The sequence below is a fragment of the Xenopus laevis genome, chromosome 5S (genome assembly GCF_017654675.1).
Source record: "Xenopus laevis strain J_2021 chromosome 5S, Xenopus_laevis_v10.1, whole genome shotgun sequence".
NCBI lineage: Eukaryota > Metazoa > Chordata > Amphibia > Anura > Pipidae > Xenopus > Xenopus laevis.
This window is the reverse complement of record NC_054380.1, coordinates 125111887-125322691: the sequence shown is the minus strand read 5'-3', so window position 1 is coordinate 125322691 and position 210805 is coordinate 125111887. Positions and strand designations below refer to the sequence as shown.

General features: G+C 40.1%; 3 protein-coding genes across 5 annotated transcripts; 1 reads left to right on the top strand and 2 right to left on the bottom strand.

Annotated features, from left to right (window-relative positions):
- Positions 1 to 12491: 12491 nt before the first annotated feature.
- Positions 12492 to 39447, bottom strand: cpsf3.S (cleavage and polyadenylation specific factor 3 S homeolog). The gene is made up of 18 exons (XM_018265928.2): positions 39315 to 39447; positions 36991 to 37054; positions 35576 to 35673; positions 35009 to 35137; positions 31930 to 32107; positions 30508 to 30597; positions 28313 to 28463; positions 25326 to 25501; positions 24198 to 24356; positions 22954 to 23100; positions 20079 to 20231; positions 19879 to 19987; positions 18782 to 18880; positions 16948 to 17042; positions 15442 to 15529; positions 13712 to 13781; positions 12848 to 12944; positions 12492 to 12738 (listed from the first exon to the last, which is right to left on the bottom strand). The coding sequence occupies exons 1-18, from the start codon at positions 39383 to 39385 to the stop codon at positions 12634 to 12636; spliced, it is 2079 nt and encodes a 692-aa protein (XP_018121417.1). The 5' UTR covers positions 39386 to 39447; the 3' UTR covers positions 12492 to 12633.
- A 38-nt stretch (positions 39448 to 39485) lies between these two features.
- Positions 39486 to 45261, top strand: LOC108718237 (integrin beta-1-binding protein 1). Of its 2 annotated transcripts, none has more exons than XM_018265929.2 (7): positions 39486 to 39617; positions 41015 to 41113; positions 42034 to 42112; positions 42322 to 42458; positions 42775 to 42867; positions 43778 to 43927; positions 44619 to 45261. In XM_018265929.2, the coding sequence occupies exons 2-7, from the start codon at positions 41042 to 41044 to the stop codon at positions 44700 to 44702; spliced, it is 615 nt and encodes a 204-aa protein (XP_018121418.1). In that variant the 5' UTR covers positions 39486 to 39617; positions 41015 to 41041; the 3' UTR covers positions 44703 to 45261. The 2 variants fall into 2 exon arrangements, with proteins under 2 accessions (XP_018121418.1, XP_018121419.1); XM_018265930.2 differs by lacking the exon at positions 39486 to 39617 and adding an exon at positions 39634 to 39821.
- An 8579-nt stretch (positions 45262 to 53840) lies between these two features.
- Positions 53841 to 197983, bottom strand: asap2.S (ArfGAP with SH3 domain, ankyrin repeat and PH domain 2 S homeolog). Of its 2 annotated transcripts, XM_018265926.2 has the most exons (28): positions 197486 to 197983; positions 156016 to 156088; positions 132576 to 132721; positions 125752 to 125826; positions 124223 to 124272; positions 122577 to 122706; positions 115300 to 115385; positions 99746 to 99821; positions 95198 to 95284; positions 88333 to 88436; positions 88186 to 88255; positions 86033 to 86120; positions 85643 to 85691; positions 84166 to 84332; positions 80906 to 81039; positions 79687 to 79781; positions 78412 to 78601; positions 72583 to 72668; positions 71690 to 71805; positions 68664 to 68731; positions 67337 to 67450; positions 64328 to 64583; positions 62800 to 62967; positions 58209 to 58374; positions 57137 to 57201; positions 56692 to 56798; positions 55448 to 55570; positions 53841 to 54476 (listed from the first exon to the last, which is right to left on the bottom strand). In XM_018265926.2, the coding sequence occupies exons 1-28, from the start codon at positions 197609 to 197611 to the stop codon at positions 54402 to 54404; spliced, it is 3090 nt and encodes a 1029-aa protein (XP_018121415.1). In that variant the 5' UTR covers positions 197612 to 197983; the 3' UTR covers positions 53841 to 54401. The 2 variants fall into 2 exon arrangements, with proteins under 2 accessions (XP_018121415.1, XP_018121416.1); XM_018265927.2 differs by lacking the exon at positions 62800 to 62967 and having other exon boundaries at positions 197486 to 197982.
- Positions 197984 to 210805: the final 12822 nt, after the last annotated feature.

The window sequence follows — 210805 nt, the reverse complement described above, 5'->3', positions numbered from 1 at the left end:
TTCCCGCACCTTCGGGCGACTTCAGAAAACAAAGCGCTCCGAGTGCCATCCTGTCGGCGATTTCGATTCTAGCCGGCTCGGATGCAGTTCGTGTAGATTAGTCGCCCAAAGAAGAGGCAATTTGTCGCCGGGCGACAAAATCTCCCCAAATTCTCCACGTGTGTCTTTGCCCTGAAGGTATTACTGGTATCTTGATGGGTAATCTGTGAAACAGAAGAAAACCAGACAATTGGGGACAGATTTATCAAGGGTCGAATTGAAAATTCTAATTCAACTAGGGAGTTATTTGAGTTTTTTAAAAAAATTCTAATTCAACTTTCAAGATTTATCATACTCTGGCCCTTTAAGAACTCGAATTCGACTATTCGCCACCTAAAACCTGCTGAATTATTGTTTAATTCAACAGGAGACGTCCAGGGATCAATTTGGAGTTGTTCGCAGCCTTCCTGACTTTCGAGTTTTTTTCGGGGGAAAAAACACAAATCAATTTTTTTTAAATCCAAATCAAATTCGATTCGAGTTTTCAGGTCGATTTAATTCAAACCGAGTTTGAAAAATTTGATTTTTTTAAATTTATTTCGATGGGAGTTTTTTCAAAACTCGCATGAATTCGAAATTCGACCTTTGATAAATGTGCCTCCTGGAGTCTCACTGATGCCTTTTGCAAGGGCCTTGGTACAAGGGGCAACAAGGATCAAAAAGTCCCGAGCGCTATATCCCCTGAGAATGACTCGACGTTGTTCTCATGTTACATTGATGTTCTGTGCAGGTTATTGAATTTGGTGATAATGACAGTTTACTAACACCGAGTTCTTATCATGGTGAGACTTGACTTAGAAACAATCCATGTTTGTTCCTGATAAATATGGAAAAGTTATCTGTTAAAGGGGTAGTTCACCTTTGAGTTAACTGTTAGTAGGATGTAGAGAGTGATATTCTGAGACAATTTGCAATTGGTTTTCATTTTTTATTATTTAAGGTTTTTGAGTTATTTAGCTTTTTATTCAGCAGCTCTTCAATCTGGTAACTAGGGTCCAAATTCCCCTAGCAACCATGCATTGATTTGAATAAGAGACTGGAATATGAATAGGGGAGGATCAGAATAGAAAGATGAGTAATAAAAAGTAGAAATAACAACACATTTGTAGCCTTACAGAGCATTTGTTTTTTTTTGGATGGGGTCAGTGACCCCCATTTGAAAGCTGGAAAGAGTCAGAAGAAAAAAGCAAATAATTATAGACCTATAGAAAATAAATAATGAAGACCAATTGACACGTTGCTTAGAATTGTCCAGTCTATAACATACTAAAAGTTACCTTAAAGTGGAACCACCCCTTTAAGCATCAGCTTTCTCCAAGTCTGTTTGTGCACCCGCCATTGTTCTAATCATGTGACGCTTTACGGGAAACTTATTGCACCACTCTTTCATTTTTTTACACTGGCTGTAACTGTGTACTTGATTTATGTGTCACATTAGATTTTGTTTTAAAATTCAGTGTATGTGTTTGCACTGCCGTAGCCAAGCTTCTTTGTCTGTGCCGCCATCATTCCTATAGACATTTAGGGGCAGATTTATCAAAGGTCGAGGTGAATTTCCGAATGAAAAAAATTAAAATTTCGAGCTATTTTTGTGTACTTCGACTAGGGAATAGTCCAAATTCAATTTGATTTTGAAGAAAATTCGAATATCGAAATTTATCGTACTGTCTCTTTAAAAATTCGGCTTTGACCATTTGCCATCTAAAACCTGCCGAATTGCTGTTTTAGCCTATGGGGGACCTATTTGGAGTCAATTGGTGGAGTTTGAAAAATCAAAGTTTTTTTTTTTAAAAAAAACTTTGAATCGAATTCGATCGAATGCGATATTCCTTCGATTCGTACGATTCGAATTTGGCCGAATACAGACCTATTTGAACGAAAACGGACCTATTCAAAAAAAAAAACTTCCAACTTAATTTCAGTTGGTCTTTTTGAATTCGAATGTCAAAGTTTTTTCATTTCTAAATTCGACCCTTGATAAATATGCCCCTAAGATATGTGTTTGTACCAAAACAGGGTACTTGTGCATTGTACTTAAAAGGGTCGTCCACCTTTAAATTTAGTAGGTTAGTAGGATGTAGGGAGTGATTTTCTGAGACAATTTGCAATTTGTTTTTTTGTATTATTTGTGGTTTTTGAGTTATTTAGCTTTTTATTCAGCAGCTCTCCAGTTTGCAATTTCAGCAAGCTGGTTGTTAGGGTCTAAATTCCCCTAGCAACCATGCATTGATTTGAATAAGAGACTGGAATATGAATAGGAGAGGCCTGAATAGAAAGATGAGTAATTGCAAGTAGCAAAAGCAATAAAACTTGTAGCCTTACAGAGCATTTGTTTTTTAGATGGGGTCAGTGAGCCCCATTTGAAAGCTGGAAAGAATCAGAAGAAGGCAGCAAAAAATTTAAAAACTAATTAAAGGAAAAATCATCCCATTTCTAAAAAAACGAGTACCCCCCACCCCAGATTGACCTTCCTCCCTCCTCCCCCAGGCTAACTACCCCCCCGGGGAAATGCCCCATACTCCATACTTTCCCCTCGGCACAAGGGGGTAGTTAGCCTCGGGGAGGAGGGAGGTCAACCTGGGGTGGGGGGTACTCGGTTTTTTACAAATGGGTTGAATTCTCCTTTAAGAAAAAATTGAAAAGTTGCTTAGAATTAGCCATTCTATAACATACTAAACGTTAACGTAAAGTGAACCACCCCTTTATCTGCATACAAAGCCCTCTAGTGTTTTGGTGCAGTCGTCTTTTAAATGAACCCTCGGTGTTTACATTCAGTAGTGCTGGAAATATGCCTCGTATCCCTGCCATAAAGCAAGGCAAGTTATGCCAAAAAGAAATTCCACATAGTCATGACTTCCCTTCATCTTCAGGAACCTCCCAAAGGATTATTTTTCAGATAAAAGTAAACAGCCTTTCATTCTGGTGACGGTACCCCTTTAACTCTGTTGTAAGTAACTTTACAGGCAAAGACCAGGCACGGATTCTACAGCTGACACTGAACTTCTTCACTTACCTGCTCCCCATAAACTCTGCTCTTATGGTTCTCCTATAGGAGACTCTTCAGCTTTGCTTTCAGTTGCTTCTAGCTAATACCTAAAGGGGATCGAGAGTGAAATCAGGGATTGGGGCGGATCGAGCGTGAAAGCTGAGATTGGGGCGGGTTGAGTGTGAAATGGTGCAGGATCGGGTGTAACTGAGCAGCCAGGCAGTGGAAAGATGGGGAATGACACTGCTGAGAACAAGCCAATAAATGTGTAATTCTAGTCTTCCCTGGTCTCTGGGTGGCAACTGTAGCTGTCTGTCTTCTTGCCCAATAGTTGCCAACTGGAGGTTTGGCTTCTTGGAAGTGATATGACATCATGCCGCATCATTAACGTTACTCATGGGTCACTGGACTGTCCAACTACTTATAGTTCCACTGATAACACTGTATAATACACAAAAGCCATGAATATCTTGTAAATTATATCCTTATAAACGGTGAGTTCTGATGTCATCTGTTATAAACGGTGAGTTCTGATGTCATTTCTGTCACATGACTCACTGAAACTTGTGTATTATAATAAATAAAGTACCCCCAGTTGCAAAATATAAGGATATTAGAAGTCACCTCGGAGTTCCATGGCCTGTATAAAAACACTCTGCCTTCGGCCTCATGTTTTTATATGGTCATGAAACTCCTCGGTAACTTATAATATCCTTATATTTTACAAGAGGGGGTACTTTATTCACTATATTACACCTCTCTCTTCAGTTGTGCTAAAGGTGTTAAACTACCCCAATACTTTCATCTCCAGTATAACCAACACATCCCTGTATGTTACTGATTTCATGCTCATCAATACTTGCCTCAGCTGCACAAAAGTGCTGATTTGGTATAGTTAGTAATAGTATTGTTAGTAATAGTATTGTTAGTAATAGTATTGTTAGTAATAGTATTGTTAGTAATAGTATTGTTAGTAATAGTATTGTTAGTAATAGTATTGTTAGTAATGATATAGTTAGTAATAGTATTGTTAGTAATAGTATTGTTAGTAATAGTATTGTTAGTAATGATATAGTTAGTAATAGTATTGTTAGTAATAGTATTGTTAGTAATAATATTGTTAGTAGTAGCAACAGTGTTTGCTGCTTGGCTTTCCTTAGCATCATAGTCACCTCCCAACACTCAGTCCCACCATTGCTGCTCATTATCATCCTAAGGGCAAGTACACGGCTGAAACTTTATTTTGGTGAGGTCTTCTGGTAATTAAAGGGCTTGTTCACCTTCCAAACACTTGAGTTGTTTTCAGATTGTTCACCAGAAAATATAGACTTTTTTCAATTACTTTCCATCTTTAATTTTTTTACCGTTGTCCAAAAATTGAAGTTTAAAGTAGGGATGCACCGAATCCAGGATTCGGCCTTTTTCAGCAGGATTCAGATTCGGCCGAATCAAAAAATGTAAATTAGGGGCGGGGAGGAAAATCACGTGACTTTTTTCACAAAACAAGGAAGTAAAAAATGTTTTCCCCTTCCCACCCCTAATTTGCATATGCAAATTAGTGTTCGGTATTCGGCTGAATCTTTTGCAAAGGATTCGGGGGTTCGGCCGAATCCAAGAAAGTGGATTCGGTGCATCCCTAGTTTAAAGTTTGATGTTCCTTTAGTCTGGCAGCTCAGTGATCCAGGAGCAGATTCTGAACTGTTACAATTTGATACAATTAGTTGCTCCATTTAGTTGATACATTTCTCAGCAGCATCTGTGGGAATATTAGTAACTATTGTATCAATTCTAACAGCTGCCTGTAATGAAACTCAGGGATTCTGCTCAGCAGGGACAAAGATAAGAAATGTATCAGCAAAGGGGCAGATTTATTAAGGGTCAAATAATAAATTTGAATTTTCGAATAGTTTTTTGGTGTCATATTCACACATTCAAATTTTAATTCCCCAATTCAAATGTAAAATTGAATGTGAGATTTATCACCCCTCGACCATGGAAACAGTTCTAATTAGAATATTCACCACCTAAAACCTGCCGAGTTTTTCGAGGTCTGGTTTTTTTTTCAGATTCGATTAAAATTTTCAGGTCGGGTTCATTTTCAATTGAATATTAGACCTTCTAATTTTTTTTAAATAACCTCCCACTCCAGTTGAGTATATTTGAATTTATTAGAGTAAAAAAAAACAAATTCACATAAATTCGACCTTTGATAAATCTGCCCAATAAGGGAAAAGGAACCCCACTGATTCCATTGCAAGTGTATAATGTCCTTCCTCCCAGCAGTCTTTAGTGGTAAGTAAGCTTTGCTGTGTGTATCAATTGAGAACAGTTAAAGAGTCGGCGACCCCCTCCCCCCAGAGCTGCGTAAAAATTAAACTTTACACTTCAATTTTCGAAAAAACGGTAACAAATAGAAAGTATTTGGAAAAAGTCTTTATTTCTGGTGAACAATCTAAAACCAACTGGAATGAAAAAAGTGTTTAAAGGTGAACAACCCCTTTAATATCAGGAAATGACAGTTTAGCTGTGGATCAATATCTTTCTTTCAGGCGGCGCCTTTATTTTTGTGCATTTATATACTTTCTGCCCAAAGTGTGTTGAACCTTGCAGCTCCCAGCATTGCCACATTTGTTGTACAAAACAATTGCAGTCTGCGTGTGCTGCTCATGTTTATCATCCCCACTCTCATATATATATTATAGGACTTCTCTCTCCCATTTATTAAAGTTGTTCTCAATATTTTTTGAAAACAACTCCGACCAAATCCGTACGGGTTTTTTCTCCTTATTTATCAATATACATTCCCGAGAATTTTGTTTGCAGGGAAAAAAAAAATTGTGGAAAAAAAACCCTGAATCAGACAAATCTTTTTGATTTTCCACCCATTTTTTCCCCTGATTTTTGCCTGAAAACCACGATATCTTTGGAATATTGTACGGCACCCAGCGCAGATCAAAATATCTTTGGGACTTTTCCCATTGACTTATAAACAACCTCAGCAGTTCTGAGATGCCGGATTTTCAAATTTGGACTTTTTCCGTCCTCGGAGTATAATAAATCCCAAAAAATTTGTTTGTTTTTTTTTTCACTAAAAATTTGGATGTTATACTAAAAAAAACATGATTTTTTCTGGTTTTTGGCATTAAAAATTTGGATTCTATAAAAAAAAACATGATTCTTTGGGGGGGGGGTTTGGCATTCAAAGTTTAGTAAATAACCCCCTAAGTGTACTAAGTGGTGGATAGATCTTCATAGGACCACACTTGAATCACTATAGTATATGTGCTTCATCTCCTTCCTCCAGCCTTATCTTAACCCCCGAATCAGACAAATCTTTTGGATTTTCCACCCATTTTTTCCCCTGATTTTTGCCTGAAAACCACAAAATCTTTGGAATATTGTACGGCACCCAGCGCAGATCAAAATATCTTTGGGATTTTTCCCATTGACTTATAAACAACCTCGGCAGTTCTGAGATGCTGGATTTTCAGATTTGGACTTTTTCCGTCCTCTGAGTATAATAAATCCCAAAAAATTTGTTTTGTTTTTCTACTAAAAATTTGGATTTTATACTAAAAAAAAAATGATTTTTTTCTGGTTTTTGGCATTAAAAATTTGGATTTTATAAAAAAAAAAAAAAAAACCACGATTCTTTGGGGGGTTTTGGCATTCAAAGTTAAGTAAATAACCCCCTAAGTGTACTAAGTGGTGGATAGATCTTCATAGGACCACACTTGAATCACTATAGTATATGTGCTTCATCTCCTTCCTCCAGCCTTTTCTTAACCCCGAATCGGACAAATCTTTTGGATTTTCCACCCATTTTTTCCCCTGATTTTTGCCTGAAAACCACAAAATCTTTGGAATATTGTACGGCACCCAGCGCAGATCAAAATATCTTTGGGACTTTTCCCATTGACTTATAAACAACCTCGGCAGTTCTGAGATGCCGGATTTTCAGATTTGGACTTTTTCCATCCTCGGAGTATAATAAATCCCAAAAAATTTGTTGTTTTTTTTTCCACTAAAAATTTGGATTTTATACTAAAAAAACATGATGATTTTTTCTGGTTTTTGGCATTAAAAAGTTGGATTTTATAAAAAAAAAACACGATTCTTTGGGGGTTTTTGGCATACGAAGTTTAGTAAATAACCCCCTAAGTGTACTACGTGGTGGATAGATCTTCATAGGACCACACTTGAACCACTATAGTATATGTGCTTCATCCCTTGCCTCCAGACTTATCTTATGTTTAATTGGGGCCCTTTAGCTGTTTACTCAGCTCAAAAATACATTATTGGTGGCTGAACACCTCCTTTATACCGTGTGCTGGTTGGGTTCCTCTGAGACTGACCAGGCATTTCCAGTAAGAGTTGTTGGTCCCATTTACTAATGCTGATCAGAGTTATACCTGGGCAGTAACCAGTCTTCTCAGTGCAAGAATAAATCCTCTGATACAAAAGTTCTTGCCTTCTGCATTTCAGTTTCCGCGTGTATTTTTCTATAAAGATGTATATTTCTTACTTGATACTAAAAAAAATGGCAAATTTATGATGTTACCGTATCGTTGTGTTAAACTTGCCGTACAAAGTACTTTTTTAAAGGAATAAACTAACTTGTTAACCATTGGACTGAAGGATTTTTATTTTGTAGGAACTATGGGATGGATCAAAAATCTACATAAAAATATAAGGAAAGACACAATGTGAACTAATGTTTTATAAATATGAGGATATTAGCTGGAAATAGAAGCTTTATTTGGCCTCAAAATAAACACACACAAACATATATATATATATAGTGGATAATGTACCCCCTACTGTAATTTATAAAGATATTATAAGTCACCAAGGAGTTATGTGTCCATATAAAAGCACGAGGCCGCAGGCCTTTATAAATTTCTAGTAGGGGGTACATTATGCATTATAATCTACATTTTGGTCAGCGTCAAAATTTTGGTCCGTCTCGGACGTGTGGCGTCCAATACCGACGCGCTGCGTCAAATTCGGCGGCCTGGGGGCCCCTGTTATAAATGGCGCATTCTGACATCAGAAGGCGCCGTTTATAAGGATATAATTTACAGTCTGGTCGAATAGGGAAATGAACAGACTGTAGATTATATAGAATATAATACACAAAAAACTCAAAAGCACCCGACTATAACCCACAAAATGTTGCCATGTTTAGACCTGCACCCAAGAGATACCCGTGCCTTTCTGCTCCGTGTACTAATTCTGCGAGCTCCTCTGGTTTCAAGACAAGGGCATTTTTTGCAATAGAGGAGGAGTTTAACTCCCCTGCGCGGAACCAATTTGTTAAACCTGACCCACAACCCGCATACTCACCCGCTTGGATCCGCTAGCTGACCCATAAGTACCTTAATCGCAACCTGATCCGCTGACCATCAAGAAACAGGAAGTGTTGTCATTGTAAACCCGGAAGTGACATCATTAGATGTAGGTGTGGTCAGAGAAAAAGGAGTAAAACTCGCTATTGATTCATCCTTACGAAACCCGAACAATAATCTAGCCAGTACTGTACATGAAAAGCATTTAAATACTACGATACTCACCTTTCTTATTATTACTGATACAAAAAAAAACAGAATCAATCAAAAATAAGTGTTTTTTTCTAAATTAGCATTGCTGTATTTTAGAGCTTTCTGGATAACTGATTTCTGTATAATAGATCTCATACCTGTAACTAAAATATTGGGCTTAATCATCAAGCAGACTATGGCTAGATAAAGGCTTGCCACCTTTGTGGTTTTGAACTGGGCATGAACACTTTAAAACATTGAGAATACTGGATAGAAATCCAGCCAGTTGCATCGAAGTGATGTAATAACCTTGCCCTGGTGTCATAAGTCCACCAACATCATTGTGCACCTCTGATGTCATTATGCCTGTTCCTACATCACTGCCCCACCCCCAATGTTATCTGCCCGCCCCCGGTTTAGCCATCAGCAAAAATGGCAACCCTAAGTTCAATGCCCTGTTGGTGGTCAGTGGCTGCTGTTGGACTGTATGAATGGGGCTTGTTGTGTATATTACACGTGTACTGCTAAATCCGTTGCCTGAGCTCAATCAACTCGTTACGTATCCACTAAGTGAATAAGAACGTGGCCAAACAAGAGAACAAGCTTACCGACACGAGCCCAGTAGGGTTGCCACCTGGCCGGTATTTTACCGCCCTGGACGGCAAAAATGATGTTTGATCTCAATGTTATTATTAGGGAAAAAAGATAAATATTTAGGAAGGCCGGTATTTTTTTTTCCAAAAACTGTGGCAACCCTAGAGCCCAGCCACCAACACTCAAACAGCCGCTTTCCCGTCAGGCAGCGAAACTAAAAGACGATAGAGCGGCAGCTGAGTAACTGCTCACGGGTGAGGAAATAGCGCCACCTGCTGCCCAATTCATAATACACATCCAACTCACAAATGTCCACTTTCATTTGGAAGCAGCTGTGCCAGGCAAGGTTTCCCTATACCCATCTCTGCATTGTGTTCATACCATGGCCTTTACCTACCCTGACCCTTTCCCAATACTTTATATACAGTACAGTCATTTAGAGATATACAGTATAATTCTGTACATAAGTGGTTGGCACTCCACCTCCCTAGAAGCATCTTATACCCTATAGTCTGTTTCTGCCCCATGGAGGTCCGGCTCCAGCAATTCAGGGAGCAGAAGTCACAGCCGCCATAGGGAAATACAAGAAGTCCCAAATAAAATGATTCCCATCATCACTGAACTGTAAGCTCTCCTGCACACAGAACGGAACCCATTCTCCTTACAACCCCTGAGTCTACAGGACTTTTCCTATATACAGGGCACCTTTAAATTCATTTTAGTATGATGTAAAGAGTGATTTTCTGAGACAATTTGCAATTGGTCTTAATTTTTTTGTGGTTTTTGAGTGTTTTTTATTATTCAGAAGCTCTCCAGTTTGCAGTTGCAGCAATCTGGTTGCTAGGGTCCAAATTAGACCTAGCAGCCGTGCATTGCTGTGAATAAGAGACTGGGATATAAGTAGGAGAATGCCTGACGATAAAGAGGAGTAATACAAAATAGTAATAACAATAAATCTGTAGCCTTACAGAGCATTTGTTTTTAGATGGGGTCAGTGACCCCTCCCCCCATCCAAAAAAAACTATAAAAAATAAATGCCAGTTAAATGCTGCTTAGAATTAGACATTTGATAACATACTAAAAGTTTACTTAAAGGAACAGTTCAGTATAAAACTGGGTAAATAAATAGGCTGTGCAAAATAAAAAAATGTTTCTAATATAGTTAGTTAGCCAAAAATGTAATGTATAAAGACTGGAGTGACTGGATGTGTAACATAATAGCCAGAACACTACTTCCTGCTTCCTTCCATATTACAGGAAAGCCCATAGACTCCATTCTAAGCAAATAATTAATTTTTTTTTTCAATTTCCTTTTTGTCTGTAATAATAAAACAGTAGCTTGAACCTGATGGTAACTAAGTTGCATTCAAGTCTAAGGTAGTGCAAAATAACAATGTCATTTTTGTATTACGGTTTGTAATGTATAAACTTGAACCCTAAAAAAATGCAAGAACTAAATGCAAGAAATGTGTTCACAACTGATGCAACTGTTTCACAAATATGTGCAAATTAGGGACTGGATTCTGTAAACAGTTCACATAGATGGGCCTGAGGAAGAAAACATCAGGAGATGCTTCCTGCATTAGTAAGTAAATCATTTGCCATTCTGGCTGGCCCCTGCTCAAAACAACAACAGGGAACCAATCATTTAGGGGCATATTTTATCAAGGGTCGAATTTCAAATTAAAAAAACTTTGAAATTCAAATAGACCAACTGGAATTAAGTAGTTTTTATTGGGTCGAATAGGTCCGTATTCGGCTGAATTCGAATCGAAGGAATAGCGCATTCGATCGAATTCAATTCAAAGTTTTTCCCAAAAAAACCTTCAATTTTTCTAAGTCCACCCATTGACTCCAAGTAGGTTCTAGGAGGTCCCCCATTGGCTAAAACAGCAATTCGGCAGGTTTCAGATGGCAAATGGTCTTAGTTGGATTTTTAAAGAGACAGTACATGATAAATTTCGATTTTTGCAAATTCGAATCAAATTTGGACTGTTCCCTAGTCGAAGTACACAAAAAAAGCTCGAAATTCTAATTTTATTTAATTCGAAAATTCACCTCGACCTTTGATAAATCTGGCCCTTAATCTTTTGCACTTTCTACATGTGTGTTGTATTAAAGGGCATGTAAAGGCAAAGAAAATAAAATCCCATTTTTACTTTCTTTAATGAAAAAGAAACCTATCTTCAATATACTTTAATTAAAAAAATGTGTACCGTTTTTATAAGAAACCTGACTGTATGCAGTGACATTCTCCCTTCATTTACTGCTGTGGATAGGAATTGTCAGACGGTCCCTAACTGCTGAGCAGGGAAACAACCATACTTATGAACAGCAGGGGGAGCCCCCGCCTTACTTCCCAGCCATGCAGAACTCAAGCAGCTTTGTTTATGACGATCCCTAAGAAGCCCAGACCACACTGAGCATGTGCACAGTCTTGGTCTTGCAAAGATATTTAACAAATTTACAAGATGGTGACCCCCTGTGGCCAACTTTGAAAGCATAAATTATTTGTTTGATTAGGCTTGTGGTACAGTAAATTCATGTTTATATTTAGTGTACAAAATACAGCATTTCTAGTCTTATTCTATTTTAGACTTTACATGCCCTTTAAAGGAGAAGGAAACCCCCAGGGCGCTAAACCCCTCCCCCCTCCCCTGTGCTGCCCCCCCTCCCTCCTCCCCCCTGGCCTACCTGTCCCCCTGGGCAAATGCCCCTAACTTTTTACTCACCCCTCTGCGCAGGTCCTGTCCACGGAGTACGCAGTCGCCATCTTCTCCCACGCGCGTCTTCTTCCTGCTCTGATCGGCGTTTTCTGGCGCATGCGCAGTAGGAACAGGTACCGGTACGGCTCTACTGCGCATGCGCCGAATGTCACGAAGTTTTCCGATTTCACTTCGTGACATTCGGCGCATGCGCAGTAGAGCCGTACCGGTACCTGTTCCTACTGCGCATGCGCCAGAAAACGCCGATCAGAGCAGGAAGAAGACGCGCGTGGGAGAAGATGGCGACTGCGTACTCCGTGGACAGGACCTGCGCAGAGGGGTGAGTAAAAAGTTAGGGGCATTTGCCCAGGGGGACAGGTAGGCCAGGGGGGAGGAGGGAGGGGGGGCAGCACAGGGGAGGGGGGGAGGGGTTTAGCGCCCTGGGGGTTTCCTTCTCCTTTAAGTACTGGCTGAACTATGAACATTCTGTCTTGCGAGGCAAGTGTAGCTTCACGGTAACACCAGACCCAATCTTTTCTTGCTCTAGAATCGCTTGAATCCTTTCATACAACCGGATGCCAAAGTTGAAAAGAGGTACTCCAAATAAACAGAACACAAATAAATCAATAACGGGCAACTCTGATCTTATTATCCATATATAATACATTACATACTACGATACATTAAGTACAACTTGAATTATTTTACAATCTGATTGATTTGAAAAACAACGGATAAAAAGAAGAACTACAAAGAATTTCAGGATGATTTATAGGCTGGCTGGACAAAGGGCATGATAAAGTCTCTGTGCTGCTTGCTGCACCATTTCCCGCAGGGTCTCATCCTCATCGATCCCTTCCTCATATTCTACAGTCTGAGGAACAGAAACAGAGAAGCAGTCAGATATTCCCAAGGCAGAACCATCAGCAGAGTTGTATTGTAACCTGTATCGTGTGTTTGGATAGAATTCCAGGATGTCTTACCCGTGTTTCCATGGACAAGATGGCGCTTTTCCCATCCACAGTGACGGTGATACTGGCTGCATCCTCGCAGTTCACACAATCTTCTCCAAAATTATCCCTAAAATGAACAATATGAAATGTTGAAAGGGGAACTATCATGAAAATTAATATTTCATATAAGCTTAAGCATACTGAAATCAGAAGTTTTCTAAATATAATCAATTAAAAATTCTGTTTCTGAAAATCAAGTTTATCTTCACTGTCCTTTCTCAGCATCTGTTTCTCTTCATTCTGTCTTCATGCAGCAGTTGGGTGTCAGATAATCATTGACAGTCAGATCCAATATAACTTATAAGGGGACTTCTTTTGCCTAGAAGATGTATTAGAGCTCACTCTATTAAACTCACCAGACATCATGTCTCTCTACATGCAGGATTTGTGCAAAAGGCAGTTATTTTGTTATTTGAGTTCTAATACATCTTCTAGGCATAAGGAAGCCCCCCTATAAGATATATTGGATCTAACTGTCAATGACTATCTGACACCCAACTGCTGCATGAAGAGAGAATGAAGAGAAACAGATGCTGAGAGAGAAATAGTGAAGATAAACTTGATTATTTCAGAAACAATGCACAATATTTAATTGATTGTATTTAGAAAGTTTCTTACTTCAGTATGAGGACACTTATTACATTTTGTGCATTCCATGTATAAATATCCCCATTACATTTGCTGAACTGCATTGAAGTCTATTGGCAGCAACATTTTTTTTTTACGAACAACAATTTTTTTCGTAGTCTACCAGGAATTTTAAAGTGATCCACATCTTGGGTCCAGTACTTGCAGAGGGAACAACTAAATGAACATATGGACACTATGACTTACTGCAGCATCATCTCCAGTCTCTTCCTGTAAGCTTCCATGTCCACTTCCTTACAAGCTTTATTGGCTACAGCTGCAAGAGATGCAAAAAAAATACATTCTATTGGTTTATTCACGAAGAACGAAGCACTATGTTCTTTATACTCATTGGTCAGTTAGCTAAATCATGTGACAGGGCATCGATCACAGGGCGAGATTAATCTTTAAGGCTCAGTTAGGAATACAAGTGCCATGTGTAAAGTGCAATGCTTTTTATCCACAGTGTAGTTGTATTCCCTGAACTCTGGCATAAGGGGCATGAGAACAAGAGAACGTGCTATCACTAGTTACATAGTAAGTTAGGTTGAAAAAAGACACATCAAGTTCAACCTTTGAACTCTATTTTAACCTGTCTAACTGGCAGTTGATCCAGAGGAAGGCAAAAAAATCCCATCTGAAGCCTCACCAATTTGCCTCAGAGGGGGAAGGTTCCTTCCTGACTCCAAAATGGCAATGGGACTAGTCCCTGGATCAACTTGTACTATGAGCTATCTCCCATATCCCTGTATTCCCTCACTTGCTAAACACCATCCAACCTCTGTATCAGCCTGTATGACTCAGGGAGAGCTTTACTTTTACCAGTGTGGGTGAATTTGAGAATGAATATGCTTCCAATGTTGCACCCAACGGGCCTCTCTCTTATCCAGTTATGTTCACAGGCATTCAGTATTTGCAGGTCACTCACCGCTTGAAGTCCCTGGTCCGGGTGCTGCACCCCGAACCCGGGGCTTAGGGAGACTCGACAATCAATATGCTTCCTAAGCACTTTCAGAGACCAGCAGACGGTGGAGACTTTAAAACCGCTTTATTTCCACGACAATTCTCCTAACGCATTTAATGTGATATTACACAATGCCTATGAGTAGGTGTGATATCACACGAAATGCGTTAGGAGAATTGTCGGGGAAATAAAGCGGTTTTAGAGTCACCGCCGTCTGTTGGTCTGTGAAAGTGCGCGCAACATTGGAAGCATATTGATTGTCGAGTCTCCCTAAGCTGCGGGTTCGGGGCGCAACACCCGGACCAGGGACTTCAAGCGGTGAGTGAGCTGCAAATATTGAATTCCTGTGAACTTAACTGGATAAGCGAAAGGCCTGGGGCATTTGCACCCGGACCCACCCGGCTACAGGGTGAGCAGTGATGTTAATAAGCCGGATTTAACTGGCTTTACATTAGGGATGCACCGAATCCACTATTTGGGATTCAGCCAAATCCTTGATTAAGGATTCGGCCGAATACCCGAATCCTTGATGAAAGATTCGGCCAAATACCGAACCGAATCTGCTTATGCGAATTAGGGACAGGGAAGGAAACGAAAAGTCACGATTTCCCTACCCGCCCCTAATTTACATATGCAAATTAGGATTCGGTTCAAGGATTTGGTTGAATCCGAATCCTGCTGAAAAAAGGATGAATCCTGGCCGAATCCCGAACCGAATCCTGGATTTGGTGCATCCATACTTTACATAAGGGGGAAAGAGTTTGAGCGCATCCAATTTATTGTTATATGTGTGAATTTGAGAATGGCATTAAATAAAACTATCAACCATTTCAATGTTTTTTCCAGTGCTTCAAATTCATTTATTTCCACTGATTGCTATAGACACTTTTCCTAGAGGTTTTGGCTCCTAAGTTAGGCCTCCATCGAGATAGACAGGGGTCTGCAGAGGACAAAGTAATTAGCAGAAACGAACCTTTATTTGCTTTTGGATTGGACTGAAGTTCCAAGATGACTGTTATTACGGTGTCGGCATACATGTCATTGGCTGGATTTGCTACCCACTGAGAGAATGAGCATTACACATGTTAAATGAATAAACAGTTTATGATCGGGTGCAGGGAGTTGAAAGGGAATAAATACAGCTGTCCTGGAACAATTTATGTTTAGGTTCAGGGAGTTACAAGGGAATAAATACAGCTGATGTTTTGGAATTATAACACATAACAGATGCAGGGAGTTACAAAGGAAAACAGAAAATATGTTGATTGCTGTTTGTATACAACATAATACTGTGTAGAAAATGACTATGGTATTTAAACTAACTGCTCATACACATTGCCCCCACAAAGGTATAAAATACATTCAGTAGCAGATACTGTTTTATTTATACAGAAGTTTGCTTTTCTTTTTCTTCCCTAATTATTGCAGGGCATGCAAGAGGAACAAGCAGTGAAGGGAGGAAAACAAACAGGGCAAAGTGGGGGTTAAATGAACAGGACAGAGAGAAACAAACACTGCAGGGAGGGGGTTAAATGAACAGGGCAGAGAGGGAGAGAAATGAATAGTGCAGGGAAGGGAGGGGGGAAAGGAACAGGACAGAGAGGAGCATTTCAGGGAAAGGAAAACAAGCAGTAAGGGTTAACAGATGTCTACAGAGGTCTGAGTGTGACATCACAAACACGCCCACTCCTCCCTCATTGGCTATGTTGTAACTAGGCAGAAGGAGCCGGTGGCTCTAGAGTCAGATGGAAAAGTCCTGGACAGGAAGTTGCAAAGGGGAAGGGCTGAGCACAGTTTTCAAGTAATACAGAAGTTTTTGATCTAAAAGGTATTAAAAAAGTTTACATTATTTCACATGGTTTGATGCATTGTGAAAATGTATGCTATATGTCCCCTTTAAAAAGATGGTTCACTTTTAAGCTAACTTTTAGTACATTATAGAAAGGCCAGTTCTTAGCAAATTTTCAACTGTCCTTAGTTTTTTTCTTTTGTATAGTTTTTGAATAATTTGCCTTCCTTCTCTGACTCTTTCCAGTTTTCAAATTTTGGCCACTGACTAAAAAAAACCCAAAAACAAAACAATAACATGCTCTGTAAGGCCATTAATTTTTTCTATTCAGGCCTCTCCTATTCCTATTCCAGTCTCTTATGCAAATCAATGCATGGTTGCTAGGATAATTTGGACCCTGGCAACCAGTTTACTGAAATTTCAAACAATTGCTAAAGAAAAAAAGGTAAATAACCAAAAAAACACAAAAACAATGAAAACCAATTGCATATATTCTCAGATTATCACTTTCTACATTATACTAAAAGTTAACGCAAAGGTGAACAACCCCTTTAACTACAAGTCTCAGAATCCCTTCTGGTGTCTTCTCTGCACCTCCTTATTGCATGACACTATTACAGCAACAGTCTCTTCTGCAAGGCAGATATCAGTAGCAGGCAGAGGTACCAGGGGAGTAAGATATAAAGTTACCTCCAGGTACACCATATCACCATCCCTCACAACAGTGACAGCCTTGAATACCCTCAGTGCATCCTTCTCATTTACTTCAATCTCTTCTACGTCTCCTGAAAGTAGAAATAAAGGCTTTTTAGAGCAGGCGTCCCAGATGCCCATGCCCTGGCATCATTTGTTGTCTTAATGTGAACTTCCATAGAATACATGTAATATACATTTTTGTCATATACGTTTGTATCCCATCACGTGATATTTAAGAGAAAAGGACAAAGTCAGTCTTAAAGGATAACTAAACAATAAAAATGAATATGGCTACAAATGCCATATTTTATATAGTGAACTTATTGCACCTATAGTTTCAGCTTGTCAATAGCAGCAATGATCCAGGACTTCAAACTTGTCACAGGGGGTCACCATCTTGGAAAGTGTCTGTGACACTCACATGCTCAGTGGGCTCTGAGCAGCTGTTGAGAAGCTAAGCTTAGGGCTCGTCACTAATTATCCAGCAGAAAATGAGCTTCCCCTGTAATATAAGCTGATGCTACAGGTTTGCTGATTATTAAATTCTGATGCTAATTGCACTGGTTTCTGTGCTGCCATGTAGTAATTATCTGTATTAATTACTAATCAGCCTTATATTGTGACATTTCTATTCTATGTGTACTGTATATTGTGAGTGGGTCCCTAAGCTCAGTAAGTGACAGCAGCACAGAGCATGTGCAGTGAATCAGCAGAAAAGAAGATGGGGAGCTACTGGGGCATCTTTGGAGACAGAACTTTACTGCTAGGGCTGTGGTTGCCTTGGGTTGGTACAGAAGCCCTAAACATAATGTACAACATTTTTAGCCAACTTCTTTAGTTAAGCTTTACTTATTCTTTAATGAGAGATTGTGGAATAAAATGGGGTGGCCACAGAAATCAGGGAACACCATAGAAATTCGGGAGCATGCATAGAGAGCAGTTGAGTTTGTGGAGATGAATAAGAGACTGGGGAGAGGGCAGGCTGGGCAAGGAGCAGCTGGCATATTGTATTGGCAGCTTAAGTCAGGTCTCTGCAGCCACAGGGCTTATAAATCCCATGCAAAATAATCAATGGCTCCCTATAAAACCTGCTTCTGGACAGAATGCTGGGGATATAAACAGACAACCATTTTGGGTTGCAGCCTGCAACTTACATGGCAGGTATTCTAATGTGGTCCCATCATGTGAAAAGGGTTGCCTTAGGGTAGGGACACACTGGGCGATTTGGGGAGTTTTAGTCGCCTGGCGACTAATCGCCGCGACTTTTCTCCCCGAATGCCTCCCCTCGCTCTGCGCCTGGCTAAAATGAAAAATCGCCTGCGCTAATCACACGCGGCGATTTGTTTTCCGAAATCGCCCGAAGTTGCCTCACGAGGAAACTTCGGGCGACTTCGGAAAACGAATCGCCGCGTGTGATTAGCGCAGGCGATTTTTCATTTTAGCCAGGCGCAGAGCGAGGGGAGGCATTCGGGGAGAAAAGTCGCGGCGATTAGTCGCCAGGCGACTAAAACTCCCCAAATCGCCCAGTGTGTCCCTACCCTTAGGGCAGGAGAAAAGAATGGCCCCTGGATAATTCAGAAAGCCTAATTTCCCAACCGAAGAAAACACTATGTATGTAGTGTATTAATGTAGTGTATTATTTATTGTCCTCCAGTGGCTGTTTACTCTCAGGCTTCCTCGGTGGCTTCAGCTTTCAGTGGGATGGTATTGGAACAATCAAACTAAATAGCGACAATAAAAGGTTCCTTTCTGTTACAGTAGAAGCGGCACATGAAAGGAATGAATGTTGTGGGGGCAGAAGAACAGGTCCATATATGCACGATGTTACCTGTAAGCTGCTGCAACTGGCAAAACAAAAGATTAAAAGGGCCAGTGTATGGAATGGCCTGTTTCTGCGTGACGGTGCTCATGGCCAAATCGGTATAACCTACGTAAAGAAACAGAATTCCAGTTATAACCGGCCCACTATAACCCTCACGTTGTCTGCCTGGGGCTCATAAATTATACAGTAACACCAAAAAATTTAAGTGTTTTAAAGTAATGAAAATATCATGTACTATTGCCCTGCACTGGTAAAACTGATGTGTTTGCTTCAGAAACACTACTATAGTTTATATAAACAAGCTGCTGTGTAGCAATGGCGGAGACTGAAAAAAGGCTATATGGCACAGGTTAAATAGTGGATTACTGATAACACCATTAGGTTCTACAGAGCTTATCTGCCATCTGCTGTGTAACCTGGCTGCCCCATTGCTACACAGCAGCTGATTTATATAAACAATCTGGTCTTCCTGCTTCTGCCTAACCAAAGTGTCACATTCCTCCTAATTATGGCAGTTAGTGGAGAAGTGCACCTCTCTTTAAACAGTCATATCTTCGTGAGCCTGAGCAAATCAATAACGGGCAGAATTTTCAAAGGTCAAATTTTATGTGAATTTTTTTTACTCTAATAAATGCGAATATACTCACACCTCGAATTTAAGAAAAACTTGAATGTCCAATATTCGAATGAATAGGCCAGACCTGAAAATTCAATTTGAGTTTTCCCTCCGAAAAAAAAAAAAATGTCAGGAAGGCAATTAACATCTCCAAATAGCTCAACAGACCTCTGCCATTGACTTGTAAATTAACTCGGCAGGTTTTAAGTGGCGAATATTCGAATTAGAACGGTTTCCACGGTCGAGGTGTGATAAATCTCACATTGGTATTTACATTCAAATTGGGCGAATTTTGACGCCAAAAAAAAAAAATCGAAAATCCGAATTCAATTAACTATTCAACCCTTTATAAAACTGCCACGAAGGGTCCGATCTATGAGAAGATCTTTTAGAAAAGTGCTAGGATTTGTCCAATTACTGAACCAAATTCTGGATTATCTGTTATACAGATACATTTGGCAGGAAAAACCATAATGGCTTCACTTACTAGACAGATCATTTGGACAAAGTATGTGATAGTTAAAGTTCCTCTTCACCAAGATGCCTGAAATCCTCAGCCCTTCCTCTGGTTTCTTGTCTGCAAGAAGACCCATCACCTGGCGGATAAAAAGGTGAATTTGAGAACGCCACAGCATTGCAGGAAACAATTTATTGTCATCATTGGGGCCTCTGAGGTTGGTGCTGTACCTTGGCCAATTTTTCTCCTCTGAAGTTCAGTGTCACCGCCTCTGTGTTCCTGGGGTTGTGAACCTCGATGTCTACTTCATCGTTGTCCTCGTATTCTCGTATGAGAGCAGCTTTTAGCCTCGCCATTTCATTCTGCTCCCCATGCACCAGTATCTGTGGATATTACAAATACATGCTTAAAGGGGAACGATCACGAAAATATATTCAATAAAAGCTTCATCATACTGAAATAAGAAACTTTGTGTGAATACAATCAATTAAATATTGCTTCTGAAATAATCAAGTTTATGTTCACTATCCCTCCCGGCAGGGTGATGAAACTACCCTGACCGCCTTTTTGAATTACTTGAATGCCATTCCATCTACAATCCGTTTCACTGCAGCCTGGAGTCAATTCTCCATGGCTTTCCTGGAATATTGGTTCGCTTTGAAACAGGTTAATTTATTACGAGCATTTATCGTAAACCGACAGATAGTAATACGATATTGCATGCCAGTAGCTTTCATCCTCTGGCATTGATTAAGGCTTTAGCCTTCTGCCAATTGACCAGGGTCCGACGAATTACATCTGACCCTGTAGACTTAAACGATTCTTTACAATCCATGGGCAACAGTTTCAGAGAACGAGGATATTGATCAGGATGCTATCTAGTAAACGCTAATCCAGAGATACAGGAAACTAAGACTGAAAGAAAGGTTTCTGTTTCAAAATATACAACGGCCAGTTGCTTTATTAAATCTATTATGCAGAGACAATGCAGGCAGATGAATCATAGGTACAGGATCCAATCCATCGATCGAAGGAATATCCTTCAATCAGAAAAACCTTGGAAAGCCTATGGGGACCTTCCCCATATGCTAACATTGGCCTCAGTAGGTTTTAGGTGGCGAACTAGGGGGTCGAAGTTTTTTTTAAAGAGACAGTACTTCGATTATCGAATGGTCGAATATTCGAACGACTTTTAGTTCGAAACGTTCAATTCGAAGTCGCCAATTCGCTTGTCCAAGTAGCCAAAAAAAAACATTCGAAATTCGAACAATTTTTCCTCTATTCCTTCACTCAAACTTAGTGAATGGGCCCCTAAATCGAGAATATGCCAATCCACCTATGTTGTTGTATAAATCATTTTTGCCCATGTGGTCTGTATTATACAGGGAAAACCATCCAAAGTTTGAAGGACAGATTTCACAAACAAACACAAACAATTCAAACACAATGTTTCCTCTTTACGCATCATGGGTATAGATCAAATAACTAGTCCCACGGGGGGTATTGATAACAATCCTCTGCTACTCAGATATTTCGGCTAGATACGGTGGTCCCTGGAGGACTTAATGATATGTTGAATCTTTCCTGTTTTCTCCAGACTAGGTGATTTCTTCTTGTATAAAGCCATATCTTTTGCTCAGTCCTTGCACAAGTCATCTGGCTCCTCTTCAATTTCTTTTTTCAATTCATAGAAGATTTTTTACTAATAATATTTTTTCTTTTCCCCCCCCTTTTTTTCCCATTTCTTCATATTTAGGACCATAGACATTCTATTCCCTTGTGATGTCATCTTTAGGGATTATAACTATCCAATTGTGGTATCCTGTTTAGGATGCAGAGGTTATGTATATCATACTGGTGATGCCATACCCATATATTAACTAATATGTATCAGATTATGCCTCGTGTCAATTGTGCAGAAATATTGATATTCTCATACTTGATATATGTAATGCCGGATAATACCTCTAGATGGGTGATGGGCCATCTAGTATTAAAAATTGCTGTAATTTAAGATGAGAAAAATGCTATATGCTGGCATAGAATTGTCCAGCCTGATATAGACACGGACAGAATGTGCTGAAACGCAAGTACGTTCCATTTAGGCACAACTTCCGGTTGTTGGAACGCATGTGTGTTCCATTTGGGCACAACTTCCGGTTGTTGGAACCCATATGCGTTCCAAATCGGAGATAGACTTCTTCTACCTAACGCACACATGGTAGGAGGAAGTGACGTCAGGCGCTCAAGCTTCTGAGACGAATGGACTCACTAGCACATAATGTTACAGGTATAAAACCCATACAGACATTACAATCTTTCTGCCTTTTTTTTTTTTTTGCCCCTGATGAAGACCATAAACGGTCGAAACGCGCAGGGCCTATATTTATGGGGCATTTATGTTTTGTATTTACTTGATGGCATAAATATATTTTTTCAATTTCTGAGTGTGCAGTCTTCACCTTTGGAACGGTCTTTACCCTTGGTGACTCTATTGGGGAGTCCCGCAAGTACTGCACCTCACTTTTGTTAAATTGGGTGTGTGCTCTCTTTTTTTTGATTTCACTATCTGTTTCTCTTCATTCTGTCTTCATGCAGCAGTTAGGTGTCAGATGTTCATTGACAATTAGATCCAATAGATCTTATAGGGGGGCTTCCTTTTCTAGCAGATGTATTAGAGCTCACTCAAATAACTGATTCCAGTACAAACAAAATCTTAAAAAATATCTGCCTTTTGCACAAATTCTGCATGTAGAGAGACAGGATTTCTGGTGATTTTATTAGAGTGAGCTCTAATACATCTTCTAGGATGCTGTTCAGCAGCATTCCAGTTTATAATTTCAGATGCAGGTTTAATTTACCCAGACCAGAGGCAATGGCTGTCAGGCTCCTGGGAAGGTTGAGCTCAGGCATCTGGACTCCTTTAGCAGAAGAATGATACTGGAGAGACTGATCTAACTGAATAACTGTTCACTGCAGCATTTATTCATACTATATAACTATAGTACAACTAAATAAAACTCTAGGACTGACAGTGGATTTACTCTAACTGGCTGTCCCAATAGGGAAATCAATTACAGTGGAATGGGGAAACAACATACTCACCACATGAGGAGGTTTGAGGGCCCGGACAAATTCGCTGGTTTGCTGGTAATCTGTATGGGCTGAGAATGAAATGTAATCCACAGACATCTTAAGGGGCAGCTTCTGCCCAGACATGGTGACAATCTCCTCCGGCTCAGACATGATATGCTGTAGCAAGGAAGTTCAATCAGAACAAAAGAAAGTCTACATGTTTAATATGGTTACACAAGATGCTGAAACATATGCACAATGTTCTCTGCACTATATTAATATGTACTAAGCTCATTTTCCTATATAAACTATTTTGTTTCCTTTCCCCAGGGAGCTGGGAAGACAGTAATAAGTTAAAAAATGGAAAAGTTTGGTGAAGATGCCTACACAATGTTTATGGAGAGAATGCACTGAATCCATCATTTTTGGATTTAACGGCATACTGAATCCTCCAAAACAGATTTAAGACTAATTTGCATACTGAAAAGTGAGAACACCTACTAACACAAAATAGTTTTAGTTCTCTACAGCGTTAGGTCACATGACCTTTCGGGGTTTGACCGAACACTAATGATTCAGCTGAATCGCATTATTGGCCAAAGTGCTGGAAAAATGATGCTGTAGTTTTGGAGGAAAAAAAACTCGAATCGAGTTTTTAAAACTCGACACGAATTTGATTTGAGAGTTTTTCGGGTCGATCCAATTCACAAGAGTTTAAAAAAAATAGATTTTTAATAATAAAACAGTTTTTGTGTTTTTATTTTATATAAAAACAGTAGTGATTTGTGTGTTTACAAATTGTACGCGGGAGCTCTTCATCTTGGATCTTCTTAGGCCTAATTTTGAGTGTCCACGACTCTGCATATGCTCATCCTCGGGTGAATGTAGTGCAGAGAATGTGCTGTGAATCAACAGAGATTAATATATGGGAAGCTACTAGGGGCATCTTCATTTATTCACTGCCAAGAGGATATGGTAACCGTACAATGCTCTCTCTGTTGCACCAGTCTGACTACAGACATACCCATCAGGTCTTTCAAAATCTGACTGTGGGCTGCCACTTACCAGCCTTTACTATCATTATTTTTTTACATGGCACCAAGAACCCCTTTTAATTGCTGGGTTGACAAACCACTGTTCAGCTACGGAGTCAGTAGGGAGTGGTAGCATAACGCAATTTGTATATGTGTCCAAATTTAGTTGAATATGTCTACTGTGTGATATGGCAAGGCACATAATAATATTAATCTATTCACCATGCTTCCTGAACTTACTTTGGCAAGTGTCCCTTCCACACAGTAGCCGGCTATAATCACACCATTTCTTTTGTCTGTGCACCAACTCTCAAACAGCTCTCTGGATAGTCCACTCTGCATCATTCCAGGGGAGGCCATGACCACACTGGGGCCAATGTCATCAAAGTGGTCCATACTCTGAAACACAGCAAACATACACGTGGCTTATTATAGCTTTAGGGTATCTGAACATTTAAAATGGTTCATATAGGGTATGGAAAGCTTTATCGTTCAAATAATGACTCAGGTCAGTTATCGTATCGCCCCAAATGCAAGCAGGAAAATGTCAACCTTTTCCATTACCTTTGGAGTATGGCATAAAATGAGAGACTTTATCTGTTCGAAGTTGAAACTAAATGTAATTCTATCCCCAGTTTATGCCCTTTTAAACATTGGTTCTCCATCATTTACATTGAGAAAACATTGTAATTCTAATCCTAATCCTTGGCCTCGAACGTAATCTTGCATTTATGGTGGCTACAAAAAAAGCCCTATTTATGTACTGGATTTTAGAGTTTTTCCCCTCCATAAAAGATATTTTAGATCAATTAAATCAGCTATGCTCGCAAGAGGCCATAAAAACCCCATCTAAAACACAGGTTTATGAATAATTGGTCTCTTTATTTGGATCAAGTAGACCCTAGGTACAAATCTAAAATTTTGGAGCTGTTACAGTTTTAATTATTTTACTTTTTGGGCCACTTTAGAGGCTCTTTATCATTATAAAGCTTTTTGGTTTCTTATTTCCACTGTGCGAGGTTTAGTTTTATGTTGGATAGATTTATTTATGATTACTTTATTTGATTATCACCCTTGTATAATGAAGTTATTGTGCATATATTTATATAAGTGTTATATTCCTTTATGTTGTAAGCTACATATGCTTTCATGTTATCTTATCGTGGTTACCATGATCTGTTGACTTGAAAATCTTTTGTGCTTAGGAAAAACTAATAAAAATGATGAAACTGGTATCTGGCCATTGGGTAGGAAGAATAGAAATTAAATAAAGGGGTGTATCACACCCTAGTAAACTATAAAAACCATCCAGCATAGGAAATGTAGCATATAGTTTGCAGTTTTAAAGAAAAAAGAGCAGTCACTGACCTTCAAGTTGCTGATATGTTTAAAAACAAATGGATTGTTTATGTTGATCTGCTTGCGGATCTTGTCATTCATGGCATTGACATAGGTCTGGTACACGGCCATGCACTTTTTAGCCAGGGACGATGCATAATATATTGGAATGTCATGAAGCTCCGGATGGTTTTGCCAGTACTCATCTGGAGGAAAATCAGGCAAAGTAATTCAAATTAGACATCATTAAAAAAATCCGTAGAGACAATACCCTGTTGAAACCACAAAACTCTTGTCTTTTTGAGGATTAGCATCAGAAGTACATTTGCACAGTATAACACGCTGATTTTGAGCAGAAGTAAATACTTTTTGTAGTTTTAATGCCATATCCCTTTAAATATAAAGTCAGTTCACCTTCTAATATATGCAAATAATCTATAGAATTCACACCACTCCCCCCCCAGCCAAACCAACAGACCCAACAGTAATGACATGCTGCTGATTCTGTGTCACTGAATCATTAATTAAGACTTGTTCCAAATAATAGCAGTGTTCAAAATAATAATAGCTTGTTCTAAATAATAGCAGTGTGGAGTTCAATTAGTGAGCTCATTCATTCTGTTAAAAAACAGGTGTCAATTCTAGCCCTTATTTAAGGAAAGAAGGAGCAAATGTTGTCAATGCTGGTTTATAGGGCATTTCTCTCTGAAATTCTGAGTAAAATGGTTCATTCCGACATTGTTCAGAAGAGCTGCAGACTTTGATTAATTGATTGGAGATGGGAAAACATAAGAACAACAAAGAAGTGCAGAAAATTATTGGCTGCTCAGCTATATTTTTTTGCCTATGACTACGTATTGTGGATACGAAACGCGCCAGGAAAAGGTTTGCTTTTAATATGTTGAAATAAACATCTTCGTTTTTAACAATTGAGTGGACGTGGAGTGCTCGCCGATTTTTCTTCTACTGCAATTTACCTCTAGCTACGGGTTCAGGGCGATGCAGCCGGGCCACTCTCTTCATTTGGCAAGTGCAATTTCTCTGCATGTTACCCTCATATTTTGTCTGACACAAGAGCGGGAACCAGGGTTTACACACCCGGGTCATCATGTGTTTATCGGGTGAGCCGCAGATTCTGCCTGCTCCAGAGTTAACCCTTTCGTTTTAAAATTGTTTAAAGGGATATTGTCATGGGGAAAATTTTTTTTTTTCAAAATGAATCAGTTAATAGTGCTGCTCCAGCAGAATTCTGAACTGAAATCCATTTCTCAAAAGAGCAAACAGATTTTTTTTATATTCAATTTTGAAATCTGACATGGGGCTAGACATTTCGTCAATTTCCCAGCTGCCCCTGGTCATGTGACTTGTGCCTGCACTTTAGGAGAGAAATGCTTTCTGGCAGGCTGCTGTTTTTCCTTCTCAATGTAACTGAATGTGTCTCAGTGGGACATGGGTTTTTACTATTGAGTGTTGTTCTTAGATCTACCAGGCAGCTGTTATCTTGTGTTAGGGAGCTGCTATCTGGTTACCTTCCCATTGTTCTTTTGTTTGGCTGCTGGGGGAAAAAAGGGAGGGGGGTGATATCACTCCAACTTGCAGTACAGCAGTAAAGAGTGATTGAAGTTTATCACAGCACAAGTCACATGACTTGGGGCAGCTGGGAAATTTACAATATGTTTAGCCCCATGTCAGATTTCAAAATTGAATATAAAAAAAATCGGTTTGCCCTTTTGAGTAATGGAATTCAGTGCAGAATTCTGCTGGAGCAGCACTATTAACTGATTCATTTTGAAAAAAAGTTTTTTTCCCATGACAGTATCCCTTTAAGTGGCAGGGCCTTATTTCAATCTTTCTTTCTCACTTTGAACCTCCCGAACTGAGCATTTTCTTATTGCTCAGCTAAAATGATCTCAAATGCTTTAAAATGGCACCTGAAAGATGTGGAAGAAAACGTAAAACTACCATTTGAATGGATAGAATAACAAAAATGACAAAGACTCAGCCAATGATCAGCTCCAGGAAGATCAAAGAACGTATTAAGTTCCCTGTGATACTGTTACAATAAGTAGACGCCTATGGGAAGCCAAACTATCGGCAAGAAGCCCCCGCAAAGTCCCATTGTTAAAAAAGTGCAGAAGAGCTTACAATTTGCAAAAGAACACATTGACTGGCCTAAAGAGAAATGGCGCAACATTTTGTGGACTGATGAAATCAAGATTGTTCTTTTTGGGACTAGTCGACTCCAAACACTGAATTCAAGTCACAGTACAGAGTGAAGCCAGTGAAGCTGGTGGCACAAGCATCATGATATGGGGATGTTTCTCATACTATGGTGTTGGGCCTATTTATCTCATACCAGGGATCATGGGTCAGTTTCAATACATCAAATACTTGAGGAGGTCATGTTGCCTTATGCTGAAGAGGAAATGTCCTTGAAATTAAGGTTTCAACAAGACAACGACCCCAAACACACCAGTAAACCAGCAACATCTTGGTTCCAGACCAACAAGATTGATGTTATGGAGTGACCAGCCCAATCCCCGGACCTTAATCCAATAGAAAATGTGTGGGGTGACATCAAAAATGCTGATTGTGAGGCAAAACCAAGAAATGCAGAAGAATTGTGGCCAGAAGTTGGTGGACTCCATGTAACACAGATGTGCAGCAGAAACACTGATTATACAACTCACTATTAGTTCAGTCATTCAAAGGAAAGCTAAATCTTGAAACATTTGTCTGCAGTTTATACAGTGAATGAATTTGTAAAGAAGAATGCAGACACTGATATTTTTTGGAATATTCCCTTTTCTTCACTTTCTGTAAAGGAATAACACAAAGTTAATACATTTTTCTTCATGGTTTGGTTCGGAATAGAATGTGCAATGTTACCAATGTATTTGTGTGTATGGAAATAAAAGTATTATAAGGATTTTTAGCTTTATTCACTTTTTTTTTTTTTTTAAACACACTGCTATTATTCTGAACACAACTGTAGTAAACAAAGATAAATAGCTCACCTAAAATCAAGAGGAGCTCCTGTGCTCGGCCCAGAGCAAATACAGGAATGAGGGCTCTTCCTCCCCTATTAACAATATCATGCACAGTGTTACAGAAACGCGCCTCTCGCTCTTCTCTCTTCTCATGGATGTGAGTCCCGTACGTGGATTCCTCGGAATCAGAAAAGAAAACAAAGGGGCCCATTTACTAACAATCGAACTGCGATTTGTTTTACTCAAATCATGAAAAATTTGTGGTTCCCCTATTTTTCCAAAAGGCTCTAAAAATTGGAGATGAAATGAAAAAACCACGAAAGCCTTTCATGCAAAACATCGCCAAGTACAAGTGGCTGAGGTGCTGTAGAAGTCAATGGGAGGAGCACTGATCCTATTGGACCATTCTTAAACCAATCAGAATGTTAGAGGTTTTCAGATTTTTTTCACTAAGAATTGTCCAAAAAACTGCTTTTCGTGGTATTCCGATTTTTTTTTTTGGAATTTATCATTTGTACTTTTTTAATCTGAACTTTTAATAAAATCAATGAAAAATGGTGGTTTTAGAGTTTGTGAGTTTGTTGTGGTTTCAAAAACCTCTAAAACCACTAAAGTCTGACTTTCATTAATAATAAAGAGACACATTTATCAAGGGTCGAATTTATGAGTTTTTTTTTTTAACATAAATTAGATTTGATTCGAAATTTGACTATTTATTAATAAAATCGAATATGTAAAACTCGGACGAATTTTACAGACTCGTAAACGCGAATCTAAATCGACCAAACTTGATTCGAGTTTTTTCTCCGAAAAAACTTGAATGTCAGGAAGTCTACAAACATCTCCAATGACTTATACAGTAATTTGGCAGGTTTTAGGTGGCGAATAGTCTAATTCAAATTCTTAAAGGGTCAGAGTATGATAAATCTCAAAAATCAAATTCGATTTAGAAAAAAAAAAAAAGTTTTTCATAATTCCCTATTCGCATTTGACAGTGCCTCACACAGACAACTTCAGGCGACTATGGAAAACGCATCGCTGCGTATGCATTAGCACAGGCGACTTTTCATTGTAGCCTATGGGAGAACACGCTGAGGCAGTTTGGGGAGATTGTCGCTCAGAAGACGAGGCGATTAGTCACCAGGCGACAAAATCTCCCCGAATCTCCTTGTGTGAACTAACCCTAACAGTTAATTTAAAGGTGAACAACCCCTTTAAGTCTACTAGAAAATCATGTAAACATTAAATAAACCCAATAGGCGGTTTCTGCTTCCAATAAAGATTAATTATATCTTAGTTTGGATCATGTACAAGATACTGCTTTATTATTACAGAGAAAAAGGAGATATTTTAAAAGTTGATTATAATGGAGTCTATGGGAGACTGTCTTTCCTTAATTCTGAGCTTTCTGGATAACAGGTTTCCGGATAACGGATCCCATACCTGTACACAGCCCTTGGTTCGCAGCCCTAGTAGCAAACAGCTCCTCTATTAGGACCCATCAGGTTTGTTTCAGTCTACAGGAGAATATCTATGGCCATATAGTTATAGTATATACTTCTTTTATGTAGGGGAATATGGAGTTGTTACTGCTGTGTGTGGATTTATTCCCAGTCATTATCAGCTGCCCACATCACAACAGTGATGAAAGCAAATATTGAGCTTCAAGTTTCTTTATACAGGCTTATGTCACAAACACAGGTAACAACTTATGCCAATACATGAAGAAGGTTGTGCATTTTGTATAAAGCAGCTATGCAATGGAATGATTATTGATGTAGCTCATAATATTCTCCCCAGACAGATACATTGGTGGGAAAAAAGGTTTAGTGACCTCTTTTAAAGGGGAACATGTACTGTGCATGTTATTCTGGTAATGTGAATGTTTAGTATATGGTTTGCTCGATAAACACTCACTACATCCACAGATTTTCTTACAGAATCTGCTGCCCAAACATTTTTCATAAACTGCTGCTCATGACAAATGATGCCAATGTTTTTGAATTTCACACCCGACCAAGTAATTGTAAAGAAGTGTCAGTGCTTTGTGTTCCTGGGACTAAGACTAACAAATAGGTAAGTCATTAATATGGAAACTAATCAACATTCTATTCACGGATTTCAGTTAGAGGCACTCCATCTCATTTCTGATCGATTTCTAATTCAGCTGCATTAGTGAAAGGCAACATGGAGTCTAAGGTATATATAAGAAATGTAATTACAATGATAAGGATATCCGGTTTGATGTTTGGTATTTCTGCAGCCATCAAATGTCTGTCCTCTTGCCTGGAAAAATCGCCTGTATAAAGGAGCTAGAAGGTAAGCAGCATAGGGTGGGTATTAGCACAATGCATATAAATAGAGAAATTGCACATTTCACATTGGAATCATTCTGCTTCTGATTGGCTTCTAATTATCATCCAAAAAAATGCATCTGTGGTACATATAGGCTGGGCAAGGCAAGAAACGTGGTCCTTTACCAATAACAACCAGATGTGCGGGGGGAGGGGCTTAAAGGAGAAGTAAACCCCTTATTAAAAAAAAAAAAAAAACACTCCCCCCCATCCTACATAGACCCCCCTCCTTTCTCCCTCCCCAGCCTAGCTGCTAACCCAGGCAAATGCCCCTAACTCTTACTTACCCCTCAGTGCTGATTGACGGCATCAGAGTTCACAGCACCCATCTCCTTCTCTTTGGTCTTCATCAGGAAGTAAACATGCGCAGTTGGAGCAGTCTTCCCATTTTGTAAACTTTGTCAAGAAGACACGATAAAGAAGAAGATGGCACTTGTGAACTCTGATGACGTGAATCTGCACTGAGGGGTAAGTAAAAACTTAGGGGCATTTGCCCAGTGTAGCAGCTAGGCTGGGGGGTAGGAGAGAGGGGGGTCTATGTAGGGTAGGTTTTTTTTTAATACGGGGTTTACTTCTCCTTTAAAGAAGAAGGAAAACTACTGAAGCAGTTTATTGCCAATAGATTAGCCACAAAAGTGCAAGCTATAACACTATATTTATTACTGCAGAATGCTTACCTGAGTAAACAGCTATAGAAACTATGTTTGTTTAGGATAGCAGCTGCAGTATTAGCTTGGTGTGACATCACTTCCAATGAGTTTCTCCCTGCTCACTCATAGCTCTGGGATCAGATTACAGCAGGAAGGGGAGAAGAGAAAATGACGGAGGAGAGGAAGAGAGGAGCAAACTGAGCATGCTCAAGCCCTGGAGGTTTAAGCTGAAGGCAGGCAGTCTGATAAAAAAGCCCATGTGTTACACAATAGAAATAAATAAATGCTGTTTCTTTTGACGCTCAGAGCAGCATTACTTTGAGGGTTTACTGGTGTATTTATATAGACATTTCTGATAAAGCTTACTTAGTTTTAAACTTCACTTCTCCATTATACACTTGCTGGCAAATACTGCAGTGTTTTTCCTTAGCAACAGCCACTAGTCTGGTTAAATTGAAATTGAATTGAAATAAATGTCACCATATTCATTTGGGTAATTATATAAATCTGAGGAACAAAACAACAGCAGTATTACTAAAATGGCCAGACTTGGTGAGCATCAGTGTTACCCATCATGGTAAAAAGACGCAAGATCAATGAAAGTTTAGCACTGATAACAAGATGATCGGGAAACACATACCTTAACTCCAGCTATTTCTATCATGAACATGGCAGCCCCCAGGACATGTCCTGCATGGTAGCACCAGAACTTGATTCCTGCCACCTCTTTCACTTCATGAAAGTTGATGGTTTCAATTTTGTCCATGCTTTCCTCGAGATCGGTCTCTGTGTACAGCATATCATCTGCTGAGATATTACTGTGAGAAACCAACAGTATAGTTAGAACATGCCGGCAATTCCTTATTTTCATTTATCATTGTTGATTATGATGTGCTGATGTAATTGGTCCTCTGGCCACTAGATGGAGCTGAGGAATCACTTGGGGATTATGGGTAAAGCGATTGTTTATAAAGGTCACTTTGTTAAAGGGATACTGTCATGGTAAAAAAAAAAAATTTCAAAATGAATCAGTTAATAGTGCTGCTCCAGCAGAATTCTGCACTGAAATCCATTTCTCAAAAGAGCAAACAGATTTTTTTATATTCAATTTTGAAATCTGACATGGGGCTAGACATATTGTCAATTTCCCAGGTGCCCACAGTCATGTGCTCTGATAAACTTGTAGTAAAACAAAAATCAATTATGGGGTAGCTGCTGTCTATACAGCGAGTACTGTGCACAGGTCCAATTAAACCAAGGTAAATATCAAAGACATCAGATGAAGCGCCCAATAGCGCGAAACGCGTCAGGAGGGTGTGGCTAACAACAGGTAGGCAGACTGGGGGGGAGACACTGCTTTGTGGTGTGTGTGAATTGTACATTGACATGTTAGTTTTTGTGGTTAATATGCACCAATAAATGTTTTTAAGCGAGAAACTGTGCATGTCTTTGATATTTGCTCTGATAAACTTCAATCACTCTTTACTGCTGTACTGCAAGTTGGAGTGATATCACCCCCCCTCTCTTTTCCCCCCCAGCAGCCAAACAAAAGAACAATGGAAATGTAACCAGATAACAGCTCCCTAACACAAGATAACAGCTGCCTGGTAGATCTAAGAACAACACTCAATAGTAAAAACCCATGTCTGACTGAGACACATTCAGTTACATTGAGAAGAAAAAACAGCAGCCTGCCAGAAAGCATTTCTCTCCTAAAGTGCAGACACAAGTCACATGACCAGGGACAGCTGGGAAATTGACAAAATGTCTAGCCCCATGTCAGATTTCAAAATTGAATATAAAAAAATCTGTTTGCTCTTTTGAAAAATGGATTTCAGTGCAGAATTCTGCTGGAGTAGCACTATTAACTGTGTTTTGAAAAAAAACATGTTTTCCGATGACAGGATCCCTTTAAGGCTGTTTGCAAATTGCACCAGAGGAAGGACCTCTGTGGTCCAAAACACGTAGTGCTCCAATAAAAATTACATTTATTAACACTGGAAGGCTCTGCAGTTTTCTTCACTTTATATGGTACAGAGTTGGAGGTGGCTACTCTACTAACTGTTGAAAGAGCCCAATAAAAAGATTTCTGGACTAAAAGAGTTGGAAAGTAATCACATATATGTGGGGGAATACACAGAAGTTCCAGTTCTCTCCTCTGCCACTAACTCAACTGGCAGTTGCAGAATTAACAAAACTATACGTGAATTCATTTCTGTGCTTATGTCTGAGGAAGTGGCAAGACACCACCGAAATTTGAATTCTGCTACACTTCATGCATTTTTAAAAGGTAAATAAAAGTAAATTTTTAATATATAAATCAAGACTCCTGTGCTCTATCAAGTAATAGTGCTGCTTATTCAGGTTATGCTTAGTGGGGGCATGTCTACACGTGCAGCACAGACCAATAGCTGTTTGAGCAGTCGGTGTTGCCTGTTTTTCATTTCCATGCATGTGCAAAGCCATAAAGTCTTCAAATGCACACAAGAAAATGCAGCTTCACACTTTCCAAAGACTAAGGCCCAGATTTATTAAGGGTCGAATTGAAAATTCAAATTTTCAAAATTCGACTTGTGGATTATCCAAACTCGATTAGATTTTTTTTTTAAAAAAAAATTTAAATTCGATTTTTGAGATTTATCAAACTCTTGCCCTTAAAGAATTCCATTTAGACTATTCGCCACCTAAAACCTGCCTAGTTCATGTATAAGTCAATGGGAGAGTTCTAGTGACCAATATGCAGATGTTAGTAGCCTTCCTGACATTCAAGTTTTTTTCAAAATAAAAAAAAAACTCGATACGAGTTCAATTCGAGTTTTCGGGTTGGTAAAATTCATCCGAGTTTGAAATATTTTTTTTTTTTTTTTTTTAAATAAAATTTTTTTTCTACTTACCAATTACTTACCGATTCTCTGCGTGCGCTCCTCTTCAGAAACTGCGACAGGGCGACAATCCATTGTAGAGAATCGGTAAGTAATTTCTTAATAAATACTTTGCGAATTTAAAGTAAAAACTGCCTTGGTGTTTTTTTTTTCCGTTAAGTAGAAATTAATTTTCTTACTGGTCCTTTAATAATTGTGCCTCCCCGACTCCCTGTTTATATTGAATGGTTGTTTAAAATAGTAAGTTCTTGTCTGTCACATATAAACGGGAAATAAAAGATCTTATTAAAAGTTACGGATATTCTTTAAGGTGTTGCATAACTAAATCTCCCAGATCCTAAATTAAAATTAGGATCTGTGGCTCAGTGACAGTTTAAAGGCCACTTTCATAAATTACGAAGCCGTTATAGGCTTCACTGCCGATATTCATATTTGCAATGAACAATAACAAAGTATAGTCAGCCATACATATATCAGCTCAATTCTCAAACATATAACTTCAATTTGGAATGAATCATCCCTGGACCAGCACTTTCCTTTGTAAAATTATTGATTTTTATTCATACACATGTTACAGCGCTCAAACGTTTCGGTCCTTAATAACGTTGGAGCACTGTAACGTGTATATGAATAAAAATCCATAATTTCACATAGGCAAGTGCTGGTCCAGGGAAATATATAATATATAATATATATATATATATATATATATATATATATATATATATATATATATATATATCTATATATATATATCTATATATATATATATATCTATATATATATATATATCTATATATATATATATATCTATCAACAGATTTGAGTGGTACCCACCTGACTTTGACATAATCAGAGAGCAGCCATCTGTAGATAGCCTTAGTAGCATGAGTCATAAATGTCCGCCCCTTAAAGCTTGTCTTCTGTAGAAACCATGGAAGGGCACCACAATGATCCAGATGGAAACTGAGAAAGGTAACGAAAACAAAAAACAGGTCATGTTTTAGTCATGGCTCTTCTTAATAGCAAGCCATACAGGCACCACTGATGAACACACCTACTTAAAAGACACCCATCGAACGAGATGTTCAATTTTTTTATTTTCATTTTTAGGAAAAAGTAAAAATGAAATGCTGTAACAAACATAATCATAAAAATAAAGCATGTATAGAGACGTCTTCAATAGGATTTCTGTTCCAATCTACAGTTACTATAGATGTTGTATGACACACATAGCACACAATATTTCACTTTCACTGGATGATACAATTTACACTGTGTTTTCTAATAACTATGAAGCACTTGCCAATAGCCACCCACCCGCCATGCGGTTTACAACAACAGGCTGCCTAAAAGAAAAACAGCAATGTTTCTTTCAATACACAATTCACAAATTTTACTTACTGACTTATAAGAAGTAAATCAATCTCTGCAGGGTCAATCAAGTCAATGTATGGGAGGGCATCCATTCCCTCTAATCCAGGGTGGATCCCACAGTCCAGCTGTAAACACAAGGCGGGAATGACTAAAATTGTAGAACCTGCTGTTATACATCAGTCATTGTCAGAAACATTGCTAAAAAGCCAAATATTATCATTTTTAAAAGAAATCACCATAAAAAGGTTAATCTCCAAACCCATATATTCCCATAAAAAGTACTTTATTTAGTAATCCTTCGGGAAGCACTTGGCAAGATGCACATTGGACTTGGGGAACTTTTCTAAATGGCGCTACCAAGGGGCCTTTGTACTTGGCACAGCATGGATAAACATTCCATATAGACATGGCAGTTACTGAAATTGATTTGGTGACCATGCAGTTAGGATATCTGCTTGAGCTTTATTAATTCTAGTGTGTGGTTACCTAAGAATCGAATAGTCTTTGTTTGGTGGGCATATGATATGCGTGACAAATTCATTAAAGGAACAGTAACACCAAAAAATTAAATCGGTTTAAATTAATAAACATACGTATCATGTACTGTTGCCCAGCACGGTTTGCTTCAGAAACACTACTATAGTTTATATAAACAAGCAGCTGTGTAACAATGGTGGACACTGAAAAAGACTATATTGCACAGGTTAAATAGTGGATAACAGATAACACCATTATGTTCTACAGAGCTTATCTGCCGTTTAACCGGAGCCTTCTCTCCTTTGAATGGCTGCCCCCATTGCTACACAGCAGCTTATTTATATAAAAAATACCAGTGCAGGCCAACACTGCATTATATTTGTATTAGTTTAAAACACAAATTTTTCTAAGGTTACTGTTCCTTTAAGTATGAGCTCTGAGCAGGGCCGGATTTACATAGCAGGCACCCCAAGGCCCGCTCTCGTTTATCGCCCTTGTCTCCTCCCTTTCTTTGTGCACATGTGCAAAATTTCAGCATCGGTTCCAGAGTACATGGGATTGGTGCACAGGAAATTTTAAAAACTATTTTATCTCCTGCAAATCCCCAGTGTTTCCGAACCAATGCGAGTGTGGTTGGGTGGCATGCCGCCCCCCTAAAATTTTGTTGCCGTAGGCCCAGGCCTTTCCACAAATCTGGCCCAGTGAGCTGTTACATTCGGATCAGGTTCCCTTTAACCTATGGCAGTAGTTTTAATCTTTTGGTACTAAATAAAGTGAGCTTTTTACAGGAATATCCAAGTTTGGAGATTTACCTTTTTCCCGCCAATTGATTATGGATTAATATATCAATAGGACAATCCCTGATATTTCAACCAAGTGAAATAGCCCCTAAATTATGTAATTTAAAAAAAACCTCTTATTAGTGGTCATTAATCTTACACTGCTTTATATTTGTATTCACTCACCATAATTTTTCTTCCTTTGAATTCCAGAATGATACATGATCTTCCCACCTCCTGTCCAGCACCTCTGAAATCAAACACAATAGAACACGATTCAACACAATTGTGAGATACCCATGCAGTGGGATTTCTGGTTTCTAATCCCATACACTGGGAGTAAGACATTGCCATAAAACTTTTTAAAGGGGTTGTTCACCTTTGAGTTAACTTCTAGTATAATACAGGGAGTGACAATTTGCAGTTGGTTTTAATTTTTTATAATTTGTGGATTTTGAGTTATTCAGCTTTTAATTAGGCAGCTCTCCGAGTTGCAATTTCAGCAAAAGTTGCTAGGGTCTAAATTACCATAGCAACCATGCACTGATTTGAATAAGAGACAGGAATATGAGTAGTAGAAAGATGAGTACGGTAATAAAAAGAAGCAATAACAATAAATTAGCAGCCTTATAAAACATTTGTTTTTAAGATGGGGTCAGCGACCAACATTTGAAAGCTGGATAGAGTCAGAAGAATTAAATAAATATATATTGTAATATATAAGGAGGCCACGTAATATAAAAGATAGCCATGAAATATATCAGATAGCCATGAAATATATAAGATACCCATAATATATAAGATAGCCATGTAATATAGAAGATAGCCATGTAATATAGAAGATAGCCATGTAATATACAAGATAGCCATGTAATATACAAGATAGCCATGTGATATACAAGATAGCCATGTGATATACAAGATAGCCATGTGATATACAAGATAGCCATGTGATATACAAGATAGCCATGTGATATACAAGATAGCCATGTGATATACAAGATAGCCATGTGATATACAAGATAGCCATGTGATATACAAGATAGCCATGTGATATACAAGATAGCCATGTGATATACAAGATAGCCATGTGATATACAAGATAGCCATGTGATATACAAGATAGCCATGTGATATACAAGATAGCCATGTGATATACAAGATAGCCATGTGATATACAAGATAGCCATGTGATATACAAGATAGCCATGTGATATACAAGATAGCCATGTGATATACAAGATAGCCATGTGATATACAAGATAGCCATGTAATATACAAGATAGCCATGTAATATACAAGATAGCCATGTAATATACAAGATAGCCATGTAATATACAAGATAGCCATGTAATATACAAGATAGCCATGTAATATACAAGATAGCCATGTAATATACAAGATAGCCATGTAATATACAAGATAGCCATGTAATATACAAGATAGCCATGTAATATACAAGATAGCCATGTAATATACAAGATAGCCATGTAATATACAAGATAGCCCATGTAATATACAAGATAGCCATGTAATATACAAGATAGCCATGTAATATACAAGATAGCCATGTAATATACAAGATAGCCATGTAATATACAAGATAGCCATGTAATATACAAGATAGCCATGTAATATACAAGATAGCCATGTAATATACAAGATAGCCATGTAATATACAAGATAGCCATGTAATATACAAGATAGCCATGTAATATACAAGATAGCCATGTAATATACAAGATAGCCATGTAATATACAAGATAGCCATGTAATATACAAGATAGCCATGTAATATACAAGATAGCCATGTAATATACAAGATAGCCATGTAATATACAAGATAGCCATGTAATATACAAGATAGCCATGTAATATACAAGATAGCCATGTAATATACAAGATAGCCATGTAATATACAAGATAGCCATGTAATATACAAGATAGCCATGTAATATACAAGATAGCCATGTAATATACAAGATAGCCATGTAATATACAAGATAGCCATGTAATATACAAGATAGCCATGTAATATACAAGATAGCCATGTAATATACAAGATAGCCATGTAATATACAAGATAGCCATGTAATATACAAGATAGCCATGTAATATACAAGATAGCCATGTAATATACAAGATAGCCATGTAATATACAAGATAGCCATGTAATATACAAGATAGCCATGTAATATATAAGATAGCCATGTAATATATAAGATAGCCATAATATATGAGGAAGCCATACTATATAAGATATCCATGTAATATATAAGATAGCCACGTAATATATAAGATAGCCACGTAATATATAAGGAAGCCATGTAATATATAAGGAAGCCATGTAATATATAAGGAAGCCATGTAATATATAAGATATCCATAATATAAGGAAGCCACACTATATAAGATAAGAAAGCCATGTAATATATAAGGAAGCCATGTAATATTTTAGGAAGCCATAGATATAATATATAAAGAAGCCATAACGTTACAGAAACTCTTACAAGGGTCGAATGAGCAGCTGGTCACTCTCCTCCGCCGGGATAGCGCTCTCTGCTTTCCTTTTCACAGACATGATGTTCCTATTCCATTTGCCGAAGCTTCCGGCCCGCGCTACACACCATTCCCCCGGTCCGCCCCCTCACTCTTCCCATTCTCATGTCACTTCCGGTTTGCTGGGTACTTTGGTTCCGCTTTCAATAGAACGCCAATTGACCAGGTCTGCGCCTTCTACACGGGTACCTACCGGATAGGGAAGAGCCATGATACTGTAACCGAGGTTACCGTGGCTGGAAGCAGTTGTTATAGTAAGTGGCTACATCTTCATATCGATGCGGGCCCTGTCAGGGTAGTTGTTTAACTAAAGCCATTGCTACTTCCTGGAGGCAGAAAATGAATTATACTTCCATGAATCCAACCTTGTCAATGCTTTGTGCATGATGTCATTAATAAGCCCTGCTGCAGGATTTGTGTATTCTTTTCTGTTTTCAGGCTCTAACTCCAGGTTGCAGGTCAGTTCTCATACAGGTGTGTTGTTGTTGTTGTTGTTGTTGATCAGCTGGCTGATGTGTTGGAGAGACCCTTCTCCCTCATAGTTCTCTCTCACACACACACAGCAGGGCACCAAATACTTCGCCATGGATTCCAGGGGCTTGTTCTGTTTTAGCTGTGGGTGGATACAGGAGTAAACTACAGCTAAATCTATGTCACTATCCCTAAAGGTGGCCATAGATGCAAAGATCTGCTCGTTTGGCAACATCGCCAAACAAGCGGATCTTTCCCCGATATGCCATTAACAAACATGGCTATATCGGGTGTAATCTGATTGTATGGCCGAACGATCCGATTACGATGTGCCCTGGGTTCCGGCGGGATCGGTCGGGTCAAAATCAAACCTAACAGATTGACCACACGATCCGAAAATCCTATGAATCCTCGATTCGTACGATAGGATCTGTGTGTCTATGGCCACCTGTCTGTGGGTAATGCTTCTGCTGGAATGAATGGAGCTCAGCACGACAAAGCGACAAATTTACAAATAGGCAAATTTTCTCCTATTTCTCCTTTGTGCAATTTCTTCAGACATTAATTTTCATACGCTTATTTATCAAAATGCAAAGCTACGTCTCGGCAGACATAATTCTTTAGCGCAGGCATTTCTAAGCAAACTTTCAACAAGGTATGATGTCAATGACATAAGATTGAGGAGGATGTAGCTTCATTTTATCAATTCTCCAGGTATAACCCAGAGAAGCAGACTCTGGTGAAAAGAGTAACACAATGGAAACTTTACACTTTGATACATTTTAGGAGTAATGATCGTTCACTTGAATGATAATTCACCTGGCGAAAGGGCACGCCTTTTAGTAAATTAGCAATGTCCCTGCGAATTGGTGTTTTATTTTTGCTAGTGATGGTCCTTTAGTAAATCTGGCCCAAAACCTTCACTCATTATAATTTGCAGCTCCATCCTAACATTTGTGACTATATGTGCTACGTCTTGCGCTAAGGGCTTCACATAATTAGTACAGTGTTTGCCCAACAGTTTTCTTAAAGGGAATAATCCGTGTTCGCAGGTTTGATCATATTAAAGTGATGATTCTGGACAGAGAAGGGCCACGTCCCACTTGTGGAACAAGAGAGTTTCTTATGGTCACGAGGATACAAGACCAACTCATCTTTCCTTTGCTTTGTGCCCCAACAGGACATCCAGATGGAATCGCTGTAAAGAATGTTCCGCAAAGGGAAGAAAAGGCACAGCAGTAGCAGCTCTCAGAGCAGCGAGATCAGCACCAAGAGCAAGGTTGGTATTCTCTGTCCTGCTCAGGGACAGTTAGGGCTGGTTGTTCTAAGGGTAACATTCAGTCTGATGTTTATTACAGATAATTAAAGGGGTTGGTTCACCTTTAAATTAACCTTTGGCATGATCAAGAGAGTGATATTCTGAGAGCTTTTTAGTTTTTTATTCAGCAGCTCTCCAGTTCTGAATTGCAGAAGCTAGATGGTTGCCAAATTACACTGATTTGAATGAGAGGCTGGGAAATGAACAGTGGAGAGGCCTGACTAGATGGATAAGTAAAACAAAGTAGCAATAACAGTACAATTATTTATAATTATATATATATATATATATATATATATATATATATATATATATAATATGCTTATAGAATATTCTTTTTTTTTTAGATGTTTAGGTCAGTGACCACCATTTATAGAATGGAAAGAGTCAGAAGTATAAATAAAAAATACATTGAAAAGTAATTAGCATATAACATGTCTGCTCTTTCAGACACAAACAAATGGGCAGATAATGCGGAATGTGGAAAATTTACTACGTTTGCACAACTCTTTCAGACTGTGTACCTTTTATAATAAAAAACAAAATCACTTACAGCACATAGGGAAATCCATTTTTCATCAAACATTTTGCCTGGGCAACAAAAGACCTCCCCATTCATTTAAATGGCAGTTTTCTGCATTCAAGGGTACACTTGACTGCACCATTTATAAGCAACTATTGCATGACCAGCAGGACTAGCCTGTTGCCATTCAAATTAACTGGGGAAAAAAAGAACCAGAAAGAAGCATTTAATGAGCAGGCAAGTTGGACCTACTGGTTAATTCTTTCCATCAAATTCTATTTTCTCATGTTATTTATAAATATGTTTAGCTACTGCATACTTGTGCATATTAACAGAGTTGCATGTTGCTCTGTGGCAGTCTGTAGATTCCAGTCTTGGAGGCCTGTCCAGATCAAGCACAGTGGCTAGCCTAGACACAGACTCGGCCAAGAGCTTCGGTAAGTACCATTTCCTTACAAGGGGGCTGTGTTATGTCATTCAGGTATGGATTCACATGCACAATATAAACAGTACAGTCCAGTTCTGTGTGAATATATACACTTATGGTTCTGGGCCATATATATAGTTGGCATGCAGTGGAAGTATATACAGCTGGGGCTGTGTGCAAAATACATAAACTCATACTGAAACCCTTTGTGTTGCGCAGGACAAGGCACTGGAACCTCTGAAGCACGTGCTGAGTTCCGAGTCAGATATGTGGGGTCCATTGAGAAACTGAAATCAGAAGACTCCAACAGCCTGCAGGGGCCATTGGATTTAATTAATTATATTGATGTGGCACAGGTAAAGTACATATGTCTTTATTCCCTTTGCCCTTCTTATTTATGGGGCAGGAAAGAAAGAATAATTGTAGTTGTTTATCCCCAGTCCAATAAAACACAATATAGTCATAATTAATGGATACACATTTCCATGTAATCATAACACCATGGGATTAGTTCTAGTTTGTACTGAGGTTCGTCAAGAAATGGGAATCCAGCATTCTCACTGCCAGTGATATTTGGTTGCAGCTAAAGCAGTATAATAAAATACTAGCTGAAATATGGATAAGGATATATGTGAAGCCAGACACTAATATGTTCTCTGTTTCTGACCTTAGCAAGATGGAAAACTGCCTTTCGTCCCCTCGGAAGAGGAATTCATCATGGCTGTGTCTAAATATGGTATTAAAGTGGCTACATGTGATCAGTATGTAAGTAACCCTGTTTTAACCCTTGTTTGTATGTTAGAGCTGTACATGGAAGATGTGCCCTGCTCATAACTAAGGTTTACAATGGTTTGCTTAATACTTGGATTCAGGCCAACCTTTGTTCTTTAAAGGGGTTTGTTCACTTTTTTTCTGGTTCAGTTGTTTTCATAGTTTCCCTACAAATAAAGGCTTTTTTTCAATTGCTTTCTTTTTTATATTTTTGACCTTTTATTCCAAAATTTAAGTTTAAAGTTTGATGTTCCTTCAGTCTGGCAGCTCAGTAATTCAGGTACAGATTTTGAACTGTTACAGTTTGCTACATTAGTTGATACATTTCGCAGCAGCAGCTGTGGAATATTAGCAACCATTGTATCAATTCTAACGGCTGCCTTAAATGAAACTCTGGCATTAAGCTCATAAGGTCCAAAGGTAAGAAATGTATCAATAGAAATGAAAACAGCTGAACTGAAAAAAAGGTGTTTTTTAAGGTTTGGTCCATCTGCTTTTCCCATAATCCACATTCTGTCTTTTGCAACTCCTTCCATAAAGCATGACAAGACTATACCACCCCCGCACACACACACACCATAAAGGAATTGCCTCCTTCATGTAAGAACAGAAAGTCATTTAATGAATTGTAAAATGAACTTTTAAAGAACCAGACTGTCTGTCAAACCAGGCTTTGTTGGATGAAGGATGAGCTTCTGCAAGACCAGGCTTTTGTTTAATGCATTTGTGTAAGACCAAGTTTTATGTGGATGAGATTCTGTAAAACTCATATTCTCCTGTAGGACCAGGGTTTATATGAATAATCGGCGAATTCTGCAAAATCATGTTGTGTATTGGGGGGAATGTATTAGTGTCTGAAGGAATCAGGAGGTTGAATCTATTTAACTTATTATGTTTGTTCCAGGATGTGTTGCACAGACATGCACTCTATCTTATTGTGAACATGGTGTGTTATGATGATGGTTTGGTTGCTGGAAAGAGCTTGCTGGCTTTGAAAACCAAGGATCCCATTGAAGAACAATGCAGCCTGTGGATTTATCAGTGTAGCAGCTTGGTGAGTCTGGGGTAACTAAGTGTCTACTCTTAAAGGAGACATATTGTGTAAAAAAAACATGAACGTACCAGTACATTTTACTCTTTTAGATATAGAAGGAAAGTGCTTGAAAAAGTTGTGTTTCTGGTTACTTTATTGTAAATTTCTAGTCTCGTCCATCTGTTCCACTTGCTGCTGCCTCCTTTCCCAGGCTGTGCAGGGGAGCCAGTGGCACTCAGCTCACTGCACTGTAGGACAGGAACCAATCAGCAGCTAGCAGGACCTGATAGGGAACTGAAGTCTGTCTTTGCTTGTATGAGTTCAGGGCTGTGATTGGCTGTCCCCATCCTACTGTGCGTCTGGCAGGGACCGTTTGGACACGCCCACCCCTCATTTAAAACTAAGGACCAGAGAACATCTGTGGGGAGCTTCAATTAAGGGGCTATTTTGAAAGATATTAATTTAAATAGAAATTATTTACAATTGCCTATATAAATAAGTTTTTCATTTATCCTATATGCCTCCTGTAATCCCTGTGCATTAGTGGGTCATTTATAAATCTAAATCTTATATTTGTCCTTAAAGGAAAACTATACCCCCCAAACAATGTAGGACTCTATAAAAAAGATATTGCATGATATTTATTGTATAGTCTATAGTTTTCCTTTAACATGTAGAACTATACAAGCAAATCTTTGTTCTTTTTGTGTAGGACCAAGCACAATCCATCTGCAAAGTCCTGTCCACAGCATTTGACTCTGTTCTGTTGGAGAAGACTCAAGTCCCTGTGGAGTGATATTATCAGTGTAATAGTGGGACCAGTAGTGCCTTACCTCACAGTACCTGTTTGCAGAGATTCATTACCATAATAAGTAGGTACTGCACACTTTGCTGTCACAATTACAGGTACCATATTGTTTCTGAACAGGCAGGCCCCTTGTTCATTATAGATTTCTAATTACTGGTTTGTCCTATAAACTGTCCAGCTAGGGAGTAACTGTTACTTTTTTTTTTATCTTTGCCCTGGATTTTGTAAGAATTAATCCAGGTTTTGTAAGATTTTTTTTTTTTTATATTACAACCGAAATTACCAATATAAAAAAAACTCTGTTATATCTAAACTTGACCCAGTAATACTTAAAGCAAGGGGAAAATGTATATTCATCTCTTATTTGCTCTTCCCCTTATCACATGCCACTAGTATTTCCTATGCATTTGTTTGTACCGACCATACTAAAGTAAGTGTGCATTATCAGTAGAGTGGGAATGGTACTAGGAGGAAAAAGAGTTTAAAGGGGTTGTTCACCTTTGAGTTAACTTTTAGTATGGTGTAGAGCGGGATATTCAGAGACAATTTGCAATTGGTTTTCATTTTTTATTATTTCTGTTTTTTAAGTTATTTAGCTTTTTATTCATTAGCTGTCCTGTTTGCAGTTTCAGTAATCTGGTTGCTAGGGCCCAAATTCCTTTAGCAACCATGCATTGATTTGAGAGACTGGAATATGAATAGGAGAGGCCTGAATAGAAAGATGAGTGATAAAAAGTAGCAACAACAATACATTTGTAGCCTTACTTAGCAAGAGTCAGAAGAATAAGGCAATTCATTAAAAACTATAGAAAATAAATAAATAATGAAGACCAATTGAAATATGCTTAGAACTGGCCATTCTATAACATACTAAAAGTTCACTTAAAGGAACAGTTCAGTGTAAAAACTGGGTAAATAGACAGGCTGTGCAAAATAAAAAAAATGTTTCTAATATAGTTAATTAAACAAAAATGTAATGTATAAAGGCTGGAGTGACTGGATGTGTAAGATAATAGCCAGAACACTACTTCCTGCTTTTCAGCTCTCTAGGTTTCTACTGATTGGTTACCAGGCAGTAACCAAACAGTGATTTAAGAGGGAGGGGGGACAATGGATCATACCTGTTGCTTTTGAATCTGAGCTGAATGCTGAGGAACTCACTTGAACAGTTATGTCCCATGTGGCCCCCTTAAAGTCGGATCGCACAGAAAACGCCTGTGTAGTCCTACCAGAACAGAACACTACTTCCTGCTTTTCAGCTTTCTTACTCTGAGTTAGTCAGTGACTATAAGGGGAGCCACATGGGACATAACTGTTCAGTGAGTTTGTAATTGATCCTCAGCATTCAGCTCAGATTCACAAGCAACAGTTATGTCCCATGTGGCCCCCCCTTATAGTCACTGACTAACTCAGAGTTAGAGAGCTGAAAAGCAGGAAGTAGTGTTCTGGCTATTATGTTACACATCCAGTCACTCCAGCCTTTATACATTACATTTTTGGCTAACTAACTATATTAGAAACATTTTTTATTTTGCACAGTCTATCTATTTACCCAGTTTTTACTGAACTGGTACTTTAAAGGTGAACCACCCCTTTACGTAAGGAGAGGAAGAAAAATTGTTTGAAGAGAGGGCTTGTTGTCCCAGTTCAACACTCAGCACTTTATACTTAGGTACAGTAATTGGGGCAAAACAGTGGCATTTATAAGCCTGATGCTGTATGTGAATGTGCCTGTAAGAGTCAAGCCACAAGTATTAGTCAAATACAGGTACACAGTAGTCATATTAATGGTACATATCATTTCAATTTCCTCAGTAGCTCAAACATATTCCTATATATATCTAGTTCAGCAAGTATGTAGCGTAAGTCTGGCGTGTCTTATATAAGTTAGCACCGAGTCCAGCATTTTGTTCATTATTTGGCCGATCTGAATCCAAGTCCTTAAGACCATGTGACCATTGAACACGGTTTTTTAAAACAAAATGGATGCAATTTTTGTGATTATTCTCAAATATGAACATACAAATTCAGATTGGGGGTTCAGTGGGAACCTGTTGTAGGATTCACATATGAGAGGCTAGACAAGAGATATCCCATCTCTGTTATACAGGCGCAATGATGTCCAGCCGTTTCCTGCGGTACTTCTTGCTTTTGCCCATTTTGATTTCATATACAATGTAGTTGTAAAATAAACTTCAAGCAGTGTTTCTTTAGTCTGACGTGTCAGTGGTTTTTCAGAGGATCGTTACATTGATCCAATTACGAGCTCATGGAACTGAATAATCTAGTGATAAATTTGTCGCCGGGCGACTAATCTCCCCGAATCTGACCATGTTTCTCTGCCCTTAAGGAATTGTTCTGTATAAAAATAAAAACTGGGTAAATAGAAAGCCCATGCAAAGTAAAAAATGTTCCTAATATAGTTAGTTAGCTAATGTATAAAGACTGGAGTGACTGGATGTGTAACATAATAGCCAGAACACTACTTCCTGCTTTTCAGCTCTCTTGGTTTCCACTGATTGGTTACCAGGCAGTAACCAATCATAGACTTAAGGGGGCCACATGGGTCATAACTGTTGCTTGTGAATCTGAGCTGAATGCTGAGGATCAATTACAAACTCACTGAACAGAAATGTACCATGTGGCCCCCCTTCAAGTCACTGATTAACTCAGAGTTAGAGAGCTGAAAAGCAGGAAGTAGTGTTCTGTTCTGGTAGGACTACACGGGCATTTTTTTTGCGCAAAAATGCAGGCGTCAAATCACATGAGACGGAAATAAGGTAAGTGAATGCATTGTTGGATGGTGCCGCATCGTTGATCCGATGCGACACGATTGTCGGATGCAGACACGTCGGATCAACGCTGTAACACCATCCGACAATGCATTCACTTACCTTATCTCCATTGCATGCGATTTGACGCCTGCGTTTTTTGCGCAGCGCAACGGATCGCACAGAAAACGCCCGTGTAGTCCTACCCTTAGACATCCAGTCACTCCAGCCTTTAGACATTCCATTTTTAGCTAACTAACTATATTAGAAATTTGTTTTATTTTGCACAGCCTATCGATTTACCCAGTTTTTATTTTCACACTGAACTGTTCCTTTAAAAATAAGTGAATGTAAAATTGATGAGGGCGCTATTCGAAGCACTTTTGCAATGTATATTCATTATTTTTATTTTTTTTTTTTTAATTCCAAGATATTAAAGGATACTGTTATCAATGAATTTTGTTACAACATCGCCACCTGCTGGTCATTTTCCGACCAGTCTGACCACCAAGTAGTCAAGGAATTGGTCAGGGGAGAGAAAGAGGGCGGCTCTGATATCCTTCTGCTTAGGAAAGGTTTCTAATTTTTTTTCATAATCAGAACATCAGAGCAGCCCCTTTCTTTCTCCCGACAACTTCCTTGACTACTTGGTGGTCAGACTGGTCAGAAAATAACCAGCAGGTGGAGCTGTTGTAACAAAATTCATTCATGTTAACAGTACATGTATCCTTTAATATCTTGAAATTAGGGGGAAAAAAATGAATGTACATTGCAAACATGCTTAGAATAGCACCCTCATTAATTTCACATTCACTTATTTTTAAAGTGTACTTATCCTTTAAATTTACAGACATAATTTTTAACATATTTACGCTTTTAGCTATCGCTGAAAAGGCCCCTCTGTTTGAAACTCCCTTCAGAAGCCCCACCTCCTTCCCAGTTTTACAAAGGAAAACTAATCGATGTCGGCTTTTTACCCATTTTATTTCCAATCCCTCATTCGAGCAAATAGAAAAATAATTGTACAGCACGTTTTGAAGCAAAAAAACAAACAAAATCCCTTTTATTTTTCTTCAACAAGATAAAGTACATCAGTCATATATCTAATGGCTAACATAACATTTTATTTACATGTGTTTGGTCCCGGCAAACAGAAAATAAAAGCAGGTAAGTGCCTGTACATGCGGCAGGAGCCAAGCAAAGCCCCCGCAGTTCCAGTGATTCCATAGGTTTCCTCCCTCGAGCTCAGACAGGCGATCACGGACGTGTTAAACAATTTCCATAGCATACAGTGTATCACTATCACAGTGTCCTGGAAATATATAGTTAATAAAGTACCCCCTATTGTAAAATATAAGGATATTTTAAGTAGGGATGCACCGAATCCAGGATTCGGCCTTTTTCAGCAGGATTCGGATTTTTCAAATCCTTCTGCCTGGCCGAACCGAATTTGCATATGCAAATTGGGAGTGGGAAATCACGTGACTTTTTGTCACAAAACAAGGAAGTAAAAAATGTTTTTCCCTTCCTACCCCCTAATTTGCATATGCAGATTCTGTATTCGGCCAAATCTTTCTGCGAAGGATTTGGGGGTTCGGCCACCGAGGAGTTCCATGACCATATAAAAGCTTTTATACAGGTCATGGAACAACAAGGTAACTTCTGATATCCTCATATTTTCCAATATACTTTATTTATTATAATACACAAGTTTTAGTGAGTCATGTGACAAAAATGACATCACTACTCACCGTTTATAACTGATGACATGACTAGTCACCGTTTATAAGGATATAATTTACAAGAGATTCATGGCTTTTGTGTACTATATCCAATTCTCATACAAGAGTCTGTACAATGGTATGGGCAATTAGTAGCAGTGACGCGGTGCTCTGGGTAAAGAGTAAAGTTGGAGATTATTGCTCTACTACACACAGGTTACATGGACAACCCTCCGTCACAAGGGGCTGGAGTGTCTGGAAAAATATCACCATTAGTAGTGGTTAGCAGGGTAATGTCTCAACTGAGGGGCAGCCCTAGGGCTTATTTATTTACCATGGGATTTGTTTATCTGTAACCCAGATCAGACATGAAAGAGTTGCTTACACTACGAGTATCTGACCAACACTGTTCTGCAGAAGAAAAGGCAGTAGAAGTACAAGCAGAAACATTTCCACAGATTAGTACACTTACCCCCATATGTAATAAAATGCACAAAGTTTGCCCAGGAGCAATAACCAAGAGCAACCAATAAGCTGCTGCCTTTTAAACAGGTGACCAGTAAATGCTGCCTGCTGATTGGTTGTTATGGGTTATAAGAAGTGAAGGGAACTAACTAAAAGCTATGAATTTACTATTGTAAAAAAGAGGGACTGAGCCTATTGGGCTCCCATTAATCAGGTTTGTTTTCACCCCTTTAAATGACCAGTAATATAATTTTATATTAAAAAAATTTGTTAGCATACATTGAAAAAACCCCCACAAAAACAAAAAACTTTAAAATCATAAAGCCTTTATTAAGAAATAACTTACCGAAACTCTGCTTCCGCTCCTCTTCAGAAAAGGCGATCCCGATCCATCGTGCGGCACTCGATTTCTCCTCCTATAAGGAAGGCAGGGAGGAGAAATCAAGCGCCGCACGATTTATCGAGACGCAGAAGCAGAGTTTCGGTAAGTTATTTCTTAATAGACTTTACGATTTTAAAGTTTATTTTTTCTTTGTTTTTTTTTTTTTAATGTATACTTATGAATTTTTTTAAAAACATTTTTTGATGTTACTGGTCCTTTAAGTGTGAATAGCTGAACCAGCAACCTCTTACTGAAAAAGAATGGCATGAACTAGTGATGTGCAGGTCAGGGTTTCCCTGACCCACACCCGACCCTAACCCTCCCTGCGCCCGCTTCTGGGGGTCCTTTTATAGACCCGCGCCGACCCACCCCGCCGATGACCCCACAATGATGTCACAAAGGGGGCGGGGCGAGCTGACGCAAGAGTATAAAACAGGAACCCGGAAGTCAGATGCCGGCATTTGAAGGTGGCGGGCGGGGAGAGCAGGAGAAGAGTTCAACCCACACCCGCGAGGAGCACTACCAGGTCGAACCAAATCCGCCCGGGGCTATTGCTGTATATTTTAATATGATATAATAAACATACTTTTTAAATAGCAGGAATATAGAGATTTTGTTGAGCCTACTGTTTTACCTATTTTTGGTCACTAGAGGTCTCTATCATGCTATACTTTGTATTATATATTTAAAGGGGAACTCCACAAAAATATAACTTAAAAGGCACCTGTTGGGTAAAAATGTTATCCTTAACCAAAGGTGCTGGCTAGTAGAGTCCACATTCCGGTTGTGGATAACAGTAGTTTTTTTTTATAGAACAATGCTCCCCGCCAGTGTTACGCCACCTGCACCGGTGGGGAGCTCCCAGTGAGAGCTGCCATGTCCAGTCAACAGGTGCCTTTTAAGCTTTTTGAAAAGTAAACATAATTTCAAGCAACTTTGCAATATACATCAATTAAAAAATATGCAGACTTTTTATGATTTTTAATGGTTTCTGACAGTTCCCTAAGCTACAGTCCTGCGCAGGTCTATTTTTTGGAACCCGTACCCGACACCTGCAATCCGCAACCCGGACCCACATTCTTACCCGCTTGGACCCAATACCCGACCCGCAACTACATTATCTGCAACCCAGACCCGCTGACCATCAAGAATCAGGAAGTGCTGTTATTTAGAAGACCCGCGGCCCAACCCGCAAACCCACAGAACTGTGTCTATACCCGCACCAGGAACTTCTATCTGCAATGCGCAGGGTACCGCAGGTTTTTGCGGGTAACCCGCGGGTACCGACTCGCTGCAGGACTCTACCCTAAGCCCTCTGCTCCCCTTCTGATCTGTCTGACTACTGTGCCGAGCTGGCTAACTACTGTTACTTTGTATCAACAGACATCTGTCCTCAGCCTGCATCCTCCAACCCCCACAATTCCCTGCACACGTGATTTCAATAAGTAACAGAACATCACAGTGCAATGCATTGTGGGTTATGTAGTTCCTGCATGCTGTCTGTAAGCTGTAGAGAAGTTGTCACAATTTGTAACATCAGTGTTTAGTCCCTCCTTCCCTGCCAGGATTTCAAATGATGCAGAAAGAGAAGAACAGTTACACAGCTGGATTTCAGCATAGAAAATGAATTTATTTATACTTTTTGAAGAAACAGGTAATGGTGATGGGTATATTAGGGGTTTCTGTGTTATGTGGGCCCTGTTTATCAAATATTGGTTTGGAAGCCGGAGTTCCCCTTTAACATAGGGTTCTGTAGCCAATATTTTCTGTATGATTATAATTTCTCTGTGGAAATCACAGGCCACAGCTCGTACACAGACATACTTGGCGCTAGATAGACTTTATAACAGACACAAGGGGGTTGAATCAGTGAGATAATGATGTTTTGGAGAACACACAGGTAAAGCTGAGACTGGGTCATATCACTGTTCTATACCAATGGCATTGTCCCAGGCTGACTAAGCACAAGCTCTTTCTGCAATGAAAGGAACACTCCACTGAGCAGTATATTATTTTCTAATGAATACACCCCTCCTGGTTCACATGTAACACCTGTGATTTGTAGTTTAATGCTTGCACTTATATAGGGTGCCCCAGCTATATTCCTGATGGTCATACAAGCTTGATTGTAACGTCAAGGGTAAGTAAGACTTGCAGCTTACATTACTGCTCGGCCGGTACCATAGAACTGAATGATGTTTTGGCTTGAAGCAGCCCAGACCAAATATTTCTTATGAAATCAGGGATGAAACTCCTGACTTTTCAGTTTTTGGGAACTACTATCCAGCCTGGGGAATGATGGGAATTGTAGTGCACAACAGCGGGATGGCTGTGAATTTGCCACCGGAGTACAGAGGTGTGGCCATAATAACTAGAAATGCTCAGTGTTTAAAGATCACCAATGAAAAACATGAAATTCAGACGCGAGCCTTTTTGTTTTGATGTAAAATGTTTTGCATTACCATTCGGTCCCTTTACAGCTGCTGGACGGGGCGGATTTTATGGCTCGGACTTCAATAATAATGACTAATACCCACAGGCTGGAATTGAAGGATAACTAGCGCTGAGTTATACAGTTCCTTGTTTATGGCTATGGTTAGTAGAAAGCTGCCCATTGGCACCCTGAAGCACCTCACCCACAAATACTAATCTCTGCTAAAATGTACAATAAAAAGGCCATCTGGCAACACACAGGTTAAAGCGTACACTATAAAACTGGGTTAATGGATAATGTGTGAGTGCATTAAAGTGCAAACTGGGAGTCTATCATGCGAGACAACCAAACATCTGACAATCATAAAATGCCCTGCACTATTAGTAACGCCAATGGGTCAAGTGTGGATAATATCTACATCTCCATTATACTATTTAGGGTAAAAAGGCACAACGTATTGTGTAGCTAATGCAAATAATGGATTGGCCAAAGAAACAAAAACCAGCAGATTTTCCTGTGCCACAATTGGACTAATGTGAACAACTGGGGAAGCCACAGAACAATGACCCGTCTGTTTCTCACCCGGTCCAATTGATATGTGATAGAGCCTCAATCAGGTATCAGCAGAGACCTATTCATCTAAAGTGGCAGCTGCCCAACAAGTCCATGTCATTATAAATACTGCCACTTCTGCCTGTCTGCCTTCCTTTGCAATAAAGGCTTTTAAAGGAGAACTAAAGCCTAACTAAAAAAGTAGTCTAGAAATGTTGTACATTACGGTTTGTTTTTCTGTACCAGCCCAAGGCAACCACAGCCCTTTAGCAGTAAAGATCTGTGTCTCCAAAGATGCCCCAGTAGCTCCCCATCTTCTTTTCTGCTGATTCACTGCACATGCTCTGTGCTGCTGTCACTTACTGAGCTTAGGGACCCACTCACAATATACAGTACACATAGAATAGAAATGTCACAATATAAGGCTGTTTAGTAATTAATACAGATAATTACTACATGGCAGCACAGAAACCAGTGCAATTAGCATCAGAATTTAATAATCAGCCCTGTAGCATCAGCTTATATTACAGGGGAAGCTCATTTTCTGCTGGATAATTAGTGACGAGCCCTAAGCTTAGCTTCTCAACAGCCAATCAGAGCCCACTGAGCATGTGAGTGTCACAGACACTTTCCAAGATGGCGACCCCCTGTGACAAGTTTGAAGTCCTGGATCATTGCCGCTATTGACAAGCTCAAACTTTAGGTGCAATAAGTTCACTATATACAATACGGCATTATTAACCATATTAATTTTAAGGGCATATTAATCCTTTAAGCCCCTAATGTTGGAGACTGGTGGAACATTAGACACTTGCTGGCCAGTCTACATTTGATGCAATTAGACTTGGATATAAGATCACTGAGATAAAAGCTTCATTCTATTAATAAAAACGGAGTTAATTTAGTAACTATAAAAAAAAGACAAATGTTACATACAATCCCAAAGTCATTAACCCTTTAACTGCAGGTTAGTTGTGTAGTGCATTGCCCTGCAATGTACATAGTCCCCTCCCTACTGAGAACAGACCCCAAACCAAAGATATATCATGGAGCCAGCATGGAGCACACAGTAAAGGGTGAAATCACTCCCTCTAGTGTTCAACATGAATATCTACATCCAACTGGTAAAAACATTCCTTTAAGGAAAAATAAATACACGGGAATAGAAAATGCCCGCAAGATCTCTAGGTCTGTGTTTCTTGGTGTTTTCTGCAAAACCACTGATGGTGGGTCGGTAATGGAAGTGGCGGCCTCAGTCTGCACTCGGTGCAAGAGACACAATTTGTGGATGTCGCCCACATGGTTGTCCTCCCCACAACAGGGGTCCAGGAGTTTGATCTAGGCAGGCTGGTGGGCTAAAGATTATTCAGCGATAAAGTGCACAAATGACACAGGGAAGGCACCTCTTCGGTTCGGCTCTCCGTCTATGTGTCCAATCTGTTAAACACAAACATATATCCAGTTTTACTTAAAGGAAACAACACATTATACTGTATATGCATAAAAGTCACATTAAAGGAGAAGGAAAGCTACAGAGGCAGTTTATTGCCAATAGATTAGCTAAAATAGTACAAGCTATAACACTATAGAATGCTTTACCATAGCTGAGTAAACGGCTCTAGAAGCTCTCTGTTTGTTTAGGATAGAAGCTGCCATATTAGCTTGGTGTGACATCACTTCCTGCCTGAGTCTCTCCCTGCTCACTTATAGCTCTGGGCTCAGATTACAGCAGGGAGGGGAGGATGGAAAAGGGAGTGGGAGTGAGGAGCAAACTGAGCATGCTCAAGCCCAAGCCCTGGAGGTTTAAGCTGAAAACAGGAAGTCTGATACAGAAGCCCATGAGTACACAATAGAAGGAAAGAAATGCTGTGTTTCTTTTGACAGAGGACTCAGAGCATCATTACTTTGAAGGTTTACTGGTGTATTTATATAGAACTTTCTGATAAAGCTTACTTAGTTTTATGCCTTTCCTTCTCCTTTAAATAAAGATAATTATATTCCTTTAGAAGGGCCTAGATCGGTTCAATAAAACGATGGCCTGTGCCAATGCTTTGGGTTTAATCATTCAAAATAAATATTCCAACCCAATTCCTCCCAATTTAATACACGACGCAGAGGAAGAGTGGAGCCTTATTCCTAATTGCACTGGGAAGAAGATGGAGACTGCATTTCTCCACGTCAAAGAAGAGGGAGACGATATCATAGAATTTAATGTGTATTGTTTAGTAAGATACAGAAATGACAGATTTTATTTCATCAAACATATTTTCAGCTATATCCCAATCAAATAAAAGTGCTTGCCCCACCCCAATAAGCCACACCGTATTCCCTATAATGAAAAGGCTTATTTGCTCCAGGGAGAGAAGGGTTCCCATGAAAAGAATAGAGAACTGCTGGATCAGACTTACCCACCACTCCTTATCTTCCTCCCCATCAACCACAATGATTTCACCCTCTGAAAACGCTAACTCATCTGGATTGTCGGCGGAACAGTGATATATCGCTTTTACCTTCCTGGGCTTCATTTTAGGCTGCAAGGCAAAAGAAATAGGCAATATTTACTGGCAGCAAGAAGAGACCTTTGTTGACTGTGATCTGAAGGTTCTGTGAATTAAATCGAATGAAATCCACTGTAGCAGAGATGGGCAGAGGGAGCGACTGCGGTGCAATGTCCATTTATCGAGACATAAAATCAAAGTAATTTCCATGCCCAATACTAGGCTGGTGCCAAGATGAGATTTTGTGCAGATTTATGAGATAAAGAAGCACTAGTAAAATTCCAAGATACAGGTAAGGGATTCCGTATCCAGAAACCCGTTCTACAGAAAGCTTCAAATTAGGGAATGACTGTCTCCCATAAACTCCATTTTATCCAAATAATCAAAATTTTAAAAAAGTATTTCCTTTATCTCTGTAATAATAAAACAGTAGATTTTCCTTGATCCCAACTAAGATATAATTAAATCTTATTGGAGGCAAAACCAGACTATTGGGTTTATTTAATGTTTATATGATTTTCTAGTAGACTTAGGTATGAAGATCTAAACAGGGGTGTAACTACAGAGGAAGCAGACCCTGCGGCTGCAGTGGGGCCCAGGAGGTATAAGGGCCCCATGAGGCCCTAATTCATATACACTTTCAATAAATATTGGTAAAACAAGTCAACCTCTAAACATTTTGAGGGCCTGAAAAATAATTTGCTGTGGGCCCAGTAATAACTAGTTACACCAATGGATCTAAATTAGATGAGTTACCCGGAAAACCCTAGGTCCCAAGCATTCTGGATAACAGGTCCCATACCGTAATGCCTAAAGCTTCCAGACATCTAATGCGTGACGGCACTACATTGCTCAGGCAGATATACCTGCAACTTTCTAGTTTTACATTAGGTGGGCTGCAGTGATGTGTGGGCCGACCCGATACTCGCGGTTCAGGCGGGTTTGGGACGCCCCTTTTGTGATATAATCAGTGTGGCGGGTCTATAAAAGGAACTCGGAAGTGCGGTTGAGGCGAGTGCCAGCCAAGGGAGGGTGGGTTAGGGTGCGGGTTGGGGAAATCCCAACCGGCACATCATTAGTGGGCTGCATATTGCAAATAAAAAAATTCTATTTTGACCCCCTTCCATTATTTTTTTAGTTTGCTTGGTGCTTACCAGCTGAGATTTCCGTGGCATGGGTGCTGGTGGCTGTGATGGGGCGAGGTTTCTGGGTTTGGGTACAGACTGCACGGCCGTTGTGTCTGAAGGGAAATCTGCAGCCGCTGAAAAATCAAAATAGAAAAATTCAAGAACCTGTTTATTAGGGGCTTAGATGATATCTACTACATTATTAACCAATGAGAATGAGACACAGATCCAGGGCTGTCCAGCAGCAACTACCCTGGTCCAAGTGGAAGAGAGTAGATATATAGTAGAGCAAGATGGCATCTGTGCTGCCCAACCTGTGACCCTCAAGAAAGGATGACCCATGCCATAGCTGCTTAGAGGCTGGCATTTATAATAATCAATCATAGCTACTACATACAATTCAAATTTGGTGAAGCTGCAATGCAGCAGTCGCAGAGTTTTGCATACAAACAAAAGAACAAAAAAATCTCACCGGGCAGCGGCGCAGTCACAGGCGCAGGAGGTGGCCCCTTGGTTGTTGCAGCAGGTTTGTCAATCCTGTAAACAGAAAGACTCTCCTTGTTTAATTGGATCAAAACAAATTGCAACGTTAGAGTATTCCCAGATATGAGCTGGTTTTAATTTATCAGCAATGCCTCATGTCTGTCAGAACAAAGCACTACATATGGAGTCTGACTTGCAGTTCAGCACAAGAGAGAAGTATAGGGGGCGAGTAATAAAGTTCTTATTTTGTGGAAGTGTAGGGGAGTAAGGATTTGGTGTATTCCAAGCTGTGGGCCAAGTGGAGGTATTCCCAGTAGGTGAAGGCAATTATTTTGGCCCTAGGTTAACCTAGTTTAAAGGGGAACTATCATGAAATAATTTTATATTAGCATCATCATATTGAAATAAGAAACTTTCTAAATACAATCAATGAAATGTTCTGCATTGTTTCTGAAATAATCACATTTACGTTCACTATCCCTCTCTCGGCATCTGTTTCTCATCATTCTGTCTTCATGCAGCAGTTGGGTTTCAGATATTCATTGACAGATGGAATATATCTTATATTTCCTAGCAGATGAACTAGAGCTCACTCAAATAACTGATTCCAGTACAAACAAAATCTAACAAAATAACTGCCTTTTCTTTCTGCATGGGAGCATTTCTTGGAAAAGTGTCTCCTCATGGGCTTAATCCTCCCTCCGCCATTAGATTTAAAGGAAGGAGACAACCAAGACCAGGACTATATATGCTTTCTCTATAGGTGTTTTATGGATATTTTATATGTTGCACTGCAGGTTTTATACAAGGACCTCCATGCCTTCAGGTTTAATAATACTATAGTGTTCTACAGATCCTGGGGACTAATATAAGTTTAACAGCTCATACCCATTTCAGGATAATGTTCCTGCTTGCACCCCAAGAGTACCCAGTAAAAAACTGGCTTTCTGTGTCCCTTATGGACCAGGTGAGGATACTGATATTAAACTATTGCATTACTTGCTTCCCAGGTAAACCAGAAACACCCTGAAAGCCTTAAAAAAAGAAGGTTATTGCCTTACCCAGGAGCCGGTCTTTTGTGTGAGGGCAGGTTGGCAGGCTGAGGTGGGACTGGAGGAGGAACAGGCTTGTTTAGCTGAACTGGAGGTGGAGGGCTCTGCTTGGAGTTCTGGCTAAGGGCTTCAATAACACTGGCGGTATTACTGACTGGAGGGGGCGGCGGAGGATCTACAGGAAAGAAAGAACATACAGTTGTGTTCAGAATAATAGCAGTCCGACATCACTAACCTGTTAATTATAGTTTTTGGTAGAAATGATATTCCTACATGGCAAATAATTAGCTAGTAGGTGGAGTAGAGTAATAGAAACCATCAGACCCAACTGTCATAACATGCTGCCGATTCTGTGTCATTGGGGCTTGTTCCAAATAATAGCAGTGTTCAAAATAACAATAGCTTGTTCCAAATAATAGCAGTGTGGAGTTCAATTAGTGAGATCATTCATTGTGTGAAAAAACAGGTGTCAATTCCCGCCCTTATTTAAGGAAAGAAGGAGCAAATGTTGTCAATGCTGGTTATAGGGCATTTCTCTCTGAAATTCTGAGTCAAATGGCTCGTTCCAGACATACTTTGATCAAAAAGTTGATTGGAGAGGGGAAAATTATATAAAGAAGCGCAGAAAATAATTGGCTGCTCAGCTAAAATGATCTCAAATGCTTTAAAAAGGCATCAAAACCCGTGGAAGAAAACAGAAAACTACCATTGGAATGGATAGAAGAATAACCGAAATGGCAAAGACTCAGCTCCAAATGATCAGCTCCAGGAAGATCAAAGAAGGTGTAAAGTTCCCTGTGATACTGTTACAATTAGAAGACGCCTATGTGAAGCCAAACTATTGGCAAGAAGCCCCCGCAAAGTCCCATTGTTGAAAAAAGACGTGTGCAGAAGAGCTTACAATTTGCCCAAGAACACACTGACTGGCCTAAAGAGAAATGGCGCAAGATTTTGTGGACTGATGAAAGCAAGATTGTTCTTTTTGTGTCTAGAGGCCACAGACGACCCCAAACACTGAATTCAAGTCACAGTACAGAGTGAAGCCAATGAAGCTGGTGGCACAAGCATCATGATATGGGGATGTTTCTCATACTATGGTGTTGGGCCTATTTATCACATACCAGGGATCATGGATCAGTTTCAATACATGAAAATACTTGAGGAGGTCATGTTGCCTTATGCTGAAGAGGAAATGTCCTTGAAATGGGGGTTTCAACAAGACAACGACCCCAAACACATCAGTAAAAAAATCTTGGTTTCAGACCAACAAGATTGATGTTATGGAGTGACCAGCAAAATCCCCAGACCTTAATCCAATAAAAAACTTGTGGGGTGACATCAAAAATGCTGATTGTGAGGCAAAAGCAATAAATGTAGAAGAATTGTGGAATGAAACAGGTGCCAGAAGTTGGTGGACTCCATGTAACACAGATGTGCAGCAGTTCTCACTGATTATACAACTCAATATTAGTTCAGTCATTCAAAGGAAAGAAAAATCTTGAAACATTTGTCAGTTTATACAGTGAATGAGTTTGTAAAGAAGAATGCAGACACTGCTATATATTCCCTTTTCTTTCTGTAAAGGAATAACATAAATGTCATAAATGTTTCTTCATGTTTTGATTTGGAATAGAATGTGCAGTGTTCCCAATGTATTTGTGTGTATGGAAATAAAAGCCATTCTAAGCTTTATTCACTTTTTTTAACACACTGCTTTTATTTTGAACACACACTCTAAGTACTGTGACTGTTCTGCTTTAGGATTATAGCGACAATACTGCACAATGGAACTACATCACAATAATTTGCTGTACAATACAGTCTGCTCACTATAAAATAGCTACTTAACATATAATTAAAAGTATAATTATAACACATAATTAAAAGTGCCCATACACAGGTCGTATATAAGCTTATTGGCAAGGTACTGCAGTACTCCAGGCTAAATAAAACCACCTATAATGTAGTGATGGGCGGGCCGGGCCAATACCCACGGCACCTGGGGGTCAGACAGGTTTGGGCGATCTCGCTGCCCCATTTGCGGGTCAAGGGCAGTTTCGGGTTGAGCTCTTCTGCCTACTCTCCCTGCCCACGACCTTACACTGCCGGCTTCTGGTTTAATAGACAATCGCCTGCCCACCCCACCCCTTTTGTGACATCATCGATGGGGCGGGTCTAAAAAGGAAGGAGGAAGCCCATTGTGGGCGGTCGTCGATCCCATTGGACAAGGAAAGCGTTAGCATGTTGAAGCTATCCTCGTCTCTGATGGGTCTTAACAATCTGATCATTGACATGGCCTTTTCAAACAAACACATCTTAAAGGGGTTTTTCACCTTTAAATTAACTTTTAGCATGGTGGAGAGAGTTATATTCTGAGACAATTTTTTATTATTTGTGGGTTTTGAGTTATTTAGCTTTTTATTCAGCAGCTCTTCAATTTGCATCTTAACCAATCTGGTAACTAGGGTCCAATTTCCCCTAGCAACCATGCATTTATTTGAATAAGAGACTGGACTATGAATAGGAGAGGCCTGAATAGAAGGATCAGTAATAAAAAGTAACACTAAGAGGCACATTTACTAAGCTCGGGTGAAGGATTTGAATGAAAAAAACTTCGAATTTCGAAGTATTTTTGTTGGGTACTTCGTCCATCGAATAGGCTACTACGACCTTCGACTTCGATTCAAACTAAAAATCGTTCGACCATTCGATAGTCAAAGTACTGTCTTTTTAAAAAAACTTCGACTACCTACTTCGGTAGTTTAAACCTACCGAGGTTCAATGTTAGCCTATGGGGACCTTCCCCAGCACTTTTCTTAGGTTTTCGAATAAAAATTGTTCGTTCGATCGATTAAAATCCTTCGAATCATCCGATCGAACGATTTTTATTCGATCGGTCGAAGTATTTGCGCTAAAATCCTTTTTACTTCGAGGGTCGAATTCGAGGGTTTATTAACCCTCGAAATTCGACCCTTGATAAATCGGCCCCTAACAATACATTTGTAGCCTTACAGAGCATTTGTGTTTTAGAAGGGGGTCAGCGACGCCCATTTGAAAGCTGCAAAGAGTCAGAAGAAAAAGGCAAATAACTATACAACTATTAAAAACAAATAATGAAAATCAATTGAAAAGTTGCTTAGAATTGACCGTTCTAGAACATAATAAAAGTTACCTTAAAGGTGAACCACCCTTTTAAGGTGTATGTCCATATGTCAAAATCTGTGGGGATATGGCCTGTGTGACATATATATTATTAGTAGGGATGCACTGAATCCACTATTTTGGATTGGGCCGAACCCCCGAATACCCAACCGAATCAGAATTTGCATATGCAGATTAGGGGTGGGAAGGGGAAACATTTTTTACTTCCTTGTTTTGTGACAAAAAGTCACGTGACTTCCCTCCCTGCCCCTAATTTGCATATGCAAATTCGGATTCGGTTCGGCCGGACAGAAGCATTCGGCCGAATCCTGCTGAAAAAGGCCGAATCCCGAATCGAATCCTTCAATCAACTCCTTACCTGGATATCCTGAATATCGGAACAGCCCCCAAAACTCACCGAGGAGGACAAACATGCAAATATGATCATAACAGTCACTCTTCTATAGTTTCAGGATAACCAAAAACAGTAAACATTCAACCTGAATTCATTCCATTGGTTTTACAAAAATACAATGGGCCTTCCTAAGGGACCAGCCCCACAGCTTGGGGACCAGTAGAATGTGTAAGAGCTGTGCTGTACTGAATATGTGCCTCTCAGCAAACAGAATACATGCAAAAGCTGCCAGAATTCAACAGTCTGAAAAGCAGAGAATAAAGAATGAAAACACCCCAGCATGAATTGGAAGAGAAGAATGTTTGTGTGATTCTACAGTCTTGTATACTACAGCACAGTGTGAGCAGCCTAAAACTGCTCATTGCCCTTACACAAACATACTACAAGTATGGGACCTGTTATCCGGAATGCTTGGGACCTGGGGTTAACCGGATAATGGGTACTTCCGTAATTTGGATCGCCATACCTTTCTACTAGTGATGGGCGAATCTGTGGCGTTTCGATTCGCCGCATAATTTGCGAATTTTCTGAAACGGCGAAAAATGTGCGAAACGGTGCTGGCGTCTCGTTTTTGACGCCGGCGTCCATTTTTTTGTACGCTGGCGAATTTTTGCTCCGGTTTTACGAATTTATTTGCCGGCGACGAATTGCGGGAATTCGCCATGAATTCGCGCCTTCCGGAATAAATTCGCCCATCACTACTCTCTACTAAAAAAACATTTTTAATATAATTAAACCGAATAGGCTGGTTTTGCTTCCAATAAGGATTAATTATATCTTAGTTGGGATCAAGTACAAGCTACTGTTTTATTAGTACACAGAAAAAGGAAATAATTTTTAAAAAAGTTAATTATTTTATTATAATGGAGTCTATAGAAGACAGCCATCGCGTAATTTGGAGCTTTCTGGATAAAAGGATTTCGGATAAGGTATCCCATGCCTGTATGACACTACACTAACATAGCAATTTGGCAAACAAAGTTAAGCAGGGAAATGTTCAAATAAAACAATCTCTTCTTTGATGGACCCTCAAACGTCACATACTTGTGTCCGTGGAAGTTACACGGATTGGTGGCACAGGGGGCTGTATAGATGGCGGATCAGATGAGGACCTCTGTCTGCTGACACTTTCTGCTGCTACTGAACTAGCTTTCCAGGCTGGGGTGTTGGAAGGTGTCGTGTGTATGCTACCACCGAATATAGTTGAATGAACTAAAAAAGCACAAAAGAAAAGAAAAAAAGAGCAAGCAAAGCTGAAAGATGAAGAATGCGATCAAGAAAATGCATGGAATAATGACAGGCAAGAATACAATCCATGTACATTAACAGTACCAGTATGGGGATATCGGCTGTAGCCTACACTGTATAGAATAAACAGTTATTTCTGCTTGATTACATTCTCAATGCAACAAGGCAATTCATTTTAACTAGGCACAATGTAATGTTAAAATTGGCAACAAGCCTAATGACCTGCAGCAACTAATCAACAGATAGCATATACAGGTATGGGACCTGTTATCCAAAATTCTTGGGACTTTGGGGTTTCCAGATAACTGATCTTTCTGTAATTTGGCTTTTCATACCTTAAAGGGATACTGTCATGGGAAAAAAAATTTTTTTCAAAATGAATCAGTTAATAGTGCTGCTCCAGCAGAATTCTGCACTGAATTCCATTTCTCAAAAGACCAAACAGATTTTTTTATATTCAATTTTGAAATCTGACATGGGGCTAGACATATTGTCAATTTCCCAGCTGCTCCAAGTCATGTGACTTGTGCTCTGATAAACTTCAATCACTCTTTACTGCTGTACTGCAAGTTGGAGTGATATCACTCCCTCCCTTCCCCCCCCCCCAGCAGCCTAACAACAGAACAATGAGAAGGTAACCAGATAGCAGCTCCCTAACACAAGATAACAGCTGCCTGGTAGATCTAAGAACAACACTCAATAGTAAAAACCCATGTCCCACTGAGACACATTCAGTTACATTGAGAAGGAAAAAAAGCAGCCTGCCAGAAAGCATTTCTCTCCTAAAGTGCAGGCACAAGTCACATGACCAGGGGCAGCTGGGAAATGGACAAAATGTCTAGCCCCATGTCAGATTTCAAAATTGAATATAAAAAAAATCTGTTTGCTCTTTTGAGAAATGGATTTCAGTGCAGAATTCTGCTGGAGCAGCACTACTAACTGATGTGTTTTTGAAAAAAACATGTTTTCCGATGACAGGATCCCTTTAAGTCTTCTAGAAAATCATGTAACCATTAAATAAACCCAATAGGCTGGGTTTGATTCCAATAAGGATTAACTATATCTTAGCCACTGGTTTTTTTATTACAGAGAAAAAAAAATTGTATTATCTGGAAATTATGAAGTCTACGAGAGATAACCCTTCCTGAAATTCATAGCTTTCTGGATAATGGGTTTCCAGATAATGGATCCCATACCTGTACTGCCTTGCAGTCTGTAGGCAAAGATTTGATTGGTTATTAAGGCTTACTAGCTATCAATCAAACAATGTTCAGCTTCCAAGTCAGAACTCAAAACTCAAGGGACCACACTGTACCATCCTTACCTTTAATAGTGTTTCTGGGAGGCAATGGAGGGGCATTTGTAGTAGCAGGGCCTGCGGCATTGCCTGGGGAATTGCTGTTTTCAATGACCGCTCCATAAGTTTCATTCTGAATGATATTCGGCAGAAAACTCCTTGGCTTGTCCTTAGCAATACTGGCTGCTTCCCTGGCTAAGCAGGCGACACTGGGCTGCCCCTGGTTTATTCCCAGCTGGTAGAAACTGACAGGCCTCTCTTCTCTGCGGATAGGGCTTGGCTGCTGCATTGGGAGAAAGAAAAATGTCAAAAATAAACAATGAGACTTTTCCTAAAATCAGGTGCAAAGTTTGCCGGGAATTTTGTAATTCCTGGCAACCAATCGGCAGTTAGTTCTACTGTCCATTGTAGTTAAAATTCTGGGAAGACATAAGGGCAGATTTATCAAAGGTCGAATGTTGATTTTTTTCCCTTTTTATTCGAATAAACTTGAATGACCTCAAAATTCGAACTTAAACGAATATTACCGTAACTGAAAACTCGAATCGAATTTGGTTAAATTCGGATCAAGTTTTTTCTCCAAAAAAAAAACCCTCTAAAGTCAGGAAGGCTATTAACATCTTCAAATGGGTCACAGAAACTACACATTTTACTTTAAATATCATACCTAATACGATATATAAAAATTAAAGGGGAACTATTGCAAAAATGAAAATTTAATATAAGCTTCTTCATACTGAAATAAGAAACTTTCTATATTCAATCAATTAAAACTTCTGCATTGTTTCTGAAATAATCACGTTTATGTTCACTATTCCTCTCTCAGCATCTGTTTCTATTCTTTCTCTCTTCATGCAGCAGTTGGGTGTCAGATATTCATTGACAGTTAGATCCAGTATATCTTATAGGGGGGTTCCCTTTCCTAGCAGATGAATTAGAGCTCACTCAAATAACTGATTCCAGTAAAAACAAAATCTAACAAAATAACTGCCTTTTGCACAAATCCTGCATGTAGAGAGACATGATGTCTGGTGATTTTAATAGAGTGAGCTCTAATACATCTTCTAGGCAAAAAGAGCCCCCCTATAAGATATATTGGATCTAACTGTCAATGAATATCTGACACCCAACTGTTGCCTGAAGACAGAATGAAGAGAAACAGATGCTGAGAGAGGAATAGTGAAGATAAACTTGATTATTTCAGAAATTATGCAGAATATTTTATTGATTGTATTTAGAAAGTTTCTTATTTCAGTATGCTGAAGCTTATATTACATTTTCGTGATAGTTCCCCTTTAATTTTGCACCTATTACTACATCACCCCATAGTGAGGCTCATTCACTAACAAGCGGAAGCTGACATTTATACAGTGCAGTAACCATAGAAACCACTACCTCTTTTATTCAATAACGAAATAGTCTTAGCTAACTGTTGTACGGCTGCTACAGCTGAACATCACATTCGCCGTTTGCTGCTGGCAACGGATGGCAAGAAATATTAATATTTTGTACTGAATGAAAACATTGGGCAGGAAAATACTTTATCTGCAGCCTCCCCCAGTGCATACGGATGTGTAATTACTCCACTTCAGGTTACAGACTGGAACTAACTCCAGTTTCTACATTTGTCTTTCCTTAACAAGACTGTCTGTATCCCATGCTGTGGGACTAGCCATTAATAAACCTGTAACAGACTAGAGAAATACTGCAGAGTAGATAAATATTCTGTAATAAGTACTGAATACAGACACCCCTGAAATATAGGCATTCTTGGTATATAGTAGGCATTAGGGATGTACTGAATCCAGGATTCGGCCTTTTTTAGCAGGATTCAGATTCAGCCAAATCCTTCTGCCTGGCTCAACCGAATTCTAATTTGCAAATTAGGGGCTGGGAGGGAAATCGCATGACTACTATGCATATGCAAATTAGGGATCGGATTCGGTTCAGTATTTAGCCGAACCCCCGAATCCTTCGCAAAAGATTTGGCCGAATACCGAACCGAATTCAAATTTGCAAATCCAAAATAGCGGATTCAGTGCATCCCTAGTAGGCATACTGATGTGCTTGTTGATATAAAGAAAATGAAACAAACTACAAACAGGCTAAAAACAGAAGTGCATACAACTGGCTGATTGGATCGGTCATATCATAGGAGATTTGTTCATGTCTGGGAAGACATAAGGGCAGATTTATTAGGGATGCACCGAATCCAGGATTCGGTTTGGGATTCGTCCAAGATTCTGCCTTTTTCAGCAGGGTTCGGATTCTGCCAAATCCTTGTGCCTGGCCGAACCAAATCTGAATTTGCATATGCAAATTGTGGGGAGGGCGGGATTTCACGTGACATTTTGTTACAAAACAAGGAAGTAAACCAATTTTTTCCCCACTTTTTCCTTTCCTGCCCCTAATTTGCATATGCAAATTCAGAATTCGGTTCGGCCGAATCTTCCAAGATGGATTCGGGGATTCGGCGGAATCCAAAATAGTGGATTTGGCGCATCCCTAAGATTTATCAAAGGTCGAAAGTTGAGGGTTTTTTTTTATTCAAATGACCTCGAAATTCGAACTTAAACAAATATTACCGTAACTGAAAACTCGAATCGAACTGAAAACCTCTAAAGTCAGGAAGGCGATTAAGATCTTCAAATGGGTCACTGGACCTCCCCCACTGACTTATACATGAACTCGGCAGTTTTTAAGTGGCAAATAGTCGAATTCCAATTGTTCCCAGGGTCCAGGTATGATAAATCTCGAATTCAAATTCAAGTTTCGATTATTGCCAACTCGAATTTGTGAGTTCTGACCAAAAATCCAACTCGAAAATTCGAATTTAAAATTCGAACCTTAATAACTCTGCCCCATATTGTTCTAATCTAATTTCTTAACCAGTAGATTGTAGGTCAGTGGCCCAAAAACAATCGCCCCCAAAGGAAGCAATTATTGACCAATCTATTGTATATTTTGATGGATGGTTTCTGACAACCTCTAAGTTTTAGGGGTGCAGGGTTTAGCTCAATTAAATAATGCCTATACCTGTATTTTCTCATCCACGTCATCATCACTTTCATCCAGGTCAATGTGGTGCAGCCTCCATTCATATTCCACATGAACATGAGAATTAAACCTTCCATTTATGGCTTGGATCAGCTGTGAAGCACAAAAACACAGTCCTATAAAACAGCGCTTACATTCAGTATTACCCCTGTACAACACAATGGCACATCCTAGAGCCACATTCAATAGTCAGGGAGCAACACAAGCAGGAAAGTTCCTGTGGTGCCAAATAAGGGCTGTGATTGACTTCTTGGTATCCCTTGTGTGAACTGGCAGCCTACAGGAGGCTCTATTGACAGTGCACCTGATTTGTATGAAACCAAGCCAGGAATACAAAAATAAGCACCTGCTTTGAGGTCCCTGGCAGCTTGCGATCCACTGGTTGGGAAATACGGGTATAAATTAATTAAAATGAGGAGTATGGAAAATAAAGATGTAACTTCACTGATGGTGATAACACCACCTTAAAGGAGAACTAAAGCTTAACTAAAGAAGTAGCTAGAAATGTTGTACATTATGCTTTGGGCTTCTGTACAAGCCCTTTAGCAGTAAAGACCTGTGTCTCCAAAGATGCCCCAGTAGCTCCCCATCTTCTTTTCTGCTGATTCACTGCACATGCTCTGTGCTGCTGTCACTTACTGAGCTTAGGGACCCACTCACAATATACAGTACATATAGAATAGAAATGTCACAATATAAGGCTGATTAGTAATTAATACAGATAATTACTACATGGCAGCACAGAAACCAGTGCAATTAGCATCAGAATTTAATAATCAGCAAACCTGTAGCATCAGCTTATATTACAGGGGAAGCTCATTTTCTGCTGGATAATTAGTGACGAGCCCTAAGCTTAGCTTCTCAACAGCTGCTCAGAGCCCACTGAGCATGTGAGTGTCACAGACACTTTCCAAGATGGTGACCCCCTGTGACAAGTTTGAAGTCCTGGATCATTGCTGCTATTGACAAGCTGAAACTTTAGGCTGGTGCAATAAGTTCAGTATATACAACACGGCATTTTTAGCCACATTCATTTTTAGGGTTTAGTTCTCCTTTAAGCATTAGGGCAATTGCAAATATAATTGTGACAATGGCCGGGAATGTCTTAAATCACTTGCCATTACTATAATGGGAATCATTGTGCTAATTGAAAAATAGCAGCCGAGAATAATGAGTTACTCTCTTTAAAACATATCAAGAAGTGGTTTCAGACATTGCCTGTGATGTTGTCATCTATTATGACATTTGCAGGCCTGACGATTATTGCACTAATTCATTCAGTTAATGAAGTTGCTTTAGGATTTACCAGGTCTTCACACTGTGCGTGCTTGAGCCTTTTCGCTATATCCAGCGCAGTTTCCCCTGCATCGTTAGCTGCAAAACAAAATGACAGCGTAAATCTTCCTGCACATAAATGACCCAACAATGAGGTTCCAAGAAATAATTGTAAGAACAAGGCAACTAAAGAGGGACAATTCCATGTAGAGGAATTGTCTGCTCCACCTCTATGCCTAAAGCTGGCCATAGACGCAAAGATCCGATCGAACGAATCGAGGATTCTATATCTCTGCGTGTATTGCCAATCGTATGATTTTCAGAGGGAGACTGTCACTAGCTTTGGTTGGACATAACTACGATTGCTGTCAGGGGCAGAACATCAGCTGATCTGTTCTTTAATATTGATCTGAATGGTAAGACGTTGATCTTAATGGTTAGTGGCAGGTCGGGAGATGGGAAAGTCCGATTGTACGTTGATTCGTACGATCGGATCTTTGCGTCTGTGGCCAGCTTAAGGCATAGAGGAGGGGCAGACAATATTTGATTGACAGCTGAGATTTTTAAATGAGCTTACAACAGCTATGAATGCTTTAATAAAAAATAGAAATAGGATTTCATGTTAATTCTGAAACAGATTGTACAGATTTTTGTGTCTGGGTGACAGGTCCACATTAAATAGTGTGCATATGGATTGTTTCACTAACCTATGATTAAGTGCCCAGGAGGGATGCGAAATGCATCAGGTTTTTTGTAACACAATAAGATTGCTTTCCTCAAGTTGATGGTCTGGGGTGTGTGCACTGGACTCACACTGTATTCCATGCCTCCCAAACATCTCTAACAACCAGAATGCTCACCATACACTGATTTTCCCCAATCTTTAAACAAACAAACACAAAGCTTTCTCTGCCATTGTATTTCAGCCAGTGAAGAAAAGCTTGATATTGGCTTCGCCTCTTGTCATTTTCATGAATGGAAACCGCCTGTCATTGCTTTTTACAAGAGGCTTTTAGTCTATAACGCTCATCAGGGATAAGTATGTTCCATTAGCCCAAATATGAAAAAGAAAAAAAACACAGATTCCTAGTAATGCAGGATTACTTCAGAAGGCAATATACCAGCTCACACTGCTCTTTAAATGCAGAGAACAAATTACATAAAATACCATTAACATAACTGACATTAATGAAATAGTCTTTGGGCAGCGCTGTGTAGACAACTGGATGTGCTGTGCACACATTATCAGCTCATATATCATCAGTTGGGCTGAGCCAGTGTTAAATAGCAGTGATCAGCTGCAGAGAGTAATGAATTTTGGTCAAGGGGACATGTCTCCCTACGGTATGGTAAATCTACGAGACAATAAACCTGTCAGGGTATAAGCTAGAAACAGAAAAGTCAGAAGCATAAATCAATTTAAAAATGTTCCCTGATAGTCAGATAGGAAGAGAAATTCAAGAAGTGACATGGGTGAAACTGTGACAGCATTGCTCAATAATATAAATCAGCTGGACTTTAATGCAGTTCAGAAAATGACCTGTGACCCCTTTTAAAGGTGTGGTTCACCTTTAGGTTCAATCGGTCTTTATTATTTATTTTTTACAGTTTTTTTTTTAATTATTTACCATTTTCTTTTGACTCTCCAACTTTCGTTGGGGGTAGGGTTGCCACCTTTTTTAAAAAAAATTACCGGCAGTGATGGGAGCGGTAGCGCTGTGCCTTAAAAAGGGGCGGAGTCATGGGTAAATGGATGGTCTGTGGCGTAAAAAGGGGCGGAGCCGCGTGTGTTGTGATGTGAAAGGGGGCGGGGCCCCATTGCGAGAGGGGCAGAAGACGAAAGAGATAGTAAGTTTCTGCCGGAGGGCCAAGGGCTTTTGTTATAGGTATTACAAATTACCGGCCCCGGCAGGTATTTTACCGGGCAAGGCCGGTAAAATACCGGCCGGGTGGCAACCCTAGTTGGGGGTCACTGACACCATCTAAAAAACAAATGCTCTGTAAGGCTACAAATTTATTGTTATCGCTACTTTTAATTACTCGTCTTTCTATTCAGGTCCTATCCTATTCATATTCCAGTCTCTGATTAAAATCGTTGTATGGTTGGTAGGGTAATTTGGACCCTAGCAACCAGACTGATGAAACTACAAACTGGAGAGCTGCTGAATAAAAAGCTAAATAACTCAAAAACCATAAATAGTAAAAAATGAAACCCAATTGCAAATTGTGTCAGGATATCACCAGGCTTGGATTTGTGGGCATGCCACAAAGGCCCGGGCCTAGGACGGCAGAGAGCTGGGGTCAGCATGCTGTCCTCTGGCCGCACTTGAACTTGGGACTGAGCGGGAGATTTGGCAGTTTCAATCCCCTGCTCGCATCTAGTACCCAGCGCTGGCACACGAGGAACTAGCGATGAAGGTGAGTAGTGGGGGTGTATGAGAGGAGCGAGTCAGGTATGGGGGAGCAAGTCGAGAGCTGGTCGGGTGCAGGGGGGAAAAGGGTCGGGTGACAGGGGGCGGAGCAGGTTGGGTGGCCTATGGGCGCACAGTTTATAAATCCGGCCCTGATATCACTCTCTACATCATAGTTAACTCACAGGTGGGAAAACCCCCTTAAAGGGATATAAAAGAAAATGAAAGGTTTTGTTTCCTTTATTGCAGTTTTCCCCAACCAGTGGTTTGTAAGTAACATGTTGCTCACCAACCCCATGGCTGTTGCTCTTAGTGGCCTCAAAGCAGGTGCTTATTTTTGAATTCCTGGTTTGGAGGCAAGTTTTGGTTTCATAAAAACCAGAAGTACCAGAGTCTCCTGTAGGCTGCCAGTCCACACAGAGCCTACCAAATAGCCAACAACAGACCTTATTTGGCACCCCAGGAACTATTTTCATGCTTGTGTTGCTTCCTGACTCATTGTAAATTTGAATGTGGCTCATGTGTAAAAAATAAGTTGGGGACCTCTGCCTTATTGTCAGAGATCTGTGCAATACCAAACATACTTCAATCAGCTGGTAAAGGGTCAGCCTCGCTATATTTGGTGCAGGACCTGTAGCATACCCACCTATGTCTGTTGAAGCTTTCCCCCGCAGCAGTAGTTTAAGGCACTCGGCATTATCGGTTAAGCAGCAGTAGTGAAGAGCTGTAGTTCCTTTCACTGTCTGTTTGTCCAAGTTGCCACTGCAGTTGACAAACAAGGAGAAGAGTGGGACATTAGTAATATAAAAGTGATTTATGCGCACAGATTTTCTCCATCTCTGTAAAAACTGACCAAGCAAAAAGCTGAAGTGTGAACCCATAGCAACCAATCATGTATGCGCTCTGATCTGGCTAGAGAAAGCTCAATAATGAAATAAACATGGAATTGGTTGCCAGGACTTTAAAGGAGAAGGAAAGGTTAAAACTAAGTAAGCCTTATCAGAAAGGTCCATCTAAATATACCAGTAAACCCCCAAAGTAATGCTGCTCTGAGTCCCCTGTCAAAAGAAACACTGCATTTCTTTCCTTCTATTGTGTACTCATGGGCTTCTGTATCAGACTTCCTGTTTTCATCTTAAACCTCCTTGCCCTGGGCAAGAGCATGCTCAGTTTGCTCCTCTTCCCCACCCCCCTCCCTTCTCTACTGTAATCTGAGCCCAGAGCAGGGAGAGACTCAGGCAGGAAGTGATGTCACAACATGTTAATACTGTAGCTCCTATTCTAAACAAACAGAGAGTTTCTAGAGCTTTTTACTCAGGTATGGTAAAACATTCTACAGAATAAATATAGCATTCTAGCTTGCGCTATTGCAGCTAATCTATTGGCAATAAAATGCATCTGTAGCTTTCCTTCTCCTTTAAATGTCTTTCATACACTTTTAGCTTTTCGAGAAGTAGAACATTTGCAGGGGTAGCAAAATGGGATAACTATCCGAACTGCACCATAAGCCCAGATATTTCGCCCTGATGTCAATCTTACCTGTTCTGTACGAGAAAGTCAACTATGTGCAAAGAATTGCGGTCAACTGATCTGACAGCGAGATGAAGCGCAGTCTCACCTTGTTCCTGAAATAAACAAAACATATAGCGCACATTTTACATCATGTATCTCAAGAGATGTCATTCCACACCTCCTGGCTCACTCAAATGGTGGACTTAAACCCAACTGTACTAGAAGGACATTATGGAACTAGACAGAGTCCAGAGACTGGCAACGACCCTAATAAATTAGAACAAGTGAGATTTCATGTTCCGGTGCAGAAAGGGTTTCCCACTCAGTAAGAGAGAGCTGGTACACTGTATAATTCTGCCCTTAAATCAGCTGTACCTTCAGCCACAACATATAGTTTTAAGAAAGGGCTGAGTGCCTCTTTAGCATATAAGCAAGGTTAGCAGGATTAAAGGAACAGTAACACCAAAAACTGAAAGTGTTTTAAAGTAATGAAAATATCATGTAGTGTTGCCCTGCACCACTGGTAAAACTGATGTGTTTGCTTCAGAAACACTACTATAGTTCCTATAAACAAGCTGCTGAGTAGCAATGGCGGAAATTGAAAAACGGCTATATGGCACAGGATAAATAATGGATAACAGATAGCATTATGTTTTACAGAGCTTGAGCCTTTTCTCCTTTGAATAGCTGCCCCCAAGGCCACACAGCAGCTTATTTATATAAACAATAGTAGTGTTTCTGAAGCAAACACAGCAGTTTTACCAGTGCAGGGCAACACTGCATTATATTTTAATTTTTTTGATGTTACTGGTCCTTTAACAACAATAGTACAATGTAGATCAGGACTGGTCAAAAAGTCAGCTTTAAGTATTTATCTGCTATTTCAACCTAAGCTATAACTGTGTTACCATGCAGTATAACAGACACTCCCTAACTGATTCCTAAGTATTTCTATGAACTCACTGCGGATGAAGCAACCAGGTTAATGATGACTATTAATATTGCCAACTCCAGTATACTCTACTCTACACTCTACTCTATAAAACATTTATTGATATTAGTGCTGCCCATCTGGTGTGGCCAAGAGCTTGATGTCACTCTACAAATCATTTTTATAGCCATTAAGACTGGCAAGCTCCAAAAAAAAAAATGATATAATTTTAATACAATGCAGAACCACTGGTCGCATGTTATAGTTGGCCTTCTATTGGGAATAGTTGGCGCAACCCTCCAGATGTTGCAGAACCACAACCTTAAATACAGGGTCGGACTGGGGCCCACCGGGGCTGCTGTCATGGGGCCCCCCTCCCGGCAGTCCCCAGGGACCCCTCCTGACCTCCAGCCTGCTTTCATGAACACGCTGTGTGAGATCAAAAGACGCGACCCAGGGCCCCTAACTTCTGGTCCCCTGCCCACATCCATGAACACGCCGTGTACATGCGCGCAGAAGACGTTCCGTGGCAACAGCTTTATCTTTTCTGGGGCAGCTGGGGGAGCGGGTCTGGGGCAGCTGGGGGAGCCAGTCTGGGCCGACTGGGGCCCATGAGGACCGGGGCCCACCGAGTTATTTCCCGGTGTCTCGCCGGCCCAGTCCGACACTGTCAGTAATCATGAATCAAGGGCAGGGGGATAAAATGAATACAAAGAATACATTGGATGTCTCATGTAACAAGTATTCCTAGTGCAAGACTAAGAACATTACATATGGTCTCAGAAACATCCCCACAGCACAGATCCCATTCTGGACACTGTGCTGATACAGCAGATGCACCTTATTTGGCTATTGTGCTGATGTTAGATGGACAGAGGGGCACAATTATACTAAAACAAGGATGATGACTGGATACCATGGCTCAATTTGAGTAAGTATTTATTCAAATCCAAGAGGGGCTTACTCATTGTGGTCCAGAAACCTATATCCCAAATCGAGAATCCTATGGGAAGAGGAGCGAGAATATATGAACCCAACATTGGTCATTTTATATGGAAAAATATGGCACAAACCTGCCAAAAGCTGCAAAAAGTAACCCAAATCTGTACCTTGGCTAGTTTGGGCTTTAAAAACCTGCCTGAGCTTTAAATTAGTAGCCCAATTTGGCAGGAAAACCACCAACCTGGCAACCCAGTGTCATATTGTGTTACTGACATCAGTCTATATGCAACATCACTTCCGGTTTCCCAAGATGCAATGGCCTGGTCACTGCTAGAGTAATGAATGATTTGTGCTGCTGCCCCACCCATCTGTCCCTTACTAGAAGAATATGCCCCCCCATACATACCTTGTATATTCTCCAACTAAGGACAAAGCCCTTTCTATTGTTTGGTCAGAGTGTAACCCCATCTATACCCGCTATTCAGGCTAAGGAAGGGAACCCCTACAAGCAAAGGACCCCCCGGTTCCACCAGACTTAGCAACAGCAGCAGCAGTGATTGGAACCTTGGCTGATGAATGAATGGATCCAACAGATATGGCAGCACAGTAACTGCACTGACTCAATAGGCCACCCATACAAAGTAATGCTCTGTGTACATAATAAGCTGTGTATGTACTGCTCATCTAAGGCAAAATATAAACCTCACTCAACAACAGGGGACACTTCCCCTTTAAGAGCAGGGAACAGAGGTGACTTCCTACCTGGGGATGCGACAGTTGGTTCAGTCCGTTGGTTGGCATTGTGGTGAGAGGTAAGTAAACTTTCCCTCCGAGAGATTTTTTGCCAAATAACCCTTATTTTAGGGCAAAAAAAGAGGGGGAAATTGGGTGATGCCCCCCAGACTAGCGGGTGTTGCTTATCTCACTGATTTTGGTGAATCTGGAGATTTTTCCCATAAAATTGGCTTTGGAGATGCCTTCAATCTTAGTGCTGCTTGGGAGATACAGACCCAGGATTTGGATGTTTTGCAGGGCTGCCAGCAAATATACACATTTTCTACTGTAGGGAGCATTTGGGGACCCCTGTACTACACCATGAGGTGCTTAATTTTTGTTCCCAGTATTAACAGGCTCCTTAGAGTTTTGCCCCTCAAATTATGTTTATCAGAGCACAAGTCACATGACTTGGGGCAGCTGGGAATTTGACAATATGTCTAGCCCCATGTCAGATTTCAAAATTAAATATAAAAAAATCCGTTTACTCTTTTGAGAAATGGATTTCAGTGCAGACTTCTGCTGGAGCAGCACTATTAACTGATTCATTTTGGAAAAAAAAACATTTTTTTCCCATGATAGTATCCCTTTAACGGTTTGTCATTTAAGCAGAGACAACGACTGGTTCAGGGTTGGCCTGGCCCAGGGGTGTCCAAACTACGGACCACGGGTCAAATGCGGCCCCGCGATCCATTTTTAATTGGCCCGCAGCAAAGAGCAGAAGAGGAGCTGAACGTCACAGCAGCATGCCTCAGTTATTTTTTAAACCTTAGACACAGTCACTCACCTTGTCACTCCCCCTCCCTCCCAGAAACTAAAGGTGAACTCCGTGACTGTGACTTACTTCCCTGCTGCCGCACATTCATTTCTATGTGATCACTGAGAGACGCGAGTGTTGCTGCAGTTTGATCCTGCTTATCTAACGCCTGTCTCAGTGATCACATAGAAATGAATGTGCGGCAGCAGGGAAGTAAGTCACAGTCACGGAGTCCACCTTTAGTTTGTGGCAGGGAGGGGGAGCTCCAGAGGGAGTTTGTGTGCAAAGGAGGAGACAGAGTTGTAAGCTTTTTTTTCATGCCTGGTTTCTGAGAGGGAGGGGAGTTACAGAAGGAGAGTGTGTAACGGAGAGAGAGAATGAACAATTGAAATAAAAGTTATACAGAGGCTGGATGCGGGGTGGGTGAGGGTTGGCTATGGGGAAAGAAGGAGATCAGCGCACATTTCATTTTGCCTAGATCCAGCAGCTTCATGAATATAAACTTAATGGTTCGAATCAAACAATGTCAGGCTGAACGGTCGCCCCCCACACATTTTTACCTCACCAAATCTGGCCCTCGTTGTAAAAAGTTTGGACACCCCTGGCCAAACTCTCCTTGAAACATTGGCTCTGGCGGCAGCTGCAGATCCAGCAACCCACACCCTGACAAATTCTAGCGGTGATCAGACGCCCACAGCTTGCTCGCCTTGCCCAGCAGAGATCCCTGCGTGTCATCAACAGATCATGCACGTGTGATTCCATACCCCCCTGCTGTTAAATGGACTGGACCTGTATATGGATGTATATCTCGCAAGATGAGACTTGTGACGCCTGACTTTGTAGTTAAAAGTAAACAAACAAAATAGAAGTCAAGGAACTTGACATTTATGGCGCTTTCAACAGCCATCCGGGACTTTGGGCCAAGTTTAAAAAAATCGTAGGCACAGTGACATAGGCGGTAAGCCATCTGTGTTCGACCTCACGTAGCTTACGATGCATCATTATTGTGATGTGTGACTTGTTCTGCCCAACCCCCCTCTACTCCGCCTCTCATTACCTATCTGGGTAGCGTGGGTGTGTCCAGGGAAGGGTTGTCCCCTCCCCCGGATGTGTGCAGCTACATAGCAGCTTATTTATATAAACAATAGTAGTGTTTCTTAAGCAAACACAGCAGTTTTACCAGTGCAGGGCAACACTGCATTATATTTTCATTACTTTAAAACACTTATTTTTTTGACGTTACTGTTCCTTTAATACTCTCTGCCATCTAGCATGAGGTTAACCTACTCCGCATTCTCCAGCGCCTGTGAAATTGCAGCTCCCAGCATCCTATGGTAATGGTATTGGTGTAGACAACGGTGCTAACACTTAAAGGCGTGTTAACTTTTAATATGTTACAGAATGGCCAATTCTAAGCAACTTTTCAATTGGTCTTCATTATTATTATTATTTTTTTATAGTTTTTCAAGGATACATTTTGTGTAAAAAAATAAGAATGTACCAGTGCATTATACTCATTTCGATATAGAAGAATTGTGCTTAAAAAAGTAGTGTTTCAGGCTGATTTATTGAATATTTCTGCAAAAACCCTAATAATCCCTCCCTTCTCTTCCACTTCCTGCTCCCTAAATTCCCAGGACGTGCAGAGGAGCAGGTGGCTCTCAGCTCACTGCACTGTAAGAAAGGAACCAATCAGCAGCTAGCAGGACCTGATAGGGAACTGAAGCCTGTCTCTGCTTGTGTGATTGGCTGTCCCCCTCCTACTATGCTACTGGCAGGGATGTTAGGACACACCCACCCCCAGTGTCGGTCTGGAACACCAGGGTCCCACCAAAAAACCTTAGACCAGGGGCCCACCAAAAGTTTTTAGACCAGGGGCCCACCCTTAGTACTATTTTCTTCCTCACGCAACCTCTATTCTCCTAGTCTCTTTTCTTTACATACTATAATCTATAATTCCACCTATTTAGCCACTTTGTTCTCATAGAAATAGGGAATGGCCATGAAATAGGCCAAATGTTTAGCAGCATGAGGTTCCACTGACACCTGGGCCCACCGGGAGTTTTCCTGGTATCCTGGTGGGCCAGTCCGACACTACTTCAATCCCAAATCGGATGAGATGCAGTTATGGGTGATAATCAGCCCATCTCTGCCCTTCAGAATTTCCTCGGGGTACCCATATCTCCTTCTAGGTCCAATAATAATTTTTTTTTTTGGAACTTCAGTATTCACAGAGTACCTGGGAGTAAAAGTTCTGAGCACATTTGCAGAATGTGGGAACCTACTATATAGAAGGGTGTTATAAGCGTATGCAAGCAGAAAAAATAGATGTGTTCATGTCAGGCAAAATGATTGCCATTTAGCCACCTTCTGACAACCGAGAAATGGCTGTAATGAAATAAAACATGACAATATACAGTTTTGGTAAAGAGCCACCAAAAGAAAGACTTACGTGTCCATTGGCAAGAGGAATCGTCTCTGTGAGATCCAACCCTTCCGCGTGTAACTGTAACAACGCAAAGATGTCTCTGGATTTGATGGCATCGCACAAGCCATGCAGTTTAGAGGCGCTGTCATGGTATTTTCTCCTGGCATACTTTCTTTCTATGTATTTGGTAGTAATATAGTCTTTCCGTGCATTCCTGGGAAGTAATTAATGGAAAGTTCTGAAATGTAACTAAAGTGATATAAATTAAGGCAAAATTTACTTAGTTACACATCGTTCTTCTTAGTTGACACTTTGAACATAGAAACATATTTGTATCTAAAAACAATGTGTAATGTTGAAATAAACAGTTGAAGAAACAGACTAACAACCAAGAAGTGGTTCAAATAACATTGCAGTAGTTTGGGAAAAACAAGGTGCCCCAGAATATATTGTAAATAACTCACCAAATAGTAAATGTGGTCCGGGTGCACCAGACCCCCAGCTTCAGGGAGCGGCATGGCACAGGTTTTGAAGAAGAAGCAGGGCCGATTTGCACTCAGATGGATCCACAGGACCAGTGAAAATTTGTTAAAAAATATATTTTTATTTATAAAAATGTTAAAAAAAATGTGCATCTCCATCTGCCCTATGTGTTTCGCACCCACCTAGGGCGCTTAATCATGGGCTCAATGTGAGCTCAATGAGAGCCCATGATTAAGCGCCCAAGGTGGGTGCGAAACTCGCAGGGCGGATGGAGATGCAAATATACATTTTTAACTTTGTATAAATAAAAAGATATTTTTAACGAATTTTCACTGGTCCTGTGGATCTGTTTGAGTGCCGGTCGGCCCTGCTTCTTCTTCAAAACCTGGTTCAAATAACAAACAAGCAAATGAACAGAAGGTCTGAATAGAAAGATGAGAGGTACAACTTCCAAGAACAATAAACATGTAATATTGGGATTGATGTGCTTTATGGTTGGTGGAGTCACTGCAACTAGAGTGAACTTTGATATGAGAGGGAAAGTGAATAGGAAGAAAAACTTTGGCAATCACAGGCTTATTACTAAATGTATATGTGAACTTTGGACATCCCAAGTTTACTACTAAATGCATATGTGACCTGCTTTAACTACAACATTTGCTGGTGAAAGGGCCTTTGTGAGATTGAGGAACTGGGGTAAATTCTTTCTATACACTGAGCTATATAAGTAGTCAGCAGACCTCAATGAAGCAGAGAACTTACATATCACTGCAAGGAGTAGGCTTCAAGGAATCATCAATGAAGCAGAGAACTTACATATCACTGCAAGGAGTAGGCTTCAAGGAATCATCAGCAGGAAGGCAGGCTTCCATCAGTTCATTAAACCCGGAGTTCCCAATATTTTTAGCAAGCTAGAGCAAAGAAAAGTTTGGCATGTTTTGGTTAGGGCTTGGCAATACAAAATGGTACTCATGAACAAAACCTGTATACAGTGGCTGACAAGGAGCTTTACGGTCACATAATGGTCAACTCAAAAGAAAACATCCTTTGGTAACAGAGTTTGCAACACAATGGTATGCAGCCAGAGTTAAAAGCAACAAGGCTTGTCATCATTCCTTGAAAGGATTCTGTTATGATTTTTATGATGTCGTTTTTATTTCTAAATGACACTGTTTACACTGCAAATAATTCACTTTACAATATAAAATTTCAGTCCTGAACCAGTAAGTGTATTTTTTTAGTTGTAATATTGGTGTGTAGGTGCATCTCAGGTCATTTTGCCTGGTCATGTGATTTCAGAAAGAGCCATCACTTTAGGATGGAACTGCTTTCTGGCAGGCTGTTGTTTCTCCTACTCAATGTAAGTGAATGTGTCTCAGTGGGACCTGGATTTTACTATTGAGTGTTGTTCTTAGATCTACCAGGTAGCTGTTATGTTAGGGAGCTGCTCTCTGGTTACATTCCCATTGTTCTGCTGTCAGGCTGCTGGGGGGGGAAGGGAGGGGGTGATATAACTCCAACTTGCAGTACAGCAGTAAAGAGTGACTGAAGTTTATCAGGACACAAGTCACATGACTAAGGGAAGCTGGGAAACTGACAATATGTCTAGCCCCATGTCAGATTTCAAAATTAAATAAAAAATCTGTTTGCTCTTTTGAGAAACGGATTTCAGTGCAGAATTCTGTTGGTGCAACACTATTAACATTGCATTTAGAAAAAAACATGCTTTCCCACGACAGTATTGTAAGGAATACTCACCGCTCTGGTCCTCTTCGGCAAAATGGCGGTTCCGGTTCCCTTCGACAAGATAGCGGCCTGCAGGACTCCCTCGTGGCACGTTCTGACGGATGCAACGTCTTGACGCCAGAGCGTGCCACGAGGGAGTCCTGCAGGCCCGCCATATTGTTGAAGGGAACCGTAACCGCCATTTTGCCGAAGAGGACCAATATGCTTGCTTTTAATTCAGACATCATCTCAGCACAAAGATATGCTTAAAAGCAAATGCAGTTCTCTAAAATGTGATTTGAAGACGTACCAAAAGCTCAGAGGTTCCCAAGACATCCAGTGTAAGAGACTGTATTCTGGAGTAATGCACGCCCAGCTCCCGGTGTATCCCCGAGCACTCGATGCACGTCAGGATCCCCAGGTTTGTGGAAAGCCAAGTTGGATCTGAAACATGAAAACATGTTGGAGTCAGAACCTCTGAATAAAACACAGCAGAATACTTCTAATTCCTTAATGCATTGCCATTATCTGCTAGCTGCCTATTGGTTGCATCGGTGGGATGGAGAATTAGACTTACAGTTATAGAACTTTTATTAACGCTATACATACTCGGGATGCACCGAATCCAGAATTCAGTTTGCGATTCGGCCTTTTTCAGCAGGATTCGGGCGAACCAACCCCTAATTTGCATATTATTTGCATATGCAAATTAGGGGTGAGAGGGAAATCGTGTGACTTTTTGTAACAAAACAAGGAAGTAAAATGTTTCCCCTTCCCACCCCTAATTTGATTCAGGTTGGGTATTCTGCCGAATATTTTGAGAAGGATTCGGGGGTTCGGCTGAATCCAATATAGTGGATTCGGTGCATCCCTAGTACTTACTCTACTGAATGTACAATGTAACTGAGCCTGCACCATATTGTGCAAGAAGCTTACAATTTATCTGCCCAAACAGTTATTCACCCTCTTATGCCACAGGTCATACCACACACAGATGAGGGTGCAGACGGGGGCCCTCAGCAAATCATGACCTGCGCTTTTAAAATATATTCAGAAGACTGAAATTTCTTGGAAAATAACATTTCAGTGGAAGTATAAAAAGTAAGAAATTAGTGCGGCAACTCCTAGCAGCCTTCATATATGTATTGAAGTGAAAAATGCTTCTAATATGTAACAAAAACACAGTACAGGTATGGGACCTGTTATCCAGAATGCTTGGGACCTGGGGTTTTCCAGATAACAGCTCTTTCTGTAATTTAGATCTTCTCCTGTATAATGGATCCCATACCTGCAGTACTGCTATTAAAGCTTCTAAAAGTAAAAGTCCCCTTGGTACACCATATATATGCAATACCAAACATACTACGGGTATGGGATCTGTTATCAGGAAACCCGTTACCCAGAAAGCTCTGAATTACGGAAAGGCCATCTCCCATAGACTCCATTTTATACAAATAATCCACATTTTTAAAAATTTCCTTTTTCTCTGTAATAATAAAACAGTAGCTTGAACTTGATCCCAACTAAGATATAATTAATCCTTATTGGAAGCAAAACCAGCCTATTGGGTTCATTTAATGTTTACATGATTTTCTAGTAGACTTAAGGTATAAAGATCCAAATTATGAAAAGATCCCTTATCCAGAAAAACCCAGGTTTCGAGCATTCTGGATAACAGGTCCCATACCTGTATATCAGTTTTGCAATGGCTTATATAGTTTCACCCATTAGCTGAAAGTTTCCCCTTTTTATGAAATATATTAGGCTTCTGCACAATCACAGTTATGAAAAAATGGTGTACGGTACGTTATTTATTATATTCAGAATGGGTGAGGGAACCAGATTCATTGAACCTCACTAAATGACAGGCTGTCGTAGAACCCCACAGCCGTATCCTAATTATAACAAACTCGTGTATATTGTCGCTTATGTGCAATGACTACTTTCGATTTCCATCGGAAATTCAATTAGACCTTTCTGAAAGGGTTAAGGGTAGAGAGATGCTGGTTTCTTGGTAATAAGCAGCAAGGGGTTCAGTGTAATTCTGGTTTTCAGTCAGTGTCAATAGAAAAGTCTAAAGGACACAGATAACTGCCTGGAATAAGAAGAGGCTGCAAAGTAAAGGCTGTGCAATTAGTCTGAATGAGGTTTTCCTGAAGGATCAGACACTGGCACTAGAAGACAAGTGCAATCTCTCCTACTGCAGAAACAAATGGGTCAGTTAAAACAAGTCTATGCAATTCCAATTTCGACCAGCAGATGGCAGTGTGTAGATGCTACAGTTACTTCAATCAATAACACAGGTCTTTGTACAGTATGGGGAGCAGTATAGGTGTACAGTACACACAAACTCACAGCTATATACACGGTGCACCAGGTTACTGAATATATAAAATCTTCATTTATTGGGTATAGTTAAAAGCATAGTCACATAGTCATCACCCGCAGCTGTGACACATACCCCATGCTTCACGCGTTTCGTGTCGTCTCGTCTTCAGAAGTTTGCTTCTGAAGAAGTGGCGAGGCGCCATGAAACGTCATCCACTATTTTAGATCCGGCTGATCTCCCCAATTCGCAAAAGATTGGGTCGATTGGGAAGGGGAAAATATTTTTCACTCTCTTGTTTTGTGACAAAAAGTCACGCGATTTCCCCCGCCCCTAATTTGCATATGCAAATTAGTATTCGGATTCGGTTCTGCTGGGCAGAAGGATTCGCCTGAATCCTGCTAAAAAAGGCCGAATCCTTGCCGAATCCCAAACCGAATTGGTGCATCCCTAATATATATATATATATACAAACACACGTATGGGACCTCTTATGCAGAATGCTCGGAACCTGGGGTTTTTTCAGATAAGGGATCTTTGTGTAGTTTGGATTTCCTTACTAGCAGTCTACTGAAAAATGATGTAAACATTAAATAAACCCAATGGTATTGTTTTGCCTCCTATAAGGATTATTTAAAGCTTAGCTACCATCAAGTACAAGGTACTGTAACTATGTATTGTTATAGAGAAACATGTAATCATTTTAAAAAATTAGAATATGAGAATTATTTGTTTATAATGGAGCTTTATGGATAACGGATACCCATATCTATCTCTCTATCTATATATATATTGTATACATGTATGCACTTGGATTAATGTCATAAAGGATATATGAGATACTACAGGTATGGGATACATTATCTGGAAACTCATTATCCAGAAAGCTCCAAATTATGAAAAGGCCATCTCCCATAGACTCCATTTTATCCAAATAATCCAAATTTTAAAAAAAGGATTTCCTTTTCCTCTAATAATAACACAGTGCCTTATTATTAATCCCAACTAAGGTATAATTAATCCTTATTGGAAGCAAAACCAGCCTATTGGGTTTAGCTAATGTTTACATGATTTTCTAGTAGACTTGAGGTATGAAGATCCAAATTACGGACAGATCCTTTATCTGGAAAACCCCAGGTCCCTAGCATTCTGGATAACAGATCCCATACCTGTACTTCTAAAATAGCTATCATGTAACGAAGATCTATTTCCCCTAATATCCCATGAAATAGGAGAGATTGTACCTGATGCACCACAGTCACAGCAGACATTGTTCCCTGGCATTCTCTGGATGTCAGAAATGATTTCCTTGGTCAGTTCTTGAACAATATTGTTCTCCCCTGCACTGTGGTCTCCTTTGAATGCGTTGTTTAAGGCTTCTTCCTTGCTGTTCTGCAGCACTGACATCCATCTGAAATATAAAGGAAATGATTCATTAGTGAGAATGCTATAACAGATGGGGGGGATAAGCAACCCACTGGAGTTTCACCCATCATTGGAATGGAAGTATTGCTATGGGTTTTAAAGGAACAGTTCAGTAAAAAAAAAAAACTGGGTAAATAGACAGGCTGTGCAAAGTAAAAAATGTTTCTAATATAGTTAATTAGCCAAAAATGTAATGTATAAAGGCTGGAGAGACTGGGTGTCTAACATAATAGCCAGAACACTACTTCCTGCTTTTCAGCTCTCTAACTCTGAGTTAGTCAGTGACTATAAGGGGAGCCACATGGGACATAACTGTTCAGTGAGTTTGCAATTGATCCTCAGGACTCGGCTCTGATTCAAAAGCAAATATTTATGATCTATGTGGGCTGCCCTCAAGTCTCTGATTGGTTACTGCTTGGTAACCAATCAGTGGAAACCAAGAGAGCTGAAAAGCAGTAAGTAGTGTTCTGACTATTATGTTAGACATACAGTAAATCCAGCCTTTGTACATTACATTTTTGACTATTTTAAGAACATTTGTTATTTTGTTATCTTTTTACCCAGTTTTCATTTTTATACTAAACAATTCCTTTAAAAGACCTCCCGGTACCTAGATCACAACGTTCTTCACCCAGAACACGCACATACACAAGGCAACAATTACTGACTTTATAACAAGCATGCTCTAATTAGCAGATTGTTTATAAATTTAAAAAATTAAATTAAATTTTCTGTTGTAATTATAAAGGCAGATATAAAAAAGCTTTTAACATGTATTATTAGGATCTTTCTTTTTAACCGAATTGTAATATTTTACATTGTTAGTGTTTATATCGATTAAAGGAGAAGGAAAGCTACGGAGGCATTTTATTGCCAATAGATTAGCTGCAATAGTGCAAGCTAGAATGCTATATTTATTCTGTAGAATTCTTTACCATACCTGAGTAAAAAGCTCTAGAAACTCTCTGTTTGTTTAGGATAGGAGCTGCAGTATTAATGTGGTGTGACATCACTTCCTGCCTGAGTCTCTCCCTGCTCTGGGCTCAGATTACAGTAGAGAAGGGAAGTTAAAAAAACTTTTTCCACCATATAGGTTCTAGGAGGATATTCAAATTTTTTTTCAAATTCGATTCAAATTTGGACTATTCCCTAGTCGAAGTACACTAAAATGACCTATTTAAAAATTAGAATTTTCACTTCGGGCCTTGATAAATCTGCCCCTTTATAAAGTGGTTATGCATTTTAGAAAACAGAATATTGGCCCATCTGAATGGAAGAGGAGTATAGTATACTTACATGTGGCACTCTGCTTCATCCTCAGCCTGAAAGTGATATGTCCGATCATCTACACAAAACACAAAGCGATGTTAGAGCCAAACTGGAGAGGTAAGAGCCAGACTGGAGAGGTAAGATTGTTCCACTCGCTGATATCTATCATTGGGTAGTAAAATTCCTCTGATAGGGGCTGTCATCAAAGTAAACAGTTTACTTGTTTCTAAAAACTATGAGGATTATTTACACAAGAGAAGAAAATATGGGATAACTATGTATGATAAACATGTAGGGTCAGAGTACAGATATATTAATGTTAATAACTCACTCTTTTGGAACACAATTATTTGCTCACTCTAATTTATCCTCTGCATTAATTTGCATGACTCCCTAGAGAGAAGTTATGTGACATACGTGAGATAAGGTCAAAACTCTTCTTCTCCTCTGGGTTGGTTTTCACTTGACAGGTCAATAGGTTCAGCTTTGCAGGAGGTATGTTAGCCTAATAACAGAAAAGCATTAGAGGTTTCGCGGTGGTGCAGACAGAATACAGAACAGTATATTCATCAGCAAATCAGGGTTATGTTGTTGATAATGTGTAACTGTCAGGGCCGGAACTAGGGGTAGGCAGAGTAGGCACGTGCCTAGGGCGCAGGGGTGGAGGGGCACCAGGCACGTACTTACTCCTACCCCTAGTCCGGTCCCTTCTCTGCTGACCGCCCATCTGTGCGAGTACAGAATTCCCATGGGGCAAATTCACTAAGCGCCTAACTCTAGCGTGAATTTGCTAGCGTTGGGCATTTTCGTTACTTCGCCGATTCACTAACGGACGCTGGCGTAACTTCGCTAGTGTTACTTCACACCTTTATGCCTGGCAAAGTTGCGCAACGGACATAACTACGCAAATTCACTAACACGCGCATTGTTCTGAACGCTACCTTTTATGCCAAACTTCCTTCGCCACCTCAGACCAGGCGAAGCGCAATAGAGTAGATAGGGATTGCTTCAAAAAGAGTTAAAATTTTTTCTAAGTCCCAAAAAACGCTGGCATTTTTTCTTTATTATGGGTGATAGGCTGAAAAAGATCGAAAATGTTTTTGGGACTCTCTCCTTCCCCCCCTACATTTCCTAACTCATGGCAACTTAACTATACAGTGGGCACATGTGTAGGGCAAAATAAACATTTTATTTGATGTTTTGAAGGTTTCCCAGGCTTGTGTAGTGCTGCTACGAATACTTCCATTGAAATTTGAAGCCGTATGCATATTAACCATCGCTAGCGTAACTTCGCTTTGCTTGGCGAATCAACGCTAGCGCAACTTCACAACCTTACGCTACCCCTGAGCGCAACTACGAATCTTAGTGAATGTCCAACCATGTGAGACATGGGCATATTTATTAAGGGTCGAATTGAAAACTCAATTTTTCGAAAAAATTTTTATAGACAAAACTGTCAAATTAGAATTATGAATAATCAAAACTCAATACGAATTTTAATGAAAGTTTTCAAGATTTATCACACCTCGGTCCTTTAAAAACTCGAATTCGACTATTCGCTACCTAAAACCTGCCGAGTTCATGGATACGTCAATGGGAGAGGTCCAGGGTCCAATCTGAACATGTAACTAGCCTTCCTGACATTCCAGTTTAGTCGAATTCGAGTTTTCGAGTCTGTAAAATTAGTGCAAATTTTAGATATTCCATTTTTTTTAAATAATCCCACCAATCGAATAAATTCGAATTTGAGTTTAAAAAAAACTCACATGAATTCGAAATTCGACCTTTGATAAATGTACCTCCCCTGTTGTGAAACCCTGTATCTAAAAGATACAATTTTCTGCACTTCTGGGTTTTAAAGAGGACACATTTTTGGTTCCCAGATGCTGTCAAATCCTAATTTGCTCTAATAATGTTTGTGCGCAGTTACTGTATCTTAAACCGGGGATTTATAATGAAAAGCTCTTGAAGCTTCTCCAACTGAAGCCTCTCCAATTTGATTCAGAGGGAAAAATTCCTTCCTGACTCCAAGATGGCAACTAGACCAGTCCCTGGATCAACTTTGTGCCAAGAGTTGTTTAGAAAAACCCTGTTTTTTCTCACTTGCTAAAAAGACACTCAACCCCTTCTTGAAGTGATCTTATGTATGGAGGTGGTTGACTGAAAACATTATGCTGTTTTGTCTGTACAGGTATGGGAATCCGTTATCCGGAAACCCGTTATCCAGAAAGCTCTGAATTACAGAAAGGCCGTCTCCCATAGACTCCATTTTATCCAAATAATCCAAATTTTTAAAAATGATATCCTTTTTCTCTGTAATAACAAAACAGTGCCTTGTACTTGATCCAAACTGAGATATCATTAAACCTAATTGGAAGCAAAAAAATCCTATTGGGTTTATGTAATGTTTAAATAGTTTTCTAGTAGAATTAAGGCATGAAGATCCAAATTATGGAAAGATCCATTAACCGGAACACCCTAGGTCCCGAGAATTCTGGATAACAGGTCCCATACCTGTACAATAATCTGTATCCTCATCCTACTGTCAAATAAAAAAACAGAGTACTTACTGTGCCGTGGGATATGGTTAGAAAGCCATTTTTAACTGTGCACTTCCTCTTCTGCCAAACCTTTCTGATTCTAGAAAAAGATTTTGCACAAAAATCAGAAGAATAAAAATAAAATGACAAAAGTCTGAGCATTTATGAAATAGTTACCCATCACTCTTCTTATAGAGGTAGCCATCCCTCTCAGTGCCGTGTTGCTTGTTTCCCTGTGGTTGATGCAAGCTGTAAGCAGTGCTCTGTCTGATCTGTGAATCCTACAGTATAGTATGGGGCTCATTAGGAATCAGGAGGTATTTCTTCAATACAGTCACATAATATTACATTGTATTGCACTTGTTTATATAGCACCAGGAGTGCTTGTAGTGCTTTACAAAGGACAAACATATATAAGGGTATAGTTATTATAAATAACAATGAGAATACAGTGAAACTCAATTTTAAATACATTGGGGGTTTTTTTTGTGCTCCCACTGATATATAACACATTTTACATTTTTCTGGATTTTCTACCTTTTTTTCAAGTCCCTTGAAGAATGTAAAATGGAAATTCTACTGTGGTCAAAAACACAAGTGCTTGAATTTTAAAGGGACTGGAGAGCCTTTCAATGTAGTCTGAGTTTCTTTATTGAAGCACTACGTTTCGGACCACAACAGTCCTTCCTCGGGTGCATGAAGGAATTTTAATAACACAGTTAAGGCCCCCTATACACGGGCCGATAAAAGCTGCCGACAGACCGAGTTGGCAGCTTATTGGCCCGTGTGTGGGGCCATCCGACGGGCTTCCCCAATCAATATCTGGCCGAAAGTCGGGCAGATCTCGATCGGGCAGGTTAAAAAATCCCGTTGGACCACGGGTGCATCTGTGCGTGAATGCGGTCCCGCAATCCGACAGCCCTTATTGGATGCATTATGATCTGATCGTTGGGCCCTAGGGCCCACGATCGGATAGGCCCGATATCCCCCAATTCAAAGTGGGCATACCAGGGAGAGATCCGCTCGTTTGGCTACCAAATGAGCGTATCTCTACATCTATGGCCACCTTTAGGTGTGAGGTCATTGACACACACACACAGGTATTCTATATATTTTATCATTTATAAATAGAAGGGTCAGGTGGGGATGCAAAGAGAGTTAACTGCCCAGAAAAGAAGCAGGTGTAGATAGAAGTGTGGGATATTGTGAAGAAAAATGTCAGTAACATTTTATATCAGCGTTGCCCTAAAAGGCTGGTGCTGTAAGTTCTACTCCAATAATAGCTGCAGGGCAGCAGTTCGCAAGGTGTCCTACAAAGTATATTTTAGTCCCAACTAAAGATGGGCCTGCTAGGAATGATTAAAGGAACAGTAACACCAAAAAATGAAAGTGACAATATCATGTAGTGTTGCCCTGCACTGGTAAAACTGATGTGTTTGCTTCAGAAACACTACTATAGTTCATATAAACAAGCTGCTGTGTAGCAATGGAGGAAATTGAAAAAAGGCTATATGGCACAGGTTAAATAGTGGATAACAGATAACACCATTATGTTCTACAGAGCTTATCTGCTATCTGCTGTGTGGCCATAGCCTTTTCTCTTTTGAATGGCTGCACAGCAGCTTATTTATATAAACTATAGTAGTGTTTCTGAAGCAAACACAGCAGTTTTACCAGTGCAGGGCAACACTGCATTAGATTTTAATTATTTTCATTTTTAGATGTTACTGTACCTTTAACACCAGGAGTTAAGTCGAATTCTACTCCAAATTGATCACTAGGATAAATGTAAAAAGTTTTCCATGCAGGCTATCGGTTCTATTTTGTAAGAGAATAAAAAAATGATTATGAAACCCTTGTAAAGGAAACAAGATGAATCACAAATGGTGAATATTAGCTAAAAGAAGCAATAATTTGCCTGCTGTCCCCGAGGAACCTCTGGGATTTTGTTCCACTGCCTGGTACAGCTGCTGTCAGTCCTTACATACAGTAATTATCTGTTTGTGTATCTATTTGCTAGCAGGAAAGTCCTGGTTGCGTTCCTTTAGAGATCCCGTTGTCACCCAGGCGTTTAGCTTTTCTTAGTCTTCCCCTGCTTGGATCCCACGTCTCTCCTGGGCTTTGCTCACAGCTGTTCCACGATGTTTGGAAAGCTCGGTGTAACCCAATCCTAGAGCTGATGTCTAGAGGACCCTTTATTTTCTTGTGGTTATGGCACAACCAGTGACGTCTAAACATTTCAGGTGCCAAATCATATTTCAGGTCGAATAAACATGGCGGGGAAGGGATGTTTTAACGTTTGGCCCGTAAATCCTTAAAATGTGTCAGTGCGGACAATGACATCTTTAATTGGTCTTTATTTTTTATGCCTTTATGTTGTTTCACCTATTTGCTCTCATAAGCAATGGGGCCTTTTCTGTTGAATGCCAACATGGAGTGTAAATAAGAGAATGGAAGCAGAAATGTGATTCCAGTAGTCTGGAGACACAAGCTTCCTATTCGTTATAGGCTATAGTTAAGGTGAACTAATACTTAAATAAAGAAGGCAGAGTGTTGTACATAATGCTTTGAGCTTCTGTACCAGCCCAAGGCAACCGCAGCCCTTTTACAGCTAAGATCTGTGCCTCCAAAGATGCCCCAGTAGCTCCCCATCTCCTTTTCTGCTGATTCACTGCACATGCTCTGTGCTGCTGTCACTTACTGAGCTTAGGGACCCACTCACAATATACAGTACACATAGAATATAAAAGTAACTAAAAAACACTAATTAGTAATTAATTCAGATACACATTGCATGGCATCTCAGAAACCAATGCAATTAGCATCAGAATTTAATATCATCAGCTTATATGACTTGAGAATCTAAATTGTGATGATTTGTGACAACACCTAAACTTAGCTTCTCAACAGCAGCTCAAAGCACACTGAGCATGTGCAATGTCATGGACACTCCTAACAAGATCCAAGATGGGAAACTCCTGTGAAAGGCATGTGAGGCCTGAATCATAACTACCTTACAGATGCTAAACCTTTATGTTGGTTCAATAAGTTCAGTATATAAAATATGGCATTTTTAGCCATAATTATGTTTAGGGTTTAGTTCTCCTTTTAATACATTCACACTATGGGCCACTGCACTGGTAACAGTTGGCCCAGTGTTGCCCAATGACAATTATGACATTTTCAATTTTCATTTGGAGATTGGCAAATACGTAAAATCAAATCTCAATCCCAAAAAAAGTTAGTTCAGACTTGACATAGTGTCACCACTATTGGCCACCAGTCACTTCCAGGCAAATGAATACCCAACACAGTAACTGCCTGAGAATGTGATATGATTCCATATAGACTTTTAGAGGCTTTTTATTCCTGGAGACATACAGTATGAGTTTAGAACTGCAGTAGTAGTGGCATAATTATAGGGGTAGCAGACCTTGAAGATAGATGGAAACAAGGTCTATACTTATGATCTTGGATGTGGGGCAGTTTTCCCCATTGCCACGAGGGTGTTTTCTCAGCCTTAACACATGCAGATTTTACTGACATCATATAGGCCAATATGCAACCCTACAGTCATATGAAAAAGTTTGTGAACCCCTTTTAATTCTTTGGCGTTTTGTTTATCATTGGCTGAGCTTTCAAAGTAGCAACTTCCTTTTAATATATAACGTGCCTTATGGAAACAGTAGTATTTCAGCAGTGACATAAAGTTTATTGGATTAACAAAAAATATGCAATGTGCATCATAACAAACTTAGACAGGAGCATACATTTGGGCACCCCAACAGAGATATTACATCAATACTTAGTTGAGCCTCCTTTTGCAAATGTAACAGCCTCTAGACAATTTCCAAGTGTTTTTAGGGTCATTGTCTTGTTGGAATATCCAACCCCTGCGTGACTTCAACTTTCTGACTGATGCTTGAACATTATCCTGAAGAATTTGTTGATATTGGGTTGAATTCATCCGACCCTCGACTTTAACAAGGGCCCCAGTCCCTGAATTAGCCCCACAGCATGATGGAACCTCCACTCAATTAGACAGTAGGTAGCAGGTGTTTTTCTTGGAGTGTTCTTCTTCCACCATACAAAGCGCTTTTTGTTATGACCAAATAACTCAATTTTTGTCTCATGAGTCCAATGCACTTTTTCCAAAATGACTGTGGCTTGTCTAAAGGAGCTTTTGCATACAACAAGCAACTCTGTTTGTTGTGTAGGTGCAGAAAGGGCTTCTTTCTCATCCCCCTGCCATACACATGTTCTTTGTGCAAATTGCGCTGAATTGTAGAACGATGTACAGATACACCATCTGCAGCAAGATGTTCTTGCAGGTCTTTCGAGGTTATCTTAGGGTTGTCTCTCACAATCTTCTGCATATGCCGCTCCTGTATTTTTCTTGGACTGCCAGACCTGGGATTTACAGCAACTGTGCCTGTGGCCTTCCATTTCATGATTACATTCCATACTGTTCAAACAGCCAGTTTAAACCTCTTTTTGTAGCCTTCCCCTAAACCATGATACTGAACAATCTTTGTTTTCAGATATTTTAAGAGTTGCTTTAAGGATTCCACACTGTTACTCTTCAGAGGAGAGTCAAACAGAAGCACAACTTGCAATTGGCCACCTTAATTACCCTTTCTCATGATTGGACACACCTGCCTATGAAGTTGAAGGGTTAATTAGCTAATTCAACCAATTTGGTGTTGCCAGTAATCATTATTGAGCAGTTACATGCATTCAAATTAGCAAAATTACGAATTTTTGCACAGCCAGTTTTTCACATTTGATTTAATTTCATACAACTGAATACTGCTTCACTAAAAATCTTTGTTCAGAAAACACCCAGTACTCACAGTAAATTCACAGTAAATTATTATGCAGGCTGAGAGGGGTTCCCAAACTTTTTCATATGACTGTATTTCCTTGACTGTTGCTGGGAACCACGTGGCTCAGTTTGCTGCTACCATAGGAGTCATAATTCCCATATCTCACAATGAATTATGTATATGGTTTCTCCTACAGAAGGACATAGTTGAGCTCATCCTTGCAGTACGATGATAGAAAATGCATGCACTTAAAATAAATTGGTACATACAGAACATGCAACGGATCAGGGTTTTATTAGATCACTTACTCGTCTAGACTTCGGTCACAAAAGGCAAGAGCGTATTAGGAAGAGAAGAAAAGGGCATTCTTGAGTTACAGCATAGTCACACAGAAAACCACATTAATTGAAGAGAATTTAAACCTTTGCAGCCTGTTATTGCAGAGCACCCTTGTGCTAATTACTAACGCAGGTGGCATTGCCCTTAATGAAGCAATCAATACCTCCGCTAATCCGCTCCCTGATTAAACACTCAAAGGCTTTTATTCATGATTTCTCAGGGAAAGAAATGAAGGCAATCAGGAATTCTGTTCATGAACACAAAAATAGAGCTAGCTAGTAGCACTTTTAGACTGTGCAAAAGACCAAGCCGTTTTATGAGAGCCCTTGAAAGGAAAGCTATAGCTCTCTAACAATGTAGGTCTCTATAAAAAGATATTGCATAAAACAGCTCATTTGTAAAATCCTGCTTCATGTAAATAAACTATTTTCATAACAATATACCTTTTTAGTAGTCTGTGCCATTGGGTAATCATAAATAGAAAACTGCCTGGATCATAGGATTCACGGTGCACACAAACAAAGCAAACAAACCATACTTGTTAGGTCACATGAGCCAATGAATTGACAGAGTTATATCTTTTGCTCCCACACCGTTTCCTGTTACAGTTAGAGTTGCAGTATTTCTGATCATGTGATCACTTCCTGTTACAGTTAGAGCTGCAGTATTTCTGGTCAGGTAATCTCTGAGACAGCACACAGACCATCGAGAAATGGTGGTTAAAGGCAAGAGATGTAAATGGGCAATATTTACTTAAATATATATTCCAGTTTGATAACATTCTTTAATAATGCCACTTAATTTGATATATCTGTTGCTCAAGTATTCATTTTGGGGGTATAGTTTTCCCTTTAAGAAGTAACATGAAAGTGGGTGTAACATTTTAAGTGTATTCTAGAACATCCTCTGGCAAAAAAAATAAAAATTATTTTGTCTAAACCCAGTTTTTTTAATTCCCTCATTTGCATTCTAACATGTTCTGAAACCATCAGGTAAGCCAATGCAATTCACTACTGTTCTTGTGGATTTCTCGTTTGCTCACGCACTTCATGCATAAGAAAGCTGAAAATGGCTATTTTAGTAATTTGTTTCAATAGTGCATCGACATGTAACTCTAATATTGATGCAATACACAAGCCTCAACCCTCGGTCCTACTAAGCCCATGGTTCCGCTTTACTTTTTTATTTCACATGTAATTTTTTTTTCCACAATTGCCGATATGTTGGCTGTGTAAAAGAATGCCCATGCCATGCACTGTTAGCACCCGTACACACACAGACACTTTAAGGGGCAGATTTATCAAAGGTCGAGGTGAAGTTTCAAATTGAAAAACTTTGAATTTCGAGCTATTTTTGTGTGCATCGACTAGGGAATAGTCCAACTTCAATTTGAATGTGAAAAAACTTCGAAATTCGAATTTTTTTGAAGTACTGTCTCTTTAAAACTTCGACCATTCGCCGCCTAAAAGCTGACGAAGTGCTGTTTTAGCCTATGGGGGACCTCCTAGAACCTGTATGGAGGCAATTGGGGGGGAGTTTGGGAGATCGAAGTTAAAAAAAACTTCAAATGGAAGTACGATTCGAAGTACGATCGTATGTTTCGGCCCACTTCGACCTCCATTTGGTTGGTCTTTTTGAATTCAAAGTTTTTTTAAATTCAACCTTTCATAAATATGCCCCTAAGTGTGGTAACGAATGAAATTAAATGAATTCCAGGGTAAAATTATGTATTTTTGGCAAATTTCTCTTTTTTATGCTATGAATAATTTACACTGGTCTAATTAGTCAAATATTACAAGCTTGTTGTCATGCAATCTGGATGAGAGTTTCTCTTTATGTAGAACAGTTTATTATATAAAGATGCCTGGCAAGCTCACCTCCTTCTGCTCCACTTGTAAGGCTGCTTTTAAGATATCCCTCAGCTGGCTAAGCTGTTTCCGCTCTTCATCTTGGACTTGCTTGATCTGAACAATGACATTAAAGGACAAGTTAAACGAGTGTTTATGAGGTCATGTGAATATGAGGTTAATCCTTGTAAAATTAAATTTTTTTAGACAACAGCCTGATCAAGACCCCTTGTATGTAAATAAATCCTGGTTTGTGATAATTCTATTAGCTGCTACCTGGATTAAACAGTAGAGAAGCCATAGATTAGAAGGCATCTATAAATCCCCTCTAATCTCCCATAATGCTGTCCCCAGCTTGCACATCTTTTTTTTTTTTATTATCTCAAGATTATCTATAAATTCTTATTATAAATACACAAAACTGTGAACATGGCAAAATACCATGTAAATACTGGTGTGTGGCTCTATTTCTTTGACAAAAGTCAAAAATAAAAATTAAGGTAATGTATAATGAACAAGTACAAAATCAAAAACGCAAAAAATATTTTTGAAAGATGGTCTCTCACCAGCGTATCCCCCAGTCTAAGGGGTTGCCAAATTTTTGGGAAAATACAAAACATTCAGATGTGGTGAGAGGTCATCCAGCAGTAGCCAAGGTATTTTTATTAAAGTAAAAAAAATAAGGACATATGTAGGCCTGACGCGTTTCCTGCATGAGGTGGGCTCATAGGCTAGTGGTCTCCCCTGTTTGTTACATCCTTATAAAGGGGTATTGACCAATTAAAATGCATTACATCATACCGGTCCATACTGGTCACGGTAAAATACCCCTTTAGTTAAGTAGCTGGTCATATTTCTGTATAGCTTTTTCTCTAATATATTTGGCTACCTTGGCTTTTTGAACTATAGAATTATTATTTATAGTTTTATTGTCTCATTACAAAAGAACGTGTATTGGTCTGAATTTTGGCAATATCAGTAATTGTTGGGAGTTGTGGTCCTGTATATATAGTGACAGTGATATACATGTGACTGCTTAAGAAATTTCTATTTTTTAACACCTACATACTGGTATGGGATCCGTTATCTGGAAAACCTCTTATCCAGAAAGCTCCGAATTACAGGGTGGCCATCTTCCATAGACTCCATTTAATACAAATAATAAAAATTCTTAAAAATTATTTCCTTTTTCTCTGTACTAATAACACAGTACCTCATACCTAATATATTATACTAAGATTATTAATTAATCCTTACTGGAATCAAAACCAGCCTTTGTGTTTATTTAATGTTCAACCCAACATGCAGTTGCAATAGTAACTTAGGTGACATCCATATTTGTTGGCGTCTGACTAGGAACCAGAATACAAGTCAAACAATTGGGCTCTGGCTAGAAAAGTCTTGATTTCCCAATATTTCTCTGATTTTCAAAGCAAACAGATGACAGATGCTTTAAAGGGCAACTAAATCAATATGAAACTCCTTCCATCAAGGTTGCACCCACAACAGCCCAAGTGCACTCAGGCTCCTTAGACAACTGGTTTATAATCAAAACCATACAACGGAGTGAGATCGGTATACTAAGGATAAACTTATGCTGGGTTAGGATGTCACTTCATTTTGCAATTTTAAATTGGCCTTATTCTATTTCATAACTTGTTAGGATCTTAAAATACAGACCACCCAGGACTGTGGACATGATTGATCCCTGGCAAAGAATTCCGTAATAACATTCCATGTATGTGGGTGTAAAGATTCTGGCTTTGATATACAATATGAATTCTGCGCAAGTTCTTTTCCTAGTTACGGCACAACACAGAAAATGCTGCCTTATAATATACGACGTGGTTTTCACAGCTGTTCATAGATGATCCGTGTAATCCTTTTGTTAACACCACTTGGATAAATAAACTGCCTACTTAAAGGGATCCTGTCATCAGAAAACATGTTTTTTTCAAAACGCACCATTTAATAGTGCTACTCCAGTAGACTTCTGCACTGAAATCCATTTCTCAAAAGAGCAAACAGATTTTTTTTATATTCAATTTTGAAATCTGACATGGGGCTAGACATTTTGTCAATTTCCCAGCTGCCCCCAGTCATGTGACTTGTGCCTGCACTTTAGGAGAGAAATGCTTTCTGGCAGGCTGCTGTTATTCCTACTCAATGTAACTGAATGTGTCTCAGTGGGACCTGGATTTTACTATTGAGTGCTGTTCTTAGATCTACCAGGCAGCTGTTATCTTGTGTTTGGGAGCTGCTATCTGGTTACCTTCCCATTGTTCTTTTGTATGGCTGCTGCGGGGAAAAGGGAGGGGGGTGATATCACTCCAACTTGCAGTACAGCAGTAAAGAGTGATTGAAGTTTATCAGTGCACAAGTCACATGACTTGGGGCAGCTGGGAAATTGACAAAATGTCTAGCCCCATGTCAGATTTCAAAATTGAATATAAAAAAATCTGTTTGCTCTTTTGAGAAATGGATTTCAGGGCAGAATTCTACTGGAGCAGCACTATTAACTGATTCATTTTGAAAAAAAAATTATTTTCCCATGACAGTATCCCTTTAACAGTAATTGAATGCCCAAAAAGAAAAGGCACTCGTTATGTGCAAAACATGTGATGATATGCTGTAGGAATGTTGACAAGATGTTCTTTGCATTGTCTAAATAAAACTGGACACTGCCTGAGTCATTTGGGGTTCTGAGGCCAAAATGCACTAATAACTGATAACTAATAACTGGCCAACCATTTTTCTGAGTGATTGGTCAATGGATGTCTGGTGTAAGTCTTGAAAAGCAACTAGGATCTGGAGCGGGGCTATTTGTAACACAAAGGCAGAGCATTTGCAGCACAGATTGGCCTACATCTACTGTTCATTTCTGTCTTTAAATGTTAGAGGACAATTAAGGGGGCCTCTGGCACACAAAACAACCCACTCTAGTCAGTATCACTAAATATGAGAATGGATCTATCTCTATTCTTGTACTTTGTGAACACCACAGCTTAAATTCCTATACATAGGCGGCTGTTTGGTTAACCTTGTAGGTTCATTTTAGGACAATCTCCATAGAGTCTGATGTAATAATATGCAATATGTTTATGATGCAGTGATGACCAACTGTTTTCATGTAGACGGGCAATTATTTAAAGGACATGTAAACCCCCCTCCTTCACAAAAATTGATTGAATGAACAGCCTCTTTGAAATCTTTAGATAACTGGTTATTAAAGGGTTGATAGTAAGGCTGCAGCATTTCCTTAATCACTTAGAAATCCTTCTCTTCCTCTAACTCATTCAGCCCCATCCCTCAGGAATTAGCTTTGGCTGTTGACTTATGAGCTTGCTCAGTTCCTCTTGGCTCAGATTACTAAACACACCCTCCTGTCTAACAGCCAATGAAGAGATAGCATTGCTGGTTCCTCTAGCTGTCTGACTATATTTTTCTTCTCCTAACCACATCTCCTGAGCTCAGCTTAAAGGGGAACTATTAAGAAAATTAAAATGTAATTAACGCTTCCTCATACTGACAGGATTTCTGGTGATTTTAATAGAGTGAGCTCTAATACATCTTCTAGGCAAAATGAGCCCCCCTATAAGATATATTGGATCATTCATCTGACACCCAACTCCTGAATGAAGACAGAATAAAGAGAAACAGATGCTGAGAGAGGAATAGTGAAGATAAACTTGATTATTTCAGAAATGGTACCGAATTTTTAATTGATTGTATTTAGAAAGTTTCTTATTTCAGTATGAAGCTTTTATAAAATATTTCATTTCAGTTAATGTTCCCCTTTAACTATTACAGTGCTCAACCCCAGCAGAACTTTTTATCATAGTACGATGTGCCTGTGTAAACCTGCATTCTGCTTTGCAAGAACTGTACAGCACAAATGTGCTGTTTGCAGAGGTCAATGTTACTAATGTCAGATGGAAAATGTAGGCTTTATATGTCCTTTAATATACTACATGTTTCGTTGCAAACTTTTAAAAAAGTTCTGACACTATAAAAATATCTTGGAGGGCCACATCTGACATGCAGGCATCTAGTTAAACAGCCCTGATCTGAGGGCATTTTTATATAGTGTTTATGAGAGTGGTCCCTGGTTACTCTGTTGGACCCTAGGTGGCTCACTGCTACTTCCAGTTCTACCAAACGATGCTCTACATGCATTGTCAGATTAGCCCAGTAGTTTACCATGAAAACTCCTGGTGGGCCCAGTTGTCAGTGGGACATCCTACTCCAAAATGTTCCTATCTCATGGTCATTCTCTATTTTCTGAAATAGATAAAGGATAGACTGCAGTTGCAAAAAGGAACTCGAAGATACTAGAAGTTGAGTGAGAAAAGAAGTAAAAATAATGTGGCCCGATGGAAGGTTTTCTGGTGGGCCCTTGGCATCCCAGTCTGAAATAGCCTACATGCACGGAAGAGAGGAAAGACCAGATTTTCTAACAGAACGGACCAATCAAGATCTCATTAATGGCTGGTCTGTCATAAAATAAATTCTAAATATTATGAATAATTTATCAGAAGCAAGGAAAGCAAGCAGTAACACTAAAATGGACCTACTCACTGTGTGAAGGTCGGTTGAAAGTTTTTCAATGGAGGGCTTCAGCATTTCAACAGCCTTCAAGCCATCCTGGAAGAAGCTACAAGACAGAAAGTCCATATTAACAGCCTGTAATAATGAGGCATTTCCACAGCAAATCTGTCAATATAGTTACAATTCTTAAACTGAATAACACTATTACAGTATTTACGTCAACTTTTAATATGTAATAGAAAGACCAATTCTAAGCAACTTTTCCATTGGTTGTCATTATTTATTTTGTATAGTTTTATAATTATTTGCCATTTTCTTCTGACTCTTTCCGGCTTTCAAATGGGCGTCGCTGACCCCAACTAAAAAGCAAATGCTCTGCAAAGCTACAAATGTATTGTTATTGCTACTTTGTATTTCTCATCTTTCTAGTAAAGCCCTCTCCTATTCATATTCCAGTCTCTTATTCAAATCAATGCATGGTTGCTAAGGTAATTTGGACCCTAGCTACCAGATTGTTTATAATGGAAACTGAAGAGCTGCTAAATAAAAAGCTTAATAACTCAAAAACCACAAATAATTAAAAATTCAAACCAATTGCAAATTGTCTCAGAATATCACTCTCTACATCATACTAAAAGTTAAGTCAAAGGTGAACAACTCCTTTAAGAAAAAAGAGATGGATCAGGAAACCTTTTAATATAAGAACACCTTGGGAGAAGGTGTTAGAAGATCATAAGGAAAAATTTTCTAGAAGAAATGGAAACCCTGAAATGTATAGAAATATTACATTGTTTGTTCAAGAGTCAAACGGGTGTCGTGGGAGTCGGACCATTTCAGTCCTGCTTTTTGGCCCCCAACCATTTTTTCCTCACAGTTAAATATAAGCTTTAAAATATAACTTTTAACATTTCTACATTCGCAAGTTTAAGGGAATTTTATATTATTTTGCAAGAAAATGATCAGTTCTGGCAGGGGTTTTTCATGGTTTAATTCAGAACTGGGATTAATTGCAGAGACTGACACAAACCTAAAATTCCAACAAGCCATTAAATATGCAAATGGGGAAGAGGGTCTGATTTACACAAGGATTTAACTGGGGAATTGAGGGATTCCAAGCAGGTCGATATCGTTCCACTTGAGTAGCACATTCCTGACTGTCGGGAAAGATTTTTAATGACTCAAGTTAAAAATGAGACCTCGAGAACAAATAATTACGGCATGTAAAATGAATTATTCACTCTGAAATGCTCAATAAATTCTTTAAATTGAAATACAATTAACATATTAAATCCCTATTGGTGAATAGATACTATAAGGATCTGGGGTGTCCAATTATATAAATTATATTAAACAACACTAAAACGCATCTAGGATCAAGGTTTAAGACCTTAATGTTTTTTGGTGTTGTTTAATATGTTCTTTAAATTGACATTAACCATCGTTAGCTCTCTGTAAAACACACTGTGCATTGATCAACTGGCCCCACGGCCTATAGTTAATGGAAGAAACCCCTGTAGAGTAGTCAGTATGAGTATTACCCTGTTCATCTGGCTGTTCATAAAAGGGCACCTGTTGGCAAAAAACATTTTTCCCAACCAATGGTGCGAGCTAATAGAGCCAGGGTCGGACTGGCCCAGCGGGACACAGGAAAAAAACCCAGTGTGCCTGACCCTCATTGGCCCCGCCGGGCCAGACCCCCTCTCCCAAATTGGATGTCCACAAAAACAAAATTTGGTGCCGCGCCGTCTGCGTGTTGCGCAAAGCTCGCCTTCATGCGTGCCTTCACGTGTACGTGTCGAGCAGCGCCTCACAGTAGGGGGCGGGCAGGGAGGCCAGAGGGGGGCCGTGGACAGTGGTCCTGGTGGGCCCCGGGCCCCCCAGTCCAACCCTGAATAGAGCCTGCACTCCTGTTGGCTGTAACAGTAGTTTTTTTTTAAATTGCTCCCCACCAGCTAGGACCCCGGCACAAGGAGGGAGCTCCCGGTACTTGCGACCATGTTGGGGCACAAGCATGTACATAATGAGCGAATGCCGTGACTTGCTCTTTAGGCACATGCGCTATGCATGACAAGGGCGTTTGCACATGAAGCTCCCTCGCAGTGCGGGTGGCCTAGCGCTGGTGGGGGGGATTTGAAAAAAAAAAAACTACTGTTACCCCTAACCTGAGTGCAGGCTCTATTAACCCGAACCTTTGGTTGGTGATAATATTTTTGGCCAACAGGTGCCCTTTAAGTTTAACATGCCTGAATTATTGAAACTGAAGCAGAAAATCAGGGGGCTGGTGTGAAACTGATCTATCCTTTTTATTGCTATGTATATGTTTTCCCTATTTATATGCAATAAGAACACCTTGGTGTGCTGTGTACAAACCTGCCCTGAATATGCCAAAGGATTAGTAATGTGTAACAAACAAGCTACGAGTATGGCGCCCACAAAGATGTTCAGAATACTGAAATAAAATGTGTTTGTTAGACAAAAAAAGCAGAGGTGGTTCCCATTCCAGCAACAACAGAAAAAAACGAAACAGACAGCCGCAGGCCATTTATAAGGTAAAAGAATCACCACTATTGGATTCTTGTTCTGCTGTTTAGACCTGCGGTGATTTTGTTCTTCAGAGAAATAGACATTCTCTACTCTTGTCTTGTGCCTTTGGCACTATGAAGCCAATATGCCAACAACTGCTGTAATCTAATTACAGGATCCATTTGTGTGATTAGCCTTTCATTTTAGAACGGTGGAACCAGAATTGCAGTTAAAAATGCGAAGACAAAAGGCGAGTATAAATGGGAGAAGGGAAATGAAGATCCCTAGAGCCAAGCAATAGCCATTGGGAGGTACAAACCATATATTGTCGGTGCAATGTTATTATATATAGAGCAGCAAACTCCTGTACAAAACCTTATAAAGCTGAAACCAACGGCAATAATCCATAATATAAAACACAGATATATGGGCTCTCCATTCCCAGGCCGTCTCACAGAGCTCCTGAATGGATAATAATTTTACAAAAACAAAGGAGCATGCGCACAAGCTATTCTGTTACTATACAAAGGGGACCACTGTCCTGGAACAGAAGATATAAAAGAACTTATTTTGCAACACAAAGATTATAATTAAAGGGGAAGTGCATCTTTTGGGCACATTTGCCAATAGTACCTATTGGTATAATAAGCACTTTGGCAATATAGACTTCGTTAAATTTAAAAAATTGCTTCACTCTTATAAATATTAGGTTCTGCGCAGTTCCAATGGAAAAGGGGGGTACGCTGACACCCACTTCCACTACCAGGTGCTACTATGGATGCCCCATCCCTTCATTGCTCATTTGTTTACCATGAATGAAACTGCCTGTCTGTCTATCAAGATTTCTATGTATCTTCTGCATTCTTTTGAGAATCCCAATGTGATTGCTATGGCACAATACATCCAACAATAGGCAAGTCTTACCACATTTCCCTGCCCTCCCTTTTTATAAATGTCATCCATTGATTTATTTCTTGCTATCCAACGGCTCAACCTCCAATGCAATAATCTCTCGCCTAATAATTTTAGCTATGTAGCCAGTCTGTCTGAGATACCCAGGAATTTAATTAGAGGGAACTGTGACAAATCTGCCATTATACCCCAAAGCCAAACTCCTCTCCTCATTTTTAACTCCAAGTGTGATTTGTCTTATTAAGTACAGCAATTACAGGCTACAGTTTTCCTGCACAGATTTGTGGCCCCTATATTACAGTTGTGCATATGTCCGGTAATTAAAGGACATTAATTGTTCTCTGTGTTGTTATTACTGTACAGTCAAGATACCGCAAGCAACCGATATCCCAGAGAATAAACCTATAGCCTACAGGCATAACAGTAGTTCTTTAGGGACTTGTTTCATTTGCCCTCTACTTTACCAAGAGCATTTTTATTAGACTCTCCCCAACTCGAGTTGTTTAAATCAATTTTAGTCATGACATAGGGAAAAGTAAATGCTTTGAGGTCGTAATGAAAGATAAATGAAAATAAATGAAATACCTAATGTGGTCTAATACGTGTAGTTTGTGTAATCTTGTGTAATCTTAAACTACAGAGACCACTGTCCTTCAACGTTCAACTCAGGGCAAGAACAAGGGGTGGGCAGAAGAGGCAGGTGCTTAGGGTGCAACAGTTGTGGGGTGCTAGGCATGTACGTCTTCTATTGGCTATCCCTAGTCCAGGCCCTTGTGTTTCCCCACCACTCTGCTTTTACTGTTGCCCCAATTGTCAGCAGGCCTGCATGCACATGCTCTTGCAAGCATGTGAGGGCGGGAGTGGGGGGTGACATGTCTGGCTGAGTTGCCTAGGGAGCCTGGCCGGCTTGGGCCATTCCTGTTTCAACTATAACTCACACCCTAGGTCTCATATCCCTTCTCCTTTTAGACAGTTCTTTTGGGCAGAGCCCTCTGTCTCTCGTATCAATTATTAGTGTTTTTTGTACAAAAATCTGCATGTTCATTGTATACACTCATTTATTGTACAGCACTGCGGAATATGGTGGTGTTTTATAAATATGTGAGAACTCTCAGCATCAAACTAGAGCTTCCAGTATCCTTCAACTAATGGCTGGCTAGAAAGAGACAATTATCATGTCACTTGTATGATACTCCCACCAATCATAATACACATATTGCCGTTTCATGGTACTCAATTTCTGCCTCTAGGGGCTACGGAGACATGGTCTCACTCAAAGCACAGCTTTAAATGACATTTTAGTATGATGTAGACAGTGATATTCTGATGCTACTGGCATTTCATCTTAATTTTTTTGGGCTTTTTCCAATCAAGTTTTTTGTTCAGCAACTCCTCAGTTTGGGACGTCAGCATCTATCTGGTTGCTAGGGTGATGTTTACATTAGAAACCAGGTAGGTAAATAGTAGAGTCCCTAAACAAAAGTCCACCTAAAAAAGTTGCTACACTTTAGTTGCTTTGACATAAGTTAAAGGTTTCATATGCCTTTAAAGGGGAAGTAAAGTCTAAAATAGAATAAGGCTAGAAATGCTGTATTTTGTATACTAAATATAAACATGAACTTACTGCACCACAAGCCTAATCAAACAAATAATATATGTTTTCAAAGTTGGCCACAGGGGGTCACTATCTTGTAATTTTGTTAAACATCTTTGCAAGACCAAGACTGTGCACATGCTCAGTGTGGTCTGGGCTGCTTAGGGATCATCATAAATTATCAAAACAGCACAAGTCAAATAATATCTGCCAGAAGCTGATACAGCAAGACTGATTAATAATCAGAATATACAGACTGCACTGGGTCCTGTGTTGTCATGTAATCTAATGTGGATTTTATAGTTTTTGTATTGTTGGATACAAACTTTCTCCAACTCTGCAGATCCAGTGGCTGCAGCAAAATAATCCTCCAAACTGTTTATCTGTTTAAATCTGGCTCCATGATCTTTTCACCTGCAGCTGGAGTTTTAAACAGTAAAGGGATGTAAAGGCAAAAAATAAAATCCAATACAAATCTCTACACAGTTGCGACTGCTCCACAGGAAGACAAAGCTGCTTGAGTTCTGCGCACTTAGAAAGTAAGGTGGGGGCTCTCCCTGCTGTTCATAAGTATGATTGTTTCCCTGCTCAGCAGTTAGGGACCATCTGACAATAACTATCCACAGCAGTAAATGAAGGGAGAATTTCACTGCATACAGTCAGGTTTCTTATAAAAACGGTACACATTTTTTAATTAAAGTATATTGGAGATAGGTTTCTTTTTCATTAAAGAAAGTGAAAATGGGATTTTATTTTTTTGACTTTATATGCCCTTTAAAGGGGTTGTTCGCTTTTAAATAATATTTTAGTATGTAGAGACAATTTGCAACTGGTTTTCATTTTTTACTATTTCTGGTTTTTGAGTTATGTAGCTATTTAGTCAACAGCTCTCCAGTTTGCAATTTCACCCTAGATTGCTAGGGTCCATATTACCATAGCAACCATGCATTGATTTGAATAAGAGGCTGAAAAGAAAGATGAGTAATAAAAAGTAGCAATAACAAAAACTGTAGCCTCACAAAGCATTTGTTTTTTAGATGGGGTCGGTGACCACTGTTTAAAAGTTAGAAGGAGTCAGAAAAAGGTCAGTTGAAAAGTTGCTTAGAACTGGCCATTCTATAACATACTAAAAGTTTACTTAAAGGTGAACCAACCTTTAAAGAAGCTTAACCAAAGAAGTAGCTAGAAATGTTGTACATTATGTTTTGAGCTTCTGTACCAGCCCAAGGCAACCACAGCCCTTTAGCAGTAAAGATCTGTGTCTCAAAAGATGCCCCAGTAGCTCCCCATCTTCTTTTCTGCAGATTCACTGCACATGCTCTGTGCTGCTGTCACTTACTGAGCTTAGGGACCGACTCACAATATACAGTACACATAGAATAGAAATGTCACAATATAAGGCTGATTAGTAATTAATACAGATAATTACTACAGGCAGAACAGAAACCAGTGCAATTAGCATCAGAATTTATTAATCAGCCCTGTAGCTATATCAGCTATATCAGCTTATATTACAGACCAATATCAATTTCTGCTTGATAAATTGTGACGATCCTTTAAGTGCAATTTTATGCATGGCTTATAGAGGTTAAATCCTTGAATCTGCTTTTTTTTTTAATTTTAATCCAACAAAATGGAATTATTTGATAAGTGGCAAAGTCACAGGGCTATGACTCAGAGTCTTGGATTGAATTCCTGCCCCCCCCCCCCATTACATATGGGCTTGGCCAAGTCACTTAACCTCCCTGTGCCCCAGTCATCAAATAGATTGTGGTGCATGTGGTTATTTGGACAGACTCAGTTCATGTGCATCATGCTTCCTGTAACATCACTTTTACAGCACCTTGGTTTGCAGTCAGATCCCCCTAAAACCAAAAATATTACAGTGAGACGCTTTCACAACTCCGTCTCACAGTTCTGCTGTTGACGTCAGTGACACAATCCCTGACTCATAAAGCCCAACGCACCAGAAGTCTAATTGGACTGATTTATTCCCATTACTTTCTTTTCTTTAGTCAATTTGCATGTCACTGATACTGCTGCATTATATTATCCATAGCAACTTTCTCTAGGACAAGTTATGGCAGATTGTCCAGATTAGTCACTCATTTAAAGGAACCTTGATAGGCTCAAATTCTAGCGCAAGACATTAACCCAGTGGCCTAAGATTCACCTTTTTTCACCTAGTGATAATTATATAATCCTATAGAGGTGATTAGAGAGCTGTTCTGACAAGCTGTGGTGAACTCTATTTTTACCCTTTGGCTGCACTGATGTCCAGAGGGAAGGGAAGCCGAAAGAGTAAAGGTTTGGGACCTCTTATCGAGAATACTTGGGTTTTTCAAATAAGGGATCTTTTCATAATCTGGGTCTCCATACCTTACCTTAAGGGCTGAACTACACGAGCGTTTTCCGTCGGATTGTGTCAGAACGACAAAATGCAGACGACAAATCGGATGTAGTGGCACACGTGAATATATAATGGGACTGAATGAAAAATCGCAGGTTTAAACTATATTCCATCCAACACGATATGGCTTTCGGATGTGAACAAAGCAAGCTGCGTCTTCATCCAAAAGTCTTATCGTGTGTAGTTTATAACTGCGATTTTTCGTTCATTCCCATTATATATTCACGTGTGCCACTACAACCGATTTGTTGCCTGCATTTTGTCGTTCCGACGCGATCCGACGGAAAACGCGTGTGGAGTTTAGCCCTTAAGGTATGGAGATCCAAATTATGAAAAGACCCCTTATCCGAAAAACCCAAAAGTCCCAAGCATTCTCGATAAGAGGTCCCATACCTGTACTCTTTCGGCTTCCCTCTGGAAAACGACTGTGGAGTTCAGCCCATAGTCTACTAAATACTAATTAAGCCCAATAGGGTTGCCGAGAAATCTGATTCATGCTCAACGCCTCCTCCTCCTCAGTCACTGTTATACGAGAACAGGGTCAGAGATCCATGTGTAATGTCCAATTCCTTCAGTTGTAGTACAGCAATAATGACCTGACCCCAGCAGCAGCCAAGGTTTCACATATAACCAGTGGCGTAACTAACGGGGGAGCAGGGGGTGCGATTGGGCCAGGGCCCGCACCCCCTCAGGGCCCCCCCGGCAGCTCACGTGCCACGATTCCCGGGCGGTTCCGGGTGTACAGAGGGGGGCCCGGCATTGTGTCCCGCGCCAGGGCCCGCCCCCCTCTAGTTACGTCACTGCATATAACTAACATTATTTATTGTTCTTCACTTCCTGGCTTCCTTAGGCTGCCCTTTTCATTGTTCCTCCAGAGAAAAAACACAATCCACCATTCAGTGGTTGGAAAGAATAAACTAGTAGTATTGTTTTTTAAACTACAGTTCCCATCATGCTCAGTTACAACATTTCTGCTTGGCTTCTACGCTCTGGTGAAAGGGGTTGCTCACCTTGGTGTTTAATTTTAGTATGATGTAGAGAGTGAAATTCTTAGACAAATAATTTTCAATTATTATTATTTGTGGTTATTTAGCTATTTATTCAGCAGGTCTAATCCCCCCTAGCAGCCATGCGATGATTAAAATAGGAGACTGAAATATGAATAGGAGAGGGTCTGAATAAAAAGAGGAGTTAAAAATAAAACAATACATTAGTAGTTTAACAGAGCATTTGTTTTTTTAGATGGGGTCAGTGACCTCCATTTGCTGGAAAGAGAAGAAAAAGGTCAATAATTTAAAAGAAACTATAAAAAAATAAAGAATTAGCATTGGCCATTCTATAACATTATATAAAGTTAACTTAAAGATGAACCACCCTTTTAAGTCTTAATTTATTTACTGGCTGGGCCTGCTCTTTTTACTGGAGGTCCTACAACAATGTGTAATTACAAGCAAGGGAAACCACAATGCATTTATTTTTGATGATCAAGCTTCCCAGTTCATCGCATTTCCTCGCATTCATGCTTATCACAATGAGGATGTCTGATGAATAATTCAGCAACTGTAACAGGAAAAAAACAAACAAAACTATGGAGGCAGAAATGTATCCAAACCAGTTAGATCTTCTAAAACTTCTAGTAAGCAAAAAACAATGAAAACCAGAAATTAAATTACTCATTTGGTGGAGGGCAATATATGCTACCCCCAAATTTGCAGTCAACTGGTACAATTATGGCACAGCTACAACCAGAGTTTTTCCCACCTTTTACCAACAACTGTTGCTTGGCTCTGGGGCAAATTCACTAAAGAGTGAATTTTCGCAAGTGAAAACGCTGCCACACTTCGTGCCATTGGCAGGCGTAAATTATTTACCACTACGCTAATTCACTAGAATGCAAAGTTGCGTCTCTGTAGCCGAACACCGGCGAAATTTCACTAGCGTTAGTTGGTCAGCCCAAGCATTTCATAGTGAACTTTCGCTAGCGTTCATTTCTGCCGATAGAAACTACTTAGGTCATTTTAAATAGGACGGGTACCGTTCTGTAAAATTCTCTCTTTAGTGAATTTGCCCGATCGCCTGAGCGAAAATTCCCATGGCGATAGGGCCTGTAACTACCCTCTCTTTCGCTGGCGAATTGTCCTCTACGCCTGTTAGTACATTGGCAATGTGCCTGTGGGATTTCTGATGAATTTTCGCTAGTGACGGCCACTTTGCCCTTTCGTAAATATTCCCCATTGTCATCTTTCACCCAATTGCTGGCTCACAATTCACTGACTGTACCTGTCGCCCCTCCTTAATGGTACATGATGGGAGCACAATACCTAAGGCAGAGGTTCTAAATCTCTGCATGCCTAAAAGCCAATAAGACTAAATTAAGTCATATTCTATGTTTTCATGCATCTCTAATCTTCTTAGTATTAAGATGAACAACAAATGAAAGTTAGGTGGAAAGACAGCACAATACCCCAGCTAGGCACAGGTAAGCCTGGTGTCCTCACTTTGTTTGTCTATCAACAGGAAAAAGTTGTGGTTTAGAATAACCACCATCCTTTAGGCCCCTGGATTTAGCAGTAGACGAGTATGTATGTGTGTGTTTGTGTATATATATATATATATATATATATATACATATATTTTCATAGTCCATGAAAGCACTCACAGCAAACGCCATCCAGCGTGTATCAAAAGGTTATTTATTGGTGCATGGTGTATCAACGCGTTTCGGCTCACCTTGAGCCGTCGTCAGGTGAGCCGAAACGCGTTGATACACCATGCACCAATAAATAACCTTTTGATACATGCTGGATGGCGTTTGCTGTGAGTGCTTTCATGGACTATGAATAATAAGTATTGATTGGTTAGCACCCAGCAACTGACTATGTGAATGCCGATTATCTCTACATATACATATATATATATATATATATATATATATATATATATATATATATATATATATATATATATATATGTATATACACACACACACACACACACACACACCTACAAATCTCCACATTTCTCACTGTGGCTCTTGCGTGTACGAGCAGCACAATACGTGGTGCTCACACAGGTTGGTTCCAATTTACGAAATGTAGAGATTTGGGGGGGCAGTGGGATTTGTAATTGATAACGATGCACTGAATCCTACCTCTCCGGGTTCGGCCGAATCTGTCACAGAATCCAAATCCTTTCCCAGGGCTATAAATTAGTGTTCTGTACCAAAGAATTGACATGCTTTGTAGGGTTAAGATTCGTTTCGTCCAGGCTCTTGGATTCAGCCGAATCCAAATCCTGCTAAAAACGGCTCCGATTTGGCCAAATAACAAACAGATTCCCTGATTCGGTGCATCCCAAATAAATGGAAAATTCAGGATGCTTTTTAACAATTAAGGACACAGTTTGATGGCAACTGACTCAGTAGACAGTAGCTTTAAGCACATGCGATGGAATTTTACCATCAGAACTGAACGGGCATGTAAAGGAAAGTGAGTTCTACAAGTACTTTTTTAAAAGCAAAACCTGTATATCGACGGCTGGAACAGTCACACAATGAGGAAGTTGGAAGACCACCCTAAAATAAAAAAATGAAATGAACCAAATATGTTGCTGGAACATAACAGAGAATTGTGGGAGCACAGAGTCATCCATTACACATTACAAAGTCATTTTCACACAAAGTCTCAGTGACTAGAGAAAAAACCTGAACTGATAATTTTAGATCATATCACACAAAGAAAAATATTTAGAGAAATAATGAAAAGACTAAACTGGTACTACAGTACAGATATGTGGTGCTCCCATTTATTTACACCAGTCTTGGTAGGAATAGAAATAAATAATATAAACCCATCCAGTTCCTGCTGATCAGATTAATTTGTTAAGTGGTGGATCAGTTCTCCTGCTGTCGCTGCTGAAAAATTACTGCTCCGATTTATAGAATTCTCATATATAATTAAGGAAATGGGAGAACTATGAGCTGCGACTGGTCTGTAGTTAAAGCATCTGGGGGGAACAATGCCTAGATTTAGCAACTGAATTGCCATATACAATTATCTACATCCTACATAATTAGTTGGAATACATGAAATGTTCAAACCTCACATAAGCACATCTTTAATTCCCATATATGTTACTTTTCTTGTGGTGTGAGAGAATTACAATTCGAGTCATAGACCATTTTCATTGGTTACTGCATGGTTTTTTATAAGCCCAACTATACATACAAGAATGGGATCTATTATTCAGAATGTTCTGGACCTTAAGGGGATCCTTCTGTAATTTGGATCACCATACCTTAAATCTCCTAAAAAATCTTTCACTATTAATAAAAACCATTAAGATTGTTTTGCCTCCAATAAGGATTATTTATATCTTAGTTGGCATTAAATACAAGGTACAAAGAGATGGCTTTCCCATAATTCAGAGCTTTCTGGATAACGGATCCCATACCTATACCATGTTGCTACTTTGGTAAAAAAAAAAGAAGTCTACTCTTTCCAGTAACCCACAGCTACCGATCATTATTTAAACGTCATGGTGCATTAAAGGCTGCCTGACCTAATCCAGTACTACATTGCCTTGGCCAATCAACTACAGTACAAGAATTTATAATTCAGCGGGTAGGCCAGGGTATAGATGTGTCATTTAGGAAATAAGTACACACAGAAATGTTAAATGTTCTCTAATCATTGTTTTATGGGTATTAAAAGTTTTGATATTATGTACCTGTCTTCCTGCAGCCGTCTGAACAAAGCTGATCAATGATTGGTTGCAAATTTGCCCATTTTACCTAATGAGCCCCAGTGAATTTAGTCAAAGAAAAAAGAAAAAACAAGGCTACAGCCGGTACAGCAAACTCAACAGTCCCATTATTTGTTTGTCATTAAGGTAAATTTAATGTGCAAGGGAATAATTTATGGCACACACACAGCCTGCAACCCTATCTCACACATTTTGATCATCACTGAAACAACTATTAATATTACAGCCCCGTGCAAATATTTAATCTCTCATTAACGCCCAACAAATTCTTAAAGGAGTTGTTCACCTTTAAGGTAAATTAGTAGTGAATGATATTCTGAGACGATTTGCAATTGTTTTTCATTTCTTATTTGTGTTTTTTAAGTTATTTAGGTTTTTTATTCAGCAGCTCTCCAGTTTGCAATTCAGCTGGTTGCTTGGGTCCAAATTAGCAACCATGCATTGATTTGAATAAGAGTTTGGAATAGGATTAGAAGAGAGCCTGAATTAAAAGATGAGTAATAACAAGTAGCAATATGTGTAGCCCCACAGATTTGTTTTAGATGGGGGTCAGTGAAATGATAAAATAACTAAAAAACCAATTGAAAAACTGCTTAGTATTAGCCATTCTATAAGATAGTAAAAGATAATTTAAAGGTGAATCACCCTTTAACAAGAAGGTTTTATATTAGGAATCCAAAATAAAACATACAATTGTCCAAATGAAGCCAATAGCACACACATCAGGTTCTCCAATACAGGTGAGTCTTTCTCTCCATTTTATTAGTAATAGGTAGGAAAGCCCAATTCACTACAGCAGGGGGTCCCTAAACCTTGTTTACCAGTAAGACACCTTCAAATGTAAAGAAAAATTGCAAGAGCAACACAAGCATGAAAAAAGTGCCTGGGAAGGCTGTGATTGGCTGTTTGGTAGCCCCTATGTGGACTGGCAGCCTACAGGAGTCTCTGATTGTCATGACACATGGTTTTTAAGCAACCAAAATTTGCCTGCCAGCCACCTGCTTTGTGCCAGCTGGGAACAACATCCAAGGGGGTTGGTGAGAAACATAATGCTCGCGATCCACTGGATCACTGCACTAGAGGGTACTGGTGATATTTCTCCACAGGCCACTGCTCCTTTAAATCTTGAACTGCCATCTCATTTACCTTTTGCCATTGTGTAATCACAAATAGAAAATTGCCATTTTCAAAAATAAGGGCCGCCCCCTGGGATCTTAGGATTCACGGTGCACACAAACAATCCAAACATGTTAGTTGTGTCCTTTGTTTCAACATTTCTTCCTGTTACAGTTAGAGCTGCAGTATTTCTGGTCAGGTGATCTCTGAGGCAGCACACAGACCATCACAAAATGGTGGTTCAAGGCAAGAAATGTAAAAGGGCAATATTTACTTAAATATATACAAGTTTGGTAAAATTCTTTAATATGTCACTTAATTTGATATAAATTATCTGTTGCTTAAGTATTCATTTTGGGTGTATAGTTTTCCTTTTAGAAACACACTAGGCCACTGATGATAAGTCATGTGATACAATTATTGGCCCTGGGTCAAAGTCATCAGATCAGGCCAGAATGAGGAAAGACCTTTGACTAAGTGGTGAAATGAGCATACCTAGACGATATCTAGAGGACCAATTGTATAGAAGAGTACAATTTAGGTGACATATATGTGCAGTTGTCTAAAGTGAATGCCTCACCAGGGACCACACTGTAGCTGCTCCCACTCAAACATATTTGCAAAGAAGCTATGCTTTTAAGGAAATTAATTTGGTAAACCACACAAGTTCTAGAGCAGAGATCCCAACCTATTGAACCCGTGAGCAACATTCAGGAGTAAAGAAGTTGGGGAGCAACACTAGCATTTAAAATGTTCCTAAGGTGCCAAATAAGTGCTGTGATTGGCCATTTAGTAGCCCCTATGTGGATTGTAAACCCACATTGAGGCTCTGTTTGGCAGTGCACCTGGTTTTTATACAACTTGCCTCCAAGCCTGGAATTCAAAAATAAGCACCTGCTTTGAGGCCACTGGGAGCAACATCCAAGGGGTTGGAGAGCTACTGGTTGGGGATCACTGTTCTAGAGGTTCTCAGCAAGTACCGCTGGCACTCATGGGGGATAATCCGTTTCGAGACCTTGAGTAGTGGCTGGATGAAATAAAGGACTGTTGCTCCCTGTAATAGCCACTTCAGCATCATTATGCCCAGAGGGAAGAGAAGGAATAAGATTTGCATACTGCAAGGCATACAGTAGATAAACTGTACAGGAAAGAATAAAAATACCTTATCTGAACAAAGCAGCTAATTTATTGGACGGATACACAAAAAAAAGTAATTAGGAAGTTTGCACACTTGACAATATCGCTTATTGCTCATATTATCCTGCAAGGTCGCACATTAGTATTATTCCCAGACATGCACGGTCACCCCCAATGTCACTTTTCAGCTGCCTATTCCAATGCCAGCAGCCTCTAACTGCCACCTGCCTCCCTGCATGGTCCTATTCTTCTAACTGACACTTTCCTACAAGGGAACAGTCTGGTGGTGTATAGGCGGCAGAATAGAAGAATACTGGCACTGGCAGATAACCACAGAATAGAAGGGGGGGTTACTGAGCCAAGCAGCTCTGACATTCACTATAATTCATCATCACTGTGGCATATGGGCAAACGCAAGAAAGCAATGGAACAAAATAAAATATAAAGAAAATTGAATTGTCATTGTTTTCTATGTATGTAAGTATAACTTGATTAGTAAAACGTAGCAATGCAGGTCCACTTTAAAGGGGACCCGTCACCCAAAAAAATTATTCAAAATCCTATTTTATCACATTAGTCAAGCAAAATGAACTTTAATTACACTATATAAATTATTTGAATCTTGTTTCCTTCAGTCTGGGAATTCAAAATGATAGCAAGCAGGCAGGAGCCATTTTGTTGACACTGTTTTTAAGGAAAGCTTTGTATCATCTCAGAATCTTGTTTGTGCACCAGAATGGGGGACCCGCTGTCCATTTCCATGCACTGGCTAAACAATTTAATGTTAAAGAGAACGGGGATATGTGGGGAGAGCAGTGACATCTAGGAAGTGCTGAATGGAAAGTGAAAGTAATTGCCTGCCCCGCCTCTATGCCATTGGCATAGAGGAAGGGCAGACAATATTTGATTGACAGCTGAGATGTTTAAATGAGCTTACAACAGCTATGAATGCTTTAATAAAAAATAGAAATTGGATTTCATGTTTAATTTGAAAAGGACTTTTATTATACAGATTTTTGTGTCTGGGTGACAGGTCCACTTTAATAGAAGTCATCAAGGAGTTTTCTAATCAATTTTATTGAAAAATCAGAAAGATTTAGAAATAAATAAATACAATTTCAAACTTACTTGCACTGCGCATGGAAGTACTTAATCAGGTTTTGCAGCAGATCCACTCCTTTTTTAATCTTTATTTCATTCACTTTCAGCAGGTACTGTAAAAGACAGAGAAAATTAAACTTGGCAACATGGGAAAAGCCGTGAGGAAGTCATTTTATTTTTAGCCTGGCGTGTGCGAAACACTCGATATTAAGGTTGCTGCCAGGATTTTACTTAAAGGAAAACTATACCCCCCAAACAATGTAGGTCTCTATTAAAAGATACTGAGTAAAACAGCTCACATGTAAAACCCTGCTTTCAGGGGCGATCCTGGCCCCTCCGCTGCCTGAGGCAGCAGCAGCTGCTGCTACCCCCCCTCCCCTGGAAATTCGCTCTTAAAGTACCAGGAGCAGCATTTTTGCTGCCCCTGGTACCTAGTGGGGCGCTGCTGCCTGAGGCGACAGCCTCAACTTGCCTCATTGGCGAAGCACCCCTGCCTGCTTCATGTAAATGAACCATTATCATAATAATATACTTTTTTAGTAATATGTGTCATTGGGTAATCATAAATACAAAATTGCCATTTTAAAAAATAAGGGCCGCCCCCTGAGATCGTACGATTCACTGTGCACACATACAAACCACATGTAAGGTCACATGAGCCAATTAACAGACAGAGTTGTGTCTTTTGCTTCCACACTTCTTCCTGTTACAGTTAGGGGCAGATTTAAGAAGGGTCGAATATCGAGGGTTAATTAACCCTCGATATTCGACCAGGAACTAAAATCGTTCGACTTCGAATATCGAAGTCGAACGATTTAGCGCAAATCCTGCGATCGAACGATCGAAGGATTATTCGTTCGATCGAACGATTAAATCCTTCGAATCGAACGATTCGAAGGATTTTAATACAACGATCGAAGGAATATCCTTCGATCAAAAAATCACAGGCAAGCCTATGGGGACCTTCCCCATAGGCTAACATTGACTTCGGTAGCTTTTAGCTGCCGAAGTAGGGGGTCGAAGTTTTTCTTAAAGAGACAGTACTTCGACTATCGAATGGTCGAATAGTCGAACGATTTTTAGTTCGAATCGTTCGATTCGAAGTCGAAGTAGTAGTCGAAGGTCGAAGTAGCCCATTCGATGGTCGAAGTAGCCCAAAAAACACTTCGAAATTCGAAGTTTTTTCAATTCGAATCCTTCACTCGAGCTTTGTAAATCTGCCCCTTAGTGTTGTAGTATTTCTGGTCAGGTGATCTCTGAGGCAGCACAGATAGAGTCATGAAATGGTGGTTCAAGGCAAGAGATGTAAAAGGGCAATATTTATGTAAATATATATTCCAGTTTGGTAAGATTCTTTAATATGTCATTCAATTTGATATAAACTATCTGTTGCTTAAGTATTCATTTTGGGGGTATAGTTTTCCTTTAACACTCGTCAGTCAACGGAGCGTCGTCTAAGAAAAACAAATCTAAAAATAATATTCAAATGAACAGGAAAGTGTCTTCCATCAGAGACGGATCACCCTGGTTCTCGAGAGGTCCAACGACAGCTTTCCATAAGCCTAAGACAGACATTGAGGGAAATAAAGAGGAATGTCAACCCAAAAGTTGCTTTGAGTATAACGAATAGAACATGTTATTCTCAGCAAATTCCCAATATATATTAACAAATTTGCAGTGGTTTCCATCCTCAGAGGTTTTACACTTATTTGCAAGTGCTACACAAAGCAGTATATGTGTTATTGTCTACATTCCCTGCTCTACTGGCTCTATTAAATAATATATTAGGAGAAATGCATGTTGGTAGGACAGTTTTACTTTCATCCTACCCTTCTATCCAAGAGAACATAAAGAATCCCCTTTATTGGGACAGCCTCAATATATAGGTATGGGATCTAATATTCGGAAACCCATTATCCTTAAAGCAATTACAATATGGCCATCTCCCATGAACTCTATTGTAAGCAAATCATTTGAAATATTCCAAAGTATTTCCTTTTTTTCTGTGATAATAAAATAGAACCTTGTACTTGAGCAAAACAATCCTATTGGATTTAATTAATATTTAAATTATTTTAGTGACATTAAAATTTTTCTTTTCAAAATATCAATCTACATTAAGAGGCAGATTTATCAAGGGTCGAATTTCGAAGCTAAAAAACTTCGAACTTCGAATTTTTTGGCCGTTTTCGGTCAAGTATAATCGTTTAATCGATCGTAGAAATCGTTCAAATCGAACGACTTTCAAAAAAAAAAGTAGACTTTTTAAAACGTAGCCATATTTTGCCTCTGGGTTCTAGGAGGTCCCCATAGGCTAACATAGCAATTCGGCAGGTTTAAAGTGGCGAAGTGTTAACGTTTTTTAAAGAGACGATTTTTGAATGGTCGAATATTCGAAGTATTTTCAAATCAAAGTCGAAGTCGAATTTGGCCTATTCGATGGTCGAAGTACCCAAAAAATACTTAGAAATTCGAAGTTTTTTAATTTGAAAATTCACTTAGACCTTTGATAAGTCTGCCCCTAAATCACCTATAAGTCATGTTGATCATTTTTCACTGATAGTTCTGCTTTTGTAAGTAATTGTCGCTTGAAGTTCCTAAACCTGACTGTCCCTTCTACAACTATCAGTTAGAGTTTCTAATGCTAACGGATTACTGCTGCACAAATATGGCAGCCCCCTCATAGAGGAACAGGGTAGTAAGGAAGGTAATGTAAAAGCATCAGGCAAATACTTTTATGTCAAAATTATAAATAGCATTCAAAGACAATGTTATGATAGATAATAAAAAAGGTTATTTTCTGATGTCAATATCTCTTTAAGGTACGGAGATCCCAAATTACGAAAAAGATAATGGGATAATACATCCCATACCTGTACAATTTTCTGTTGCTCACATTAGCACATTACATATAGACGCAGAGAGAAACAATGATAAATATTTCTGTGCAACAGATGTTGCTACTGATAGCGAACAATATTACTGACTACTTGTTTGTGTCTCAGACTGCCAACTCTATTGGCCACTGATTTATAAATACCTGTATTTCGGGAACAGCGTCTCTATTTTGGTTAGCCTGGATGATTTGTATTTGTTATATATATCTGAAGTAAGAAATTGTTATGCAGAAACCTCAGAATACAGTATATCCATACCTTAAGTCTACTAGAAAATCATGTAAACATTAAATAAACACAATAGGATGGTTTTGGACTATTTTATTTATATTTTAGCTGGATCATGTACAATGAGCTGTTTTATTACTACAGAGAAAAAAGGAAATCATTTTTAAAGATTTGAATTATTTGATCGAAATGGAGTCTATGGGGCAAATTCACTAAAGGACGAAGCGCCTAACGCTAGCATTAATTCGCTAGTGTATCGCATTTTCGTTAAATCGCCGATTCACTAACGGACACTGGCGTAAATTTGCTAGTGTTACTTCACACCCTTACGCCTGGCGAATCTGCGCAACGGACGTAACTACGCAAATTCACTGACGCGCGCATTTTTCTGAACGCTTCCTTTAAGGCCAGACTTCCTTAGCCACCTCAGACCAGGCGAAGAGTAGATAGGGATTGCTTCAAAAAAAGTCCCAAAAAACGCTGGAGTTTTTTCTTTTTTTATGGGTGATAGGCTGAAAAAGATCGAAACATTTTTTGGGGCTACCATCCTTCCCCCCCCTACATTTCCTAACTCATGGCAACTTAACTGTACAGTGGGCACATGTGTAGGGCAAAATAAAAATTGTATTTGCTGTTTTGAAGGTTTCCCAGGCTTGTGTAGTGCTGATACGTATTCCTCCATTGTAACTTGAATTTGGCGCCGTATGCAAATTAAACATTGGCAGCTTAACTTCGCTTTGCTTGGCAAATTAACGCTAGCGCAACTTCGCAACCTTACACTTCCCCTGAGCGCAACTTTGGATTTTAGTGAATTTGCGTAGCGCTGGCGAAAATACGGCTGGTGAAGTGTGGCGAAGCGGACGCTGGCGCAACTACGAATCTTAGTGAATTTGCCCCTATGAGAGATGGCCTTCCTGTAATGCGGAGCTGTTTGGATAATGGGTTTCCAGATAACTGAACCCACACCTGTATTTCCTTTTTCTTTTCAATAATAAAACAGTACCTTGTACTTGACGGCTAGAAAGATGCATAAATCCATATTGGTGGCAAAATAATCCTATCAAGTTTATTTCATGTTTAAATAATTTTTTTAGAAGGCTTTAGGTATGAAGATCCTAATTACAGAAAAAAAACCTATCCAGAAAATTCCAGGTCTCAAGCATTCTGGATAACAGATCCCTTACCTGTAATAGAAATGCTGCAAATGAAGGGGTTGTAGAGTACTCTAACAATTCTGTTTGATTTTCAGTGAGTTCAGTTTGCCAGGCTGTCGGACACTGAGCAGAACTGGTGTAATAGACACAATATATTATGTCACAGCAGTGACAGCACTAAGTCAACACTTATACATAATTCATAGCCTGCTCTGAGCAGCTTTGTACCACCTCTAGCCTAAGGGCAATGTCAAGTGCAGAGAGCACAAGGCCATGTTAGAGTCTCATATATCAGATGCATTTTTAATGCCGGCAACGCAAATTAAATGTAGCGAAACCCATTAGTGTTCATCCAAGCGTATTCAGTTAGCTGTATTTTAAACACTGTTCTTTACAGCGTGCACAATGTTCTAGTGTTTTATCAGATCAATGTTGGGATTGTGGAATGCATTAAAATGTATCATATTGTTCTTTTTAATTGACATGTGCGCAGCAAACACAATTTGTACTGGTGCGTCATAAGCGCATTTGCATGCATATGTGCCTATACATGCCTACATGACCATATGTAAATGACGTGTCAGTCTTTAACACTTTATCGTATGTAACCCTTCAGTTTAACGATACCCTGTTGCCATTGGAAAACCTGAACATTACCACACCCTTGAGGGCCAAGCCTGAAACATGTAGTGGAACATTTACTTCCCCAATAAAACAAGTTGCAGTCCAAGTTTACTGCCTTGGATTTGCCCTGCAATATACCATATTTTCAGGGCCGCAACTAGGGGTAGGCAGAGTAGGCATGTGCCTAGGACGCAAAGCTGGGGGGGCGCCAGGCACGCACCTCCTCTGTCGCCTATCCCCAGTCCGGTGCCCGACACTTTGTGGTTTTTATGTCTTCTTGCGCTCCTGCGCATGCGCACATTCGCGTCAATTCGCGCATGCTAGCAAGCGCAAAAGAAGTAAAAACTACCGCTTTTCTTGCGCATGCGCACACGAGCGCCACCTTGCGCATGCGCACTTGGGCTAAGCCGGCGCCGCGTCCGCCGGCTTGCCTTGGGTGCCTGTGCGGCACGGCCCGGCCCTGCATATTTTATTTGATCATCTCCCTCCTATAGACTCTATTTTATCCAAATAATCCAAATAATTAAAACAGTACCTTGTACTTGTTCCAAACTAAAATATTAACCCTTATTGGAAGCAAAACCAGCTTATTTGGTTTATTTAACGGTTACATGATTTTTTAGTAGATTTAAGGTAGTGATCCCCAACCATTGGCTCTGGAGCATCATGTTGCTCACCAACCCTTTGGATGTTGTTCCCAGTGGACTCAAAGCAGGTGCTTTTGCATTCCTGGCTTGGAGGCAAGTTTTGGTTGCATAAAAACCATGTGCACTGCCAAACAGAGTCTCCTGGAGGCTGCCAGTTCACATCGGGGCTACCAAATAGCCAACCACAGCCCTTATTTGGCACCTCCTTTGACACCTTTCAATTGAATGTGGCTCATGAGTAAAAAAAACGTTTGAGGACCACTGCAGTGAAGCCTCAGGTTGTAAGTGAACACACACACGGCAACGGACAACCTAGATGCACAGTTCTGCATTTGGTTGTGATGAACAGGTAAGGGGTTTCCTTTCAGAAGTAGGGTTTATGCAGCTGGGAAGGGGGAAGGGCAGTGTTCAGTACAGGGGCCCCAATTCTAAACAACTGTTAGAACTTCATATAACTTAAGGTGAAAGATGTTTTTTCACAGGTGATGCAAGTTTTTATTTGAAAAGCCAGTTAGGGTGCAGAATGAGATACACTCCTTCTGTGGAAGATTAGGTGATAAAATAAAAATTGTAAATACAGATATGCGGCACTCCGGATAAAATGAATAAGAAAAATTTATTCCAACAGTAGATCCACATGGCCTGAGGCGGCGCTGGTGGCTGAGCACCCGGTTCAGAAGTGGAACGAGTGGAGGAGGAAAACCCGCGAGGAGTGAGTTTGGAGCAGCTCTATATCTATTTTGATCAATTAAAAATCCTGCATCACCCCAAGAATGTTACCTGCAGTTTTCCACTGCTTTAAAGTCATATGCAAAAATTGCTTTGATTCAGCTGAATTGCAAACAAAATCCTTGATTTTGTGCATCTATATAGATAGAAAATGTAAATTATGCGGGTAGACTGTCAAGGTTGGGGTTCTCTGTAAAAAAAGGCGCTTGTGAGGGGACATGATTACACTTTACAAGTACATTAGAGGACATTATAGACAAATAGCAGGGGACCTTTTTACCCATAAAGTGGATCACCGTACCAGAGGCCTCCCCTTTAGACTAGAAGAAAAGAACTTTCATTTGAAGCAACGTAGGGGGTTCTTCACAGTCAGGACAGTGAGGTTGTGGAATGCACTGCCGGGTGATGTTGTGATGCTGATTCAGTTAATGACTATAAGAATGGCTTCGATGATTTCTTGGACAGACATAAAATCAAAGGCTATTGTGATACTAAAATCTACAATTAATATAGATATTATATAGATATATAGTTTATCTGAGTGTATGGAGGGGTCAGTGTGAGTATATATGTATGTATGGATGGATGCTGGGTTTCATTTGGAGGGGTTGAACTTGATGGACTTTTGGTCTTTCTACAACCCAACGGAACTATGTATAGACAGTCCTTGCAGCCTATTTTCTAGAGGTGTAAACGAAATTTCTTTGGCATAATTTGTCGGCGCTAAAATTATGATGATATTCCAGATATCCAGATATGAGGCTACTGCTTTGCTGCTTGCAGCCCCAATAGCCAAACTCGGGTGGCAGAATGGATGCTTAGATTTACTAATAACAAGTCAAAATGTCTAATGTTCCTTTAAGTGAACAAGACAATCCCATAAACATATTTAAACATAAGCAAATAAATTCAAGAAGGGGCAGTTTCATAGGCAAACAAGGTTGATCATTCTAACACAACTGCTTTATCTTGTATCCATGATACTGCACACAAGATCATCTTGTCAAAAAGTAAAGAGCTGTTACCTCACACATCTGGAGCTGAAAAAAACGTCTTTCTTTCTCCATTTCCTCAGCAATTTCAGCCCCACTGATCTCAGTGCGGATCATTCCATGCATCTTGGCATGCTCCTTCTTCTCCTTTTCAATTTTGGTCCTGCATTAAGAAAATTATATAAATAAATGACAGCAAAGGATAAAGTTTTGTTTCAGTCTATTTCCATATCACAGAATATGCACAACGACAAATTGGAAGATATGCATATGATCAGGCATCAATGTCACATTTTTTGTTCCAGAACATATGCATACCTCCCAACATTTTGGAAGTAAAAAGAGGGACAAAATTTTTTTTCCCGTACGTAGCGCAGCAATTTTTTTGACCACACTCCTTTCTGTGGCCACACCCCCTAATTACCATTTTTGTTTTACAAAATTTGGCAGGTTATAAAAGTTTGAAAATATTTCTCCTTATCTAAACTGTGTTTTTGTGTCTCACAATTGTTACAAAGTATCTTATTTGCACCTGTTAGCTGTTCTGAGCTCTCTGCTAAAAGCCAATTAAGTGAAAAACTTTGTTTCTTTTTCTGGCTGTTCAGTGCAGAGAAAAGAGGGACTTTCCAGTACAAATGAGGGACTGCGGGTTGAGCTGTCATAAGAGGGACTGTCCCTCCGAAAAAGGGACAGTTGGGAGGTATGACATATGGAATATGTAAAATAACCTTCTGCACTGGTCCATTTCAATTTCTGCATTTGGATAGCAGACAGATATAGACTTTTGGGCAAACATGCATTAAAAATGTATCACAGGGAAAATGTTAACTACTTTCAGGGCCATCGGGTCATGTACCCGCTGGGCTTCTGGCGTGTCAGGTTACTAACTATTCCAGCAGATGACAGTTGGTGTCAGACACCAGCGATGAGCAGTTGTTTCATTCATAGGCCACCCATTCACTCCAGGAACACTGCAAAAAATCCCTGGGGGAACACCGTACAACAGCAACAGTGGACTGATTTATGGAGCCCTGCTTAGATTGTGCCCCTTGCCTGCAACAACTATACAAGTGTTTTAAAATCAAGATGCAATTGCTGCCCTACAGCTGAACTATAATTTTCAGAGAACAGAAACACATAATTTATTTCAGAGTCCACTATATCAGATATATATTATGAGTTTTATGCTTTATGAAGGTTTTGTCCATACTGTTAAGATATTGCTTTTAGGCATTATTGTAATATTAGTTAATGCAAATCTTTGGGGCAATTTTATGGTGCAATGTCATGCACTGCTTCCTTATAGACAAATGCAAGAGGTCCTCTGCACTCAACCCATTATCAATATATTTAAGACAGAGACATTTTGTGCATACTGCTACTGAAAAATGCCTTACCCTTTAAACAAAACAGGGATTGTTTGTCCATATATTGCAATATATTTAAGCTGGCCAACTACGTCAAAGTCATCCCATATCTGGCCAGTCCTACGCTCAATTTTCATCTGATTCATTAAGAATTCAATTGCTTAATTATACATTTTTACAAAGGGACTAAGTTTTACCTGCAAATTACTTGCTGCTTTCAAAGTAAAACTCCCAAACTTGCACTGCTTCCTTGCAGATTTTTTGGTTCACATGCAGAGACACACACACACATTTAGAATTTGTATCACTTACACTTTAGTTTCATAATCTTTCCAGGCTTTTTCGAATGGCTTTTTCAAATCCTGTTGAGAAAATGAATGAAAGAAATGTAAAAACTTGCCATGCACAAAAGATCTAAAATCTAAAAATGTATTTAAAATATACTTCAAAATTACTTCCTTAAAGGGGCAGTATACCTTTAGATCAACATAACTCAATGAATAGGGCTTGTGCTGAACATTTTTTTTCTACTGTTTATAATTTCTTTAAAGGAACAATAACACCAGAAAATGAAAGTGTTTTCAAGTAATGAAAATGGCTGCCCCCATGGCTTCTGATGAAGTGGCAGGACGCCACGAAACGCGTTAAGCGGGCAGCCACGGTTCAATGCTGCTGTAATCTGCTTTTATATGTATAGTAAATAAAATTTTCATTTTTTAATACTTTTTACTGGACTCCTACGGTGCTCCGCTGTTTTTTCTTCTTCTCCTTGGAATTTACTTGACCGCATGGGATGGCGGCTGGGTGTGCAGCACGTTTGAGTCCAGCGTCTGGTAAGAGCTCCCACTAAATACAATTTTTTCTGCCCATGGCTACAAAGCAGCTTGTTTATATAAACTATAGTAGAGTTTCTGAAGCAAACACACCAGTTTTACTAGTGCAGGCAATAGTACATTACATTGACATTCCACTAAAACACTTTCATTTTTTGGCATTACTGTTCCTTTAAACAATCTGAAGCTACTGCATGTTTGGTTCTTACAAAATTGATAGCTAGATTCCAAGAGCAAAAATAATCTCCCTGCGTGGATTTCGAGTAGTCAGAACAGTCACAATGAACAGTGAACGGAGGGGGTTGCTTATACAGGTATGGAATCCATTATCCGGAAAACCGTTGTCCAGAAAGCTCTGAATGATGTTCCCATAGACTCCATTTTATCCAGATATTCCAAATTTTAAAAATAATTTCCTTTTTCTCTGTAACAATAAAACAGTAGTTTGTATTTGATAGAAACTAAGATATAATTAATCCTTATTGGAAGCAAAACCAGCCTATTGGGTTTATTTAATGTTTACATCATTTTCTAGTAGACTTAAGGTATGAAGATCCAAATTATGGAAAGATCCATTATCCGGAAAATGATTATCCATGAGCATTCTGGATAACAGGTCCCACACCTGTACAGAGCTCAGCATCTCTAGTTTAACTAATTAAATTAATGGTAGGATTGGGAGTGTTGAAGGAAAATTATGCTTTGTTAATACTTTATAATGCAAAAAAAAAAAAAATACATACTAATAAATGATGAAACTGGCATGTATTTTAAAAGAATAGGCAAAATGTATTTTTAGCAATAGATTTATTTATTTTGCTCATGTTGAAAAAAGATTTACATAGGTGTATACTACCCATTTAACTAGCTTCTGTGACCATAGCGTGTGTGATAAAGATTGTAAACTCCACTGGGGAAGGGACTGGTAAGAATGATGCAAAATTTCTAAGCTATGGAATATATTTCCACAATATAAAAATAAAAGGATAGTAACGGAGGTTTACATACCCCTTTTACCCCCTTAAGATCTCCCTTCAGTAAGCTGTCCAGTGGAAAAGTGATGATGTTATTCATGTTTTGCACCTGGGGGAAAGAAAATACACAGAATATTTGTGAACAAGCAAGTTACAAGCCAAAATGGAAACAAGTAATGAAATTAGCACAAATAATTTGGAATGCCGTTAATCCATACATTTTGCATCAGTCAAAAGCGGTAAAAACAAATGTGATGTTCACCAGCTGAGTGGATACATTTATTACCAATTATTATTAAAAAAAAAAAAAAAGATGTCACTTCCCCTAACAAACCCCAATACACGTACCTGGCAGGTCAGATTCTACTGCTGGTGGCACTTACAGTAAATGGCCACTTAGCTTTCATTTTTAATTTTCCCTTTTTATTTGTTAAAACATTGAAAGGTGAATTACTGTATATTTTCCACATGCAAAAATCAAAGCACCAATTCCCCTGAGGCAGCAATGTCCCATTTTGAGGAACTGAAAATATGCGCCCTATTTAAAGGTAAAATAAAGCTCAAGAAATAATTAGTCTAGACAAGTTACAGCATATGTTTTGGGCTTCTGTACCAGTCCAATGCAATCACAGCCCTTTAGCAGGGAAGATCTGTGCCTCAAAAGATGACCCAGTAGCTCCCCATCTTCCTTTCTTCTGATTCCCACCACATGTTCTGATGTCAATTAACTAAGCTTAGCAACCAACAATATGTGCATTTATAGAGGTGACCTCCTGAGGACGGCTATAGTTTGATAGCCAAAATGTTGAGGAATAAAATCACAGCCCTTGTGGCTTTTTTTCATACAAAGTCATGTGAGTGCGGTCTTTTTTGTAAATTTTATGTAAATTTTACCAGCACCAAGGCATTTAACCATTTTATTGTGGAGTACACCAGGTCGGATTCTTTTATATATATATATATATATATATATATATATATATATATATATATATATATATATATATATATATATATATATATATATATATGCAAATATATATGCAAATTAGGGGTGGGAAGGGGAAACATATTTTACATATATGCAAATTAGGATTTGGTTCGGTATTTGGGCGAATCTTTCACAAGGATTCAGGTGTTCGGCCGAATCCAAAATAGTGGATTCAGTGCATCCCTAGAAATCTGGACCATAGCAACCAGATTGCTGAAACTGCAAACTGGAGAGCTGTTGAATAAAAAAAAGCTAAATAACCACAAAAACCACAAATATTAAAAAATGAAAACCGTTTCCAAAGGGTGTCATAATATCATTTACTACATCATACTAAAAGTTAATGCAAAGGTGAACAACCCCTTTAACGACATCATGGATGTTTTAGGGCTACCAAATCTCTGGCCTGGTTGAATGGCTAGCCACTTCCTCCCTGATTACCTCTCAAAGCCCACCTATTGTGTTACAATATCCTTGAAAAAAAGTGTGGCCTGGTATCTGTAGGTTGTGTGCATCAATGGTCAGAATTGTCTTCTCCCTGAAACCTCCCTAATAGATCTCACCAGCCTCTTTTCCCTAAACGATCTACTCGGTCAAATCTCAGGATAGCTTGGTGTCAATGTGGACCGCTAAGTGATCCCTCCTTCAAACCAGTTGGACTCTACTTTAACCACTGATCTAGTTTCTTAGCCATTGGAGGAGAATATGACAGTGATCATGAATATATACATATATACATAACTTCACTGCCAATTCCCAATACAATCCCCCAATGACTATAAAGTACAAAAGAACAATAAATACTACCAGAGCAATCTAATCAGTGGGAGATTCTTAATCATGCCCCAGCAGCTCATGCCCATTAACTGTCATTAATTCACTTGTCAGCCCAGGCCCAAACACAGACAAGCCTGCAGCTAATTAGTGCCTAGGAACATTGCTTGGCTGCAGCAGATCATTAGCTTGGCTAATGCACAGACATAAATGCTATCCGTGTCTATCTGCGGGCTTGGCTCTACCCACCTGAGTGCTCCCTACTGCTGCTGGTCTTGTTTATGAATCTGTATTAAAAAATGATACAACACCAAGATATAAATTTAATGGTGCAATTCTGAAGAACCAACAAAAATGCACAGTTCTCTGCATCAACTGTATTTTAACATGCTTGTTCCCTTTAAACATAAGAATATACATTCTGCATTAAAAGCAATAACGTAGCTAATTTCCCACTTGTTCCATATGGCCGATCTGTTATGTATACACAGAAGCCATATTTCAGACTAATATAACATATCAGCACATTCCCCTTAAGCATATGAATAAGAACTATGGAATCTGCTATTCATTGTCCTTCTGCCATGATTATTAGTCATTAGGATTAGCTCAGAAACCAGCTGGGGTTGTGAAAAAGCAGGGAGTCCCCAAATATGGAGCCCTATAGATATATTTGCACCCTATATATTACACATGATGTAGGGAGAACCAACCTTGGTATCCACCAAAAAGAGGCATACCAGCGAACCTGACCAAAATACCAAAACACAGGAAACAACACCTGATAACCTGCAATAGATGCAATTATTGGCTTAAAATAAAGTTGGAAATCCTCTCTAGAAAAGGTCAAAACAATGCAATGAGTTTGTTTTTTTCGGTTCATTATCCGTTCCCGACTGTTCTACAAAAGATCTCAATGGGCATCATCCACCTGAAAACTATGGTACTCCTAGCACCAAAATCCACCTGCAAGCTATTGTGCGCCTAGCATCATCATCCACCTGTATGCTATAGTTCTCCTAGCAACAGCATCCACCTGCAAGTTGTGGTTCTCCTAGCAACAGCATCCACCTGCAAGCTATAGTTCTCCTAGCAACAGCATCCACCTGCAAGTTGTGGTTCTCCTAGCAACAGCATCCACCTGCAAGCTTAAGTTCTCCTAGCAGCATCATCCGCCTGCAAGTTGTGGTTCTCCTAGCAACAGCATCCACCTGTAAGCTATAGTTCTCCTAGTAACAGCATCCACCTGCAAGCTAAAGTTCTCCTAGCAGCAGCATCCGCCTGCAAGTTGTGGTTCTCCTAGCAACAGCATCCACCTGTAAGCTATAGTTCTCCTAGCAACAGCATCCACCTGCAAGCTAAAGTTCTCCTAGCAGCAGCATCCGCCTGCAAGTTGTGGTTCTCCTAGCAACAGAATCCACCTGTAAGCTATAGTTCTCCTAGTAACAGCATCCACCTGCAAACCGTGGTTCTCCTAGCAACAGCATCCAACTGCAAACTGGGATTCTCCTAGCAACAACATCCGCCTGCAAGTTGTGGTTCTCCTAGCAACAACATCCACCTACAAGCTTTGTTACTTCTATCAACAGCATCCACCTGCAAGCTATTGTACTTCTAGCAACACCATCCACCTGCAAGCTATTGTACGCCTATCATAATCTACCTGCAAGCTCCTAGCAACAGCACCCGCCTGCAAGCTATAGTTCTCCTAGCAACAGCATCTGTCTGCAAGTTGTTCTCATAGCAACTGTGTCTGCATGCAAACTGTGGTTCCACTAGCAACAGCATCCACCTGCAAGCTACAGACCTCCTAGCAACAGCATCCACCTGCAAGTTGTGGTTCTCCTAGCAACAGCATCCACCTGCAAGCTAAAGTTCTCCTAGCAACTGCATCCACCTGCCAGTTGTGGCTCTCCTAGCAACAGCATACACCTGCAAGTTGTGGTTCTCCTAGCAACAGCATCCTCCTGCAAGTTGTGGTTCTCCTAGCAACAACATCTACCTGCAAGTTGTGGTTCTCCTAGCAACAACATCTACCTGCAAGCTATGGTTCTCCTAGCAGCAGCATCCGCCCACAAGCTCTGGATTTCCTAGCAACAGCATCTACCTGCAAGCTATGGATCTCCTAGCAACAGCATCCATCTGGAGTAAAGTCATCTCTTTTGTCTGCATACTCCATTGCACCTTGCCCTTTTGGCAGCATCCAGTGATAAACATAAGGTGCAGTGATTTAAGTGGTAAAATTCACTCATTGCATAGGCAATTATACATAATACATGGCCTAATTAAACACGGGCTTACAGGATTGCTTGGCTATATTAGCTTTCCATAAATCCACCTGGTCCATAGATGTGTTACAAATGAGCAGTGGGAATGACCTGACTGTCTGACAGTAGGATGTGTGTCAAAGAACAACAGCTGGTGCTATGCAGGATCTTCCAAAATATTTCAGAAAAGTAAATATTTACATGCACATACCTTCTATTTTTAGAGGTGTATAAGGTAATGGCAAAACCCCATTCTCTATACTACATGTCCCTTGAATGCCAGGTTACTCGTGCCATTTATATAAGTATTACAGTAGAGCAGTTATCAATAACAACCAGCAATAACTTTTCGATTAACATTCTGCGAGGTGGACAATAAAAATAAACTGATTGATTGCAATGGACTGCCGCACTAAAGCATTTCATATCTGTATTAGTAAATGAGCCCCACTCGTCATGTCTGACATAAAAGACACGGTTCCTTTGCTAGAGATTCTGGGAATTGTGAAACAAATGTGAAGAATGTGAGCGTGACAATCCTCAATCAAGAAATATTGTTAGCTCTGCTTATCTTCTGTCCAAATCAGACAGTGGCTTTCAGTTCCAGGCTGCCCCGCGTGTAGAACTGATCTGACTACAAATACATTTGGCACAAACATAAAGGGGAAGTGTCATTCTGTGGCTGAACTGTAAAATCTCAGTCAGTGCTTTTACTTTCTATTCCTCATTTCATGATGAACTCAATAAAATGAAAGTTATTACCATTACCCTACTTTCTTATTGCAACAGACATTTACTTACTTACTATGTGAGTGCTACAGATACATTAATGAAAATATAGATCATGTTTTAACCCTCAAAAAGAGGAGAATCTAGTTAAGATTCTAGGTTATTTTGAATACGTTCTGCTGTGGGTTTAAAATGTTCCTTTCATTTGTAACAGAATTGGAAGCAGCTGATAGGCTTAGTTGCTCTAAGTAAAAGCATATACCTGTTGGTGAACTGGAACTCCAAGGATTAGGGCATCTTTGGGTAAATAGTTAGAATGGAGTCACAACCAGTTGCCATTGGGTAATCATAAATAGAAAATTGCCATTTTAAAAAATAAGGGCCGCCCCATGGGATCCTACAATTCACGTTGCACACAAACAAACCATACATGTTAGGTCACATGAGCCAATTAACAGACAGAGTTGTGTCTTTTACTTGCACGCCTCTTCCTGTTACAGTTAGAGCTGTAGTATTTCTGGTCAGGTGATTTCTTAAGCAGCACAGACACCATCTTAAAATGAAATCTCAAGTGAAAAGATGTAAAATGGCAATATTTACTTAAAGGACCAGTAACTTCCAAAAAATTTAAAAAAAAATTGTTTGTATAGAATGAAAAAAAGACACCAAGACATATGTAACTTTAAAATCGCAAAGTCTTTATTAAAAATTAACTTAATGCCAAAAAAAATTAAGGTGTTGCATAGGAACGACAATACTGGGTACTGTTGTCCTGCACTGGTGTGTTTGCTTCAAAAAAACAATTATAGTACAAGTATAAACAAGCTGCTGTGTAACCATGGGGGGCAGCAATTAAAGCACAGAATACACAGTAGATAACAGATACGTTCTGAAGAATCCCATTGTATACTACAGAGCTTGTCTGTTATCTGCTGTGCATCCTGTGCCTTTCTTCCTTTTTCAGCTTTCAATGGCTGCCCCCATGGCTACACAGCAGCTTGTTTATATAAACTATAGTAGTACTTATCTGTTATCTACTGTGTATCCTGTGCTTAAATGGCTGCCCCCATGGCTACACAGCAGCTTGTTTATATAAACTATAGTAGTACTTATCTGTTATCTACTGTGTATCCTGTGCTTGAATGGCTGCCCCCATGGCTACACAGCAGCTGGTTTATATAAACTATAGTAGTACTTATCCGTTATCTACTGTGTATCCTGTGCTTGAATGGCTGCCCCCATGGCTACACAGCAGCTTGTTTATATAAACTATAATAGTACTTATCTGTTATATACTGTGTATCCTGTGCTTGAATTACTACCCCTATGGCGACACAGCAGCTTGTTTATATAAACTATAATAGTAAGTATCTGTTATCAACTGTGTATCCTGCGCTATAAACTATAGTAGCGTTTCTGAAGCAAACACACAATCTTTCCAGTCAGCACAACACTACATTATATTTTCATTACTTTAAAACTTTCATTTCCTGTTGTTGCTGTTCCTTTAACAGTAATTAAAGGTGGCCATACACGGGCCGATAAAAGCTGCGACAGACCGAGTCGGCAGCTTATTGGCCCGTGTATGGGGGACACCCGAAGGGCTTCCCCGATCGAGATCTGGCCATCTCGATCGGATGGGACTAAAAATCCCGTCAGATTGCGGCCGCCTTTGTTCGTTGATGCAGTCCCACTATCCGACCGCCCGTCCCTAGGATCCGATCGTTGGGCCCTAGGGCTCACGATCGGATCAGCCCGATATTGCCCACCTGTGGGCATATCGGAGAGAGATCCGCTTGTTTGGCGACATCGCCAAACGAGCGGATCTCTCAGTGTATGGCCACCTTAAGAGGCATATAGCCATACAGAAAAAGTAACCACAAGCAAAAGAACCAAGGGCCACACATTCTGCTTCTGTATACGTAAATATACACATTATTTGTTCACCTTTGAGTTGACTTTAGTATGATGTAGAGGCTCATTTGCCTTTTTCTTTTGAGTCATTCCAGCTTTCAAATGGGGCTAATTGCCCCCATCTAAAAAAAAAAGCGAATGCTCGTAAGGCTACAGATTCACATTTAAGGCATTGTTACTTACCAGGTTTTTGAAAAGTGCTGTTAGCTCCTTGGTGAAGACTGAGAATTTGAGGAAAGCAGTTCCCAAATCAGGGTCATCCCTGCAGACGCAGTTGCTCCCGAATTTTTCCAGTGCTTGAGTGTACTGCTCTTCATTTTCCACGTGAGCTTTAGAAAAACAGAAAATGTAAAAGAAAAATGATTACACAATGGCATTTCCGAAGGACTCTTTGTTGTTGGGTCTTTACCCATCCAGAGAAGTGCACCATACATGACATGTTCATAGGAATTACAATTCTATTCCATTAAAATGCCCAGACTCAATAGCTATAGGTTACTGAGCAACAACAGACAATAAAAATAATTTGTGGTCATGAGATCCTTAAAGGGGTGGTTCACATTTCAACAGTACCACCAAAAAATGAAAGTATTTTAATGGAATGACAATATAATGTATTGTTGCCTTGCACTGGTACAAATGATGTATTTGCTTCAGAATATAGCTAAAGTTTATATAAAATGCCCATGGGGGCAGCCGTTCAGGCACAGGATACACAAAAGATCAAAAATACGTTCTGAAGAATCCCATTGTATACTACAGAGCTCACCTGTTATCTGCTGTGTATCCTGTGCCTTTTCTCCTTTTCCAATGGCTGCCCCATGGCAGTGGCATAACTACCGGGGGTGCAGTGGGTGCAATTGGGCCAGGGCCCGCACCCCCTCAGTGCCCCCCGGCAGCTTGCGCGTCACTGGAATCTGGCCAGGAAATAGAGTACGGAGGGGGGTGGGGGGCCCAGCTGCGCGTCCCGCACCAGGGCCCATCCCCCTCTAGTTACGTTTCTGCCCCATGGCTACACAGCAGCTTCTTTATATAAACTAACTGAGGCAGCCATCTTGGATTTCACTGGCTCCTCCTACCTATATCTTCCCAGCCAACTGCAGCTTATCAAACCTTCTAAGCTATTTTCAAATCAGCCAAACCTATGTGTGAGAGTAGTGCTGCCACCTGCTGGAAGTTAGTGTGTGCCCTTCATTTGCATAATAACATCACCAGCAGGGGACAAGATAGAGAAATCTCCTGATACTTCTAGTGGAGGAGTTTACTAAAACAAGGCATTCTGGGTAGAATACTCAAAGCAGTGTTACAATCTGAGCATGCTCCTGAAATTTGCATATTATAGTCTCTGTTAAGGGATTTTTTAAAACCTGTAGTTTTTTTCAAAAAATTATATATGTAGTTTGATTAAACATGTTTATGTTGTACTGATCAGATTGTAAATATGTGTTTGATTTTGACTGTGATTGGTGCCCTTTAAGACATTTTCATTTTTTGGTGTTACAGTTAACTTTTAGTAATAGTTATAGAATGGACAGATCTAAGCAACTTTTCAATTGGTCTTCATTATTTATTTTTTATATTTTTACCTTTTTTGCCGCTTACTTCTTCCTTTCTTTAGCTTTCAAACAGGGGTCGCTGACCCCATCTAAAAATATATATATTTTGTAAGGCGACAAATGTATTGTTATTTCTTGTAGGTAGAAGAGGCACCTACCTAGGGAGCAAGGATGGTGAGGGCACTGGGCAGTTACCTGTTAAAGGCTCTTCTGCCTAACCCTAGTTCATGTTTGCTCCCCACTCTCCCCTCCCCTCCCCTCCCCTCTGTCACTCTCTCCTGCCTCCCCTCTACCACTAACTCTCCTCATTCCCCTGTGCCACTCTCTCTCCTCCCTTTCCTGCCCACCCTCTGCCACTCTCTCCCCTGTTGCACCAGGCCCTCTCCAATTCATATTCCAGTCTCTTATTGTAATCAGTGCATGGTTGATAGGGTAATTTGGACCCTAGCAATCGTATTGCTGAAATTGCAAACTGGAGAGCTGCTGAATAAAAATCTAAATAACTCAAAAACCACAAATGATAAAAAAATTAAAACCAATTGCAAAAGTTAATGCAAAGGTGAACAGATAAAAGCACCTGCCATGAAACTCCCCTAAATACAATCCAAAGGTGAATGCACCCCGCCCAGTAAAATGAACCCCAAACCTTAGTGGCATATAAAAACCCAATACTACACGGAGGGACTTGCATAAGTTACAGCATCACAGGTTTCATTATTACTACATCCATTTATATGTGACCTTTCTGGGCAGAAGCAGCATTAACTTGCTGTGATCACAAAACATTGTATATTTCAATGTACACAGAAGAGAACGTTGCTATATTGCTTACAACTGCAATGATCATCATAGGCAGCAGGACAACATTTATTTTAGCCACCAGAGGTACCAATGCCATTGAGAAACATGGCAGTCTGTTAGCGGTGGTGTAAGAAAAAGTAGCTCCCCTGATTATTTAATGTCGGCTTTGGATAATGAGCTCAATAACGTTCAGTATAAACTTCACTGGTAACCTGAGCATCTGAAACCATCCTTCCTAAACATGATGCAGTGCAGAACTCGCACGGCTGAAGATGCCAGGGCACATTAGTGCACGGACACATGAACATCTTTGCACAAATTAATCCCATTTGCACGGCTGGGATATTTTTATAGGAGAGTCTGGGTTGCATGGTGAATGTGCACAACTCATGGAAGAAATCCAATGTAGTTGAATTCAAAATCAAATTCCAGCGCAAATTGTCTTTTCTTTTTTGTAAGTCCAATGGCTGAACTACTGACATTATATTCTAAATAATAAGAGACCTGTGATTACAAGGCAAAATATCCAGAAATCTGCCCTCATCAGGAAAAGTATGACTTTTATTTTAAAATAACCTAAAATTACTCTATACAGCCCCTGGAAAAACTTGCCTTTTTTGCTTTTCATGCACTCTTTCTCTCTCTCAAACTATGAAGGCCTCAAAGAAGTGCCTGCTGGACATGGTCACCTACTGCTCCAACTGAAATCAATCAGGCATGCACAGTAGGCACCTCGTTCAGGTACTCATAGTCAGAGAGAGAAGGAGTTAGGGTTGCCACCTTTTTTCACATGCGCCGATTCGTTTTCCAAAGTCGCCCGAAGTTGTCTCAAGAGGAAACTTCGGGCGTCTTTGGAAAACGAATTACCGCGTGTGATTAGCGCCAGCGTTTTTTTTTTTTCATTTTAGCCGGTGCAGAGTCAGGGAAGGCATTTGGGGAGATTGCAAAGACGAGGCGATTAGACGCCAGGTGACCAAATCTCCCCAAAACGCCCAGTGTGGCCTAACCCTAAAACAGACACACACGAAAAGAGATAAAGGATCCCAGAATGAAAAATTGCATTGGATGGATTTATCTGCCCATTATTTTGATTTGAAGATAATATGTCGATGCAAGAAGATAAGAATTTTTAAACAGGTCAGCAGATGAGCTTAAAGGGTTGGTTAACCTTTAAGTTAACTGTTAGTATGTTATAGAATGGTCAATTCTAAGAAACTTTTCAATTGGTCTTCATTTTTTATAGTTTTTAAATGATTTGCCTTTTTCTGCTGACTCCAGCTCCCCTTTGAAACAGTGATGCATTTCTGTTTATTTCTGATATTTAACTGTTTTGGAATCACACATCTTTACGTTTTGTAGCGCTATACCTGTTTTCCTACGAGCAGAAGCCATGCACTTAATGATGGGCAATAAGGGACTTGCTCACAAGACCTTACGGCCTAAAGTGGCCAAGAGTAAAAGGTAAAGTGTTTCTGCCACTTGTTTTGCAGATTTCAATAATTCAATGCTGTTATTTATATGAAATATTCATAGATCAGGGGCCGTCCAGCGGTCAAATTGACATGGAAATGGGTAAATGCTTACACAGCAACTGTAATTCTCGTTAAACTAGTCATTATGATGACTACTGCAAACATCATGCCTCTCTCTCTTTTACATTATTCAGTAAGTTTATACCTGCCCAACTTGCGGTCAAGCTTCTATCCCGCACTGCCCAACTACAGGTTGTTGCTCCGGATTGCCCACTGTTCCCTAGTACGGGTACGGGACCTGTTATGCAGAATGCTCAGGATTTGAGGTTTTCTGGATAAGGGATCTTTCCATAATTTGGATCTTCACACCTTAAGTCTATTACACAATCATATAAACATTAAATAACCCAATGGGCTGATTTTGCTTTCAATAAGGATTCATTATATGTTAGTTTGAATCCGGTACAAGATACTGTTTTATTATAAGGAAATCATATTTTAAAATTTGGAATATTTGGATATAATGGAGTTTATGGGAGACAGCCTTTCTGTAATTAGGAGCTTTCTGGATAATGGGTTTCAGGATAAGGGATTCCATACATGTATATCAGAAAGCCTCTCAGACTTTTGTATTTTTTCCTACTTTTAAATAGGGTGCACCTAGTTCTGCCAAATCCTAAATAGACAACAAAACTGCTGGGACACAATAGGAAAGGAATTGGTAAAGACCAAGGTTCCTAGTTGAAATCCCAGTAGAACCCTACAATCCATTTCAGCCTCATTGTTTTCAGCATTTTTATATCATGCATCTGTATAAAATGGGGAATAAAAGCGTGCATATTCAAATGCAGTATTGAATATACTAATATAATATTTGGCATTTCCATTTTTAGTATAACTGCACATTTTTGGGTAACTGTACGTGAGCCTACTCGAAGTACAATGGCAGTGATTATTATTAGTCTGAAAATGTGGTACCATCGGAAAACTATGTTTTTTTCAAAACACATCAGTTAATAGTGCTGCTCCAGCAGAATTCTGCACTGAAATCCATTTCTCAAAAGAGCAAACAGATTTTTTTTTATATTCAATTTTGACATCTGACATGGGGCTAGACATTTTGTCAATTTCCCAGCTGCCCCTGGTCATGTGACTTGTGCCTGCACTTTAGGAGAGAAATGCTTTCTGGCAGGCTGCTGTTTTTCCTTCTCAATGTAACTGAACGTGTCTCAGTGAGACATGGGTTTTTACTATTGAGTGTTAGATCTACCAAGGAGATGTTATCTTGTGTTAAGGAGCTGCTATCTGGTTACCTTCCCATTGTTCTTTTGTTTGGCTGCTGAGGGGGAAAAGGGAGGAGGGTGATATCACTCCAACTTGCAGTACAGCAGTAAAGAGTGATTGAAGTTTATCAGAGCACAAGTCACATGACTTGGGGCAGCTGAGAAATTGTCAATATGTCTAGCCCCATGTCAGATTTCAAAATTGAATATAAAAAAAATCTGTTTGCTCTTTTGAGAAATGGATTTCAGTGCAGAATTCTGCTGGAGCAGCACTATTAACTGATTCATTTTGAAAAAAAAAAACATTTTTCCCATGACAGTATCCCTTTAATCTGTTCTGTTAATCAGATCTTTCTGTGGCCCGGCCATTTATGTTTGTGATTTACCTTATTTTCCATAGAAACTATTATCTCAGCTTCAGTCTAGATGTTTCGGTTTCCTTTGTGAAAATAGTTTAGCACTGACTGTTAGCAAAAACTCATCTAATTTCTTATATCAGTTTAGTACTCAATTTTCCAGGCAGACTGTTTTCATTATATGTTTGTATTTCTATTACAGGTAAGGGACCTGTTATCCAGAATGCTCTGGACCTGGGGTTTTCTAGATAAGCCTACTAAAAAATCATTTAAACATTAAACCCAATGGGATTGTTTAGCCTCCAATAAGGTTTGTATAAGGATTAGTTGGAATCAAGTACTACAAAGAAAAAAATAAATCATTTTCAAAACTTTAAAAATTATTTGATTACAATGGAGTCAATGGGAGACGGCCTTCAGAACATTCTGGATAACAGGGTTCTGGATGACGGATCCTATAGTACTAAAAACTATGTACCATCCTAAATTCAAGATTCAGTTTGGGATTTGCCCAAATTTGAGACCATTTCGGCAGGATTTGTACAGATATGGAACCTGTTATCAGAATGCTCGGGACCTGGGGTTTTCCACGTAACAGATCTTTCCGTAATTTGGATCTTCATACCCTAAGTCTACTAGAAAACCATGTAAACATTAAATAAACCCAATAGACTGGTTTTGCTTCCAACAAGGATTAATTATATCTTAGTTTGGATCAAGTACATACAGTTATATAGTTTATGTGAGTGTATGGAGGGATCAGTCTATGTATGGATGATGGGTTTCCTTTGGAGGGGTTGAACTTGATGTACTTTTTTTATGCTGCTTTTGTCAACCCAACTCAAGTATGTTACTATGTAATCTATGTTTCCAACATTCCAAAACTATGGGTATAAACATAATGTTGGTCTATTCTGGGAAAACAGCCTATACTCTCCACTCTTCCGCTGAGGTTTACTACTAGAATGTTGGTGGGATTTGCTCTCAAGTGGGTCCGTCTCTTTCAAAAGTGAAATAGATATAATGCTTCTATAAAGAACATGGAACTTCAAAGTAACTTCTAAAATCCTTACAGGTATGGGATCCGTTATCCGGAAACCCGTTATCCAGAAAGTCCCAAATTACGGAAAGGTAGTCTCCCATAGACTGTATTATAATCAAATAATCCAAATTTTTAAAAATGATTTCCTTTTTCTCTATAATAATAAAATAGTATCTTGTACTTGATCCCAACTAAGATACAATGAATCGTTATTGGAAGCAGAACCAGCCTATTAGGTTTATTTAATGTTTCCGTGATTTTCTAGTAGACTTAAGGTATAAAGATCCAAATTACAGAAAGACCTGTTATCCAAAAAGTCCCAGGTCCCAAGCATTCTGGATAATAGGTCCCATGCCTGTACAGTATTTAATAGACGGTTGAGGATATATTAATGTTCCTTTTAGAACCAACAAGTTTCATTGAGTCATAGGACACAAGTGCCATTATGAAGCACCACTCATCACTGATGAGATCGCCAGTCACCATTGCTAAATACAGGGACACTCAGCCTATGTGTTTGAACCCAAAAATGGGTCCTTCTGTGGTTTATGGTGGCTCTCCATGAACCTGCTAAATAATATCTTCTGATATCACAAAGCTATGAAGTCATATGATACCATGACCATATAAAATTATGACTAGCACCGAATTTATAAATAACATTAAAGCACTGCGTATAGGGATATATTTATTTAATTATTGATTTGAAATACAGGTATGTGACCTGTTATCCAGAATGCTCGGGACCTGGGGTTGTCCAGATACCAGATCTTTTTGTTATGTTGATCTTTACACCTTAAGTCTACTAGAAAATCTTGTAAACATTAAATAAACCCAATAGGCTGGTTTTGCCTCCAATAAGGATTAATTATATCTTAGTTGGGATCAAGTGCAAGCTACTGTTTTATTATTACAGAGAAAAATAAAAATCAATTTAAAAAGTCTGGATTATTTGATTGAGCGACGGCCTTTCGGTAATTTGGCGCTTTCTGGATAACGAGTTTCCGGATAACGGATCCCATACCTGTGTTAAACATTATGTACAACTCTCTTTCCAAACTTTGCTTCAAACTTGGCTTTTACCTTTAAGCAAGTTGATCATATTTAATTTAAGTGGTCCTACAGTAAGCAAAAACCTTATATTTTATACAAAGGTTATAGAATGTATACAGAACCTTTTTTTTTTTTTTTTTCACAGTAGACATATGAATGGTTTCAAACTATTTTTTTTCTCTTGCTGTAACCTTTCTAGTGTACCTTGAACAAGCACATCGAGCGAGAAAGAGATTTTAAGCCTTTAGAAAAAGCCAAGTGATTGCTTAACAGCCCCCGCTGGGATCAAAGTATTCTGACATCAAACCACACGCCAGTTAAATCAAAGCTTCCCAGCAACCAATTCATTTTTTTTGGTGAATGAGTTTTCTTTTCAAGGTGTCTGTGTTGAGACAGATTGCAGTTCTATACACATGGAGGCAATCACCTGGGGTTTTCAGGACTCATCATTGACAGAGACAATAAGAAAGGCTAGTTAGGGGCTCGTCGGCTGGCAGGGCCGGACACATGATAAAAGGGTTTTGCAAAAAGAATCGATGCTGCTATTCTCTAAATCCCATTAACCAGTGTGTTCCAAACCAAATAATTTTTACACCGGTGTTCACTGCTCTACTGAAAGCTCCTGGGGATTTAGAAGACTCTGGATAAATAAAGGGAAATAAAAGCAGAGAGAGGAAGCAGGGCTTGAACAACTTAAATGTACATGTTTTACTGAGCATCTGTGGCACTTTAAAGGGATGCGGTCATGGGAAAACGTGATTTTTTTTTCTTCAAAACGTATCAGTTAACAGTGCTGCTCCAGCAGAATTCTGCACTGAAATCCATTTTTCAAAAGAGCAAACAGATTTTTTTATATTCAATTTTGAAATCTGACATGGGGCTAGACATATTGACAGTTTCCCAGCTGCCCCCAGTCATGTGACTTGTGCTCTGATAAACTTCAGTCACTCTTTACTGCTGTACTGCAAGTTGGAGTGATATCACCCCCTCCCTTTCCCCCTCTAGCAGCCGAACAACAGAACAATGGGAAGGTAACCAGATAACCGCTCCCTAACACAAGATAACAGCTGCCTGGTAGATCTAAGAACAACACCCAATAGTAAAAGCCAAGTCCCAATGAGACTGATTCGGTTACATTAAGTAGGAGAAATAACAGCCTGCCAGAAAGTAGTTCCATCCTAAAGTGCAGGCACAAGTCACATGACTGGGGGCAGCTGGGAGGCAATATGTCTAGCCCCATGTCAGATTTCAAAATTGAATATAAAAAAATCTGTTTGCTCTTTTGAGAAATGGATTTCAGTGCAGAATTCTGCTGGAGCAGCACTATTAACTGATTCATTTTGAAAAAAAAAATGACAGTATCCCTTTAAACTGTTCTGTTAATCAGATCTTTCTGTGGCCCGGCCATTTATGTTTGTGATTTACCTCATTTTCCATAGAAACTATTATCTCGGCTTCAGTCTAGATGTTTTGGTTTCCTTTGTGAAAATAGTTTAGTACTGACTGTTAGCAAACACATCATCTAATTTCTTATATCAGTTTAGTACTCAATTTTCCAGGCAGACTGTTTTCATTATATGTTTGTATTTCTATTACAGGTATGGGACCTGTTATCCAGAATGCTCTGGACCTGGGGTTTTCTAGATAAGCCTACTAAAAAATCATTTAAACATTAAACCCAATGGGATTGTTTAGCTTCCAATAAGGATTGGATAAGGATTAGTTGGAATCTTTTGAGAACTGGATTTCAGTGCTGCTGAAGTAGCACTATTAGGCTAAGGCCACACTAGGCGATAGCGCCGCGGTTTGACTCGCGGCGACTTTTCGCCGCGACTTTTAAGCCGCAATTTCGAGCGACAGTAGAGAAAAGATCGCCGCGTGTGTTTTTACGCTGGCGATTTTTCACGATTCCCCATAGACGCCAGCGCAAAAGTTTCCCCAGCGATTGCGGCTTAAAAGTCGCGGCGAAAAGTCGCCGCGAGTCAAATCGCGGCGCTATCGCCTAGTGTGGCCTTAGCCTTAACTGATGTGTTTTGAAAAAAACATGTTTTCCCATGACAGTATCCCTTTAAGATGGGCAGGCACAGAGTGATGTGCTTATTTAATCAGTCCACCTAAAGTGCAGATCTTTGCCCAGTATGGTTCCAAACTGAGGGCAAAAAAGACATGTATATTCAATCCTTTGCTAAAGGTCGGATAAAAGAAAGAAACTGTTGTACTTGGCCCACTGTTATTGATAAGAAGAAAAACAGGGCTATCTGGCACTCAAAGGAATCTACAGGGCCAAAAAACTGTACAAAGTAAAAAACTGTATTTATTTTGTAAAGTTAAAAATTTCACATCTCCATAGGCCCTACACGTTTTCTACACTAGGAGCACTTAATCATGGGCTGTGAACACTTAATCATGGGCAGCCCATGATTAAGTGCCTCTAGGGTACGAAACGTGTAGGGCCTATGGATATGTACATTTTTTAGCCTCAACTAATAAATACAGTTTTTTACTTTATTTTTTTGGCCCTGTGGATTCCTTTGAGTGCCGGATAGCCCTGTTTTTCTTCTTATCAATAACAGTAGACCTGTTTTTCTATTTGCATATACTGATTTGCGGCTCCCTGAAGCTGAGGTTCGGGGGCTGGTGCACCTGGACCGCTTGAGTTACTCGAGAAGCAATTAATATTTACATTTATATTGAAATTCTGGAGCACCCTTTTTTCTTTTGCTTCTGTTATTGATGTCTGAATGAAAACCACTCAGATATAGGTATGGGATTCGTTATCCGGAAACCCGCTCTGAATTACTGTCTACCATACATCCATTTCCATTTTATTCAAATAATCTAAGTTTTTAAAAATAATTTCATTTTTCTCTATAATAATAATAATAATAATAATAATAATAATAATAATAATAATAATAATAATAATAATAATAATAATAATAATAATAAATAATAATAATAAAACAGTATCTTGTATTTAATCCAAACTGAGATATAATCCTTTTTGGAAGCAAAACCAGTCTCTATTTTGTCTATTTAGGGGGTTATTTAAGAGGAAAATAACTTTTTTAGAGGAAAAAAAACATCAGTTTGTTTGAGATTTATTATACGAATACTCCAGCTAAAACCTGTCAGCATCATGTAAAAGTCAATGGCAGATGGTCCCTTTAACCTTTGGAGCATGTTTTATGCCTTCATGGTTCTCAAAAATTTCAGGCTTTTAGCTCTGGTTTTCGTTTGATAATTCGAGTTGTTAGGGCGACAACTCGATAAATTCGAGTTTTCGGACCGACCATTTGAAAAAGTCACATGACTCGAATTGAAAATCAATTTTGTCTAGTTTTTTTTTTATCAATCAAATTTTTCCGGCCTAAATTATTAGTAAATTAGCCAAATTTGTGGATGGGAGTTAGGTCTAGTTTTAGTAAATAACCCCCTTCATGTTTAAAAGAGTTTCTGGTAGATGTACAGTATGGTATGAAGATGCAAATTACAAAAATATTTGTTATCTGGAAAACCCCAGGTCCTGAAATTCTGGATAACAGTTCCCATACCTGTATCAGATATTAGAAAATATACAGCTAATAGCGGGGTGTGGGTGGGAACCTTCAGACGGAAGGTCTGCAAAATACAGGAAAATGTTCAGATGAAGATCAATGGGGGAATGTAATAAAAGTCGGTAACGGGAAAAATATCCGCAATGCGAAAAGTTATGCCTCTGTGCGAATAAATTTGCCGGAACACTCCCGACAGTGGAAGAAGGTTTGCGAATTTTATAGTTAGCGCCAGTGCGCAGTGAATGTAATAAAACTTCTTACTGAGTTGTTATGTTTGCTCCAAAAGATTACGACACCTTCAAGCAATTCTTAAAAGTGGGCAATGCGCAAATACAATTCCCAATGTAATAACAGTTTCAAGGGGAAGGAAACCTAGTTGGCGCAACTACATTCGCCCAATAGTGCTTTATAGGTAGGGTTTCCACCTGGCCGGTAATGCAGCCTGATCTCAATGTTATTAATAGGGAAAAAAGATAAATATAAAGGAAGGCCAGAAATTTTTTTCCAGAAATGGTGGCAACCCTATTTATAGGTCACTTGCACTAACATGGGGCCCCTCTACTGTTACAGGGTAAAGGTAAATGCCTTCAGTGCTCTATGATAAAGGTCATGTAAACCCCACTTTTCCAACATGAACTGAATGAACAGGGCTTGTGGTCAACATGCTTTTTTCTTGTTGTTTGAGAACTATCCATGATGTTTGTTATTTGAGCAATAATAACTAAAGGAACTAAAGCCAATTTCTACAGGCATAGGACCTGTTATCTAGAAGGCTTGGGACCTAGGATTTTCTGGATAACAGATCTTTCTGTAATTTGGATCTTCATACCTTAAGGGTAAGGTCACACTGGGAGATTCGGGGAGATGTAGTTGTCCGGCGACTAATCGCCTCTTCTTTGGGGCGACTAATCTCCCCAAACTGCTTCCCCCTGTCTTCCGCCTGCTAGAATGAAATATCGCCTGTGCCATGGCACTGCGTCGCTTCGTTTTCCGAAGTCGCCTGACGTTTCCTCGTGAGGCAACTTAGGGCGACTTCGGAAAACGAAGCGCCGCGAGTGCCATGCCACAGGCAATATTTTATTCTAGCATGATTGTGCCTGCAACAAAACCTGTCCAGCGTGCATGGAAATGAGGCATTTGCTATGGAAATCATATTGATACATATGCAAATCAGCCTAGCAGCTTAAAAGGCGTAGACTAAAAAGGATGAATTCCTCCAACCCACAAGTAGTCATATGCTCACATGGAACCCTTTCCTTTCATCTTAAAAATATATGAAGCCATGGAAATCCCGCAGCCCTTCAGCTGTTGGTGAACTACAACTCCCAGCATCTTCCAACAGCAATAAAAAAGCTCTGAAGGGTTTCATTTAACACACCTGCTAGAGTGCTTGAATTTTGCCATGTGTAAAATGCATTTACATGCATTGGGCATGGTAAGTGGAACAGGCAGATTATTGTAGCAAAAGTGAATAACTACTGTATGTCACATTACTTTATACGGGATCGAGAAATCGGTGTAAAATGTACGTTAACTAATTGGTGGGACAGAAGTACTAGAGACAAAAGTGGACTAGAGACAGAAGTGGGCACACAATTCAAAAGGACTGCCAAAATGGTTTATAGGTCTACAAATGCTGGAACCTCTAATTAAGGGCTTAAAGGGATCAAATATCCTATTCCAATGAAAAAGGAAAAAAGGCATACCCGAAACAGCTATCATATAGAATCCCAAAATAAATGCATTCATTTTTCAATAGACAGTTCAATTCTGATTATCGACTGTTTGCTATGGGTCACTGCTCTGGTGTGAGCCTGTTGCATGACCCACCGCTGCCTAAAGTTGGCCATATGCAGGTTGACCTGGATATCTGACCAATCACCCAGTGATCTGCCCATCTATAAAGATTTTGATCTAAATAAAAAGTGATGCATACCTCCCAACATTTTGGAAACAGAAAGAGGGACAAAGAGAATGTTTTGACCATGCCCATACCCCCTAATTACCATGTCCATTTTAAAAAATGTGGCGGGTTATGAAAGTTTGAAGTATCTATTCTTGGCTCTCTGCCAAGAGCCAATTAAGTTAGAAACTTTGTATCTTTTTCTGGCTGTTCAGTGCAGCAGATCAAAGAGAAACTCGGGACTTATCAGTACAAATATGGGACTGTGGGTTGAGCTGTCAGAAGCGGGACTGTCCTGCTCAAAACGGGACAGTTGGGAGGTATGGTGATGTCAGACAGGGTGTGCCATGGGCTAAAAAGTTGCTGCTGACAATTGCATGTAAATTAATTCCTACACACTGCTTTATTTCTAGTGAACAACGTGAAAAACAACTGAACTGAAAAAAAGTGTTCAGAGGTGAATACATACACAGCTTTTTTTTGTTTGTTACTACTGCTTGAAAAACTAATTAAATGTCTATATTTCAGTTCCATTTTACTGGCTGGTGGGACAATTCCTTTCCTGGGAGTGCGATACAGCGGGTGAATTGACTCTCCATGGAGAACATATACAAGCAATGGCATGTGCAAGGAATGTGCCTGAGAGGCAGGAGAATTACAGTGGGAAGGGCTTTCATTCACTCCATGCTATGCTTCACATCTGCCAAATCTGACAATTGGAACGGACAATTGGATAAGCCTTCCGTAAAATTTTATATACTCGACATCTTGATCATTACCTCCAAAGATGTGGGACATCGATTGGAGCAAAATTCGCTCCCACTTAAGCCAAACTATATTTAGGTTGTTGGGAGGGGCCCACATCTTAGGAGGTAATGATCAATATGTAGAGCAGGGATCTCCAACGTTTTGAACCTGTCAGCAATATTCAGAAGTAAAAGCAGTTGAGGAGCAACAGTAGCTTGAAAAATGTTCTTGGGGTGCCAAATAAGTGCTGTGATTGGCCATTTGGTAGCTATGTGGATTATCAACCTACATTGAGACTCTGTTTGTCAGTGCACCTGGTTTTTATGCAACCAAAAGTTGCCTCCAAACGAGGAATTCAAATATAAGCACCTGCTTTGAGGCAACTTGGTGCAACATCCAAGGGGTTGGAGAGCAAGATGTTGCTCACGTGCTACTAGTTGGGGATCACTGATGTAGAGAATATAACATTTTACGGAAGGTTTATCGATGATTTGCTGTTTGAGTGGTCGATTGCTCAGTCACAATTTGGAAAGATGGTTGATTTGTTTTCACATAATGATTTGGATTTGCGGTTTACTAATCATTTTGATAAGGAAATGGTTGATAATATGGACATTAGACTAACTAGTCAGGGGGATAAAATATTGAGAACATGACATAGAAAGATGTGCTCAGGTAATTCCTCATCACACCAAACACATGTGTTCAGTGGTATCCTGAAGGGTCAGTTTTTAAGGCTGTGTAAACTATGTAGTGATCTCGATGCGTATGTAACACAGGCCTGTATATTATTCAGAAACCAGTGGCTCGTAAGCAACATGTTGCACACCAACTCCTTTGATGTTGCTCTCAGTGGCCTCAAAGCAGGGGCTTATTGCTGAGTTTTATGTTTGAGTTCCTGGCTTGGATACAAGGTTTAGTTACATAAAAACAGAAGTACTGCCTCATGTAGGCTACAAGTCCACATGGGGGCTACCAAATACGACCCTTATTTTGCATCCCCAGGAACATTTGTCACACTTGTGTTCCCAGAGGCTATTATCCCCACTGTTACTATAGGCACCATCTCTCCCTACTATACCTGCTATCCCACAGTCACACTCCCTTCCCAGAGACTATTATCCACTGTTACTATAGACACCATCTCTCCCTACTATACCTGCTATCCCACAGTCACACTCCCTTCCCAGAGACTATTATCCACTGTTACTATAGACACCATCTCTCCCTACTATACCTGCTATCCCGCAGCCACACTCCCTTCCCAGAAACTATTATCCACTGTTACTATAGACACCATCTCTCCCTACTATACCTGCTATCCCACAGTCACACTCCCTTCCCAGAGACTATTATCCACTGTTACTATAGACACCATCTCTCCCTACTATACCTGCTATCCCGCAGCCACACTCCCTTCCCAGAAACTATTATCCACTGTTACTATAGGCACCATCTCTCCCTATTATACCTGCTATCCCACAGTCACACTCCCTTCCCAGAGACTATTATCCACTGTTACTATAGGCACCATCTCTCCCTACTATACCTGCTATCCCACAGTCACACTCCCTTCCCAGAGACTATTATCCACTGTTACTATAGGCACCATATCTCCCTACTATACCTGATATCCCACACAAACTCCCTTCCCAGAGACTATTATCCACTGTTACTATAGGCACCATCTCTCCCTATTATACCTGCTATCCCACAGTCACACTCCCTTCCCAGAGACTATTATCCACTGTTACTATAGGCACCATCTCTCCCTACTATACCTGCTATCCCACAGTCACACTCCCTTCCCAGAGACTATTATCCCACTGTTACTATAGGCACCATCTCTCCCTACTATACCTGCTATCCCACAGTCACACTCCCTTCCCAGAGACTATTATCCACTGTTACTATAGGCACCATCTCTCCCTACTATACCTGCTATCCCACAGTCACACTCCCTTCCCAGAGACTATTATCCACTGTTACTATAGGCACAATCTCTCCCTACTATACCCGCTATCCCACAGTCACACTCCCTTCCCAGAGTCTATTCTCCCACTGTTACTATAGACACCATCTCTCCCTACTATACCCGCTATCCCACAGTCACACTCCCTTCCCAGAGACTATTATCCACTGTTACTATAGGCACCATCTCTCCCTACTATACCTGCTATCCCACAGTCACACTCCCTTCCCAGAGACTATTATCCACTGTTACTATAGGCACCATCTCTCCCTACTATACCTGCTATCCCACAGTCACACTCCCTTCCCAGAGACTATTATCCCACTGTTACTATAGACACCATCTCTCCCTACTATACCTGCTATCCCACAGTCACACTCCCTTCCCAGAGACTATTATCCACTGTTACTATAGGCACCATCTCTCCCTACTATACCCGCTATCCCACAGTCACACTCCCATCCCAGAGTCTATTCTCCCACTGTTACTATAGACACCATCTCTCCCTACTATACCTGCTATCCCACAGTCACACTCCCTTCCCAGAGACTATTATCCACTGTTACTATATCACCATCTCTCCCTACTATACCTGCTATCCCACAGTCCCTTCCCAGAGACTATTATCCCACTGTTACTATAGGCACCATCTCTCCCTACTATACCTGCTATCCCACAGTCACACTCCCTTCCCAGAGACTATTATCCACTGTTACTATAGGCACTATCTCTCCCTATTATACCTGCTATCCCACAGTCACACTCCCTTCCCAGAGACTATTATCCACTGTTACTATAGGCACCATCTCTCCCTACTATACCTGCTATCCCACAGTCACACTCCCTTCCCAGAGACTATTATCCCACTGTTACTATAGGCACTCCCTACTATACCTGCTATCCCCCAGCCACACTCCCTCCCCAGAGACTACTATCCCACTGCTACTATAGGCACCATCATCCAGACCAGAAGACCACAATTGCTTTATTTCTAACCTATAACTTCAGCAGAGTGAATATGGCCACCTGAAGGGTGGTGACACATAGGGCACTTTGTTGCCTGCGGGAAAGCACACTCACAAGGGGTGACAACAGAAACAAATAATTTGATCTCTCTCTATAGTAATGTATTTTAAAAAAATCTGTGTTAAAGGACAAGAGGGATTTGAAAGGCCAGGTCTTTGGATTAGGGTTTGAATTGCACAGAATTCTTGATTTTTTTTGATTTGGCAAATCCTCCAAAAAGCATTTGGCTGAATACAGAAGTCCTGATTTGCATATTTAAATTTGAAACAAAAACAAATTTGCATCACATGCAAAGAGAACCACTTGCATTCTATCAATCAACTGCATTCGTCTTTGAAAACTGCTCAGATTTTTGCAAACAGTGACAGAGTATGGCCAAATCCTAAATGGACTGTGGATTCCTTGCATTGCTAATTTGGATTAAGAGGAGTTTTTGGAATGGCAGGTACCACTGATAGTAAACTGCACAAAAAATACTTGATATGGATTACAGGGGCCCAACACAAAAACATGTGGGAAAGGCAATTCAGCTCTTATACAGATATAAAGAAATCAAATAAAAACACAACAGTACTTCTGTTCCTAGACACAAAATTAAACACAATAAATAACTAAATTACTTATTTGTAAACCAAAATGTAATTGTTTCTCTGCAGAAAACTATTATTTTAAATGATCTGACTGGCACAACATGTAAAAAAATATGTGCCATGTAAAAAATATGCCAGCAATTTAATTGTCAGTTGATAGTTTAACGTGTACAGTAATCAGCTGCAGCACCTAAAGTAAATCAAACCCATTTATAATTTAAGCCTGCCGCTCCTGACAAGAGTTGAAGCCGTCCCGGGCGTGAGCAAAATGAGCGATGAGATGGTAATTGGGCCTAAGAGAAATTACTCTTTTACATATAAATGGCTTGGCAGTGTTTCCCTGGAATTGCTTTCCCAAAACGATGCCCAACGGACTTCTAAACAAGAAAATAAAATGTATTTTTATAGGATAATCTATAGGCAACCTGTAACTCCCAGAATCCAGTGTGATGGCCTAATTTGGTGTGACTCTGATAAAGCAATGTGCTACTGGATGTTTGCTATAGCTGTTATATCAGATGCAACAGATGCAAACTCCAGAGACACCAAACCTGATATAAATCTGATCACACACTCTATGCCCCCAATGATATTCATGATCCACCCAGCTACACCCTGGCCATGCCCCATCCAATTGCACTCCTTGGTTCATCGGCTTTTAGGATTTTGGCCACAAATGATTTGCTTTTCAGTTTTGGTGTGAGCAAAGGATTTGGGTGCAATGTACCGACATAGGGTGATTGGGCTGCTACTCGAAATTCCGATTTCTAGATCAGAATGTTGGTTCTGCTAGTGCAGAGAGATCAATTGCAGGCCCCCTATACCCCTTCGGCACTCAAAATGTTATGCGCCAGGGGGTGTTAGGGGGGAACTACAGCAGAAAGGCCGGCACAGGGCAGCAAGGACCCCAGAAACGCCCCTGATTTCACTCATATTCCTCCCCCCTCCAGTGACACCTTGTACATCCCTAAAGTCAACAGAGGGGAACAAGTTGGGTGTGGGTATATAAATCATGGGGGGACATCTGGTCAGTTTGGGTGCAGGTTGGATAAGTGTTAGCGTTGTTAAGTTACTGACACCAAGACAGAGAGGAAGGGACACTGGATGGTGTCAGAACATGAACACTAGGCAGAAATTCAGCCAGTGCAGAAAAAGGCAAATAGTGTTTCAGTGTGGCTGGTGGTTAGCAATTCTACTTTATGATCCCTCTAACCTCCGATATCCGTGGTTAACCACACACTCTGCACTTCCTCATATAACTCAAAATGCATTTATCATGGCAAACACACAGCTCTGCGTTCCACCATGTTACAGTGGAATGTTACCAGGGACTCACTTAACTGCTCATAGGAACAGTAATGCCAAATAATGAAGGTGTTTTAGAGTAATTTAAATATACTGTACTGTTGTCATGTACTGGTAAAAGTTGTGTGTTTGCTTCAGAAATTATACTTTATTTTATATAAACAAGTTGAGGTGTAGCCATGGGGGCAGCCATTCAAAGCTGAAGAGGGGGATAAGGCACAGGACACACAACAGATAACAGATACGCTCTGTAGTATACAATGGGATTCTTCATTACTTATCGGATATCAACTAGGTGTGCTGTGCTTGAATGGCTGCCCCCATGGCTACATATCAGCCTGTTTATATAAACTATAGTTGTGCTTCTAAAGCAAAAACCCCAGTTTTACTAGTGCAGGGCAACAGTACATTATTTATTCATTACTTAAAACACTTTCATCTTTTGATGTTACTGTTCCTTTAAGGGAGCTAGAACACTGGCAGATTCGGGGAGATTTAGTAGCCTGGCGACTAACCGCCTCTTCTGTGGGTCGTCAGTCTCCCCGAACTGCCTTCCCCCTGCTTTCCACCTGCTATAATGAGAAAACTCCAATGCACTGGCGGGGGCTACGATTTCTGAGGTCGGCCGAAGTTGTCTCACAAGGTGGCGTTTTCTCATTATAGCAGGCGGAAGGCAGTTTGGGGAGATTGTCGCCCGGCAGAAGAGGCAATTAGTCACCAGGCGACTAAATCTCCCCGAATTCGCCAGTGTGCTTGAACCCTCAGGGGTTGTTTTCTAAACACTTTTTCATTTCAGTTGTTTTCAGACGGTTCACCAGAAATAAAGACTTTTTTATTAGTTGCTTTCAATGTTTTATTTTTGACTGTTTACCCAGAACAGCACTGCTCAATATGTTGGTGCTCTAAAAATACAGAATAATAATAATTAAAGTTCAATGTTCCTGTCTCTGGTGTTTCAGTCTGGCAGCTCAGTGATCTGGGTGCAGATTCTGAACTGTTACAATGTACTACACTAGTTGATACATTTCTCAGCAACATCTTTGGAATATTAGAAACTATTGTATCAATTCGCTACATTAGTTGATACATTTCTCAGTAGCATCTTTGGAATATTAGAAACTATTATATCAATTCTAACAGCCGTCTTTAAAGAAACAGTAACACCAAAAAAATAAAAGGGTTTAAAAGTAATGAAAATATAATTTACTGTTTCTTTGCACAGGTTAGATAGCAGATAACAGATAAGCTCTGTAATAGAATACAATGGGATTCTATAGAGTGCATCTGGTATCTGCTATGTGCTTTGAATTGGTGCCTCCATTTACACAGCAGCTTGCTTATATAAACTATAGTAGTCTTTCTAATGTCTAGTCTTTCTCATCTGAATTAAGCAGAAGCAGGAAGAGGATCGCTCCATGGTGCTCGCTGGTATAACCCCGGGCCAGTGCAGTTTCTGCTGATAGGAGCACCGGCCTGGGGTTCATGTAAGTCAATACAATAACTTGGGGGTTCCTAACTTTTGGCACCCCCAAGTGTAACGTGCCTTTCCTTCTCATTTAAAGGGTTTGTGGTGACTCTGGTGTTTAGCAATACGGCTTTTGCATATTTGAGGTCCAGAGATCAATTCTGACATGGAAAAACTGAAGAGACAACAATCCCGCATTTTTTAAGCAACCCAGACTGTATGGTCATGTCAAAGTATCAGTAATGGGTGAAGATTTTGCTGTACATACACTGTTCAGAGCTCTGGCTATCGTAATAATCGGTTATTCCCAAACAGCATGATGAAATTTATTCACACACTTCATTTCAATAGACCCCCAAGCAACTAGGCTGCTCTAAATAGCTGAATCCGGATAATAATAAATACATCTTGACAGCTAGATGGCTTCATAATCAGTTCCTGGAATGCTACTACCAACATTTCTTCTGACTGGGCTGTGTGCCATTAACAGGGGTGATCCTGGGCATTTTGCCACCTGAGGCGCCTTCCTTTGCTGTCCCCCTCACCACGGCACTCACCTTTTCAGCACCAGAGGGGGTTGGTGTGGTCCATGTGGTGCAAGAGGGGGTCAGGGCGGTCCATGTCACTACTGCAGAGAGCGCAATTGTGCTCTCTGCACTAGAAGAGCCAAATTTCTGGGTTGAAAAATGGAAATTCGGTTCTTAGTTACCAGGAGCGGCAACCAGGGGGGCGATGCTGCCTGAGGCGAGTGTCTCAACTTGCCTCATAGGTGGAGCGCCCCTGGCCATTAATAATTATTTGTGTCCACTGTATGTGCGGAGCTGTAGGTACATACAACATTTTCTGTGCCCTCTTCAAGATGTTTTGTGTACAGGTTTCCTGATCTACAGGAAACAATGACTGTCTTCCGCCTGCTACAATGAAAAAACGCCTGTGGCATGGTGCTCGCCGTGCTTCGCTTTCCGAAGTCGCCAAAAGTTTCATTCATTGTTGCAGGCAGAAGACAGGGGGAAGAAATGAGTCGCCCCCAAAAAAAAAGGCGATTAGTCAACGGGTAACTAAATCCACCCGAATCTCCAAGTGTGACCTTACCCTAAAAGATACCCCCTGTTTTATCTTCTAAGATAAAGTGGAAACAGGGAATACAACCCCGGACTCATGAAAATGCAATGCATGCCCCTATGTTACAGGGCTTTTCAGGCACCCACTCATGTAATGTAGCTGGGTAAGGGCATATTTACACATAACTGCATCCTGGCTACAGGACACAAATATCCATCAACATTTTATATGTACCAAAGTAATGGATAATTGTGGCCCCCACCTGAAGATGTCCAGTGAGATCATGCTCACAAAGGTTATGTATAGTATAGTAACTGTTCCCGTATATAGGTGTTATTCAGCAATTACAATTGGGAATGTATTTTTAATTTAATCTAAAAGTTGAACCAATAAATTCTAGCTAACAATGCATTACGAGACTGAGCAGCCACATACAGTTAGGCCCATGAATCTTTGGAAAGAGACAGCTTTTTTTCTAATTTTGGTTCTGTACATGACCACAATGAATTTTAAATAAAACAACTCAAATGCAGTTGAACTGCAGACTTTCAACTTTAATTCAGTGGGTTGAAAAAAAAGATTGGATAAAAATGTGAGGAACTAAAGCTTTTTTTTAACACAATCACTTCATTTCAGGGGCTCAAAAGTAATTAGACAAATTAAAAAACTGAAAATAAAATGTTCATTTCTAATGGTTGAAAACCCTTTGCTGGCAATGACAGCCTGAAGTCTTGAACTCATGGACATCACCAGATTCTGGGTTTCCGCCTGTTTTATGCTCTGCCAGGCCTTTACTGCAGCGGCTTTCAGTTGTTGTTTGTTTGTGGGCCTTTCTGTCCGAAGTTTAGTCTTCAACAAGTGAAATGCAGCTCAATTGGGTTCAGATCAGGTGACTGACTTGGCCATTCGAGAATATTGCACTTCATTGCTTTAATAAACTCCTGGGTTGCTTTAGCTGTATGTTTTGGGTCATTATGAATCGATTTGACTGCATTTAGCTGGATTTGAGCAGACAGTATTTCTCTGAACACCTCAGAATTATTTCAGATACTTCTGTCCTATGTCACATCATGGATAAACACTAGTGTCCCAGTGCCACTGGCAGCCATGCACGCCCAAGCCATCACACTGCCTCCCAAATGTTTTATAGATGATGTGGAATACTTTGGATCATGAGCTGTTCCACACCTTCTCCATACTCTTTTCTTGCCATCATTCTGGTAGAGGTCTTGGTTTCATCTGTCCAAAGAATGTTTTTCCAGAACTGTGCTGGCTTTTTTAAATGTTTTTTTTTTTATTTTTTTTATTTGCAAAATCCAATGTAGCCTTTCTATACTTGATGCTTATGAGTGGCTTGCACCTTGCAGTGCACCCTCTGTTTTTACTTTCATGCAGTCTTCTCTTTATGGTAGACTTGGATATCGATACGCCTACCTCCTGGAGAGTGTTGTTCACTTGTTTGGCTGTTGTGAAGGGATTTCTCTTTACCATGGAAATGATTCTGCGATAGTCCACCACTGTTGTCTTCCGTGGATGTCCAGGTCTTTTTGCGTTGCTGAGTTCACCATTGCTTTCTTTCTTTCTCACGATGTACTAAACTGTAGTTTGTGCCACTCCTAATATCTTAGCAATTTCTCGGATGGGTTTTTTCTGTTTTTGCAGCGTAAGGATGGCTTGTTTCCCCTGCATGGAGAGCTCCTTTGAACCCATGTTGTCTGTTCACAGCAAAATCTTCCACATACAAGCGCACCCCTCTCAAATCAACTCCAGGACTTTTATCTGCTTCATTGATAATGACATAACAAAGGAATTGCCCACACCTGAACATGAAATAGCCTTTGAATCAATTGTCCAATTGCTTCTGAGCCCCTGAAATGAAGTGATTGTGTTAAAAAGGCTTTAGTTCCTCACATTTTTATGCAATCTTTTTGTTCAACTGAATTAAAGCTGAAAGTCTGCAGTTCAACTGCATCTGAGTTGTTTCATTTAAAATTCATTGTGGTAATGTACAGAACCAAAATTAGAAAAAAACTGTCTCTGTCCAAAGATTTATGGGACTAACTGAATATGGTACAAATATACAAAGAATTGTTTTTTCCATACCTGAGACTGTGAACCCCACCCCCTGAAAGCAAACAAAAATGTACCTTAAATAATTATTTAATTGTTGTAGAATAATTAATTATACAATGCCCTTGAGTATATGGGTAGAGTGGAGTTTGGAGACTTAACATTTTTTTTTAGTTTTCCTGAATTATGTGGTTGTAAGCTCACTGTACACCCACTTCTACAATTGAAATGACTGTAAAGCACAAATATCTCTCTTTTTTATTAACAGACATAAAGTCCAACATCTTTACTTTCAAAATGATAAGCTATGTAAATGAGTAGACGTCAATAAAGAAATAGAAAGGAGTACATAACGATACATACTCAGACCAGAGGCGTGAATGGCTTTCACCGATTTTTTCATTTTGTTCAGGATCGTATGATCAACCTCCAGAGCCTACGGGGAAAAAAAAGACATTGTATGAATGACCTACTTAGAGAACTAGAGCAGTGGTTAAAGGTACAGCAAAACTCAAATATAACCTTGTGCTAGAACATGGGAACATTCACAAACTATGAAGGCTACAGATAGATAATGATCATGTTAATTCAGAATATCTATGCAGAACATAATGCGCTTAGAGATATAAATTCTTGTTTTTGACCTGTATGAAATCTAACACTGCATCTTCAGGTCATATAGACTAATCCAGGGTAGTGGAAAGATGAAGGCTAGAAAATTGATATCTGCAGTGATCAGTTATTTTATAAGCATGCATTATATTCATGTTAAAGATGCTGCTAAACACAGTTCTCTTATCCTTGAAAAGATAGCCCGGAGTGCTTTATTTATAGAACCATGGCAAAACCTTTGGAAGAGAATTATATACATAAATAAACATTAAATCATTAAAAGTATAGCACTCGCAAGTTTAAACAAGCAATCTGATCTGAAGCTGCCCTTCAGCCAATTCTTATTTGTGGGGCCACCGCACACCCCTATCCAGAGTGCATACCTCCCAACATTTTGGAAGTAAAAAGAGGGACAAAAAATTTTTTCCCGCATGTAGCGCAGCATTTTTTGACCACACCCCTTTCTGTGGCCACATCCCCTAATTACAATGTTTGTTTTACAAAATTTGGCAGGTTATGAAAGTTTGAAAATATTTCTCCTTATCTAAACTGTGTTTTTGTGTCTCAAAATTGTTACAAAGTATCTTATTTGCACCTGTTAGCTGTTCTGGGCTCTCTGCTAAAAGCCAATTAAGTGAGAAACTTTGTTTCTTTTTCTGGCTCTTCAGTGCAGAGAAAAGAGGGACTTTCCAGTACAAATGAGGGACTGCGGGTTGAGCTGTCAAAAGAGGGATTGTCCCTCCGAAAAAGGGACAGTTGGGAGGTATGAGAGTGGAATATGATTTGTGCCTTATGAGTAAAGAACAGTGCATTATTTAAATAGAATACAGGTATGGGATCCCTTATGTTGAATCTTGTTTTCCAGAAAGCTCCAAATTACGGGGAGGCCATTTCCCATAGATTCCATTTTAATCCAATAATTCAAATTGTAAAACTAGGGATGCACCGAATCCAGGATTCAGCCAAGATTCAGGCTTTTTTAGCAGGATTCGGATTCGCCCGAATCCTTCTGCCCGGCCATACCGAATCCGAATCCTAATTTGCATATGCAAATTAGGGGCGGGGAGGGGAAATTGCCTGAGTTTTTGTCACAAAACAAGGTTTTTAAAAATGTTTTCCCCTTCCCAACCCTAATTTGCATATGCAAATTAGGATTCGGTTCGGTATTCGGCTGAATCTTTAGCAAAGGATTTGGGGATTCGGCCAAATCCAAATTAGTAGATTCGGTGCATACCTATTTAAAACATAATTTCCTTTTTCTCTGAAATAATAAAAAAGTGCCTTGTACAAGATCCAAACTAAGATATAATTAATCCTTATTTGAAAGGGAAACAATCCCCAAAGTATTGGGTTTGTTTAATGTTTAAATGATTTTAAATACACTTAGGGGGTTATTTACTTAAAACCACTGCAACCAAACTCCCATTCATATTTTTATAGTATTTATCAAGAAATTAATTTAACTAAATTGTGAAACAATCCAAATCATACAGTATTTCAGATTTGCCACCGAATATGCAGATTTTTTAGGATTATCGCCTGAAAAACTACAAATTATTTAGATTACCTAGCCAGATCATGATTATATTCCAATTATAAACGGGACATCTGCCATTGACTTCTACATGACCTCTGCAGGTTTGAGATGGAGTACTTTTTCATTCAGACTTTTAGCAGCAGCAGGATTTAATAAATCACGAAAAATTCAAGGTTTTTTTCATGAAAAAAAATTATGTTTTCCCCTTTAAAACTCAGATGAGAAAAAAAAATTTGGGTTGTTATTTATTAAAGTCTGACTGCCAAAAACCAGAATAATTTGTGTTTTTTTTACTATAAAACCTGAATTTTTAGTGGGGAAAAAAAAACTAAAATTTTTCAGGATTTATTATACCCCGAGGATGGAAAAAGTCAGAAACTGAAAATCCGGCATCTCATAGCTGCTGAGTTTGCTTATAAGTCAATGGGAGAAGTCCCGAAGATATCTTGATCTATGCACGGTTTCATGCAGTAATACAAGATTTTGTGGTTGTCTGGAAAAAATCCCAAACATCCCAAAAATTCGTATGATACAAATTATTTTGTGTTTTTTCCCACACAGGAAATTTCTGGGAAAATGTATTGATAAATGAGGGGAAAAAACCTGTACGGATTTGGTCGGAGTAGTTTTCAGAAAATAATTAGATAAATTCTGGACTTTGATAAATAGGCCTCTTAAAAGTATGGTGATCTATGGGTGTCTATTTATTAAAGGGGGTTATTCACCTTTAAGATAACTTTTAGTATGATGTAGAGAGTGATATACTGAGATAAATAGCGATTTGTTTTATTTTTTTATTATTGAAGGTCTTTGAGTTATTTAGTTTTTTATTCCGCAGCTCTTCAATTTGCATATAAAGCAATCTGGTAACTAGGGCCCAAATTACCCTAGCAACAATGCATTTATTTGAATAAGAGACTGGAATATGAATAGGAGAGCATCTGAATAGAAGGATCAGTAATAAAAAGTAACACTAACAATACATTTGTAGCCTTACAGAGCATTTGAAGGGGACAGTGACGCCCATTTGAAAGCTGCAAAGAGTCAGAAGAAAAAGGCAAGTAACTATTAAATTATAAAAAATAAACAATGAAAAGTTGCTTAAAGGTGAACTACCCCTTTAAGAATCTAATTTTTCTGGCCGTGTGTACAATTCAGATTTAGACTTTTTAGTAAATTAAGCCAAATCCTGGTTGTGGGTTAGGTCGAATTTTTATTTTTAAAATAATGAGAAAAAAATCAACTTTTATTAAATGTCCCCCATGGTGTCATATACTGAATGTACAGGTCAGCCATCCTGACCACAGTTAAATTCCATTTTCTGTTATACTATATGGAAATATATTTATTTGCTTTACAAGAAACCACTTAGATGCAAGAAGGTTGCCATGGTAGAAAGCAAATATTTCCCATAAAATGAAATGAATGACGTCTTATGAGTAAAGCAGAAGTTAGCAAGTATTGTTGGATCAACAATGCCTGGCACTTTGCAGGGTGTGTGGCTGCTCACATATAAGAAACCCCATACTAGGATGCAATATTATAAGGGATGTGCAGATGCCTTTGGCCAAAAATGCGTCCCAACACTGTGACCATATACAGTGACATAACTATATGTTACTGGGCCTCACAGCAAATTCATTTTAGGGCCCCAACTGGGAAAACTGGGCACCAAACTGGAAAATGAGGTTCAATGTTGATAAATGCAGGTTATGCACTTTGGCAAAAATAATATAAGTGCAAGTTATACACTACATGGCAGTGTTTTGGGAGTTTCCTTAAATGAGAAGGATCTAGGGGTTTTTATAGATAACAAGTTGTCTAATTCTGGGCAGTGTCATTCTGTGGCTACTAAAGCAAATAAAGTTCTGTCTTGTATAAAAAAGGGCATTAACTCAAGGGATGAAAATGCCTCTTTATAGGTCCCTGGTGAGGCCTCATCTGGAGTATGGGGGGCAGTTTTGGACTCCAGTCCTTAAGCGGGATATAAATGAGCTGGAGAGAGTGCAGACACTAAGTGCAACTAAATTGGTTAGAGGGATGGAAGAGTTAAATTATGAGGGTAGACTGTCAAGGTTGAGGTTGTTTTCTCTGGAAAAAAGGCACTTGCGAGGGGACATGATTACACTTTACAAGTACATTAGAGGACATTATAGACAAATAGCAGGGGACCTTTTTACCCATAAAGTGGATCACCGTACCAGAGGCCACCCCTTTAGACTAGAAGAAAAGAACTTTCATTTGAAGCAACGTAGGGGGTTCTTCACAGTGAGGACAGTGAGGTTGTGGAATGCACTGCCGGGTGATGTTGTGATGCTGATTCAGTTAATGCCTTTAAGAATGGCTTGGATGATTCTTTGGACTGCAACTGAAATAAAAACCATATGGGGAGGGAACTAGTTTAGACTTGGCGAAACTGTCGCCGTTGATGGGATTACTTAGTGAAGATGGGGCCAGGGCAGAGCGATACATGAGTCAGAAGGGGTTACGCTTATCTAACACATGAAGAATGCTGTGTATTTCCTATTTTCTCATTTTTGTGCCTTTGTTGTAGTTACACAGTAAAGGAGATTAAAAAAAATGACAGTCAATACGCAGGAATATAGTATTATGCGTCTGTCGAAAGTACAGTATGTCTATGACATCTGCAGAAATTTTACTGCCAAGAAACCTTTGTTTTGAATGCAAAAACTGTCATCCCTGGGAAGGTGCATCCTGAGGATGACAAAGGTTATGGGTTTTTATAAGGGATCACTTACCCCTTTAGGATCATATTACTGGTGTAAGCACCAGTTGTATCGTTTTTCCACCCTGGTGTAAATCTGAAGTGGGCGGGGCTAGGAGGAATCTTCAACAAACCAGAGGATGAGAGTAGGCACAATGTCAAGTAGCAATGCCAATAGGAACAGCAATAAAAATGCAGATGTGCCTACACCTCATGTGCATGAATATACATGTAACTAGTCAGGGACACGCAACTTCCAATCTGTGGCTCTCAAATATCTAGTAAACTGCAGTTCCCAGCACCCACCCTCCTGCTTATTTGACCTCAATGCAATTCACTGTGTCTAGTTACAACAATCTTCTGTTTAAAACGTAACAGAATCGGTCAATCTATTTTGGCATTTCATGTATGGTGTATATAGTCCAGTGTTCTCCATAAACATCTTATGTTACACACCTGCCAGACAGAAAAACATCCCTGTATTTTATTTCCAGATGTGGGTAATTATGCAAATGCCTCATCTGAGACCCATCATGTGCCTGACCCCAGCGGGGACCTTTGTTCAGGGCAATTACATTCTAAGAACAGTTGATTATGGTTTTCTTACCAGGACTTCACAAAGCTTCAAAATAATTTGGCCACCGGGGGCACTGTGTGGGCGCCTAGCTGTATGAGCCTTCCATCATCACTTTTTTGGGGTATGTAAAAAATAAAATGTAAAGGTTGCTACATATCTATTCACGTATAGCAACCAATCAGCTGGTAGTTTTTACTTGTCACCACCATAAAAGAAAACATCTTGGGTTACTGCACCTGGGAACATTTTTGCCTTTATTACAGATGGGGGGAAATACAGGTTAGTGGGAGAGTGTTGGAAGGTTTAAAAGATGCAATGAGCACATCACTCATCACTGAGAAGGGGCCTGTATAACCTGTACACTATATAGTTAATTAAGTACCCCTGTTGTAAAATATTTGGGATAATATGTCCTCAAATTTTACAACAGGTAGTCCATTATTTATTATTAAGCCTTTCAGATGAATGGAAAAAGTAAAATACCTGCCACAAAGGAAGGATTTCCATTTTTATTGCCAGAAAAGTGATATGTAGCATTAAAAACCACATATAGCTTCCTCAAAGTACAAAAAGTAGCCTTTTCAGGTACCGCACATTCATTTTTTTTAACCATTATATCCCTTTAGGAGAAGATTGTATAATATGTGATATCTTCTTGCTTCATGGCCTACAAAGTATGGATGCAGTGAATCCAGGATTCGGTTCGGGATTCAGTCTTTTCCAGCAGGATTCGGCTGAATCCAAATGCCTGGCCGAACAGAATCCGAATCTAAAAACAAATCACTTGAATTTTCGTCACACAAGCAAATCAGTCCAAAATTTTGTAACTGAGCGTTGTGCACGTGGTTCTCTTTCCCCTTTGTTTCCTGATTTGATTCAGTATTCGGCTGAATCTTTCACAAAGGATTCGGGGTTCAGCCAAATCCTAAAATGTGCCCAAATATGCTAAGAGGTAACATTGTAGCCCAGGCACATAACATGTGATATCTTCTTGCTTTATGGCCTACAACGTAGGTAAACAGTGAATCCAGTATTTGGTTAGGGATTTGGCCAAGATTTGGTCTTTTCCAGCAGGGTTCAGATTTTGCCAAATCCAAGTGACTGACCAAACAGAATCCGAATCCAAAAAAAATCACATGACTTTTCGTCACACAAACATGGAAGTCAAACATTTTGTAACTGAGCGCTGCACACATGGTTCTCTTTCCCCCTTTCTCTTTGGGGTTCAGCCGAATCCTAAAATAGTAGATTCAGTGCATCCCTACAACAGAGATAAAAATACACCCTACAAAAATACAAGCATATAGTTCTGCATTTATCAGGTAACATCAGTATTTACTATCTGGGTTATACAATGGAAGGAACGCAACATGTTCCTGAAGGCTAATTACAGTAAGGAAGAATTCCACAAACTTGCACATCTTCATTCCACTAGGTACTTGGCCTGCATTCCTCTTTATCGAACATGACGCTTATAGATGGTTCTCCAGGTTATTCAGAGTACAGGAGGAAAGGAGGAGATAAGAATGTACAAAACAAATAAACAAGACTTGCTGTTAAACATTTCCCTGGTAATTGGCTTTAGAATATTATAACTAATTCAATGCGTGTCCAAAGCCTTAGGGCAAGGTCAGACCTGGCGTTTTTACTTTGCATTTTTTTAAAAAAAAGCTTCGTTGGGCGTAAATACGCCACTGAAGCCACACGCGACTGTCAACATGCGTTTTTCATGCGGTTTTCAGCACGTAGGTTTCTTTTCCTAACATGCACTTCTCATTGTTCTCGTTCCCCATAATTCCGCTGGCTGGAAATAGAAAACAGAAAAGCTATTTATAAATAGAAAAACTATTTACATGCAAAATGGAGCAGGAATGATCGTCAATACACAACGTAATTAAGTCACCGGCGTAAAAACATAAATGCGTCATTAATCTTGCGAGAATTTGGACGCCATATTTAAAATACGCTGTGTATTTACATAGAGTGTGGTTTCAAACTTGCAGATCCTATAGCGTCTATTGATTTGGTAGTTTCTTGACGTATTGGCGTTTCTGCTAAAAAACGCCAATACTGGTGTCCCGTGGCGGATTTCAGCTTGCTAGCGCCCTGTGAGAATTGTTATAGTGTGTTTTCCATTAGTTTCAGTGGTAGTGCAGTTTATACGTACTTACGCCAGAGGGAAAACTTAAAAACGCCACATCTGGCCTTGCCCTTAGCACAGCACATAGCGAGGGTTTACGGACCATCTATCTAGTTTATTGGCACTGAATTCTTATGAAAGCAGTGGGCTCAACAAACACAAATAAAAGGGAGGTACAGTAACTTATTTATACAGCAGCTCCTGCAATGTTCAGTCCATGATACTGAATAAAATAATAGCATGCACTCTTTGGCTTTACATTTGACAACGGATAGAATGAATTCTACGCATGCTCAGGCAGTTAAGCTGGGCATAGACGCACAGATCCTATCGTACGAATCGAGGATTCGTACGATTTTCAGATCATGTGTGGAGAGTGTCGACATCTTTCGTCCAGCGGAGATCGGTCGTTTGGTCGATCGGACAGGTTTGATTTTGAACCGACCAATCCCGTCGGAGCCCATTGCGCATCGTAATCGGATCGTTCGGCCGTTCAGATTACCCCCGATATAGCCATGCTCATTAATGGCATATCGGGGAAATATCCGCTCGTTTGGCAATGCCGCCAAACGAGCGGATCTTTGCGTCTATGAACACCTTTAGTCGTGACATCAAAGGAAATCCCAACATTATATGGTATCTATTATTTCTTATCAGTATTACCTACAGCACTCTGTATGGGCTACTTAGAACATTCAGATATCATGTGTAAAAGAAGTTGTTTTTCGGATGTTTCAGTTGAACGTCCTTTGAGGTCCTACAATTGGTCAGGACCCCACCATAGCTGATAAAGTTACAGATACATAAAAACACAGCTTTTTTAGCAATATCTAGCACAATAAATCAAAGTTTTTTAACCCAAATTTCATTGACCTGACCTGCAGGTTGGAATTCCCGATTTTTGAGTGTGCTTCCCTTGGATGGGTAACCCCACAGTTTAGGAACAAAACTTGTGAACATTTAGCAGCACCTTGTAGCACCTTAAAAAGTCTATAGAGTGTTTTACTTTTCTTTTTGTATTTGTTGGATTTAAAGCAGTGTTGTACCTTAAACTTCCCTATAGAAACGATCGTCTGCCTGGTTTCATTACAATATTGAAAAGGTATCATCACAAAATAAAACTATTTTTTATTTTTTACCAACCATATTAGTGTTCGACAGGATTTACAGCACAGAGAGCACAGTTAGGTTCACAACATTAAAAGAGCTGAATGTATAGAAATATGCTTCAAACGTACAAGAGGCAGCAGAGTTCTCACCTTGCCTCATTACAGAAGCAGCCTGGAGAGTAATTGTATCAAAGCGTGGGCACTAAAGTCTGACTTTTCAATCAAAGAATCAGTTTCAGAAAATAAACAAAATTAGAGATGGTAGCAAAAAAACAAACTAGTAAAAGTCTAAAAAAGCAAGAACACAAGGTTTAAGGATCTGAGGGCACTTGTGCATGTAAAAAGCTTTGTTGAGTCATGCCTGAACATGCTGGGAGCGTATAAAGAGCAAGAGATCTCATTAACGGCTGTTAAATAACCTGTGCAGCTTGTTACTGGTTAATAACACTTCTCGCACAATATGGAGACAAATGAACAACATATGCGGAAGAATACAGACATTACGCACTGTGCGTGCTAATCAGAATCTAGACACATAAATGCCTGATGGAACTAGTGTATTATGACATAACACTGACTCTAAATGACTAAACACTGACTAAATTAAACATAGGACTTTAATTTAAACTTTAGGTCCCCAATATGACATGCACCAAGACAGGTCATCCAATCACAGTCCAGAATTCAATATGAAATCTGCAACAATATTGCAGACCAATAAACATCCCCAGAAAACAGTCCTACCCTGGGACAGGATGAAAAGCTGATTGATAGGGCTACAAAAAATTGATTTTTATTTAACTGCGTGAAACCACTAATTTACCAGCAATTAATGTTGATGCAGGCTTCAGACGGCACTGATGTTTTGTGAAGCAATGCAATATGCATGGTTTCATTATAAAGGTTGAAATAGTTTTCCTTGGACCTGAAGAATTATATAGATCCATTGTTAAAATCCAGATCAATATATAAAGGGCATGTAATACTATGTACCAGTTGTTTTCTAGATATATTCAAGGATGTACAGTCTGCTAAAGATGCTATAAAATTAGTCAAAGGGTTGCAGACACACAGTATTTATATCAGGGGTGCCCAAACTTTTTGCAACCAAGGCCAGATTTGGTGAGGTGAAAATGTGTGGGGGCTGACCATTTAGCTCGACATTCTTTGAAACATTAACATTAAATTACAGGAATCGAGTAATTGTAGCAGTAATATTTGGGCACATGCTGCCTGTGTGCTGAAGGTGTAAGTAATAGACACATACTAGACCGTAGTAGTGATGCGCCACTCTCGCATACTTCTTTAGTCTACTGTACTGGCACGTCAGTACGTCTATTGACTCATTCAGCCTTAAAGAAGTCTGCGAGAGCGGCGCGTCACTACGTTCTAGTACTTGTCTATTGCTAACAACTTCAGCACACAGGCAGCAGTATAGACCAAGTGGCAGATCATTTCACTGATGTGCCCAAATATTATGGCTACGCGATTCCTGATTGCACTGTGCTGGAGGGCCTCATTATTATTAATTTCATGACGGAGGCTGAGGGCCGGTGTAAATTTGAAAACGGCCCGCAATTGGCCCCCAGGCCGCACTTTGGACATGCCTGATTTATATAATCTCTCCAAAGGAAAGCACCAGCCTACTCCTATTACCATGGGTCCTTTCTACCAGCCCTGAATATAAGAGATATATGGGGGAATGTAATAAAAGTCGGTAACGGAAAAAATATTCGCAATGCGAAAAATAATGCCTCTGTGTGAAAAAAATTGCCTTTTTTTGTGCGAATTTAATACAGCTTTTGCGAACCCGGAAACTGTTTAGCGACCACTTATGACAGTGGAAGAAGGTTTGCGAATTTTATAGTTAGCGCCAGTTCCCAGTGAATGTAATAAAACTTCTTACTGAAAAAGTTGTTATGTTTGCTCCGAAAGATTACGACACCTTCAAGCAATTCTTAAGAGTGGGCAATGCGCAATTAAATGTAATAACAGTTTAAGGAAGAGCATTACATTGCGAAATTAGACTTTTTATTCTTATTTGTGAAAACTGTCTTGCTCTTTGCAACTTTTATTACATTCCCCCAAAAGATTTTGGTTTTTCCATTAATCATATACACACATATACATATATATATATTTTTATTTTTACCCAATAGACAAGCAAACACATAAAAGGACAATATGTTTGTAAAACAAGAAATGTATAAAGACTAAGATTACTTATAATTTATACAAAATATATGAAGTCTACTGAAATTCTGAAAATGCTGGGAGCTGTAGTTTACAGCTACAAGGGCCACAAGGCATGTATCTATTTTTCTTACCTACTTTTTAAAATAAAAATAACCCAGAGATGTAAAGAACTATTCCAGGGACACTCAAATTGAAAACCTGGCCTAGAGACAACCTAAAATGGGTTTGGGCTTGTTACACACAAACACTCCTCATTTTTCCCTGAATGTGCCATTCCCAAGTTTTCAGGAACCCAGAGGGGAAGAAACAGAGTTATTCACATGATGTAACATGAGAAAGCAAAACATAGCAGTTACTAGTACTTATTCTTGCAAAGCAGGACCTGTGCATCCATAGAAACATACAGCATAGAATAGTATGACAGACACACAGATCTGGAACAAAAGGGACATTCCAGGAGGGATAAACAAAAAGATCATTTAGGTGACACTAGAATGCATGAAAACCAGACTTCATAAAAGTATTAGATAAACTAAGCACTTTAACAACCCTGGGAAAGGTTATGTTCAGGGCCCTTAACTAGTCATCTTCCAGTTATGATATTCAAACAAACACCTGGTTACCATGGTTAATGTGACCCTAGCAACAAGAAAACACTTTAAAAGTTGGAGAGATGCAGACCAAAACAGTAAACAATTTTAAACACACAAAAAATAAAATGAATAATCCCAAGGATAATTTCCCATACATGGATACGTGATGATTTCAAATTGCAACAAAAGTCTCCATAGTATAAAAGGGACAATACATATTCCTATTTTTCCTGCATAATACAAAGTACTACTGTCAATGTTAGCTTTCCCCAGAAAAGACAATTGTTGTGACTTCCCAGCACGGCAGGTTTATCTGCACATTGCACTAACTCCCAGACTCGGGAAGGCGAGTTGTTCTGAGCACTCTCTCTCCATCCACTAACAGCATGTACCTGTCTATTCTTACCCGCTGATTAAAGCTGAGAGTAGTATTTATGGCTTTGGAAGACAGGTAATGACTTAAAAATGATCTATTTAATCATGTGTTCCACTATATGCATACATAAATGTAAGGAATGGTTATTTTATTAATCTCTTGGATGAAGACGGAGGACATGGCACCCTGAAGGTGCAGCCTACTACTTGCCACATGGAGTGCAGATGTCCTTCTATTTACACCTCTGTTTTACACTTGGTGTTTCAACTGCCTGTTTTTTTATTTATTTTTGTGGTCACAACACTGCAATTCATCTGTGATGCCTTCTTATTAAAGGTAATGGGAAACATGTCAATGTTTATACCCCCTGCTATTGTGTCTCCACAGCACAGCAAAACAATAAGTAGCTCAGCTGGACAAACGTAACACTTGTGTGTTACACTTGTGTGTTAGTGCTTTATTCTGAAAAAGAATCAAACAGTCCCAAATTTAGCTTCTCCTTAAACATTGTAAAAGTTGAAATGGCTGAGTTACTGGCCCCTGGTAGCTTAGAATTACAGCAGGTGACTAAAATCCAGTTTCCTTTCAACTGGCATTAATCTAAATCATCAGTGGGAAAACACGTGTCTCCTATGCTTTCCAAAGGTAGGTTGAGATCCATCTCCAAGTAAAGCAGTAGCTCAAGTTTTGATGACTTTATTAGGACATACATAAACCTAAGGGTAATGTCACACCTGGAGATTTGGGGAGATTTAGTCGTCCGGTGACTAATCGCCTCTTATTTGGGGCGAATAATCTCCCCGAACTGCTTCCCCCTGTCTTCCGCCTGCTACAATAAAAAAAAAACGCCTGCGGCATGGCACTCGCGGTGCTTTGTTTTCTGAAGTTGCCTCACGAGGAAACTTCGGACGACTTCGGAAAACGAAGCGCCGCGAGTGCCATGCCGCAGGCGTTTTTTTATTGTAGCAGGCGTAAGACAGGGGGAAGCAGTTCGGAGAGATTAGTCGCCCCAAAGAAGAGACGATTAGTCGAAGACGACTAAATCTCCCCGAATCTCCAGGTGTGACCTTACCCTAACGCGTTTCGAGCCAGTGTGGGCACTTACTCATAGGCTGACATTTCATCACCCATGGTGGAACAGATTTATTGCAGTTCCATGTGCCAGTACCCCAATAACCCATAGCAACCAATCAGCAAGTATATTAGGTATACATCCAATTGGCTCTTTTGAGTTCCTATAGATTAGTGTGACTTATTACATTACACCCGTGTCTAGCCATTAAAGAGGATGGTATGTAATACACTACTGTATAGGAAATAGTTGATAATCTTGAGGCCATTGATAGAGAAACAGAAAAGAATTTATAATCCATAAACTGTAAGAATGCAGTTCTAAATTCCAAGTACAAAAGTATTCTACTGAAGTGTAATTATACTGCTATGTTAAATGGCCTCAGAGCATTCACACAATGTGCAGAGAGGAGGGAGGAAAAAGATTAATCCATAGAGGCACAAGGAAGTGTTTGTCCACCGTATATTACTATAATACACAAAAGCCATGAATATCTTGTAAATTATATCCTTATAAACGGTGAGTTCTGATGTCATCAGTTATAAACGGTGAGTTCTGAGGTCATTTCTGTCATATGACTCATTGAAACTTGTGTATTATAATAAAGTACCCCCAGTTGCAAAATATGAGGATATTAGAAGTTACCTCGGAGTTCCATGACCTGTATATCGGCCTCGTGTTTTTATATGGTCATGAAACTCCTGGGTAACTTATAATATCCTTATATTTTGCAAGAGGGGGTACTTTATTCACTATATACATTATTATCCTTTATTTATACAGAGAACCTAACCTGGTTAGGATGAGATGGGTTAAAGGGGTTGTTCACCTTCCAAACAGTTTTTTCAATTCAGTTGTTTTTAGATTGTTCCCCAGAAATAAAGACTTTTTTCAAATACTTTCCATTATTTATTTTCTACGTTTTTTCCAAAATCTAAGTGTAAAGTTGAATGTTTGTGTCTGTGGTGTTTGAGTCTGGCAGCTCAGTAATTCAGGTGGAGACTCTGAACTGTTACAATTTTGCAACATTGAGTTGATCCATTTCTCAGCAGCATCTCTGGAGTATTAGCAACAATTGTATCAAGTCTAACAGCTGCCTGTAATGAAACCCAGAGATTCTGCTCAGCAGGGACAAAGATAAGAAATGTATCAACTAAATGTATCCATTTAGAACAGTTAACAGGATCGGCGACCCCCCCTCCTAGAGCTGCTTCAGAAGGAGAGAAATAACAATTTACACTTCAATATTCGAAAAACCGTCACACATAGAAAATAGAAAGTCATTGGAAAAAGTCTTTATTTCTGGTGATCTATCTGAAACCAACTAGTTGTTTGAAGGTGAACAACCCCTTTAAAGTAGCCAAAAAGCCCTTCACGTTCAAGACATGCAGTATAAAGACTTCTGAAAACAGATGCCATTTACTTGTGTCATGCCATTTATATATTTATAGCACTGCCTTAATACCAAAAATGAAAGTTTAACGTAACATAAGGCATTATGGGCAGAGTAATGCAAATCACTCCTGATGTCCCCTTGTCCAACTATGCATCCAGAACTGCTGGTTTAAAAGCACAGATACAGACTAATATCCTTTATTTACATAACACTGGCATATTACACAGCCCTAGTTTAATCATTCACAGGGCCTCGGAAGACAAATAACCAGGCAAGAGCAATATAATCAAGAGCACTAGGCAGACCACTACCCAAGGAAGAACAGCTAAAAAACAACACCACTTAGACAGGGATCCCCAACCTTTTGAACCCGTGAGCAACATTCAGAAGTAAAAGGAGGTGGGGAGCAACACTAGCATGAAAATAGTTCATGGGGAGCCAAATAAGTGCTGTGATTGGCTATTTGGTAGCCCCTATGAGGACAGCCTATAGGAGACTCTGTTTGCCAGTAGAACTGTTTTTTATACAACCAAAACTTGTCTCCAAACCAGGAATTTAAAAAATAATCACCTGCTTTGAGGCCACTGGGAGCAACATCCAAGGGGTTGGAGAGCAACATGTTGCTCACGAGCTACTGGTTGGGGATCACTGACTTAGACACTGCCCTCGTTGATACTAAACCCAAATTAATGCAATGCTAACCAAAGGGCAAAGGTGCAGCCCATGGGGAACCATTTCACTTCAGCAGATCTCAAAGCACTTAGGTGTTTATAATGCATTGTACAAGCACCAAATGCTGTCTATATTCATTAAGATATTATACAACTCACACAATAGAATACATAATGAGAAGGGAATGGCAGCATGTTCGTCAGTGGAAGTTTGCGGTTGTACAAGCAGAAATCTGTGTGTAAGTCATACAGCGTGGAGGCCTCCTGGTTGTGAGGTAAAACTCAGCAAAATCATGGCAATTTCAGTAAAGCCTATGCTCCTTATTCTACAGGGTGATTGTTTGTGGTTTATATTGGACCATTCCGTAATGAATTCCACAGAATTATTTCAATGTTCCATAAATCAAGTGTCTGTTCTCCCTGTGCAACTAGGGTTGCTAATATGCAATAAAAATGCAAAAACCATGCCCACGGGACATGTCATTTAGTGTGGGTCTTGCTCTCGGACTCTCACGGACAATGTTTATGTTCTGATTTCCATATGAGCTCCTGACTGGCTTCCTGACTGCCCCCATTCTCCCACCCCGTCCTATGACTGACTGAAAGTTCACATATGGACAGATGGGCCAGGGCTGCCACCTTTTCTTTTAGAAACAAATACCAGCAAAACAAGTCTAAAATGTTCATAGATATCAAGCCGAAGGCTTCTTTCTCTGAGAGAGTGTTTTGGCCCTGGCCCAGCACCAATGTGCTCTTGGCCACACCCCCAATCACCCTCATAGCTCTGCCCAATGCTGAGGTAACCTTTTCAATTGTTCCTTTAATTCAGATGTAAATGACAGTTTCACTATGGACATTTGTAACCCACTGCATTAATATTGGTTATAATATTCCAGCGCTTCCATTCCCTAACAGCACTGAGGAAAAAGTTGCAGTTTAGTTTTTAACAACTGGGGAGGCACTCCCTCCCTTTCAGTTGCCAAACAGAGCAGTCACAGCACATTAGTGCCACTTCCCATCCTCACAAGGAATGGAGGAAGCTAATTCCAGAGGAGGATAGTCCCCTCGGGTCTTCCCTGTACCTGACGGCTATAGCCGGGCTAAGCAGAACCTCGCTGACAGTTGCCAGTGGCATAGACACGTTGATATGTGACAGGATCCAAATATGAAGATTACTCAGCCAGCTCTGTTATATGAAACAAAAATAAACAGATGGCTGTGGACTTTTGCCTTTTATTACTATATCAGTCATGTTTGCTAGGGATTCTGGGAATTACAGCAAAACCCTTATTATTGATTAGCAGATTAAAGTAGTAAAGCAGACACGGGAACAAGAATACCTGAAAGAGTATGTTTTTAATCAATAGCTTTTCCTATAGACAAGGATACATAGTAGTGATGTGCGGGTCGAATAAAACCCAACCTGCACCCGAAACCCACCCTCCCTCTATCCGTCCGAGCCCGACTACTGGCTTCAATTTATAGACCCGCACCGCCCCGCAGATGACGTCACAAAAGGGACGGCCGAGCAGGCGCACATCTATAAAAAAGAAAGTCGGAAGTGTAAGGTGGTGGGCAGGGAGAGCAGGAAGAAGGGCTCAACCCAGACCCTCCCCTACCACCCGCAAATGGGGGTGCGAGGTCGCCCAAAACCCGCCTGACCCGCGGGTATTGGGCCGGTCCGTACATCTCTCATACATAGTATAAAACTCTGCACACTTTTATCATACTGTTACTGTATGTGTTTCTGAACCTCAGCCGATATGTTGATCCATTTTGCAATAAATTAATGTTTAATAAAGGTAAATAATGCCATCCCTATTGTACAATGTAGGGATATTAAAAATCACCTTGACCTCAGTGTTATATTATTGTACCAATTTTTTGATTTATGACAACAGCAACAAATTCTGTGTGAGGCCGCTTGATACTCCAGTTTTAAAGGAGAACTAATTAAAACCCCTACCCTCCATAGTCCCCCCTCCCTGTTCTCCTATCACAGGTGTTAATACCTGTAAATGCCTCTAAGTTTTTAATTACCCCTCGATGCAAAGTCAGCACAGCGGAGCTCATGGGCGCTATCTTCACCGCTTCGGGTGTCTTCAGTAAGTAAGCGGCGAATCAGCGTATGCGCAGTTGTAGCAATTTTCCAGTCCCGAACAACTGCACATGCGCCGACAGCCACGGAAATTGCAGAAGGGACCAGAAGTCAGACATGATGGGTGTATCATGGGTGGTGAAGATGGCTCCCGTGAGCTCTGCTGCGCTCACTCTGCATTGAGGGGTAATTACAGACTTAAGAGCATTTACAGGTATTAACACCTGTGCGGGGGGGAACAGGGAGGGGGGACTATGGAGGATAGGGGGTAGGGGTTTTCATTAATTTGGGGGTTTAATTATCCTTTAAAGGTAAAGCCACACTGGGCGTTTTGGGGAGATTTGGTTGCCTGGCGACTAATCGCCACGTCTTTGCAGCAACCAATCTCCCCAAACGCCTTCCCTCACTCTGCGCCGGCTAAAATGAAAAAACACCGGCGCAAATCGCACGCGGCGATTAGTAGCCAGGCAACCAAATCTCCCCAAAACGCCCAGTGTGGCCTTACCCTAAAGGTTGCTGAGCCAAAAGCCTGGTATTAGCAGTCAAAAACTGCTGATATCCCAGAAAACCACTAAAACTTGACAAAAAATGCAAATTACGGAAGTGCTCATAGGAGAAAGTTTACATCATCTTTCTATTTTTTACATTTTTGTCTACATAACTCCAACCTCTCCTTAACACATTCTGTTTCAGAAGCAGCCATGATTTCTTCTACGTAGTGTTGTCATAAGGAATACGTAACTATACCCATAAGGTGTGCATAACATTTTTTTCATGAAGACTATTGTAACCAGTGAATTACTGCAATCAAGATAAATAGATTAGCGTCTAGATTGTGAGATTAGTCATTTAGATAAAGATAATAACAGGGACAAGTGGTCATGTGACAAGGCCCAAAAGACTCCAAACAACCTTCAGAGTCAATGACCCAATACACAGCTCTATCCCTAGAGATCCTGCAGAGCAAGCAACGTGCTGAGGGGCAGATTTGCAAGGTTATATGTAAATAATCAATGCCCATATAAACAGAACTAAACTAAATTGTGCTGTTGTTGTGTGATAATTATATATTGGTCTTAGTTGAAGGTCGGTCAGAAGAAATGGCAAGAATCAAAAATTCCACTCTCCCTGGAACAGAAAGCTCCCAGGTAAGCATAAGCCACACCCAAGTGTAAGAGCGCTTGAGAAACATGAAATGTGCTTATCTACCCTTTGACCTTAAGGATAGAGGAATGTGCTGCTGCCATAACATGCCACTGTTAGGCACTTCAGCAAATCACCCACAGTTGTACTGACTAATAAAAAAATATAATTTTTCCTTGATTGATTCTAAATACGTGGACTCATACCCTGAACGAAATACAAAAAACATACATGCTGGCCTTGGGTATTTTATGCGGAATGCTACAATGGCATCTTTTTCTGACCTTCCAGGCTCTGCATCGAATCTACAAGCATAAACCACTATGGCCTAGGGAGTTTTCTCAAGAAGAATACTGACTTGGGATAGTGGATGAGAAACTAAAATCAATAGTGAGGGGGTGTCCCTAGAGATTTTAGGTTTTTTTCTTGCCCTTCAAAAATGCAGCTTTATTCAAGGGATGGATTAAATCCAGTGTGGGCTGAATCCTCCTGTGACTTTAAATTTCTGAACAAAGGAACAGGACAATAAATTGGGGTTTGGATTCAGCAAAATGATCGATTTGGCTTAGCTCAACTTTAGTCGCTCATTAATAAAGCCAGAAATTTGTAATCCACACGATTACATATGCATAAACAAAATAGGTACCATACTCATTCAGGAACTAGTGCAAATAAGTGATTTACAAATTATTTCCTTTTTCTCTGTAATAATAAAACAGTACGTTGTACTTGATCCAAACGTCAATATAATTAATCCTTATTGAAAGTCTATCAGGTTTATTTAATTTTTTTGCATGGTTTTCTAGTAGACTTAAGGTATTAAGACCCAAATTATAGAAAGATACATTATCTGGAAACCCCCAGGTCCTGAGCATTCTGGATAACAGGTCCCATAACTGTACCAACAAAAAGGGCCCTGAGGAAGAGCAAAGCAGTGCTTGAAACGCTGGATATTTTTCAATAAAGGTGGCCATACACAGGGCGATCCGCTCGTTTGTCGATGTTGCCAAACGAGCAGATCTTTACCCGATATGCCCACCTTGAAGTGGGCGATATCGGACTGATCCGATCGTGGGCCCTAGGATATCGATCTGGAAAGCCGTCGGAGGGCCCCATATACGGACCAATAAGCTGCCGAATCGGTCTGTCTGCAGCTTTTATCGGCCAGTGTATGGCCACCTTTAGTCACTTATTTGTACTAGTTCCTGAATGAGTAAGATAAATTTTTTTGGTTTATATTTACTTGTTACCAGCACCCAGGACAGTAGACCTATATAAATTGAAGTGCTTCTCTCTGTCAGGTCTGGACTAGCATTCAAAATAAATTTGAGATATTAGGGTCTCTGAGTATAAAGTGATAACTCACCACAAGAAGGAAGAGGCCCAGGTGCACCGTCCTGAGCCCTCAGCACGGGGAGCAGACAAACCACTGACAAACATTAAGTGCAAGCTTCAAAAAGATTTTTTGTTTTTTGGCATTCAAAATAAGCCTGGGCATTTCAGGTACACAGATGCCCAAACAGCCTCCAACCAGCCTGCTAGATAATGAATGTGTATAACATCTTAAAGCAGCCCCTCTATCCCTATATACAATTATGTATGTATAATATTAACCAAATTCATAATTTTTGTATTAAGGGAAAAAAGTCACCCTGCAGGTTTCTCTCCATTCAAAACAATGGAAATCAATGCATTTCAACTTATGGCTTAATTCCCTGCCAGTGCCTCCTTTCCCTGTTGCCAGGTTAAAACCCATGTAACGTTGGGTACCTTATTTGCATACCCATTTCATTGGCCCTAGGTTGATGACCATATCCTGCATCATTGTAACAAAGTGCTTTGCAGGGGGAGGTCCTTCTTCTTTGGCCTGCAGCAGCTGATCTAGGTGGAGGTGTGCATTGAGCCTGGAGTCAACAAGGCACCAGAAGTGTTAGGCCCTAAAGGGACAACCCCTTTAGTAAGGTCGGGGTACAGGGACCCTGTGAATGAGGTGAAGTCAGTGTTTAGTGTAGCTCCTGTTATAGAACTCTATAGAGAGAGTGAGGCAGTGAGGCTTAGTTAGAAAGAGCAGCTCAAGCTCCAACTAGGAGGATAGAAGGGAGTAGCTCTCCCCCAGGCTCTGCTTTGCCTGTATTGAAGGGACCACAGTACTGACAAGGGAATCAGGCTAATTTTTAACCCTGTTCCACGTCTGCTGTATGGGATCCGAGCCACATGAGGTACTGAAACCCTGGAATGTGATCTTCTCAACTCCCCTAGCTACTCCTAGTGTGGTGTCTTTAAATGCTGTGTCTGCATGTGTCTGGCCATTTCACCAAACAAGCGGATCTCTCCTCGATATGCCCACATTGAGGTGGGAGATATCGGGCTTATCCGCTCGTGGGCTCTAGGGCCCAACAATTGGATCATAATGTAGGTAATATGGGCGGTCTGATCGCGGGACCACATCAACGAACAGATGCAGCCGCGATCCTGCCCGATTAAGATTGTGAAAGCATGGGCCAATAAGCTGCTGATTTGGTCTGTCGGCAGCTTTTATCTGCCTGTGTATGGCCAGCTTTAGCTGTCGATGGCTACTGATGAGTGAGCGAAGATCACATTCACTTGCATTAACCCTAACCAGTTAAGAGGTTATATATTCTCTTTAAAAGCTCTCCCAGTTTAATTCAGAGCCTACATGAAAAGCATCTGCCAAAGTGGCCCCTTCACAGAGACTCCTCCAGTTCATTAGCAACCGAGGATTCTGTCAACTAGCAATGGTACATTGGAAAGAAAATAGCCCCAGTGGATTTACTTCAACAGGCAGTTCTGTTGCAATATTGGAAAACCTTGCACTACTGATTATTTAGCCACTATGACAGCTGGTAACTGCTGCAGACTCAGTATTTATGGATTGTTTAAGGTGTTCTTAGCCTTACAATGGACATTAGTCCATAGATCATTAGTGATGTTCTCTGTAAGCAAGAAAAGTGCACACTGCACCTATATCAGTTGTTGGACACAAAGAAATTATGGACCCTAATTGAAAAAAAGACATACAAATATCATTATTCATAAATATTAATAAATATATTCATAAATATTTGTATTCACGTGAGCCTGTACCAGAGCATGTTGGAATTGTTATCTACAGGTTATACATTTTTAAAAGCTTTAACTGTAAATTAAAAGGTATCCACCTTATACTCCATCTAAGACCCATAAATTAAAGAATTAGAAAACAGCTCTCCTGCATAGATCATCATTTATTTATATAGTGCTAGCAAGTTATTCAGCGATTTACAATAAATTACAGTTAAAGGGGACCCGTCACCCAAAAAAATTATTCAAAATCCTATTTTATCTGATTAGTCAAGGATAATGAACTTTAATTACACTATATAAATTATTTGAATCTTGTTTCCTTCAGTCTGGGATTTCAAAATTATAGCAAGCAGGCAGCAGCCATTTTGTGGACACTGTTATTAAGACAAGCCTTGTATCATCTCAGAATCTTGTTTGTGCACCAGAATGTGGGACCCAATGTCCATCCCCATGTCCTGGCCACACTGTTATATGGTAAAGAGAACTGGGGGAATGTGTGGGGAGCAGTGACATCTAAGAAGTGCTGAATTGAAAGTGAAAGTAATTGTCTGCCCCGCCTCTATGCCACGGGCATAGAGGAGGGGCAGACAATATTTGATTGACAGCTGAGATGTTTAAATGAGCTTACAACAGCTAAGAATGCTTAAATAAAAATAGAAATTGGATTTCATGTTTAATTTGAAAAGGACTTTTATTATACAGATTTTTGTGTCTGGGTGACAGCTCCACTTTAATGGGATTATTAGGATTATTAACAAGCGACAGTTACAGAATTAAAAATGGGTTTGGAGGGCCTACTCATCGGTATCCCCATATTATTACAGGTATTAGATCTATTATGCAGACTGCTTGGGACCCGGGAATGGCTGAACGGATCCCTAGTTGTTTGGAGCACCATGTGTTAATGATGCTATGATACATAAAAGAGAATGAATGTCTAATTTACAGGAGTTGGTTGCAAAAAGGAGATAGAGATTTACTGGCAATTTTACTGCTATATCTCTGGCCTTGGGCTGGAACAAAAGCTCAAGGTGCTGAATCTCTAGCCTAATTCATTGAGCTTTACTTCTCCTTTAATATCTATGAGCACTATAGTTTATGTTATTTTCAGACTACAGGATGCCAGAAGGCGCCACACATTCTCTTATCCCCATATGGAATAGTTATCAAGTTGTACAATAGTATTCAACTAAAGGAACATCATACTGACAACAATGCTGAGATTTCCAGTAACTAATGAGCCCTAGCAGAGACCTGGATAAAGGGTCCTTCTGTAATTAGGATCACCGTAAGTCTGCTAAAAATATTATTTAAATAATAATTAAACCCAATAGTTCTGCCACCAATATGGATTTATGCAGCTGAGCTACCATCAAGCACCAAGTACTGTTTTATTATTACAGAGAAAAATGGAACCAATTTTAAAGATTAAAATCACAGAGTCTATGGGAGATGACCATTCCTCAATTCGGAGCATTCTGGATAACTGGTTTCTGGATGCCATACCTGTACCATTGTTGGAATGGATACCCAATTGGTAGAATGTAGTTATTGTCTAGAAATGATTGTGTGTTCATTTGGATAGATTGTAAAGGTCTGACCAAGAGCCAGTGATTACCGAAGACTCAATGGGGCTCATTTATCAACACTGGGCAAATTTGCCCATGGGCAGTTACCTATAGCAACCAATCAGTGATTAGCTTTTTGAAGCAGAACAATGAATGCAGCAATTTGATTGGTTGCCATGGGTTACTGCCCATAGGCAAATTTGCCCAGTGTAGATAAATGACCCCCAGTGACACCCCAGTGTTTAATGTGCCACCAAATAGGCTGAACCCATTCAGCACACTTTAACAGGTAGCTAAATAGGAGTCACTCCTCTTTTCAAGGTACAGTTTACCTTTACTGAGTTATACCATGTGACACATTTAAATAAAATTATGATATATATAGAATAGTTTAGAGAAGTATCATCCTCTGGCAACAAGGCATTAGTTGGGACTCTTGGAAGACCTGACACTCATCCCGACAGGCCTGACAGTAATGGTTCTTGTTACTTGTATAAGAGAACAAAAGGTAGAGTTCCGCACCCCGTGGCACATTAAAAACGTTGATCTTTATTTATCCATATTTAAAAGACATAAAGTATGAGTGCTTAACGCTTTTGGGCACAGCCGCCCTTAATCATAAGCCTTTATGATTAAGGGCGGCTGTGCCCAAAATGCGTTAAGCACTCATACTTTATGTCTTTTAAATATGGATAAAGATACCCACGCTGGGAATGTGGAAATGTCAAATTAATAATGTTTTACCTATGATTAAACTTACCTACCTGGCACGGGGCTGTCCGGAGAAATTCGGGAAAATTTGGCAGCCATGGACTGAGGCTGAAGGCCTCAACGAATTGGATGCTTGAGATTGAATTAAAATGCGAATATCTACCTGAGAATTGTATGCATATTCTGATAAATATGAGTGAACCCCAGGCGGATCTGTCCCCCCCCCCCCCCATCTTTATTTCTGTGTTGTATTGTTAAAAGAAAATCAATAAAAAAAAATATGGATAAAGATCAACGTTTTTAAAGTTAAAGCACTGCGCATCTTGACAGCGCTATATAAATAAATGATGACGATGTACCCCGGTGTGCAGAATTCTACCTTTATTGTATGCGGCATGGGACACCAAGGGAATTCAGTAAATGCTGTACACTTTCAAGCTGCCAGATTTCTAACTTGTGATTTGCGGTGAGTCGGAGCAGTTGTATTTATTTGCATTCCTTTTTACTTGTATAAGCCATGGCTGCCATCTTCCTACATTACATATTTGGAGATTTAGGCGGCCATTTATAGGGTCTGCATTCTGGAATATAAAAGTGCTACAGAATACCCAGCATCTTTATCATTGGCGTTTAATTCAGCCTCATACTAGGTAGCCAGGACGACCATCACTTTAACACAAGATAAAGTGTCGATGTAGGAAAATACACTCCATTTTGAGGTATCTGCACTAAAGCAGGGAACATATTTTTTTCCCATTTCAATTCTGCTGAACAAGGTATCTACCTCCAACAGATAGGAGTACAATTATGCACATTTTGCAAAACTGCATGTTGAATTCTGGCAGCTTATCTGTGGTTGTCATTTGAAAAAGAGACTTTTAAAAAGTAATTATGTCATGCTGAATTCAGTATCGATAAAAACATCTGCGTTCTCTTTCCCTGTATTTTGGAAGCAGGCTGCACTGTCGGTTGGCTGTCCCTTGGCAGAGAGATTCAGCAGCTGCCTCCGCTCTCATAATGAACGGACTCCTTGATAGAACAAAAACGGCTTCATTTCCAAGTAGCTCTCCAAGACATCTGCACTATATTTTGTCTAGCAAGCGACAATGCCCTTTCCTCAGGATTCCATTCAACCGCTCTTTATTTGATCTCATGCTTGTGATAGGATAGATGGGTTTGTTCTACTTTCCTTGCACAAAAAGTCAAGAATCAACATAAATATTAAATTGCTTGTTTTATGATCGTCTTGACGTTAAAGACATGGGTTTTTTGTGTTGGAATGCTAAGCACTGAATGAATAAATGAAGTCCAATTCCCTCTAGTCTTCCTTAGCTTGGATTTCCTGCCAATGCTACTTGTGATGGCAATTAATGATTTTTTTTTTGCTTTTAATTAAAAAACACAGTAAAAGGGATCAGTGTTTGCAGCTTGCCACACACAACTCAGGGTCATCTTTCTGGTGGAACCAGGACCCATCATGTGGCTTCTCACACAAGGGACCATTTCAATAAACAGAGCTCTTTCCTATTGTTTGACACTCTCATATGGGAATATAACCTCATTGCCTCTCCTTGAAGTAAGACACACTGCTCTCAATCACTACATAGACTTATTGCTCCTAGTGTAACCGTCACAAATGATCTAGATGTCACACGACTACATACTCAGCTGGCATTCCAATGCCAATTCACTCTTCACGTGTTTCTTCTGCACTAACATGGTCCATCACACAAGGAAATGTTTAAAGTCTGAACAATGACTAGGCAAATATCCATGGTAGAATAAAGGTCATTGGGATCATTCACCCAACATACACTTACTGAAATTTATTGGTCAGCTTAAATCTTATATACCTCTAGATCTCTCACCTGGGTCTACCCCGGTCCCAAAGCAGTTCATTATAGATGAAGTACCATAAGTTCATCCATTATGCCCACTCTATGGAAACAGCACCTTCTAACAACAGGTTCCATCCCAGTTCTTTGTAGGGGCACTTCAAACTGAAACTACTATATGAATTATTTCATATACTGTTTCATATACTGGCACGTATCACACTTTTAATATTGCTGCTCCTAATGGAATCAGCTCTGTCCTCTTTTGTACTCTTTTGTAAGTTTAGTCTAGTCCAGCATTTCCCAACCAGTGGCTTTCCAGCAACAGGAAGCTAATCAACCCCTTAAATTTTGCTCCCAGAAGCCTGAAAGCAGGTGCTTAATTTTAAATTTTTTGGCATAAAGGCAAGTTTTAGTTACATAAACAAAAACAGGTGTACTGACCAACAGACACTCCTGTAGCCTGCCAGTCCACATAGAGGCTCTCAAACAGCCAACTAAAGTCCTTAATTGGTACCCCCAGAACTATTTTCATGCTTGTGTCTCTCTCCAACTATTTTTAAAGTGATGAAAGTGGTTCATGAGTAAAGAACGAACTGTTAGGAACCCCCCGGTCTAGTCCTATGTCCATTAGCATTGGCTGCAGGTGGGTTCTTGCACTACCCAAAGTCTCCGACTCCACAGCTCTGACAAAGACTAAGTGCTATGTGCAGAGGAGAAAGGGGGGTCCCAGCCCAAAAAGCTTACAAAGAACATATGACTAAAGCCAAACAAGCAAGATTTATTTGGAATCTTATTTAAGCTCCAGAATCTTTTGTACACTCACACTGGCTGGATTTGTTCTCAGAGAGCAAAAGCAGATAAGTGGGGGTTTTCTACTGCTGTGATATCCACTCTTTACAAACTGTCCATGGTTCCTTAAACCCATATTTGTCCTGCACACTTCCTATTTCTGTCTATATGAGAAAAGCACTAGAGTTGGTGTGGGGAGTCACAAGTTATAGTTGAAGCCAATACCCATTCTGCTCTATACATTGTTCAAATATGCTGGAAGTCTAAACACTAAGCAATAAAGCAAGTTGCAAGTTGGATTTGGAGGGCTGGTACAGCAGGACATGTAACTTCCCTGAACCCAAATTATCACAGGGGCCCCTGAAGAAGAAAGTGGGCAAAACTACAAGGGCCATAACTTATTATAGACATTATAGTATAAATATCAGGCATTTCCAACCGGCAGTTTCTACTTGCCATTCCCAGGAACCCACTGACAGCTGGACATCTCACCCAGTGGTGCCTTTTCCATTTTTCATTTTCGGGAACAGCGGAGGAGTGTAAGGCATCCTAACCAGCTCCCAACCTGAACCTACACTAGTTGCCAAAACTTCAACCCGAACCCAACCAACCCATTGATCCACCTGTGTGTCCTACTACTTACAACGGTTATTATTCAGTAATATTCAATGCCTGGGGCTATGCACTGGAAATGATAGTGGTGCATGCAAGGAGCTACTGTGGAAGTGCATTTGGAGCATGTATATAGGCAAGGGAGCACTACACTTCGACATGCATGCTACAATCCTTACGGGAATGTCAGAATGTACTTTTTCACCCAGAGGGAAAACACTAACACAGAAAATGCAGATACCACATAATATATATTCTAAAACCATCAAATGTATATTTTAGGCCGAAATCCACCCTGTCACTGCTAAGAGACAGAGGAAGGCACCGAGCAGCAGTGTTTTACAGCTGGTTTTCTGCAGGTGGATAAAATCTGGTATTACCGCAGCGTAAGGGCAAGGGCAGACGTGGCGTTTTTATGTTGCATTTTTAAAAAAGAACAGCCAGGCGTAAATACGCCACTGAAACCACATGCGACCGTTAACATGTGTTTTTCGTGCGTTTTTCAGCACGTAGGATTATTTTCCCAACATGCACTTCTCATTGTTTTCATTGTTCTCATTGAGAATTTGGATGCCATATTTAAAATACGATGCGTATTTAGGCAAAGTGTGGTTTCAAACGTGTAGATCCCATAGAGTCTATTGATTTGGTAAATTCTTGATGTATTGGCGTTTCTACTAAAAAACGCCTATACTGGCGTCCTGTGGCGGATTTCAGCTTGCAAGCGCCCTGTGTGAATTGCAATAGTCCATTAGTTTCAGTGGTAGTGCAGTTTATGCGTATTTACGCCTGGCTGTTCTTTTTTAAAAACGCAAAGTAAAAACACCGCAAAAACGCCACGTCTGGCCTTGCCCTTAGGGAAACCCCAACCAGGTCCTACAGTTAGAATGAAATTCAGCCAGTGCAAGGCGGGGGGCAGCCCAGTAAAAGGAAGTATAGAGAGAATAAGATTTTTAAACATTGTTAAAGGAACAGTAACACCAAAAAATGAAAAAGTGTTTTAAAGTAATGAAAATATCATGTACTGTTGCTCTGCACTGATCTGTTTGCTTCGGAAACACTATTACAGTTTATATAAACAAGCTGCTGTTTAGCAATGGCGGAAATTTAAAAAAGGCTAAATGGCACAGGTTAATAGTGGATAACAGATAACACGATTATGTTCTATAGAGCTTATCTGCTATCTGTTGTGTGGCCTGAGCCTTTTCTCCTTTGAATAGCTGCCCCCTATGGCTACAAAGCAGCTTATTTATATAAACAATAGTAGTGTTTCTGAAGCAAACACGGCAGTTTTACCAGTGCAGAGCAACCCTGCATTATATTTTAATTACTTTAAAACATTTAAATTTTTTGATGTTACTGGTCCTTTATGTTAAGGTGGTGGGGAGACTTCTGGATAATGGTTTACTCTAATAAGGTGTGTTTCCACCATTATTCTGATGGTTTATGAAAATTCCTTGGCTTCTAAGGAAGTAAATCCACAGGCCCATAGCGTGTTGCTATTTCTGTTTTATTTGCTAGAGGCCAGTATACAGGCCTATACGCTGCTAAAAATAAAATCTAATGTTGACTTAATGCATTGATTGCTCTTGGGAGACGCTCAGTCACTGCTCTAGATACCAAAACATCCTGGTGGATTCCTCAACAAAACACAGTCCAGAGAGGCTTATTGTTCCATATAAAATGTTCCATGCCATGAGATGCACAGGGACGGTTATACCAAATTATCTCCAAATTACCATCGTCTCACTCCTTTTACAAAATACAACAATTCTGGAATGGCTCACACTGGATTTCCAAACTAACAACATCTGTTGGCCCTGTGTCTGCTATGGAGAGCATCACGCACAAAATAAACAACATTCTATGTTTATAGAGGTTGTGCAAACTGTAAAACCAAAGATGATGGCCGCCACCTTCAAAGGATTCAAGCGAACATGTTGCTACCAGCACATTTATACAGTTTAACCCATTGCAACACGAATGCTGCTTATATTGCTGTGTAAGGATGACACGCATCTTCTATTCTGTATATAACCATGCCTCCCAACATTTTAAAAATATAAAAAGAGACAAAAAGATTTGGCGCATGCAGCGCAGCGATTTTTTTTTGTCCGTGCCCATTTTATGACCAAGCCCCCTAATTACCATGTCTATTTTACAAAATTTGGCAAGTTTGAAGTTTGAACACATTTTAGGGTCAGGCTTTATGTGCTATAACAGTTTTGCTAATGAAGGTGAACTGACCTTTAAGCTGGCCATAGATGCAAAGATCCGATCGTACGAATCATCGTACGATCAGACTTTCCCATCTCCTGACCCGCCACTAACCATTCAGATCAAAGTCTTACCAGTCGGATTAGTAAAAGAACAGATCAGCAATGTTCTGCCCCTGACAGCAATCGTACGATATCTATGTCCAACCAAAGCTAGTGACAGTCTCCCACTGAAAATCGTACGATCGGCAATATATGCAGAGATATTATCGGCAGCCGACAGAAATTTTCGAATCTGTCCGATCGACCAAACGACCGATCTCCGCCGGACGAAAAATGTCGGGACTCTCCACACACGGTTCGAAAATCGTACGAATCCTCGATTCATACGATCAGATCTTTGCGTCTATGGCCAGCTTAATAGTGGCAGAAGAGGCTACTGGGGGAAATTAATCGGCCATCGACAAATCGCCTGTTCTTCGGGCGACTAATCTCCCCTAAATGCCTTCCCGCCAGCTAGATTGTAAATCGCCAGTAGGATGGCACTCGTAACGCTTCATTTTCCAAAGTCGCCAGAAGTTGCCTCACGAGGACTTCCGAGTGCCATCCCACTGGCGATTTACATTCTAGCTGGCGGGAAGGCATTTAGGGGAGATTAGTCGCCTAAAGAAGAGGCGATTTGACGCTGGGCAACGATTCTCCCCCAGTAGCCTCGTGTGCCACTACCCTTAAGCTGCAAGTCACAGTTTCCCCAAGAGACATGCTTATCTTAAACAGTTACAACTGTTTCGTTGCTTATTTTAAATTGTAAAAAATGTATCTAAGTGCACCTGACACTTTAATGGTTTTAGAAGCTTTGTATCTTTTTCTGGCTGTTCAGTGCAGGATATCAAAGAGAAAGTTGGGACATTTCAGTAACAATTCGGGACTGAGGGTTGAGCTGTCAAAATCGGTGAAAAACGGGACAGTTAGGAGGTATGATATAACTATACTGTTGGACAATATATTCGTGGCAATCATGAATGTACTGGCATATGAAGAGTATTTCATGCCTTCTTTACTTATTGCCCAGGGCTGAGTGGACCATATCAATAAATATGTGGAGTAATTAGCACTGCTACCTTTCTCTGCTGGGATCCCAGGTTCAATTCCTGTAAGGGGCCGATCTACAAGAAATCTGTATGTTCTCTTGTGGCTCTATGCTTTTCCCCAAGTTTCAATGTGTGCATGGGATAAGGACCTTACATTTTAATAAAGGAGAAGGAAACCCTGTAGAAAAAACACCCCGTACCCCCCACCCCATGTAGACCCCCCTCCCTCCAGGCTAACTGTCCCCCCTGGGAAATGCCCCATACTTTATACTTACCCCATTTCGCAGATTCTGGCAGTGGACTTCACGGCATCCATCTTTCAGGTCCTTGGAAAGCTGACTGGGAGATTAGTATGATGGCGCAAGCGCAGTTGCAGAAATTTCCCGGTTTGTGCATGCACCAAAATTGGGAGATTGGCAATCTCCGTCAGTCACCTTACCGAGGACTCGGTACAGGCTTTCCTTCTCCTTTAAGCTCCATTCGAGGCCAGGGCTGATATGAACAATGCTTAATTTCTGCAAAGCGCAGCGGCATATGCTGGCACTACATACTGTAGATATATTAAGAAATATAAAAAAGTAGAGGATGTATATTCTAAGTGCACACAAGCATTTTGACAGCCACAAGCCCCTTTATTTAACTACAGCAGATAAACCGCAGTTTTAAAGTTATCTGTAAATGTAGTCACCATTGGTTGTTTCTATTCTTTGCACTGGCGGTTCTGCACCACTGAAAATGTATATTGGAAAGCTACTGTAAATAGAGTAACAAAAAAAGTTTGTTTAAAGGACAATTTTAGATAGACATAACATCTTTGTTCCTTTGAAAGGGGTTCTTCATATTTTAGTTAACTTTTAGTATGTTATAGAATGGCTAAAGGTGGGCGTACACAGGGAGATCCACTCGTTTTGGCCTTCATTATTTCCTGTTTTATAGTTTCTGAACGATTTGCCTTCTTCCTCTTTCCAGTATTCAGAAGCCAAAAAAGGACTGATCTGTGAGGCTACAATGTTATTGTTACTTTGTATTACTTACCTTTTCTATTCAAACCCCCTAATATTCATATTCCACTCTTATCAAAATCAATACCTGGTTTCTAGGTTAATCTGAAATCTCTCAACCAGACACTAGAAATTGCAAACTGGTGAGCTGCTACATAAAACGCTAAATAATTCAAAACAGCAAATTGTCCCAGAATAATCACTATCTACATTATACTAAGAGTTATTTTAAAGGTGAACAACCCCTTTCCACCAATAAGCCTTTCCTAGATTTGGTCCCGTAAGGTGACCATAGACACACTGATAATATCATATGAAACAAATTTTCGTACGATATTCGGAGCGTGTATGGAAGGAAACAATTCAACTGATATCCAACAGAAGACTTGGATATTGGTCAGCTCCTCGATACGCCCTGACGGATAATTTTGAACGGGCGCCTTTGAAGGTACCCAAACATCAGCCACTGATGAATCATCAGATACAGGTAGAATTCTATTGTTTGTACCTGTATATGTGACAATTCAGCTCTACACGTGTGCACTGAAACAAACGATCTTTCTTGAAAAGATATTTTCCAATAAAGATCATAATGGTTACGTCTATGGCCACCTTTAGTCCTTGGCACCAAAATGTTCTTCTATGACCTGCTCTCACCTCCAGTCTGTGCAGGAGGCAAGATGTGTCTCTCTGGATACTGTAGCCCCACAATGAGGACTTTATCACTGCCGTGCCGAGTGCTGCCATGCTGTTAATCTTAGCAAGGCACAGAGGAAGGATTTGGAGAAGACAGCAAATATAACAAGACTCTGTATCACATATAGTATACAATAAATAGCACATCTGCATTAATCATAATTGTTAACGTTGAACTTGTGTAAGCAAATGAACTCTTGAATGTATAGCATGTAAGATATCTTTATGGATCCTAACCATTCTTTTGTCAGTTGTTTTAGATCCTCTTTCATAAACTCGAATTACAATCCAAACTCTTGCACCAAATACAACACATTTAACCCTTTCACTGCGAAGGAGGCCACAGCAGGAACAACTGGTAGGAAACATGGGTGAAGTGTACACAACACAAGTGATGAATATAGCACGAGGAACAATTCAGTAACATCACTCTCGCTGAATGTACAGTCAGTGGAATAATCCTGTAATGAGATCAGTGCCCTTGCACAGAAGCTTTTATAGCTCAGCAATGCAATAAACCATTCAGGAGGGAACTCTAGGAAAAAAAGGGCTCTTATTCATGTATAATGTGGGCCCTAAATCCTCAGATTTTAATCACTTCCCGTTATAGTTGATTCTGAATAACAGTCAGAAAACAGTCATTGGAAGATCTTTTAGAATGAGTGTCCGGCACTGGTAATAAGGACAATATAGGCCTCGTATGAGCGGATCTTTTCCCCCTAATATACCCACCTTGAGGAGAGTGATACTGGGTTGATTCAACTCAGCTGGTTAAGCCGGCCATGCATTAAAAGATCAGCTCACTGGTCGAAGAATGCATCAAGTAGCCAAAATGGTCATCAACCAATGACTGAAAATCAGCCAGATATTGTTTAGATAGTCCCATTAGAGTACCCCAAACATGGTCTGATTAGCTGCCAACTCAGACTGAAGGAGCTGAATCAGGAGCTATAACCTGCCCGTGTATGACCACCCTTAAAGGAAAACTATACCCCCAAAATGAACACTTAAGCAACAGACAGTTTATATCATATTAAGTGGCATATTAAAGAATCTTACCAAACTGGAATATATATTTAAGTAAATATTGACCTTTTACATCTATTGCCTTGAGCCACCATTTCGTGATGGTCTCTGTGCTGCCTCAGAGATCACCTGACCAGAAATACTAAACTCTAACAGGAAGAAGTGTGGAAGCAAAAGACACAACTCTGTCTGTTAATTGGCTCATGTGACCTAACATGTATGGTTTGTTGATATGTTTGTGAGTACACTGAATCCTACAATCCCAGGGGGCGGCCCTTATTTTTTAAAATGGCAATTTTCTATTTATGATTACCCAATGGCACATACTACTAGAAAAGTATATTATTATGAAAATGGTTTATTTACATGAAGCAGGGTTTTACATGTTATGCAATATCTTTCTATAGAGACCTACATTGTTTGGGGGGTATAGTTTTCCTTTAAGCTCACCATAGGCGTTAAGATTTTTCTCTCTGTAACAACCGATTTGAGTGCGATCTGACAAATCCTCCAAATTATTGTGAGGTTAGTGAGCACTGAACAATCGTGCATCTAGCGATTTTTCGTCCGACATTGGTCAGAAAATCTATCGGGCAGGTTAAGGTGGCCATACAAGGAGAGATTCGCTCGTTTGGCGACATCGTCAAATGAGCGGATCTCTCTCCGATATGCCCACCTTGAGGTGGGCAATATCGAGCTGATCCGATCGTGGGCACTAGGGCCCAACGATCGGATCCTAACGAATAGTAATGGGCGGTCGGATTATGGGACCGTATCAACGAATAGATGTGGCCACGATCCGATGGGATTTTTTGTCCCATCCAATCGAGAGCTGGCGACTTTCGGCCAGATCTCGATCGGTGAAGCCCGTCGGGTGGCCCCATACACGGGCCAATAAGCTGCCGACACGGTCTGTCTGCAGCTTTTATCGGTCCATGTATGGCCACCTTTAGAAGACTTTCATCTTTCACACAGTGAAATGTATCCATTGTCCGATTGTTTGCAGGGCCAAGCAGGCAACTACCCACAGTTTTCCTGGCTTCAACTAGACAATATCACTTGAAATGATCAAATGGACAAATCATACATTTAAACAATCGTTTCAAGATAATCTTGGTCTTACGATAACAAAAAGATCTTTTAAAAATCTTAAATCTATGGCCAGTTTAGGAGCACAGGAAACCAGATTGTTTATCTTTACTTACAACAGTAGGAAAAAATAATGCATATACAAAAATAAATGTATTTATTTTTAGGCAAACTAACAGAATCCCTTAATTTAATGGAATAACTAAAAATACCCTTTAATAGAATGTATGCTATGACTCATGGGTACAACAGACAACTGCCCCACTCTCTCTCTCATAATGGTGCACAGTGCTGCATTACACAGGTATAGGATCCGTTATCCGGAAACTCCTTATCCAGAAAGCTCCAAATTACAGAAAGTCCATCTCCCATATACTCCATTATAATCAAATGATTTAAATGTTTACAGGTGATTCCCTTTTTCTCTGTAATAATAAAACAGTATCTTGTACTTGATCAAAACCAAGATATAATTAATCTCAATTGGATGAAAAACCAGCCTATTGGGTTTAATTAATGTTTAAATGATTTTTTTAGCATACTTAAGGTATGAAGATCCAAATTATTGAAAGATCTGTTATCTGAAAAACCCCAGGTCCTGAGCATTCTGGATAACAGGTCCCATAGCTGTATTGAGAGAGCAAATCAGGGCTACTAGTAGCAGATACTAAAATAAACAATGGTGATAATTGGCTTTGCTAAGACACTAAAGGTGGCCATAGACGTAACAATTACGATCTTTCTTGGAAAAGATCTTTCCAAAAAAGATCGTTCTTTCAATACACACGTGTAGAGCTGAATCGTCAGATATACAGGTATATATATGGGAAGAAACAATAGAATTCTACCTGTATCTGACGATTCAGCACTAACAATGGGCGATGTTTGGGTATCTTCAAAGGCACCCGATCAAAATTTTCCGTCCATACCGATCGATGAGCCGACCGATATCCAAATCTTCTGCCGATATCGGTCGGCTCTTTTTCCACCATACATGCAACGAATATCGGACGAAAATTAGTTTCGTACGATATTACCTGTGTGTCTATGGCCACCTTTAGTGTGTTTTAGCAGAGGCGTTTCTGTATTGCCAATGGCAGGGTATTTTCTGGTGTTTTGTAGTTGTGACTAGTAGCTGCTACTAGTAGCTCTGTGTGTCTTTATCTAGGTTCTCTGCACTGCTGAGTCTGACACCTGAAGATTTGTAGCAGAAGCCTGCTGATTAAGGGCACATGCTCAGATTTGGGTGGGGGGGGGGGTTAGTCGCCCGGCAACAAATCTATTCTTCTGGGCGACTAATCTCCCTGAACTGCCTGCCGCCGACAAGAATGTAAATCGCCGGCGGGATGGCACTGGGATCACTCGGAAAAGGAAGCGATCTGAATGCCATCCCGGCTGCGATTTCCATTCAAGCCGGCGGGAGGCAGTTTGGGGAGATCAGTCGCTCCAAAGAAGAGGAGATTTGTCTTAGATCAACCTATAGCCCCCCCCCCTCCAAATGTTGCTGAACTACAACACCTGACTGGGTACAGGATGCCTAATAATCTACAATGAAATCTGTCTGTGCTGCAGCAGCTACAGTCAGTTATAGAACAACTATCAGGCCTAAGTAATACTTGCATATCTCTACCCACAATTCCCAGCTGCGTTAATATGCTGAATTATTTGGCTGGGTGTGGGAATACTTGTTCATAGCTGGCTAGAAGACTGCAAGTACTTGATGAAAGAGGATTTTTTTTTTTTTAAATATAATTAATTAATTAATTAAATAGGTCCTGAAATACTGGTGACTAGTGACGGGCAAATTTGCAGGATAATTGTGAAATCGGAAAGTTTAACGAAAAAATCCGTGAAATTCTGACATTTTCACAAAAAAATCACGAAAATCTGACATTATCACAAAAAAATCGTGAAAATTTGAAATTGATGCCTGCCTCCATGCTCACGCTGGTGTTAAAGTCAATGGGCGTCTGAATAGTGTTGAAGCACGTCGATTTCGATGTGAGCGACTTTACGGGATGCGCGTCCAAAAATTTTTAATTTGGACCTCTGAATAACATATGCCATAACTGTACCAGCATAAATCAGGAGCCACCCAGCCTGCTATGGAGAAACCCCATAGAAACACAAAGAGAACAACCTTCTGCCCTGAGTAGAATCAACCCAAGTACCCAGAACCCTGATGCAGTAATAACTAGGGATGCACTGAATCCAGGATTCGGTTCGGGATTCGGCCGAACCGAATCCTAATTTGCATTAGCAAATTAGGGGCGGGAGGGAAATATACTGTAGTGACTTTTTGTCACAAAACAAGGAAGTAAAAAAAATGTTTTCCCCTTCTCACCCCTAATTTGCATATGCAAATTAGGATTTGGATTCGGTTCGGTATTCGGCGAAGGATTCGGGGGTTCGGCCGAATCCAAAATAGTGGATTCGGTGCATCCCTAGTAATAACAACATTATTATTGTACAAAACTAATTTTTGTATGATATTGGGTGAGTGTATGGTGGGAAACATGCAGACCGATATCGGCAGAAGACCTGGATATTGGTCGGCTCGCTGGACGGAAAATTTTCATCAGGCGCCTTTGAAGGCACCTGAATATTGGCCATTTTTAGTGCTGAATCATCAGATACAGGTAGAATTCTATTGTTTCTACCTTTATATCTGACAATTCAGCTCTACACGTGTGTATTGAAACAAACTAACTTTCTTGGAAAGATCTCTTCCGGGAAAGATCGTCATTGTTACGTCTATGGCCACCTTATCTTGGTTGATAAAGTCAAGCACCTACCTCCCACATATACTAAATAACACCTGGACAGTCAGACCTGCACTAAGTATCATTGTGAGGTTACTCTGTCTCCTCCCTGCATTAATGGGAGGGTGTTTCAGCAAGCAGCTCCCATCTCTCTTAGTACCCGAGGCACCAGGGCAATTTGGAAGCTGAACATTAATCTCTTTGAAAGCCGGGTACATCTGAGCTCCCAGTGGAAAGAGAAAAAAAACCGGGAGACAAGTTCAAACAATGTCAGCTCCAATCTGTTAACAGTCACTGAACACAAAGCACCCGCACTCAGACTCTGGGCTTCCTTTTTTTTTTTTTTTTTTTAAATGAGATTTTTATTCTTTTTAAAACATACACTTTGGTTTTTTTTTAACTTAATCCATTAACAATACTATGTGCCAGCAGAAACTGAAAATTGGCTGAAACAGGCCTACCGAATGAGAAGAACTATAATACGGGTCATTATTCTGTTCGCTGAACAGTCAATAAGGGCGCAAGTTTGTGGGAGGCATGTCCCTGCCACTGACCAACGGTAGGTGCATTTTTGCCCAAAAACATTATGCATATTGAAAGAAAATTCCATTCTAAGTATCTTTCTGATATATGTTCATTACAATGTTCACAACTATTTGTAAGCATATGTGCCGCTGAAACAGAATTTATGTATCCCTGGTACGGTTGCCACCTTTTCTTTTTTCCCTATTAACATTGGGATCAACCACCATTTTTACTGGCCAGATGGCAACCCTAATCCCTGGTATATCATGGTGTTGGATTCTTTCTTAAAATGTATCAGAAGCCAATTCTCCTCCAGGTCTGTAAGGGTCAGGGCACACGCTCAGATTCGGCGAGATTAGTTGCCCAGCGACAAATTTCCTCTTCTTTAAAGCGACTGACCCCCCCCCCCGAACTGCCTCCCGTCGGCTAGAATGGAAATCGCATGCGGGATGGAACTCAGATCGCTTCCTTTTCCGAGCGATCAGAGTGCCATCCCGCCGGCGATTTACATTCTAGCCAGCGGCAGGCAGTTCGGGGAGGTTAGTCGCCCCGAAGAAGAGGAGATTTGTCGCTGGGCGACTAAGCCCCCCACCCGAATCTAAGCATTTGCCCTGACCCTTAATCAGCAAGGTTCTGCTACAAATCTTCATGTGTCAGACTCAGCAGTGCAGAGAACCTAAGGATAAAGACACACAGAGCTACTAGTAGCAGCTACTAGTCACAACTACAAAACACCAGAAAATATCCTGCCATTGGCAATAAAGAAATGCCTCTGCTAAAACACACATAGTGTCTTAGCAAAGCCAATGATCACCAGTTTATTTTAGTAGCTGCTTCTAGTAGCCCTGTGTGTTTTCACCCTAAAGCTGGCCATAGACGCAAAGATCCGATCGTACGAATCAACGTACGATCGGACTTTCCCATCTCCTGACCCTCCACTAACCATTCCGATCAAATAAGAACAGATCACCCAATGTTCTGCCCCTGACAGCAATCGTACGATAGTTATGTCTGACAACACTAGTGACAGTCTCCCTCTGAAAATCGTACGATCGGCAATACACGCAGAGATATTATCGGCAGCCGACAGAAATTTTCTAACCTGTCCGATCGACCAAACGACCGATCTCCGACGGACGAAAAATGTCCGGACTCTCCACACGTGGTCCGAAAATCGTACGAATCCACGATTCTTTGCGTCTATGGCCAGCTTAAGGGCTAGGCCACACGGGAAGATTTCAGGGAGATTGGCTTGCTGGTATCGTGCACCCGCTAGCACTAAAGTCGCCTGCGCCTATTCACATGCGGTGACACGAGGCAATTTCGAGCGACTTTGAAAAACGTATCGCCGCGTGTGAATAGGCGCAGGCGACTTTAGCGCTAGCGGGTGCGAGATACCAGCAAGCCATTCAGGGAGATTAGTCGCCTCAAAGACGCGGCGATTAGTCGCCAGACGACCAATCTCCCTGAATCTTCCCGTGTGGCCCTAGCCTTAAACTGGCCATAGATGTACAGATTTTCAACAGATCCAATCCACATCGTGAGACCAAGATCTTCTGAGAACCATCGTACGAACGTTCGAACTGTCCATCAACTAAAACTACCAATTTACCAGGAAAACAAAGGGGAGCTGCCTGCTTGGCCCTGCAAACATCCATAGATTGTACTGGGACCGACAAAGATTTTTTAACCTGGCCGATCAATTTCCTGGCAGATGTCGGACGAAAAATCGTAAGATGTTCGATCGTTTGAATCCCACTAACCGCACGATAATTTGACGAATCGGTCGGGCTGCGCTGAAATCGGTCGTTTCGCAAAGAAGAATCGTCGCGTCTATGGGGGCCTTAAGGCACAGGGCACACAGACAGATTCGGGGAGATTAGTCTCCCGGTGACAAATCTCCTCTACTTTGTGCGCCCTGACCCTAAGGGGCAGTTTTACTAAAGGGCAAAGTGGCCATCACTAGCAAACATTCTCCATAAATCCTATTTTTGGGATTAACAATTTTTGTGTTAACATTTTTTTTTTCCATTTGAGGGGCATGCCACATTTATATAAGGATGCGCTCATGTCTAGGACAGTAGAGGATCTTTTTTGTCTTTATTTTGCTTCCTTGGACATTTGTAATAATAAGTGGCCACTTCAAGCATTTGCACCAACATCTCTAATAAAGACATATATGTGACCTACTGTATATGCACCCACCCTATTCAAATTGACCTAAGCGTAAGTTTACTAACGAAGTTTTCGATAGGTAGAAATGAACATTAGCGAAAGTTCACTATAAAATACTCGTGCTGATGAATTAATGCTAGAGAAACTTGGCCAGCATTCGGTTACAGAGACGCAAATTCGCATTTTAGTGCATTAGTGTAGTGATGAATTTACGCTTGGCGAAGCGTGGCAGAGCCTTCGCTGGCGAAAATTTGCCCTTTAGTGAATTTGCCCATAAGGGTGAAAGGGTAAGTGGCCATGGGTAGATTTGTCACCTGTGATAAAAATGCAAGGCTTGGGGTGACAAATCTCCTGAAAATGCCTTTCCAGCCTTTTCGCCAGCGGTAAAACCAACAAAACAATTTGTTGCGATTTGAGATGTGTACGTTTTACCGCTGGCAATTTCAGTTTTCCCCAGATTTTACATTTTCATGGAATTTACACCATCCCCTGGGAAATATAAAAATGGGGTTTCTACTGTAACTCTGAAAACCATTGAACATTTTAAATGAAAGTATATATGAAATTTGCACAAAATTTTATTTTCTTTCATTATGGAAAAAACAGTTTTAGGTGATGTTCCCCCTGAACCACATACACAACATACAGGCAATACACAGTCATATTAGATACACACAGTGACATTCACTGTATTTCAGAGCACCACCAAAGGCTTTTTAAGGCTCCACCCTGCACAGAGCAAAAACACCTGTTCACCTTTTAATGGGGAACATAAAAGCTGGACACCAATTTCCTCTTTCATAAATAACCGGCAGTTGTTAACTGACCGCAGTCATTTTATCCTTATCAGTGTCAGTTCTTATCCCAGCCACTCCTCTCTTAATGCTACTCTCTCTCTGCTGAATGACACAACACGCTGACTTCTTTGGCTCCCGTTTGCTAACTGACACAATAACAAACATTAGAATTTATCATAAAGCAGAAATCTGTATTTTTCCATAAACAGGCAGTTCCACTCAGTAATAATCTGTTGTTGAACTACAACTTCTAGAAGCCAATACTGCCAGGAAACGACTGCCATTTGATAACACGGACAGCCCTTCTCTATAGGCCTATTTAACACTATATATGCTAAAATCATCATGTCTATTAGAATCGCAGGTGTCAGGTCTTTAGATCGCAACTGATCTGACAGCAGCAACCGGAAAAAGACTTGCAAAATGCCACTATGATCAACTCCAAGACAAAAGACACAATGTCCCATTAACCTTCCTAGTGTGGCTTCTCTGATAGGAATTACATTGTAGTTTTTTTTCTTTGATCCAACTGATCACATGACATGGATGTGCAGGGAGCTGGGCGAATTTGACCCGTTTAGTTTTGCCAAAAATTCGCCGCCGGCGAAATGACGCTGATGCCCAAAATAGTCTATGGGTGTCAAAATATTTTTGACGCGCGTCATTTTCGTCTATGGGCGTCATTTCCAAGGCGAAAAAAATCGCCCATCCCTAGGGACTAAGAAAATGCCTTCCCAGGAAGCATAGGTGACAAACTGTCGTAAAGCACGTTCCTAAATGGCATGTTTTATTGCCTTGATGGAAAAGGTATCAGTTCTCAGATGCGTGACTAGGGCCACAATGCAGCACGCACTGGTTTCACCTGGAATCATAGGGGGTTGTGCAACATATATGAAGTCACGTATGTTGTTTAGCCCCAACGTTGGTCCAATTGCTGATCATCAATTCAGAAAGCAATATGCTGTTTTGGCTAAGAAGATTATACATTCGGTGCCACAAAGTGAGACAAGTGAGAAACTGTATAAAAATTGTCAATAGGTAAGTGGTCGGAAACAATTTCCAACTAGGACCTGTCCTTAGTGGTGGAGTGGTCCCTAATATTTATAATGCTCCCCTGCATTTCTAAAGGTGTTGCTCAACTACAACTTTATTGAGGCTGTGGGGTATATTTATCAAAGAGTGAAGTTAATAGTGAAGTTCCGCCACTAGAGTGAAATTCCGCCACTCTTCATTCATTTCTATGGGATTTTTATAGGCGTATTTATCAAAGGGTGAACTTTCACTTTCACCCATTGATAAATACGCCTTTCAAAATTCAATAGAAATGAAGTGAGAGCTGCGGAATTTCACTCTAGTGGCGGAACTTCACTCTTTGATAAATTTACCCCAGTGAGTGAATGCCGGCAGTTGCAGTAGAATTGACAGTTGGAGAAATGTAGACTGGACAGCTCTGATAGAAACCTGGTGGGTTTGCACTTGAACAGTCTCTACCTGTCCCTACATTTAACTGCAGAGCAGCTCAGGATCAGCTGGTCCCATTGATCATGAGAATCCCAAGGCCAAGAGGTTGTGCAGCAGCAGCAGCAGCTCAGTGTGACAGGCACTTACCTCATCGATAGCCACGACCGTGTTCCTGCACTGGCTCAGCCTGTTGGTGAAATTGGAGGCAGTGGGGGATTTATAATCCTCATTGGTCTCACACACAAATTCCGACACACTGATCAGATCCGGCATTGTGAGATATTATCACTACACAGCCAGGGAACGGGGGCTCCTCTACACGAGACTCTTCACAAAGCCCGGACACTTGTGCAGAAATTAGCGCTCTTCGCGCAGCGGGAAGGAACAGTCACACACTCACAACAAAGAAGCACAAAGTTGCAGGTCAGACGGCGGTGGAAAGATGCGCCCGGACTCGCACTCTCTGCAGCAGCCGCAGCCCCATGAGTCCCGGATCCGGAGAGCAAAGTCAGTGGCTGCACCTCCGAGTGTCACTCTCCTCTCTCTGCCCCTTTCCCTGGTTTCCTGCTGCTGCTGCTCCTGCTGCTCCTCCCACACTCGTCTCTCCTCCTCCTCCTCCCAGCGCTTCATCCCTCCCATTCAGCTTCTCCACCTGTCCCCCTACCAGTCCTGTCTCTGCAACCTGTGACTACAACTCCCACAATGCACAGCGCTGCCTCTTCTTCCCCCTCCCAGTCAGCTGAACTACAACTTCCTAATAGCCTGTCGTGTAATAGTGTCATTTATACTTCAGACAAGGGCTTCAAAACAACTGGTGGCCAGTCTCCCCACCTACAAGTTAAAAATCCCATTGGTGGCCATGGTCCACCCACAAGGTAAAAAAAAAAAACATTGGTGGCCAGCGCATCCCTTGCAAGTTAAAAATACAATTTGAGGTCAGGGGCCCCATAAATTTTTTTAAAAAACATTGGTGGTCAGGGGCCCCATAAAATATTTCAAATAAAATTGGTGACCAGGGGCCCATAGCAGGGCACGTACCTAGGGCCCAAAGCTGGAGGGCCCCAGGCATGCACCTTCTCTGCCTCTCCTACTCCTAGTCTGGTCCCCTCTTTGGCCAGCGTGTGTGTTCCTTTGCATCACAAGTGCGCACACAACTTCTTTTGCGCATGCGTACACGGGTTTTCGCGCATGCGTGTGCGCCTCTGTGGGGCGCTTAAACCAGCTTAGCTGCCTAGGGCGTCTGCCCAGGCTGGCCCAGCACTGGCCTATAGAGTATTAACATAATACATTGTTGGCAAGGGGTTTAATAAAATAAAATATATTTGTGTTCAGTGGAACTTACCTAAGGTTCTTCTTCCTTGTCCTCGGTGATGACAGCTTCTTGGGTTTCCTACGTCTCCTTTCATGGCTACGGGTCTCTTTGCGGCTTCAGGTATGTTGGTGACTAATTCTGAAAGTGCAGTACCCCCTGATGGCGGCCCTAGTGATGCCTGCAACGTACGGGGTACCGATATTCAGAGGCACTACGCCAATGAGGCGAGTTTAGTAACTAGTTTAGTGACTCGCCTCAGACGGCAGCGCCCCACTAGGTACCAGGGGCGACAAAAATGCCGCTCCTGATACGTTAAGAGACAAATTTCCGGTTTTCAAACCAGAAATTTGGCTCTTCTAGCACACAATTAAGCTCTCCGCCACCCTCATGGACCCCCCCCCAGACCAAAAAGGTGAGCGCACCGGAGAGGTGGGGCCGCAGCAACACCAAGCTGCCTCAGGCAGCGGAGTGGCCAGGATCCGATCGCCCCTGCCCACAAAACCTTAACCTACACCCGACCCTAACCCTCAAAACCTTAACCCACACCCAACCCTAACCCTCAAAACCTTAACCTACACCGACCCTAACCCACAAAACCTTAACCCACACCCAACCCTAACTCTCAAAACCTTAACCCACACCCAACCCTAACCCTCAAAACCTTAACTCACACCCGGCCCTAACCCTCAAAACCTTAACCCACACCTGACCCTAACTCACAAAACCTTAACCCACACCCGACCCTAACTCACCCGACCCTAACCCACAAAACCTTAACCCACACCCGACCCTAACCCTCAAAACCTTAACCTACATCCAACCCTAACTCACAAAACCTTAACCGACACCCGACCCTAACCCGCAAAACCTTATCCCACACCAAACCTAATCCGCAAATCCTTAACTGCAAAATGTTGCCATTGTAGGAGCCACATCCAATCCATACATGCATCTTTTGACTCTGTCCACTACTTCTGTGTACACCTCTGGTTCCAAGATACTTAATCTTTGGGAGAAGAGGGGCATTGTCCTTACCCAGTCTGACCCACACCCAAACATAACCTGTAATGGTCCCCCAAATTTCAACCCAACCCAAACCCGTACAACTGGCAGTTAACCAGTACATCACTATTTGCAGGGTCTGCTTATTTTGTTAGGCCCTGAGGTGCAACTTCCCCTTTAATAAACGAGCCATCACTTAGTACCTGAAATAACCCTGCCAGCTACAGAACAAACATCTTCTCTGTCTCCTTTCAGATTTTGCCCTCTCTTTTCTATTTATTTCCCATTGTTGTTTACATGAAGTAAATATTTATTCCCATTTCTTCCTCCCTTGATGCAAATGACATACGACAGACCTAAGCAACTGTGAGCCCACTGTTTAAATGAGGTTCTCCAATGCATTTTATGTCTTTCAGTCTGCACCTGGCCTGTACTTGCTTATTTTACATCATTTGAATATAGTATAAACCAATGAAAACACCTTTGTGACAGGTGAAAGTAAACAGGAAAGAAAACATTATAAAAGTGCTCAGAGAAGAATTCATGTTTATTTTATTAGAAAACTTTATTTCCCCTTTATTATGTCATGAGTTGTTAAACTAACAGATAATCTAGAAAAAATTGGACAACACTGGGGCAGCGCCAGATTGAACTGGGTCTGGGGGTGGGGCATCTTGTTGATGAGAATGGAATTCTGGCCAATTAGCATGTGGAATGCGGAACTGCTGGACTACTGGACAGGTGACTTATAATATTCTTTTAGAGGGAGCGGTATAATCACAATAAATTTGGGTTGTTTTGCTTGTATTTGAATAATAATAATAATCACTTACTTTTGAGCCTTTCCTACAAGAGTCTATCGTAAAACCGACACACTCCCCCTGGTGTTTAGCAGGAGCATTAGTGTTACTATGATTGTCTCAGGAACTGTAAAAGTTATGAGATAAATAATGAAAGTGGATAAAAAATGACAATGTGAATTTAACAAGGTGTGTGATTGAATAGTGTGCAGGGGGGGGGGGTTGACTGTTGAAGGTGTTGCAAATTACAGTTACTGGCCTCTGCAACAAAATGGTTCTTAGGGTCAGGGCACACAGACAGATTCAGGGAGATTAGTTGCCCGGGGACAAATCTCCTCTTCTTCGGGGTGACTCCTGCCTCCTGTGCCAGCTGGCTAAAATGTAAATTGCTGTCGGGATGGCACTTGGAACGATTTGTTTTCCGAAGTCGCCCAAAGTTTTCTCGTCAGGCAACTTCTGAAAACGAATGCCATCACGCTGGCGATTTACATTTTAGCCGGCGGGAAGGCACAGGAGGCAGTTCCGGGAGATTAGTCGCCCAGAAGAAGAGGAGATTAGTCGCCGGGCAACTAATCTCCCCAAATCTGCCTGTGTGCCCTGACCCTTAAAGTTACCAGGAGTGGCTTTTTGCTGCCCCTGGTAACTCCTGGGGAATGTGAATTGGCAATGCTATTATCTGCTGGCTGCTCCTGGCTCATGCAACGAGTCACTTTAGTCCTATGCCCTAGTGGAATTGTTGTGCCCAATGGTTAATGAGCCAAGCTGATAAGCAAATTGGAAAAAAGTTCACACAGGTAGGAATGCAGTTAAACATTTCAGTACAGTATATAGTGAATAAAGTACCCCCTCTTGTAAAATATAAGGATATTATAAGTTACCGAGGAGTTTCATGACCATATAAAAACACGAGGCCGAAGGCCGAGTGTTTTTATACAGGTCATGGAACTCCGAGGTAACTTCTAATATCCTCATATTTTACAACTGGGGGTACATTGTTTATTATAATACACAAGTTTTAGTGAGTCATGTGACAGAAATGACATCAGAACTCACCGTTTATAAGGATATAATTTACAGGATATTCATGGCTTTTGTGTATTATATACAGTATATATATGACAGTTAGGAAATGAGCGGGTGAGATAGGGCAGTGGGCATGCCATTCCAACTCTTCGTTCTGCAGCACTGGATCTGCCTACTGTATTTTCCCATCACAGTTTCAATTGTCATGTCTGTCAGTTGTTGCCGATGTTACAAAAATAATAGAGTGTTGCATCCTAGTATTAAGGGGTCCGTTTACTAAAGTGCGGTAAATCTGACTTTAAGTTTCCGCATGTTATCGCTGAGAATATTTTTACGCCAGAATATTCGCAGCGACTAAGTTTACTAAACAGCGATGCGCTCAGAAGTCATTGCGATCACTTGCGGTAACTACGTTAAGGAACCAGCTTACGTTAGCGGTAATTTTAGCGAGTTGCGAATTTTCTGGCGAAAAATTAAGTTTTTGCGAATATTTATGCTATAAAATAGTCTTGTTTTATGGCGGTTATTATGGCAATTTTTACTGTGACATTTATGGCCAGAAATGCATCTTCAAAACTTATAAACTTTATTGACTGATGATTATACCATCCAACAACATCTCCAGAGTAACATGTCAAACATGTCTGCATCATATAAACCCTTCTGCCAATAGAATCATAGGAAATGATACCAGTCAATCTCTTTGCTTCATAGAAATGCACAGTTTAATGTAGCCAATCCCAATGAAACCAAAAAGCGTAGAGGCTGACGAATCGTTGGACTGTGATGCCGCTGCCAATAATACGACTCTGAGCTGAAACTGCTGCTGTTGCACCAGATAGAAGCAGAAGCCAAAACATCCTGTCAGCAATAGCTACAGATCTGTCTCCTGTCAGCAAAGAATGATGGGTAAAAAAAAAACATTATTATGGGATATTTCCTGCCCCTTGAGAATTTTCTTGCAGAAAAAATACTTTTACGCCACTTCATATGTGGCGGTAAAAGTTTGCGAATATTCTGGCGTTAATTTTGTCTTTAGCACATTTCGCTGTTTAGTAAACCATGCGTTAATGTGTACGTAGCGTTATTTTCAGCAAATGCGATAACTGGCGAACAATTATTCTTGCGCAAGAAAATTCGCAAATTTATATTTACCGCAGGTTAGTAAACTGGCGATAACATATTTGGCGAAAATTCTGTCTATATATTGTGCGAATATTTTTAACGCACTTTAGTAAACGGACCCCAAGTCCTAAAAGGATTTATTTTGTCTCAGTCAGAACAGCTAAAATATTCAGACTTCCTCTGAATGCAACTGCTGCAAACAAAACAAATATACAGAGGTCACAGTCTAGTTTAGGGACATCTGTAGATTTGTCAGGGCCAGGGAATGGATGGTCCAACCTATGGTCCTTCAGGTCCCAGACTCAGGGCTCTTACAGATGAGCGGTTTTACCTGTGATCCCCTGCATTGCACTTTCTTCCGTTCAGCCACAGGGGAGCGCAGGAGTAGGCGCACTGAATTATTGTCAATGGGGCTGTACTCACACAGACGCATGTAAACGCCAAACGCAGGTTGGGACGAAGCATATTGCATTTTACCTGCGTTCGGCGCATACATGCGTCTGTGTGAGTACAGCCCCAGTCGTTTCATGTTCTTATTTAAAGCTGGACATACATGTTTCAGACTGTTGGCAGCAATTTGGTGGGTAGGGCCTCATTGGGCTGGGGTTGTTCAACTTTAAATTAACTTTTAATATGATGTAGAGAGTGATATTCTGAGACAACTTGCAGTTTGGTTTTAATTTTTTATTAAATGTGTTTTTTTTAGTTATTTAGCTTTTTATTCAGCAGCTTTCCAGTTTGCAATTTTAGCAGTCTAGTTGCTACAGCCCAAATTACCTTAGCAACCATTTGAAAAAGATACTGGAATATGAATAGGAGAGGTCTCAATAGAAAGATGAGTAATAAAAAAAGTAGCAATAACAATACATTTCTAACCTCACAGAGCATTTGTTTTTTTAGATGGGGTCAGTGAAAATCCTTTTGGAAGCTGGAATGGGTCAAAAGAAGAAGGCAAATAATTCAAAAACTATAAAAATGAAGACGTTAAGGTCAATTAAAAAGTTGCTTAGAGCTAGCCACTCTTTAACATACTAAAAGTTAACTTAAAGGTGAACCACCCCTTTAAGGCAGTCCTTTCTTATAGGAAACAATTGGCCAGTGGCATAACTAGAGTTCACTGCGATCCCCATCCTCCCAACTCTCCCACTCACTTCCAGCCTTGCCTCTGCCCACTCCACACTCAGCATTTTCCCACTCCCTGTCCCGTGCCGACTTGCGCCCCTCTTCCCCACCGCAGGTAAGAGAGTGGATGGGGGGGATTTTTCTCTTAAATATAAAGGAAGCAGACCCCACAGTCTGGGCCCCTTCCCTGTGACTGTGGGTGTCTGCTTCCTCTATTAGACAAATCAGGCAAAGCCAATAACCCAATGCAGGAGAATACATGGACAACATTTGAGAAGCCTACTTATACACAGTGCAGCACAACTGTTGCCTACAGCTCTCAGTATGAAGCCAATATGGAACATTTCAGAGAAACTCACAGACTTAAAGGAAAAGTAACACCAGAAAATTAAAGTGTTTTAAAGGAATCAAAATATAATGTAGTGTTGCCCTGCACTGCTAAAATTGGGGTGTTTGCTTCAGAAACACAACTATAGTTTATATAAACAAGCTGCTGTGTAGCCATGGGGGCAGCCATTCAAGCACAGGATACACAGTAGATAACAGATAAGTACTACTATAGTTTATATAAACAAGCTGCTGTGTAGCCATGGGGGCAGCCATTCAAGCACAGGATACACAGTAGATAACAGATAAGTACTACTATAGTTTATATAAACAAGCTGCTGTGTAGCCATGGGGGCAGCCATTCAAGCACAGGATACACAGTAGATAACAGATAAGTACTACTATAGTTTATATAAACAAGCTGCTGTGTAGCCATGGGGGCAGCCATTTAAGCACAGGAAACACAGTAGATAACAGATACGGTCTGAAGAATCCCATTGTATACTACAGAGTTTATCTGTTATCTGCTGTGTATCCTGTGCTTGAATGGCTGCCCCCATGGCTACACAGCAGCTTGTTTATATAAACTATAATAGAGTTTCTGAAGCAAACACGCCAGTTTTACCAGAGCAGCACAACAGTACATTATATTTTCATTATCTTAAGACACTTTAATTTTTTGGTGTTACTGTTCCTTTAAATTACCCAGGCTACTTTGGCGACATCTTCTGTGCCACTCACCTATGACATCTCTTCTTACTAGAAGTTAACGACAAGGGCATTGAACCCATTATCAGTTCTTTTTGGGGCACAAGGCTGCCTAACGTGCTAACCTGATCCGTCTGACACAAAACTGCCAATACCAAGTGCAGTCGCATCAGACTTATCCTACAGGCTTGGCCCTAAACCCCTATCTGAGCTTCACTTAACCCATACCAAGAGGATTACTTCTGGGATACAAGCCATCTGAACACAGGTCTTTTTCTGTACCACCCACACATGCAACCTGATCACGTGCTTTCCAGCAATACATGTAGACAATAGACCACCTGATGATAGCAATGTTTAACCCCCAAGTGTCATCATTTATTTGATTTTATGGTGCTATGTGATGCTTGTCGGCACTTGCGACAGGTGGTATTTGGTGCCAAAATGACAGTTTGAGGGGTGGCACACAGTTTCCACTCATGTCAATAACAGGAGACATCGGGGGGGGGAGTGGAAATATTGGGTGTTTCTCCATCAAATTATCATGTGTTCCATCCATTAAAGAAAAAATAAATGTTGAGGATAGGAGACAAATGATATTAACCTACAGTCTCATATTTAACAGTATGTTGATTTAATCTACAGTGAGCAGAGTTCCCTGTTACAGAAGGTGGTCAGTAGCGTGACAGTCACCTTTATCTCTCCCCACACAGGCTGGGATTATTCATATATTAATGTATTTTTTGCTCACACCAGCAATAATTATGAAAAATTCTGATGATACTGGATGTTATAATTAAAAAGTGTGATGCATTTGTTCTAATGAACACATGGGAAGGTGTGTGAGCCCCAGGCACACAGTACACTATATTGTCATTCTTTTAAAACAATTACATTTTTTGATATTACTGTTCCTTTAATAACACAGGCATGAGCAAAATGCAGCCCTCCAGATGTTTTTGATCTACATATCCCAGCATCTTTCTGGAGCCTACAGGTACTGTAATTAAAAAAAAACAGTTAGTTTTGGTTATTGACAGCAACAATCAGCAGATAACAGCAGATAACATACACTGGTCCCCTGTTTGAAAGCAAGTTGCTATGGGTTACTAGACCTTGCAAAAATGATGCATGGTTTATTACATTAGAGCTGCTTTTATTGCTGCTTGTGTTTTTATCTTTTTCTCTCAGCTGCTGCTGCTCACTTGTCTTGGCTTATCCAGGACGGACTCCCTCTGCTACCAGACATCTGTTGTCTCGCACAGAGAAAATCATAAAGGTTGGCCTAGGGATTATTAAATGATTCATCACCAGATGGGCAACGAAGCCGAATATCAGTGTCTGTGAAGTTTGGCTGCCAAATTGCACTCGCCTGAATTCCTCATTGCCACCGTACTCAACCTCAGCTCTTGAAATCAAGAGAAAATTGTGTATGAGCTCATTACATGTCATTACCCTGTTTAATTGGACACATTATCTCTCATTCCTGTGAAGGCATTTGCACTGTAATTAATGTGTGTAATCCCAATGACCTACTGCTGAAAGGAGGGGTCTGCCTTATCCAGTTAAAAATAACGAAACTGTGCTCAGACTAAACAATAACATTGTCATCTGCTTGCCTTATGTTTCCTGCCAGAAGTCACAATAAGTGGGCTATTACAAGGATGCCAACGTGTGATATTCCCGCTGTTACTGGACAACTAAAAAATTGAGCCTCAGATGTTACCCAAGTCCAGATGACCCCAAACAAATCTCTTTTTTGATCCTTTAATAACTGGCTTTATTTACAGCTAAACAATAATAACAATTATAATAATAATAATCATTTCGATTTTCAAATATCCACATCACTCTTGCAAGATAAAATCACAGATCAGCGCCACAGAAACTAGTGCAATATTGTTAATATTCAGTGTAGTCACCAGGGCATCGCAACAAAATCTGTGTGTCTTGAACCATAGAAAGTCTATTTATTTTTTTTAAAGTTTTCTTTTATTCAGCAAAAGGCAAAGTGACATATCAATACACATCAAACAGACACGTGTGATCAAACATATACAATCCACACAATAGAAGTCAGCAGGCATTACAGTAAGACAGTATGGTCATCAAGGACAGGTTTAAAAACAAAGCAATCACTGAACATTAGGGTTAGGATATACCTCAAGCCATCTCTCCCAGATCTTCTCAAATTTAGTTGAGGAGCCACGCGCTTCATAAGTGAGTTTAATAAGTGGTAAGGTGCGGTTAACCAAGGCAATCCAATATTGGACTGAGGGAGGTGCAGGCTGAAGCCAATGAAGTATGATGGCCTTTTTAGCATAAAACAGCAAAGTACGGTATAAAATTTTAACGTGATTCTGTGGAACCATATCTCCCACTACACCCAAAAGACAGGCTTCAGGAGAGAGGACTTGAGGCAGCTCCAAGTCATCACTCATACATTTAACCACCGCACGCCAAAATCGAGCAATCTTGGGGCAGGACCACAAAATATGTAAGAAATCTGCGGATGGGTCTTGGCATCTGGGACATGCTGGAGATTTGTCTGGGAATATATTATGCAATCTGAGGGGTGAAAAGTAATAGAGGTGGAGAACTTTAAAATTAATTAACCTATCCCTAGTAGAAATAAGGAAACCATAGCTAGAAGCGGTGGCTTCCTCCCAAATATCATCATTAAGCACTGGTAGTATTAATTGCCATTTACAACGGGCAGAGTCAAATGGAGAAGGTCCTAGGTCCTGCAAAGCTTTGTATAAGTGAGTAACTAGCTGTCTCGTACTCTCCACTCTGAGAATATCTTCAAACCGAAAAGTATGATAAGTAATTGGACCCGGACCAAACTGGGCTCTACAAGCATGTTGCAATTGCAGAAATCGGAACACATTCAAACTCATAGGAGCCACAGAATCTTGCAGCTGCTGAAATGTTGGAAATGACCCATGTTGTAACAGGTCTCCAAGAGTTTTAATGTTACGAATGGGCCAATATATAAAATCAGGCAGATGCCGAAGGTGGGGAAGATGGGAATTGCCCCACAGAGGGGTGTATGGAGTAAGCAAGGGATTCGACAGGCGCTGCAACCTCCTTGCAGTCTGCCAGGCATCATAGGGGGCCCTCAATACAGGAGGCAAAATAGCAGAGTCCTTTAACTTTCTTTTAGGGCAGTGGCAGAGGGATTCGATCGAACCTAGGATAAGGGAGTGAAATAACATATTGGGGTCTTCTGGATTAGGGACCAGCCATTCATGCACATGTGACAGTTGTGCTTCTACATAGTAAAACCAAAGATGCGGGAGTCCCAGGCCCTCATTCGGGACAGTAGCTGTAAGAGACTTCCAGGAGAACCTAGGGCGTTTATCCGCCCATACATATGAGATCAAAGCACTATTGACTCTGCTAAAGAATGATTTAGGTATCTTCGCGGGAGCATTTCGAAAAAAATACAGAAATTTCGTCAGGAAAATCATTTTAAACAGATTAATTTTCCCCCATAAAGTCAAAGGGAGACCCTTCCAGGAGGTTGCCGTTTTGAGGAAGGTACCAAGCAACGGCAGCAAATTATCATCAAGGAAGGAGGAATCCTTGGCAGTTACAATAAATAGAAAGTCTATTTACAGATTTTTATTGTGTGTTCTAAAGTGGTATAGTGATTTTTACAAAGTGCTATCTCCAAAATAAAATTCTAAGTAAGTAAAACAAGGTGCTTATAGTGCATTCTTTAAAAGGTAGAATGCATTAAAGCAAGGTGCAATAATAAAACTCAGCGGGGGGTCATTTATAAAGTTCACGTAGCACAGCAAATAGTTGTATTTCCCCTTTTTTTTTCCTGAACACTAAAATATTGCACTGTTGTGCCCATGTTTCCATTGTTTGGAAATTCGCAATGTGAACAAATTTTCGGAAAAGGCTCGCAAATTAGATGGGTGTTTGCGAGAGGCCACTGTGCGAGGCTGTTGTGCGCGAAAACAGCACTGACAGCAATTTAAATTCGCAATTTGCGAAACTGTTTTTTGAATATTTTTACAAATATTAGTTTTACCTGCAGGTAAAACCTAGTCCCTGTGTAAGGGCTCTTACAGACGAGCGTTTTTACCTGCGCTCCCCTGCGTTCCGTTTTTCTGCGTTCAGCCGCAGGGGAGCGCAGGAACATTTTTAACAATGGGGCTGTACTCACACAGGCGCGTGTAGCCCCATTGGAAAAAATGTAATGCGTCTATTCCTGCGCTCCCCTGTGGCTGAACGCAGAAAAATGGAACGCAGGGGAGCGCAGGTAAAAACGCTCGTCTGTAAGAGCCCTAAAATGTGTAATATAGTAATTTAATTCTTAATGAATCAGATGCAAGTTGAGTGTAGGATGACTTTGATGTAGTTGGCCATCTTAAATATATTGCAATATATGGACAAACAATCCCTGTTTTGTTTAAAGGGTAAGGCATTTTTGGTAGCATAAGGCACAAAATTTCTCAATGTCTTTAATATTTTGATAATGGGTTTAGTGCAGAGGACCTCTTGTATTTGTCTATGTGAATTTTGTGGTCACAACTTAAACTTTAAAATCGCTAAGTCTTTAATAAGAAATAACCGCTTGCGCTCCTCTTCAGAAAAGGCGATCCATCGCGCAGTGCTCGATTTGAGCGCATTGATCATCGCCCTGTCGCCTTTTCTGAAGAGGATCAGAAGCAGAGTTTCAGTAATTTATTTCTTAATAAAGGCTTTGCGATTTTAAAGTTTAATTTGTCATGGTGGTTTTTTTTTCTATGTATACAAACGAAATGTTACATTTTTTTTTGATGTTACTGGTCCTTTAATGGTTTTAAAAATTAGTGGTGAGCACAACTTTTCCTTGTTCCTTTTATTGCCTACATTGCCATGGTTGCCCCATAAAGTCCATTGTGCTGAGGCCTCCTACAAAAAACCTTCATGAGCGGGTAAGCTTGCACCTGCAGGACCCAACTGCCACCCGCAGCTTGCAGTAAGAGAGCAACTGTGCGGCAGATATGAAGTTAAAGGTAGTTGGGTGGGGGAATATCATGCAGCAGACCAGGCAATCTGAGCCCATTTGTACCCCGGGCATTCCCCTTGTGACTGCAGCATATGCCGCTACTACTTCCCTTTTCATAGTGGTGTTTGCTTCTTAAATTGCTTATCTTCCAACCACTCAAAGTCAAATAATAAAGAATAATTAGCATCACATACTTATAATGTATGATATGATTAACAGTACATAGTTAATCTGGGTTGAAAAGAGAAGTTGTCCATGATGTCCAGGATGGGCTATGTGAAAGTTATGATAGGGGTAGTTAAACTAAAATCTGCTTATGCTGTGTGAATGAATATAAAAGAATAGGACACCAGGCGATAGTTGAACAAAACAAAGAGTAACAGGCTTTATTACATAAAGTGCAACAGGGTTTGATATACTCACAATCCTAAAAGTGGTCATAGATGCACCAATAATCAGTGTTTCTATGGCGGGAGACAATTGACTAACATCGGCAGAAGACTCGGCTCGTCAATTGGGCTGGCCGGAAGATTTTGATTGGGAGCCTTTGAAGACACCCAAGCATCAGCCACTGTTAGTGCTGAATCATCAGATACAGGTAGACATTGCTGCCATCAGAAATCACGGGGCCCCGTACAGCAAAATTTTCTGGGCCCCCTGGTCCTCGCCCACCCCAGACCCTGCCCACCCCACAACACAGTAAAAAGTCCACACCAGTGCTAAAAACGATAACACAAGTTATAAAAAGCCATTGGTGCTCAGGGCCCCCTTATAATTAAAAAAAAAAATGGTGGCCAGGGTCCCACCTACAAGTTTTTGAAAAAGACATTGGTGGTCAGGGTCCCCCAACAAGTTAAAAAAATATTGGTGGTCAGGGCTCTCCTTATAAATAAAAATAAAAAATTGCACCAGGGCCTCCCATAAAAGTTTTTACAAAAACATTGGTGGTCAGGGCCTGCCTACAAGTTTAAAAAAAATATTGGTGGCAGGGGTCTATAGAGTAATTTAAAAATGGCCAGGTGTTTATAAAAAAACCACAC

Excerpts from the sequence above, each read along its gene's own strand:
- LOC108718237 (XM_018265929.2), top strand. The coding sequence starts at position 41,042 with ATGTTCCGCAAAGGGAAGAAAAGGCACAGCAGTAGCAGCTCTCAGAGC. Across the intron at positions 42,113-42,321 it reads AGACTCGGCCAAGAGCTTCG|GACAAGGCACTGGAACCTCT; the intron begins GTAAGTACCATT and ends TGTGTTGCGCAG. Across the intron at positions 43,928-44,618 it reads TTTATCAGTGTAGCAGCTTG|GACCAAGCACAATCCATCTG; the intron begins GTGAGTCTGGGG and ends CTTTTTGTGTAG.
- cpsf3.S (XM_018265928.2), bottom strand. The coding sequence starts at position 39,385 with ATGTCTGTGAAAAGGAAAGCAGAGAGCGCTATCCCGGCGGAGGAGAGT. Across the intron at positions 35,138-35,575 it reads GATTTACTTCTTATAAGTCA|TTTCCATCTGGATCATTGTG; the intron begins GTAAGTAAAATT and ends TACCTTTCTCAG. Across the intron at positions 30,598-31,929 it reads TAGAAATAGCTGGAGTTAAG|CTCCTTTATACAGGCGATTT; the intron begins GTATGTGTTTCC and ends CTTACCTTCTAG.
- asap2.S (XM_018265926.2), bottom strand. The coding sequence starts at position 197,611 with ATGCCGGATCTGATCAGTGTGTCGGAATTTGTGTGTGAGACCAATGAG. Across the intron at positions 125,827-132,575 it reads CAGCACTTTTCAAAAACCTG|GTGCAAAACATGAATAACAT; the intron begins GTAAGTAACAAT and ends TCTTTCCCCCAG. Across the intron at positions 68,732-71,689 it reads GAAAGCTTCAACAGACATAG|CTAACGATGCAGGGGAAACT; the intron begins GTGGGTATGCTA and ends TTTGTTTTGCAG.